Source organism: Xiphias gladius, chromosome 23 (assembly GCF_016859285.1).
Source record: "Xiphias gladius isolate SHS-SW01 ecotype Sanya breed wild chromosome 23, ASM1685928v1, whole genome shotgun sequence".
Taxonomy (NCBI): Eukaryota; Metazoa; Chordata; class Actinopteri; order Istiophoriformes; family Xiphiidae; genus Xiphias; species Xiphias gladius.
In genome coordinates this window covers 21,625,401-21,913,758 of record NC_053422.1, presented here as the reverse complement: position 1 = coordinate 21,913,758, position 288,358 = coordinate 21,625,401, and the positions used below count along the sequence as shown (strand labels likewise).

At 40.8% G+C, this 288,358-nt stretch overlaps 5 protein-coding genes across 10 annotated transcripts in view; 4 read left to right on the top strand and 1 right to left on the bottom strand.

Moving 5' to 3' along the window:
• Positions 1–41,832, top strand: part of si:ch211-26b3.4 (connector enhancer of kinase suppressor of ras 2) — a 56,711-nt gene extending 14,879 nt beyond the window's left edge. Inside the window, exons 3-24 of the mRNA XM_040120061.1 lie at positions 4,047–4,249; positions 5,239–5,326; positions 6,528–6,569; positions 11,811–11,930; positions 13,320–13,379; positions 13,531–13,599; positions 17,921–18,067; positions 22,702–22,829; positions 22,933–23,144; positions 24,655–24,741; positions 25,537–25,745; positions 33,204–33,241; positions 33,351–33,393; positions 34,795–34,843; positions 35,505–35,677; positions 36,332–36,405; positions 36,540–36,611; positions 38,070–38,140; positions 38,243–38,343; positions 39,021–39,774; positions 41,245–41,507; positions 41,623–41,832. Coding sequence (XP_039975995.1) covers positions 4,047–4,249; positions 5,239–5,326; positions 6,528–6,569; positions 11,811–11,930; positions 13,320–13,379; positions 13,531–13,599; positions 17,921–18,067; positions 22,702–22,829; positions 22,933–23,144; positions 24,655–24,741; positions 25,537–25,745; positions 33,204–33,241; positions 33,351–33,393; positions 34,795–34,843; positions 35,505–35,677; positions 36,332–36,405; positions 36,540–36,611; positions 38,070–38,140; positions 38,243–38,343; positions 39,021–39,774; positions 41,245–41,507; positions 41,623–41,832 — 3,213 coding nt within the window. The remainder of the gene's footprint in view (positions 1–4,046; positions 4,250–5,238; positions 5,327–6,527; positions 6,570–11,810; positions 11,931–13,319; positions 13,380–13,530; positions 13,600–17,920; positions 18,068–22,701; positions 22,830–22,932; positions 23,145–24,654; positions 24,742–25,536; positions 25,746–33,203; positions 33,242–33,350; positions 33,394–34,794; positions 34,844–35,504; positions 35,678–36,331; positions 36,406–36,539; positions 36,612–38,069; positions 38,141–38,242; positions 38,344–39,020; positions 39,775–41,244; positions 41,508–41,622) is intronic.
• Positions 41,833–45,737: 3,905 nt separating this feature from the next.
• Positions 45,738–53,516, top strand: apool (apolipoprotein O-like). 5 transcript variants are annotated; one of them, XM_040120662.1, is made up of 11 exons: positions 45,738–45,849; positions 46,822–46,920; positions 47,027–47,152; positions 47,664–47,718; positions 48,323–48,421; positions 49,329–49,420; positions 49,533–49,643; positions 50,031–50,232; positions 50,345–50,608; positions 51,018–51,170; positions 52,879–53,516. In XM_040120662.1, the coding sequence occupies exons 1-11, from the start codon at positions 45,838–45,840 to the stop codon at positions 52,965–52,967; spliced, it is 1,302 nt and encodes a 433-aa protein (XP_039976596.1). In that variant the 5' UTR covers positions 45,738–45,837; the 3' UTR covers positions 52,968–53,516. The 5 variants fall into 5 exon arrangements, with proteins under 5 accessions (XP_039976596.1, XP_039976593.1, XP_039976595.1 ...); XM_040120659.1 differs by having other exon boundaries at positions 50,007–50,232; XM_040120661.1 differs by having other exon boundaries at positions 49,533–49,649.
• A 134-nt stretch (positions 53,517–53,650) lies between these two features.
• LOC120785575 (SH2 domain-containing protein 1A-like) lies at positions 53,651–69,035 on the top strand. 2 transcript variants are annotated; one of them, XM_040120399.1, is made up of 4 exons: positions 53,651–53,731; positions 65,404–65,661; positions 66,006–66,069; positions 68,283–69,035. In XM_040120399.1, exons 2-4 carry the CDS (start codon positions 65,525–65,527, stop codon positions 68,568–68,570), a joined length of 489 nt encoding a protein of 162 aa, XP_039976333.1. In that variant the 5' UTR covers positions 53,651–53,731; positions 65,404–65,524; the 3' UTR covers positions 68,571–69,035. The 2 variants fall into 2 exon arrangements, with proteins under 2 accessions (XP_039976333.1, XP_039976332.1); XM_040120398.1 differs by lacking the exon at positions 53,651–53,731 and having other exon boundaries at positions 65,270–65,661.
• On the top strand, positions 59,239–62,809 carry LOC120785574 (type-2 angiotensin II receptor-like). The gene is made up of 2 exons (XM_040120397.1): positions 59,239–59,428; positions 60,030–62,809. Exon 2 carries the CDS (start codon positions 60,096–60,098, stop codon positions 61,350–61,352), a length of 1,257 nt encoding a protein of 418 aa, XP_039976331.1. The 5' UTR covers positions 59,239–59,428; positions 60,030–60,095; the 3' UTR covers positions 61,353–62,809.
• Positions 69,036–70,713: 1,678 nt separating the features above from the next.
• Positions 70,714–224,026, bottom strand: tenm1 (teneurin transmembrane protein 1). The gene is made up of 37 exons (XM_040119754.1): positions 223,810–224,026; positions 220,475–220,801; positions 184,703–184,946; positions 178,501–178,739; positions 161,101–161,274; positions 151,344–151,546; positions 149,513–149,720; positions 144,059–144,160; positions 140,541–140,735; positions 138,649–138,849; positions 136,916–137,101; positions 136,733–136,762; positions 136,378–136,524; positions 130,666–130,900; positions 129,317–129,436; positions 128,969–129,230; positions 126,024–126,309; positions 120,091–120,234; positions 118,947–119,199; positions 118,161–118,181; positions 113,175–113,407; positions 96,657–96,811; positions 93,805–93,888; positions 93,122–93,316; positions 87,341–87,428; positions 85,523–85,719; positions 83,787–84,100; positions 82,981–83,153; positions 81,161–81,405; positions 80,124–80,417; positions 78,708–78,952; positions 77,837–77,979; positions 75,947–76,158; positions 75,036–75,337; positions 73,644–74,350; positions 72,633–72,775; positions 70,714–71,594 (listed from the first exon to the last, which is right to left on the bottom strand). The coding sequence occupies exons 1-37, from the start codon at positions 224,024–224,026 to the stop codon at positions 70,842–70,844; spliced, it is 8,277 nt and encodes a 2,758-aa protein (XP_039975688.1). The 3' UTR covers positions 70,714–70,841.
• Positions 224,027–288,358: the final 64,332 nt, after the last annotated feature.

Below are 288,358 nucleotides of genomic sequence, written 5' to 3'. Positions count from 1 at the left end.
TAATCCATCATAAGGAAAGCAAAACCCTGTTCCCCTGGCTCAGCCATCATAACTTTCTGGTCTTCCTGCAGTAAATAGGGGGAGCTTCTATGGCCCTGGATCAATGCAAGTTTCAAGCACTGACTGAGTTTTCAGTCTCCCTGTAAATGTGGAAAAGTCCCCTCTTTTATGCCTGTGCAACTGAGTTTTCGCCCCTAGCATCTGTGCTAAGTAGGTTTCTAAGTGTGCAGTGAATTTTCAGCAAGATGTGCTGAGAAATGGGCATAACATAAGAATAAAACGACTGCTCATCCTAATATGTGAATTGAAGGACACCCATAAATGACATAGACGTAGGTCTCATCGTATTGAAGTTACATAAAAACTGTCAAAACTGAGCTACTTAAAACATCTGAATTTAACTACTCAGAGAATAAAATACAGAAGAAGGCTGCAACTGAATCCCGTCTCTCTCAAGCATTAATTCATCTTGACACAAAAGTCAGCTATAGGAGCCAGGCCACGGCTTTGAACAGAATTATTTGACTACTGCAATAATTTATCACCATTTTCTATTGCCACACACAGTATATTTAGAAAAGGTTTAGAGCAAGTTCATTCTATAGTCAAATAATCAGAAAATCATCAGAAAATCTAGACGATTAACTTTGTGTATTATATTTTAAATGGGATGTTCATGTAGTATTTTTGGCAAGTAATTTGTTTTAGAAATATCTTTGTATCCAAAGATTGTATCTAACTGGCACCTACTGTATTTATCTCACTTTGTGAAATCTATCACACAAATTGTCTTTTTTTCCAGCCCCCTCTGGGTCAGCTGGTAAAGTCAATTTCTAGCTTTTACGTTACGTTGGATACATATCTATCCAATCTCTGAAACTCCCCTTTCTTCTTAAGTGCCAGAGGAATGGCATCATTCTCTAAAGTCACTGGGCAAAATGCAGAGAGACAGTCTGTAGAGGTCAGCAGTCTGTTAGGGCTAACACACAGACAAACACATTCATATCTATCAAGAATTTAGAGTTTTTAATCAATCTGATCTTGTATGTTTGGACGTACTACAGCACCTGGAAGAAAACCCATGCAAACAGACAGGATATTCTGACTATATACCAAAACATCCTACGAACAATTTAAGTCTTAACATCTCAGAACCCTTCAAATATCCTGGTATTATCTCTATAATAATTAGGTAGCTTTTTTTATGTCTCTAACATTTGAGTCCCAATTCTTCTTTTGTTCTGACAAAAAGATTGATGCCTTCCTCTCCTCCTCTAACTCTTTCAAGCAGATGAGTCAGCTTTCTATGTTGTGTCCTTTTCAGTGCTACCCTGTGTGACTTTAGATTGATTTTAAAATCCTGTTGGGTAATTCAAAGTCATTAAATATTTGGCCATAATTTATATCTCTTGTCCTTTTCATCCTCATTTGAACATATAAGCTAATTAGAAGGGGACTCCTCAGATGTTCCATATAGGAGAGCTTTGGGTTTACCCCTAATTTGTGAGATAGCATCCCCCATTATTGTCTGCACTTCACTCCCTCGACATATTTTCTTTGCCACTTGACGTTTGTTTGATCTGAAGGTGTGTGTACGTGTATCTTTATCTGCATTTTGTACTTGTGTTTTTAGTCTTTTTTTTCTCTCCCATTTTCTTTTATGACATTATTTTAAAAGTTTCTTTTCTAATTGTTAATTGCTTAAGGGTAACACTTCATGAATTAAATCAATTTGTTTTGAATATTCACGTAAAAATTGTCTTTACAAACAAATCAAACCATGTGCAGCTTCATAATTTGTGTTCAGTTTTTAAGTATAATTTCAGACTTCATCTGAACTGAAAATAGATGTTTCTTAAAATCACGGGGGGGGGCACTGGTTTCAGTTTGAATCCAGTGCTCAATAGCAGAAAATTGTAGCTGCACTTGTTTTGGGTAAATAACCAAAGCCTGTAGTAAAAATATAATATTTAATCATTAAACACTCATCTGTCTGAGGTGAGCATTGAACCCAGATCTTCTAAGCTAAAAGTGACACACATACAATCAATATTCTCTTGATTAACAGAGGTGAGCTATATACTATCTTAACTGGCCTGCAAAAGCTTATGTTTCTAAGACTAGTGAATGTGAATTTACAGTGGAACAGGACTCATTAATATTTATTTTTGAAAGAAGAATGATTAAATGTTAAGTCCTGCTTTTTGCCCAAACAGTTCATAAATGATGTTGGAGCGTGATTCTGTGGACAGATGTAGAAATATCAGCATAGAGGGGAGGCCACTCCACACATAGCTGCTATGGCAACCACATCGACATGAAGGTGGAGTGTGTTTGCGTGTGTGCCTGTGTGTGTGTGTGGGAGGGGGGGGGCGCTAATGGCATTGCCCTCTTGCTGTATTGATTTGACACACACAGGCACACATATGCACACATTGCTTCAATTATTTCTCTCTCTTTCTCCACACACACACACACACACGCACACACACACACACACACACACACACACACACACACACACACACACACACACACACACACACATACATTCAAAGTCATGCAGACAGTCGACACAAGGCATAATTCCCCCGCTTCATCTCAGCACTCTGTCCCCTAGAGAGCCGCACACAGCTTTAGATCGAATCATAGGACAGTCTAATTACAGCTGTGCAAACATGCACACTGCAAATTCATGTACACATCTATGTTCATGCAGAATACAGAAGATTATACAGAACATAGTGTATGCATGACCCAGTTTCAGTGAGATGCATAGCTGGGTGCTTTCTCTTCCTCTCTCTCCCTCTTGTCTTCTGCCTCTTTAGTTCCTCAGTTCTCCCATTTCTCTGTCTCTCTCTCTCTCTCTCTCTCTGCTGCCACCACTGAAAAACCCTCTCTCCTTTGTAGTCACTGTGGTCGTGACTGTGTAGAATAGATCTAGAGGCAGGGGAGGAATAGATACGTCTAGCTCAGCCTGTGCATCTGACTATACAGGGATATTTGTGTGTGTGTCTTTTTGTGCAAGTGTGCGTGTATGTATGTTTGTGTATGTGTGTGTGTGTGTAGCCTTTGTGTCAGCAGGAATCAGGCTCTGTCAGGCAGGACATGACTGGAGGTGCCTTGGGACACTGAGCGCAATGTGGCTCAGTGGGTCTGTGTGAGTGAGTGTGTGTGTGTGTGTGTGTGTGTTTATTTAAAAGGGTCACAGTGCTGTAATGGGCTACTCAAGCTCAACCAGCTTAGTGTTCTTGTATTAGTGCACAGAGTGGCTGTTTAATGAAAATGCTAATGGTTATTCAGCGATAGTGATTCAATTGCAGTCCATTCCACTCAGAATTACCTATTTATGGTTCAGTTACTGTTGATCCTTGTTCTCACAACAGATAAAAGTGGTGGAAAGAATATTTTAACAGTATTTAGAATGATAAAAAATTATGTATGTGTTACAGTCACAGTCCATATTAAGGCCTATCCGAACGCTGTCAATTTTAAAACAAACTTAAGGACTTACCTTTTTTTATCTCACTCCGAGGTTACCTCATGATTTTGTCAGTGTCCTCTCTTAATTTATTTTTATCTTATTTTTAATGTCTCTTTACTGCATTTTAATCTGTTGCTGGATTTATTCAGTTTCCCTTCAATGAGAGATTGAAGCAGGGGGAAACAGCTAGCCTGCTCTTCTTCACTGTTAGAAAATACACCTACATACACATACTCTACAGCTCACTAATTACCACATCTTATTTGTGTAGGAGGAAATATATGAAATATTTTTTACCTTTGGACAGAGCCAGACTCATTGTGTCCCCCTGCTTCCAGTGTTTAAGCTAAGATTGGCTAATCGCCTCCTGGCTCAAGATCTTCTTATGTAATTCTTAGAAAAGAGAGTCATTTTCCCAAAGCTTTGAGCTATTTCTTTACGCTTTGATCAAATAAATCTCTCCCATAAATCACAAGTAACTTCAAACTATTGATGTATAAGAACATCAGACCAATATACTGTAATTCTACTTCTAAAATGAACCCCTCTGTTTGTCCTCCAGAACTACGGCCTAGAGACAGAGAACCTCCGGACTTTGTCCCACAAGCTGAACGCTTCGGCGAAGAACCTCCAGAACTTCATCCTGGGCCGGCGGAGGGGCGGACACTATGATGGAAGAGCCTCCCGGAGGCTACCCAATGATTTCCTTACCTCAGTGGTGGATCTGATTGGTGCGGCTAAGAACCTTCTAGCCTGGCTTGACAGGTAGGTATCACAGCCTGAGCCTTAAAATAAATGTTGGCCTTTAATTTGTTAGACAATATACCCAGTCTTCATACAGTAATGATGACAACAAAAATCGAAGTATGTAAATTTTATGCTACATTACAACTATAATACTATGACTATAGTATGACTACAGTTAAGTCCTTTTTGTAAACTTTACCTGGTGAAGTCTGTCTCTGTTTAAAAAAAAATCATCAGTTATGCTCATAATATAAATCAGAAAAAAGCACAAAGACTCAACAAAGCTAGCCAGGCAGGTTCACTGTTTCCTGTCATGGACAGATACAACCTTCTAACTTAACTTAACTTAACTTAACTTAACTAACTTAACTCACAACATGATATACTTCACATTACTGTGTCCACCTTTGATATAGTACTATAAGTCATAGATGGATAAAGAATACAAACGCGAGCGTAAAATTGTTTTTTTTTTATTGTGAACTTATATCAGCTGATTGACCCATATGAAGCAGAGAACAGATACAATAACATGATGTTGAGCTTTAGAAGATCCCTGAGTTGCATCGCCTCCTGGTCACAATATAAAACCAAATATTGTTGTTTAACTTTATCAGCTGCTCCTGTGCTCTGAGAGAAGCAGAGAATAGCTTTTATTTCTCTCTCACTGCTCTCTCACAGCTTTTAAAATCACTATGTTAGGAAATAAATAAACAGAACAAAATGAAATGAAAACACTAATATAAAATAAAAGTACTTCCCCAAAACTGAGTTAAGAAACAATTTTTTTTTTTAAATAATTTTTTTATGCTTTGCACACATTCATTTACGTGTTTAAAGTGGTATTTTGAGTCCTTTTTCGCTTTGCAATGAAAAAAACACAATGCTCAATTTCCCATTCTGAAAATAGCCTTTGATAAAACCAAATTTAAAATAAGATCATGAGGCATCAGATGCATTTGTCAGATTACAAACTCTGTTTTTTTTTTCTTTTTTGTCTGTTTCAGATCTCCATTTGCCAGTGTGACAGAGTATTCATTACTGAAGAACAACATCGTGCAGCTCTGCCTAGAATTAACTACCATTGTACAACAGGTGCTTCCACACACGTACAGTATAAACACACAGGATGCAAGCATCACACACGCCATCATGCCCGTATTCATCACGCTCATATAATAAAGCTCAGGGTTTGAATGGAAAGTTCAAAACTAAAGGGGAATGGGACTGGGAACCTCAATACGGATGCAGCGTTCTCTGCTCTATAGCTCATTTCTATAGATTTGACTATGAGTGGAACATATGCCCACTCCCACAGGCTGTTTGCAGCATGGCTGATGGGAAAGAGTAGCTCTCAGTAACAGCCTTAGGCAATGTTTGCATTGACTCACTGTTAGACCTCGCCCCCTGATTAACTTATGGACCCTGATGGAGAAAGAACTAGGGCTCTCTCATCCCTTCATTTTCCGTCCCCCTTCTACTCTCCCTCTGACTCACTCCCTCTTGTTACCTCGCTATACTTACACACACAAATGAACATTTTTTTAAAAATAAAAATGGAGGTGCATGCATACACCCCCTGATACTGTAGAAATCTCATTGTTTGGACAGAAACTATGTCTGCTGTCCTGGACCACATCCATCTCCTCCCTGTAAGAGCCTGCTTAGCGTGTGTTTGAGAGTGTGTTTGTGCGCGTGCCAAGAGTGAGTCCTGGAGCTGAGCAGATAACACCCATCCCCTCTTACAAGGGCCAGAAGAGAGCGAAGAGAGAGGGGCCACCGTAGGTCCACAGCGGGCCAAATGAACATGCTGCTGCCAGGGCGCAGAGAGACAGACAAAGGTGGCAGCGCTGCCCACATTAATGCATCAAACAGATGAATTAACTGCTACCATGCACATCTGGTGGATTCAGTGGGCTGCTTTCCCAGAAATAGATTAAATATCAGCTATCATTAAATACCAATCTGTCACATTCAAATAATGTCATTTCTAAATCCTGAGAAGGCTCATGAAACTCCATGCAGCAGAGTAGGTACAAAGCTGGCCAATCCAATGTATTAGCCACCCTAGATTATAAAGTAATGCACGTAATGTGTAGGGTCAAAAATAAAATAGCTGCTGATGTTCTTCAGTGGAAAATAAGTCATCCATCTCTCATTCCTCTGATTTCCTTCCTTCTCCATTGTTATATTTAGAGGAGGGATATATTTGAGTCTCTGTGCAGATGTTCACATTGATGCTTTCTCTATTTCATGTTTTTTCTTCTTTCTCTTTCTGTCTTCCTTCATTTTACAGGATTGCACTGTGTATGAGACAGAGAATAAGATTCTCCATGTGGTAGGTTTCTGTTTTAAAATTCTTCTTAAAATATCAATACTGACTGAAACTTGTTAGCCTGTTTTTTATCACGGAAAACGTGGAAAAGGTATATACAACAATAGCGACTATTAAATGCATAGATAAGACAATCACAACAAGATTACTACCCTTGTGTATGCATTATTCCGTTTCCAAGATTTCATAGTTTACCTCTGCCACACAGAATCGAAGCAAAAGCCTAGTCGCTTTAAAGGAACAGCTTGAGATTTCGGGGAATAATCTTTTTCATAGTGATTTTTTATTATTAGTGAGCCTTAGAGGAGCTTGGTGGCTGATTTTTTTACTTTTGGACAGAGCTGGGCTAGCTGTTTCCCTTTGTTTCCAGTCTTTATGCTAAGCTAAGCTAACCGACTCCCGGCTCCAGCTTCATATTTACCACTCTTATGTCTCATTAACAGACATGAGAGCGCTTTCGATTTTCTCATCTAACTCTTGCCAAGAAAGCATATGTGGAAACATTCCTTGAAAGAAATCTTATCACTAATGGTATACGTATTAGTTTGCAATTTTGCTTCGATAATGCTGATGTAATGATTCTGCTTTTGAAACAAAATTGCATGCGTTCGTAACCGCACTGAAAACAGAGACAGCTGAACAATGTCCATTTGTGTATGACTGCCTATGTACATTTGTATTTTGTGTCTGTGTGTTCATGTTAGAGTACTGTGTGTTTTTTTTCGGGAATTTGTGGCCCAAAATTGTACACGTTAAAGTTCAAGCGAGCCTGTGGCTTTTTGAAAGCTCCAGTTTTGGTTCTCTGTGTGTGTGTGTGCGTGTGGCTGTGTGTGTGTGTGTGTGTGTGTGTGTGTGTGTGTGTGTGTCTCTGTGTGTGTGTATGACGGAGAACTGTCTGTGTCAATGTGTGAAACCGAGTGAGCAGCTAGCGTCTGATCCGGGCTGACAGTTGGACTGGGACACTTCCTGCTGCCATTCAAGGTCAGGTGGAGAAAACCAAATAAAATGTTGGCAGGGATAGTTCACAGAAAAACATTTGAGCATTTTATGCCAAGGATGCCAGATCAGATGCTCTGCCAATACATGGTAAACATACTAATATATTACAGATTTATATCAACAAAACTAATCATAAGACTGTATTTGAGATGTTGGTCTCCCCATGCTGCAATGTTCCCGTGTCAGAATTTCTCCCCTGTTAGTGTATTGGTTGTGGGTCAATGACTGTCGTTCACAGCTGCTGTTAAAGGCCTGTTAATGACACAGCACAGTGGCATTGGGCAGATTCAAATATTTAGATGGCTCTTCACATGCATACACACATACACACACACACAACACCCTGGGTGCCAGACTAAAGGCTACACATGACTAAATCTGTTATGTGTGGGAGGCTTATGTGTGAAATAGGGAGACAGTGTGAAGGGAGAGAGAGAGAGGGAGAGGGGGGGTTGTTTTTAGATGCTGTTTCCTTGCTGATCGTTGTTTACCATGTGTTTTAGAAATGAATGAAGTGAAGGTGAAGTGACACAGCACACAAACACACACATGGGACACAGCATGATAAAATAAATGTGTATATGATTTATTTAAGAACCGTAGGTTTTTATAGCTGAGTTTCCCCATGTGTCTTCTCAATCATAGAACATTTAGCTCCATTTTTTTCTATATTGTTTAGTGAAGTAAAAAACTTATGTCTTTATTTCTATTTTCTTTTAGCTTTATATATGTGTTAGCAGAAGATGTCTTGATGTATTTTGACGTACAAAAAATGAACTAACTAATTAATTTACAAACAGGAAACTAGAGAAATTATTGTACTTTTTCCTCCACTACATTTATCTGGCAGTCAGAGGAAGTACTTACTTACTCACATACTGTACATATGATCTTCTTATATAATACATTGTATTCTTATGGATTAAACTGCCCAATTTTGATATGACACAAACATTTAAAGAAGTTAAAATGTGAAAAGTTAAAATGCTGCTGTTGATGTTAATGCATTAGTATTAAAATTTCAGTAATCCATAAGTATAATACATAACAATAAGCTCTCTTAAATGGGGCGTTCTGCATGATGAGTGTCTCACTTTTGATACACATTTTCGGATAATGTTTCTGCATTTTTACAGAGGTGAAGAAGTGATCAAAAATTCCAATTCAGAACCTTTTCTTGTAAGGGAATCTTTTCACATGGTATTTGTAGTTTTACTTAAAGAAATAGTTTGACATTTTGGGAAATATGCTTATTCGCTTTCTTGCCAAAAGTCGAGATCAATACCACTCTCATATCCGTCTGCTAAATATGAGACTAGAGCCTGATGACCGTTAGCTTAGGTTAGCATAAAGATTGTAAACGAGGGGAGAGAGGTAGACAGCTCTATCCAAAGGTTTAAAAAACAAAAAGTATGCCTATACCAGTACCTCTAAATCTCACTAATTACCATGTTATATCTTGTTTGATTGAGCCTAATTAAAACCAAAGGTTAAAGACAACGCTTTAGGGTTGCATCATATAATCACAACTTGTCAACTCGCTGTTAGAGGGATTTTTAAAATGTATTTATTTATTTTCTTTGGTCAGAGCCAGATTGCCCCCCATTTCCAGTCTTTATGCTAAGCTTAAAAAACATCTGTCTGTATCTTCATATTTACAGCAGAGATGTAAGAGTGGCATCATTCACCTCATCTATGTCTTGGCAAGAATTTGAATAATGTTATATACAGTATAATACTTCCCAAATTCTCAAAATTATCCCTTTAAGTAATGCATGAATGGATTTTGATCTAGACATGTATGTGATAGTCTCCAAGCCAGTGGGCCCCCAGTGTGTATCCAGCATGGGGCTTAGAGACTTTTTAATGCGCAGGCCCGCTCTGCTGTAGCCGATGTAGTGGTAGTTGTACGTTTGTCAGCTTCTGCTCAATAATGCAAAACTCACTGCTACTCTGCTCTCCTCTAGACTACGGCCTGCAGCAATCAGATGGACAGGGATATGGTGTGTGTGTGTGTGTGTGTGTGTGTGTGTGTGTGTGTGTGTGTGTGTGTGTGTGTGTGTGTGCGTGTGCGTGTGTGTGTGTGTGTTTGTGTGTGTGTGTGTGGGAGAGAGAGAGAGGGAGAAGAAGAAGAGCGATAAGATATGAGCATGTGTGAGTCTCTGTGTCTGATGGAGCGTGAAGTGTGTATGAGTGTGTGTTTTGATGTGCACGCATGCATAAGGATGAGAGGAATTACATAAGACTGTCCTAGTTGTGTGTTTTCCCTTTCCCTTGTTTTTTCCCCCTTTCCTCCCGGACTCTCCCTCCCACCTCCCTGCTTTTCTATTTCTCTCTTCCACTGCCCCTTCCCTTCTTCTCTCCATCTTTCTTTGTGTCTTGGCTCAGGTTTATATTTGACCCAGTGTGTATGCTCATGCATGTGTAGACAAATAATTACGCAATCAGGCTTGGCGTGTGTTAGCATGTGAATGTATGTGCACGAGAGAGAAGATGCGGATCCATGAGGTAGAAAGCGCGAGAGAGAATGAGAATGGGGGGGGGGGGTTGCTCTGTGCAGCCAGAGCTTAATCCATTTGGCAGCGTACTATGTCTGGCTTTCTGTTTGACTGCTTTTAAATCTCACGCCAGCCAACCACATAAGTTAACTTCCCTATAATCTGCGCTCTGATTCTCCTGGAGGCATGTCAGATCAAGGCAGGGTGTGTCAGAGTTGGAGGAGTTGAGAGTCTCCATGCTGGTGACTGGCCTTTTGTCTCTCTGCCCCGTGTTAATCCCAGGTCAAGACTATTAGTCCCATCATCAAAGCGGGACACAAGCAGAGCCACAACATTTTCACTTCCTGTTGTTTCCAGCTGGGTACTTTACATGCTATTTACAACTCTATAGGCAGGATTAGATATACTCTGCTTTTACCCCCCCCCCCCCCCTTTTGTGAAGATGTTTTCCATTTCCTCTATTCTTCTTTTCTCAAATTAAAGCTCAAAATTTTGTTTGGTGTCTGTGCATGACATGAACAGTTCTGGGTATCCCATTATGTAATGTGTACACGTTGACATAATAGTACTAAATAAATAGAAACAGGCAGTGTAATGTTCAAATAACTGACCCAGAAAAGGATGGAAGTATGTGTGTTTTTATGTGTGTGTATGTGTGTTTGTGTGTGAGAGACGGAGAGAGAGAGAGCATTAGAATCACATAGCCAGCTCACTGTAGATTCTCTACCTTTTCTCTCACACTGAATGAATCATAGGCTCTGAGCTATGATGTGTGTGTTTGTGTGAGTGCTTGCATGTCATATGTTTGTGTATTGAAGATCTTCTCTGTTCATTTCATAACTATAATCCTGTAATTGCCCATTAGGATGGAGATCAGAAGATTATTTTATGCAGGGCTCATCACTGTCATGCAGCTTGTGTGAATGTAGAGAATATACTGTATACTCTCTTACATGTATGTTTGTTACATTCCAGCGTTTGTGTGTGTGTGTGCGTGTGTGTGTTTGCATGCATGTGTGCACTAATCAGTGATGCAATGAGGCAGGATAACCAGGGTAACAGTGTCTGTAAAACTACTGCAGTCAGTCAGCCAAGATTAGAAGGCAGAGATGTTGCTGATGATAAATGAACTTGCATGCATGACCAAGCAAACAAATAGCCTGAAAGACAGTCAAGTTTATTCAGAACAAAGGCAAGGTGAAGCCATGCTTTTTATTTTTGCGCATTTGCTTGGATGCACTTGTATGTAGTAATATGTATTAGGAATATAAGTGCAATGTGAAAAAAAAAAAAAATTACAGATCAGATAATCCATCCACTCTACAATGTGACTGATTTTGCTTAGTTAATGTGATGGCATAAAAATAGCTCTTATCTTCCAAAAAAAAAAAAAAAAAAAAAAATTACAGACGAACACAAATGAAATCTGTGCTCTGTAATTTAGATGTTAGAAAATGTCATCAGGGCACCTTGGGGTTGTCTGGTATCAGTGATGTGTTGTTCTGTCTGTGACGGTGTCTTGTGGGCATGCCTGTGGACACGCTGTGACAGGAAACAGTTTGTGTGCTGGAGTGATGGAAGTGGCGATGTGGAACAATCTGATGAAATGATTTCTTTTTCACCTCCTCCAGCTAGGTCACAGCATCCCTCGCGGACCAAAACCAATCTCAATAACTTTCTGTCTTTCTCTTTTTTTGTCGCTCTCTCTTTTCCTTTCTTTTTTGTTCTCTGCTCTCGTTACCTCCAGTGTAAAACCTTAGCAGGGATATGTGACCACATCATCTCTCTGTCGTCAGACTCTTTGGTCTCTCAGTCTGCCCATCTGGAGGTGGTCCACCTTACCAGCATCATGCCCAGCGAAGGGCTGGTAAGGACACACAGAAACATACACACCAAGGCTGTTTTCAAAGCTGCACTTATCAATATTTTTGTTTTAAGAATGGATTAAATTACTATCTGTAATGTGAAAGGGGACACTTGTTTTGATGAACCCACAGAGAACAGCAGCTTGTCAGTATCCAGCAACAAGTGGCAGAAATACAAAGTTAGCAACGAGCTGGTGATCAGAGCGGAAAATTTAGAACCTAAAGAATCAGATAATTCCTGCAGGAGTTGATGGAGACCCAACCAGAGCCTAAATGACAGTGAATATTTGACTTACATAACAGAAAAATTTGTGAATGCAAATGTTGCTTTGTGCCTTCTGTGGTTTCTGGATGTGTGAATAAGCAACAGTTTGCTAACAACAATACAAGAGCTTTATAAGGTAATATGTCAGTGTTGTGTTCCATTGCCCTTAAAATCAATTAATGCAGCTTTAAATGATCCGGGGAAATTTGAAGTCAGGTCTTGTAACATCAAGTCTCAAGTCCCCAGTGACAAATACAAGTGAAGTCACAAGTCTTCATAAGTAAATTGGCATTTGAAATTTAATTAGACTATTATTCGCATAGCATTTGAGCATTCTTCTTTATAAGCTGTTAAAAGTCTTTTTACATAACTGAATCCAAGTCTCTTCAATGCATAGCACTTATAATGAAATATTCAAGGTGTGTGAATTTGCACTGCCTGCCTTTTGCTGTCTCAATTAATTATGGACTTTACCGGGTCAAAACTTAAGATTTTAATGTTTTTGCTTTTAAGTTTCACCTCAAGTCAAGCCTTTAGTGAGTGAGGTGATAAATTAAAGGAAAAATATTAAGAAATCTGTGGAAAAACATAAATGCAGATGCTTCTGTGCAGGGCATGAGGGGTCAGTGAATGGTTTGATGCGTATGAAAGTAATGTGAATCATACAACCTCGAAGTCAAGCCAGCTAAACACCAATAGGAGATTTTGGATCAAAGTGTTAGACAAATCCACTTCAACGCCATCATCAAGATGCCAAACATGGGATATATCTTTTGGGAAAACGGTGTAGAGTAGAATGGTAGAGTTCCAGAAACTGAATCAGGATCTTTGTCATGGAGCACTGCAGCTGTTCTGGAGGCTTGTGGTGGCCCAAGTCAGTTTATGCTGGTATATGCTCCTTAAATTTGTCCCTCATCTGTCATCATGTCTCAAGTCCTCAGTTTTGTGACCTGAATCTGACTGGAGTCCCCGTCTAAAGTCCCCAAGTCTATCACTCTGGGCCACACACAGACAGAGACACAGATACAGACACAGATTCAAATATGCAACATATATCATATATTTCTCTTTGTACTCTGTATTATACTGAATCCTCCTCCCTCGCCTTTGCATGCTTATGTTTCAGGGGATGTATATCAAATCAACATATGATGGACTCCACGTTATCACCGGAACCACAGAGAATGTGAGTTTTTGTTTCACTCAGTCGGAAGCTCGACACTTCAACAGCCACAATTTATGGTCTCATATTCCCCTATGACAATGAATCCACGCTTCGGTATCTCCTAAATTTGTTCCCATTGTCTCTTTCTGTCCTCCAATTTCTGCCTCTGCAGTCTCCAGCAGACCAGTGTAAGAAGATCCACGCAGGGGATGAGGTGATCCAAGTCAACCACCAGACAGTGGTGAGTTAACACTGTTGTCAGAAAGAATCACAGGAATGTACTTCCCATGTGTTTTCCACTGTAAATACATACTGCAGACTGTATTTTGTTATCCATTCTGTGCTATGTTGAGGAGCTTTCAAGGTACATGATGTCTGCTACCACCACCACTGCCGCCATGGTGCTTCCTGTCCTGTGCCTGTGTCGCTATGTAGGCTAATTAGCCTTGCTGCGGGAGCAGATTATAGGACGATTATTACAAGACCTTTGTTCAGTCCAGAGTGATTGTAAGCTCACTCTTTCTGGAATTTCTTTCCATTGTCATAAGAAACCACTGAAGGAGGCGTCTGGTTTGAAATGTGAACTCGTGTTCCACTTTCAGACTTGAATAAGTTGTATTTCTGCCTTCAACTCGTCACATCAGAGAAGCACGAAAATGGGCAGCCATTTTAAATGGAACGGTGGTTTGTGAGAGCATGTGATTGAGCGTGCTGTCTATGGCCTGTGCTGTCAGCTCTGGCACAAACAATTTGTTCCAGTGTTTATTTGAGATTTCTGGGGGGGGGGGTCTGTGTAGAGACATCTTTTGTGTAGTTTTTCTGTAAGTATTTCCTCATACGTCTCTATAGTTGCTGCTCATGCAAAAGTGTGCATGCAGGCACTGGGGAGTGGCGTTGATTGATGCGTGAGGGAGCTACTTGTTATCTCTGTCCCTCTCTCTCCTCGGGGTGACGGTGCAGATCGCACCCTGCCAGGCTCTCAGCTCCAACCCCTCATTACTCCCTCGGCTAGACCCTCACCACTCTGATCCCTCGCTCTGGGGGAGGAGATAAGCATGGGGAGACAGAGGTGTGTGTGTGTGTGTGTGTCTGTGATGGGGAAAGGGGTGTGAAGCAGTCAGGGGATGCTGGGATGAGGCAGACCTGGAAGATTGGGGCGAAAAAGGGAGGAGGCAGTAAAGAGGGACTTAGGGAGAAGAGGAAGAGGATGAAAAGAAAAGGAGGGGAGAAGGGTGGAAAACAGCAGAAGGAAGTCTCTATCAATATTTTGTTTTTTTTCAATCCTAAATGGAGCGGCTGAGGAGGAAAGATGGATACACAATACTGGCAAACTCTGTCAGCATCACAGCTGATAAGTTTATCTAGTGAGGCTCCATATTTAAAAATTAGATTCACGTGAATATTGAATGAACAAATTCCATTACATTATAGAATCATTATGTAGGCCTATCCCACGTATTTAGCAACAGCGCAGCCTTCATCTCTATGCATGAGCTTCTGTTTGAGGCCCACTTCAAAAAACAGGACTCGCAGTTTTTAGCTCGGCTTCTCTTTTGAGGTAAAATGTGGAATTTAAATCAAATAACAAACTGATTGTTTGAAGGGGCAACATAATTATGTGGAGGTAATAGCATCTGGGAAAATAATGAAGACCCCTGGGATTTGAAAAACCTCTCCAGCAGCAGATTATGCTCTGTTATTACTTTGGTAGGTCTCTCCCTGTTTCTCTTTACTCTATGCATGTTTGCATAACAGAACAGTTCTAAACCAACCTGGTTAGGACAGGCTTTGTGTTTGCTGATGCACTCTGTATCTGCAGTCCAATATTGTGGTGGATCAGACAAGGGTTGAGAACTTTTGATCACAATCCAATTTAGTTCATTTTCAGTTCAGGTTATTCTAGATTTGCCTTTGGATTGAAAATGTCCAACACCTTTAGAAGTAAATACTAGTACCGGGACAATACCTTATGTGATATCAAATTTCAGTCTCAACTTTAGCCACTTTGTTGCCACATTCACAAATCCACTCAGATTTGGAAAGTTTGACACTTTCTTTATAGATCCATTTAATCTAGGTAGACAGCAATATCCTTCCTTTTACAAAGCTGGGATGTGTCTTGCAAAAGCAATAACGTTTTGTAGCAAACACAACAAATCCAAATGAATGTAGCCCAAGCGGTCAAAAAAGCTGCATGAAAACACAACAACATTTCATAAAACATAACATATTTCAGATTAGGGAAAGGGTAGGACAACATGTCTTGTTTGTGATTGAACAGAACCCAAGTCAATTCAGAGTTCATTCAATGGATGTATTACAGTGGGTTGGCGTTACAATGGATCAGCCGGAGGGACGCTCTAAACTGTAAGCTGCTGTGATTGGTTGTTTCACTGTCAGGCAACTGATGACGTTCTGGGCATGTGTATAAGTTAACAAGAATAGTCAGCTACACTTAAGTCCCGAGATGGCTAACTGGTCAATCATTCAGGCTTTTGGATTCATTGAAAAAGCCGCCCCATCTTCTCAGTCCTAATCCTAGTATGTCCTAGTAGACCTCATTTTTGTTGTAGTGGGCAACAGGACAGAACATGTAAATAGTAGTAACTTACTGCCATTGCGGCTCTTGTTGCTGACGATCGCCTGCTAAACTCAGAATTCTGAACTGGGTCAAGTTGAACAAGAAATGGGCCCCTAAAGGCTGACACAGGCTGGTCATCATTATCAGTCAGAAAAGTTCTGTCTGTGTGGATGACTGTTTGTATGTGTGTGTGTGTGTGTGTGTGTGTGTGTGTGTGTGTGTGTGTGTGTGTGTGTGTGTGTGTGTGTGTGTGAGAGAGAAAGAGGTGGCCTCTGCGGACACTTCCAGTAGCTGAGACCGGAGTAGCCAATCAATGGCCTGACGAGTACTGCGAGCTCTGGAGACAGGCTGGCCGGAACCACGAGGAAACACTGCAGTCAGCACTCCTTTCATGCTCTTTTACCATCTCTCTCGCTTCCTTAGAACTTAAGAATACTGACTAAGACAACTTTTATTTCAATGCGCCAGTGTTTTGAGACTAATTGTGTCTTGCTGTACTGGTAGCAACAAAGTTTGGTAGATAAAGGCTCATTGTTGTAATCCGTATAATAGTAGTGTCCTGGATATCATATGAATCTTCAACTAAAATGCTCTCAGAGATCTTATACCTTACTGCCAAGGCTGTGATGCAAATTTTCTAAACTTGTTAGATTAGTAATGTTACAAAATTTTTAGACACACATGTGATCCAGGTTTAAGCGAAAGACACATTCTAATGAATTATACAGATTTGCTGATGGTGGCCATCATTTTTGGAACGTACCTAAATCCTTCCTGGGAATATTAGAGCTTTCAAAGGGCGGATTATGCAAGATTTTGGGTGAGAGTACGTCCACATTAAGCCAGTTCAATTTGTAAACGCATCTTTTTCTCTCCGTTTCAGACATTTTTCTCACCAGAGCTGTTGTCATTAACCTGGATTTATATTGATTTTGTCAGACAACGTCACAGTTATAAAATAAGGATTTTATCAGCGCAGTCAGAACATGAACACTTAGTTATGGCTGTTTAAATGTGTCATGTTGCTATAGTAGTGCCTTATCGCGAAATTTAATCAGATTTGCAGGCTTGATTGAATTGTATTTTGTTATACAGGGCAGTGTGTCTAATGTAATTTATATCAATAAGCACACACTATAAAAATTTCTCAGCATAACACAGTGAAGTTCAAAATTACCCCAAACCGAAGCCTCTAAACCAAGTACAAAGTTTAATAAACGTCCCTTAAAAACAGCTTCCATAAAAAATGAACATTATAAAATTAATAAAGGTAAGATCTATTACCATGCTGATGTATTAGACTGCATTACCTTTAGTTAGGGGAACCTAATAAACCGGCAAATAATTGTGTGTCACATAGGCCACATTCGGAAGATTTTTGTGTCCAGTTATAGAGAAATGGTATAGCATAAAAGACTTTTTATGGGCTAATTTAAATACTATACACCAAATTTGAAGGTGAAGATGGCCTACAGTGAGTTTGGTCTTAAACAAAGGGATTTTGGAAAAAGAGAAATTCGTTCTATGCCCCACTAGAGTTATGCGAAAATGTGAGGTACTTTATAAGTCGTCACATGGTGGTGCTACCTTCATCAAAATGTCATTCGTTTCTTTGGTCTAATTTTATACTAGAATAAACAACGTAATGGAGGTATGTACAGTATAAACACTTTATATGCTCATTGTCCCTGGTTCGAGTCTAGCTGGGGACCTTTGTTGCATCTCTCTCTCCCTTGTTTCCTATCATCTCTCTACTGTCCCCGTTTAATAAAGACAGAAGATGCCTAAAATAAATAAATAAATGAGTCGTGACACATGGTTTTGGACAGGTAGTATCCGAACCCATGTGTGTGCGGTGGCGTAATGTTTGTGCGTGGTGGTTTTCCTCAGCAGATATGGTCGCTCCGCGTGCATCGTGTTCAGCATGTGCGTGTGTGGCTTGCAGCAGTTGTTTCGGTAGCCCGGTGTGTGTGCTCCTCAGGTGGGCTGGCAGCTGAAGAACCTGGTGAACGCTCTGAGAGAGGACCCATGTGGAGTCATCCTCACACTGAAGAAAAGGCCCCAGAACACCCTGAGCTCCACACCGGCTCTGCTCAGGAACGTCCGCTGGAAGCCGCTGGGCCTGCAGGTAAACACCAGCAACACATGGACGCCTTCAGCAGGCTGTTCTGCACATACTGAAAAGTGCTGAACTCACTCAGTGACATGTTTTTCTCCAAATATCCCTGTATTTGAAATTTTAACAAAGAAGCCACAAACTGAAATTTGACCATTCTTCCACACTGTCTTCTACATTTATACCTGCACACTTGTCGTACTTACAGTTAAGGATTTGAGGTAGGATGATTTAGCACTATGTACAGTAAGCTGTGTACCTCTGGCTTTATCTTTGACTCACTCTCAGCTCTTGTTTTTGGTGCCCACACTCTGCATCCTCCTACTGGCATTTTAAACAAATACTGTATTTTCAAAGGAAACGTGTCCACTGTTTGACCTTGCATCAATCCTCCTGTTGAGCCTTTCAACATATCTCTTAGTTTTACAGCCTGCCGTGCTGCTGGCACACTTCAAAGCCATTCACAAATGTATTGGTATCTAAACAACCACCTGCAGAGAACTTATGCATACCAAAAGCATATTTAGTATTTAATTGCTAATTAAATATTATACAGTATTTGCACTTCAGAGTTGTGTGAATGATTCTGATGGTATAATATGGCTTGAACTGTTGCTCAGGATCAAGTGCAGGGCGATACAAGGTCACCAAAGGGTCCATCCATTCACATTCACCTTCATCTTTATTAAGGTCCTGATTCATTCAACCTTTTCCCCAAAGGTTTTTCACAAGAAAGTAAAATTTTAATCTACAGTTTATCTAAAGATATTGGAATGCCTTTTTTAAGGATTACAGCTGAGAGCTGGAGTACACACACTAACAGCAAATACTTTGTAAATCTGTCACACATCCGGAGTCCAAAAAAAATCACTCAACAATTTTGGTGCCCAGAAAGAACAGTTTGTGCCGAGACGGACGGAGGGGTGAGGCGAGGGCTAGTCTGACAGTGCCTGAGTGCTTTGTGAAGCGTCGACTGTCTTGTCAGACCCCCGTGTTCCATGGCTGCTATTTTTAACCTTGCATCAGGCTAATTCATTTACATGCTACATGCATGCTTTGATCTCTGCTCGGTGCTCGGCTGCTCTTTGGCTTTTTCTCTCTCTTTCTTTGTCTGTTTTTTTGGTATGTTTTTATGCTCGCTTTCTTTGTCTCCTCCAGCATGTCTCTTCTTTGTTCTTATCAAGCTACTGTTGCTTGTGTTTCTGTTTATTTTTACATGTCTTTGAGCATATTAATGCAATATTTAGTCATATACATGTGAGCATATGTTCATATGAGAGAGAGAGACTAACAGATTCAGTTTATCAGAGTCTTTTGTGGATGTGGTTCCTATAATGGCCTAGAAACCATTAAAACCCTGCAATAACCATAGAGCCTAATGCAACTTCATCACCATCTCTGTCTTTAACAAGCTAGAGGACTGGTCTTGTTTCCAGGTTGCTGTCTTGTTAGATCATCACTCTAAGTTGTTACCATGAGCTTATTGTTATATTTGCTGCGTGCAACAGCAGAGGATTCTGGGAATTCTACCCTGATGGGCTGCTAAGACACAAATGCGCTGTGAGCGCCCAGACCAGAGTGCTGAAATATCTGTGGGAGAAGAGAATAAAGGAGTGTTTTAGATTTGTTCTCTCTCCGAAAGACTGGAGCTCTTAATTATTCATAAGCAACTACAGGCAGCTCCACTGGCTCTGAAACAAGACCCGCTACTCAGCAAATACTGGAGATAATTCACTGAATCCAAAATACCCTGCTAAACAGCCTATGACTGTGTGTGTGTGTGTTGGGTTGGGTGGGTTTGCACATATTTCTCAGCATGGCCAAGTGCATGCTTGTCCATCTGTATGTGTCAAGTGTATTTCTGTGGATGTTTGTGCACATGTGCAGCGAGATATTCTCGCTTATCAGTCCTGTTGCTCCTTTGAGAGACAAAGGAACTGGGTCACTGCACTCTGTAAGCTTGGTTTTGGATACATACTGTACATACACACTCCCAAAACAAACACATACCCAAACACATGCGCACTCATATACCTCTAAGCCTGGTTTTGGAGGATGAATTGCACGGCTGTGAAGTTTAGCCCAAATGTGGCAAACGTTCAGCTGGATTAAAACTGAATCCACAAAGGAAACAATTTATCTTTGCAAATTATCATGTGATTCCAGTTCCAAATCCCTGCATGGCAACCTCTTTTATTCTACTAAATAATGGCACATCTCTCTCTCTCTCTCTCTGCGCGTGTGTGTCTGTGTGTATGCATGTGTGTCTGTTTCGTCCATGGTAGGATGGAGTAAAAGCAATTTGATGATGTACTGCACTTACAATGATGCTGGCAATGATTTTAACACAGACGAGGATTACTGAGACCATGCATATTGCATGTCTGCTGCGCTGTTGCAAAATGTGCATGTAGGGACACATTTCATGTGTGACTGAAGGCCACATCAGCGTCCACATCTAAGGTCACTTCACCGGTCACACGTGTGCCACACATTGTCCGTGACCCCATTTTCATAAATCTGTTATATGTTTTTAGACATATAAATAATTACTCTTCTGTACATACCTGCTATTTTAGGTAACAAGCATTGGCCAGTTATGTATTATTGATGGACCATCAATAATACATAAAATGTCCTACTGTAAAATGTCCCACATAGTGCATATTTTTGTCACAATTCTTTGATAACCAAATCTAAGGTATCCTTATCAAAGAGGTTTGTTTATGTTATGTCTTTATGAAAAACATGAAAACTGGCAAATTTATCATAAGCTGTTCTAGTTCAAGTATTAATGTTGTTGTAATCTGTTAAACAGATTTAATTTCTTTTTTTTTTTTTTTTACAAACATTGAGACATGTCACAGAAGGAAAAGCACTGGTGTAAATAACTGAGTTAATAATGGCTGAATTCCTTTCAGCTGCTTCAGTTTCAGGGTCCTGGTATTGTACATGCTGGCTCACTGTCACACTGTCATGCCTTACTGGGACACTTGAATGGAACTGAGCCATAGTTAATGTTGTTACTAACACCTGTGCTTTTCCTGCTTTGACAAGTCAAAATGTTTACTGTGAAAACGGCTTGTTATGTATTGAACATTGCAATGTGAGTAAACTTAAGTCAGTAAGAGATTCACAATGGTAATTCATTAAATTCAGTTTCTCATCCAGCCCAACTGTAAATTTTTTATTCATACTGTTTTTGAACTTTAACGTAGTCAAATATAATGTTAAGAATAATACAGTATGTGTGTGTATGTGTTTTAGTGTGTATTTACGTGTGCATGTAAAGGTAGTGGGATGTATAATTTTTAGTCTGGGAGGGGTTCGAGCACTGGGTTTTTAGGTAGTTTCGAGTGGGTGCCGCAGGGTCAAATGGTTTAAGTGCTGTTTTGACTGACTGGAATTTTGCCTGCTGTGGAAGCCCCATCTCGCTCCCATCTCCACCCCCACACCCCCTTTTCCATGCAGGCAGCAGTGGGCTGTAATCACTAAATTACTGTTTTCACTCTCAGCTCCAGTCACCACACTGCACAGCTCCCCCGCCTCACTCTCCCTCTCCTGCACTCTTTTCCTCTGTGTCTCTCTCTTTGTCCTATTTCCTTTGCTCTCCTCTCTCTCGCACAAGTCCCTCTCTTTCCACCCCGTTTTCATTATTTATTGTGAAGCCGTCGTACTGTAAGCTGCCTTCATACGAGGAAGACTGTGTGGGAGAAAGAGATGAAGATAGAGACAGGGCCTTGGGATAGTGGTAGTGAGGGTGATGGGGGGGGGTGGAATATGAAATGAATTACACTAATGCACTGTTGATGAAATGATGAAACACTGGCGTTCCTTAATGAGAACGCTCTCTGCCTTGCCATCGCTTGGGCTCTGTGTCTGTTCATCCATTCTGTCCACACACACATCTCTCTAGAATGAAGCATACTCCTCAGACATACAGTAAAACATTCCATTCTTCAATTTCTGGGAAACCTCCTCCTCAGGGGGAAACTGTCGGCACGAGCTATGTATTTGTCTCTCAAGCTGTTCCGACTTTGAACAAATATAATTAATTTGAAACCAGGAGTGAGTTTCCATGACATCAGATGCGAGGCCACTGTCCTCACGGAGGACCTGATGATAGAATCTACCTGTCCTTGAGTCAAGCCGAGGTAGGAGGCCACACTAGTTTTCCTCTGTCCTCTCCCTTTCTTGTAGCACGGGGTCGGGTGGGGTGGGGGGTAGAGAAAGGAAGAGCGAGGAGAGGATGGGAGAGGAGGTGTTGTCATGGGAACAGACATGGAGAGCCCTGTGTGAGTTAAGAGGCTTGAGACAAAATGACAGAATAGTGAAGCGATTGAATGTGGAAGAGGCTACAGAGTCAGAACGATATTAAAAAAAAGACAACTTACACAACATGGCAGGTCTGTGGAAATATCTCTTTTGTTTGTGATTCAGTATTAAAACAAGTGCTGCAGCACAAGGATGATATCACAAATAAAGGGTTCCCTTCCCACGTAACACTGTAAATTGTGTGCTTGCTTGTTATTCTCTGTTTCAGGTTGTGCTCTGAGATCCCCTCACCATCCTCCAATTATACCTCAATGAAAAAGTAATGAAATAGACTCATGCTCTCCTCCTTTCTCTCCTTTTTCTCTCTCCAGCCAGTCCCCACCAGCCCCACCAGCACCTCCCCTACACCTGGTGGGACTTTAGGCATGTCCAAAATGGACGCCCCCAGCATGCAGGATGTTTATATCCTCTCTCCTGTCTCGGGACTCTACAGCACCAGGTCAGACACTCACACACAGATGTTTGATGGTGATGCTTATGATGATCGTTGATTATTATGATCCAGCTGATAACAGTGATGATGACAGCTCTGCTCTCCCTAGAGAGGAGCTGGGTCTGATGTCATGTGACGACATCAGCCGCTACAGCGTGAGCTCCCAGTCTGGCTCCAAAGGCTCAGAGGCAGTCAGCTACTACTTGGACCAGGACAGCGGTCAGTACTTCTCCTTGCTAGAGGGAGACGGACCTCCAGGGTCTGACTACGACAGGGGCCGCAATACAGGGGTTCGCCGGAGGGACAAGACCCCGACCCACGGTAAGACAGCGAGTGCAATCCAACAGTGTGAGTGAGGCAGAAATGGCTCCCGCTTACCGTATTTGTTTTGAAGAACAGCATGCTTTCTCTCACCTTTTCTTTTCATCTTTTCTCAAAACTCCTCCTTATATGTTCATCACTCACTTCATGGCTCTGCTTGTTTGTGTTTTTACATTGCGTACACATGTCCTACAAACAATGATCACATGCTAAAGGGTCAGTCCAAAAACACTGTCTCCAGCTCCCTTTCTTACCCACCACCTGTGTCCACCGTTGTCCCAGACAGCTTCCTAGACATCATGTTCCTTCGTGGGTAAACCTTGAGGGACTGATATGATGTGCGAGGTGAGGGTCATGTGACAGACAGAAGCATTGGAACCCTAAGTTATGATAGCCTTGCTGGCTATACATGTAGGCTATTTGTACCATATAGCTTGTAAGAAGGTAATCAGTGGAAAAGCACTTAACACAACTGAAATTTAGAAATTTGTACAAGTCTCTACAGTTTCCCTTCAGTCATACTGAGCATTTTAGTGTCTTTTTGCTCATAGTTTTGGTTTTACAGCCCAAAACTTTACTGTCTTTGTTCACTCTCACTGCTCTCATCAGCTTACACAGCAGGCAGCATTATTTAGCTTATAAGCCTGGATAAACCCACTGTAAACTACCTGCCCAGCACCAAACAGCAGACAAACATTATTGGCTATTTAGCAGCTAAATAGCCAGATATCACAGTAGTTGATAGAGACCAAAACAGAGCTAAAAGGAGAGAGGATATTGTACTTCTGGTGACCTGACATTAGTCAGGCCGCCAGAAACACAACATGTCTTGAAAGTGTACACAACATTTTTTGCTAACTTATTATTATAATGTGATAATTGATTGTGTTTTAAAGCTTATTCCACTTTTCAGCTGGCAAAAAAATTACTGGGACATTAAGGCTACTTTTGATTCATGCTACTTTCCAATCCATGTGGTATAGTTCTACCACAGAGTATTTCCTATATGTGTTGATGTGTGATCCAGCAAAGGACTTCGACCAAATCCCCTCAAATTTCAGAATGCCTGGCCCCAGCTTCAGTAATCTCAGTTAACAATAACTTTATACTAGGATCTAAAAACTTTATTTTACTTTATTTTATACTTGAAATTTATTATGAAAACCCACAGACTTGTGTAGCTCACCAGTCGTCATCAGCCAACAGTAAACATGCTAGCAGATTAGCTAGGTAGCGCTACTGCTACCTAAGCTACCTGTGCCGTGGTGTAATTTACCGTGAATAGAAAACTACTTATTTAACTGTAAAACCTGAAAACGTGGCCATATGATCTTTGCCTTGTACATTGAAGCAGTTCCCTGAGAGTCTTCCGTTCCTTCCCCCTCACCTGCACACACACCTGTCCACCCCTCCAGCTGTCTCCCACGCTGTCTCTCAGTCACTGCCTTCCCGAGACACCCCCACTCCCTCCCCCACAGCCGTCTCTCTGATTGCTGATTGGTCGTTCCAGGTGACCTCAGACCTGTTTCCATGCCTCCCGAATATAACTGGATGGCCGAGGCCAAGGAACCCAGCATGGGCAAGAGAGGGAGCCGAGGTACATACACACAAACACATATACACGCAAAAACACAGGCCCTCAAACACATGACACAAACAGGTCAGACTGATGCTGTGCTTTGCTCCATACTCAGCTCAACACATTTCAGCTCATCCTCTGGTTATCCATGGTGGTGTGGTTGTGTGAGGATACATATCTGCCAGGTATGTATCTGACAGAGCGACAAATAAACATAAATGCAAACGGAAATTGCATTTATACAGCCACTCTGGAAATCAGGGTATTTCTATGTGACCAGTTCTAACCAGCTTCACCATTTTGCGGCGAGACTTGATCTGTATTCAAAGGAGGATCCTCCACTCTACCGTCAGAAAGTCTATGAATAACATTAAAGCACAATACTACTGTCGGGAGTCTGCCTTTCTCCTCCCTCTCTCAGTCACTTTTTAGTTTTTCACATATAAATATTTGGATGATAAACAAATAAGGTGCAAAGCTTTTTCTATCAGAAGTACAAGCAGAATAAAACTTTCTGTGAGTGACAAGATTTAGCAGTGGTGCCCTCCAAATCAGCATAATCACTGCAAACAGATTAGCTGTATGTCCCCGGCTGTGGATCCATATCAGAAGCTCTGAGGAACTTTTATCCCTTTCTGTTGGGTTTTATCTGTAAAGGTCTATTCACCCTTATCTGTTACTACTCTGGGGTTCTCCCTCGACCCAACAATGAATCCTCCCCCCCGTGGTTCTCCTTTCTCTGTCATTGGCTCTGTTTTGCGTGTCCATCCTCTAACTGCTCCATCCTTCCTCCATTCCCCCATTTCCCCACAGATTCAGACAACTCCCTGCTGCGCTACCTTAGCGACGACAAGATCCTGGTGATTGAGGAAGAGCCTGAGGGTCCGGGCAGAGAGAGCCGACGGGATTCCACCAGACGCTCTCGGCGCAAAAGCCGCAATCCCAGCAGCCCTAGCTTTCCCATCAGTCCCTCCATGCTGTCCTCCACCCTGCGCCTAGACCAGCCACCTGATGTTTTGTCTGTATGTACACAGTTGTTTCTAGCTGGTTTCTGTAGAATAATGCTTTAATGTCCCTGAGGGGATATCTGACATGCAGACAGCAGTAAACAAATCAGTCAGTCAAATCAGTCAATCAACTGCGTGTGGATGGCGTATATGTAGTTATAACTGGGTTTATATGTCTAATGTTTTGCAGTGCTGGTTTTTATCAAAAACTTATGAAGTGATTATCATGGTAGATATATTTTATGGTCAGTTCAGTTCATTGGGCATTAAAAAAAAACAAAAAACACAACTTCTTTAATTGTAATTGATGTCCATTTTGCGTACACTTAGATAGAGAAAGGCCTGCACATGCCATGTGTAAGGATGGTGACATTCTGAATTTTTTTCCTGTCAACATATCCCATTGAAAGACCAAAACCAACAATAAGTTGATCCTACTAACAAGTATCATTTATGTAACTAAAACTTCCATGGAGCCCCTATCCCAGCTGACATTAGGTGAGAGGTGTGGTACACACTGGACAGGTCCCCATTCTATCACAGGGCCGACATATAGAGACAAACAACCTGTCATGTTTACATTCAAACCTACGGGTAATTTAGAGTCACCAATACACCTAACTTGCATGTCTGTGGACAGTGGGAGGAAGCCGGAGTACCCGGAGGAAACCCATACAGGCATGGGGAGCACATGCAAACTCAACAAAGAAAGGCGGGGTTCGACCCCAGATCCTTTTAGCTGTGAGGCGACACTGCTAACCGCCCTGTAACTAAGACTTGATATAGCTTATTCCTCCGTGCCTTTGACCTCCAGTGTTGTCCAAAGACTATCAAAAACACATAAAGGAGCCACACTGTTGTACTAGGAGGCACGTTGTTTTGTTACAATGAACAGGGGCACTGTAGTTTATTTTGAGTCCGTCCCAAATACACCATCCTGCTTCTTTAAATACTCACAAGAGCAACAATTGTGTATTGATCCAAAGCTGAAAATAGTCCTCAACAAATGCATTATTTACTGCTGTTTGAATACTATTGATCATTTTCTTTTGTTTTATAAAAATATGGAACTTTTTTTAACGTTATTTTTAATGATTTTTACGTTTTGTTAACAAAGTAAAACAGGTGAACTTAAATGGAATTGGTTACATAAAGGTACAATTTTACCTGTAAGTAAGAATGAACAAAATAAAAATAACAGTAAAAATAAAAAAAAGAGAAAAATTACATAATTTACCCAGTTCTTTGATTTGCATCTTCAATAGGACTAAAAAGGCCTTGGGTGTGCATCTCCTTGATGTTTGTGATGCCAACCCTTGGCCACAACATCCACGGTTCTGGTCCGACTGCAAACCTGTCATTTCTCTGCTGTCCCTATCTAATAAAAATAATTTGGATAAAAAAAGTCTTGGCATAGACGGGGGAGAGGCAGGGGTGTTGGCTGGACTTTTAACCATCAGGGACTGAACCCAGATTCTTCTCCATCAAAAAACTTTTAAAAAAGTACTTTTAAATTGACTGTTTCCATGCATTTTTTTCTTGCATGTGAGGGCTACACATTGCTTAAAAAATGGGGAAATTGGAGAAGGAAGGAAGGGTTTGGATTTGATTTACTTTATAATCTGCACATGAATATTCTAGCCTCTTGAATGTCTCAAACCAAAATTAGCATATCAGATACCTACTACCAATATTACTAGGCCTACTTGATGGAAAATCCTCAAAACCCGTAATACCATGGCAGTTTCACTAATGAGGGTTGAAAACGTTTGACTACTATGAGTAAATTTTCATAATTTGGTTTCAAAATCATTGCTGATGGACCTACTTGATTGAAACCACAATTCCGGCCTCAAAGGTACAGGTAGTAAAACATGAGATAATATTGGGACCTGTTGAAAAAATAAGACAATTACTGAATTCTGTCTTTTTAAAATTAAATTATCTGGTTAAATTCAGCTTACTTCAGTACTTTTACAACCCAACTTGTCCAGGCTGCAATATAAGAAGGGAAACATAAATAAGGTTAAAATTAAATGAAATGACTGAATTTATCTGCAATTTGAAAGACAGAAAGAAATAGAACTGTGTTCTCTGAAGCCAATAAACAGTGCTTGCAAAGTGGTGAAAAGAACAGTCTTTAAATCTATGAGTGATTAATATTACTTAGTAGGAATGCCAGTAAAACAAACACATTTATATACAGTAATTATCAAAATGATCAATAACCAGGGACTCTTTAAAGTTTTAGCTAGTGAGGAAAAGTGAGGAAAGCCCATAGTCTAGGAACTAATTACATCCAAGTATTTACAGCAACAGTTCTTTCTAGTGGCATTCCAGGCTATAAATTTGACTAAAAAATATGGAGTGCATAAGTCTATCTATAGCCAGAAATGGTATGAAAAGACTGTGACAAATAATAGGCTATAGAAAAGGAGAGTTATAAAACAAATCCCAAGACTGTGTTGTAGCTGATATTTAATGCACTAAATTGCCAATTAAAGTTATTTTTTAGTTTGATAAATAGTCTAATTTCCAATTCATAAAAGTAGGCTATATGGGCTGCTCCATAAGGAATATAAACAAAGATAGAGTAGGCCTTTAATTTCTATGTTATACGAGGATAATGCATTGAATGTGTGCTCAGTGTGTAACTATATGCGTGAGAGCATGAGTCAGAGAGGGAGAAGAGAAGGAAGGGGTTGTGACATTATGAAACTGAATCTCTGAATCACTACTCTTCTTGGTGCTTTGAGGGTAGAAATCCTATGCTGAAGCATCTTGTTTTGAACTTTGCAAATCCGCCGATGACCTCCCCATGGTCCACGTCGGCCAACATCTCCCCTCTCAATTGACATTATAGCCAGATTACTTAGCCTTTCCTGACCCATTGTGCTCCTCAGCCATGTGTGCAGATGGTGCAGGACTGAAAGACCTTCCACAAGTGCAGCTGGTAACTGGGATGTTTAGAGAAGCTTGAAAGATGGCCTTAAGGGAAGGGCACACATCACCACCCAAAAGGGAAAAGACACATTGAATGCTGGGTACTGTGTCTTATATTTCTGTCAAGGAAATGATTTGCAACAGCAATCTCTTCTGGCCGTAGGTGGATGCTGTAATGTTAAGCAAGATGTTTAGTGCCTCTTCAATCAGGAACTGCTCTGAGCCAGGGTGATATGCCTGTATGCCCATCAAGAGTTTTCCCCAAATCCAGAAAATGTATTCTCAGGCTCCTCCAGCATTCTATCAAGAACAGGACGATTATCTCCAGTAGTGAGTGACTGACCTTGTGCCACAAGATGTCTAGACTGCATAGTCTTCCATGTTTTTTCGGTTCCAGTGTCATGAATATTAAGATCGTCTCACAGGGCCTTGGTCTTCTCATATACTTCATGTTCTTTTCATCCATCCAGTAACTGCCGTTTTAGATTCTATTGCCTGCACCCAATCAGTATTTTCTGTAGGTATTGTTGCAGGCCCTAAATTACTGAGAGCAGTGTCTGAAAGATGACAAGCATTGAGATGGTACTGAATCTGCAAAGCTTGTTTTCCAGTCACTTAGCTAGAGGTGGTGAAATGTTCCCTTAGGTCTGGATCAAAGCAGAGAGGTGGCATTCAAAGAGTCAATCTGGCATGCCAAGCCAGTCTTCGACAGCTGAACAAGTTCTCTGTCCCCTACCCAAGTTGCTTCTTAAAGGCTTGCAATTTATGATGATGGACAAGAGGTGTGGAAAAGAAAGAGTAGAGACACTCCAGATCAAAGAAGTCGCATCCCACTGGGATGGCTTTGGAAGTAGAGCAAAGGACAAGATTTAGTTCATGAGCATAACTTTGGATATACAGTATAGTGCCTCTGGAAGCTTTTGTCTGAGTTGAGCTTGTACACTTCTCACTGCTCAACTCATAACAGAAGCACCATCATAGGAGTGAGCAACACATACAAGGTTTCTTATTCCTCAAGGATGGGAAAAACCGAGGAATCTCTTTTTCAGGAAGCCCTTTGGACTAATGTATTGTACACACAATGCAAACTGCTTCGAACGATGATCCCTTGCTTCATCCACCATTATTGAATACATTTTTGCCTCTGTAATCTGAGAGATTATTCTTGAAGTTATGACATCAGAGGTGCTTTGAATCATTTGATTTGGGGTGACGGTGAGTGGTAGGTTACATATGACAGCAGTTTGTATGTTTGCAGGAAAGGATCAAACATATCAAGAAGCTGCGTGCACTCCATAAAACTCCCTTCACTGTCACTGTCTCGTGCTCCATTGTGACCTTGAAAAAAAACAAACAAACGAACAAAAAACTCTTCCTATATCTCTGAGATCCTCCCTATGATCCACAATCTCTATAATTTTTGCAATTTATGGCTGCTCTGCAATGTCCTCACGGACATGTGTGGCTTTAAAGCTCTTCCAACACATCACTGAGGCCTTGTACATGTTGGATTTTTCATACTCCCTAAAAGAATGTAATGCTCCGAAGACTGTATCCTTTTGATCCCTTGCCTGTTTTGGTTTGCCATATAGAGTTATGCATTAGTATTGCAGCTACTCAAATGTATCAGACCAATTTGGTTGGAATGATCTTCTTTGCTGGCCAAACATGCTGGATGGAAAGCAGTGATATTTTATTCGTCCTGGTCCTGTATCTGCAGTCACCAAATCAATGAGTTCAATTGGGATGTTTCCTGTCGCCTTGTTTCCTGTTCCTGGTGTTCCAGACCAAAAAATATAAAACTTTTCGGCTAACACAAGACTAGGCTAGCTTGGTGTCTCTAGCCAAGGAGACGCACAAGCAAGCTATCATTGCTGACGGTTTAGCTGGCCACAGTGCAATGCAAAGTACGTTAGCTGTGTATCTCTTATGCTCTGCTTGTATCATGTTCATTTAACTTGGAACTCATATAGACATTTACACACCTTGTTTTCTTGGCTCAGCATGAGAGGAAATTTGTGCCTCAGCTTCAACCCCTTTACTGGTAAAAAATGTGCCTATATCCTTTTTTTCTCACACTGACTGACTGTTTGAGTTAGCATTTGGCATTGTAACCCCATCATTTGAAGTATTGACTGAGACTTATCAGACAATAAGACACGAGTATTTCCACGTATATTCCTGTAAACCCTCTGGGATTGGTTTTCCATTCGTTCACTGAAGATAAAATACAACAGTGCCAACGTCTTTTACTGACGTTGAGTTATGTGGTGACAAACCGTTCAAAGTGAAGAATTATTCAGTGCTAAAGGAAACATTTTGGGGCGACATTGTTAATGATTGTTTGTTAGGTTTTTTTATAGATTTTTTTTGACAACAAAATATACAATAATCCAAGATTTATCCTTTAAAAGCAACTGAAAAATCTGCACACTATGAAAATATAGAAACTATTAGTTAATGTGCAGCACGTTTTGGACCAAGGTTTTCTCATACATGCCTAATATCAGACACCAGACCGCACACACAGGTGACAGAAATGAATAAGTACTGGACTGATGAGTCTACAAGATGGATGTAGTGCAATAAACAGCAACAGGATCAGGAGAAATAGAAAAGAATTTCACAACAGAAACACTTCTTGCTGTTGACATTCATAAAAAACATGTCAGTGAAAAGTCTTGATACAAACCACTGAGTGTGAGGGCTTTGAAGTTCTAGCAAATGTAGAACACAATCGCCATTATCATGGAACTGATTAAAAGACTTAATCAAAAATAGCTGCTAGTGAGTTTTTATTTATCTCATTATCAGTATTGGGGGCAGAGTTTATTTAGTTTATGGTTTCACATGCCATTTTTTTCTGTCAATACTTCTTTTCCACAGAAGACGTTTTGGCTTGTCATAGCAGGAAAAGCACAGGTGTAACTAATCCCATTAACATCACTTTTATTATTTACACCTGTGCTTTCCCTACTGTGACATGTAAAAAATGTCTCCTGTGAAAAATGACTATTACTGGCTCTAAAATCACCTTCAAGGCTTTAATCCTGATTGTTTCATTTAGCAAACTGGAGCAGAGTTATGTCACCCGCTCACACAGCTTTCTTCATCTCAAAGTTGATGTCCTGTCGTTTTAGAGGGGACTGTTTGTGGTTGTGGGATAGGTCATGGTGTTCACAGGTTCACACACATTTGTTGTTTGTGTATGCGTGTGTATCCAGGTAGAGGAGACAAAGGAGAGGGAGGATGATGAGTGTTATTGCACAGCTGCCAGCATCACAGATTACGAGAATGACCGTGACACTGTCAGACACGCCCCTCTTCAACTTTAGGTTTTCTCTCATGCACACACCAGCACACACACTTTGCAGGGGCATACACAAACAAACACACACTAACACACAGGAGTGCATTTGTATGCAGGGTAGCCATCTCACGACTCATCCTAATATCCCCATCTCCTCAGACACGCCTGAGTCTAAATAGGAGCTTATTCTGGACAAACACACACATTTGCACACGCACACAAAAATAGACAAACACGTATCCCTGTGAGTAGGTGTATGACTCAGCATCAGCCAGACCAATTACAAGCGCGACTGACAGACTGTGCTTAAAACACAACGCACGCAAACACACACACTTAGACAGCTTCGCTCACACCAACCCCTCTCTAACCCTCTCAGCTGTGTGTTTCTCATGATGATGACTCATATCTATTCGGTGGCACATGAAGTATACTGTCCTGCACTAACAAGCATATGCTGGCCTTAATGGCCTGCTCGTTTCCCCTTTCTCATTTCCCTCTGTATGATTCTTTTCCATTAATGCAAAACACCAACATTTTGGCAAATAAAATGGTCCACAAACTCATCATGAAGATTTGTAAAAGTTTTACCACAGAGTATGAAAATACATAGTTGAAATATACAGTTAAAGTGGCCTAAAATCATCCAAAATATAAAGTATATAGTATACCTAATAGTGGGTTAAGCACCCTGTGACTCCTTGACCCCCCACGCCTGTGCCCATGTAGGGCAAATTTTCCAAATTCCAACAGGAGAGCAACTTTTTCATTATAGTAACACATGTGATAGTGCCTTTAAATTGATTAAACAATTAATCGAAAAAATAACATTAAATGCATGCACAGGAACTGCATGTATATGCAGACTGAAGACTTTTTCTGTGATCTTCGTGTTATACAGTCTGGTAACATGCTGAAGTAAGTTTTATCTGCTAGTATTTTATTGAAATGTGTGTTAGTTTTGTAGTTTTTTTTAAAATTATTAAAAAATAAAAATATCTAGGTTGTTAATACGTTTTCAGAATAATAATAGTAAATAACAATAGACACAACAGAACAAAACCGTGATGATAATTACCAGCACATATGTACAAAAGAAGTGTGTGTATGTGTGTGTGTGTGTGTGTGTAAATATGTATGTGTTTGTAGCCATTTACAGAGGGTATGGAGGGTTTTTAGAAGCTCTTTAATTTAGCCTTTTTTTTCCTTTTATCCATCAGCGAGGTGCGGACACGCTGCGAGCAGACACAACAGACAGGTGAGTTTGTATCTGTGGTTGTTTGTGGTGTGACCAAATATTTGTGATTGATAGAGGAAGCTGTAAGAGCTGTTTGTGGTTAAATTTAATCCTGTCTTTCCTTCTGCAGGTACTCAGGCTCAGGAAGCTCAGGAGCAGCCTCCATGAGGAAGGTAGGAGAGAAGACAGTGTTATGGGTCTGACTGTGTATTTCTTGGATGTTTTATAAATCTATGCATACTGGATCTAATTTTTAAACAATGCTGTCTTTTGATTCTGACTCAAACCCCATTTTAATAAAGTAACAGAGGTTTCATAGTTACATCATCAATCTCCTAGCAACCACATCCGCTGTTACATGGAGATCGATTGTGTCCAAATAATGGCTGAACATACAACTAGACAAGAATAGGAGAAATACCCAATATTAAATCCATTCAGGACTGTTATAACTTAATAAAAGATAACAGTCGGATGAGGTTTCCATATTTAGGTTACTGTGACACAGGAAGCTGTCTTAGTCATTAGCCCTTGCCTCCAAAACACTGTGAGTTATAGCATACAGTGAGTCAGTTTAGATGACTATAAACAGATATTTATTTGGCTTTTTACTTAGATAAATAGCAAGCAGATTTATTCAGCTATGTTAATGTTAACACCTTTAGCCACCAGGCATACTCACACTAGCTTCTCTACATTAGCTAATGCGCAGGTCAGTACTGTTTGCAACAATACGCTAGCTTGCTGATACAATCTAAGGACAAAATGTGATTTTAAAGCGATGGTATGTAACTTTTTTTTTAAAAATAGAATATTCTTTCTTTCACAAATGAAATGCTAATTTCATAAGCAATAAAAGGCGCCATTGTTCAGTTCAGTACACTGAGTGGTTTGCTGCTACAGCTAAAATTGGTCAGGTACAACCAGTAGCTTGTGGTGGTTAATGTTAGCTAAAGTTAGCTCACTTATATTGATAATGCTGTGTAACAGTCATTACCAAGTTACAGACTTCATCTCTTATTTTTTTCACTACGTTGATACACAGAATTAAACTTTATCGTGTATCTGTCACTTGTGTACACATTTGCCACTGTTCAGCCTCTAGCATGGCTAAAACAGCAGACGGATTACAAACAACACAGCCTTTGACCACTGTGGGCGGACTTCATCACCAATGCCTTTTAATTTGAGTAAAATTGAAATTTATAAGCTACATATTGACAATATAGAATCTTTTTGACTCCATGCATTTTCAGGTTTGCTAAAAGCAGCAAAGGTGATGCAGTTCACAACATCCTGACATCACTGAGGTTTAGTCTCTGAGGCAGGTTGTAGGTCACTTCCTGGCTGGCAGTTCTAGTATTGTGATCCCTCTGTAATCCTGTAATCCTCTCTGCTGTTTGGGTGATAAAATGAAAATAAGCCAAGAAAAAAAAAAGAGTAAACTGGCTGCTCCTCTTTATGTGGGAAATCCATCAACACTAACACAAAAACTTTGCTTGAGCATTGTGTATTGTGTATTTGAGGGTTGGTTTTTTTTTTGAGCTAACATCTTTTTTTTCTCCTCCCTGTAGTCTTTCCATTACACCTCTCTAAGAACGAAAACCAAAAAGAGAAGTAAAGGTAGGCACTCTGTTGCATTTTTTCTGTATATTCACAGTACTAATGTAGTATGAATGTTAGCATATTCGGCCCCATAGAGAGTCAAATGTTTTACCCAGAAAATATGGCTCTGTGTCAATGTCTGAACTCGAAATTAAACCTGACAGACTTTAGGTGCCGTGACTGGCACGTTAACTTTGGTGCCACACTGCGAGAGAATGGCTTGACATATCAAAAGGAGAGCTGAGACAGGCCTGATGATGATGTAACACATTGCTTATGGAAAGTCTGAAAAGTCCAGATGTATAGTACATGATGAAAACAGTAATGCACACACTATAACAATAACACTGCACTTGCAAAATAGAAAATTAACATTTTCATTTCAAATTTTCTTGCTAACACCTGCCATCTCCATTTTTTCTTCATGTTGTGCGCAATGATTGATCCATTTTTTTAGGTACTCCTAACTTATCACTGTCACTGGCGTAATGCTCTGAGTATTCAGCGTTGTTGCAGATGTGCTGAAAATCATTTCGTTTGGAAGGATTCAACAGTTCACATTGCTGAGTCCTGCTTATTTTACAGGAATAAAGTCCTACTGTAAGCTGCTGCAGACTTAGAGAGAGTCCAGACATTTGAATTCAGGCTGGATCAGTATTAACATTTCCCTTCTCCGCAGGTTCCCTAACTAGTGCCAGTCGAAGGAGAATCTCCTGTAAGGACCTGGGCCACGGTGACTGTGAGGGCTGGCTGTGGAAGAAGAAGGATGCCAAAGGCTACTTCACTCAGAAATGGAGGAAGTACTGGTTTATCCTCAAAGAGTCCTGCCTCTATTGGTACACCAACCAAAATGTAAGGCATCAAATTTCCAAGAGTCCAAGGTGATATCATCAAATGTCTTGCTTTGTCAGACCAACAATCCAAAAACCAAAACTATTCCATTTACCACAAGGCAAGACAAGGAAAGCAGCTAATTCTCACATCTGTGGAGATGCACCCATTAAATGTTTGGCATTTTTTTCTTGAATAGTGACTTAAAACAATGAATCAGTTATCAAGATAGTTACCGTTAGTTTTCTCTCAATCAACTAATCAATTAATCGACTAACTGTAGTCGATTAATTGATGTAATTCATACTAGTTGATCTATTTAATGCATTCAGCGGATTTTGACCTCACACAAACTCACTGTAAGACTCTTAAGATGTTGTTTAGTTGTTTGGATCAATGGATTGAATGGAATATTTGGAAGAATTATGAAGAAAATGAGAAAAATGTGATGTTTGTTTACATAACTCTGTTTTCTAGCTAAGATAATCATCACTTATCTTTTTCATGTTAAATGGTTAAAGGAGTTTATCCTAGCCAATGTAAACAACATAAGCTGTTTTCATGCACTTGATTAGAGTTCCACTATCCCAAATAAAACCGGAATATCAGTATGCATGACATTTTGTTCTCTCTGTTGATCATGTACCACCACTCTCCATCTGTCTCTGCCTGCAGGATGAGAAGGCTGAGGGCTTCATCAGCCTCCCTGAGTTCAGAATAGACCGAGCCATAGAGTGCAGACGGAAATTGTGAGTGTCTCTCACGTGTCGTTGAAATTACCCATCAAGCACATTTGTACTCACCCACACAACATGAACGCACAAAACCCTACCGCGCGTACACAAAAACACTAATCGGTCTTCTCCTTTCTGACTGACTGCAGTGCCTTCAAAGCCTGTCATCCCAAAATCAAGAGCTTCTTCTTCGCCACAGATTGTCTTGAGGAAATGAACAGGTGAGCAGTTGTGTGCCTCTGTGACTCTCAGAGTGTGTGTTTGTGTCTTAATTCGGACAACAGTCAGAGGCTGGGGACGTCACGTGTCCTTTCATGAATACTTTAACTGGGTAAACCAAGTTTGGACAAGGCAACAGCCCATCAACACAACACTGTGCATGAATAAGGCATGAACCTGGCCCACTGCTGTTAAATGTAGAACGTCATATGTGGGTGTACATGTGTGTGCGTGTCACATGTTTGCTTGTGTGAAAGGGAGATCGTAGTGATGTTTTCAGCAGTGTTATCTGATGAGCTCTAATTATCCACACCTCTCCTTAGTGACACGGGGAGATAATTGGGGGAGAGTAATTAACCAGCTATATTTGACTTCCATACTGTGTTTGGAGAAGCATGTGTGAAAGCACCGCTGCAAACATTTTCATGTGCATTTGTATGTATGTGTGAATAGGTAGTTGTTGGCATAGGCATCAGAAAAATTGTCTTATACATTAGCTTCAGAAAGCATTCAGACCCCTTCTCTTTTTGCACATTATTTTGTGTAGATTTTATTATAAATGGATAATATTGGAATCTTTTGCTAATCAATCTAAACTCAATAACCCATAATGACAAAGTGAAAACATGTTTTAGAATAAATTTTCTAAACTTTCTTATTTATAAAAGTATTCAGACCTTTTGCTGTGGCCCTCAGAATTATGGTCAGGTTCATCTTCTTTGCTTTAATTATCCTTGAGCTGTGTCTAGAACTTGATTGGAGCCCATCTGTGGGAAACTGAACTGATTGGACATAGTTTAGAAAGACACGCACCTGACGTGTGGGGTCCCACATTTCACACTGCATGTCAGGACAAAAACCAAGCCACGCAGTCCCAGGAACTCTCTGTAGACCTCTGTGATAAAATTGGCACCACTTTTTAGCAGGATCACTTGATTGTAGGTTTGGGTCTTTTCATGGGATTTGTTGACAATTAAAAAAAAAAAAAAAAGACATAGACTGGGCCTCTATTCTTGGTAGCGACCTTATTATTAGGTGTTTGCAGAAAGACATAGGACAAGCCGGGATCTGCAGAGAAGTTTATGTAGAGAAGAAAGCAGGATGGGAAGAAGACAATACATGTGAATGTAGAGAAAGAATGCCGTCTGAGACTCATTGTCGAGAGACAATGGGACCGAAGATTGTCACTTCTCTCTTCCTGCATCCATCTCTCTAATTATCTTGATGCTTTTCTCTCCTTATGAGGGGGATGGAGTCAGTTAGACAGATATCAACTGTTAAGAGACACCACTTAAATTATTTAGAGTGAAAGTTTTTAATTCGTCACCTACCATTTACCCGGGATAACCTATCCTTGCCTCTCCTCCTTTCTGCTACTTTTCTCATATATCCCCTGATGCCTTCCTCCTCCTTTCTTTTCATCTCTCACCTTTCCTTTCTCTTTTCCTTGTTTCCTATAGGTGGATGAACCGACTGGGGCTAGCTGCTATTGGCTACACACCAGATGACAAGGTGCCACGCCCTGATGAAGGTAAGATGGATTGGCCTGGTTCGAGATTATTGGTTCTACTTTTCTGGTCTATGAATCGCTCACGTTCATGTGTATGTGTCTTTGTTTTTATCTCAATATCAGACTACTGGAGTGAGAGTGATCAAGACGAGGTCGATGGTTCGATGACACTCAAACAGGAGGGACCCTCATCCCTTTGTGATACTTATCACCGCACACCATCAGTAAGTACACACACACACACACACACACACACACATACACACTCACACACACTCAACATTTTCTTTGCAGTGTTTCATTCTGATAGAATATTTTATTCCTAAAAGCCCCACAGTTTTCCGAGCTGCATAGACCAGAGCTCTCAGCATTAATAAAACATCAGAGTGTGAGACTATCTGGTTCAGTAAGCAGCCAAGACCATCACTTTTCTGTGTTCTGCTGCCAGAACTTGTAAAAAAATCTGCCCTCTAGGTGGTGACAATTGACAATGCACATTACATCTGAAAATAAATATGAAAAGAAAATGTAACATTGAAATATACTCTTACTCAGAAGTTGTCCAGACGTATATATTAAGGAGCAGTGGCATTGGTACCATGTTTTCCCAGCTGAGCCATGCAACAGTCATGTCAGTCCTTCCTGGAGTTACTCATCTGCCATCTCATTGCTTTTTTTCCTCTCATCTTTTGGTGTCTTCCTGCCCTTTACACTTTCCTGTCCTTTCTTCTTCTTTCGTCTCTCATACCTTGCACACCTCCTGCTCCTCCTTGTTTTGTGGGTCACATTTTCCTTTGTATATCTGCTCCCATTTCACCTTTCTGTAAACTTTTACCTGTCCGTCCTCACTCCTCTCCATACTAACCAACCCCGTCCACCTCACTTACCCTTGGCCCTTCAGTCTAACCTCCTCCACAGTTATGACCAGCTGCCCCGCTCAGTCAGCTCCATGAGCCTCATGCGCTCCACTCCGTCCCCACTCCCTCCACCAATGAGTGCCTCCACCTCCCCCATCCCTCCACAGATGGTCTCTTCCACCTCCCCTCTCCCTCCCCAGGTCAATTCTTCTAGCCCCTTCCCGGAGCCCAAGCACGGCAGACACTTCTCCAGCGAGTCCACGCACTCCCACTCCTCAGCTGAGGACCAGCGTGGAGACGGCATGGGCTTGGGCACGGGCACAGGCAGCACCAGTACACACTCGTCCGGCTGCCGCTCTTCCCATCGTGAACGTCGCTCCTGGCAGGATCTCATTGAGACCCCTCTGACCAGCGCGGGGCTTCACTTCCTTCAGACAGCGCCGGGGGAGAGTGATTACGGAGGCCTAATGGGGAGCATGGTTGGAGAAATGGGGCACTACGGAGGGCTGGGTAGACAGGGCATGTCCCCGGAGAGACGCAGGCAGGCCACTCTGCCCGTACGGAGACACCACGCCGCAGAGAGGGACAGGGAGCGGGACGGGCCCTTCCCTCTGGAGCGGGGGCCACACACACACAGTCACACACACCGACGCTCACACAAGCAGCGGAGCCAGAGTCTGCCCAGGAACAGGGACCCAATGCCAGGAAAGCTGCTACACACCTCAGCTCATATGGAGGAGAGGAGCGAGGACGAAGAGGGAGAGGGACAGGCTGCAGATATGCTCGAGGGTGAGGAGGGTAAGAAAATTACACACAGTCTGGATTACACAGTAAAAGGAGAGGGGCAGTATTATACACAGAAAGAATAGACGATTAAGTAACAAAATAGTCAAGAACACTGTGCTAACCATTATGATACAGTGTGCATTGCATATTAAATTTATTGTAATTAGTAACAATACCACACTGTCAAAATACTCCATTATATATAGAAGTCCTGGAGTTAAAATGTTACATATTAATGTAGCCAAGTATTATTAGCAAAATGTTCCTCAAGCATCAAAACTAAAGGTCACCATAATAGAGAAATTTGCCCCCTGTCAGGGTTATAGTATTAAGTATTGTACGTGCTCGAATTGGAGCAAATTTTAACAATTTTATTTACTTTGTAGTTTAGGTTTAGGTTAGGTAGTTTAACAGAAGAGCTACACCACAGTGGATCAGATTTTATAAGCTCTTCATATTGTTTTATATGTATAATCTCTTGTGGTTCCTGGGGACCCCAGGCCCTATTTAGCAGCTCAAAAAATATTCTTAACATTTTTTATCAGCTTTATACTTCATGTCATTAACAAATTTTATGATGTTTTCTTATAAACATAATTTTGAACTGATGACATGTTTCAGAAGTCCACTACTGTTTGGGGGGGTCTCAGAAACCCCAGCTGTAAAAGAAGGCTAAATGCAGTGGATGTTCCAATGCTCTATATCTGTGATTGGTTTTTATGCAGTACTAATCTACAAAAATCCCAAATAAGGCTATTAGGATTTCCGAGAGCTACACGAACAAGGGACCACTGAGACCACTTTCCCATTCACTCAGACTTGTACATGTATATACAGTACAGACACAGCACTAGGCTGACAGGCTCTTTGATAACAGGTGTGGTTAATCATCCAGTCTGCTTAGGATGATAACCATCTCAAAGCAGTAGAAAATTCAAGAAGGTACATCTCAAAGAGTAGAACAAAGGCAGTACTTTAAAAATATCAACAATACATCAAAAAGTATAGTTACAAGTTAGTAGAGGGGAAACATTAAAATGTTGTACAAAGGCATCTTATAAATGCACATATATCCCAAAAAAGTCACATCAGAAAGTCTTCAGACAGATGTATTGTATTAGTAAGTAGCAGTAGTGGTAAGGGGTCCCATAAAAGCTAAGCATTTGGAAAATATTACAAGAAAATTTGAGGATGCTACAGGTTCTCTTAACATTATTCATCCGTGCCAGTTAAAAACTCATCTGTTTGTATGGGTGGTTCGTGCATGAGGCCTAATGTCAGAAGGAAAAAAATTAGTAGAGAACTGTAAAAAGTTTTAATTTGCTATCTGAAAATGGCACTTTGGCAAGACACGGTGCCAAAGGAGGAGGAAGACAAGACAACAGTCAGTTTTGTTTGGTAGTATTTCTGCTCTGTTAGTATTAAGCCCACCACTGCACATTATGAATCTGTCTCTTACTGGTTGTCTCCTGGCTGTCTCAGACCTGCTGGAGTTGAGAGTTGAGAGCAGAGAGAGGAGGGTGTCAGAAGGAAGGGAGCGGCGAGTGTCAGAGGGCCGTGAGCCAGAGCTGTTAGATGGTCTAGAGCAGCTGTACCGGGCCTTGGAGCAAGCTAACGTGACAGCCCTAGGAGACCCGAGACCTTGTAGCAGGCAAGAGCTTCGACGCTGTTTCACCCAGAGAGCCAGGGACCCTCTGCTCAATGACAGGCTACACCGGGTGCGAGCCCTCCGCAGCACCTTGAAGGTAGCACAAAGAGAGGATTCTGTCACAAACACAGCAAAGATTTGGGGATTTAAAGAAGAATTAGATGTATGGGGATTCAAAGTGGTAATCTCCCGGTGTCTCTTTGCTCCCCCAGGCCAAAGAGTCGGAGCTGGCAGTAATCTGTTCCCTCCTGGAGGACCCTGGCCTGTGCTCCCAGACCTTCAGAGAGTGGAAGCAGTGGCACAGCGAGCTCTACTCCGACATCTGCCAGCTAAGCCCCGGCACCAACGGCCAGGATGACCTCTCCCCGCTGGCTGCACCTCTCATGACCCACACACACTCCTTCATTGAGACACACGTGTGAGAAAGAGAAGAGAAGACTGAACTGATATACACACCCACTTGACAAACACGCACGCACACACACACACACACACACACACACACACACACACACACACACAGAGCTTTATGTTAGCTAAACCCTCTCCCCAGATCACGACTCTGAGCACGCACTCACACAAATGCACATACAGGAACACACATTGTAAGATGTGTAAATATCATAGAGGGAACAGTCTGAGACCTGCGTGTATGAACTTTTGATAATCCTGAGGACCCCACAGGGTGCCTATTGCATGCCTGAACAGAAAGCATTAATCTTCCTTTGTCTATGGAACTCAGCATAAACTCCACATGCTTGTCGAGCAAAATGGAAAAAAAGGAGACTTTTTAACATGTTCGTTCCTTTGTATTGGTTTTGCTATTTTTTTCCGGTTGATTTTAGGGGGCAGGGGGAGCTATGTAGCAGCAATACAGAGGAGAATCCTTTTCACCACAGCACTGTACTTTTGTACTGATGAACTTTGCACCCAGAGCCACCAGTTCTCCCCCTTTCTCTCTCTCTCTTTTTTTTCTCTCACTGCATATCTCACTGTTACTCCAGGCTGATCTGACAGGACAGTGTGGGGAAAGTAAAGGCAGTGACTTTAGTAAAAGACTGTGAAAGGTAGCCATCAATGCTGGTTTATCTGTTTTAGCCGATGTAAACAAGCGTCGCGAGCATTGAGAAACCATTGCTGGCTAGATGCAGACTATTTCAAACTGTGAACTGTTAAAAAAAAACACAATTTTATCTGCAGAAGGAGGCTCCTCTGATAGACTTTAATTCTACGATTCAGTTTGCATTCTCTCTCCCTCTCTCTCTGTGTTTCTCTCCATCTCCTCCTTCTCTTTCATTCATTTTTCCTTAGTTTCTTCTCTCTCTTTCTCTCTAGTCCTCAAAGACTTGTGTATATGTGTATACTGCTGTGTATACTGATGTAAATGTTTGCGTTCCACTACCACTGTGATATGCTTCTAGAGGTAGCGGAGGGAAGACGGAGAGTATGTTTTTGCGTGGGTGCAAGGCAATTTGTTTTTTCGTTTTTTTTCTTAAACAGTGAATGCAAGAGCTAGAGAGTTCTTTTCAAAGGAGTCACTCACTACAAAGAATGCACTTTCTATATCTCTATAACTCATTGGCTGCATCACAGGGTCTATGTCACGTCGGCCTCTTTACCATTGCTGTTCAAAATATCAGGTAAAAGCATTTGCCGTCTCATTTTCTAAAGATTTGTGTACAGTCTACAAATATATTTAAACATAGAAGAATATATAAATCTATTTACGTTTTGTGTCATAGATATAATGTAAAGTATGATGTATTCTATGCCAAGGTTTTGCAGTGTCCCCCTCTTCACTCTGTAGATGCAGGGTGTTTAGCAGTTGAACAACTAGGAGGCGAACAACAATAACCACCATCACTGACAGTTGATTGACAGTTTTTCCTGATTTACATCATGGCTGACCCTTCTCCCGGTGATATGTTGCATGAGAAAAGGCCTGGGACTGATTTGATTGGACAGGGTAAAATATCATGGATCATTTGTGGGGCTATTATTTCTTTTTATCTTCCTCTCATAATTGCAAAATAATTAGAATTGTAGCGCATGGTACATGCAAAAGTACTGTTGAAGAATGATTTTTTTTTAAAATTTATATGTTCATAGGTTTGAAGTCTTTTTTCATTTGATAGTGTTTGAAGACACAAACTGTACAATAACTGAGGGAGGCATTTTTGCTACTCAATTATTCAATCTAATGCAGATTCCTCTTAAGCATCTACCCAGGAGGTTTTCAGTTTGATGTTTTGGTTTACATAGAGAGACTGACTTGCATCCAAAGGTTTCACAGGACTCTTACCTGAGGGACAACAGAACAGTTACTTCTAAAACGAAAGCTTTTTTTTGACATTCCCTCCAAACATATGGTTGATACTGGGCGGTCAAAGACCTCTATATTAATTGGTCTGTGATGTCTGTGAAACTCAGATGAATCATTTCATCTGCAATATCAGGCCAAGGACTCAATGGTGCCCCCCAGTGTCGAAGACTCTGAGAGACATGCGTAGCACCTGCTGCATCCAGCACTATCTGTACTTATTCTTCATATTTTATTGTAGTTCTTTGAGTGTAGGTTCAAGTTCTTCATCCTGTCACGCTGTCGTGAAATATCAAACACACCCCAGAGATATAGTTCATGTTTTTTGAATTGTTAATTTGAGAGTACCACAAAGAAAACTAAATGATGCAAGCACTTTCCCTGTGCCTCCCAACCCTCTCTTTGGCAACGATGGACTGACTATACTGGCGATCCTACACACACACACAGCTGTAGAGGAGCTACAATACAGTGTTAGTCTGCAGACCTCTCTCCGTTTCTCATCTGTAGTGTTGGTCTTCTTTTTCCAGCCGCTGCTCCGCTGAGCAGGCGACATACCTTAGATTAAGGAGTTATGTGAGTTATGAGTTGTAGGCACAGACTGTGTTATTCCTCCCAGATCTTTGTGTGTGTAGACCTGCAGAAACAGGCCGAAAAGGGAGATCCCACTGTGTGTTCTTTCAGGGGTGTACACCTCATGGTACATTGCACAGGTGTGTAAGATGTAAGTTGCACTGCGACATTAAAAAAGGAACATATTGCTCTTTTTCAAGGATAATATTAGCTTACTGTTATTCTGTACATTAAACTGACTAAAGATGATATTAAAAAAGAAAGAAAATGACATTTATTCTTCCTAAAGTAGCCTTTTTTTGGTTTCATATATATGAATATATATTACAAAAAATACAGATTGTAAACTTAAGTTGTTAAACTTTGACTTCAATAAACTGAATCCTCTGCACTATGAGCTATGATCCATTTATGTGTACCTTTTCCTGCATTTATTGAAACAGCATTGCAGTGTGCTCTGAGCTGAAGTTGCCAGGACAAAGAAGACCAGATTTGAAATTGAGGACATGGGTCACACCATTAACCAGGAGACCATACAGTATGTTCTATTCATGCAGTAGTTAATGTGTATATCTAAAATGTCTTTGAGCAAACTGAACCTTTATCTGCTCATTCTTCATAAGAATCCATCTTAAAATAACTACTATGAGTAACTAGTATGCTGGCATTTTATTCATGGCATCCATCCTTTTTATACCCGCTTATCTTGTTCAGGGTAATGGGACAAAGGAGACTGTTCACGCTGGGCAAGACGTGGAGTACACCCTGAACAGGTCCCCAGTCTATCACAGGACTGACACATATTGACAACCATTCAGACTTGGAGTTTTCCATTCAAAAATGTGCTGTTGGGCCAATACTTTCTGATCACCCACCTACTGCCCTCTGGTCAATGTGTATGTATCCTATCGCTTCCAAGTTCCCATCAAGTCTGTTACAACCAGTGCTCCGTGCTATGCTGGAACAGTAATTAACCTGATTGAACTTCTTTTGGAACGTGCGTAATGTGAGAAAACACACTAGATTTTAACACATAGTCCCTCTACAAGACATGGCCAAACAATTAGGTAATAATACCAGATTCTTAGTTAATATTAGTAACCTTAGTTAATAGTGCACTCATGTTGTTGCAGCCAATTCCCTAACAAATTTGCATTTAATCAGATTACCAACGCCAATCCGGTCTTGCACATGGGGCCTTTGGAGCCTCTTCAGGTATGGGGACCCTGGGTAGTTTCCTTGCCTCTAGTAAACCACTGTGCATCATTAACGATTGCTTTACATGTGGAACTGCAGAAACAGTTACGTAACTTCCTTGTAAACATATTAACAAAAAAAAACGTGATATTTTAAAGTTTAGTTACATGCATGCACCTTTCCAAAACAAAAGTCATCCTCTACAGCACACCGAGAGAATGAGAACACTGTGTGAACACAGATACCTCCTAAGGCCTTTAGGTGGCAGTAGGTGACCGTGGTTAGGACCAGTCGAAGCGGTTGAGCAGAGCCCCAAAGAAGAAGGAGGAGCGCTGTCATGGCGGCCAAGGTGAATGCTTGACATGTCCTCTTTGGCAAAGTTTTTTTTTGTATTTGAAACGTATATATTCAATCAATGCGCACGTGTAGTGTGAACGTCAATTGGCGCGGATCCGCTAATGCAAACCTGAACCGATTGTCACTTCCCAGGCATTTACGCAGCATTGACAATAGCTTTGCTAACTTGTTCGTCCACTGTGTTAGCCCCGCTGAATGAGTCGAGGCTAACTGCACTTCGTTGCTTCTCTGCGTTCGTGCATCAAGTCCGCCATTAGGTTAATTGTCTCCCAAGCTAGTGTAACATCTGGTAAATCTGAACATTTATCAGCCCTGGCCTTGTTGGCTAAAACAGAGTTTGAACACATCGCACAGTTAGAAATAACGTTGCAGTTAAGGTTAGTTAGCTTAGCTGGACGCGGTTGTAAGCTATCCACAACACCCGTTAGTTGTACACGTTGTACTGTCAGCTGTTAATTAAATTGACCATTTCTGCAACAAAAGGCCATGTCAGTGATAAAATGCAACTGAATACATTTACTTAAAGGCCGTATCTACAATTTTAGGTATTTTGACTCCACAAACCATACATTTATTTGACGGTTAGTTATTGAATGTTTTTACACACAAAAGATAAACGTGTAAAATAATTTTTTTTTAAATTAAAATGAGCTCCAACTGAACCGGCTGCGACATTAAAATGCAGCTTACGTGTCAAAGCTTCAATGATAGTTTTCCATAAATATACATATGTAACAATACGCTGGTGAAGAGGCAGTTCTTCATAGTGTGCAATTTAACTTCACTGTTACTTTCACACTGTGGTTTTTTTTAATACTTGTAGTAATGCAGAGAATCTACTTCTTTCACCACTGACCCACGAGTCACCTGTCTGTCCAGTGCATCAGCGGTCGTCAGTGGCTTGGGTTGTGTCGATGAGCTTGACAGATGCTAACATGATTGATGTACTTTCACTATGTGCTAGGTGGTGATGGTGGCCGTCCCGACGGTGCTGGGAATAGCCTCCATCCGTGTGTACACTGTGAGCGAAGTCCCCACGGATGGCCTGGTCAATCGAGAAAAGGTACGGCTGTCCAAAGACGTCAGCAGATTTGGGAGGAGAGAACTCATTGCCATTCACTGAACGGTTGCATCTTATGTTAACATGCTGACTCTGCATCTGTCCCCAGCTGAACATCTACACCCCACTGCCACAGTCTGCTCAGGTTGAGTTTGTTCCAGAGAGGCCGGGTGTTATTGAGAGTGGATTAACTGCAGCGAGACAGAGCATAGTACCATTTTTCCAGGCTGCAAAGGTATTTTGATTTTGCTGTGTATATCTACAGATGTACATCGGAATGAATTTAAGTTCATAGACACAACTTGGTGCAGCATTAACTCATACTTTCACATCCTGTCATACACTTTAAACACAAACAGATCAGCGCTTTGACGGATGTAAATAAGTGTTATGTAAATGGAACAAAAGCTAAAACACATATTTTGCACCTGCAATGTTAGTTTTCAAACCCTGATTTCTGTTACTCTTGTTTGCGGTTACAGAGCACAATCCCACGTGCTGCAAGTGCTCTGTGCAGGTACGATTTTGCAAACAGCAAAGTTGAGGAGTCAGACAGGAAATAGTGTTCATGCAGTTAACTCCGAAGCTGTAAGGTTTGCTGCCATGAGATATGACAGTTTAAAACTGGAAGATTGGGGGGGGGGGGACTTCACACTGACTCAGATGTATCTGTGTCAGTATTGTCTAGAAAGTTCTTCTTGATAGCATGTTGTAGTGATTTCAGTTTTTTCCTTCGCTTCCTGCAGGGTGCCTGTGTCTCTGTGAAAAGGGGAAGTGTTAATCTGTACCATGCAGCAGAGGGTGAGTCAACAGTAGGTACCTTAAGGTTTCATTTATAGCTAAGATTATCCCCCCATGGAACTCAGAATCTGAATTCCTTCCCTTCCTTACAATGCAGTGAGTAGAATAATATAGTAAATTTCTGCTACGACTTTTTAAGGGTTTTTTTTTACAAAGTCTCGGTGCCCTAAACCCGTGTTTATAATGACCTCCTAAAAACAAATATCACGAACTGTATGTAACCCATTCATGGCCTATTAATTTATTTATCTAAGAAATTATGTTAATGTATGTAAATGATGTTAATTTATGAAATAGGCCTCAATTCCTCTTTTTGCAGACAAAATGAGGAATTTGTGATTGTGAATGTTTGTCTGTGGTATTTATACTGGGCATGTTACGTCCCCAACCTCAGAAAAGCGCTTGTGCATCTCACTGTCACCATCACTTTGTGATACTGCTGCATATACCATAGCTTGCTTGTTATCCTATTGCTACTACTGTAAGTGTAGAAATTAAAGTCACAAAAAGAGCAGTGACGGTTAGATGTCAGCTCAAAATTGAAAAAGATCAAATCAATATTTGTCAGCATGTTGACTGTGTTCGTGTGTTACCTGTTTCCCAGATGCATACTATTACCTGAAAGACCCTCCCCCAGGTTTTCTACCCAGGTTTGGCACAGTCACCATGGCTGGCCTGCTTGGCATGTTCTTGGCACGGAAAGGTAATCTGATCCCCTCTCATTACATCACAAACACTTTAGGCCTGCTGTGAACAATTATTTTGATACCGCTTAATCTGTCCATGTATTAGTGCTTACAACAATATCACAGTAAAAAAAATTACAAAAAAACAAACACATCACAGTTAAACATTTTGAAGTGTATCATCATAAATGATCATGTAGTGTCATGCCATAAATTGTTGAGTATAATCAGGTTTTCCCAAAATTGTTTTAACAAAATAAATCAAATTGATCAAACCTCAGTCTTCATACAGAAGTCCTACTTGGAACAAAGTAAAAGTAAACAGGACAAAATATCTGATCAGGCATTTGGTGTCAGCCTTCGATACTCAGTGAAACAGAACTAGAACTGTAGAATTGATCATCTGTGATGATCAAAATAATGATCTGTGATCATCATTCCTAGACCACAGTTGGCCACTTGCGTTAATTAAAGCCCACTGCTAAACAGAAGTACAAAGTAGTACATCACATACTGTAAAAAACAAGTGAAGTCAAGTTTGTATTTCAGTTTTCTCAGAATGACTTGTTTTTGTCTGACCCTCTGTGTCGCTATTTGGGGAGTCAGTTAAGTTACATTTAAACAGTAACATTAAATTAAGTTTCCATTCATAATATAGACAACTGTTCACAAAATCTAGGCAATGTTTGGTGCGTGTCCAGACTGTGTTGGTAAGACGGTTAGGAAACACCAACACAGTTCTAACCTGTGTTATCGTGTCGATCTAAATAAACTGTAGGTGTGTGTGCGCGTGTGTGCGCGCGTGTGTGTGCGCGTGTGTGCGTGTGTGTTTGTGTGACCTTTGGGAATACAGTAGTCCCAGATGAAGTTGGCCTTCATTATCTAATCTGTGCCAAATTCAATTCCTCTAAAATTTCATTTTAGGCTCTCGTTTCAAGAGGGTAGCCGTTCCACTGGGCTTGATGAGTGCAGGAGCTTCAGTATGCTACCCAGCCCAAGCAGTGGTTGTGTTTAAGGTAATTACTTTTTAAAATTCTGACATTGTGTTTACTACACCATCAGTACCGTTTGTTACAAAACTCATTATTTTCAGAGTTTAAAACTGAAATTTTCTTTTTTGCGTCCAAGGTGACAGGTAAGAAAGTGTATGCTGCAGGGAAGTGGAGCAGCGCTGCAGTTTCTTCACTGCTCTCCTCCAAGCCCCAGGAGACTGTTGCCAAAGAGAGTACTGCTTCACAAGTACAGGTTAACAGTCATATTGAGTAACTGAACAGATTTATTATGATCATTATGTATGGATACAACCAACTGATTTTAAAATAGAAACTACTTTAAACCTGTTTTACTGTGTGTGACTAATACCGAAACAGCGGTTCAAGCCTTTTAATGGTACTTCTCTTCCCACTGAGTTAATTTCCATTTACATAATTTACTTGCTAAAAAAACCCTTTTGTCTCTCTGTAGGTCATATTTCATTTCCTTTCCCAGAACTTTGCCTTTGATCATTCTATTGTTACTGGAATTTGCTCTCTTCATACGTTGTCACCTGGAGGTTTTGTGATTTAGAGATTAAAGCTCATGCTGTGTTATACATGTTGTCAGTCAGCTAAGGTGTCAAATCAACAGTCTGCAGTGGTTGAGGCCTCAGAGTCCAGCTCCACCACCGACAGCTCACCCCAAAGTGCTACAATCCAAGAAACAGAGGTGGAATCAGCCGAGTCTGTTCCTGCCTCTGATGAATCCATTGCCGTTGTCACAAGAAAGGAGGCATCATCAGTAATAGTCACAGAGATCCACCCCGAACAAGCCCTTACAGAGACTAACACAGGTATCATAGATATTGATCTGTCTATTTGTTTCTCTGTGTCCATCTCTATGTTTCACAGACAGTCCCACAAGGGCTTCTACTGGTAATGTGCTGTGCTCCCTCTCCTGTCTAGATGCCATTATACATTCAGTGCCAGCAGAGACAGAAACTGCTCCTTCCTCTGAGGAACCACCTGCCCCTGTTGAAAGTGAGGAGCCCTCAGACACAAAAGAAGTACCAAAGAACATCTCAAATGAAGCCAGCCCAGACGAGTCCACGGCGAGCTTACAACCAGAGACGGTAGTGGCTGACCCAGCCGAGTCTGCTGAGGTCGAGGTCGAGTCCGCTCCTTACTCTGAAGAACCACCTGCTCTAAAGTCCTCAGACGAGCCAGCAGGTACTACAAATATTCTGCCCCACAATGTCAAAGAGCAGAAAATGCACAAGTAACACAAGATTAAAATTATGCCAACATTAGTCCACTTCCTTGAAAAATCACTGTTGGTACAGATGTGGTGTTCATTGGAAATGAAGGAGCTACTTAAAGACAGTTCAATTGAAAGCTCCACAAACCAAAAATGATCCAATAAATGTTTATGAAAAATATTTGTGCATCTCTTGCATTACTTCTTATTAGGACCGACCGGTACAGTATACTAATTTGTTGTAGCGTGCAAAAATGAGAACTTTCTAAATGGTATCCCTATCAACATTAGTCTGAAGTCACAATAGCTTTCATTAAAGTGGAAACGCAGCACTTGGCGTCGCCGCTGCTGACCCTGTGCTGTTGTTTGACTTCACCACAGTGCCGGTTGTTGAATCAGCTCAGCCCGAACCCACTGTTCAACCAGAGTTATCTGACCAACCACCAGTTGCTGCTGTGGAGGAGACCCCATCCCCGACACTCACACCACCACCACCACCACCTCCTGAACAGCCTGCAGCAGAAAACAACAAAGGTACTGTGAACAACTGCTCCAGTTTATTAGTAAGGCGTTGAATTACTCAAGCACACAGACTCACATATACACACACTGCATCACTTCTGGGAATTACCTGAATTCTTGCTCTTGTTACTAGTTGTGGTTTTAGTTATCCAGACTTGACGAGCTGAGATTTGATCATGCTATTATCAGTTTTCACCAAAGAATTATCTTTCTTCACAGGCCAACTCTGAAACAGATTAAAAGAAAAAAAAATGAATTGCACTCAGTTTCATTCCTTAACGTGGACAGGTACATATTGCCAGTCTTAGAGCAGTTTAACTCTTACATCTCATCTTTCAGCCATAGACACACCACCCGTGAACTTTGGAGAACCTATCTATATTTTAACGGTATAGTAAATTGAGGAGTAAATGAGTTCTGCAGCAGTTAACCATAACCTGTGGGACTATTCTGTTAGATGGCAAAGAGTAATGTCCACCAAATACAACAAGCTATCCAATGTTATGCTACCAGAGTCAACATTTGGAATATGCAGTTTGAAAACTTCAGTCAAACGTTTGAAACAGTCAAGACAGTCTGATTTTAAGTTGAACAGAACAACAATGTCACCATGCAGTGATCCCATATTACATGACGCTGCAGACAATAAAATTCCTGTTGTACCTAGCTGTAGATGGAATCCATAAGTGTAATCCTAGACAAGGTTGAATCCAAATAAATTGCTAAATACTTATGGATTGTAACTTGTGAATAATAAGACTCTACTACAAGACCAAAATTAATGTTTTTTTTTTTTCCTTCTCTATGTAATAGTACTAGTTTATTAGTATTCAGTGAGAGCAGGTTGGTTGGGAGATGAGACATAAGAGTTAAACTGCTCCAGAACTGACAGTATGTATGGAAGTAATGTCGTGTACTTTATTATTGCATATACATTGTGTTAATAATCAAATAGGGCTTTCACAGTCTACTTTATACACAGCCCTGAGTGGCTCATTGTTACTCTATTTCATGCAGCTTATAACACACGTATGTAATAGTATTGTATTTTTTGACCACATTTTAATCCATGCTTTCATTTAGTGGGTTTAAATAACTTAAATTAAATAAACCATGTCATCCAAACACTTTCTCTCTCTCTATCCCTTTTATTTTGAAAGTCATAGGTCCATATCAGAAGTCCTTGTGTTCCCATGAATTCATCTGCGTGCACAAATTGGCAAACTGAGCCCATGGTTTATCAATCCCTTCCATTTATTAATACATTAATGAATTATTACATTTTTTACCTATGGTGCAACACAAATTCCATGTGTTTGATAAAGTTTAATCAAAGTAATTTTGTCCAGTGGATGTAAAAGGAGCAAACCTACACAACAGCACAAGACCCAGTACATGTAGGTGACTTGGAGTTCAGGTAATTCTGGGAGGAGGGTTTGATTTGTCTTTGTGTGAGTGTCGGTCTGTATACTTTTAAGAACCAAATCCCATTATACTGAGTGCTAGCTAACCAGTATTGTGTGGTCACACGAACATTGACAGGACACCTTGGCTTTGACTCTGGTGCTCTTTATTTTTACCTGTTTCTAATTTTATAATCTAGTTATTGAAGTTTATTCTACTGATGCAATAATTGTCATTTAGGTAAGAGGACCTGCTCCATCCCCTTAAAGTTTGAAATGTAATAATTCTGTGTTGCATTTCTCTTGCTGCCCTCCAGGGGGTGCTGGTTTCAAGCCAGACTCTTCTCTGATGGATTTTGGCCAATCCCACCCCGAGGATGAAGACCTGTACAGCACACGCAGCTGAGAGACCACAGTTGGCCGCAGGAGAAACCTCATCCCCACACTGCCATCTCATCCAGACTGAAGAACACTCTATCATTATGCGGTGTAAATTGCCACTTTGCAAGCAAGCATAGTCAGGATGTCTTTTATCTATATTTCCATTCTCATTTTTTCTGCCTACATCATTTATATTTCCACAGAAAACAGCCAAGTACATTTGCATTGTAGCAGCAAGCAGTGACAGTCGCTTTATGTGGAAGGACGGAAACCTAGAAAAAAATACACCCACAGCTAATTTCAAGTCTTTCAATTCACAGATGGCAGACTGTGAAAATCTCTCCCTGCTTGTGTCATTTAACAATTATCTGCTTTTGCTCTACAGCTTTTACAGTCATGAGTGCACGCTGCGTTTATTTATTGTAATTTAGCCGACTGTGTTGGTAAACTGAAAATACTGCACATGTGCTGGTAATGATTAAAAGGTGGATTAGTGCCGTTCCATTTTGTTACATCAAAAATTGTCTTCACTTGTCGATATTAACAACTCAAAATAAATCTATATTTTTCAGGATTTTATTTTGTGTCTTCTTGACTAAGTGCTTGGTTTTTGTCCTGACATGCAGTGTGAATTGTGGGACCTTATATACACAGATGTGTGTCTGTCTGAACTGTGTCTAATCAGTTCAGTTTGCCACTGATGGACTCCAATCAAGTTCTAGACACATCTCAAGGATAATTAAAGCAGAGAAGATGCGCCTGACCATGATTTGGAGAGCCACAGCAAAGGTCTGGATACTTTTATAAATTAGAGATTTCAGTTTTTGATTTTTAATTAATTTCCAATACATTTCTAAAAACATGTTTTCACTTGTCATTATTGTTTTCATTAGTGTAGCTTAATTGCCAAAAATTGTATCCATTTACAATTAAATCTAAAACACAAAGTGTGCAAAAAAAGAAGGGATCTGAGTACTTTCGGAAGACACTGTGAGCACATAACTTGTTGTATATAATATTACATTGCAAAAAAGGAATTTTGTCTCCTCTCAAACTTCTGAAAACAAACAGGACACAAAAAAAGATTCCCTTCCTCAAACACAGCTCAAGTTTTTTTAAATAATAAACCAAGAAACTCATCAGAAAATGGACATTTCACTGAAAAATGTACCTCTTAAATGATCATAATTATCATTACTATGAGTTGCTGAACATAAGAACTACTTTATTTTCAGTCTCACATAAATCACATGAAAGTGAAATCGCTAAACCTGCCTGCTGATGACACAGTAATGGCACACAGATCCTAGACTTAAAGTTAAATTCTGCTTCACAAAAGTCTTTACACTGCAGTTGTTTTTTAATGAGATTAGGAACATTTTGCACAGCGTATCATAAACATTACTCTGAGCTATTTTGAAAAGTAAAAAATACACAAATCCAGGAATATCCATGTGAAATGTCACATTTAAAGATTTCCTGTGAGCTGCTGTTCAGATGTCTTTTAAAATAGCTCACATTTATGGGTCACGTTTTGAGGTCTGTGGTGAGCTGTGGTAGAGAATATTAGAACTCTATTCTATTGCATTGTAAAGAAGTTGATTGTAGACTTTAGTAGTGACCAAATGCCCCAAATCCATGGTACATATATATATATATATATATATGTGTGTGTGTGTATGTGTGTGTGTATATGTGTACATATACACCTAATAGTCCACCTAATAGTTGTGCTGCTATGCTAGCATAGCTAATATTACATTTAATATATATGTTTATATATATATATATTAAATGTAATATATATCGACTGCCATGCTATCCAATTTTGTATAAATATTCATGGTCCCCAGAGAATGAATATTGCTTCCTGGGTGATCCCCTCACTTTTTCTGTAGCATCACCATGAGGTTCACATTTTTATTTTTTAGTGAAATATCTCGACAGCTATTGGATGGATCACCATGAAATTTAATAGAGACATTCATGATACACAGAGGATGAATCCTAATGACTTTGGTGAACCCCTGATTTGTACTCAAAGTTTTCATTTATTGTTTGTTTTTATTTTATCTTAACACCATTTGATCGCGATTTTGTTGAATTTTTTTTCATACTATGGTTAACCTCAGCTGTACTTTGTTTTTTGTGCTAGGAAGCAAATGTTAGTTTGCTAACATGCTAAACTGAGATGAACATTGTTAACACTATACCTGCTAAACAACAGCATGTTAACATTGTCAGAATGTGATTGCACATTAGTATTTAGCTAAAAAGCACCGCTGAGCCAACATAGAGCTTCACAGAGCCACTAGTATGGCTGTAGACTCGTGTCAGTCTTTTTTTACATGCTGTAAAACAATTTACAATTACAATTTTTTTAGTTAGGCCAAGTGAAACCAAGTCAGAAATTGACCGATTTAAATGAGAGCTGCTTCCTTGGTCAGTAAAGGAACTGTCAAACTGCTATTAAAATCTAATCTTCAGTGATACAGTCATAGTGGTTTCCTGAAACAAAAGCTGGAACATTGAAACCATCAAAATTTCAATAATAAATGTAACGTCTGTACAACATGTGAACAAATATAAGTCATGGAAATGATTATAACGAGTGTGTATGAACCCTGGGAATGTCATGAATACTTTATAAAACAGTTTTGGTGCCACATGTTTTTGCTTATTTCTGGGAGCACACAGTTTGTGCCGAGGGACCAGGCTATCTGTTAACATCTTTATAGCCTTTTTACTGCTCCTCAGAGGAACCAGAGCTCCCTGGACCTCATAAACCCCACATGAGGTTGTTCACAGTCATGACCCTTGTGTGTGTGGGTGCGTGTGTGTGTGTGTGTGCGCTCTCAAATGTGTGTATTAGGAAAAAAAAGGGAAGGAGATGTCAGATCAATCAGACACCAATACTTTTTTCATCTCCCTTCCTGTTGTACAGTACATGGAGAAACACAGACATATGGGAACCAGGCCTACAGTGGCATCACAGCTACAGTTTGTGTTGCTGGTTTGAGTTGAGGGGTCGAGGGACTTGTGGGCTTTTTTGGACAAACACTGCCAAATGTTCTGATTAAAAAAAGCTCCTCATGAAACAACTCTGCATCCTTGAATAATTAGACCAGCACTGATAATCTAACCACATAGAACATATTGACTCAGTTGAAAATAGAACAGAGCATAGAGAGTGGGAATGTTGGAAATCAGTGCAATCTTTTCTTCTCACAACTTGGTAGGAAGGATGGACGTCTCTATGATGTCCTGAGAACTAATGTTAGAGTGGACTCCGTCATGGAGTCCAGAACTCTCTCAGATTTTTTTTCTTGACCAGCAGAGAGGAAGTGGGGCTCACAACCCTGACCTTTCACCTTTCACCCCCATGAGCCAGATTTTCCAAAGAGGACTTTGAGAGGGTTATGTTTTGTGGTGGTTATCTTCCCAGGGTCTGGCTAGTGAGGGAGACCCCCACCATCAAATAAACACATAGCACATTTATCAGCAGAAAATATAAACACAACAATTATGTGAGCCATTTAAGCCTGTTTGTGAATACTGTATATGTTTATATTGTGTACATCTTCCTCCTCTTTATTCATGTGGGTCAGTGTGTGTACACAGTATGTGCTTATGTTTTTGTGCAGTTTCCTGTGGCTGTAGATAAAATCAGATGTTGAACGTTTATTCTGCTAAACTGAAACCTAGTGCACATCATGCACACTTACTGTCACTGCATGTTCTATTCGTTAAAAAGAAATAATTAGTTTGGCAGTTTTGCAGACTACTGATGTATAGGCTGTGTTAAGTTTTTGGTTGCAGCAAGATCCGCTGTTATGTAACAAATCCATCTCGTTTAATGAGTGCAGAGTAAAGAAAAACAAACTTTTGACAAACTACAGTAGCAAAGAAATTAAATGACATGCTTTTACTCTAGAAAAAAAAATAATTGGCTGGGAAATTGATGTCCAGTAAGGGCTGCGATGTAAGTTGAGGTTTGATGCTCTCTGCTCCATTGCTCCTCTTATCTCCTGACTTTACAGACACACTCTCCCACACATGCTCAAACTGTTAATCACTCCCGCATCTGAATTTTGTGCCTGACATGTTAACACCCGAAAAAAAGATGGCAGATGTGAAATTGGTAGTAGAATTAACAGTGCCTTAAAAAGCGAAACAAGTATCTATGTGCTCTACAAGCCCATTTAATTGGTTGAAAATGGGAGAAAGTGAGATTGCCATTTGAAATGTAGACGAAGGTCAAAGGATGGTAAACAGAGGCAATTCTGAGATAAAACAAGTGAAAGCAAGATAGACTGAATGAGTGAGTAGAAAACAGAATGAGTCATCTCAATTTGAATTTCTGTAATGTTTTCGTTGAATAACGGAGGATTAGTTTCCTCTTTCACTTAAGTAAAGATAGTAACAACGCTACATAAAAATGCTCTGTTACAAGGATAAGTCCTGTATTAACCAGACTAAGAGTCCACAGCCATGCCAGTGGCTCTGTGTGGCGGTAAAGGATCAGTACTGCTAATTGCTAACGCCAGCATGGCAGCATGCTCATAATGCCGACAACATGTTGATGTTGAGTATCTTATCTTACCTTATTGCGTTTGCAAGTATAGCTGAGCATTATGAAAAACACACTCTTTCAGAGTGTTATATCATGATTTATATTAAATTATCCGATTGCTATTCCTGATGTGTGTGCATGTAAGCAGGATTTTAATGTTGCAGCTGCTGGCGGTGGCTAATGTTGTGTAGTTTGGTCTGTAAGAATATGTCATGTTTGATAAACTGATCATATGTTTTGAATGTTGAATGTTAATGTGCAAGATAACCAGTACAGCTATCAGCTATAGCTGTCAGATAAATCCAGTGCAGTGAAGACTACAATATTTCTCCCTCAAATGTAGTGAAGGAGAAGCATAAAGTCGCTGAAATTGGAAAAAAAAAGAACCGTAAATGACTAAATGTGTGAGGGGAGAGACATAGTTCTGTTTTTTTTCTGTCATCATCTATTTCTGTTGGCCAGCATGACACCATAAATTTCTGTTTTTAGTTGTTGCAAGTCATTACTAAAGGTCCTTGGCTTCCCTCGCTGTGTATATGTGTGTGATAACAACTGCGCATACCCAGCATGCCAGTGGAAGAACACTGCATTATGGCTTTTCCATTTCGGAAAGCACAACTATCCCATTTTAACAGTTCTGCGACATTTTCTCATGTCCCGCAAGCAGGAAACGTCGGAGCTCTTCATTCGCGGCCCTCAAAATCCGCTGCTTTTTGTCTCGGCTTCATCCGTCATCCTCACCGTCAGCTTTCCCACAGCCATTAGAACATGGCTCATTCTGATAGATGCTCAACGGAGCAGCTCGCACACACTCGTCTGAGCACACTGGTAAACAGAGGCGAGCAGACTGCGTCGATGCGTGCACGCCCGGCTGAGATTAAATACATCCAGTTGCACAAGTGTTGAGGCGTAGACGCACGCATGCACATGCACACGCAGGGAAAGAGGCACGCTCACACTGTTGATCAAAGGAGCTGTGATGTAATCAGTCTCAGAGCTTTGCACGCATCCCTCATTAACTTTCACCAGAGGCTTTAATGAAAAACCACTGGAGGGAATCTCCTCTTTCTCTCCCTCTTTCCTTCTCATCTTCGCATTCACGCCCTGCAGTATCTGCTCGTCCTCCTCCTCCTCATTCATCTTCCACACAGTGACCCCCCCCCACCCTTCCCTCTGCCCTAGTGCCTGGCTTGACTTCCGCTGAGACAGAGTAAATATTTCCCATGGCTTATCTGACCGCTGGCAGAACGAATATGACACAAAGTGCGAGGCTCTGCTAATTAACACACAGCCTCCATTCCTTGGGTCAGAGGCCCCCAACGGGGACAGTTAGGGCTTTAGGTTTGACACCTCAAACGCGCTGGTGTCCTATTCAATATGGTCAGGTACGGCATGTGGTTGGGTGCCTGCAGTCACTTGAGACCGAGCTTTTACTGTAACACACATCTTGACTTGATTTTCTTAGTTGTGGCCTTTTCTGGTAGATACTCTGGGAAAGAGAAAAAAAAAAAAGAAAAAAAAAGGAGGATAAAGTGAAAAGCAGGGAGTTCCTCTTTCTCTCTCTCTCTCTCTGCAGGCTGGCTTGTGTCCAGGTAAGTCCAGCCCTTTGGTAATGATGAAGGTGTGACGTGTAGCAACTTCCCTGTTGTGCAATAATCACGAGGCTCCTGGGGGCTATAAGACCCCCAACCTCATCTGGTTTCCCAGAGCCTCAAATCTGTTTTCTCCAAGCACACACACACACACACACACACACACACTCACACACACAAACACAGAGATATGGTCCGGGGTACTCAGCTGTGCAGATTTCATTTAGAGGGGTCGAGGAGCAATTGTCAAGACATGGACTTTAGCCAAAAGAAGCACTGAAAAGCGCTTGACTGCTTGGACTGGACACTGAATAACTCCAGGTAAAATTAATTCTTTAAATAAATAGAAATTATATATTAAGTCTGGCTTAATTTGATGATACATATCTTGTAATTTCTACCACTAGTTAAACCTTCTTACTTTTACTTCCAGTTATTTTTTGCATTAGAACAAGTTATTCAAAGATGTAATTCTCCCTACATTACTGATTGCCTGCTTTAAACTCAATTTGCTGTTTTTTTCCGTTATTAATAATGTATTCCTCTGGTGCAGTGGACTGTAATAGGATTAGTTTCAGTGACTTTTGAGATTCCTGTAAAACTATTAAATCAAAAATTAAGGTGACACTTTTTTCATCTAAATCATGAATGTTTCAAAAAACTTAGTTCAGTCATTAATACAAAGTACATGTTTCTGAGGAACCCAATTAGCAGCCAACTTATTACAGCCCCTTTATATGTTCCTATTCAATTACTGCCCAGCCTCAAGAATGGTGTAATGTATTATTGCTATGATTAGTTATCAAGTAGGACAGCTAATAAACACTTGCGCCAACGAAAGATTACCATGTAGGAAAACTTTGTCTTCGTCCATAAAAGGCAGCTGAATTTTAAAAGCTCTCCTGTTTTGTCTTATTTCCAGCTGACCTTGGAAAACTGAACGGAGGGAAGTCAAATTGTGTGACGCAAGAGTACATCCAGTTCCATAATGGCCATCCCAAATGACCTCTCCATTTTCTACTCAACCTCCTCCCCCTATTTAACGACAGAGATCTATCAGAACACCTCTTTTGCCCCCTCTGCCCCCCCCTGCGCAGACTGGCCTCCTGTCCCCATGACCACAGTCATCCCCACCATCTACAGTATTATCTGCGTGCTGGGAACTGTGGCCAATGCCCTGGCAGTGTCCGTGTTGGCCCATGCCAGCGCCTCAAGGAGAACTGTAGCTAACACTTTCATGCTGAACCTGTGTGTGTCTGACCTGCTGTTTCTTCTGTCTCTCCCACTGTGGGCCGTCTACTACTCCCGGGGCTACAGCTGGCCCTTTGGCAAGGTGGCCTGCAAACTCTGTGGGGTGCTCCACAACCTCAACCTCTACGCCTCTATCTTCTTCATTACATCCATGAGCATGGACCGCTACCTGGCCATAGTGCATCCGCTCCGCTCTCAGAGTGCACGAGACCCCAAACGTGCCCGTCTCACGTGCATCCTGGTGTGGGTTCTGGCATGTGCTTGCTCAGCCCCCACCTTGGCTCTGAGGGACGCACGTTACGTCAAAGGGCTTGATGTGGAGGCCTGTGCGATTTTCTATCCTAATCATAATTGGTATATGACCCTGGTCTGCATGAAAATTGTTCTGGCCTTCCTCCTGCCGCTGATGGTAATCTCTTGTTGCTACTGTGCTATTGGTAGACATTTGTTGGCTGATACAGGGCTGGTAAGAATGAAGAATCCGTCGCACCCCTCCAACATGTCCTCTTTCAAATCCCTGGAGTCCAGTAAACCAGAAGGACCCCCGACCCCCTGTGTGAGCCCCAGCTCCTGCGGGGGCAGACCCCTGGAGGGCAGGGGCCTGGAACGGGTTTTGTGGACAGTAGCTGCTGTGGTCCTGGCCTTCTTCCTCTGCTGGTTTCCCTTTCACTGCGTGACCTTCATAGACGTGCTGAAAAGTGAGGGCCGGCTGGACAGCTGCTGGGTAAACTGGACCATCCAAAACCTCACCCCTCTCACCCTCTGCTTGGGCTTCTCTAACTCAGCCATCAACCCCGTGCTCTATTGCTTCATTGGGAACCATTTCCGGGGCCGTCTCGGGGGCCTCTGCAAGGGCCTCTGTGCTTGTTTGAAGGCCCGTGGGGAGGATCACAGCCAGAAGAGGGGCTCCTTCAGCACCAGGCTGAGCTCCTTCTCCCGAAAACTCAGTGACCTGAAAGACCTTGCGATTGTGGAGCCCACTGGTCCTGCCTAGACAGCATTTTCCTTCCCCTCCACTGGCCTCACACCCCAAAGAATGAACGTCAGATTGACTGCTGAACTCCACTAAGCACGGATGTGTGAAACAGAGCTGATACTATAATTGACTGAGTGAAATTCCAGCAGAGCTCAACTCTGCCCTACAAAGCTAGAAAAAAGATAAAGATGTGAAAAAGGGATTTAAAGTTTTCAGGCTGGTTATCTAAACCGTGTAACAGATGAAATCTACATTTAATGCCTTTATAGGCAGATTGTTTTACACTCTTGCTTTGGACGGTTTTAAAGCAGCTAAGGCAGCTACATGACAATGTGAAAACAATGTGACAATGTGAAAGGGATTCACTTGTAGGGTGAATTACTCGCTCTACTCAGCGTCGTGGAGCGTAATAGCAAGTTTCAGCTCATTGTTTAGCTTTCCCACCCCCAGCTTTACTGTTTTGGTTCACTCTCACTGCTCTCATGGTGTTGTTTTCAGCCACAGCAGACAGCTGTTTTCAGTTAAAAAAGCTCTAAAAGTCCACTGTACACTATGTTGTCAGCACCAAACGGCGGACAGACAAGAGATAATAACTCGCTGGTGAACTTAGTGGAGCATGGAGCGGCCAGATATTTCTCTCTGGAGTTGGTAGACACCAAAAACAGAACTAACAGAGTGAATATGGGATTTAGATTCATCGGGGGGTTAGAAACACGACTCCAAATGGATGATCATGTTGCTCTGTAACCGCTGGAAGTGTAAATAAGCAACTGTTTACTAACAAGTTCTCCATATCAGTATATGTTAAAAGGTGAGGAATCTGGCAGTTATCAGTTATTGTAGGTTTACGGGCGCAGAGAAAAACATCCTGTATGGAGTCAGGGGCTGAGCTCGCAGTTACAGCTACTCTGCTAAGCTAATGTTAGGCTCGCAATATTATAGCAGGACTAGTTTAGCGGCTGCTACCTTTCTTTGTTTCTTCATCATTGTAATATTTAGCTACTGCCTCATTCATATGGGATGATAAACGTAATTACTAAGATACTGGATGATCAAAATTGCTTTTTCAGTTACAGGAAAAGGGAAAGAGGAGGTACTTTTAGCATGTGGTCTGCAGCTTTTCAACTTTGTTTTGGAGTCTTGCAAACTTTCCATGCAGTTTTTTCTAAAATTATACTTTTCTGTGGCATAAGAATATTTGATATAGTCAAACAAATGTCAGAAAGTCAGATTCTGCTCTTAAATAATTTTATACTAAATGTGTAGTTAGTGCATTTTGGGTTTGTAGGGCAGACCAGGCCAAAAAGTTAATGAGATAAAACTATAAAAGGATAATTATTAACCAGTCATAACAATGATACCTTACCTGTTAGTTTTTGGGACCAAGATATTATATGTGTAATCCTGTAATTTGCAACATTTCTTTTTTTTGTATTATTCTTTAAAGATAGTTTAGAAACAAAAATCAACGCATATTGTTGACTGAATAAGAAATAAAATAAAGAAATATTTCTCTAAAAATGCCATTTCATTGTTTGATATAATTCTCTCTTCTAAAATGGGACGTTTTTTGATGTATAATTTTGCTCCAATTCCACAAAGGCATCGATTTTGTTTTGTGTTGCTTTTCTCAGTCTTACCCCCCAACAGCTGTGACTGAGAGCTTCCCCCACCTGGGAATGAGAGGGCTGGGATTTCTGTCGGCACGGCAGATGGACATTACAGTCTCCCCCCTTCTCCTACCATCCCAGAATGCCTCACATGGATTCCGTACATATCAAGACCAGATATCATCATCTCATACTAATATCCTTATGAAGCATTCCTGTCAGACCGCTTGTGTTGGTTGAGGGAGGTGCCAGCTAATCAATGATGCATCTCTGGCTGCTACTGTGTCCAGTATAGATCCACGGCTTTCTGAATTGACCCTGGCCTGCCTCTGTGAGCTGAGAGCCAATGGAGAACAGTGTAATTTTTTTTTTTGCACTGGTGAAGGCTGTGAGATTTTTACTCATGCTAGAATTTTTTTTGGTTCTGCCTATATATGCTGAAGTGGTTTTGCATATTTCTGTTTCATGCGTATAACCAAGGTAGTTGGAGTGCTTTTAGATTAATATGGCACCCAAAAGTAAGGAAAACCTCCTGAAAAGGTTTCCAGTCCTTACTCGAGGCTCCGGGCAGGGGATCGTTCCTCAGTAATCTTCCAAGTTGTGCCACTGGATGGTGCTGAAGTGCTGTAGAAGCAGCGAATAAGATGGCTCTGGCTGCGTACCCAGACAGAGCCCCTAAGTCCCACCGCTCATGATCCTTTTGAGCTGAAGGAAAAATGGCTCTGACACAGACTGATGACTCATGAAGGCTACAGTTCTGAATGTGTAAAAACAGACATCCTCAACAAATGCTGCATTAAACAGAGCCACAGGCTCAAAGAATCAATCGACTGGTAGAATCACACGGTTCGGCTTTCTGAAGGGTCTTGGTGCTCTGAAGGACTCTATGGGGTCGTGACAACGGTTCTAAATGAAGAGCATCGAAACCCAGAATAATATGCTGTATACCTTTTAGCATGACAGATGATCTTAGAATAACAGATGCTGTGCCACCACCTTGGTAAAATCTTCATGTCTTGTTACTACAGCAAACATTCAATATTTTAATCACCAGATCCAACAGAACTTTCAGACTGACAGGACAGATTGCAGGATGAGTTTGTTGCTGCTCCACAGTATGTTCATGCACACAGCTTTGTGAGCTGATGCCTCACTCCTCTATAGAGCAGGTGTGAGCATCCTTGACACATGTTTATTGGAAGACGGACCAGTGACGCGACTGAGAACATGTGTTTTCCAGTGCTGACGTCTGATGAGGGAATTAAAGCTGAGAAACTCTTTTAAACAGCAAACAACAGGAAACTTTTTGCTTATCTGACTTAAAATATCTTCCTCTGACATCATTTTTATGCAACGTGTGAAAATTGTAAACTGGATGTTATTAAATTAATGTAATCAGATTAAACGTGAATTTTTTTCTTTTTTTCTTTTTTAATCAAAAGTAAAATAAGACGTAAAGAATTAAATTAAAAGTATTGCAGATATTTTTTCCTAATGTTGCCAGTGGTGAAAAAAAACTATGTACATATAATCAAGTATTTTACTTATGTACAATCTCGATGTACCCACTACAATTCACTACATTTGGGAAATATTGTGCTTTCTGTCCCCTTACATTTATTTGCCAGCTATAGGTACTTTTTCGATTAAGATTGTACAATTTTAAACCAATGATTCCCGACCTTTTTTAGCTTGGGACCCTTACAAAAAAATTAAAATAAAATGAAATCAGTGTGCACTTGAGGCCTCTCGACATTTTTAGACGTTTATGAGTTGTTGGCATTTCCACCGAGGAGATTTTCCCTCAGGGCAAGTGCTTTCACTTTTCATATTTGAAATACGTTTTGCTCCTAAAACTTTTGCACCTTTACTTAAGTAGGATTTTGAATGCAGGACTAACTTGTGATGAAGTAGTTCCCGTTACTATATGTGCTTACTGTGGGTAAAGGATTTGAATATTTCCTCCACTGAATTTTGCACATCACTATTCATGCAAATTGTGGTGGAAACAGACAGAGTAAGCAAATATCTCTTAAGAAAACAAAGCAAGGCCTCTGGATAATTGAGCTGGAAATAGTATAAGTCACTGCATAAGCACAAAATGCATTATCGTGCGTGAAAAGGGAGTTATTGCTTTTTTTTCATCCCTCTCTTGTGCTTTCTATTGTTGTGGATATATTCAGTTAGAATCTTTGAAGTTATTTCCTGTTGAAAAATACAATCATTTCCTGAGAGATACACAAACCCACATTTTACGTATTCACACGTGTGAGTGCTATACAAAAAGAGGAGGAAGACTGTGAGCACCAAGCCATAAAAGGTTATCAGTATTGGTAAGAAGGTGGAAAATCAGAGAGCTCACTTGCCAAAGCTCAGGCTCCAAAACAGACATTTGAAACAGCAAGAAGCAAATATCAAATGAGAGGCTTGACAGCTCGCTGCCTTACCTGTTTTCCCAGTCTACAGCATACACAGTGACCACCAAAAGACTTACCTGCAGTGAAAAGTTGGAGACGAGAAAGAGAGAGGAGAGCTGGCACTTGGGAGCAGAACAAAAAGCAGATCTGGAGCGGAGCTGTGATGGAAAACCTGCCCGTCTACCACGGACCCATCGGCAAGGAAGAGGGGGAGAGGCGGCTAGCCCAGGACGGCCGGGATGGGTGCTACCTAGTCCGCAACAGTGACTCTGTGCCGGGCTTCTACTGCCTGTGTGTGCTGTGAGTATAAACACAGCTTGTGTAATTGCTCTCTTTGTCCTGCCTCTTTCGGCTATTCCTGAAGCCTCAGTAATTACATCAAAGCATAATCCTGTTTTCTACTGTTGTTGAGATTATTGATCTTCCACATTTACGAAAATAAAAGCACCCTGGGATAAACAAACCGACTTGAGTATTGAGTGAAACCAAAAAACAGGGTGGCCTATTTTAAGGGAGAATTGAAGAGTCCCACGGGAGAAATAATGGTTGACAATAGGAGTAAATACTTATTTCAGTAAACTGAAAGACGAACGTGGGGTCAAAGGTGTCTCTGTGTGTGTGTTTCTGTCGCTGTGTGTGTGCAGGTGCGGTGGCTTCGTCTACACATACAGACTCCACAAGGATGATGCAGGCTCATGGGCCGCAGAAGTGAGACATTTCATCTTATTACTTGCTTTTAGTCTGCAGTGACTTCTTTAGCACTGGTAAAACAGGACAAAAGCCGCAGCTGCACATCCACCTCTCTTTGGTTTGTGTTTATTCGTTCTAGAGGTTGTTTTGGTGCCAGCTTCATTCAGCAAGGTCCAGATTTGAAGCAAACTTTTTTTTTTTTTTTTTTTTGAGGAGTGACTGCACTTAGAGATGGCTGCATTTCTTTTCCTTTAGCCCTAAAACCTTCCGAGAGATTACCACATTCCCCAACCCCGACTCAAATTTAAGACACCACAGCATCAGCATATACTCAAGAGATGGGAAATGCAGAATTGCATTTGACAGCATTTCTGATGGGATATGTAATTGAGCACTGAGGGCTGGCAAAAACCTAGAGATGTGAATGTATAGAGACATCCGAAAACTATGTCTCTCTCTGACAACTAAGCTACATGCTGTTGTAACTACATTTTACCCACGCTCATTTTTACTGACAGCATCAAGTGAACAGATAGGGGGAGAAGACTTGAATTAAGCGAATTTCACTACAAGCTCGATAACAGTTTACATTATTCATGTGCAATATCAGTCACTTTAATGAAATATTCTTCGGAACAAAGGTAACACATTTGGCCGGAGACGGAAACATCCAAAGTGATCTGCTGTGGGAAAGTGCTCTCTGCGTTTGATTTAATGATTGTAAAAAGCGTTAAAACAAAATGTCCACCATTTCTTACAGCATGACTGATAGAACAGAATGAAAACACGTAATCCCTTTTTTTTTTTTTTGAGGAGTGACTGCACTTAGAGATGGCTGCATTTCTTTTCCTTTAGCCCTAAAACCTTCCGAGAGATTACCACATTCCCCAACCCCGACTCAAATTTAAGACACCACAGCATCAGCATATACTCAAGAGATGGGAAATGCAGAATTGCATTTGACAGCATTTCTGATGGGATATGTAATTGAGCACTGAGGGCTGGCAAAAACCTGGAGATGTGAATGTATAGAGACATCCGAAAATTATGTCTCTCTCTGACAACTAAGCTACATGCTGTTGTAACTACATTTTACCCACGCTCATTTTTACTGACAGCATCAAGTGAACAGATAGGGGGAGAAGACTTGAATTAAGCGAATTTCACTACAAGCTCGATAACAGTTTACATTATTCATGTGCAATATCAGTCACTTTAATGAAATATTCTTCGGAACAAAGGTAACACATTTGGCCGGAGACGGAAACATCCAAAGTGATCTGCTGTGGGAAAGTGCTCTCTGCGTTTGATTTAATGATTGTAAAAAGCGTTAAAACAAAATGTCCACCATTTCTTACAGCATGACTGATAGAACAGAATGAAAACACGTAATCCCTTTTTTTTTTTAAAAGTCCTTACTTGACAAAAGTATAATACTTTGAAAGGTTTGAAACTTTATAGTTTAGAGATATTAAATATTAAATTGACAGCTTTGGGCAAAGTGGAAAATTGATGTATGTTATCAATTAGAAATAATGCAAAACTCCCTGACAGACCCTCAGTAAAGTTGAATTTCACTAAAGCCCAAAGAAAACTGTCTTTCTTTCTTGCAAAAAAAGATGAATTCTAAACAATATATTTTATTTTTGTTTAAGCCACCAATTGTTTCTAAAAATGATCTTTGTGCTTTTTCAGTTTGAGTCAGTTACATGTAAAGCTGTAGAGATAATGGGACACTTTAAGCATCTTGGATGTCACACAAATCCTAAAATAAATGCTTTTGTTGACTAACAAAATATAAAACAAGCCCAGGGGATTGAATGCTTTCAGAGGCAACTGCATCCTGATTTTTGTGAATTTAGTTTTTAAACCCCCTGAGTATATTTTCCATCTGGGTCTAGTAGTTTTTACAGCAATTATAGATTGACTTTCTTTTGCATCATCTTATTTAGTGATATGTGTCTTGTTATTGTCTTAAATACAAGCTCAGCGTGGATCAGATATATAAAAATAAGTGGCAGGATTCCTGGCCCATCCCTTTGCACAGTGTTTCTGTCTTTACCTTTAGCGCATCTGATGTTTTCTATTAAGGTGAATATGTGAGAGCTCATTTCAAGCCGCTCCCATCTCGTCCGCTTCATTTTCCCCTGTGGGGTTTGATGTTGAGCTGGAAATGGAGATGCTGAATTCTCCTCTGCCTTTTTTTTTGTTTTCTGCCTCTTGTGTTTCAGACCACTCCTGGCGTGCAGAAACGATATTTCCGGCAAATCAGGAACTTGATAGCAGCTTTCCAGAAGCCCGGACAAGGAATTGCCATGCCTCTGCTCTACCCTGTCACTGCTCAGAGACGGGCACAGACACACACAGAGGGACAAATGCCCAGTAATAGCCTGTCACCAGCACACAGCAGCCCAAAAGCTTACCTCCAGCAGCAGCAGCAGCAGCAGCAGCAGCCGCCACATGCCGCTCAAGGACAGAAAAACAGGCAAAAGAAGGAGGTGCGGCATGCTTTTTGTTAGCAGCAAACCCTTAGCTCACCATTGACCCAATTACCAACAAAAATACTGTGTTTGTACGATACCTACTGTTGCATTTTGCTCGCTGTGTGTGCAGTGAATGATATTTCTTCCAATTAAACAGCTCCTGTTTGTTAAATTCAAGCCATTTAGGGCTCTAGTAGTGACTCAGATCTCAGTATCTTCCCAGTCTCTTTTCTTTCTGCATATGCGGCGCAGAAAAGTGCCTCATAACTTTCAGGCATGCAATGTAAAATATTCAGCTGCTCAGACATTAATATCCATTACTGCATACGTAAGTTGACGACAAATATTGTGCTGTTTTCTTAATGCAATTCAGTTGTGTGAATGGCAAAGAAAATAAATGATATTGGTTGAAATAAACTCTTTTAAATGAGGTCATGCATACGCAGCCATACACACCCAAGCCTCCGTCTGACATATAATGTGGAACAAAAATTCAATTTGACATATTGAAGTACTGATTTCCACGGAGAGTGCTGGGGGGGGGGGGTCCTGTCATTCATCTGATTGACATTACTTGCTCCTTGTGAAAAAAATGAGGGAAAGATATAGAGAAAGAGAGGGAGAAAAAGAGAGAGAGAGAGCATCCACTCAGCCCAGACAATATATCAGTGCAGCGGTCTCCTAGCAACCAGACCCTCCATCTTTTCACCGCCGAGATGAGGTTGGACAGTATCTAGCGGAGCATATGGTTTAGAAGGGAAGGTGTATCGCAGCTGATCAGCAACGTGCTAGTCAGGAACGTATATCACCTGCTCGCAGTCAGAACATATGCATTGTGCAGCTCTGTCATCCGCAGCCCAGGAGAGAAACACAAACAATTAATGGTGGGCAGATGGTGGAGCGACGGTGGGAGGGAGGCGAGCGGGGGATAGGCAGACGGACGGGGAGGCGGATTAGTGGTAGCTAGATTAAAAAAAAAAAAAAAAAAAGAAGAAGAAAAAAAGGGAAAACAAACAAACTTTTTTACTTTCTTTTTTAACTTTTTTGGTGGAGAGAGGCTTGGAAGTGGTTCACATGTAATCTGATTGGCATTTCCTAATGAGAGAAGACAAGCTGTAGAGAACAGCACAGCCAACTCCAGGTCCTGCCCCTTCTGCACTCAACACCCACTCGCTGAGCCTCAGCTGTCACATTTCTTTTTCCCTTCCTCTGTGCTTTTTTTCTCTCTTTCTCTCCTTCTTCTTCTCCTCTTGTGACAGACACAGGTTTTTCTCATGCACATCTCAGTTTGAGCCATAATGATGGGTGATAATGACAGCACACATTTGAAAGTTATAAACTCCCAGAAACAAGAACAAAGGGCGCACAACAAATGGGTGGAGGGAAGGCGCAGAGACAGAGAAGACGCGTGAGAGAGCGCAGACACAGAGAGAAATAATAAGCAGCAATGCCTATGAAATCCCAGGGCGCAATCTGGTAATTCACACATAATAACTTTAATCAGCATTGTAACCCAATAAAGTCAGATTTTTCAGCGAGAATATTTACTATAGCCATGTATAATTCTTTGCAAAAATGTAACTGTTTTTCTATTGATTAACAATACTGACACTTACTTATGAACAACAGAATTTCCAGTTGAGCACTTTTTTCAGTGTGAAAGCACTGGCTATGTACATTCTTGATTTTAGTATACACACTCATACAAACTACTGTTGGAGCACACCAGAGGTGGAAAACCCCATGAGGTTTCCTTCTCTAAAGGGGAGTGTCAAGAGTCGACAAGGCCTCTCTTACACAATATGTAAACGATAGTATTTCAGAGGTAAACCATGTAGGAACTCAAATGGCAACCGGAGAGCTCTTGATTTGAGTCATGAAGAGGATTATTCACTAGCAATCCTAAAGTCTTCATCTCTACAGTTCAGTGAGTTTGAACAGTTCAAAAGGATGAACAGTGTTGAAACAGCAAATGACAGACAGTCAGTAAGTCAGTCTGTAAGTCAGTCTGTCAGTCAGTCAGTCGGTCAGTCCCAGGCCAGTTGGGATACAAAAAGCAAAGCCACAGCCAAACCACACTGCTTGTGCCACTGTTAAAAATTGGAGAAACTGGACGATAATAATAAAATACCATCATTTTGTCACAATTAAAGGCATTTGGAAATCATTTTTCCCCCAATCTCTCTTCTTGCTCTTCGTTGTCGTCGTCTTCTTTTCTTTGATACAGTATAGAAACAGTAGAACAAATCAGAGTAGAGTAGAAACAGGCAGTCTTTGGTGGGGTGGGGGGCTGCTTTTGTGTCTCTGTTACCTGCCCCCCACCTCGCTCAGTGTCATAAAGTGGATGTTGGTGGGGCAGTCGGAAAGCTCCGGCTGCTGCTCTATAGGGAGGGAGTAGTAGCCGTCGTAACCCTGAACACGTCCTCCGGACAGCAGCTGCTGCTTCTCGGCCTCGCTCCATGCCCTGCTCCCTGCGTCCCCTAAATCCACCCTCTTCTTCTCTTTCTCCCATGCCCCCTCCACTGCTCTCTTCCTTGCCTCCTCCCTCACCCGTGCCCTCTCCTCCTCCTCGTTTCCGCCATAGCGCACGCACAGGCACAGGGATCCCTGCTGGAGAGTGATATCGGCGAATCGTCGAGTCCTGCCGTTCACTGTGGCGCTCATCTGAGACACGCTCACGTTCACACCGCTCTCTAGGATGCGGCCGACTCCCAACCCCAGGGCGAGGTCTTCTTCGATTGGCCGGGACTGGAGGAAGTGGTGGGTGTCGCAGCCGTGCACAGTGAAGCTCAGCCCGCTCAGGTGGATGGCACCGTTCAAAATAGCTGCCACGCGGCGGCTGTCCTCGCTGGCTACGCCGATGACTTCAGCGCTGACTCGGCTGTGCGAGACGGCAAATCGAATGCTGGGGCCTAGGAGAGAGGGTCTGGAACCGAAGGGAGGAGGGCGCGTCGGTCTGTGGCAAGTGGAACCTACAGGCTCTGAAACCAGGGGCAACCTGTCCAGAGAAATGAAACTCCTCAGCTGTCTCCGCAGCTCACACTGGATCCCCAAGACCACCTGACAAAATAAATAAATAAACACATTAAAGGGGTTAACAACAAGTATTACAGAGGTTTGAATGGACTTAGAAAAGTAAAAGCTTCATCTATGACAGATTTAGGTTTTTACAGCAGACATTTATTTAGACTTGAATGAGTGACATGAGTTTACATAAATTTGCCATATTGTGATATATTTTAGATAAGGTTGCCACTAACAACCACGTTCATTACTGATTCATCTGACAGTTATCTTTTTTAAAGTTTTAAATTAAAAATAATTATTTATTTAAGATATTCAATTTAATATGATATAAAAGGGATAAAAGCAGTAAATTCTCAGAAGCTGGAACCAGCAATTGTTCATCAGAATTGTTCATTTAGTTCACTTATTTTTCAATCAACCAATCATTTATATTATATTTATATCGGAAAACATTCTTATTCTTAAAGTGGTGTTGATTCTTAGCCATATTGCCCAATAGGACGAACCAATTAAGTCACAAAAACATCAGAAATGGCAGTTAGAACATCTTCAAGCTTCTGTGGAGGAATGCTGGCCTCCACCCACATGAATGTTTCATGATTAAATGAATAAATTTATACATAAACTGTCACATTTTATTTCATGTTGCTTATCATGACAGTAGAGTTGTCATCACCCCTCGCCAGTCATCGGCCCCTAGCCTCTCTTGAGCAAGCTCAACCACTATTACCACATTTAGCCAGCTAGCCAAACGATACGAATGACTCATGACATACAAAAAGCACACCTCCTGCTAAGATACGGCGTTGATGGTTACTACGGCCAATAAGATCAACAGTCAAGTGTGGTATATATAGTTTTCACTGGACAAATTGACAGTATGTATACATTCCCAAGTTAAAAATTAGTCATCAAAACTATTTAAATATTTTCCTGAAAGAGAAAATAGAATGATAAAAATACTAAAAAATGTTTTAACATTAATGTGGTATATACCAAGGGATAACTAAACAACTTGGAAAGAGTCTTGTTATTGCAACTGACTTGGGTTTTTAGTGGTGAAAACCTCACCTTGCTGGAGTCCCAGTCCTGGGTCTTGGTCTGGGTCTTCATCAGTTCATATGTTTGTTCCATTCTGCCCACCTCAGGCTTTGGGAAGCCTGGGACAACATTATGAAGCTGGAAACCAAATAGCTGCAGCCAGCTACCGATGTCTGGACACAGACACAGACACACACACACACACACACAGACACATACACATACACATACACACACGCACACACACACACACACACACACACACACACACACACACACACACACACACACACACACACACACACACACACACACACACACACACACACACGCGCGTACAGACAGAGAGAAAAATGTACACAGGAAGAATGTTATGATATAATGTGTATACTGTGAAGCAAACAAAAAGTCATAAGGCCAAGGAAATAACACCTTGTACACGAAAACACACAATATTTGAGCATGATACATCGCAGAGATGGGTCGGCTGGTGTTTCCTTCACAAACAGATTCCTTCTGTAAGAAACAATACTGCTGCAGGAAAACGTGACTGGCCAAATGAATGTTCCATTAACCAGAAGGACATACGCCCCTGGCGACATCCTATATTCAGCTTCCTACTCTCCTATTCCATCTCTTTCCCATGCTTGAATTTCTATTTTGTCTCTCGGGGAAACAGTATGTTCTTGACAGACAGAAGGAACAAAACGTAACAGCCTGTGTTAAAAAACAAGATGATCACAGGCATGACTGTCCTTTCTGTTGCCAGTACTTTCTGTCTGTCACATTTTTTTCTCCCGGCAACACCGTTCACCTGAGGTTAGCTGTGTGCCCTGTTCAAACACTCTTTATGGCAGATGTTTTCCGTGTAGGTGTGTTTATGTGGGAGCAGGTGCTTCTGAGTAAAATATCTGCCTGTATCTGTGTGAGAGCTGTAGTTTGGCAGCCTTTTTGCGTGTCACTCAGTGATACAGTGTTGAGTTGGGCAGTGAATGAATGTGTGAGTGTGTTTGTGTATGTGTGTACATATGTGAAGCTCACCTGTAGTAAACTGTGTCACCTCCTCCACTGTCCCAACTGGGCAGTTATTCTTGAAAGCGTACAAGTTAAACGGCTTCGGTTCCTTGCTCAGCTCCCCCCACAGTTCATGATTTGGTGAAGTCCATCGGCCTGCTAGTGTGTCATAATCCCGCCTACCCAAATGAACTAGCCGTGTGAGAGGATCATACAAGCCTCCGTGGAAACCAACGACGAGCTGGAAGTCAGGGTTGGTGTCCTGATACACCTCTCCATAGGGGGTGTAGAGGATCTCTTTGACCAATCGCCCCTTGCTAGAGAAAACTGCCCTTGGACTCCCCACGCTGTCGCAGGCGACGTAGTACTCCTCTCCGCTGCTCAGCTCCATAGCAATGAGATGGCCCTGGAGGTCATAGTACAGGGACGTGATCAGATTGCTGCTGTGGTTGTACAAGTGGCTGACCCTGGTGGGGTGTGACAGGTCAGCATAAAAGAACTGCAGCTGCTCGCCCTGGCTGCTCTTGGTGGCCACTCGCCGACCCAACCCGTCATAGCGGTACCACACGGTGTGCTCAGTCACTCGGTTGAAGACACGGGTCAGCAGACTGTTGGAGTTGTAGTCGAGGAGGTCATTCGCTCGCTGGCGGAGAAAGCCATCGTCATCTACGCTGTACTGTAACTCGCCGAGGTGTGTGATGCGATCTCTCTGGTCATAACGCAGCGGAGTCAGCCTGGAATTAGACCAAATATGTAATATTGCTGCAAACTTATAAATCTATGTCTAACTTAATACAGCAGCAAGACTAACATGCTTCCAATAATAATGCTTACATGTTAACATTTAGCATAGAGTTTATCCATTCACAATTTTAGTTTAGTGTGTTAGCATGGTAACATGGCCTATTAACACTTAACTCCAACTACAACTGAGGCTGATGGGAATGGCATTACTAGGTACTACTAGGTATTTGATCTTAACCAAAGTGTTGAACACATTAAAATTTGAACTGATGATGGCGCTACGTTAAGTTAAAGGATCAACAAAGTTATTTTAATTCATGTTTAGGGGAAAATTAATCTAATCTAATAATTTAATAGCAATCCATCCGATAGTTGGTGAAGTGCTTCACTCAAAACCAATGTTAACCCGTGAAATTTTTGACCTGCCAATGGTGTTAGATGTTAATTCAGGGAATCACTCAACTTAGTAAGGTTTGTTGGCACGGAACCATGAATGTCTGTACAAAGTTTAATCTCAATCAATCCAGCAGTTGTTGAGCTATTGGACCAAAGTGGTGGTGACCAGCATTGCTAAAAAATAACAATATGTAATAACATAATATTCACATGCTTGTTCTGACATAGTAATGACAAATTACTTGCTGTAAAATGTAAAGTTAGTAGGTGCTGACCTACCTTGCGCTGGTCCCATGGCTGAGCAGGTTGATGTTCCCGTTGAGGTCATAGCTATAGCGCCACTGAGGCCGCTCATTGACTGAGGCACTCTGCAGCTGGCTGTCTGCGTCGTACTCATAAGTGTAGCGGGTCACGTTGTTGTCCACGCCCACCCTTATGTCACAGGTGGTAGTGCGCCCTGCTGAGTCATACTGGATGGTCATCCAGTAGGCGATGGATTTCAGGATCTCATACTGGACCTCTACCACCTGGCCGTAGGAGTTAAATACCTTGGTGTGCTTCATCAGATGGGTGGTGATCACCTAGATGAACACAGACAACATGGGTCCGCCATGTATGCGCGTGAAGACACACACACACACACACCTAAAATCAGGCCGAAGTGCTTAATGCAACATTATATCTGGATGTTTTTAAATGGTATTAATTGATTTTTTGGTCACCTGGGATCAAGCAGCAAAACAAACTGGGCACCAAAAACGACACTGTCACCTTATAATGTTGATTTGGTGAATGTGTTCGCTAACTGTTGCCTATTTACACATCCAGCAGACATGAAGAACATTTCATTTGGAGTCATGTTTTTTGCCACCCAACAAATTAAAATTCAAAATTCATTTTCATTTTAGCTCTGGTGGGGTCGCCACTAACTTCTGAGGAAAATATTGACTCTTTAGCTGCTAACTGCTTAAAATGCTTCTAGTTGCTAACTTTGTCTGTCAGCTGATTAGTACTCAACTAGGAGTACACAGTGGGTTTATTAGACTGCAGAAGAATGACTCCCTTTTGTGCCTGGAAACAAGATTGATGAGAGCAGTGATAACAACATCAAAGCAACAACGATTAAAGGCTAAACTGCTAGAGGCATTACTCATACAGCTCGATATTTTAAGTGTGAACACTCAACCTACCTGGTTGAGGTCATAGAAAATGACGCTAAACTTTCCAAATTGCTCGACCCGTCCTGATACATCGACATAACGGTACAGATCTATCGGCAGGGGGGTTTCATTGATGACTGCCTGCATGCTTGTCACTCTGAAGTTGTTGTAGCTGTAGTCAAACCTGGCGTTGACCAAACCTTCCTCACTGAAGCGAAAGATCTGCCGGCTTGTCAGGGGACCTATGTGGAGAAATCATAATGTGAGAAATTCAGTGATATTGAAGTTTGGATTACACACATGTGCATATGTGTGGATTATACACATAATACACATGCACAAACTGCACTCACAGTTGGCTATCACGCTACCCATTCAAGCCTTCCTAATTAATTCAAATCAAGGACTAATTCAACATCATTAACACAGACACACGCAGTGCAATCCATTCAATCTTAACTATCCCCAAACCTCTATGGCATTTCCAGTGGTGACCTTTAATATGGAGAGATAATGAAATCTAAAGACAATAGTCATGATGGGCCAATGTGCTTCTTAATGTCAGAACATCAACGTTAACAACACCATTCATCACCTCTGCTGCTAGCTACTACAGCTTATCCGCCATTTGGAAAAAGGCCTGCTAATGAAACACCATTATGGTGCTATTTGAGATGACTCTGAGTGCGGTTAAAATGAAAAGTGTCTAGCTTTGGAGACTGTAGAGAGCTGGATCAGCATTACATCTTCTATTTTTATTTTCTGTGGAACGCTGATTCTAAACCTACGCTAATGGGAAAATTGCAAAAGCAGTGAGAGAGGGGTGGAGGCTTTCCTACAGCCCTTGGGAACTCAGTCTGTTCGTCTCGCTTCTCTAGCTGTCACTTCCCCAAGCTGTCATCTTTCCCTCTCTTTTTCTGTTCCTTTTCTGCCTCGCTTACCTCTCTATATCCCTGTCTCCCCCTTTTTTGGTCCCTTACTTTTCCTTGTCTCCTCTCAAGGGACAATTACCACTATCTCTCCTCTCTCCAAGGCTCCGTTTGTTCTGCTGAAAAGAGATCAGTTAAAGGAAGGTGAGTCTATTCACAGTGAGGGCAAAGTGATAACCCCCCCCCCCCCCACACACACACACACACACACACACACACACACAAACACAGCTGTGTCCCATAGATTAGTGACACCTGATCATGGCGAGCCAATCACAAAGCTATGTGAAGTAAACCAGCAGCAGCAATGAGAGGGCTCACAACCACCCTGGAAAGACTCTTTAACTTGAGGGAATTGGTGAACTGTAATAACAAAGGTGCTATCCTAACATAGCAGCTAAAGGGGCCCATTGATGGCCATGGCCTTACTGGGTAATACTGCAGGGTTATAATTGATTTCCAGTCCCAAACAGACATGCATGAGTGTAAACATGAACGCAGAGAAGTGTTCACATGCAGGCAGTGCAACACAAATGTAGGATACCCACACCTAGCCAACCACATATTAGCTTATATTTATACATTCACTTTTTTACTTTGATCAGGCAGCCTAGTTGGCTGAGATGGCGAAGAGATAACGTGGCTCAGAGCCCAGGGAGTGGTCTTGTATTTTTACAGCTGTGGTAGACCACAGTCTCTTTCCAGTTGAACATGCTGAGCCTTATTCAGATTTGTAACTTTGGCTGCGTCGTTCTATGCGTCAGATGAAATAGCATAACACTGACTCAAAGAAATCTGGCTCAAAATGTATCATTTTGCAGTCTTGTCACAGTACAGATGCCTTGAGTTGTGCCCATAACACAATTTTATGCTCAGATAGATCATTTTAAATTATCCATTTAAGGATGACTCATTGCACACTGTAAATATTTTTACTTTATGGCTGTTGATCCCTTTAGTGTATGTGGCATAAATGCATGTGTATATGCACCTGTCTGTCTGTATCGTATGGAGCTTATGAAGCCGTTATGTGTGAGATGAATGGTCTTGACAGTGCCAGAGGCCTCGTCATAAGTGAAGGTCACCAGGGTGGAGTCATAAACCACCTCAGAGAGCCGCGCTGCTGGTGTATACCTTTAAAAACAGAGTGAAAGGAAAAGAGAACAACTTATAGAATAGATGATAAATTATTTAGCTGTGTCAGAAGTGTCTAATAAAACGGTAAAACGTACAGTAAAATATACATTTGATCTTCACTATGTGTAAACATGCCATACATCATGAATAAAACAAAGATAACTTGGGCCATTAAAGAACAAGTTGCATCATCCTTCAACATTTCATCAAAATCAGACCGGCTGCTTTGGCAGTTATGGCCTTTCAAATCTTGAAAATGGGGCTGTTTATTATAGTGTCCCCATCGAGCTAATGAGTATTAAAAATGTTAAATGCCAGAACACTGTACGAATCAGTCCTCCAGCTTTCATCAAAATCAGATCAGTGGTGTCTGACATAGTATGATGATAAAAAAATCTGACCTTTAATCAGTCCCCCCAATTAGTCCAATCAGTGTAATTTGTGAGGACAGCTGGGTGTGTGTGGAATGTTTTGGTGTCAGCTAGACTTGGTCTAATATGGCTTTTAAATTTCTGAGATTAGCCTTTCATCAGAGCACCTTCATCAAGCCAATCAGTGTTATGTTTTTATATGCCTGACTAATTTTCCAAGATGTGTAATGCCTCCAAACGTCATCAGAATCAAACCAGCGGTGTCAGCAATGTCACCTCTTCCACACTGCACTGACTCCCTAAATTATCTGATAAAACCAACAGACAGTAATATTTCTGTGATCTGTGTCATACCTATAGATGACACTACGCCCTGTTCCCAAGTACTGAGTCCTCCTCAGCCTCCCATCGAGGGTATAGTCCTGCATGAAGGAGGCTTGGCTGTCAGGAGGCGTATAAATGTTCCTGTAGTAACCAATGGACAGGAGTGACTGCAGGGTGTGTTTCACCATGCTTGGCATTGTCACAGCAACCAGGCGGTCGGTTTGGTCGTATTCAAAGACGTAGCGCCGCTGGCTATGCAGGAGCAGCATAATGGACTGAAAGAACACAGACAGATACATGGCAGAGTTATAATACTGTAGCTCTGTGGTTTAATGAGCTTCGACTTTTCCGGTCTGGTGTATTTTTGTATTTCAATGTCATTTGGTGAAAACTTTTTATCACCAAAATAGGTGAGAAGAAGCAACCTTGGATTTTACATTTTTATCTTTGTCAGAAGAACCTGTAAAAATCTTTCTCTGCAGTACTGTGGCTACTCGAACAGTTTGAAATGAAGTAAAACATTATTGTGCCAGAATACTTTTGTATTTAACTGTAAGGTATAATATTAATTTATTAATAATACATGCAGGTATAATACATTTCTGGATGGTTCTGTAATATAATCTCATTTACACTCTGTCTTAGATTAAAACGTGATACTAAATCTATTTCAGGCTGAAGATCATTTCATTAAATATTTCAATTAATTTCAGGTATGTAAATTATAACTTCTGCTAGGTTTCAGCTTTCTCACACACTTAAATGAACATACTCGTCTTTGCGCGTTGTAGCCCATTTACTAAAAATCACATGTACTGCACATTCACTCTAACCATTTTTAAAAGCATGATGAGTTTTTACTGTACAACTCACTTTTATGGAAACTGCTGGTTTCTTTTCTTTCAACACTCTGAAAGAGCGCAGAGTTTATGTAATCCCTCAGTATGAATGTCTTGTGTGCTTTTACTGCTGTCAAAGCTGCATTACTATCGTGTGGTCATGCAGCTATAAGTGCAGATTGATTGAGAAACTCCGTACAATAACTGAACTTTGAGAAAAATTTGAACTGCAGACATGACCTTCAGTAGCAAACCGGTTTTTATAGTTTGGCAAAATGAATGGAATCAAATGGATTGCCTCAAAGGGAAGAAAAACATAATAAAAATATGGTTGGTAGTGTAGTACTGTAAATTATTGAAATGTGCTTTTTGTTACTTACATTTCCCACAACAGAAGTACTGTTCATACTTTTAAGTGTAAGTTTTGGTTTCATATAACTGCAATAACCCGTGAAGCAGCAAACAAAGGAGCAGATGTGTTAGATTTCTACTAACAGCAAAGACAAAAAAACAGAAGTGAAGCCATTAAACACATCTCAGTATGATATAGTTAGAGCCTGTCTATCACATCCCACCTGAACATGTTTTCTAACAGTACAGCTCTTACTCTGTCTGCGTATGTGTAGCTCCAGATCTTGCCATTGACCCAGGCTCTGGACACCACCCTGTCACTCTCGTACTCGAGCCGTTCAGACCACTCTCCACGGTGAATGGCTGACAACAGTCCTCCACCAGAATAGCTGATATTTACTTCAGTGTATTTGCTACTGGGAGACCATACCACGGGACGGCCCAGCAGGTCATACTGGATATGAAGGGTGAACTTCCTGTGGTCATCGTAGATCTTCCCTACTCTGGTGCTCTGATCGAAGTCTATGGACAGCAGGTTCCTGTTATGTGCCTGGAAAGAAAAACAGTAAAATGTAAGGTAGGGGGAGGGGAACAAACTAAAACGGCTTTATAATCACCATAAATTCTAAATAAGGGCAAAGACATTCAAAAATAAATGAAGTGGCATGTCTGAGGCGGGCAGAAATTTCATTAGTTTCGATAAATTAAATGTGACATTTAGAGCAAACTGGGTCTGCATAATAACAATAAATTGCCTTGTGAACAAGTGAGGAACCGAGTCCTGGGGATTGCTAATTAATTAGTGAACATCAGATAAAATGCCCTATTCTTACGAAATATTCTGTTTCTGTGGTATACTTTCTGTGCGTAGGAAAAAGAGGAGAGGTGTTGCAGTCAGAAAACATCTAACATGTTTTGTAATTACCGGTTGTAGCACTGTTCAAACTGTTCTCACAGTTTGGCTCAAAAACAAATGTAAGATCCACTGAATAGATGTGGCTGCGTTGCACTTAGAAGTGATGTTTATTAGTCACTTTTAATGAGTTTAAAGGTTAGATTGTGCGATTTTGGATTAAGTCAACATACTTATAAAATGTGGTTGCAGTGGTGTAATTTCACATGTTCACACAGGTTTCCATGATATTTTTAGCCGGTGTTGGGATTTTTACCGGTTCCACTCTGTGTTCAGTTGCTACTACATACACTGTCTTTTTGTAGTACTCAATTTTGAGGAGAGAATTTTCTATATTATCTGTTTTAGCTGAAGAATATCTTGGTGTTTCAGTATTTTACCCTGAGCCTGCGTTCATAAGTGCTGTAGTTAGTCTTGCTCTGCTCCTTCCGCTGCCTCCACTCTATCAGGCTGGGGGCGTGGTCTCCTGGCAGGCTGATATTACAGCGGCTGGCCGTGGGACTGACTCCTCCCCCAATGCCTCCGGGGAGGAGGGGCTCCGTGCTGAGTGAGAGCTCCATCCCACTCGCCAGCGACACAAGGAACGAGCCATCAGCGCTGACTCTGTATGAACTCTGAGCATGGTCTGGGGGTCGATCATATATCACAGGTGGGTCCCACACGAGTGTGCACACACAAACACAAAAGCACACAAAACCACAAATGCATAAGAAGGATGCGAATATGCAGCAACAGATGCAAAAAGTGTGAAAAAACATCCATCACTGTCTCTCAAAAAACAGCCTTGAGAAAAATCAATAAGATACAGCAATGAATACACGTCTGGCTTTCTGTATGTGTGTTTTGTTATGAATTAATTGCTTAAACCTCTGTGCTGAGTGTCCTTTTTTAACATTTCCTCTGCAACATTGGCACTGTACTGTGTCTGCTAATGTATCTTTAGAAAAATGTAATTTATTCAAAAAGACTGCAGGAGAGAAGGAGAAAGAGAGAGATAGATGGATAGACAGAAAGAGAGAGCAATAAAATGACGGAGAGAGAGAGAGGCAAAGAAAGAGAGAAAGGGGTAAGGGAGAGGTGCTTTGCCATGACAGTTTTTCACACATTGCAAAGGTTTCTCAGAAACTGTTTTCGCTTCTATCTTACTCAGATTATGATTTCACACAGAATTTACACATGCCAATATCAGTTTATATCATTCCTTTACCATTTGTAAAACACAATTAAATAAGGGCAAAAATAATCATAAAATTATATTTTACAAATAAAATTTAACACATTTAATAAACTGGATAGTAACTTCTATTCCCTCCACCACTATAAAACCTCTTTCTATACATATGGTTATTGTTGCCTCAGAGGCAGAAATGGCGCAGGGAATTTGTGGGTGGTGGAAGTAAAGGGGGCCACTCTAAAACAGGGGGTCATTCCAACTTTTCCCTGGCAGTTCTGTTATACTGTAGCACTGTGCGCATGCTTGCGTGTGTGCAGTTGTATCTATATGTGTTGGAGGAGATTTTCTCTCCCCGCAGTCCTGTCATTGTGACAACTGCTAGAAAGCAATTAAAGGGATGACATGAGAGGAAACTGCTCCCATGAGCAGCTTCTCCACTCCACTCTCATTTTCTCTTCTTCTCATCTCTGCCCTCTTTTCCATTTTTCCTGTGGTTGTTAAGACATTTCAAAAGTCGGCCAGATCTGTCTCTTCTTTTGTAAATAAAAAAATCAACAGCATTTTTTTTTTTTTTTTTTTTACTGCCCATTATTCTGGTTATGTGAAGAGGTCATATCAGATCCATTTGTGAATTATTTATAGAAAGTGACAAATTCTTTTTCAAAACTGTAAATCTCCCGCACATATATTCAGTGCAGCTGTTGAAGGAGAACAAGAAAAACACAGGTCAGAGTGGCTGACTTGACCAGAATAACGGCCAGGTTATTGCAGTTTGTCGGTCATAAATGTTTAAATATCACTATAGCCTTACTGTCTGCCCTTTGTATAAATTTGTGTGTGTCGCTATGGTTTAGTCCCCCCAGATGACTCATAAACAACCTAGCAGCATGTTTGTGGTAAAGTAGATGAGGACAAGTGGTGAAGCTGTAATCCTTCCTGCATGCCAACTGGTGAATACATGTGTTCAATACATTTTTTCCTACTGACCTATGTGGAGTGGATAAAAATTGCACCATGATGCTGTACCTTGTCTGAAGGTGTAGATGGTGTCACTGGCAGACAGGTTGGTGCTGGTGATGAAGCTCTCGCGGTTAGATGCCTCAACCTCCACCCGAGACCAGCGCTCCAGGTTGCCGTGGAAACCACTTACTTCACCCGTGGGGAGGGTGATGTTGGTCACACGGCCTTCGCTGTTGTACCTTGGAGAATAAACACAAAAACGATGATGTACAAGCACAAACACACACAGATAACTGTCTTTCTCTGACAAATGAACACAGCCTTACACACAAATGCACACAAGCACACAAACACACACACTTGCACACTCACTATCACTCTGTGTTCCCCTTTCATACACAAACATCAACACAGAGTAAGTGTCAACTATGATTTATATCTGTAATTATCCAGCTGTGGAATTTGAGACAGAGACTGGGCTGGTAGTGGTGAATAATTCAGAAAGATGTGTTTTTGTGTGTGTACCACAGTATATGTGCGACACTAAACATGTGTACGATCAAAGAATTGCAGAAATGTCTTTTAGCTAATCAGTCAGCAAAGACTAAAAAGAAAAAAAACAGTCTCACCAGCTTTCACAGCGTTGGTGATGCAGTTGCTACCACCAGATGGCACTCACACGTCACATCGCTTATCCAAGTTCTATCTCACATTCATACACATGTACATACATGTAATCCCCATGTCCACACAAAGATTCAGAGTCAAGCGATAAAGCATGAATGAAAGAAAAGGTGAAAGAAAGAAGGAAAGAAAGAAAGTAAGAAAATATGAGAGCACAATAAGAAGAGGAAAAAAACTACTAAACTTACTCATAAACAGTGGTCCAACTGTTCTCATCACTCTTGGTTGCTAGGAGACCCGTGTTGCCATGGTAAGTGATGTGGGCGATGTCATGGCCTTGGGCTGACACCTTCCTCAGTGTTCCACTGTTGCTAAGAGACAGCCAGTACACCTGTCCCCCAGGTAGCGCCAGCCAGAGAGGCACTCCATGAGCATCTCTCCTCACCTGGAGCCCATGGCCGTCACGACATGTAAGCCCAGACAGCTGACCGTCTGTGCCGTAAGAGAAGTTGTACAGGTAGTGGCCGGTAATCAGGTGTTTGGTGTACATGTGGGAACCATTCTGTCATGGATAGGAAGATAAAGTGATCAGGACTGCATTGCAGCTGTTTTGTATAAATCCGTGACTAAGTTTGTGTATAAGGTCCTTCCTACGTTCTTAGTAACTACTAGTTTGAAGCTAGTGATTTACTGAATCTTGTCGCACCATTAAAACTTAACCTTTTAAAATACACCAGCCCACACCTGTAGCACACTACCACATCTCGGCAGCGCTACTATAGGTGTGCTTTGGTCTTTACTGGACTCAGTCTTCATACGACCCTGACAAATTCTACAATGTTTGAAAGATCCAAGTCTCCTGATTCTCACTGCAACAGCTCTTGAGACAGAAGTGTTTCAGACTTGTGACACTAGCTGCTAAAATGCCCTATATTCCCCTTTTTTATGCCAAATTAATTAAATAATTAATACATTTCTATCATGTTTGTGCCTCTTTAACTGTGGTTCAAGATCTCTTATACTCATTCTGACCCGTTGGTTGTAAAATTTAAAGAGTTACCCTTCAAAGGAAACCAGGGTTATGACTGTAATCAAAAGGGTTGAAGAACAGTAACCTTTTTATTATTGGTACATTATTTTTGGACTTGTGCAAAAATGGGGGTGTCTGGTAACAGAGTAAGGAATTTCTTAGCTAGTAAAGACTTCAAAACAATTCTACTATGTAAGTCATTGTAGCTTCACAAGATGCAGCAAAGCTTCCAAAAATAGCAATGTTAGGGGAGCAAACAATATATTACACTTAAATGCTAATCCTGTATAAAAAGTAGGTTTTACTTTGTTTTATTTGTGTCTGCATGCATGGAGAGTATTTCAGAGCTAGCATTAATAATATAGTTTAGAATGTGTGGGAAATATTTGAATATGCTAACCTAGCTGATGTTACTGGGTCATTCGGTTTAAGGTTATTAGCATAAGATTTTGTAATTTGAAGCAAGTTGTGTTATTTTTGTCAAATGGCATTCAGAATTTTCCCAGGTTACATGGTTATTAAAGTGTCAGGTCAGATATGTCGAGCACATTCTATATTACCTCTTTTACGCTTCAATCTAAACGGTTCATATTAACATGCTAATGTAGCTTTGTCAGTAGCTTCAGGTGGTGCTTAGCGCTACACCATCCAGTTACTGGGTGTAAATATTTACCAACAACCAATCTTTACATGAGACCTAGTTGTCTGGCTAAACTTGTTTTTATGTAGTAATTTTCGAATCTTCGTTAACACAGTAGTTATAACTAGGCTAAGTCTGAACTTACGAACCCCACAAAATGATACTAAATTAATGTAAATTAATGTATACAGTGACAGTAATGGTGTTCTTACAAAGGTCTCTCTCTCATTCTGACCTTAACTGAGATATAGCTCTCTGGTTTATATTCTACATTCAAATATAAATTTTATATACAGAGCCTAGGCATTGTGTACCTGGCTGAAGAGATATAGTTCCTGGTCCAGTGGTGAGCTGATCTCCACCAGTCCGGCTGGGCTGGGCTGAGGCTGGTTGGGGCTGACAGCTCTGATCCGGATGTTGCCCAGGTCAGCAATATATAGAGTTCCATTGGGGGCCACAGCCAGGGAGGAGGGGGCTTTGAGACGAGCATCACGGGCGTAGCCTCCATCTCCTGATTAGACACAAGAAGACATTATTTCACTGAGGACAAACCCTTTGTCAACAAAATAGCATAAGTGAAGAAACCTTGAGTTATAAACACACTGAGAAATACAAATCATTCTTCAGAGGAAGAATGGTGCACACAAGTTTTGCATAATATGAAGATCCCATGGTGTTGCTTAAGCGTTTATCAGTTCAGCTCAGGACATGGACTTGTTGGGATACCGTAGCTTCCCAGTGGAGTGGATATGACCACCTTGATAGTGACCTCAGCCTTATCAGACAGTGGTAGTGGGTGACTGAATGCATTCAGATGTCTTTGGTAGCACAGCAGGATAATAGCCGGGTGAAGCCCTTTAGATGCTGTCAGCAGTAGGCCCAGGGCCTCTGATGGGTCCGTGCAGACAGCAGGGTGGCAGTTTATCTCTTGACAGCATGCACATTAAATGTGTACGTGTATGTTTTTGTGCGTGTTTAAGCTCGTGTCTGTTTGTATTTGCGGGTGTGTGCTCACATATGTGCGCATGTTCAAAGTGTGAGTTTATGGTGAAGGGATGGAAACGGAAAGCCTCTGAAGAGAGTAATCATCTGTTAACAGCAAGACATGATTGAAAATATGTAAAGTACAACCCAAGAAATAGGGCTGGTTACAGCCCATTGACTTGTGGCATGGGAGAAACACTTCCCTCCATTTTGAACAGAAAAGAGACTGATTTTTATGAGCAGAATTAAATGATAAAATCACCTCCTCTGACACTTACAATGAAAGCATGGCCTAACTGTCAAAAGAACATCTGCTTATTTGTTTGGTCCTTTCCCTCTTTCCTTTTATTACATTTCAGAGGCCCCTCCATGATACACAAACCAGTTAAAAACCCTCAGCAGCTAGACGAGACCTTTTTCTCTCACCAGATGTAATTTGAATGTATTTGAAAGGTTTCTCTCGAGCTGGTTCCCACTGAAATTTAGCTTGAGGTTTTTGTGAAGGAGCCTCCCTATGAATACAAATACAAATACAAATACATCCCACCACATACACACACATGTGCACTTTGTGCATACCCAACACACAAACATTCACAAAGTAAAATTACATTCACTTACTTTTCCATTGTGACATTAGAGATGGTCATTTCTTCCCTGCATACTGTCATAATTTACTTCAATGTCGATATCAGAACTTTTAAATTATTTTTCAAAGAGAGTCAAAACAGTCCTACTTAGATATTAAAACTCCAAATTACTTAGATAATTTAGACAGATTAAAAGGAGAAGGTAACAGTGCAGGAGACAGACAAGAGAAAGAAAGTTCAAATTCTGCTAATAGAATCATTGGCCAGCAGGGGTACACAGGCAGCAAGATTTAATCACTTAATATAAAAAAACCACTGTGACTATTTCTATTCATGTAAATTATATCAAGGCTTTTCAAATATTCCTGTTTTTGTTTCCTTCCAATATATGTCTGAGCCAGACCGAGTGTGATATTATCTGAAGTGATATTTAAGTGCAGTTATATGTTTTTTTTTAGGATCATAATCTTATTAGACATAACCTAATACTCTCACATTACTTAATCCTGCACTCACATAACAAGCGTATGTGTGTGCGTGTCCTGCCTGATGACCCACCAGAGAAGCAGTCACAGTTGGGGTCTATCTTACAGTCACAGTCCGTGGGGGCTCCAGAGATAACAGATATCTCCCCGTTGGTCGACACCTGTGGAGTGTTGGAAAAAACAAAACATGTCACACATCAGCTACAAAATGCTGTAGAAGATCATTTTTGGAGAGAAGATAATGGTCAATAGCATCCTTTGTTACGTCTAATCTCCCCAGCTAAAAAGAAAATGATGGCATCTCATAAAAACCTGATCTAAAAATTGCAGATTAATGATATTAAAATGAAATAAAAGGAAAATGAGGACAATGTATTTGGCTGTGCTTATCCACCAGTCGTTCAACCCAAAAAAATCTCAGATATCTTAGATATCTTTTTTTTCATTTCAGGACAAACAAAAGGACATGCATCTTCAATGTGTGAGAACATTCATTGTTTGGCCTAAATGGGGATTTGTTCACTGAGTGACAGATCTTTGCTACATTAAATTCAACTGACTGTGCTGATGGGGAGTGCTACATCAACAATTTGATTTTCATTCATCTTGGAAGAATGATGCCTTTTAACTGACCATAAAAATGCATGCATTGTTGGAAGATAGCTGGGGATGATCTGTTTGATTTAGATTTTTAAAATCTATTTTATTATCCCATTATTAGGGAAAGTTGATTTGCAGTGTGCTTAATAAGCTATTATGTATTTTAACTGAATTAATTTTTGGTCTTTAAGGAATAGTTTGGAGTTTTGAGTAATACGCTTATTAGATTTCTTGGGTAAGATCAGGAAAATGATACCACCTTCATGTCTGTGCTTAACCCTTAAAGCTCAGTAATTAACACATTATATCTTGTTTGTTTAATCTGTAAAAAAACTATGGTGTAAAAACAATATATAATGTATTCAGTGAGATTAAAAAGTGCTGGTAGGTGGATTTTGTTACTGTTGGACAGAGCCAGACTAGCTGTTTCCCCATTTCCAGTCTTTACGCTAAAATAACCAGCTGCTGGCAGTTCATATTTAACATACAGACATGAGTGTCGTATCAGTCTTCTCATTGGATCCTTGGTAAGGAAGCAAATATGCGTATTTCCCAAAATGGTGAACTATTCCTTTAAAATTTGATAACCTCAGTCTGTATTTATTCCAGTATCTCAGAGTATGAAGTCAGTCCCAAATGCTCAAACATTCTCAGAGAGATGCATTTTTGTTCCTGTTGTTTTAGGCTTGGGAGTGAAACGTTTTAATAACTTTCTTGACCTAGGAAATGACTCATACTGTATGTCCTCCAAGATTCAGGAGAAGTGCAGAGCTGTCCTAACAGTTTTGAGATTCAACATGAGGACAGTGATATACTACTAGTCAAAAGTTTTAGAACTCCCCCATATTTTTTTTTATTTTAGCAATTTAAGTCCAGTGAATAACCTTAAATGGTAAGCAGCTAACTGCCTGAGGTAAAAAAAAAATAAATTAAAAAAAAGTAGAAAACTGGTTAACTCAAGCCTTGAAGGTTAATGCAAGCAATTCCTACAGGTGCCCCAACTTTTGTTGATTACTTACAAACCCTCTGTACAAAGGCAATGTTGGAAAGAACTGTGCTACTACACCCTCTGATGCATTATTTTGACAATACTGTGCTGCAGGAAGTAGTGCTGTATATTGTTATCAGAATGGTGAGAAAAAGGCAAGTAACGAAGGAAGACCGACTGGTTGGTCAGGGGTTCATCCTTCAGCAAGATAATAACACAAGACATTAGAAGAAAAGAACTAGACGATGGCTTCGAATGATAGAATACAAGCACAGTCTCCAGAGCTAAACCCCATGGAGCTGGTTTGGGATGAACTGGACAGAAACTAAAAGCAAAGCAACCTGCAAGTGCAACACATTAGTGGGAACTTCTGCAACAGTGTTGGAAAAAACATTACAAACAATGTTTGATTTCCATGGTAGAAAGAGTGCCATGAGTGTGTTCAGCTGCTGATGAGTCGAACATATAGATTAAATTTAGGATTTAAGATTCCATGATTCCTTGTTTTTAAAATTTCCAACTGTTTATTTCTTCTACGGTTTAACTTAAGAAACACTGAAACATTGAATTATGTAAATTTTATTAACAGCTGGAAAAATGTAGGTGTTCTACAACTTTTCACTTGTAGCGTAAGTAAACCATGTCCACAAATTCGAGGAGGGAAGGAACCATAGAATAGAGAATGTTTGATTTAAAATAAAGTCAAGCTTTCTTAAAGATATCATCTGGATTCAGCCGGTCGGGGCAAACGGCCGTCCACTATGAGCCGGGTCCTGTTCAAGGTTTCTACCGGTTAAAAGGGAGTTTTTCCTTGTTGTAGTCGCCAAGTGCTTGCTCATGGGGGAATGTTGGGTCTCTGTAAATATAACTATAAAGAGTAAGGTCTAGACCTGCTCTACATGAAAAGTGCCCTGAGATAACCTCTGTTATGATTTGGCACTATATAAATAAAATTGAATCGAACTGAATTGAATTAAAAACAAAGTTCTTGCAGTTTGCAACAAACAAATACAGCCACAACAGAGCTAATTTGGGATGTAATGATTGTGATTTTAATGCACCTCTAAAAACTCCAATACTGTGCATATTCATTAACTTCCCTGCCTCTATACATGATTAAAAATAAAATTCAAGACATACTGGTTAAGCATGTGTGATCCTAGATGTTATGACCAAATGTTTTGGGTTTGTGTGGCAGACAGACGTGCCTGGACCATGAGAACACACAAAAGCAGTGCCAAAGAATCGCCAATATACAGAGCTTATTGCAGCCAAGGCATGTTCACATTTACAAGGGATTATAATACTGAAAAAATAGACTTGCTGTCTAAACAGTACAAGATGCCATTTAAGATGAAATGTAGCGCTTAACTTGTGTGTCATTTTAAAATATATTATCCGCCTGTACCTCAGCCAGCTAGTTTGTCTTACAAGTGATACAGTGGCCTCTACTTAATTTAGTTTTTTCCTACATCACATTGTATCTGCATTAGCCTGTCAGGTTTTTGAAGGTGTTGATTACAAATCAGAAACCACTGAGAAATCTGCAACACATCATCATTAATTTTATTTTACGGTTCAGTCACACAAAACGGTTTCATTCACTCTCAAAGGAGAAGTTCCACTTGCTGCTGAGAGTGTGTGCAGGAACTTTCATAAATAACTCAAGACCTACTCTGAAGCAGGAGGAATTTTCACTTGTAGTTTGACTTTCTATGTGACTGATTCTGAGATGCTTGACAAATAACGGCCCAGAAATATCAAATATAAAATAGGTGTGACAAATAGAGTAAAAAAATAAAAATTAAAAAAAGTATTTTTATCTGCCTTAGCCAACATGGTTGCCCGGTCTCCATCAAAAAGGCATCCACGGCATTTTATGTCCCTGTCTGCCTCCACATAGACTCAGCGTGGTATTGTTGACCACAAAGGGCCTATTGATTGAATCCAAAGGTACTGCCTTTGTGGTGCTGGTGCCCAAATGCTGTGGGCCTGTGATAGCATGCTGTTGGCTAATGGAGCTAATGGACAAAAAAGTCATTTTTTACCAAAAAAGAAGTACAGTAGCTTCAGAAAGTATTCAGACCCTTTTTCTTTGTTGTTGTTGTAAATTTAATTTTAAATGGATAAAATTGGCATTTTTGCCCATCAAATTAAAATTATAAGCCATAATGACAAAGTGAAAACATGTTTTTAAAGGTTTTGAAAATAAAAAACTAAAATCTCTCGTTTAAAAAAGTATCTGGACCTTTGCTCTGGCTCTCCAAATTATGAACAAGTGCATCTTCTTGCTTTAATTATCCTTGAGATGTGTCTAGAACTTGATATGAGTCCACCTTTGGCAAACTGAACTGATGGACACAGTTTAAAAAAGACACACACCTGTGTATATAAGGTCCCACAATTCACACTGAATTGTCAGGACAAAAACCATGAATTCCAAGGAACTCTCTGTAGACCTCTGTGATAAAATTGTGGCGAGGCATAGATCAGGGCAAGGGTATAAAACCATTTTTAAAGCTTTGAGTGTTCCCAGGAGCATAGGGGCCTCAACAATAGTGAAATGGAAGAATTTGGAACCAGCAGGACTCTTCTTAGAGTTTGCTGTCCAGCCAAACTGAGGCATGAAAGGCCTTGGTCAGTGAGGTGACCAAGAACCCAACGGTCACTCTAACAGGGCTTGAGAACTCCTCTGCAGAGATGGGAGAACCAGCCAGAAAGATGACCATCTCAGGAGCACTGCATCAATCAGACCTTTATGGTAGAGTGTGTAGACGGAAGCCACTTTGAGGGAAAGGCATGTGACAGCCCACTTGGAGTTTGCAAAACGGCATTTAAAGGATTCTGAGAGCGCGAAGAAAAAGATTCTGAGGTAACAAAATTTAAACCCTCTGGGCCGAACTCCAAGCACTATGTCTCCAAACACCAGGCTCCGCTCCTCAACTGGCTAATACCATCCCTACAGTGAACCATGGTGGTGGCAGCATCATGCTATGGGGGCTTCTCAGCAGAAGGGACAGGGAGACTGGTCAGTATTGAGAGAGTGATTAATGCAACCAAACATACAGAGGTCCTTTAAGAAAACCTGCTCCAGACTGAACGTGACATGAGACTTTCAGCACAACAATGACACGGAGCATACAGCCAAAACCAAGCTCAGACTTAAACCCCATAGAACATCTGTGGGGAGACCTGGAGATGACAGTTCACAGACGTTTCCCATCCAATCTTGCAGAGTTTGAGAGGATCTGCCAGGAAGAGTGGGATGAACTGCCCAAATCTAGGTGTTCAAAGCTTGTAGAGACTTGGCCAAGAAAATCAAAGCTGTAACTGCTGCCAAAGGGGCTTCTACAAAGTACTGAATTAAGGGTCTGAATACTTCTGTAAATTAGAGATTTCAGTTTTTGATTTTCAATTGAGGTGTTTTTTTTTCTTTTTTTCACTTTGTCATAATGGGTTATTGAGAGTACATTAATGAACAAAATGTAAATTTTATCAATTTGAAATGAGATCTTCAAAAAAATGTGCAAAAAGTGAAGGGTTCTAAATAATTTCTGAGGCCACTGTATGACTATGTGTAAGAAGCAGATTCAGCACACCGTCCTGCTGCACAGTATCTGTGACCACAGATAAAAACCTAACCACAGTTGGGCACATGATGCAACAAGTGAAAGGGTAAATTTGTGTCATAAGGCTAAATGGACTGCTGTTGTCATTTGCAATTGAGGACTGCTATGGGGACAACTTTGCTGTTTGTCTGTTTTTTCTAGAGATGTAAAAGATGCTCTTGCAGCAGCCATTGCTCTGTGGTGATCATTCATAGAAGCATACAGGGATTTCGACAGCTGTCCTGAATTTAGAAAGAGGGACGCAGTTGCAGATTTTAGAGGGAGTAGTGGAATATTATAAGATATAGTGAGTCATTGGCCACAGCAACATAGCCAATTACACCTGATTTTATTAACTTGTAGTATGGAGCAATAGTTTGAATGAGTAAATCTTCTGTAACTTGAACTTCTGTAAATCAAAATGACATGAGTAACACTTCGATATAGTGTAGTGGCTTTAAGAGTCTCTTCTATGAGAGCTTTCTGTAAAGTTGTCCAAACATTAGAACCTCATGGTCGGTATCAGGTCAGTTGATTTTAATTTTAATTAAATTCATCATTTGTAGCTGCCCTTCAAAGCGCAATCGGAGCATCTCTATTTAAAAATAAGTTGAAAGTAATTACAGTGTGTGTGTGGTATTTTTAGTGACAGAGCGACCTGCTGGATGCGGTTGATGCGCCGCTCATCAGTCTCCGCGATGAAAAGTGTGCCCAGGTGGGACAGGGCAATGGCCTTGGCAGCTTCCAAGGTGGCGCGCACTGCTGCCCGGCTCACCAGGTGGTGGTCAATACCTGGAACCTGACAATGGATGGGACGTCCTGCCACAATACGCACCTGAAGACTTTCTGACACCTAAAGAAATAAACTATCATGTATTAGCCGTGTAAAAGAGAGGGAGACTGTAAACGGTTACAACAGCTGTAGTTCTGGTAATTATTTTTGGTCAAAACATTCAGCCACTGACAATAAAGCTTTGTAGATCCAGTGTATCAAACTTCAATAGACCTAACCCTGCCTCATATCATGACTCATTAATTTCTCAAGAAACACACTCAAACAGGCAATTCATTAATTTTGGAGAACAGGTTTTGGGGTCATAAGCAAAACCTGATCATTATTATTATTTTTTTTCTCTTTTATGTTAGCAGCCATACTCGCTCTGAATATACCTAAAGTGACAGCACTGCAATTTGCAAGAAACATTTAATTACTCCTTTTTCCTCTGTTACATATAGTGCCAATGTCTCTCAAAAAAGCATAAGATTGAATAGGAGACAGGTTTGGAATTCATTCACTGGCAAGCATGTGTTTTTTGCATGACTTTGGGACTGTTTCTCTACCTGTAGGACAATGTTGTTGTCCAGGATGTAGAGGGAGTTGTCCAGTGGGTTGACGGCCAGGTCTGTTGGCCACTCTAGACGTACCTGTAGAATGATACACACACACACACACATACACACAGACACACACACACACACACACACACACACACACACACACACACACACACACACACACACACACACACAATATATACAAAAACTGTAATGAGAACAAAAGAACAAGAAAGCTTTGGTGGTGATCGCCCACAAGAGTCAGTTACAGGTGAAACAAATAATATCTACTTAATAACATAGCATTAGGCCTCCTGGCCCTCCCTGCTAACGCAAAGGTCAGTAGCGGGCAGGGAGCCTTCCCCGTGTTTATTCAAGACTCACACTGGCTCACCTCGGCACTGTTCCAAATGTCAGCCAATAACCATGATCGCCGCCTGCTCAAACAGCACACCCTGCCTGCTAACACTGTGGGGGTCAAAGACAGACAAACCTAAACTGGTGCACAGCCACCCACATCCCTGTCTATCTCACACAAACAAACACTGAAATTGTGAGCTGCGTCTGCTATGGGGACAAGGCGGTGAGTCTGAGGGATCAGCGAGGTGACTGATGACTGTGAGGATGGATTGGTAAATAAATGGATCATGTTAAATTGCCACTGACATGTCCAATTACAGGCTCTGTCAAATGAGAGAGAAGAGGATTCACTCTGAAATCCCATTTTAAGAAGTGGAGAGATTCATCAAGCAGGACTCACCCTGTCCTTAGCCAAAGAGGACACGCATCAAATCTCTCATGCTCATGATATTGAACTTTGCAGTGATGCCAGGCGATCGCTTTTACATTTATTTGATTGGTGCAGTATCTGTGTGGGCAGGCACCAGCGGTGGAAGAAGTATTGAAATCCTTTATATAAAACGAAGTTACAAGTAGAAGTCTTGCATTCAAATCTTAATAATGTAAAAGAACAAAAGTATTACCATAATTTACTTAAAGTATCAAAAGTAAAACTACTCATTATAAATATGGCTTCTGTCCATATCATAATATTTTGACACTTTCTTATTATTAACACCTAACCAGCATTTGAATTTTTCTTTGCAAGGGAAAGCTAATTTTAACTATTTTATACACTGTTGGTTAGTTTAACCTACAGCAATTCATGATATTTTATAAGGTGATTGTAGGTGTTGTATGTGAAATCTTTCTCTACAAAGTAAGTAGTAACAATAGTTGTCAAATAAATGTAATGGAGTAAAAAGTACAATATTTTCCTGAAATGTAGTGGGGTAGATTTATAAAGTAGCACAGAATGGAAATAATTATGGCAATTACAAGTACCTCAAAATTGTACTTCAGTGTGCTACTTGAGTAAATATACTTAGTTCCACCACTGGTAGGCACCAAAAATAGTTCAGAATGTCACTTTAATTCCAGTGCCCACACAGATACAGTTAATCAGCTGAACGATGTTTTTGGCTGTTGATGAGCACCATCTGTGATCTGAGAACTGTGTATGTTACCTCATTAGTCCACGTCAGTTACTCTGTCGTGATTCGAATCATAGGGTAATGTATGGATGGCTATTGTTAACGTCTGGTCATTTGCCACTGGCACATTTGGTTCCATGAAAGCGAGGCAGCTAACACTACCAAGCTGGTCTGTACACAGGAGTGTCCAGGAGCTGCAGATGATAAAGTGGGTGTTGAAATAACATGATAGAAAAGTAATGTCTTGTGGGAATTGGTGCTAAAGTTAGCAAGCCAGGCTAACTAGCTTCCACTTTCCCGGTGGAAGTTACTTATCTTAGCTTGCTAACTTCCACTATAAGTGGTTTACACACATAACAGCACAATGTATACTCCCAAATGTTGAAAGTAGTAAAGGGATACATGGCTAAAATTATTGACTGCCAACACTACTGTACGGTGGCTTGTTGCATAATCGGAAAAAAAAATATATATATATATATATATATATTTTGTATCATTGTTGAAGCTTAGATGCTGCTTCCACAAATATGTCCAGAGGCGGTTTTACCTCTAAATGTGCAATTTGAAGAAAAAAAAGAAAAAGGAAAAAGTGCACAACAGCTGCGGTATCATTGTAGTTTGTTTCACAAAACGTGAGAGGTATTCAAATTTCAGATCAACTTAACAAACACTCAGCCAGTAATTTAGCATAAATACCTGCAGTCATTTTTTTTCCAGCCCTAGCTACAGAAGTTTCCATCAATACCGACGCCACATTGAGGGCAAAGTAGTTTATAAGAACAAACACAGATGTAGGATGAATTCGAGTGGACGTGATCAGATGTGCTGCAGATGCTGATGACTAACAAATACAAGGACTGTGAGGCTAATGGGCCTGTTTAAAGACATATAAGAGCACCACTGGGAATTCACCTGGGCTACACACATGCATTCACACAGGTTCTTGCATCCCTATGTGTGGGCAGACATCCCTCTATAGAGCCAGCGGTTCATCTATAATTCACTCTCTGCTCTAATAGGCCCGATATCAGTCAGCAGTGTGATCTGAAGGCTGGCTGATCAAATCTGTGCAGTGGCTGCGTTTGGTCTTAGCGCGCGCTCTCTCTCACACAGAAACACACATACACCTTCAAGAAGACACGAAGAGGCCAGGCAATTTAGATTGACACAACAATCACTGACTGTAAAAGAACAAGTAAATTCTTATTAGACTTATTTATATAGACTTATATAATATAGACTTATTTTTCTAGAAATTATTTAAACAATACTGAAATGGAGAGGATGAATCCGATTTAATAGCAAAACATGTGGCTCCAGCTTTCTATCAGTCATTTAAACTTGGCTGCATTATTAGCTTACCTGGCTGATGTCCATGCGTGCATCACAGCTTAGCGGCTGCGTCGACATCAGTCCGTTTGAACCAATCACAGTGGAGAGCAAACCCCTCTCATTAATCTTCTGAATGGTGGTGCCATCAACGAAGTAGACAACACCTCTTTTATCCACTGCAATACCTGGGTTGGTGAGAGAGAGGCAGAATGAGCTTTTGGAGATGACAGAGAGAGCGAGTGGGGATGAGAGAACAAAAAGGGAAAAGGAAAAAACGTGAAAGTGAGTATGAGAGAGAGGAGAGAAGAGGTGTGGAAGAGTGAGTAGGGGAGAGAAGTAGAGTGGAGAGAGGAGAGGGCTTCGGAGAGGCATCCAACTCAGTTAGACATTCAGCTCAGCAAGCGGCTGTCTTATCAAAGGCACTGCACCACAGAAATGTAATTATATTTCCATTCCAGAGCCCACTAAAGGGATTAGAACAATGCAACTGGAGGAAGAAGTTATTTGTCACATTAGATGTGAGCGGGGTGCCAGTGAACTTTTGACATTTGACGCTTGTGTAAACGTGCATTATAGATGTGCTTCATATGAAAGTGCATGTGTGCAAACACTTGCCTGTATTTGCACAGCACATGTGAACATATGCTTTGTGAGAGGATTTTGCTATCAACAGCATACACTTGAACTCTCCTTGCAGTGGAGCTCTGCAGTAGACAATGAGCAGAGAGACAGGGAGAGAGGCAAGTCTAGGTATTAAAGGTCAGGGCAGACTATGAATCATCTGTTATGGATGAGGAGCAACCTTCATCCCTGTCTCATCTCCATACAGAGAAAAGCCTTTTAACTCAACTCCTCAGCAATAATATACCACGACTCAACCCTCACCTCTCATACTGCATGCTGCCAATTCTCCTTGATTGCTTTCACTTAGCATCTGCGACAATAGGATATATTTCAGTCTTCCTACGTGCCAACTCCAATGGATGTGGCTCACGACTGTGCCATTTAAAATACATTTTGTTTATGGTTTATCATTAAGTCATAGCAAGTTTATGTATATTTCCCTTTATCTCAAGCATGCCTCAAATGACTTAATGGAGACAAAGCCTACTTATATCTAACTAAGCAACAATCAATCACAAAACTAAATTGTGTGATATAATATTGTCTGCAATAAAAGAAACAATAAAACATTTTAAGTGAATGGTGGAAAGATAGGACCAATATTCACTTTCCTTTTACCTCCGTTTTGCTCTCCACCAAGTCCTGAGGGAAATATCTGTGTAGCTGTTAAATGCTTTAATACGTTCACTAACTAGTTGCTTACTTTGTTTGGCTTCCATTTGGTTCTCGCAATGTAGTGTACAGTTGGTTTATTAGAGCTTTCGTGCTGCAAATGGCTTCCTGCTGCAGCTGGAAAAAAGACTGATTAGAGCGGTGAGAGGGAACCAAAATATTAAAGCTGGGGGTCATAAATTCAAAATAATAGGATGAATGAAAGCAAAAAATGTTTAAAATGACAGAAAAAAGCAATATCCCAGAGCATAAAGTTATCTTAAAAGGTATCGTCAAATTGCTGGTTTTGTTCAAGCAACAGTCCATAATTGGAAGATGTGCAACTCATAATATGAAAGAGAGGAAAGCAGTGGAGAAGCTGGAAGGAGTGAGTATTTGATATTTCTCCATACTAAATGAACTGACTATCAATATTGTTGTTCATTAAAGTTCTGTCGACTGACTGAATTTTAATTCTAGATATAGCAAGTCTGGCTGCTTTCCAAACACTACCCACATTAGAGAAAGAAAAAACACTTGTGAAAAAGATTCAAAGAGTGATCTGACCATGTACAAGTGACAGCGAATCACAATAAAAACGGACAAGACACAGCTTCAACTACTCCTCCTTCATTCATACATCTTGTCCCATTTCCCTTTATTCTTTTTTTTCTCATTCTGTCAGTCTTTATGCTTTCAAACTCTGTCATACTGGATTATGTGGGGATATGTCCGTGCTCACTCTTTGAGCCCATGATAGAAATCACTACTGCTCTATTCCCCAGGCACCACTAAGGTCTCATCCTCCTTGACATACAATAGCTTTCTTTACAGGTGATTTCATTCAATGTGCACACATACAAGCATGCACAGACAAACATGCAAACACGGCGCACTGCCACACCCCGCAACTACATTCACAAACGTCCTCAGACCGGGCAACCCTGGACAGACCCTGTGAGTCATAAATCGTGCAGGTGGAGAGGAGAGGTGGGCAGGGGGAGGGCCAGGGTCAGTGTATTTCCTCCAGAGGCCAGAAGGTGAACTAAAGAGCTCTCCCTCCTGGCCCCTTCATCATCCCTCTGACACAGACAGATTACCTCACCCACACAGCCTCACCCCCTCCTCACCAACAGCCGTCCTCTCCTCCTCTACCTTCCCCTCGCTCTTCATCCTCCCTAACTTGATCTTCTCGTGCTCTCTTTTTGCTCTCTCTTCCCTGTCCTTGTTTTTTTCTTGTTGTCCTTTACTTTCTTTTTGTTGCTGAACTCCCTCTATTTTCCAAGTGCTAATCAAATCAGTGGCCTTTGACCCTTCAGTAATGTCCCGGTTGTGTCTCCTTCTGTTCAGCCCATTTTTTTTTTTTATTCTTTCTTGTGTTCCTCTCGGCCTTGCCATTTCTCCTCCTGTCACCTGGCATTATGCAGGAGGGACGTCTCAACCCACAGTGCAGTCTGAGCCTACTTAGGTCTGAAATTCAGCGCATTCTCCCTGCTGTAACACCATCCTCGGATTCTTCCTTCTTTCTTTTCACTTTCCCATCCATTCCTCCTCCTAGCACCCTAAACCTGTCCCTGATCTTAGAGCTCATAAATCCTGCACAAGGACATAACGAGGCAGCCAGGACTCACTCTCAATACTGATTTTTGTTCTCTTCCTCTCTGTCCCTGGATATTCGTCTTTCTTCTCCTCTGCTTCATTTCAACCAACTATCATCCTAAATTCCCTCTATTATTTCCGTCTTTCCTTTGTTTTTGGTTATCTGACACCCTTAGTATGCATGCTCAGGATCTGCATGTCTAATGTTATCACGAGCAGCTTCTAAATAGCTGCCAATCTATCATCAACAACAAATACTGGACTCGACTGACTTATTCATCCTCACACAGGCACAACAATGAACAACGACTGCTATTATGGCTTCGCATTGGCAAAAGGATTTACACCAGTTTATGTGTTGTTTAAGAGTATTACGCCATGTTTATTGAAAAGGCTGCAGATTAGTCCACATTCTTCTTGTCAGGGGCTGGATTTCCTGCTGTTGTGGGTAAAGCTGTGTACTGGTTTAATAGTTCCATGCTACAGCCCCTCCCTATAGCTGATGGATACTCACAAGACATCAAAAGATTTACCATTTCTCCCAGGGTGGAACTGGCACTCTTATACTCATGTTTAGAAGCTGGCAGACACAACAGTGGAGAAATAATTGATATAAATCTTAACTCCAGAGGGAGACGGACATTTGGCTAAAGTTGGGACTGGAATTTATCATCAAAGAAAAGTGAATTAAACTGAGTTGCATTGACCTTGGAAAAACAGAGGGACGGAAGAGGAGAGGAGTGAAGGAGAGGATGATACAGTGGTGCTATTCACATTCAGCTCAGATTTAGGGAGAAAACGCAGCCGAAGAGAAAAACACGCAACACCTAAAGAGGTGGGAAAGAGGACAGAGGTGGTGATGAGACGAAGGGACGCGATGAAGAATTGCTTCAATTAGCCATTACAGGCCAATCATTCTCAATCAAAGAATCTCTTTGTTCTCTGTCCTTGTCAAAAGAATATCAGTTATAACGGCCCCCTGTGGCATTGCAACACAATCCAATCTGATTAATGCCTTGGAGAGGGGTCTTAGAGAGCATCGGTGTTGATTACAGCTATTTGAAGAGAAGAAGCAACCAGGGATTTTCCAAGCAGAGAGCAAGGGAGAGGTGAGGAAAGGTGTAAGGTGAAAAATGAGAAGAATTGATAAAGACTAATTATAAGATAAGTTGTGGATTGTGTGTCTTATTTAGCAGTAATAGCAGACAGCCCTGTTGGCACATAGTAACATCAGGATGTGGTGCATTTGTGTAGCGCATGCTGACTGCCAACACCTGAGCCCTCAAGAGTGCAGGAAGTCAGCCCTCTAGTGTTGTTCAAGTTTCCCTTCTACAGTACTTTCACCCTTCAAATGCTGACAACTAAGTTGCTGAAAGAGTTGCCTCTATGGATGAAAGCAAGAAGAATTGTAAAATCGTATGGAAAACAAACACATCATTGCCTGTCAGCTAGTGGAACAACCACCTAAGTGCAAAATAAGCATGTGTTCTGCAAAGGGAGCCTATTTAAAAGATCCGTGCATGGAGGAGAAAGCATAATGTGTGCATGTGTGGAAGTTCCATTTATACCTGAAAATTTTCACACCTACACAACCTACACAACCTACCCCAACCACACACAGGGTGTGTGGTTGTGTAGGTTGTGTAGGGGGTAAGTCATGAGAAAAGGGGGTAAGTCATGCAAAAACACACACACACATAGTTTGCAAAGCTATCCTTAGGATATTGCATAGACTTCCATTCAACGTGGACAGCTTAACTCAAACCTTAACCCTAACCTTAACCAGGACCCCAGAAATGACGTTTTTCCTCAATAGGACTGGGCTTTGGTCCCCATGAGAACTACTGGTCCTGACAAGGTCGCTGTTTATACCGGAAAAGGTCCAAAGAGGCAACAAAACCGTGCGTGCGCACACACACGCACGGTTTTGTGTGTGTGTGTGTGTGTACACACACACACACACACACACACACACACACACACACACACACACACACACACACACACACACACACACACACAGACTGCCTTGCCAGCAGCCTGAGGAATAAGTCAGTCAATCTGCCCTCCCATATCCACAGGCTCAGTGGGTGTTAATGATATGGACTGACATATTATTACAGCATCTAAATGATGCTAGCTGTAGCTGATTATGGCCTATGGCGTTTCTGTACAAAGTAACTGTGTGTGACTGAAAAGTGAATGTAGACAAATAGACAGTTTCACCTGCACAACTGGCCACTGTGAGGGACTCTGGCCATAAATAAACTCAACCATATTAGATGGACAAAGCCTGGAGGGTTCACTAACTGCTACAGTCCAACTGTAAGTGAAACTGAATAACACACTGTTTGAAAGACTCTTTAGCTGGCTGTGTGGTTTACAGTTTCCTTTCATCATTTCTCCTTGCGAACATACAATGCTGTTTTGTATGTGAACGTGTGAGTACATGTGAATGTGAGCACATATCAGTGTGGGCAAACCAGTATTGCGGTGTGTGAGTGTGTGAGTGTGTGCTTGTATGCGTGCGGTGAAGTAGCTAGGCGAAAAGATAAGGCATGGCAGTTAATCACATTGTGCGCATATGCAAATATAGAGCGGGTAAATCAGAGTGACTGCAGATGAGAAATTCACACTCCCGTCCACCCACACCCATACAGGCACATACACACAACTTTCTTTAGGACACTGAGGGGGGAAAATAAACCTGTTCACTCAATCTCAGCACTGTGAAATGGCACTATGCACCATACTGATTTCGTGTGCGCACGTGTTTGAGTGTGAATACAAGTGAGTTCATATTTGTGTGTGTCAAAGTGTTTACTCTGTACAGTCTGCATCAAATACTGCTCTGTGACCTATAAAACACACATCTATGAACTGCAGTACTGTAGTGGTAGTATAAGTGCTGTTTCCAATGGCTCTTATTTTCCCCAATCAAACACTAATCATCAATCAATACAAGATAGCACCATAAGCAAGAAAGGGCGTGTATTTCTGGTAGATCTTTGGTAAGCTGAAATAATTCATGCCTATTATAATTAATTATTCATTAAAGCCCCACAGAACAGACAGTGGCTTGGTAATTAAGTCTGAATCAGAAACTGTGGCTCATCTAATTATCAAGCACTATAAGTTTGTTAACATATTAACCCGCATTAATTAATTATTGATGGCTGCCTTTTTTTTGAGCTGGTAGTTCCCGACTACATATGTACGGTAAGGCGAAACATTACGAGGATGCAGAGAACTGGAAGGGGATTTTGCAATAGTTGCATGCTAATTTTTGTGCAAATACACATTATTTGTGAAAATATGCGACTTGGCAGTAATTGCCTTGTTTGATAGCAAAAGAGAGATCCAAAGCAATCACAGAGGCTGCAGACAAACTCAATTATAAAAGCAATTGAAATGCTTTGGACTAGAAAACTCCATGAAAGGCTAAGGGGTTTGGATCAGTGCAAAGCATCTGCAGATTATTTTGCACTGTTTAGAACATCAAACAAACACAAGGAGGTCTATCAATACACTCTCTTTTACCAAACACATCATCACAACAACAAGCCAGTGAGGCTATGGAATGGCAGAAATAGGAAATGGGATCATATGGGTGGAAACAAATGTTTTAAAGACTGAAAAAGTGGAAAAGAGACACTAAACTACTATGGATTGCAATTCTGCATGCGCAGCTTCCACTCGAACAAAGTTTCCCACAGACAAAGACATCACAACAACTGGGCCGGAGGCATCTCCACTACAGTCTTTATCACAGACAGCTGGCTTTGCAAGCACTTCAGATTTTGCTTCCACATTTTTCAAAAGAACTGTGCTAGTGCTTCTTTGGATGGAGGTCTGGCCATTGGCCCACTGGAGATCTGCAGGTGATAATGGTACCCAGGTGCAAACATTTACTGGCTCTGTCTTCCCAACCCCATAATAGCAGCTAACCCCCCCCCAACTCTCAGACAGGAAGGTTCAATTGGACTGCCAAGCCAAACTGTGCCTGCAACCATCACTCTTCTTATTCATCTCTCTGTCAGTGTGTTTAAAGAATCAAGGCAGAAATAACCTGCATGGGCACAAGTTCACTATCTCTCCCCTCATCAGAACCCCTTCCACTCCCCCTGACCTAGACAAATGCTTCCATCTGTATGTGTGTGTGTGTGTGTGTGTGTGTGTGTGTGTGTGTGTGTGTGTGTGTGTGTGTGTGTGTGTGTGTGTGTGTGTGTGTGTGTGTGTGTGTTGGGCATTCACCTCAAGCAAATGCAATTTATTCCTTCACAGTGGCAAAGCTCCACTCCTCCTGTCACCTTAGCAGGCTCCAAGTGGAGGTTGACAGGCTGGCAGCCAGCAGCAGCCACCTTGACCAGTTAAAGAGACATGCATGTCACATTTCCCATGATCATGCTGATGTTGTCAACCTGACATATTTTAAACAAGACACCATAACTAACTCTGCATCAATTCACTGGGAGAAGCAGAGTAGGTCTAGGGACCCAGAAGCTGTCAATCAGAAACAAGCATACACAAGCACATGGACTTGCACAAATGTAGCACCTGTACTGCACAGGTTCAGTCATTGGCCTTGAGCCTGCATCTCTTATTGACTCAGGGCTTCATTACACACACAGTGAGCTTCAGTAATCTCTCTGAAGCTACCCTACACACACCGACTACAAACAAGGTAGCTGTCAGTCTGTATAGTGTTCTACCTAATACATTACTTGAATAGCAGGCGTTTTACAGGTAGAGCCTTGTTTTAAGTTGGCATAAATTTGCCTCTGCTAAGCCCAAATGACTATATTTTCTTTGGTCCTTGGCATCTTGGCAGTGGGCTGACTATTTCCTCCCAGAATATCTATGAGTCCTCCTTTGACCCATAGTGATTAGGACGCAGACTAGCTGCTTTCTGAGATGGATCTTTTTTTTTTCATAGTACTCCAAGACACATCTTATCCATTAATCTGGTGAAAAATAAAGTTCCAGTCACATTATATTGCATGATAATGAGTTTAATACAATGATCCATCTAACACTGTCATCAAGCTCGAGTTCAAGTCATGTTTTAATGTATCATCAAACTTTTTATGCTTTTTTATACATTTTTGGCTAAAAAATTTTTTTGCTGTTAACAGAGTCTGGTAAAAAAAAACAAAACCCTGTGCTCCTCCCATTTATTTGATCTTATCTTAACCATATTCAACAGGTTGAAATAATGGGATGTCGTTATTTTACCATATATATAATATGTAGTTACCTGTAAGTACCTGATTTTTGTTGTAAATTTCCACCAATTCTCCAAGTGCAACCATCAGAGATCATAATGAGATCATATTTTGGGCTATAACACACTTGTGTATTTAATACATACTGTAGGTCTGCAGGTCAAGACGGGCCCAAGTGAATGTAGTCTCAACAGTTGTCAGTAAAATCAGCAGCTACCTTGAGTTTATTTTAAAATAGTTTTTGGTGTTTGACAGCTGAGTCCTCTTTCTGTCTGGACAGAGCTGTCTCATCATATTTGAGACTGTCTTTACCATGAAAACTTTTGGTCAAATGCTGAAATAACCTACTGTATGTCTACATTTCCTGACAAGCAGCCTTTTGTGGTAGTGAAATAATGATTGCACAGAAGTACTGTGACCTTGTATAGCACAGAAAAAACCTCTTATGGGGCTTTCATACCAAAAGCTTAGGTTCGACATTGCACAGAGCAACATTATATCCAGTGGAAAAAGTACTTGCGCACTCCCAGCCAGCTGTGGGAGCTGTAGTGCTGCTCAATACCCGGATTTTCCACCAAGTTTTGCAGTTAAAGTTAATCTAAATTGAACTTTTACCCCAAATATATAGACGTTATGACTGCAACAGTTTTACTATAGAAAGGAATGGAGGGAGTTAATTTTGTGCATGTCTGAATTCAAAGAGTCATGTGACTCTATTCTGCAAAACTACTTATAATTGAGTGAAAAATGTCAAGCATGGCAAAAAATGTGTGATTGCATGGTGTTAGCAGTTTAGAAAAATTCCTAATGTTTACATTCCAATCCAGTCTGTAGCATCCTTTGATTATGTGCTGCTTTTCATTTTATGCACTCCCTTGTGTAAACTATTAGCTCCTGCAAATGTGGTGACAACCTGTTTTGTCGTTTGGGGATGCAAACTTGTTGCTTTATTCAACAGTTTTCAAACTACACACAGTGTTTAGCCTTGAAGTTGATTTCAGTTAGATGAAAGAGCAAATTTTGGCCTATCAGTAGGAAAATACTAACGCATCTCACATATTTCACAGTGTTTTGTAACATTATCTTCATTCCATCTTAAAAAGGAAACGATTACATAATTAACATTCGGGTCATTCTTTTTCCAATTTTTAAAAAAAAATCAAGAACATAGTAACATTCAGAAACCTACGTATGGAATGACTTAATAGTGTTACACAGTACTGCAACATAGCTACTGCACAAGACACTTCCCATGTTCAAGACCAAAGGTCAGCTGGAAATTTTCAATCAAAACATGTATCCTCAGGTGAGAAAGCATATGTTATTTACCAAAACTGACTCTCTCATGTGTCACAATGCAATATAGTTGAATAGGCTTATCAGTGTTTCATAGTAGCGAGTGAATGTTTTAAGATTCCTGCAGCCCTGCCAGGAACACTCACATTACAGGCTGTCACAAAGTCAGCGGTAAATTAAAAAACAGGACGTGGGCCATCTCTATGCAATTCCTTCTCCAATCATGTAAAAATTGCTCACTGGATGGAAAGTCCTTGATGTACCTGTGTGCTGTGCTTGATGTTCTTTTGCTTGGCCCTCCATTTTAGCTGCTGGCAGCTTTAGTATTAGCATTAGTTTTGGGAAAAACTGGTCTCTGGCAGAACCTCATATTGTTGCTGCTCAGTGATGCACGGCCGTTGCACAAACCACTGCCGATCTTCTAATTATCATGGATGTTGCAGTGAGAAAACAAGCTGTGGTAGAAATAGCATGACCCAATGGCGTCGTTCTATTTTGTATTATCATAGAGTATGCTGCTGTTTGTCTTTTAGTGTGATTAATTCATGTGTGTATCATTAATGCAGGAATGTCCAGGGGCAAAGACAAAAGCTCAGTCAATGTGAAATGAAACACAGGAGCACGCTGTTAAAAATTGCACACACATATGCACACGCTCACACATAAACAAAATCTTGGAGATAAAAACACAGCGTGACTTATCTGATGCCCTTGTTTTGCGAAGTAGTGCTCTGTTTAAACCAATAGAAACAATGATAGTTGACCCTCTGAGAGGGAAGGCAGCCACAGGGCCAGTTTAATATGCAGATGAGGTGTGGGACTGCTGCACGCTGCAGGATTTAGACACAAAACACAGAGTTCTCTCTCTCTCTCTATCAATTTCATTCAATCTCTTATTCTCTCTTTCCCTCCATTCCCCATTTATCTGTATTAATTTCATATTATTTTTGTTCCCTGTTGCACTCACTTTCTCCCTCATTTTCTTTCTTTCGCTTCTGAGCTCCCTCTTTTTATCTATCAATTTAATCCTCTCCCCCTCTCCCTCTCTCTTTCTCCATGTTGCGAGATACAACAGTCACTCTTCCCTAAACGCTATGGGAGCCAGAGGTAGAATAACAATGGCATATTCATTCCAAAGTTATAACACAAAGCAGCTGGCATAGAGGCTCTACACAGCCCTAGGAGATCTTATAACTTCACTGCTGCAGCCATCAAGTACAATTTTGGAAGTGGCAGATTCTGGAAAAATGAAATGCAGGCTGCGGTGATTAGAGCTGTACAGTTGAAGGACACTACCACTCATATGACTCCACTGCTGGAGTAGAGGCAGGGGGCCGGTGTTTGCTGAGTTAATGGTTTGAGTATGGGCTTGCTCACAATATTGAGTTCTTTATTCACACTGTTGAAACAAAGTGGAAAATGCTCCTATGCACATTGCCATGTCTTCATGTCTCCATTTCTGTAAATGAGGCCGGCACCCAGTGTCTGAAGTTATTCCATCACCCAAACTGCTTACGTGTCAACCACCAGCCAAGACAAATACTGTACAACCCGAAGCCAGGCTATCCTGGTTTGAGTTTGGTGGCGAAGCAGCGATGTGATGCATGTGATGCATATTTGCCCCTGGCTCTGTCTCTTCTTTTTAAGCTCCCTGGCTGTTCAACATGTTAATAACTAGTTTTAACCGCCGTGCTTCATTCGGCACCCTGGCCCTGCTATCTCAACTTTGATGGCATGCCTCGCAGCTCTGGGGCTGGGTGAGGTTGACACAAATGTGTTGTTTCTCTCCGTGTGGGGAAGAGAGAGATAGCGAGAGAGAGACAGAAGAATGCAGGGGAGGAGAGAGAAGAAGAGGAGAGAGAGGCCGATGGGGCACGGGGAAGAAATGTAGTGGTAGCATGTCAGCTTCTGATAAGGGCATTAGTCTGCCCCCTGTGGGTCAGAGTGAGAGACTGACACTGCAAGTGCTCACACTGCCATGTGCTCACACACGCACACACACCTCTCTCTGTGGAAGTCAGCTTTGCTGTCTGGGACAAGTCAACAAAAAAAAAGATAAGACATGCGCATGGCACCAGCACCAACACCAGCAACTAAACTCTCAATCACTGGAGTCACTCTGAACTACTCTGTCCAAACCAAACTATTATTCACCAAATGTGTAAAAACAAACAAACAAACAAAAAAACCCCCCTCTATGTGGTGAACAACAGAAGCAGTCCAGAGATTCGAGCCAAGGCTTTTGGGTCCTGTGGGACTGACGCCTCTTTCATGTCAGACATGGGATCCATCCTAAATCGAGCAAGGCCTTTTATTTACCACGCTAATTGACTGCAGAAGCGCATGTGGAGCCAACCTTAAACAATGCCCCAGATCTTGTATTCATAAGTGAGTGTTTGAAGGACACAAGATAATCCCTGCAGTTTATGCTACAGAGAGACTATAAACTTGGGCAATGGCAGTGTGCTCAATAGCGCTTCAACATTGTTGGCTAAATTAAAATTATGGATTACTATTTAACAACTGTTTGCTATGTTGTAATAATATTATAAGTCGCAGCAGGCCTACTGCGGCTATGTCAACACCGGGGCACAAGGATGAATCATCAAGGCGACAGGGGGAGGGATAGAAAAAGAGATGGAGTGAGTGGAGAAAATGAAGGAAGGCTCTAATTTGGTGCGAAGAGCTCACCAGAGGACACAAGACAAGATCAATGCTGGAGAATCACAGAGCTACAGCTTCAAAAAAGAAACGGACGGATATTTCTCTGTGAAGTCTACCACTCATTACCATTGGTAAGAGGGTGTGAGGAGGAGGAAGAGTGTGGGCTGTGGCAGATGGATGACAGGGAACCACGGGCTCCAGGCAGAAATCTCCAGAGCCTTTATGAGAGCTGGTTAGACGGAGCACAATGGCCACAGAAGAGAGTCTGTGAAGTGCAGTAAGTCAAAGAGTAAAATACCTGACCTTAAGTGAACAGGAGGAGTCAGTCTGGAACAGAATATTCTATTACTGTATAAATGCAGAGATACAGCATGTTCTAAGGTATAAGGGGCACATATACTGAGAATAACAGTCTTCAGATCATCCATCAAATTGAAACAGGAATCGGCTCCAATCTTGTTTTTCTTTTATCATTTTCTTTTTCATTTTTCCCTTTTCTATCCGTCTGATCTTAGGAAGTTAGAGTAAATAAAAATCAAAGTTCTGCCATCAAATTTGGAGCTACTTTGCATTTTTAACCAGCCACATTCGAAGAGTGGAGAAACTTCTACACTACATTCGTTTATTGTGCTCCATGTCAGCTGGCTGTCTGCCTCCGACCCCAGACTGCGCTACATCCGCAAGCTGAGTGTGACTGACAGGAGAGGCCATGTAGGACTGTGGGTTAGCCTGAGTGAGAGGCCTGTGGCTAAATCTCCTGCGCCACCTAGGGACTAAGAGATGGCAAGATGTGTGGGCGTAATTGGTGAAGGGAGTAAACAGATTATATTCTTCCTCCTGGCAGCACTTTTTTTGTACATAAGCAGGCCCCAAAGAACCAATCTAGTCGTATTATGGCCTTTCCAGACTGCAGTATATGATATTAGCTATAGTGGCCTGATTCCACAAATGCTGGGCTGTGGAAACAAAAAAAAATATGCATAATAATTTCCCATTTGCAACCTCTGGAAGACAACCAATGCAGCATATGATGCTCCACCATAAAAACTACAGCATTACTTTTTGAAGGTTTTCATCCAAGTGTTGGAAAGGTAGATAAATCATTAGCGGGAGGGATACATACTGTACTTTTCTTTCCATCTATGAATAAATCCAGGTTCATGTTTTGCTGTCCAGTCCTAAAATTACAACAGAACTCATCTATGGACACCATGATGACATTGATGAATGATGGATAATCTTGTTCCCTCCTCCCTGACATTGTTCTGAGTTCGTCCCCTTGTCCTTTTCTCTCATTTATATTCATGTATACTGTATATACTGTATATTAGAATAAAAACCAAAGGAAATATATCTAGGATGAAATATAAGCATAGAACTACACAAATATTATAAATTCGTCATAAAAAAACTTGACAATACCCAGAAAAAAAAATTAGAGATTGCAGCATATATACAGGAGAAGAATGTAATCTTTTACTTTTACTGGGGAAAAGAAGGCCATACAAAAAAAGCTAAATAAGCAGATTTGGGTATGTGCAATACTAAATGGCCACATTATCAAAAACTGAAGTTTAACTCATAATCAGTAGAGCAAGTTCAAGTTTCAAGTTGCTTTGTCATTTCAACTATTAAAAATGCAGCTTAGAAAATTATACATTATAAATATAAAAAATGAGAAAATAAAATCCAGCTAAATGAAATATTGTTTAGCTCTCAACACCAACACACTTTCAGTGTTGTAGACCGTTGTCCAAACTGTTGTTGTGTAGACACACATGTTACTTCCAGACTATTGCAATGGACAAATAACCTTCCAAACTCCAGCTTTCCCCTGGGTGACAAATACTGTATTGATGATAAGTCAGAAGACTAGTACGACTTGTTCCAGCTAACAGGCAGGGCAGAAGAAAGGACATGGAAATGTAGTGCAATAGCAGAGAAGACACATTGCTGAAATCCACTCCTCGCTAATAAGTAAGGGTAGAACGATTAGCCAATTCAAATCGACACTCCAGGCTTAATGTCTGAAATATGTGTGCAGTAATTCAAATAGCTTGAACTGGGCTAAAGCTAGCAGGGATCAGAGCTGAATCTGTAGACTTCACTGTATTAGAAAAGCTTAATATGACAGGCGTTTTATGGTTATGTTTAGCGCCTACAAGTTCCATTTTCTCCTGTAAGCTAGGGGAAGCCATGCTTACCCTATTAGTCAGGCTATTATTGTCATTTTAATAAAAAGATCAGATAACTTTGCATGTCATGACAATTACTGCATTTTCAGGTTCTTCTCATAGCCAGCTCTTCCCCATTTTCCGCTGAATATCTTCAAATTACTCAAACAGCCTCCCTCTGGATGGCAAAGTGTGTATATGTGTCTGTCTGTGTGTGTATTAATATATACATACATATATATATATATATTTATATACACACACACACAGACCCACACAGACCCACACACACACACACACACACACACATATACATATAGACATATACTGTATATACATATATATACATATACACATATATATATATACACATATACATACATATACACATACATACATGTATATATACACACACAATTATGGTAACATGTATGGGGTATTTCATTATACTGTTAAGGCACTGTGTAGCTTGAATGATCAGGAGCAGAAAGCAAACATGAAGCAATATATCTTTGACATATTTTCTTATCATTCTTGTAATTTAGGTTTTGCGGATGAGTCAATGCAACCCAGAATACACAGTTCCACTTCCAAAACTTTACATGTAGTGAGTTGTGGACTACAAAGCTGACACAATGGACGTTTTTTTCCACAGTAGACATTTTAACTTGTTATAGCAAGATAAGCAATTGTGCAACATTTACAATGGCCTTATTCCATTGCCGTGTAAGCCATGACAATAGTCAACATGCACAACACCAGGTTCCTGAAAGTGGAACACCCGAATGGACTGCAGCCATGATATTGGTTTTATTAGCCACACTTGTGCTTTTCCTGCTAAATATCTGATGTGGGAAAGGTCTAGCAGTAGTTTGGCAGGCAATTTTCTTGTTATCAAAACATCATTTTCTAACAATTTGTAACAATTTTAAGGTAAATCAAATGAAGAAAATTAAGTCATTACCGTTAAAAGTAACTTTGACCAAGAATGATAATCACTAAAATTGGATGACTGAAGAGTGGAAAAATTAATTCTGCCTGCTTAAATCAATTTTTATTAAAAAAATTCTGATGGAAGGGTTGAGAAATGGAAATAGGCCCAATCAGCATGACTCCATCAATCCATCCTAGCTGGTGTCTACGGTACAGGCTGTTGGAGGGGGATGTGATGGGGTGTTTTTGTGGCAGTAAACAGTGGGATCCTTGAACCACTTAAGCATTATTTTAATGCCACAACATATCTAAATATTTGAGGGCTTACAGTGAACGTGCAACTTTATGAACTATACAAGAAACCAAACTTTAATTGACTGTGTCTTTTGTGTCAAAACACAACATGAAAAAATCAGTCCTAACATTAAAACTTATGTTGGGTTTACACTTCAGAATATAGATATATAGATATATATCTTATATAAACATATTTACATTTGAATAATAAAGTCAACACTGTAATTTAGAGAGTAAATTTTATCACAGTATATTTATACCATAATTGTCTTTTGTCTGATAAAATAGATCAATAGTTCACTATGCTTGTTATCCAATAATTAATAATTTACACACTGTAATTCAAAATGTGGAGAGTCAGTCTGGAATGAAAGAACCTTTCTGAACAAGAGCAAGAATCAAGTCGCTTTCTGACTGTAAAAACAGCATCCCTCCACAGATAGGGCATGTCTCAGGAATATATAGCTACTGATATATTATTTATGATTATACATTTTGTACCATGGCATTTTGACCTACTTGGATTGATGGATGGTAAAATGTGTTAAAATATGAACACAATTTCGTTACATGAAAAGAATCATACCACCATCCCACACTGATTGTCATTTTTTTTTATAATACTATACTTCAAGGAGAACAATTTTCAAAGAACACAATGTCTCAGAGATAGTTCTAGGGTTATCAAAGTGACTTTTTATGAGATCACGATAGTAGTTTCTTTGTGTCCAATGACGATTTCAATACTAATAGTCAAAGTATTGCACTTGATGTGGTGAAACACATGCATACCTGATTTTCTTTTTTGCCATGAAATCAGGAAAACATTAGATTACTGAAATGATCAGTATAATGAGCTGCTTCAGTACAAAAATACTGACCTTCAGAAAACTAGTCAGAGCGTAGTCCTCCACCTAGGTGTACCAAATTTTACTGAATGCTGATCGGTTGGTACTGATCACACATCTCTATATATTAACCTGGAGGGATGATTAATGTAGTTCGTGCTCATGGCAACAGTGTGTAGTAACGATGAACTGCCTGAGGTTGTGAGTTCCTCAGATGTAGCGTCTATTTTTTCCTACCTCGAGGGTTATTGAGTGCAGCTTCAGTGGCCTTCCTGCCCTCTCCACAGTGGCTCTGGTCAAAGGGTAGACACTGATCCCCTGTCCCGGCCACTACCTCCAGGTTACGTGACGGGTCTTTTGGCTGCCCAAGGTTCCTCACCCGGTACACTCTGCGACTGCTGGTGTCCGACACGTATAGAACCTCCCCCATTGGGTCCATGGCCAGGTAGTATTTATGAGCAGGACTAGTGCTGGTAGTAGAGGGTGTATAGAGTTAATGGATAATCAAGTTAGAAAGCAGAATTTTTAATGGTAAAGCATGTAAATTTTACTATGACATGCTAGTGGCAAATAGAGTTTTTGATTTGAGTTTTTGATTTTTTTTTTCCTGTTTTCCTATTTACCCAGTGTCACAAACCGATAGATGCTTCTTTATGTCACTGCATGCAGTTTGAACTTATATTGACATTGAGACGGGCCTATTTTAGGAAAATTCTAACATTACTCAGTATTCATGACTAGACAACACCAGCAGTTGAAGTCAAGGTATTTAGTGGCAATCAGGTCATCCGACTGAATAGCATTAATGTGAAAAACTCCAGGAGTGCACTTGTACCTGTGCTGGAACAACAAGATTAATGTCTTCCAATTTAAATATTACAGACAGCCATAGCCTCAGCAGCTGAACGATAGTTCTAAATGATAATCGCATTCTTAGGATTTTGTTCAAATTTTTTTGAAAAGCTTATGAATTAAAAGTATTAAACCAGTGACTGATATGATACTTGCATGTCCCTTCTACCACTAATAATCCCATGCAGTGAAGCCAACCTGAGCTTATCTGTACATACTTTGAAAAAAAACTCTAAAAAAAAAGGAACAAAACATTTTCACATTCTTTGTCAGAAGAAGAATGGCATAATTCCCTCCCAAACTACTGTAAACCATCTTTTAAGCAAGGACAAGTAGACCTGTTCAAGAGGGAAATAGTGCCCCTGGATCAAGAGGCTTGATAAAGCCCGTGGCAATGTGCTACACCTTATCTAAATTACTCTTTTATACAGTATGTATAAAATAGACTGTACACTGCATAATCCTGATAGTCATGTATGTCAAGGGGAACAATAAGTCATTTGTGGTAGATCTATCTACTGTAACAATAAAACAAAACATGGACATTTTTTTAAATTTAAAACTGAATTTCAGTTACTCTGACTTCATAATTATCATTTCCTGGGCTTTGCTATGGAAAACAGCAGTGTCATGACTGAAGCAAAGGAATACAATTTGATTTTAATGCTCACTCATTTTTGCTCTTTTTGATGAAGAAATAAAGGAGAGCTGATATCAATTCTTCTCTTTTTGGGGTCTACTGTACACTCCTGTGTAATGCTCATCTATAGTATCATTACAAAATAGCAATGAACAGAGATGTACAATGGAGCCATTAGGTTGTTTTTGTGTGAGTCTTGATTTTAATGTACTTGTCATATATTTGTCAGGATTAAAGTATCCTCATGTCAGGCAGTGATAAGGAACCATATGTTTGAATGTATGTGCAGACTAGATAAAATAATAATTCATGCCTTAGTAAATCCCACCAATAGCTGCATTCTTATGTAATGCTTCTGTGATATGATACCTCTGAGGCTGCTGATGCAATTTGCCCATGTGTCATGTTCATGAGTTATGTTTTATATACCTATGTCTTTTAGTTTTGTTTTTTTATGTGTTGTGTGTAGTGTGTGACAGCTGTAAAATGTTATCCTTATTTATTTTTTCTATCTTTCGCTTCTGTGGAACTTGGTTTAAAATAAAGAAAACTAAACTGAGAGCAACAGGAAAACAAGAGGGACAATAACAGGGAGTTGGGATAACACGGTCCAAGACCAAAATTAATCCCAGAACATTCATATGGCTAAATTTTGCTTAAGCCAAATGAGCTAGTGGGACACATAATTGTTTATTGTTCTAGTTGTTACTGTTAGTTTATGGGAGGTAAGAGTGGAAAAAAAGACTGGAAGTTTATTCAGCATAAGGCTCAAAAATACTGTATGTTGTGTAAAAGGAAAAAGTATGTGGAATCGTGTACTTTTCATACTGTTTTAATGAAACAGTTTTTTCTCCTCAGTTTAAGCCTCAGGGTTAAGCCGGCAAACCGTGAACACTGACTTCATTTAACCTTACACTGACTGCGAGCTATTCACTGTACTTTGTGTGGGAGAAGTGCCAACACTGTGTGCATGTAGCTGTACAGAGACGACTTGACTCGCTTCTATACATATAGTCTGCAGGTCATTATAATCCACAAAACCTTTTTTGTCAGGGTGTTGTGTTGTATTATTGAAACTTGAAGACAGTGATTGCAAAGAATGTGAGAGTGAATTTAAATTTTGCACTTTGAACATTGCAACTAACCAATATCCAAGCAATTACTCCGTAACGTGAACTGCAATGTCAGCTGGGGTTGGTCAAAGGCCTCCTGCCGTTAAACTCAAAGACGCTCTGTGAAGTGCCTTTTCTTCCTTTCCTCACTAGCTATTCAATGAAAAAATTCTTGCAAGGCAAAATGGCAATCTCCGGAAAAATATTTCTACTGTCATGCATAACAGTAGCATGTACACTGTGTAACAGACCTAAAAACATTTTTTTGTTTCTCCACATTTTCTCACAGGCTACTAATAGGTTCCTATAATTGTCTGTTTGCTTTGGACAGCAATTATATGCTGTGAGACTATTCTACCCTCAATAACCCTTACTCTCTAAAGGGAAAACTTCCCTCTGATATTAGCCTGGACCTTCTCACAACCCAGAAAAAACAAAACAAAACAACAACAACACTGCAACATAGGCAACGGTGCTGTCAGTCAACTAGTCCATTAAGTGCATAACTGTTTACAGAACTCTGCACTGAACTGCACATATATAATTTAAGCATGATCCTAAGAGAGTTATTCACCGAGTTCCAAAGTGTGCCACTGCTCTGCGCAGTACATCATATTTGTTGGGCCTCTTGAAGCAGCCGCAAGCATTTCATTGTGCATATAACTGATTACAAATCACTCCACCTGCCTTTTTTTCAATTAGATGCTCAAAGCTCCGAATACATTTATCCAGTGTAAAGGAAATGAACAACAATAACAATCCCATTGTAGCCTCCCTTGTTCCCTCGTCACATAATAACAAAACAGTGATCAGAGTTGATCGACATAGTGATCTAGCTGTTTCTGACTGTCTCTCTGAATCGACTATCTGGGCTCTCAGATAATATTGTAGAGGACTTCCTCCCCTATTTGCTTTACTCTTTGCTCAAACTCTTGAAGGGAAAGAATAGACAATGGTTTTACAGTGAGTACATCCCATATTGTCTCCCCTCGGAGAGCACCTTGTTTTGAAGCCCTGTTGGCTGATAGGCACTTTGCTGGGAAGAATGTGGAGTGAAAAGCTTTGAAAGCTGAATTTGGATGAATAATTAATGTATTTGACTTGGGAGAACAATAGTATAAAATAAAAGACACACTAACGGGCAGCTAACAGTAAAAAGCTGCTGCGGAGAAAAAGGAGGAAGCAGGAACTAAAGGAGAAACCTCCAGGGTGGGGTGAGGATACCCATAAGTGAAGAATCTAGTTGCTACAGGCTAAAACCAGCAGTTCTAAACCTTTTTTCTGATGTACAGTATCCCCATAGGTGTGTGGGATTACCTATAGTACCCCCTCATTGACACCACCCCTCATGTTCTGAAATTTGAATTGATTTTAATATTAAAGTGGATATAATAGAGGATGTTATCATATTTCTTTCATACAATTCAACTGTCACCGAATAGGTCGGTTTAGTTAAGTTTACATTCATACTATTACCGCTGGGAGTGGTATTACCACTGGATGTTTCAGCCATTTATCCAGTAGGCCTAATTTGAGCTATTTTTAGCCAATACTTTAAATATTTATTCATTACTTTTAACCAACTGTTTCAGATTTACAGATAAATTGCTATATTTAGCTAAATATTTTAACTGGTCATCCATTATTTTTAGCTATTTTGAGTAAATACCTATTATTTCTAGCCAATTAGTTTAACTCTTTATTAGTTACTTTTAACTATGTATCCAGTTTACGCTATTTCAACCTTTTATCCATTACTTTTATTTATCCATTTCAGCCATTCATCCAGCTATCTAATTATCTGAGAGCTACAATCTTTCTACTTACCCCCTGGCAATGGCAGAAGTACCCTCTGGGGTACAAGTAACCCTGGTTGGGAATCACTGGCTCAGACTTTCCAGTAGGTATTGTGCATCACAGGCACATTTACATTTTCACACTTGCAGACGTACGTACCTACCCACCTATAAACTACAACCATAAAAACCCAGCCAGGCTATCCTTTTTGCATGGTTGAAAACTTTGGCATGCTACAGATACAGCATCTTGAAAAATCTCTTTTTCAAATCGGATAAACTATGTCTGTCTCTCACAAAACACCCACAAGCACAGACACACAACGGTGCACATGCATACGGGCACACAAACATCCACACACACAAACCCTATAACATCTGTCTAATCTTCTGTCGAACATGGTGTATAGAGCTCACACCAGCATCAAGGGTCAGGGACGATGTTGAGGCCATACCAGGCCTCAGGCTTTTAGTCTAGCTCGGGAAGTGAATGAAACAGTGCATCCTCCAAACAGAGCTCTGGTAATCCTCTAAAACAGGAAATCCTTGACATTTGGGCCAAACTCCAATTTACAAATTTAATATTGCCTTGTGAAATTTAAATGATGTATTAATAGATCTGCCTGCAACCTGAGTATATGAAGATTTTGGGTGTGGTGTATATGTTTGTTTGAAGAGGGGAAGTCAGGTTCATGCAATTTGCAGCAAACAAACCGTGCTGTGAGACATTTTGCAACATGTCCTGTCTTTTCTCTCTTGACATATGATCTTTGTGTGTTTTTTGTCAAGATATATAAAGCAGGTGTTAATCACCAATTCTCACCTGTGTCTGGTGTCCCGGTTCCTGATAATAAGCCATAAAGAAGTGTTTAAAAAGAAGAAAAAAGAAGGGAAAAAAAATCATCATGAGGCTAACAAGATTCACGTAGAATTTCTAAGGCTACAATGACTCAATTTTCTACTCATAAAGTGAGATTATGGTTGATTTAAACAACTGTATTGTTTGACATTAAATACCAACCTAAACAGGAAGCTTTTGCCCCCCCCCCAATGAACAGGGTAGTATGTACAGATACTATGAAACCTCCGTCTGATCTGAACTGAATATTACTCAGAGATAAGATAATAATAGAGAATGAGAGAGTAAAGTTACATAAGAAGAACACATTACAGGACAAATGACTGCAATCCCATTGAGATTCTACGCTCGAGAAAGTACAGAAATAGAGAATGTAGTGCCTGCAGCGCAGTAGGAGATATCATCGTCATAATCCACAGAAAAAATATCTTTGTTTCAGAGCACAGACTTTCAGCTTTTATCACATCCTAAAGAGGTAGATTAGAGTCTGTGATGTCTGAACCTCGCACACTCAGCTTTTGCATGAAGACAAACTTCAGAGTTTATTCTGTTGAGATCAAAAAGATCACAGCTGCAGATGCCAACCAGAGCTAATGCCATACTAACCCATATCAGCCTCGCTAATTTTATTTTAATTGTGCTCAAGTCAAGCCAGTGCTCAAAAATCCCACTGCTACCCACTGTGGGAGATCCATACCGAGATTAGACTGGTTTTATCACATGCATACTCAACAAGATCATGACTCTCACTTGAGTTCAAGTATGGTTCTGGTGTATCCATCAGGATGGACCCTGCGGATGAAGTTGAAATCCCCCACGTAGAGGGAGCCATCGGGGCCGCTGGCTAGTGCCACAGGGGCAAACAGCATCATGTCCCGGGCTGCACCACTGCAGCTTGGGCCACAGGGGACGCTTCGGTAGAAACCATTCCCCATTACAGTGCTGATGACAGGAGGCTGCTGGGACAGGAAGACGTTTTCCCCGTTTCCCTTGTGAAGGATTCCTTGGGAGAGAGGAATCCAATAAATACCTTATATGCCGTTAGTACTATGAGTGACGGGATCCAACATGAACACACAATTTTTCTGCTTTAGAACAGTTTTTATTATTTCACATGACAGATTTTTTTGTTATGTCTGAGCTCCTCTCGCTGCTTTTGTGGGCGGGAGTCTTATGAAAAAGTTATGTTATGCACTTCTCTGCGCCAGGATTTAGCAATATTTGAATATAAATATGATGAGAGCTGTTGGACTGTTTGGCCACTGTCAATCAAATCTGACTGTTAAGTCTTAATAAAAAATAACTAACAATGTTACTTTTCCCCCATACTACTTCGAATGTTGTTTATTTAGTAAGGAATATTTAATGTTACAGAGAAGTACTTAAGATTTGAAACATTTTTTCATGGGCTTTAATGCAATTGATATTTATTGAGCTAGTTTGTTGATAGTATGATGTAGCCTTGTCACCTAGACTCCTGTATCCTCGCTATCTTTATATTAAGGACCACAACGGAAATAAGTCTTGGGCTTTGTATTATTTTCATTGACATTTTCATAGTTGTGGGTGATTTGATGTACTACTTCTCATAATGTCAAATACATTCAACTAAAAAATATTTAATACTGGAGCATTCTGTTCCTTGTTTATCTGGGATACACTGTATGTGATTGACTCAAATGAAGCAGGACTTCAGTGTTGTTTCTCAAAAAAAAAAAAAAAAAATCAATTTGGTTCAATCCAGTTGAACTAGGTTCACTTAAATTTGTGCATTTGTAACTGAGGGAAAGTGTGGCAGATAGCCTCCATGTATTGAAAGCCAAAACAAACAATATTCAAATAAAAACATTACACAAGCATATTTTGTGTTTATGAGACTTGTGTTTGTGCTCACCACTGCGTATGTTGAGGGTGTGATGTTTGTCCAGCGACCAGCCTCCCAAATTTGAAGGGACCAGTTCAAATCCTTGCATCAGAGCAGTCCTCCTCTCCCACTGGATAACATCAGGACATGACTCGTATTCATAGCCGACTGATACTGAAATGCAAATGCATAAGCACATAAGAGGGCTCGATGTTATGCACAGTAATAGCTTTGTGCTGTAGACCTGCTGTGTCTAACACTATAGTATGTACAGCAAATTAACTGTATACGGTGGTATTTGTACAGACTGTGACAGCTAGACTTTACACACAAGCACAATAACACACACACACACACACACACACACACACACACACACACACACACACACACACACACACACACACACACACACACACACACACACACAAACACATTCCCCATTGCTCTAAAAACTATATTGTGTTGAGTGGTGAAACAGACGAGCAAGACCTCATCAGTGTGTGTGTTTGAGAGAGATCAGGGAGAAGTGGAGGCGTAATCAGGAGGAGCCTGTCTTCATGAAGGAGCCCTAGAATTAGCTACTTGGCCTCTTAGTTGTAATGATACACTGTGCAGCATCCCATTACAACTAACAACTATCAACAGCTTTTTTTTTGCCTTGGCAGGATTAAATATGTTACTTGGAACACGTTTAAAGGCACAAGGTGACAAAGCCCTAGGCGCACTCGAAAACATGTTAACAGACAACACACAATCACATATACATGCAGAAAGAAATGTATGCAAAAAGTAATGAGCCTTTTTCAGAGGTGGAAAATAACAATATTCAAGTAGTGTACTTGGGTGCAAATATAATAATAGTAATATTATAGGAATATTAAAGTGCATATTTTAAGGAGTATTTTCAATTCATGCTACTTTCTGTGTTTACTCCACTACATTAATTTGACAGCTGTAGTTACTAGTTACATATCATAAGCATGTAAGGTACATTATGATGCAATACTATAAATGAAACTAATGAACACCAGTAGACGTAATAGTTAAAATGAGTTCTGCTTAAATTCAGCCACAACACTAAAATGCTGCTATAATATTACAATAATGTAAAATATAATAATGTATAACATTATATAAGATTATATTTAATATTATATACAATATAATATTATAATATTTAACGCTGAAAGTAGGTATAACAAAGTATAATGATTTGTAAGTATAACAAATAATGTGTTCATATTTTTCTGATAATTAAAAGTTCTCTACTTTAACTTCGGTAACATTTTGAAGGCAGAACTGTGAAGAAGTACTGCCACTTTTCTTTAGAGCTGCATTAATTAATTTATTTTAACACTAACATTTTAAAACCTTATGAAGCTGTAACAGCAAATTTCTTATCAAACAGTTACACACTAATTACAGACACTGAGCAACATCACCATTCTTTTGGAGTTGTGGTTCTAGACAACTGACGAATTTAAGTCTGATAATGACTCATTTTGGTTACCAAATATCTTGCTGTTTAACATCTAACTGCTACGTTAACAAGCTAGATGCTGACTTTGTCTGTCTGGCAGCTTTATGTAAAGCATTTATTCGTATCATATTTCACATTTTTCGATTGCTTTGAGTGCCTGGTTGGCAATGCTTTCATTTCATTTTCTTGTTACGTCTTTCCTTCAGTAACCAAAAAATGTTTTAAATATTTTGCCCACTTTTGTTTTCAAGACAAATGTTTGGAATACAAAAACATTCTCTGACGTACTGTATAATCAAAGCAGTAGGAGTTCAATATTGTTAACTTAGTCACATTTCAAAATGATATAACATTGCTTAAATTAAGAAAATGATATACTTTACAGTAATAAGAGCTTGACAAGTCTGACACAAAAGCTGTAGAAGAATAGTTCTTGCTGTCAGTCACTGATCTCTTTAACTTTCTTCACTGTAAACCAGCCTGCCTCTGAATTGATGGGCACTCAAGGGGAAACGGGGAGCAAAGTCAGCATAAAGAACAGTAGAGATGGTGGAATATGTAAGTAAGCCTGCTCACATTATGCGCAAACTCAGGAGACTCCCTTTAACATGGAGAGAAACTCTCAGCAGGCACACAGGCCCAACTTAAATCTCAAACTCAATGGGTACAATCAATAAAGTGACTGGGGAGGGAAAATAATGGGCAATTTGGGACACTGGGGATTCTGAAAGAGAAAAAGAAAGCTTATACTGTTGGACAAAAGTTCTTAGTCCAGGAACTATCTCTTAAATCATTCAAAAGGCTCATTTGTTTAAATTTTATGTGTCCTAAACTCTGATAGGTTTGTGACCCTGTGCTTTTGAGGGACAGAACCAGAGCTGAGAGCCACTGAGGTGTCTCGGATTTTATGCAAAAAAAAGACTTTAAATAGATCTAAAATAAAGTACGTCTTAAAATGTAACATATTTTGTATTGTGTAATGTCTGACCCTTAAAATCACATTCCATTGCCCTTGAAGAACATGTTTCATGACCTGGAAATCAATCCATCCTTATTAAAATGCATCAAACGTTGCCATAAATAAATTGCAGTCAACAGGATTGCAGTCCCATTTTTTTTTTTTTAATCTACAATAAAACTGAATTTATTTGACTAACAAGGGTTTTCCAGGACAAAAGGGGCAAAGTAATCTCTAAGGGAAAGTGTCAGTATTTTGAGAACTGCTTCACAACCGAATATTGCTGTAGCTATATTGCAAGAAATGACACACACATCAACACACAAACACACTCTCTCACAAACAATACCATACCATAATTACATAAATGCACACTCAATATCCCAAAGGTGAAGGCTTTCATTCCTCCCTGCTGAAGCCTCAGGCGATGTGTTCACCCCAGCAAACAGAGCATGATCTCCCTTTCTCTGGCTATGTGCGAGCACATGGGGTGTGTGTGTAAGCATACACATGTTGGTCCGTGTGTGTGTGTGTGTGTGTGTGTGTGTGTGTGTCCGTACGCGTCTGTGTCATTGTGCCAACAAAGCACAGAGAACTATAGAGAGGAAAGGAACAGGGGAAAACATGGGTAGAAAAGAGAGAACAAGGGAGGGCAGAGGAAGACAGGAGAGAGGTAACAGGGGAGATCAGAGAGAATGGAGGAAATAACAAGCAGGGAAGAGAAGAAAAGAGAGTTCAGGAGAGGACTGAAACACAGGAAACACTATGAGGGTAGAGGAAGACAGAAGAATAGGGAAGGGGGTAAGAAGGGCAGGGGGGGAGCTGGCATAGCAAAGCAGGTTAAATAAGAAAACAGGATCATTTGAGTTGAGAAAAGGTGAGAGAGCTCGGGTAGATAAAATGCAGCTCTAGCAGATAAGGAGGAGGGGGGATGGATCAGGATAATGCCTAGGGATGGAGAGATGCAATCTCTGTACGAAACTGTACACTCGAGTGGACAAAGCTTCTGGTATTCCTGCGATATCTCAGTGCTTATGGAAAGCTCTCTCTGGCAGCTCCAGTATTTGTCTACAACTGTCCACAAAGAAAAGTGGTGAACACAGATAGTGGAAACATCATCTCTCAAATTAACAATAGAAGTTCAAAGGTTTAAGCCTTTAGGGCATTTAATGAACAAAAAGTGCAATCACGGTAACATCCATGAAAACTTTCCATGCACAGGTTTGTATTTGGCATTTGTTCAGTCAGTTCTGTCAAAACTGTCCAGTATCTCCCGGCCACTGCAGACGATATCTTTACTGCCCACTATATATGTGGAGACATCTATCCTACCATTCCTCCATCTCAACACAACTCTAGTCTCTTCTACTGTCAGTCCCGAAGGTCTTGGAAAGGTGGTACAAAATCTAAACATTTTGCTGTTCACCGGTTCACTCCATCCACTTCCCACTACATTTATTACATGTTTTTTTCATTTCCTGATTCATGATATTTTAACTATAGTGAACACTTTGTTGCATTTTGGTAAACCTGTAACTGTCAAACCACTAACCCAGATACTGCAATTATTATTTTACTTTATTATTATTATTATCAGGCCATCTCCAATCTTTAATTTCTCAGTGGGACACTGTCCAACTTTTGTCCCACAATTGGCTGATTACCTATTGAATGGTCAATCATTTACACAACAAATTCCAATCAGGCTTTTGTGCAAAGCAGTCGCTCAAAGATCTAATTACTAAGGATAACAATAAAATTTCTTTTCTAGTGTTGTTGGATTTGAGTGCAGCATTTGGCACAGTTGATGAAAACATTTTATTTCAAAAGGCTTGAGAATTGGTAGCCCTTTTTTAAATCAATTTATTTAGTTAGTGATACATTTCACTGTATCCCTCAGGAATTTCACATCTGGAAATACTATGCCAATGAGACTAAGCTGTAAAAATCAATTTTTCCATAAAAAACTTGAGCCCAGTTTTAAGAAATGGTTAAATATTTTGGGAAGTATCCTTATTTGTTTTATTGTCAAGAGTTAGATGAGAAGATTGATACCACTCTCATGTCTTTGCATTAAGCGATTAGCCTAGCTTAGTATAAAATAAAGACTGGAAATGGGGAAACGGTGTAAAAACAACAAGTTGTGGTTACATCAGGAGAGATGTGCTGTAACTATTTTTTGACGTACAAGTGCCAAGATGTAGCTAGGGTGTTTGCCAAGAAATTCTAGCTCTGTGCTTTACACACAGACCTGAGTGGTATTGATTGTCTGATCTAACTCAACAATTTTGACTAAATACCTAAAACCTAAACTTAGTCACTTAAAAAAAAAAACATACTTAAAGGGGCAATGTGTAAAAACTGGCCAACTGTCAAATTCACACTCCAAACAAATGGGGGGGGCAGCATATGATGATACAGTTGGGGTGTCCAGCCCTATCGTAAGAAACGAGGAAATTGTCCCTCCCCCCTCCCCTTCCCGCGCCATAGTCAAACTGGCCATCGCGCAAACTGGGACAAATCCCGATGGGCCACCACATCGTTAGGCCGGTGGACCCACAAAAAAGTGTCAGAGAGTCAGGGAAGATGTAGTGGTGGCAGGAGTGCCACGATGAGGCATGAGAGGTCGAGAAACGTGAGGGAGAGCAGCTGGAACAGCAGCATCTACAGCTGAGCTTGAGGAAAGAGTGGATGAGTGATGTCGCGAGAGAATGGCGCAACACAGGTTTATAGCCTACTCGCAGTTACTACTTCCTCATCCTCTCATGTTGGACTGAGGGCAGACCGGACGCCTCTTGAGGTACAAAGTGGCATTATCAGACAGGCCGGGCTTAGCTGGTTAGTATGCTAAAAACAGTACATATCTCTGCAACACAATACAGACGTTTTTGATTTAACACAAGAACTGTTATTTCTTCACATTCTGTAAATCTTTTTGAATGATTAAACTAAAACACTCACATATTGCCCTTTTAAAGTAAGAGGATTTTGTGTCACTCTGATGCAGAAAAATAAACATCACTGCTTCTAATGGAGATTACTGTGATTATTTTTTAATTATAGCATAGGTATGAATTGATGGCATCATTACATTTGCAAGAGGACTAGTATAGCAGATTTATTATTATCATTCATAGTCTTATTTATTTCTTATGTTTCTACAGGTAAGACTTTTTCCACATGCTGCTGTCCTTAATGTATCTGAGATTATTTGGATGTTTGTGCTTTTTAACAAATTGCCTCTCTGCATCCATGTTCATTTATAATTCATGTGGGTTAGAACAAATCAGTAGTTTGCACATGACCCAAATGTTTTATTAGTTTTCTTGTTTTTTCTGGGCTATTTGCCTATATTTCATGGGAGCAATAGAGAGATGACCAATCAGAGGGGGGTGAAAACTTTGGGCATTGATATTATGTGGTCAGCAAGCCACGAGGACAGCCAAGATTTTTTTTGCATTTTCTCCTATTTAAGATAGAAAGAGGAACCCCTTTGTGAGTGACACCCATTTTACTACCTACCAGTTGCATGAGTGAGGCCCCAGACCTCCTGGCCATAAACATCAGTCTTGTTCCACACCAGCCTGTGGACCAGGCCAGGCCCAGCAGGATACCAACGCTGGTACAGCCTTCCCTGGACCGATGCACGGACATGCACCTTGGACAGACCGCCCAGTGGGGACACAGGGGATGACGGGGAAGGAGGTGTGAGGAGGATTCGCAGCAGAGAGAGGTAGCCTGCAGCACGGGTGCTCAAATAGTTCAGCTTCACAAAGTCTCCTGGGATTGAAACTTCTTCCTGCACAGCCTGGGGAGAACAAGATGGAGAGCAGAGTGAGAAATACAGAAGAGAATAATTTAAAAAGGAAAGGTGTTTTATAGATACATTGCGTTTGTATAATGTGCTAACATAATAAGTGTTATTGGCAGGCACAGGAAGAAATAGCTTGCACAGTAAGGTACAGAAAGTACAACAAATATGTGTCAGCCATGTCACAATAATAAATATAAAAGAACCTTTTCTTTTCTTTCAGAAAGAATAATATCTGATGTAGAGATGCAACAATTAGTTTATTAATCAATTAGTCGATTGAGAGAAAATTAAAGGGCTATTAAAGGGCAACTATTTTGATCATTTATAGTTTGAGTCATTTTTAAAGCAAAAAACTCCAAACATGTGCATGTTAATGCCTCTGAAATGTGATGATTTGCTGATTTTCTTTGTCATATCTGATTGTATGTATGTTGAATATTTTTGAAATTTGGACTACTGTTCAAATAAAATCAGAAATATGAATACATCGTCTTGGGCTTTGGGAAATTATAATTTTCTTACATTTTATATAGAAATCATTTAACCTATTAACCAAGAAAATAAACTGCAGATTAGTCGATAATGAAAACAATCATCAGCAGCGAGCTGTATTCCAATGAATGAAATAAAGTCTGAATGATGATATCTGTCTGTACGATGAAGATTCCGTGTAAAGAAAAGGTGGAAAAATGTTTATACATCATATACTTTACAGACTAGCAAATAAAACGCCATGCTAATCTTTTCATAAACAGTTAACAAGCTGGAGCAAACATTTATTAATCCATCATCATATTTTTGTTGGATAACATCAGATGCCATTTCAGCCAGTGATTACCTTAAATCATATTATCTGCGAGACGATGAGACATTTTCATCAAAAGTCTAAAGGTCTTGATTCCATTTATTAACACAGGTGAACACAGTGGGTGTTACTAAGCTCACTGTGAACATTAAGTACTGTTCCTTCTATGTATTTGCTTGCTGCCTGTTTGTCCTGAGGTGTTATTTGTCACAAAGATAAAATGTTCCTTCATTTTAAAAATCTGTTCATTCCATTCATCTGATTTTGTAAAATGAGGCTGAACTTTGAAGGAAAGATGACGTGTTATGGATATAAATAATGCGTACAAATAAAAAACGTTACTTTCCTCTGCCACAAAAGGATGAGTGTGACCGTAAAACATATTGAATACGACATTTTCTGCAAACTCTCATGTGTCCAGGTAACAAGAATTTTAGTTGGAACTAAAGTGAGATCAGGGTGGTCACTGTAAAAAAATATCTGTGGAGGTACATTGGAGGGAAAATATGTAATCACCAATCGGACTTCCACAGCCGAATTTCAGACACCTAATTTGCTTTTGTGGTGGGGAAGTATATGGATGGAGCATGAATTTGCATTTTGCTCATTTTTTAGCTCAGTACATATTTGCATCATGCAAATTAGCTAAATTTGTAAAATCATGTGAGACCAGGTTGGTTTGTTGCAGAGCTTTTAGGAATTGAGTCTGAGCATCATTCTTACTGACTGGCATCTGTACACATTAAACTGTGTATTGTTATATTTTATGCAGGTTTTTAGCCATGCTCATGCTTTTATTTGTCAAACACTTTGGTTTATGACCAAATGCCTCTAAGACTAATGACATTTCCATCTAGGGCTGCAACTAACGATTATTTTGATGATGGATTAATCAGCAGATTATTTTTACAATCAATAAATAGTAAAAGCTACAGTATGTAACTATTTTCTAATATTTTTCAGTTGAAATATGCTCCAAAATGTATCTTAATGTGGACAGGTGCTTCTGTGACCCCGACTTGTTGGACGGCTTGGCAGCAGTACGGAGGTATTTGCCTCTAACGTTTTTGAGTGAGCCTCGTCCTTCTTACCAATCAGAGGAGGTCAAAGTCAGGGGTGGGAGCTCACAGCCGTCAATCAATACGTGAACAAATTTCTGGTCGACTGCTCCTCTCACACCAAGGCTTCAAGATAGTATTAGCTGCTGGAGGACGTTGCTATGTCTGACTCACAGGCTAGCAGGCTTCAGATTCAGATTGCATTATATTACATTTACTCATTTGGCAGACGCTTTTATCCAAAGCGACTTACAAGTGACCCACTTAGGGTTCAGTGTCTTGCCCAAGGACACTTCAGCACCTGAACCATGCAATCAGTGGACAAACTGCTTTACCACCCGAGCCATAGCTGTCCACTCCTGTCTCAGGATTAGCTGAAACAGCTCAGCATTAGCTGAGTCAGCAAACACGACACAGATGTAGGTGAAGGCCCGGGCATAGCATGATGGAGCAGGAAGAGGGAGGGATGGGAGGAGCGGAGTGCTCTGCTTTAGAGTCTCATGCTAGCTCATGATTTCCAGAACTTGTATATTGTAGCTTTAAGTCTATAAAATGTCCATCACGATTTCCTTAAGTCCAAGACAGACACTGGACGTCATTGTGTTTAATGCTGATTAAAAATGTTAGCATGTTAACACGCTAAATTGAGGTGGTGAGTACGGTAAACATTATACCTGCTAAACATTAGCCTGTTAGCATTGTCTTTATGAGCAGGTTAGCATACTGACTGTAGCTTTTAGCTCAAAGCACCAGTGTCACACAGCTGCCAGCACGGCAAAGTGGATAGTACCTGTAGCTCAGGTACAGCTGGTCCCTTCTCTGCACATGCTGCCGTGTATCTGGGCAGAGGGTAGGGCAGGACTAGCGGGTAGGGGCTCAAAACACTCCTGATGTCACACTTAAGAGGTTGAGCCTCCTCCCTGGACATGGTCACCTGATCCAGAACCAGGAAGTTGTTGTTTGGTGTCCAGATGGTGCGTGTTTGTAGGAGGAAAGGTGGGCGCTGGAACATCAAGGTCATAGACATCGCTCCCAAGGTCACCAAGTCAAAACTAGAGATAAATGAGAGTAACACAGAGTAAGACTGGAGGAAGACTGGAAAAATAGACAAATGTGTAGTAATTGTGTTTGTATGTACCTTCCATCCTGCCTGCTGATAGTGTAACCATACTCTGGATGCTGTGGGAAGGTGATATTGACTCCAACCAGAGGAGAGCCGTCCTGCAACACGATGCTACCTCGAATCACGGCTACCCGACTGGCAAAACAAAGACAGGGAGGAGGGAGAGAGCAACAGAGAAAGAGATACACAAAGACAGGGAGAGATGACAGGTTTACAATGATGGAGAACATAATCATTGTTTAAAGAGAAAGGCAAATTGTGATGCACTAGCCAAACAACACTGTGCATGAAGAAAAAGAAACTGCATTTATTCTGCTCAGCACAGTTCCCTTCTTCAGCACAGAGAGATCTGCCAGAGATTGCCGGGATACAAGGACCGTAAATATAGCTTCACTGACAGTAAAACCTTTCAACACCCTGTCATATTAAAAACAAAACTTCCACATCATGTTTATATTACAGTGACAGTGGTACCTGCAGCAAAAGGACTGTGTTGTTCTTCACATAGCCCTTAAACTATCAGTCACATCTCTGCTATTTTGAAATATTCATCTTCATTTTGCAGGTATAGTGTGAAATACACTGCTTAAACCTGGAATAATCAAATAACCGGGTGAAATGAAGACAGATTTAGACAGATACATGTGTTGCACACACAAATAGGCTCACTGATGGAGCCTATCTGTTACTCCAGAAGAGGGATAAATGAAGGATAGTGAGGTTTCTCCGGATGGCTGCGTTGCACCGTTTGTTACTCCTATCCTGAAAGCTGCCATCGATTTCCCCTCTGAAAAAACGGCTACATAATTAATTTATTTGTTTATTCCACAAGTGAACCAGAGGGAGAAAAAGGCACTTTGTCATTTTTCAGAGGTATCACTTATTGTTTTCCAAACTGAACTTTCTAGGTCATCATCATGCCGGCAAGATGTATTTCCTCTGTTAGATGGCAGTGAGAGGCCACTGAAAAATTTATGGTGACATGTTTATAACTGGTGTAACTGAATGACACATTAAGCATTAATATGTAACAAAAAATACTCTGCAGTTGTAGCCTGACACTGATACTGGACGACGACGCACTGCTGCATGACTACTAATCTCTAGGGGGACACAGAATACTAAGTATACAAAGGCATGTGAACACATGAAAAGCCTCATTCAAATGCAAACATGCGCTCTCATTAAACAAATAATTGACAATGGACGATTAAATGGATTAATACTGATGCATTTACTTCATTATCGACTACTTATGTCTTTGAACATACAGTGCAGTAGGACAAATTCAAGGACACAGACATACAAAACAAATACATGAAGGTATTCAGACTCAGGCACACAAAGAGTAAACAAGCACATACCTGGTATCAAAGGGCACATCTCCAGGGAGATTGTGTGTGGCTGCCTTGCCAAGGAGGAAACGTATGCGGCGGTAGAAGCTGTGTGTGTGTGTGCTGGTGGGTGAGGGGGGTGTGGTGGGGTTTAGCGGGCTCTGCTGCAACAGGGCCAATGGGTCGGCCGAACCATGGCACAAGGGGTCAGAGCCACAGCTCAGCTGCTCACAGCAGTCGGGGTCTACACAGTCCATCAGGCCGTCTAAAATGGACAGGGAGTTAAAAATGTATAAAATGAATTAGTTAAAATAAAAATAAAAATACACATTCACACACAGGAGGAATTGTTTAGAGGTTACTTGAATTTACACAGTTAATGTAGGCAAGACATTAACCTCTTTATTATGCATAGTTAATAAAGGATCTAATACATTTAAGTGACTAAGGTGCTGAGAACACATCTCTATTCTAAAGGTCAAGGTGCTGTATATATGGGCAGAGGAAAGACAGGAAGAAGGCACCATAAAACCTCAGAACTGCACTGCTGGCAGGTGAGAAACTCTACTAGAGTGATCTAATCTACAACAATGAACTGCACATGTATCATCATTATCATGAGTATCAATCAAATGAGATTCATTAGGGGCCATCAGTGTACGATTATGCCATCTATTGCTATAAATCAGACCTCAATCACCAGCATTATTTGATTGTGGTCCATAAAAGTCCGGCATAAACAATGAGCCGCGGATACAAACCAAGGCAGCAGGCAAAAGAAGCCGGGCTGGCATTTGTGTTTCCTATTTCAAACCTGTTTCTGGAAAAGGCATGAAACACTGCTGACATTTAAATGCATCTGACCACAGAGCAGAGAGCTAAAGGCCAACAATATTCTATTATAACCTCCTCCTACAAAGATAGAATAGTACAATGGTTGATTTCCATAAGAGTCACTACTTCAACTTGAAAGCACACTATTAATTGAATTTCTAATATTGTCATTAAAAGAAGAAACACGTTGTAGCTTATTATGCAGGCATGGCAGTTAAAAATCACACACAGAGAAACACAGTAAAAATGTAGATTTTGAACAGATGTAAAACATATAAATATATATGTGCATGCGATTTCACAGCCTACTGTGTGGAATAAATGCTTTTTTTTCAAAAGGAAGAAAAATACATGTGCTCCTCTCTGCCATCCAAGAAGAATAATTGAAACTCTCTCTTCAAAGTTCCTCTTTATTCTCTGATTACTTGTGATAGCATCTTTCCATCTCTGTCTATCTTCAGAGACAAAAAGATTGCTCTGAGAGAAGGCTATGAGAGTCTAGAGTATATCTGCCAATTAAAGGGGGTGGCTGAATCGTGTGGTAGAAAATTATGGAAAAGCTGCACACAGGGGTGAAAGGATAGAAAGACAAGACAAGTGTAAATGGCCTCCATAAGGCTTTGTTTGCGAGTCTTTCTGTAGCATAATCATACCTAAACTGAACAGTTTGATACCAGTGTTTCCTAATAATTTCCTCGACCACCACAGTCTATGAAATTAGACTTCACAATGAACCGAAAATACACAGATCAGCCACTGAAAACTAGAAAATGGTTTTAATGTTGTGGCTTGAATGGTGTATATAAACAGTATACTGCATGTATGTATAAAAGGGTTAGTCCCACATTTCAGTATGACACTTTCCTAGCGCTGGGTGACTCATAAGAGACAGAAAACTAGAATGATGGCCTCGCAGTTGTATGCCTCTGCCAACCAGTCAAGTTGCAGTTTGCATCCATGTCTGTCCAGACTCATATAATATATATAGTGAAGAGTGTGAAGGAATTCATTACAATGTATTTATTGTATTTTGTCAAAATTAGCATATGAATCCTCGAGTTATGGCCAAAAACATGAGGTCACAGTGAACTTGACCTTTGACCACCAAAATCTAATCAGTTCATCTTTTAGTCCAAGTGAATGTTTGTGCTCAATTTGAAGGAATTCCCTCCAGGCATTCCTGAGATATTGGGTTCAGGAAAATGGGACGGATGGACGGCCCGAAAACATAATGCCTCCGGACATGGCTGTCACCAGCGCGGAGGCATAACAATGGTTGCATTCAAAGCAGCAGAGAGAGAGATATCCTTACGTTTAGTCCCAATATGGGTATATATTTCCCAAAATAAAACTCAAAAGCACCTTTCTATAAGACCCTCCATGCCTGCTAAAGGAATAATTTCACATTTTGGAAAAATATTTCTTTTTCTTGCCAAGAGTTAGATGATAAGATAAGATTGATACCCATCTCATATCAGTCCATCCAGTTTAAGGCTAGCTTTTTAGCTTAGCTTAGAAAAAACATACAGCCAGCCTGGCTCTGTAGATGGTAACACAATCTGCCCACCAGCACCTCCATAGCTCACTAATAACATATTGTATGTTTATTTAGAAACGACAATTTGTGGTGTTACAGGGAGTTATATGTGCATTATTTTTTTTTGTTATGTTGACTCCTAATTTCAGGTATATCAATCTTCTCATCTAACTCTCTGCAAGAAAATGAATAAACATATTTTTGTCAAACTATGCCTTTGAACTCTACAACTATAGTTTATAAAACATGCTTCCTATTAACTGGATTGAAGAACTGTCCATGACTGTACCTCTGGAAAAGATTGCTTACATTGTCAAAGGTAAACAATAACTCTTTGAGAACATGTGGGGTCCGTTTATACTATATATGGAGAATGTGGATTCAAATTATGTGATGAGTGTGGTGGGCGAGGTATAAATGTAAGCCGTCCTCTGAAGTTGCGTGACCTATCTTCAACTATACTGTAACTCGTTTTTAATATTTGATTGTTGTTTTTTATGTGAACAGTGTCTGTAGGTTTTACATTACTCTTGTTGTTTACAGTTTGTTAATATATTTTGTATGTGTGACACATGTTGGACTAATTTTAATGTTGGACTATACTGTATTTTCCTTTGATATTTTCATTCATAATGGATGCAAACGCATTTGCTTCTTTATTGCTGGATGTTATTTAATATCAATATCAAATATATTGCTGGTAAAAAAAAGGAACACATTATACAACTGGTTTCAAAGGCTGAGTAGTATACCCAATGACCAGTAACCTGACCTTTAAATCAGTGGCAAAAAGAGAGAGGGTTCAGTTTGTTTTAGGTGTGACTGAATAACAGTTAATAACACTCATATACAATGTGTAAATGTATTACGTGCACAGTGTGGCAATCCTTTTACTATTGGTATTATCTATTCCTTAAACACCACAGATGAAACACATATTATCGACAAAAATATTCAAAACAATGACACTGAACATAATCCAATAATACAATACGTAAACATAACCATTAGTGCCTACACTGTTGGCAGGCCACAGTCCTGCTATGACTCGTTCCCTTTATTCAGCCCCTATTTTATAGTCCACAAGACATTTTTTATTGGCTCTGAGGTTATAATCCTGAGTAGGGGCCTGTAATTCAGGCTTTGAGCAGCCATCTACACTGGCTTTCTGAGGTGTTGGCTCAGTCAGTCATTCATCTTTGGTAAACAATGTGCGGGAAAACAGTGTTACATCGCAGCTATCATTGACTCAAACAATCTGAAAAAGTGACAACAAAAAACTATGTATGTGTTTGAGGTTTCTTGTTGCTGTGTGTGCTGACTCAAACATCACACATCACAAAGCGTGGAACGACACACACAAAAATTTTCCCCGTAGGACTTTTTTCAGCAGTGGTGCTGTTGTGCGCATCTACGAATGTGTGATGCCTTACCCGTATTTTGTGTGTCAGCGAAGGAATAGCTTAAAACGACCTTAGAACTGTTGTAGAAAGGGTTGTTCATGTTTGCCTTGTCATGTGTGTGTTAATTTACTGAGCTTTTGACAACTGAACAGCTCTGGAGGCAAAAATAGCTGTAATAAATGTCAAACAATGAAATACCTCAAAACCGAGAATTACTTACATTATTTTTATTGAACAGAAACAGAAACAGATAAAAAGTTAATGAGCCAGTCTTTTAGACTGAGCTGAAAATTCAAATATAATTTGACTAACAAGATAAGTGTACAGGACAGAGTTGCACTGGTTTAGTCTGGTTAAGTTTTTATGTCTTTGAAGATGGCACCCCATATGATCAGGGAAGAAATAAACCATTTTGATTTGCTTGTGCATCACTTGTGCAGGCAAAATAAAAATTTGCGCTTGCAAATTTAAAAAGCAAAACCAACATTATTGCATCATTGATTCTCCATTTCTGAGCGTTACATGTCAAACGTGAGAAATAATGAAGAACAGATGTTTGTTTTGCTTGTTTGTACACACAAATGTGCATAAATGATGTAAAAAACAAATTAAACCACCTTGGACCATTTGGCATTAATGGGGGGGTCGACATAATAGGCCTATGCTTAGGATTTTAATATTTAATTTCTCAAAAATGGTTTGAGCACAATTTTTTATTTTGTTTGCACAAACATCCACAACCAAATTGAAATAGTTTGATTCATATCCTGATGATATGGGGTGGCAACCTCACAGAGGTGCAATGTTTGCACATGGTTCAGCAGTGTTCCCTGCAGACGTCAGTAGTTCGGTACATCATCATACTATCTGTTTAATTTGATGCCCAACCTGAGTAATTAATGTTGAAAAATGCAGGTATTAGGTTAGTTAACAAAATAGGCTTTGAAACGGTGTTAATATGTAGCCTAACAGGATTAACTAGTAACCACATCGCTTGGCTGGTAACAGTCACTTTGCCATGGACATTCTGAGACATTCACTCTGTTCAACTCAACTCTGGTACTTTAAATAGCTACGTTAGTTAAGTTAGCTAAGTAAAAGACTGTCCGTTAGGAGAGGTACGTAGGTCTACCTTGTCGCTGTTTGCCCCTTCTGCCGAGTGATTTAACCCACTGCTGCACATGCACTCGCAAACAGCCTACGTTGAACTGTTGAAGATCACTGTGCGCATGCTTGTGTATTTGTTTGTGGGTGTGTGGTACGGTCCCCTTGTTTCATACCAGCCCCAGTCAGCTGCGCGCAACGTAGAAAGCGCAGGTTGCAGTGGCTATGTCTTGTCATGAATATTAATAGACCTTGGGAAATTTCAGTAGCAGCGCTTATAATTCACCAGCGGCATTTAGAGAAACACTACACAGGAAAAAAACATACAAAGAAGCTTTTCCTCCAAACAAATGCGACACTACCTTGTTTGCAAAGATGGATTACAGCACCAGCTTAACAGGTGCGCCCATAATGGATATTTGATGGAGTTTCGAAGTGAATGGGAACAGTTGAAAACCATGTCATATTTTACTATATTTTAAAAACTTGCTGTTATGTATTGGAGAAGGGCTGTAGGTGGGAAATAATGAGGAAATGATTGTAATGAGGAGAGCCCCTGCTACTGCGGAAATGTTCCTTTTTTTGTCTCTAAACCTTAAGATAGAAAAAAAACAGCTACGAGCTAACATACACACACAAATACATTTTCAATATAATAATGACCAGCAGGACTCTGCAGGAGTCTCAGCAGGACTGGGACAACACAGAGGGATGAACTAGAGGAACAATGAGACAAATTTTTCGGCAGGAGAAACAAGAGGAGAAGTATTGGAATGGAATGGACAATCTGCCAGAAAGACAAAAGTGAAAGAGGTAAGAAAGAGAAAAAGAGATAGAAAATGATAGATGATGCTAGAATGTCACCTCCGTCATTGTCTGTTCCATCACTGCAGTCAGTTTCCATGACAACGCTGCATCCAGGCCCACTCCATCCAGCCTGGCAGATGCAACGCCAACCGCTCTGCTCCAGGGTACAGCGCCCATGTCCGCTGCACAATCCTGGGCAGCCATCTGAAAAGGTGTGTCCCAAATGGACATGTGCACACACGCAAACACACGCCACACACACACACACACACACACACACACACACACACACACACACACACACACACACACACACACACACACACACACACACACACACACACTTTTGGTATTTGTGAGCATGTTGTAGGAGCTCGATATGAAATATAAATCATAAATCAAGATAAATTACCTTTGACAATGACGTCCAAATCATGAGTAACTGTGCAGAAAAAAATTGGTTAAAAAAAAGCAATTGTAAATGGAAATTATTCCAACAACAGTCACACCTTTTTTTTCTATCCTATAAATCATGCTGATCAAAATATCAAAAGGAATAATTAAACCATTCCACATGCACTAACACACAGCTCACCAATGTTACAGTGCTCTCCCTCCCAGCCCGGCTGGCAGATGCAGGTCCCATCGTGGCACTGGCCATGTTCTTCACAGCGAGGATGGCATGCTCTCTGGTCGCATGCAGAGCCAATCCAACCCTCCTCACACTGGCACTGGCCCTCTGAGCAAACACCATGGCTGCCACATGGCACTGGGCACAGCTCTGCCAAACAGGTGGGTGGGGATATACGTGAGAAAAAAGTGTGTGAGTGTGAGAGAAAGAGAGAATGAGAGGGAAGGGAACAGATGGAGGAATTGAGCGTTGGAAGAAAAGAAAAGGCAAAAAGAGGCACAGGAGACATGAAGAGGAAAAAAAGCTTAAAAATTCAGAATTGGGGGTGAGCCATCGGATATAGGTGAAAGAAAAAAAAAACAAACAATAGAAGAGGATAACCTCAGAGACTAAAAAAGTCTACTTTCTCACAATACACAATCTTCCACACTCTAATAGCTGAGCTCCCTGAAGGAGGAGAAGAGCGAATAGACTCATAATAACAGCCAAATGATTTGTATTTGCACCGCATATTTAAACTACAGGGACTCCAATTCAGCTCAATTATTCTTTTCTGACATTTTGATCAGATTTGGTGGGTATGTTAATACCCTTTCTTTTTCTTCACCTCTCCATCTTTGCCTCTGTCAGCTTTCTCTTTTCTGTATCTGTTTCCCTCCCCTCACTCTTGCAACATCCCTTTTAAATTCTTTGCTCCTCTTTTTGTCTATTTCCTTTTCTGTGCACTCCTCACCATTTAACTCTCTCTCTCTCTACAGAAGCAAAGCCTCATCCATCAGTAAAGAGAGCAAAGTGCTGGAGGCACACAAAGATTACTTATCCAGCTGCAGTAAAAAGTTATTTCAATTTAAATATACATAGCATGGAGAGGGAGGAAAAAGTGGATTAAAGTTGGAGAGTTTTTCGGCTCTCTATTAGAATTACATTAGCTTAGCTATGCTTCAACAAGACCAGGATGTAGAATTGCTGGGTCCTTTTGATTAAAAGCCCAGCAGGTAGAGAGAGGCCACTCGTATCTCAGACATTCAGCCACGGTCTATCATTATCATGGGCTATATCACTATAATAAGGCATGCACACACCTGAGAGTGAAAGATTTTTATACCTGCCTTCCAATCATTGGTGTGCATGGTAAAGCGGATCCTTCATTAAGTTAGGGTGTTGGAAACAGAGGAAAGTCAGTCTTATAATGGCTATTTTCCTCTCTGTCAGCTTACATTGCAGGGACAAGGACACTTTTCTCACTATGCACCGCAGAGTACTGCACTTTATACTATAGACCCTACAGTACGCACACTTTACTCGTCTGCTATAATGGCTAGTTCAGAGTGTTTTCTTTATAATCAGTGTAGAATTGCTTTCTTTTAAAGCAGGCGTTGACTTGGTGGTGCCGTCAGAGTCATGAAGGGAAAGAGACACAAACACAAACACATACTCAGACACACACACACACACACACACACACACACACACACACACACACACACACACACACACACACACACACACACACACACACACACACAGACCCATTTCACAGAGTGGCTTGCATCCATATTCCTCTCCTGTCTATCAAATCCCCAGAAAATAGTATCTGGCAAGACTGCATGTGCTACAAGAACACTGGCAAACTAGTGATGTGCAGTTGCAATTTTCAGTGTTTTTTCTGTGTGTGAACAATAATCCTCAGGTCTTACCAGTGTAGCAGTCTGGTCCCGTCCAGTTGGGCTGGCAGGCACAGGTGTCTGACTCAGGGAGATAGGTGCCATGTCCTGAACACTGCTCCTGACAGGCTGGCAGCTGGTCTTCGCAGCTCACTCCTGCCCAGCCTGCTGAGCACACACACTCCCCGCGCACACACACGCCGTGCCCACCGCACTGAGGGTCTACACAGTCCACTGCAGAGTGAGGTAGGACGAGAGGAAAAGCAAGAATGAGTCAGAGGTGAGGGGAGGGAGTGAAAGGGTGGGGTGGGAGGGAGTGAAAGGCTGGGGGTGAGGGCTGGGGGGTACGCCTGTCTCATTATAATCATCAGTTCACCGAGTATGAAAGCAGTGTTCTTTGCATCCCATCCAGGAGTTAACCACCCTAGCTACAATTCCTGTATCTGTTCCACAACATTACACTTCATAGGACACTTAGAACTGAGGCTTTGATAAGGGGTGAAATGGGCTGGTTTCTGCGTATGTGTGTGTGTGTGTGTGTGTGTGTGTGTGTGTGTGTGTGTGTGTGTGTGTGTGTGTGTGTGTGTGTGTGTACGTGTTCATGGTGGTCTGTGCTACATTGTGTTAGTGTGTGTAATTACAGCTCTGAGCGTTGAGCCAACGCTCAGCACAGCTCAGCTCAGCTCAGCTCAGCTCCATCACTCAAGGTCAAACACCTGATTCAGTCTCCACAGGCCCAGATACTGTACGCTGCAGCAGGGTGGTCTTTAGGACAGCTGTGCCATCAGGTTATGTGTGAGTGTAACATCATAATTGTTTTAAATATCATGGTTTTCTTTGTTTTTGCTAATTCATTGGGTGGTTTTACAGTGGGCAGCTGAAAGTACATGATATGACAGAGAAAAAAAAAAATCTTTTGTTCTGTTGTCATATGAACCATAGACCATTTGGCTTGGTTTTCACTATACTTACAGAGTTATGTTTTGGCTAGCAGTATATAACAAATACACAATTCATTCACGCAGGAATTTGTTGTATTTTCTTTTTCTGGATAAGTTGAGTTACTTAGAAATGCTGTAATTTGGCACGTGTGTGGTACTACGGTTTACACACATACAAACATACAAAAAAAGGTTTGACCCATTTTAAAATTGTTAAGGTTTTGGCATGTATGTCCTAAGCTTATCGAAACACCACAAAAAATCTGTATATGAATGGAAAGAGTGGAGTTTCCCAGGGAGAGTACTAATAGAGCCACATTAAGGAGATTCTTTGTTTTAGTTCTGGCACAAAATGTATTATTGTAAAATTTTTAGAAAAAGCAATTTTCATAGATTTTGTCATTCCTTTTATTTTTTTTCTTGTTTCTAATTGGGTTGAACATGTTTTGAGTTTTTGCAACCTAGGCTTCCCACAATGCTTTCGGTGATCAAAGGATAATGTTGCCTTTCAGTGAATTAGTACGGGGGTCAGGGACATTGCAAAAGCAGAACACACACACACACATATATATGTGTATATGTGTATATATACACATATATGTATATGTATATATATGTATATGTATATGTATATATATATATATATATATATATATATATATATATATATATATATATATATATATATATATATATATGTATATATATATTTATATATATATATATATATATATATATATATATATATATATATATATATATATATATATATTTATATACATATGTATATGTGCATATATGTGCACACACACACACACACACACACACATACATATATACATACATTCATATATATATATATATACACATAAAAAATATTGATTAGAAATAGCAAAGTCATTAATTCATATGTGTTTAAGTGGAGCCATTTTTTGTATGCAGGTGTGACATTCTGGGGTGTGTGTCTACTGTAACACTTCTTACCTTGTTCACAGTTATCTCCCTTGTAGGCAGGACTGCATATACAGATTCCTTGGATGCAGGAGCCGTGGTTGGAGCAGGTGGGGTCGATACACTGACCTTCCTCCACATTACACTCTGCCCCCTTCCACCCTGCCAGGCACACACACCTTCCTTTCTCATACACACCGTTGCCGCTGCACAACACGGGGCATGAATCTGCAACAAGACAAACACAGATTCCACCCACATACTCAGTAGTACACACATGCAAACACACACACACACAGTGCTGCAGTATATTAGCTGGGAGACCGCAGTAACCTACCATGAGTGGGGCTACGCTCTCTTATCTCAGCTACAGCGCGGATTCAGCAAATCCTCAAGCAGCCTCTGTCTCCCTCTCTTTCTCTCTCACACACACGCACATACATACACACTCTCCAGCTTATCCCTCACGCTGTTTCAATTTACTCAAGCACCACCTGAGCCTGGCTACCACGGCAACCCAGGAATTGTAGAAAATCCTCCCAATGTCACCTCATCGCTCTGAACAGGCCGTGAAAACAATCGTGAAAACTGAAGATTAGGAAAGAGAGCATTAGGGGTTTATAGAATAAGGGTGGAAAGCAGAGCTATCTCCATGCAGAGATGGAGAGCTGTGTGGCTAATGTAATGACAGCCAGGTAGAATAAAGTCAGTGAGTGCCTGATGACGCGCTGACAGTTACACCCCACCTCCTCATTGCAGCTGGAGGAGGTAAGGCAGCTCAAGACTTCAAATGGATTAGAGAGATGATTCCAGAACCAATGTCTTTTTTCTGGGATAATTTGCAATGAAGGCCCAGTGCGTTTGTGTGTGTGGGCATTTGTTATGAGTTTGTGTGATCCATTGTTAAATCTAACATTCTGTACCAAGAAAATGAAGAAAGAAAATGAGCAAAGATGATAGGAACATATGAATAAATGATGAGCTTAAATAAATCATAGGATGTGATATCATATCACCTGCTTTTTAACACAATGAGACAGATGCTACAATCATTTTACAAAGAAGGACAGTGGGAGAGAGAGAATGAGAAACAGGCAGAGGAAGAGAAAATCTATTTGGGAGGAGAGACAGAACTGAAGGTCATTAATCTCAGTTGCTTCAACTCTGCTCATTTTCAAGCTCTGTTAAAGTTGCTAACAATTAAACTCAAAACTTCAAGCAGATGTTTCACTTTAAAAGTGTACCAGAAATGACAGGGGGTGCCTCTTGAGCCACTAGAAGGCTTTTAATGTGAAAAATCCCTGAAGGCAGTGATGAGTTTTATTGACTGTAGTTAAACAGTGCTTGCAAAAGGAAGTGATTGGAAACAGTTGAAATTGGTAACCCTACTTCTGTTGACGAAGAGAAACTCGAACCAGAAACAAAGCGAGTATACAGTGGCTTCAGAAAGTATGCTGACCCCATGAGTTTTTGCACACCTTGTGTTGTAGATTTAATTATAAATGGATAAAATTGCAGTTTTGCCAAACAATCCACACTGAAAAACCAATAATATAAAAGTAAAACGTTTTTAGAAATCTTTGCAAACTTATTAAAAATCAAAAACTGAAACCTCTCATTTAAAAAAGAATTCAGACCCTTAATTCAGTACTTTGTAGAAGCTCCTTTGGCAGCAATTACAACTTTGATTTTCTACAAGCTTTGAATACCTAGATTTGCGCATTTCATCCCATTCCTCCCGGCAGATCCTCTCAAACTCTGTCAAATTGGATGGGAAGTGTCTATGAACTGTCATCTTCAGGTCTCTCCACAGATTTTCTATGGACTTTAAGTAAGAGTTGGGACTGATCCGATTCAGTATCGGCATGGGGTGCCGATCCTGATGTAATTCACTCATCGGATATCGGACTGACATCACCAATCCACGTACCGAACCGTACACGTAGTCTGACATTTTTTTGAATTATGATTATGTAACAATACAATTTTAAGCCCATAGAGAAATGTTGTGGCACAAATTAATTAATTAATTGATTGATAAATTACTAATTAATTAATTAAGTAAACACTTATACAAAGATATCCAGTAGTCCCCATTTTCTTATTACTTTAGAACTCATGAATAGAAATCTACTTACTAGTAGTTGATAAAGCATTAAAGAAATATTAAAAGAGTTGATGCGCACTTGATTTGTTCAAGTGCACAGCAAATCCTTTAAAAAACACTAAAGGAGTTGCCATAGCAATTTGCACTCCTATACCTGTTTGTATGGGAACAGTTCCAATAAATTCCTTTGGAATACATTTAAATGTTATGCATTTTTGTGTGTTTTTTTTCTTTTAATAAGAATTGTTGAGTGGTTTTCTATAGTAAGTTGCAGTGATGATGTGGTGTGAAATGACAAAAAATGTGTAGTCATACGCCATTTGGTGGCCCACTTGAGTGTGCCAAACCAGGCATTTACATGCCTTTTACTTTTACATGCCTTTCACTGAAAGTGGCTTCCATCTACACACTCTATCATAAAGGCCTGATTAATGCAGTGCTGCTGAGATGGTCATCTTTCTGGCTGGTTGTCCCATTTCTGCAGAGGACATCTGAAGCCCTGTTAAAGTGACCGTTGGGTTCTTGGTCACCTCACTGACCAAGGTCCTTCTAGCCCGGTTACTCAGTTTGGCTGGACGGCAAACGCTAAAGGAGTCTTGGTGGTTCAAAATTCTTCAATTTCACTATCATTGAGGCCACTGTGCTCCTGGGAACACTCAAAGCTTTAGAAATGGTTTTATACCCTTGCCCTGATCTATGCCTCACCACAATTTTATCAAAGAGGTCTACAGAGAATTCTTTGGTCTTCATGGCTTTGTTTTTGTCCTAACACGCTGTGTGAATTGTGGGACCTTATATGTTGAGATGTGTGCCTTTCTAAACTATGTCCAATCAATTCAGTTTGCCACAGGTGGACTCCAACCAAGTTCTAGACATCTCAAGAAAGTCGTGCTACAGCAAAAATTAGAATACTTTTATAAATAAGAAATTTCAGTTTTTTAATATAAAAACATGTTCCCACTTTGTCATTATAGGTTATTGAATGTACACTGATGGAAATAAGTCAGTTTTAACCATTTAATATTTAATCTACAACACAATTAAGTATGAAAAAAGTGAAAGGGTCTGAATACTTTCTGACACCACTGCATATTACTCTGTGTGTGCACTGATGGAAGTGGTGCTATGGAAATGTACATTATATTGAATTTGCTTGGGACCAAAGGTAGCCATGGAGGAAGTGTTCAGATTTTCAATAACAGTATGAACTACAGATTAAAACGGGAGCTAATAACTACACTATCCAACTGTTTAGAAAGTGACTGGGCCTTTTAAAAAATTATAATTGTGGCTTATTTTAGAAAGGATTACAGTTGGAATGAGTTTACTTGGGGTGAGTGCTATAGGCAGTGTAGGGAAGTTATGAAAGTATTCAGAGAGGCATTGTTTGTTCTTTCTGTGGAATTTGTTGAAAATAAGAAAAACATCAGCCTTTATTTCTCACCTTTCGCACAGTCAGGACCCAAGAATCCAGCGAAGCAGTGGCAGTGTCCAGCCACACACTCACCATTTCCATTACAGTCTGTTGAGCAACCGTCCATTGAGTCTGTGCAACCACACACACATTCACAAATCAGAAATAAAAGGCAGAAAAAAAAATCCAGTTGAAAATATTCTACATGTAACTCCATAAGCTGGCATAGCTCTGTGTTATTGAATGAGAGATCTGATAAGCAATGGATGGCTCCCCAGACACAGGGGCTATATTAGATTAGTCTGATCCAGCTGCTATCACTCTCTGGGGACTGGCCAAGCACTCACTTACACTTGGAAGCACTAAGCACATTATACTGCATTACAGGTTGGAAACACACTGCATGCAAATTTACAAACATCAAGGCTTAATCAACAAACTGTTTACAAGGGCCTAGTTTGGAACGAGATTGAACAACATAAAATCTGACGTTGTGAGTTCACGAGTTAGTGGAGAATGGGTAATACTGTATCACTACAGTAGCTACACTCTTGGCACAGCGAAGATCAATGTGATGCTTGGTCCTACTAGCGCTTTGTCTCATCTGGATATGTTTGTTTCATCATATCCTTCTGTAGGCTGTATGTGTTACGGACTTCAATTAGCTGCCTTCCTTCTACCGGTCTCCTTTTCTCCCATTGATATCCATCATGTCAGATTTCATTCTCTAGGTACAGACAGCATAGCAAGGATAAATAAAGAGGGAGAGTACTTTTATGCTTTTAGAGCATTATATAAGCCCAGTGAACTCTATCAGCTTGACTCGAAATGCAAGATTATGGTGGAGAGGTACCCAGATGCTGGCAGAGTTAGGGATCTGACCTGTGCTGCTGGTTGTTTTATGCCAGGTGAGCTCTATCTAAGCTAGATAGAGTAATTAAAATGGGTGTCAAGGATGTCATCCTTTATTTGACCCTGTGCCTTCCTGCTCAGCTCCTTTGAACGGGCATCGACTCCTGAGTCAAACCACTGCAGTCCCCTGGTTCGCTCTGTTCAGGGAGCATGGAAGACAAATCCTTCAGTGGCATGGCCCGTGCACACGCACACACACATTTACAAACACATGCACACAAAGTTATTATGTGACACCTGCCTTGAGGCGTGTGTGACACATGCTAATGAGACAGGCCCTGCCAGTAGCCGGCAGCACAGCGTTATCCTCCACAGCAGCACATCACTACAGAAACCAAAGTCATTTTCACCCCCATCACCTGTCATCCTCATACTGATGGAGAGAAGGAGTGGCAATCATCTTTTCTCCCACACAGTCAGGAGAACTCACAAACCTTTCTCCATTTTGTATTTTTCTTGATCTTGAAAAAAGCCTCACATACACAAACTTCAATATTGTATCTGGCACCTGACACTGGCAATGAACAAAAACTCATCTGCAAGGTCACAGAGTTGCTTTTAATCCTGAGGACATGAGTGATCTGTCAGAAATGCTCACAGAGCTGTAACAGTGATATAAGCTCTAAAGTATCTTTCAGGTCAATGTCTGAACTATACAAATCTCAAGGCAATTCACAGGTAATGTATGAAGAGCCATGTCTTTATTTGTTACAGTATAGTGAGTGTGTGTGTGCTTGTGTGTGCATGTGCGTGTGTACGAGTGTGTGTGTGTACACGTGCGTGGGCATCCATGAGACACCCATTCGGTTCTTTCCACTGACTAAACCCTTTCCAGTTAGAAATCACTCATGCCATAAGTTATTGCAGTTAAATGCTATTATAAAATGTGTGCTTCCAGCCAAGTGATCTGATTGGTCAAATAAGCATTCCAATTGTACTTTATTACCCTGTAAAGTTCCAGCCATGCTTTATGGCCCTTGGGCTTTATGAATTGATGAAATAATGAAATGCCTGCTCAGCTAACTAGAAGTGTCCAGCCACTAGCTAACCGTTTTTGTTTAGTATCCGTTTTGTTTTGTTTTGTTCCAGGTATTTACATGAAACTTTTTCTCATACTTTGTTGGCCGCTACATAACAGATAATTACATTCGAAAGGACATATGATGACAGGTGAAGTATAGCAATTATGCATAATTAATAGGCCTGTAAGAAGCTGCACTCTCTAAATGTGTACAGGCTGCGTAGACTTAAAGAAGATGAGGCTGGAGTAGAGATGGCAAAATTGCAGAAATCGTTAAGCCGAAGCTTTTGTGGATCACAGGTAAAGGTTAATAACAGTGGAGGAGGATAAAAAAGGTTTTATCTGCATATGCTGCTACTTTCTTCAAAACAAACCTTCAAAATATGGTTGAAAATATATTTATTCTCTTTATTATTATTTTATTTCAACATTTATATGTGACTTATATATGCATGATAGTAAGAATCGTTAAGGAAAGGACTGTAGAGTGTACTGTGTACTGTATATACATATCGGCGTATATTACAGTATATACAGACGGGTGACATATTAAAGAAAAAAACCTGAATAAATGAGTGGAGAAACATAACAAATGCAGTTGATTCTGATTTTTAACCAAGATGGTGAGAGCAAAAGATCTAAGTGGCTTTGAAAGAGGGTTCATTGTTGGGTCATAAATGGCAGGAGCCTCAGTCTCAAAGGCTGTTCAACTGACAAGGGTTTCAGTAAGAAAGACGTCAGTCAATAGGGTTGGACATTGTGGTCGACAGCACACATTTGATGACCGTGAAGCTCGTGCATTAGTGCAACATGTAAGGAAAAACAGAGGAGCAACTATTCCTCAGGTGACTGAGAATGTCAATGCGGGACGTGATCCGACTATGTCAACAAGAACAGTTACATAGAGAGGGATATCATAGTAGGGTTGCAGGTCATAAAGCCCTGATTACGAAGATGAATGCACATTTGAGAGTTCGGTGGTGCAAAAACCACAGGCACTGGTCTACAGAGATGTGGAAAAAAGTGACATGGTCAGATGAGTCATCCTTCACCATAATCCTGACAAGTGGGCAAGTTTACGGGTGGTGTACACCAAGAGAACAGTGCAGGGATGAATGCTTGACCCCTACTGTGAGGGGATATGGTGGCTCTGATATGCTGTGGGGGGCATTTTGCTTGCATGGTTTGGATCCACTTAGAGGGAAGGGTCACTGCAAATCAACACAAAGTTGTTCTGAGTGATCACCTTTCTCCTATGATGACACATTTCTATCCTGATTGGACTGGTCTCTTCCAGGATGACAATGCCCGCATCCGTAGAGCACGAGGGGTCAATGAATGGTTTGATGAGTGGGAAAATGATTTGAATCATATGCTATGGCCTTTGCAGTCACCAGAACTCAACCCAACTGAACACCTATGGGAGATATTGGACTGATGTGTAAGACAGCACTCTCTACCGCCGTCATCACAAACACGAAATGAGGGAATATCTTTTTGAAGAATGGTGTTCACCCCTCCAGTAGAGTTCCAGAGACGTGTAGAATCAATGCCAAGGTGCACTGAAGCTGTTCTAGTGGCTTGTGGTGGCCCAACACCTTACTAAGACACTTCATGGTGGTTTTACCTTTAATATGTCACCCGTCTATATATCAGCAACAATTTTGCCAACAATTTTCTTTCCTTCTCAGCAGCAGCACCAAGTGAAGATGTAACTGAATGCTGTCTGTGTATGTGTGAGATGGTGTGTGAACGGATGACAGAACAACATAATGTCTTCCGACTGATACAGGTCACTTACCATCTGACCAAACACATGTGGCTTTGGATGTTCTGCCACAACTCACTTCTTTCTTTTTTTTACCTTTATCAAGCTGATGATTACTGTGATTGTCCATGACAGCGTTTTCTGTCTCATGTAATAACATACTTCATTACTCTTTCAAGCATTTTTTAACTCCACGTTTTACATACAGTATGTCCCCCTAACAAGTATATTTTGGTGCATCAGCATGAGTTCATGTATTGTTTTCATTCAGGTTCTCATATTTTCCTTCTTGTCATACTCTATACTGTATTGATTTTAGTTTATTTTATTTATTTATTTTTACGATGGTCTTAGCTATTCTTATTTATACTCTCTGTTTCTTTTGTGTATCCAGTTACTATTTGCTGCGGAAAAGCTCAGTTTCCCGACAGAGATCATCTCATTTCTCCCTCATCTGCCCATAAAGCTCCACTCTGGGAATACAGCATACTGTGTCCCTTATTAGAATTTATTGTACTGTACTGTAGCTCAATGGTTTGGATTTTCTGCCTACAAAACAACGTATTGTCTTTTAGTAACACTCGTTAGAGGTGTAAATGGGCAGTAAAATTAACTTTGACCTCAATCCATTAATATTATTTTCCTCTTTCAAGCCAAATCCATTCATTATTTGAAAAACCTAAGCAGACTAAAAGCTGCTATTCTGTGCCCATCTGTTGTGTGTATATTTGTTTTGATAATTGAAGAGAGGGAAATGGAAAAAAGGAAAGTTAAGTCTTTGTAATCGCTGCTGTTTCCTGTTTAGCTCAAAATATGTGACTCAAAATACGTCTGGTATATTCCAGACTTTACAAACAGCACATGTGTTTGACAGCTCTGAAATAAAATCTGTGTTTAGCCTTTGCATGCTGTCAATCATTATATAAAGGACTGTCTATATGATGATGAAGGCTGTCTCCAGTACAGTGTTTTGGCACTACGGAGCTGTTCATTGTGCTTACAACTTGGGCTTTTAAGAGGTTGGTGATACACATATTTACCTTATAAGCATCGATAAAGCTCTGTCCCTGATCATTTACTGAATAACATAAAAACTACATAATGGAAGGCCACTTAAAGGTCACTGGGAAAAAAATCCAAAAATAGTCTTTTCCATGGAGTGCCTCTCATAATACTGTATTTGGTCATCACATATTGCATGCTTCAACATTGCCATATTACCTGTCTGCTAAATAACCCCCCCCCCATGATGTTACTATGCTACTATGTTTCCCAACACCTTTTTTTGTTGTTATTTCAACACTGTATTCTCTTAAGGACTACTGGACAAAGTGGGAGTGAAGAAACTGCCCTGGTAATTATCCACTTGTCTATATTCAGCCACGTACTCTTGCATTATTCACATCCTTCAATTTACACTGCCATCCGTGTGTGTCATAGCAATGAGCTGCAGTTAGCAAGCCCTGTCATTACTACAGGAGCTGTCCTCCCCTTTCTAACGGCTGTCTCTTGCCATGCCAAGCTCGCTCTCATAATAAGAAAAGTTCCCCTCAAATGTCAGTGAGTTTCAAACCACTTTTTTTTTCAAGCCACCAGTTTTTTTGGCCTTGTGTTTTCTGCTTATCAACAGATGAAAAAGAGGAAAGGACAAGAGAATGAAGCAACCCTGAAATACAAAAAGCAGAGTGCACACATAATACGATTCTATAACTATAAAAGGAGGACGGTGGAGACAGGGAAGAAATAATACTACTTTCAGTAAATTTGCACTAATCGTCCTTACCTATGGGACTGCTATGGAGCAACACTTGCTCCAGGTTACGTCCATCATTGTAGAGAGCGAGGTGCCAGGTGCCAGGGTCCATGTACTCGATGAAGCCTGTTTCTTGGAGGCCACTCAGCAGCAGCCCTTTGGGAGCTTTGGCAGTTGAGATGGGATCAGTCAAGGACCTGGGCAGCGCCTTCCCATCCAGCAGTTTCACAAAGTCGAACTGAACATGATGTAGTAACACAATCAGACATCAGCAATATCATCCAGTTGGAACGAGCAAGATGGGAATTCACGAAACCTGCATAAATGCAATGAAAATTTGCAAGCCAAACATTGCGTAGTGGTGTGTGGCTGTTGCTGGGTGAACTTTGGGAAACTGTCAATTGAATGTTATTGGAAAACTACCTGCATAAAAGAAGTTGGGAAAATATTATTAGCATCCTGCAAAACAGGAATCCAATGAAAGGAAGGTAAATCATAATCCATGGCAGCTAAGTCCTCCACCAGACATGTTCCACAGCAGTTGGTTCAATAACTTGACATACTGCTGATAGCATGGGCAGCCTTTACCACCCAGGTTTTCAAACGGATCAGACTATTATTTCATCTGTCTCAACCTCTCTGTGCTTCTTTCTCACCCTCTTTAACTTTCCCCACTACCCTCGTCTCCCCCTACCGTCCTCTCCATCCTAAGACCTCCTTGAAGTAGCAAGCACTAGCTGAGTCTTATTCCCCCTGAGGGCTGTGTGTCACACTAGTGTCAAAAACAGCTAATTAGACCACTTCATGCAGGCGAGAGCAGGGGTGCACTAATGTTAAAAGGCAAACGACTTAGTGTGTATTGTGTTTTTGTATGTATACGCGCTTCTTGCATAAAACAGTGTTGTTCTACAGTGTGTACAACGTATGTGTGTGCGTATGTGTGTGTGTCTGGGACTGAGAAACACTCAGACACACAGCTGAGTAAATCAGAAACAGCTGTTTCCTTGTAAAAACAATGTGCATCCACACTTTTTGAAGATCTTTGTCCACTTGGGAAAAATGGCAAAAACTCTTCTTCCTTCGCTTTTAGTTGGCAGCAAAATTTTGCATCACAGCCAACATCTGGTATGAGCAAGAGATACATAGCCTGATTATTCTGCTGAGTCTCAGCAATTAAAAGCTCAGTTTTCCATCATCTCTTATACTGTGTTTTTATACAGCTGAACTCAAAATTTAATTCTTGTCATTTGCATATTTTCTGTTTCTGTTGTCAGAACAAGTATAAAATACTGATTTGTTCATGGCTCATAAGTGCTATCCGTTAAACAGGCAGACAGCAATTCCTGCTCTGCTTCACTGAGACGTCGATCAAATCATTATTTTAGTCTCGCAAACCTGTCTGACAAAACAGGCATAAATACAGTTTAGTGACACTTGTATTGTGTAAAGGGCTGTGTCGTTGTCTGGTAATAACTAATAATAATTAATGTTCATGCATCATGAATAATGTTTGATTACTATTTCTTAATTCATGGGCTATTTGGGATTTTTGTGACCTTGCAGATAAAAAAAAAAAAAGTAGCATTTGAGGACTGATTTGGAAATTGATTACCATGGCAACAGTAGAAGCTTTGAAGCTTCGAGGCATTCGGGTCAACCCTAAAATATATATGTACATAATTTTCTTCTAGGAAGCACTTAATGCAAGGCGACAACTATTAGTGTCAAAAACACAGCCTTCATGTAGTTGAAAGGCCAAAGCGGAGAGAAAAAAATGCATTAGTTTGGACGTGATCTGGGGTGGCTGAAGCGAACAAGCCCATCTGGGTGAACAGCATGCTACAACAGGAGCTTTCTTTACCTGAGTATGTGTAGGCGGTATGTTCCTGCGTCCATAGACTCCCAGCAGTGCATTGTGTGAGAGAGAGAGGTTGAACTTGATGTAGGTTGGATGGTGCACAGTCATATGAAACCTCCAGAAAAGTCCCGGTGGGATTGGCTGGCTCTGCTGGGTTCCAATGTCGACCTCGCCACGGTCGATGGCTCGGCCTCGCACCCACTTCTCTGCAGGTAAAAACCACAGACAGGTGATAGTGTTAAGTCACATACTGCAGATATATCAAGGTGGACAGGGAGTTCTATTCTATATCAGAGGGAGCAATTAATAACCAACCTGATGTCCTCAAACATTAGCGTGATCAGTGGCCTTACTAATGAAGTGAGACTGAATAGACATCAGGAATGACTGAGCGCTGGTGAAAATCCTGCTTTTCAAAAGGCCCTGCCTTGGCAATCCCTTGGATAGGCTCTGCATAAAGATGAACTGCCTTAGAAAGGAAGTATTTTGTCTGAGAGCTGTCTACTGGGGCTTTGTCATGTGCTATATTAGCATCTTATAACAAGAAAGAAAAAGTGTGTGTATGTGTTAGCATGTGTGTAAATGGAAAGAGAAAGGTGGATGAGAGAAGTTTGAGGAGGGCAGGGGCACACACATGCATGCAGGCATTCACAAACAGCGTCACAGCACAGAGATAGTGTCTTGAGTGAGAGCATGTCTTTGTATCTGAAGAGAAAAGGTCTTTCCAGCAGTCCCTGGCCATCAGCTCCTCTCCTCTCCATAAGCCTTTATCAACCACCAGGCCTGAGTCTTTTGTGTAGGGGAGCAGGCAAGGCTCTCCAGCCCTCTTTGTGTTGGCCTTTATGGAGAGATATATCTCTGCCTCTAAACTAAGATGGAGGAAATACGGTGACACAGGGGAGCCAGCCGATCGTTACGGCCACAAAAGCAGAAGAACAGTTAGGGGCAGATTCATAGATGAGGCCGCTTGCTCTCAATCTATAATGCCTGCAGTTTCACCACTCCATTATGGCGACACCATGCAAACCACAGGCTAGGCAGCGTATATAACATGTACTGTCACAGAGATAGGGAGGCAGAGAGTGTAGGCCTGTGAGGAGCTCCTGTTTCCACTGTCACTGTTACTTTTTAGCTGGTCTAGCGACTAGTTCATGGGATGGCAATATGGGTCTATTGTTCTGTTGGTCGGTCCACCACTTTCCAGACTGAAATGTCTCAACAACTATTTGATGGATTGCCATGAAATTTTGTGCAGGCATTCATGGTGCACAGAAAATGAATCCAAGTGACTTTTCCTGTAGCGCTGCCATGAAGTTCACATTTGCGGCTTTGAGTGAAAGATTTTTTATTTTTGAATACTTTGGTTTATGCTTGCACAAATTAAGACATTCCCATCTGCCTTAGCTGTACTGTACTGCTAATTAGCAAATATTAGCATGCTAACATGCTAACCTAAGATGGTAAACATTCCCTGATAAACAGCAGGATGTTAGCATGGTCACTAAGAACATGTTAGCACACTGATGTTAGCATTTGGCTCAAAGCACCACAGTACCTGATTACCTTCACAAAGCTGCTAGCGTGGCTCTGGAATCTTATTGTCTATAAAACAAAAGCACCCTTAACTGTAGTTTTGGGGTTTGATAAAAAAGTAGTATGAATAAATTCAATTATCAAAACTTTTACCTGAAACTTGACTTTTTGCTTGCTGCTTTTGCATACTGCCTTCTTAATCTCATCTCCAACAAAACACATATGTTCAAGACCTTATTTCATCACATATCTTCAAATGTGTTCATGTTAAAAGGCTAAGTAAAGATAAGTAACATGGCTAATTTAGACTACCTAACCCAGTTATACCTGCTGTACATCAGCTGACAAGCAATTATAACTCAAACCAGTGCTATGCTAGAGCCACTAGCATGGTGATAAACTCTTAATCATGCTTCTTTCTAACAAAAACTTTTACATTTAAGATCTACTCTCACAAATTGCCAAATATTATGCTAATAAATGCAAAACACTGGATTTTGCTTTTTATCTCTCATCTCCTTTATCTTCGTCTTCTATGGACTATGGAGTTGAAAAAGTAAATTGATTAATTAGTTAACTGATTAAACTAGACTGACCTGTGCCAAGAGAGTGAGAGAGAGGAAGAGGAAAAAAGAGAGATGGATTAGAGGTGGAGGAGAACAAAAAGAGTTCAAAAAGGTTTGTAATGAAAGAGAAAAAGAGACAGGTGTCCTGTGTGAAGCATAAATTGCCCCTGTACTAAATCTCTACCAAACAGAATAAAAGCAGCTTGGCAGAACTAAGGTATGCATTCATGCATTCCTGCTGATTCTACCTCAGCAGTCTATTTCCTTTTAATGCTAATCCTCACTCCTGTGCCTCACCACAAAAAAATAAAGACCAGCAGAGGGATGGATGTCCAGAGGAAAGCAGCCTTTTATTCAACACTAGATGAATAGGACATGAATAGGCCATGGCAGTTGGCAGAACATTGGCAGGCAGAAAGGCGTGCAGGCAGGCCAGCAAGCAGGCTGACTGGCAGGCTGGCGGGCAGATGAGCAGGCAGGTCCTCCTGACACTAATTACTGTATAGCGCCTCTCTGAGTCTGATGCAACAAGGGGACAGAGAGCGGCACTTAGGTCGCTCGCACGGATGGATAGTGGGGTGGGGGAGTTGTAGAAAGGAGGATGAAAAAGAGGAGGAGGAAGAGAAGAGAGAAGAGGACCATGTCCAAAGAAGAGGTGGCGGTGTCATGTTACAGCTGCTCATGCAAGGAAGAAGAAAACCCCTCTTTGCACCTCTCTCTCCTTCTGTCTCAGCAGTAGAGAATAATACTGCAGGTCCAGTAAAAAGAGGTGAGAATCGAGGTATTTTGGGAGTCCTGCAGAAACCACACGGATCGCATGGTGGCTGGGGCTCCTCCAGGACTACCCAACTACTCAGATTACAGCTGTCAATCAATTTGTTCCACCAGCACCATAACCCTGTGTATCTCAGCACAAAACCTGGGACCAGTCTTTGAAAAATATTAATAGCAAATCTCTGGTTATTTCTACTGTATTTGGCAGGCAAAAGGAATGCAAGCTTAAACAAGCCAATATGCAGAAAGGTAAAATTCCTTCACACCTGGCTATCTGGGGGCTTTAATAAAGGAAAGACAGCTTGAAATTCACACTTGCTATCGGTTACTTGATAAAAATAAAAATAAATGGCATCGCATAAATCTCCTCTTGTGCTATTCATCATTAGTTGGCAGAAGAAGGAAGTTGTTAGCAAAAAATGTGTTAAGGTTTATTCAAAATGTTGAGCTTGTTTAAAGGGTTGATCAAAGTGTTGCATAGCTTATTCATGCCTGCCATCAAGCACAGCATTCCTAGTGGGCAGGTCTGCTTATAACCAACACACTGTACAGTATAGTAATGAGGCTGCCTCAGCCAATTATAGTGGTAGTGCGACATGGTGTACACGTAAGACCGCTGATGCCCTCATTGACACTATTTACCCGCAATATGCAAGCACATGTACACATTGCAATATTTTCTGTTAAATTAGCCCTTGAAAGGTTTCTATGCCACAGGATATCTGTACTAGGATGGTTTTACATTTGAACTCTTAACTTCTCCGATTTCTAATGACTAGCAAACATCTCCACACTGTCAGCCTTCGTCCTTCTTAAAAAGTGTGTTTCTCAAAGTCCTTGTGAGTTTAACTGCTCATCTATCTGTGCGCCAGGCCAAAGAAGGGGATGTGCTACATTAGGACACAAGGTCTAATTTATTTCTCTTGCCTATGGGTTATTCAGTTAAAACAATTACACCTGTAATCTATTTCCAAAGGAACTAAACTGTCTTTGCAATTAATGTTATTATCCTTCAGATTCTAATGAAGCAGAGAACAGACGAAAAGTGCAGCCGGGGTCTTTGTGATAGGACATGTCTGGGGGGACCGGAACTCTCTTTCTGTGTGTGTGTGTGTGTGTGTGTGTGTGTGTGTGTGTGTGTGTGTGTGTGTGTGTGTGTGTGTGTGTGTGTGGGTCTGTGTGTCTGTGTGTGGGGCGTGTGTTAGTTGATACTGAAGCGTAGGCCTGTGTGTGAATCTCAAAACACATTGGCGCAGACAACATTAATAGTGTTCCAAATGCAAGAGAGATTGAGTTTGCCGCAGGATGAATAAAAATATCACAATGGGCAAGGTCTCTATAATTACTTGGATTCAATTAAGGGCCTTTTGAGCAGGTGGCTTAATAAGCTTTCAGCCTCCTCTCTCCACAGTGCAGCCTAATGAGTGTCAGTCAGAGTCAAGAGAAGATAACGCTCTTGGCCGTAGGGCCTTCCATTACTCTCTTGTCCTCACCTTCTTCCATCAGGCCTCGGGCCATGTCTGTGACAGACATGTCTGAATGTTCACAAACATATTTACTCCTTGGCACTCTGAATGCACTTACATTGTTACACATGTAGTATGTGCTGTATAAACTGACACATAGGTAAAGCACTTGTCGGGTTTTTTTTTTTTTTTTTACTGCCTTCTACTGAGCGTGTTCTAATTTAGTCTGGGCAGAGGCTTGGAAGAAGTGAAAAAAGGCTCAGTAGATAGCCCTGCTGCTAATTCTAATCAAGACTCCATATGTTTTTTAGTCCCTAACAGCCGATACTTCTGTCGCCTTAAGACAGTGGAGGAAGTACTTATATTTTTTTACTTGAAGGCTCTGAAAAGATTCTTTTTCAATCAGCACCTTTCTATGAGTGATGGGATCACTCTTACATGCCAAGGTTAGTTAGTTTTAACATAAGTGATTTCTGTACTTTTTTTTTATCTCTGTGCTCTTTTCATTGGTTTGAAGGGGGCAGGGCCCACATGTTTGGCTGTTATAGAAACATACTTAAGCCCTGTTTAACCCCTTTTGGTCATGGTGATGCTAACATTATTGAGTAAAATTTTAATGGATAAGGAAGTTCGAGTCTATTTACCAAGAAAATAAAAACTGACTTTGATTTTTTTTTTTTTTTTTTTTTTTTTTGGCTTTGATGTCATAGCCTAAGACATCAATCTACACTTTTACATTTTCACGAGGGGGTACTACAAAGCCCTCTGCCTTTGATAAAATGTGTCATCTACACTGTAAATACTGACTGCAGCTTGAAATTGTGCAAATTGCAATATTTGGATGAGATGTTTTGAATGCAGGCTGAATAACAGACATGTTGCTGCTGTTAGGCTTTCTGAAGTTGAGAAGCTCAAGCAGGGGGTTCACTAAATGATCTATACCCTGTCTGCATGTGTGTCAGTGTGTATATGGGTAAGTGTGTGCATGTGTTACCACCTGAGACTGTATCTCAGCGTGAGAAAATCAATGAGACCGGTGTAACAGGGACTAGTCCATCAGCATTTGCACAAATGCACAAGCACAAACGCACAGGGACACTCATCTATCCCACACACTTTCACATACACACTCATCTCATTTTCCCACATACACACGTACAATGCGCACACTTTCTTACACTTCTGCACAGATACACATTGCCCAGCCTCTCTCCCCTCCACTCTCTCTGCACGCAGTCTAGAATATTGATATGCTCTTTAAGAGCCCTCCTCTCTGTCTGTGTCTCATTCCATCCATCTACACACCATTTCCAACCACACCATCTGATAGAGCGAAAACAATCCAGCACTAACTCTCCTTTCATACAGTGGTTTATACAATCATCACATAGGCTGAGATGGCATTCCACAAGCTCCACATTTCATCATCTTCACATTATAATGAGGCAATATGCTGCTCTACTGTATGTCAGTTTGTATCATTTCATATCATTAATATATCTGGCGTTCCATGTTTAGTGAAATATTATTCCCAAACTACGATGTACTTCATTAAGGCAGGGAATCCTCTGACAGAAAAATTTCATCTCTGGGCACTTCTACTTTCATCTGCACCAGAGGAATTTCTATGTGTGTATGTGGGCGTTTAGGCATGCTCGTATGCATGCACGTCCAATATAGAAACAGAGAAAAGAGAAGGGAAAGAGGGAGCATAAGTGTGCGCACATCAGCCTGAGGTGGGGCGAGTGGCAATTAATGTAGCACTAATTAGAGAGACTTTTATGTGTAGAGGACTAAGGAGGGCTCCTGGTGATCTCTCTAAACTGCAGGAGAAAGAACACAAAACACAGCATGCATGGCTTGACAAGACACTAGCCTTACACAGATGACACAACATGTCAATTAGTATCTAGCACCGTGCTTCAAGCTGCCTTGTAAGGTAGATTGGAATTCTGCTGCTTTGAATTCTGATTTCGGCACAGAGCCAACAAATCAAACAGAGAGCCTATCTTTATGGCACTGAAGTTGACATAAAAAACAACAACACTAAAAATACATGGGCAAGAATACAAGAAGATTACTACCTTCCAATCATTCCAGCGAACACGTTTCATCTCTCCCTACTGTGTCATCAGTTTATATCAAAACAAGCAGAAACTATCTGCTTGTTTTGATATAAACTGAAACGATCCTCCAATCCGTCTCCTCAGCTATCTTTATGCTCCCAATGTTATGTTGGTTGTGTTTATAGCAGTGCATCAAAAATAAAATAATTTATTCCAAAAGAAAAAAAGAACATTTTCCTTCTTCTTTTTTTTGAAGACAAAAGTCATGAAATCTGCTAATAGGTTGTTTTCTTGAAATTTTTATTTTAATGTCAGCAAGTATTTAGATGTTTGAGATGACCACTTTTATGGTGGATCTCTCAAACATCCCTCAAGGAGATTGGTATCCATCAATCACTCTTCTCTCCTCCCATCACTCACTCTTCTCTCTCCCTACCGTGTCATGTTTTTATCCTCTCGGTTCCCTGCAGCCTCCTCTCACCATCCTTCGCTATGTAATCTAGGGGATTGTGTGGTGTCTTGGTGTGAGAGGTGATGGGTACAGCAGGATGAGCGTGATAATCTGCCACACTGGATTACAGCCTAATCTCTAATCTCTCTGGCCCTCCTCTGCCCGGGGACCACCTCCACCGTGCCAATTTTATTAATCTGAGCCCCCTGCATCAACGGCTTAGCTTTGCCCATTTTGATTTTCCAGCTTTCATCAAGCATATAAAGCAATAGCATTTGAAACAATGGATTGTTGTGATGTAACACTTGGAAGTGATTTCAGTGACCCCTGCGCGCCCTATCGGAGGATTTAGCTACTGATGAGAGTGTTAATCTGCAGAATGTGAGGATTCATCAAGAACAGTTGCTTTAGGGATGTCCCAGGTTGCCTAAATTGCAGTGGGTTGCAGTTTGGCTCGCATATTCTCCGTATAAGTGCTGAACATGGGCTCCAACAGCATCCAATGTAATATCCATCAGAGTCAGACTAAGCGTGAAGGTTGCTGTGTCCTGCCTGACTTCATGACCTGGAACACTCACAATTAATGTCCCATATCATGGGGTTAAAATGGTGTTAGTAATTCCTCTGGCTAGTTGAAAGACAGCCAAGTGAAGAAAGGCTATTCTAGTCACGTACTAGCTAAGAGGGAACATGATTAACCAATTACCTTGCCTTTCTAATAAATTAGTAATCAGTTCAAGGCTGATCTCTGCACTGACGTCTCTCTACCATATTGGAACATTCATTGTGCCAAGTTTGTTATGTATGCAAGCCAGGATGCTGATGCAATAGAAACTGATTGGAATTCATGCTGATGGAAATATGGTCAGTCTCAACGTGTTCCAATCATAATGTTTAAATGTATGTGCTTACATTTGAAGAAGACTTTCTCATCTTGCTACTATTCTTACAGTGTCCTGTCCTTGCAAGATTTCTATTTCAAGTGAGTGAGCAGAAAGAGAGAAACAGCAAAAAAGTGAGATGAATATTCTGAGGAAAGTATAGGAATTAGATTAATATGTGACCTGTCTTCACATTTGCATGTTCATGTATTTGAGCTGATCTTACTCGGTTTGTGCGTGTGCAGCCTTGGCCCAGGGGTGTTTCATAAAGCAAGGCTTTTTTCTTAAAACCCTGCTGTGGTCAATGTGAGTGCTAAGTCATGTCTGGTTTATTTCATGACCTTGGAAAGCAGACCTTTGACATCAAGAACTGATCGCAACAATTCACAGTGAAGAGAATGAACATGTAAAGGGAAAAATGTGGTGTTCACAGCCACAGAGCGGCACATATTACATGTATGATATGGAGAGTAAAATATTACAGCATAAATAAACAAAATCATTACCAAAAGCAAAGCAAAAGAACTTTTGGCAGCATATTGTTGCCCATCAGTGAGCTCAGACTCACGTAGACATGAATGCAATACTTCTAAAATCCACTGTTAGCTGAAGCTGTCGCAGCGCTTTGCTTGTAAACATTACATTTTGGGTTCAAGTCCCATGTCCATTGTGTGAATTTTCTTCGTATAATAAGAGCTGAAAATGATGTGTAGATGTATATGATGCAGCACACCATTTCACAATGTTGACTTGTCATACAGGACTAAAGCCAGGTGACTTATTTTCAAACCAAGAAAATAAGACAATTAGTATTTTTGCTGGAAGCTATCAGTTGGATTGTGGTGTGAAAGTGACTTAAGAGCACCACTGGAGGTACTGTTTAAAAACCTTCAGATTGTTTGTCTACCCCTTTTGTGTTTTTACAGACTGATTTCTGGGTGTCTCTTTCTTTAATTATATTTGGCTGACATAAAGAACATTTCTTATTATGAGGCTACAGGTTGGGGAAAAAGTTATTTATTGGCTTTATTTTAATTGCATTGCAAATTAAAACACATAAATTGACTGGAATACTTGGCAGATGCAGCAGAACTCAAGACATCCTTTTTTTTTCAAAACCTGGAACCTACATTACCCACAATGCAACTCAACCAGGGACAGTTCGGTTGGAGATTCATGTATGTTTTTGCTTGTATGGTTAATGTGACCTCGAGCTGCCAGCCTCAAGCAGAGATAAGGAGCAGGCCACAGTGGTCTGGCAATCTCACTTTTTTTTTTTTCATTTTCAAACTTATAGTCTTCAGACCGAACTGACACTGCCTCAAGAGATATCATTTGCAGCAACTTATCAGATTTCAGAAAGTCCACCTTAGTTGTCTCCAAGGAAGTTATGTGGCTGCAGAGGACTTCTTTCACAGGTGTACTAGTACCCCTCAACATCTGTATACACACCTTGATTTGTAAAATCGAGTTACCCTTTAAGACTGAAAAAGGTATGACCACAGATTTTAATAAAGCAGCCCATGTCAAAATGTGATAAATTTCATATGTACTACAAATTGACTCATGTTCGGCCCTAATACCGGACCGGCTAGTCTTGAGGGCCAAGTTTTCCATGATATCTTAGGTCGGAGTTATTTAGACCTACTTTATGAAACCATATTTTTTGTAAAAAAGCCTGACTTACTAAAATATGCCTGGCTTAAATGGTAATTTGACTTTGTGAAACATCCCCTGATTTAACTGGATACTCACCTTGTTGCTTTTAAAATGAAAATAAAATAAAAAAAGCAGCCAGGCCTAGTTAAAATGAAGTGAAATGTTTTAAGGCAGTGTTTATTCAATAAATCAGATATTACTAAATACATTTTTATTACATTTATTTTATTGTTGCTGATTGGCAAATCCTGTCAATAGTTGAACGCAAACCATCTGTTATCGTGGTGCAATACTGTGTGTGTGTGTGTGTGTGTGTGTGTGTGTGTGTGTGTCTGTATGACTGTGAGTGTTTGTGTCAGCTCACCTCTGTCACCAGCATGTGTGTTTTCAGGATTGAGTGTGTCCAGCAGGTGGATGGAGCTGGTAGGTCTGGTTTTGCTGCGGTCCTCCTGCTGATGGTCTGCCGAGCTCAGGCCGTTCTCATACAGCTGGCTCTCGCCGTGCCGCAGATGCCAGGTCAGACCTAACAGGTGGACCACTACACACACAGACACACAGTGACAGCCAAAGGGAGAGGAAAAGCAGATCGAAAAGATCATTATTCAAGGCATGCACAGGGGTGTGTCCGAATCTTCTTTAATGCCCATCTTAGAGCTATCACTTGTACTTATTAGTGCTCGGCAAGACAATGGACAATTAGCAAATACACAAAGAACACATGCACACACAAACTCTCCCGCACACACACACACACACACACACACACACACACACACACACACACACACACACACACACACACACACACACACACACACGAACAACGAACGTGGCAGAGGTGGGCAATTAAGGCAGATCTTCAGAGTCTGAGCCCAGGGCTGGTATTAAAGCGCTAACGCAGTCTTTTATGCATGACTAATGATGCTTTGAAAGCTGCTGCCGATTCACAATCCATATGGGCCTTTTAAACAACAAAGGGTATGGGAGGATGTTGGATTCCCCCTCCCACTCATAAAACTGTTTACTAGGACGACAATCCAACATGCTGTTAAATAAAAACAACTAACACCTGCCCATTAAAGAAATTAATTAGTGTCTTGCAAGGCTGTCAATAAAATGTTCAGTAAAACATTCACCTTGCTCTGACCAATCATCAGGTTCCATTCATGTGAGATTGTACTCCAACACTGCTTTAGTTTTTCACTTTAAAAGAATCTAAAAAGGTAATATTTCTTTGCTGATAGGAAGAACAAAGCAAATGAAATAAATCATTGCATGTTTTTTCTCTTCTGACACATTCGGAACATCAAACAAAAGCAGAGACTCAAATCACAAAGTTACTCTGCGCTGGTGGCAGTCAGAGGATGGCTGCTGCATGCAGATCAAGGTAAGGAACTTCTAACGACTTCAAACATCTTCACTGTCTGTTTTCTTCTACTGATTGCCGCCACCCAGAAAAAGCACTTGACACACGCTTGCACAAAATGGCTGCTTAGAAAAACAAATCCACAATTATACAGCATGACCAACACAATCACACAGGTACAGCACGTTCACACAAGTGCATTAATGTACCTGCTATTTTCATGTATGCATGTATGCACACACCCAAACACCTACGCACTCACCCACACTCGATCCCCAACTGATGAGGAATACGTAATTAAAACTTCAAGATAGTTCAAAGCCATTTGCAGTCACTTTCCATTGCAGAAGCACAGGAAGAAAGAAGTATTTTCTCTGAAAAATATAGCAAATCTATGATGAGCTCTGAGAGTTGAAGCCAATTTGGTCCCATGCTCCAATCTGGCATCTATGGGGATCAGAAAATCCTACATTTCAACTTCTGACTAGCCCTAGCCACTGTTGGTTTAGCTATCTATTCATACACAATATGAGCTCTTCAAAGCAGAACACTGACGATTACTAGGGCCATGAGGGAGACGTCATGCATCATTTAATTCAGACTAATTAAACTGTCAGCCTGTGATGAGACCAGACATGGACACGTGCAGATTCTTCACATCATGGTGGGTACGAGTCACTCATTTTTAATTTTTTTCTTCCTTCTCTGTAGTTTTCTTATTTTCATTTTAAAGGATGCAGTGTGGGGGATTTTCTCATTAACACGTTGCTGTGAAATTAGTTGTGATGACTCATTCTGATGCTGGAAAGAAAAAGTATGACAAACAGTAACCTAAATGATCTGCCTTGTACATTCAATTTCATGGTTTTAGTTTCCACCAAAATCCCTTCTGGTTGTCTAGTGCTACAAGTACTGAATCTTTTGCAGACAGATGGGAGAAGAAAAAAAAAACAAGCAGGTAGAGAGAAACTGGCAGAGAAACATACTGATGATAGTCAGAATCACATTTTATTTAACAACGATAGATATAGAGACAATACCACAGAGATTTTCTTTGAAATATAATCCATTATCAACTCTCTTCCATTAGAATTGAGCATGAAATATAGTGTTGCACCTACAAATGTTGGTTTGGATGCATCATCACTGTTTGTACTGCATTATATTACGCTGTGAAGTGGAACAACCTATCATAAAGTAGTCTGTAAGAGGGCTCATTGAGGGATAACAAGTTATTCCAAAACTGATACATTTAGCATTTTCACCATTCAGTCTCTCATGCTCCTTTCTCTCCTCACTTCCTCTCATCTGAATTGCTTTTCTTTCTCTACTTGTACTCCGGTGCCCCCCATACCTCTGCTAGCCAAGTGTTACCCACTCCAGTAATGACTCTGCAGCCACAGTCCTCACGGGCTCTCCTGTCTTCTCCTCTTCACCATTCCATCCCTCCTCAAAAGCCCCTCAGACCCTACTCCTCCTGCTCCTGTTCATCAGCCTCTCTCTCTCCGTCTCTCGCACTCTCGTTTTATGGCTGTTGACCTCTTGCTAGAACACTTAGCATCTAGAGTCATAGAGTACGCGTGCACACACACACACACACACACACACACACACACACACACACACACACACACACACACACACACACACACACACACACACACACACACACAAACACACACTGAAGCGAGGATGGATAAGGACCTGGAAATGTGATAAGGAGAGGATGGTGGTGGAGAGTGCAAGTTTGTGTGTAAGCTCTTGTACTTTTGAGGACCTGATGTACTCACAGTAATCTTAAGACTAGTGACGACATGTTTGTTGTTATTCACTTGACCATGTTAATTCTTGCTATTTAAAAAGTACTTTTGAAGCCACAGGCAAGGACGGACTAGGGCTTTAATTTAGGTTTATATTTGGATATGCAGTTAAAGTGGGACATATTTTGAATGTCTAGGATTCTGCAGTCCCATTCATTTGTTGCAGGTGACTGGCAGTCGGACAGATGCTCATTGCCAAGTTACTCAAACATCTGATTGGATATTTCACTGTACCTTCAACTCAGGATGGAAGCCAACTCGGCTCATGTACTGAATTAAGTTACGTTAGCCAACAAAGCTAGTTAGTTGATGTTACATAAAGATACCTCGAATGACTGACCTCAGTATCTAACATGACTTGGTAGATAAATAAAGTTTGGCTGTGTTCACACATAACATCTTTTTCTGATGAAAACCGCTGATCAGAATGTTTTTTCATATGAAATAAACTCTGTTGCACCTGAAAGCGCCCTTTGTTACGACACCTTATACTAACCTAGAGTTAACGAGAGGTAACAGGCTAGTTTTGCTAGCTACTGAAATGAATACACACACCAAACAGAAAATCTTAGGACCCGTCCAGTTCTACTCAACAAATGAATATTGGTGATATAGATTAACTTTTCATGTCATATATTTCACTGTGCTCTGATTAATAATAACATATGATAATATATTATGATAAGATATGTTATAATAAGATATGACATTATGTTACGATAATAAGATATGATATGATAATAAGTTTCTCCACCACTACCATCTCCAGTGTTGATGTTGCTATGGGTAAGAACAGGTCTCACAGCTCCTGTTGTGATTGGTCAACTGTCAAAAAACTGCTTGAGGTAGGGCATTTTCTCCTGAGAAGTTTAACTTCTTTCAACTCTCTTTGCAAATTATTCTCTTTCAAGAATAATTACATACTGTGTGTATTTCAACTTATTTATTTTTCCTATGTGTACAAGTTAACATAATCCTCATACATTTTCATTAAATCTCGAACATGCTGTTTGGTGAAATTAATACTTTTGACTAGTACAATAAGTGTTGCTAGCTTTCTTACACAAAGTCCTCTGAAAAGTTAGGGAAAACCCTGCACAGGCTTGGATGGGCATGGAACTCTCCTGCTTGAATCCGTAAAAAAAGATGCACGAATGTTGAAGGTTCATTGTTGACTTTAGGAACATAGTTTGACAAAATAATCCCAACTCAAGGTCCACTTACTAGCTTTTTCCCGATGGACAGATGGAGTTTGCTCAGTTTTAATTGAGACATGTTGCTGAGCATTCTGGCCCTGATGTCTGGGGCATTTGCCCAATATGCCCAGAAAGCAATCCATCTTTACACAGAAGTTCAAGACTCTCTTGTGTGCACTGCTTTATGGTCATTAGAGGCTTAAGCTTAGGCTTAATAAAAAAACAGTAAAAGCAGTTAGCAGTTAATTCAGCAATTAAAAGTAATAGCATGACATTGAGGGAAATACACTTATTCACTTTCTTGCCAGGAGTTAGATGAGAAGATTGTTACACCAATCTCTTGCTTGGATGGTAAATATGAAGCTACAGCCAACAGCCAGTTAGCTTAGCATAGAGACTGGAAACACAGCTACCTTGGATCTGTCCAAAGGTAACAAAATCCAACCGGTACCTGATATGACAGTGTTATGAATCTTCTCATGTAAGTCCTGCCAAGAAATGGTGCATTCATATTTCCCAAAATTTCGAATTTAAATGGATATACTGTCACATTCATGGTCAGAGTTACATTAATTCAATAACTGTGGCACAGTATTTTGTTCCCAGTTGCAACAACAAAGTCTTCTGACTTTGCGAGAACTCTGATTCCCACCACTGACTGGCTTCTTTCCCTCCATAGCAATGGCTGCTGAGGCACATGGGTGTTTTAGGTTTTAGCCAGATTCTTTTCCAAAATGATGGAAAAAAGCTGTATTTCTCAGAATCAAAGTTGAAATAATTAAAAATGGTGACATAAACATTGATAGTAGGATATTGTTTAATTACCCAGGAAACGCCAGTGTTTTTGTGTCCGTTTGATTTTTCATTTTGGGTTTTTCTTTTCAATCCTTCTTGGTAAGGTGATTGTATAGAACTGACTAGCCCTAGCCACTGTTGCTTTAGACAGGAAGAAGACAGGAAACTAGAGGAGAAAGACCAACAATGGTCCCCAAGTGAAATCGAACTGGGGACATTGCAGCTGACGGTACATGATTTGCTCTGTGTTTCCATGTTAAAGAATATTTAGTACATAATTAACAGATACATTTTAAATGAGAATGTACAGTAGTAACAAAATACAGTACCTCCGGAATCACCGGTTACCCACCACCTCTTAATTCTGCTGCTTACAGAATTTTATACATTTCATTAAATGTGTGGACACAAAACATAAATACACACTCACACAGAAACACACTTAGACACAGCATGCAGTCAGTTATGCAAGCAGCATGTGCTCAGCATGAACTTTCACTCTTACTCTTTTTTCCCTGTCTGTCTATCCCTCTCTCTCTCAGTGTCCATCTTTCTCTTTCGCTCTCTCATAAAAACTAACATAACCATCACACGTTAGAGAAAGACTCCGAGTAAGTCCAGTCATTATAACACGAGTGGCAGCTGCAGCACAGTGGCGAGAGCGAGCAGCAGTGCAACAAGCTAACAGGCCGAGGCCCTCACACATATGAACCATTGATCAGTGTGACAGTGAGATGACTGCCAGAGGTAATAGGACGGCACTGCTGTGAGGGGGCCTGTACTGTACCCTTGCTGTCAGCTACCCTGCTGAGATGTGCATAGAGGATGTGGCATGCTGAAGAAAACGGTGCCGGATGCACGGAGAGACTGAGAGAGTTCGGTGGTGAGAGAAAGAGACGCCTGACGGGGCTTTTTCAGGTTTATTTAAACTACCATGGAGAGAAATAAGAGAACTGAAGAATCAAAGCTGGTGGAAAATTGTGAATAAATTTAGCAAGGCTGCTGAGTAGTGATGTTTTTTAATGCACGCACTCACCCAACCCGTTATGAGAGCCAACCCACTTTGCCCGACCCAAAAAAATATGCGATAATCAGCCACCTGATCCCGGCCTGCAAACCGTCAACTTTTAGCTCTCTCTCTTTTTTTTCAATTTGTCTGGACAGATACACAGTTACGACAGTTACAACATTTATACCGCACTTGAATGAGCTTTTATTTATTATTATTGCTATTAATAAGAATCTGAATAGTAAGAATAAGAAAACTGATGGTAAGTAGCTGCTGCCGCCTGCCTTTCAGCACCACGGAGGCATGGAGACAAGAGAGGAGAGAGATAGAGAGAGACGCTGTTTACTTCAGTAACAACAGTACCACACATATTGCTGATAGAAAGAGAGAGAGAGAGAGACTGTTTTACTAATCCAACCTCCTGTGTGGAATAAATAACCACTGTATTCCTGAGCACTACAGTTCATATGTTGGTTAACTATTTTATTTCCTGTTTTACAGAAGCAAAACAAAGTTGCTTGCGCAGACCTTAAAAAGGGAGGACTGAATCTTGTTGCAAAGAAACATGCATAGCTGCAAGCTATATGCCTATGTAAGCACATCTGATATAAATAATAATCAGATAATGACCACAGCAAACCTCAACATGTGTATCAAAACAAACACCACAGCATGATACACTTTATAGTTTGGTAATGCCGATTATTGACATCCAGGACATAAGAGGACCTACATCCTCTGGTGCATACGTGTGTGTATGAGAGGGAGAGAGAGAGAGAGAGAGAGGAGAAGGTGGACTAGTAATCCAATCAAGCCTATTGGGCAGAATGTTTAGTTATTTATGACTTAATTTGCTTCGTCACTTTTTGATATTTTTCTAGTAAGCTCATCCGAACCAACCCGACCCGCGGGTCAATCCGCAAATCACTACCGCTGAGATAACAACTGCCTCCCTACAGCTGTTGTACATTAACAGCTGAAATGGAAAGCTGTATGGATAGCATATCTTTATTGTGATTGTAATAAATGGCAACCTTGAACCACTAAATTCTCTTCAGTCTTTCCAGACAGACAGATTTTAAAAACCAGGCTATTTGAGCTGGTAGACATGGAGATAATGCTAGCTTACAGTTGCTGCAGCAGTTGTTACTATTCGTGTTGTCAGGCATGTTTGTGTCTCCAGATTAGATAGAAATGATTGTGGGCTCCAGTGATGATTAGATTTCACACTTGTGGTGGGAGAAAGAGTAGGAGGTAGGGAAAGAAAATTGTGTGTGTGTGTGTGTGTCAGTCATCTGGTGTTTGTAACAGTCCTGAGCTCGGTTGCTGGACACAATGAGTGAGATTGACTGCGAATACAGTGTCTTATCGATAAACATTGCAGCCGAGGTAGCACTGCAGTCAGTTAAAAATGATTTATCAATACTCTCGCACAAGCGGAAACACACCCAGGCCTGATTGCCAAGTTCTTTTCGCTCATACACATAGCTAACCACTAACTATATTCCGTCTGACAACCAAAGACTACAGCTGGCTTTGCCCGGCAGCAAACACTTTCAAGAGCATCAGTCATTCAATTTAGTGTGTAGTTTAGCATGTACAGTAAAGCAATTGCTCATCCGAGTTCTGCATGGCTGTGTCAGCCTCCAGCAAAGACAAAACTTCTGGGGGATGGGAGAAAGAAAGGCGGAGAGAGAAAGAAGGGCAGAGGGAGATATGAGACAGACGGAGAGAGAGGGGGGGAGTAAGAAAGAAGGAGAGACAAATGGGGAAAACAAGTGTGAAGGAGAGTGAAGGAGAGGGATTTCAGAGCCAATAAAACAAATCTGTGTATGAGTCAACGTTAGAGTAGAGACTGAGAGCCTGAGGGTCCCCTTTCCCTGCCTTTTCGCCTGTCGGTCCTTGCTGCACTCTGACACAAAAGAGGTGCATAAGTGTTTTCTTACTCCCCTCCATCAACCCTTTGAAAGCCACTAATACCACTGTCATGGCGGTGTGTATGTTCGAATGCATGAGTGTATTTCTGCTGACATTTGCTTGTGTGCAAGTGCGTGTGTGAGCAGCAGTGTAGTGTCGTGCCGCAATTTCTTGACTGGTATAAACCTCAGGACTCATCATCGATGTGACCTTGCCAATCTGGGATGGGAAGTCCTGTTTGGATAATGGGATACAATGAAGGAAAGACGGATAAAGGAAGAGCGGAGGTGGTGACACACTTCTCATGTCCTGAATGATGAGATTTGCTGTATATCCTGGTGTTTATTTACCACTGAAACTCCCTGTTACTGTCATCTAGTTAGTCACGGTAGTGACAGCACACCAAGTCCAACAGATCACAGCTTTCTGCTTTTTTCTGTTGTTCTTTCATTTCTAATTACGCCCCCCAGAGTCCCCCACTCTCTCTATGTCTATCTCCCACTCACTGTCTTACTGATCTGGCCCCTTTCTGAAAGCTGAGTCATGTTACAACAGACAGAATAGTGTTAAATAAGCAGGGGATCGGCGCCATGTTAGATTCCCCTCCGGCAGCCACCATCTACCACCACTGAGAGCTAAAACACTGCAGTCAAACAGCGACTCACAACTGCCACTCAGTCACACACAGCTCATTCCTTGCATGCTTTGTGTGCGTTGCTGCGTGGGTGTGTCACTGCATTGTGTGTGCGTGCGAGTGTCAGAGAAGATGAGAAAGAAAAATCTGTGTGAATGTGAGTTACAGTGCATGCCCGTGTTCATGCTTGTGAGAATGTACTTGCCCAGTGAACTATTGGAGCTATTGAGGCTATTTTATTGCAGCCTCTCTGACCTTCTGAAGACATTTTACCAAAGGGCTCTCTCACCATTCAGAGCTTTCTGACCAGAGTCTGTCTAGCCATTTAAAGCAATTTTACCAAAGGCTTCTGTAGCTGTAAGGGCAGTTTTAGCAAAGGCCAGCGGGTTTCTTAGAGCTGCATTAGAAGACCAAAATAGAGGACTGAAAACAAAGAGAAACTGGACCAATCAATAGAGACCTCAATGAGGCATGAAGCAGCTGGCTGAAAGAAGCTGGGCTGAGGAGCGAGCGCGCGCGCACGCACGCACACACACACACACAAAATCCCAATCACAAAGTCACACACCGATTTCCACCAAAAAAAAAAAAAAAAAAGAGCAGAGCATTTTTAACCAATTTGTACCATAAAATTCTGTTACTGTTCTGTAGGACCACTGAACATGCCAGTTTACAGTAAACATGCACAGAAAATGCTTCCATTAACAGAAAGTGAAATTGATAATCGTGAGAAAAACACACATGTGCTGCTAGTTGAGCACCAGAGTTATTCTAAATTTGTAAACACAAAAAGAAAACAACAACAAATCAATAAATGGTTAAAACGCAGAATGTAAATGGTATTTTTTCAAAATAAAACCAATATATTTGTATTATTGACAATTAAACATTGGTGAAACAATTGAAATAAACATCAATTATTTAGCTTATACCTTTTTCTTTTTTAAAATACTAAAACACAGACAAAAGCCCAAATTCAGACACACATAACGAACCAAAGGTGAAACGGCTCCCTGTGTGAGCTATAATTAAGCAACCGATTAAAAACATCTGTTGAGACAAAGATAATAAAGCCAATACACGGAGCAGAATGGAGAAGCATTGCTGTCCTGGGACTGAGTCACCGCGAGTGACAGTGTTTTTGTGTCCCACTGAACTGTGCTAAGCAAGAACACTCCTAATAGAAAGGTTCTAGTTCCCGGACCCTCCTGGAAACACGTTGTAGCAGCCAATCTTACACACTCAGCATCACCGAGTAGATAATTGGTTGCCAGTTGCCCTCCTTGACAGAGCTGCACAATAAAGAAGATCACAGCTGGTCCCAGACAAACAGGCGACCAACTGTTCAAAAAATTCTCCCTTTAGGAGAAGGTAAGATTTCATTGGGATCAGGCCATCTCAGCACCTCAACAGCTTCAGCCATACAGCCATCATCAGACTCAGCCGACCCTCTGACTTTACCTCTGTACACAATCTTTGGCCCCCTGCGGTGCGAACCTGATATCAGAAAAGACTGCAATCCCCACCACCCTAACTCTTCAATCAACTTAGGTTGTTATAACTATACGTGTGTAATTCACTCATGAATGTACTGGAATCCACAAAGCGTCATCATAGACATCATATTTATCATTACCAATTACGGTTGTTTTGCATTCCTCATTTTATCTGCACTCTCTGCTCTTTACCACCCACCTATAGCTCCAGGAACTGATGTGACACAATGTTCAAAACTTTTGAAAGCGCCTTTATCCCACTCAGTGCAACCATCTCAAAGTACAGTACAATATGCTGTGCAATGGCCGGCAGATTGTGCTGTCTGATTGCATATGGGGCACAGTGCAGGGTGAAAAAAAAGTAGCAGACCTTCAGCAGAGTGAATCAGCACATTTGAGCTTTTTTCCAATTTAGACTTGTACTATCTTTTTATTTTGGGTATGTCTTTGCTTCCACACAGATTTGTTCAAAGCCTTTGAACCCTTACATTGGTACACTGTAAAATTATGCCAAGGTTTTTTTTTTTAACTCCTGTCTTTCTGTTTAGATATTTCCATAATTACTTTGCTCACACTAATTGAATTCGAAACCTACTTACATGGAAAATTAGTTTTTATAACATTATACATATTCTTTAATAGGAGTTGGATTAAATGACGACTTCATCAATTACAACTACTTTACCAAGTCAAGTTGCAATGTTCATAATAGTTAAAGCACTATCAGTCCTGATTGGCTGTTGTTAAGAGGGACTGGTCTTGGCTTTGATAGCAGAAAAGATGACCTTCGTTAAAGCTATCACTCACTGGTAACACGATTTTTCCTGTTTTCTCAGCTCCGTACATAAGACAGCTTCTGTGTTTGCTGCATTTGCTATTTAAGAGTGATGAGCGACGAGAGCCTGGAGCACCGATGCTGAAGTAGGATTTATTACTAGCCTGAGACCAAGGTAGGTCATCTTCTCTTATGCCTGACATAAGTTCCATCATGCACCTCACCCCAAGATGTCCACCAGAGATTGTGCCAGCTAGAAATTGTATTTTCTGATCACCTAAATAAGGAAGCTGGTTGCTGTGACAATTACCCCAAATCTTTGTTCACTTTTTACAGCGTTGTCTACAGGACAAAACAATTAAATCTGATACATGATGCATAGTCTGTATGAATGAGTTGCTGTCCCCCAAAAAATTCTCTTACAACTGTTGAACTTCTTAAATAATTCTGGAAATGTAATAACGTTTTTCACATTTTACATTTGGCCTAAACTTGAGATAGCATCTAATGCCGTTGTCACTGTTACTAAAAGTGTATAATGCTCAGCCTAAATCTACTCTCAACTCTTCACCCCGCTCTCTTCTCCAGCGTTTACAACTTAAAAACTTTGTCCTTCGATTTGGCAACTTTTCAGAGCCCTTTAGTGCTTTTATATCAAAAACAAGCCTTAGCAACAAATCAAACTTTTTGAGCAGGCATCAGCTACTTTTTTCAGGTACTTTCATCAGCTACTGCTCTCCGGTTCACATAACAGCTGCTGGTTATGCAAGTTGAGAGCCAGGTTCAATCAACCGACCAGTGGTATGTCTGAAACATAAATGAGCTGCATTTGTTTTAAGCCAGAGCGATGAACCACCACGCACTGGGTCACTCACACACACACACACACACACACACACACACACACACACACACACACACACACACACACACACACACACACACACACACACACTCTAAAACTTGAAGTGCTTTCTAAACTATGTTTACAAATATTTAAAAGCAAATTTTTTGTTTTTCCTCTTTTCATCTTTCTAAAACTGATTGTTGTGCTTGTCTGGGTCTCAAGAATAGAACAAATCTCTATGGAAATCAGATTTCCACTGTCAACAAAATGCACAACACTGTTAAGTATCAGTGCCACTGTAAAGCATAAATGAAATATTATAATAATATGTAGCCGGCAGCGCAGCTCTCCTCTGACAGAAACATGGTTCTCTCTCCTTTTCTTTGTGCCTCTGTTTTCTCTCTCCTGTGGTTTCCTGCTAACCAGCTAACTTGAATTTTGATGCAACTGAAAAGCAACATCGATGCAGTTAGGTAAGTATGCACGCTAAGTTTAGCAAAATCAAACCTTGTTGTACCTGTGAGCTGAACTATTTGCATCCTATTAAGGAGTCCAGGGAGAAAGAGGGCAGGCATTTTTTTTCCTGACCCCTAATTCAGTCTGTTACCTATTTATATTTTCAGCTGATATTAATTTATTCATTACATTAATTACGTATGAACATATGTCTTTTGAGTGTCACCTACAATCCCACTTATATGATTCTAGATAAAAGCTTTCACTGTCATTGCTCTAGTACCTGAGGCAATCGAGATTTAAACACATTTAGAATTTGGAGTAAAATTATGTTGCTGTCACTGCTTTTCTTAGGTGTGAGAAAATATCGTCCTTCTTTTAAAGTCTTTTTCACATCAAACATTTTGGATATTATCATGAACGTTTTTTTTTACTCACGGCATGGTTAATGAGGACATGATTTTTAATCCATCACTATCAGAAGCCAATAGTTGCACTCTGTTTGTTTAATGTCAGCACATCAATAGTGACAGCAGGCAGTAGCAACTATGGCAACAGTAGTGTTTACACCCTAACCCTTTCTGGGATTGTCAGACTGTGTGATGGCGGATGCAGCAGCTGAAGGAGTTAAAAAGGGTTACGTTTCCAAAGGCGTGACGTCTGTGGTTACACATATTTACTCTCACAAAAATGATACAACAGCAGTCTTTAGCCTATTTGATATTATTTTGCTAATGCCACCTGTGTTTCTTTTTTGCTGTTAAACATTTCTGTTTGTACCCTTCTTTTCTCATATTGTCTATGAGCACAGAATTAGACAAGGCTTAATGTGTTCCTTGTGTAATGTGTGAATAAAGGGAATAAAATAAAATTGAATAAATTAGAAACACACAAAATAATCTGCTGATTTATTGATAATGGTAGAAAGTAGAATCATTAAGTGTAGCTCTAATAAGCACACAAACACTATTTTCTTCCATTTGAGTTCAGTTGGAGACTGTACAGAGGTTGACCCCTGTGATTAATGGCCATCTTTTGAAGCAGATGCTTTGAATTGCCATCAAACTGTGAAAGCAGATTTACTGAAAGAAAAAGCGTGAAAGTAATGAACTTAAAGCCACTAACGAGTCATTTGGCTCTTTATGGAACCACCAGGTCCCCTGAAGCATCACGTACTGCACAACAGAACTATAAAGAAAATCTTGGCTTAAAGTGTGCACTGTCTGTGTCTGTGTGTGTGTGTGTGTGTGTGTGTGTGTGTGTGCGCAAGTGACTGAAATGTGATTTGGAGGTGATTATTTGATTGCCGGGTTGCTGCTGACTTAGTCATTTCACTTGCATCAGAAGCTTCTCCCTGTTGCCATAGAGATGATTATCTTTCATAACTGAGACATCCCACCCTCTCCTCATATTTGATTCAACAACTGAGGGTTGTAACTGTTTAAAACAGCAAGACATTCATTAATGCAGAAAATACTCTAATTAGCTTTTTTTTGACAGCATGATGGAGCAATAGTTGGTAGGTTTTACGGAGGCAGAACTTAAATGAGGTTTTAAATAGAAAATGAGTTACTGGTACCGTTGTCAGCAGCAATATTCCCTAAGATTACAGATGCGATCTTAATCTGTCCTCTATCTCTCCTTAAATGCCCCGTTTGCTATCATAATGCCTTCTTCTCATATCTGATGGCCGTGTTGTGCTTAATAACAAGCTACGACTGCAAGAGGGAGGGGTATGTTGGGAGATAAACAAATTAACAAAGCTATTCAAAGACCCTGCAACACCAGGGGGTATGGGAGGAGGGGAGAGAGGGCAGTAAAGAAACAGAGGGGGACTGCCTTAGCTAATGACAACAGGGGGCATATGCTGCAATCATTTCGGCACGGCATTATCTCTGCAATCATGCACCGTCCAATTGTTGTGGTAATTGGAAATCTTAATTTGAGACATAATATTATTGCGTCATTATTTGCTGGGTTATTTTCCCCCAAATTAATAAACAAGTCCCATAACTTGTACAAAAAGCTTTAAAAACTGGCAATAATTTGAGTTGGGTATTAAGAGCTGGTTCAAAATTGTCAAAAACTGAGGATCTGTCAAATCTGTTTAGTGAATTAGTAAGTGCTACATCAAGTGTTCAAGACCTGCTGCAAGGACTTCGCCGTTACAACACTGGTTACTCTGTGCCTCCACTTAGCATGTGAGATCACATACTAGCTCTGTTACGTGCTGAACCATGGATGACTGCGACAAGCAGCATAAAGTTTGGCTGAGCTTCATGAGAAAAGATGAAGATCCAGCCAAAGGAAACAGCTGCGTTAAGACGATTTTAACCAAGGGGGGAAGTGTCTCCAACATTCTGAAATGTTTGGTTCCAGCTTGGCACGACTGTAAAGGAATATGTCATTTTTTTTAAATGTTGCAAATGTCTTGATTCAGTCAGCAGAATCTGCAGTATAACACAGACAGACAATACACACCATATTTACCAGTACTGCAGGGTAACCACAAGTTATAACTATTAATCTGAAAACCTGCATGTAGGACTGCAACTAAGAACCATTTTCATTATCTGTTAATCTATCTATAATTTCCTTGATTAACCCATGAATCATTTAGTCTTTAAAAAGTCAAAAAGAGGTTAAAGAAGAAAAAAAAAAGCTGACCAATATGATATGTTCTGACCAGTACTCCAAAACCTAAAGAAATTAAACTTACCACCACATATAACAAAGAATATCAGCAAATCCTCACAACTGAGATGCTGGAATGAGGGAATGTTTGGTATTTTTGCTTGGAAATTGACTGTGATTAATGTGATTAATCAGCTAGTTTTCTGTTGTCTGTTGTATCTAGTAATCCCCTAATTATTCAGCATGTGGTGGGTTTTATACAGGAAAAAGAGAATAAAAAAATTTGTAGTTCCTTACTGAGAAACATTTTCAGCATGTATAAAAATAATAAATATGTACAATATAACAAGGGCCTACCAAAGTACAGTAGAATAATCAATAGGAGATGATTTTATTTGGAATAAAGTACAATTCATTATCATATTTTGAAAATGAAATAAATTGAATTTTTTGTATTACATTATTTATGATAATAAGAATGAATTTTTCAATAAGAACATGATTTAATGAGAGTTGGACTCAAAATCAATACATACATCAAAATTCAGCATGGCTATTAGTTGATGAAGATGAGAACGCATTATACTATTGGGAGAGGTTTCTTTTTCTCCTCCTGTCAGTGGCTGTTAATTAATTCATTAAAATTACGGAATCATTATGTAATGGGAGAACCTAATCATCTGGTGGCCTGCGTCTCAACCTCTCCCTCTAGACAAAGACATTAAGTCCATGACCACTTTAATCTTGCTATTTGAATATCTTTGATTTACAGGCTAACATATCATCTATGCTTACATCCCATACATCTTGGTGCAGTTGCCATGGTGATGTCAACATGAAGATCAATCATTGCCAAGCAGGAGTGGAGCATGACACCAATTAAAAGGTGATGTCGTCTCCAAGTCATCACTCACACTCCTCACTAATGCACTAATTACCGGGGCCGGGACATTAATGGAATAGCATGGTTCAGCCTGGGGATTAATCTGCATGGATTCGCCTGTGTGTGTGTGTGTGTGTGTGTGTGTGTGTGTGTGTGTGTGTGTGTGTGTGTGTGTGTGTGTGTGTGTGTGTGAGAGAGACGTGTGTGTGTGTGTGTGTGTGTGTGTGTGTGTGAGAGAGAAGCTGTGTGTGTGTGTGTGTGTGTGTGTGTGTGTGTGTGTGTGTGTGTGTGTGTGTGTGTGTGTGTGTGTGTGTGTGTGATTAATGCGAACCTCCGCCTGCTCCAGCGTGACCTTGAGCACCACCACAGGAGGGAAATGAACTGGCTGGATGGAGGGTTGGGTTATCTGTACTAGAGGCGGTGGAGGGGAGACAATGTGCTGGGGTGGAGGGCAAGGCCAAGGTTGAGGATGAACAGGGAATTGGTGCAATCGGAGGGGATCGATGAATAAATTTAGTATTTGACTTTGACAAACTCTGCTGATGATCTCCCAGACTGCAGAACAACTCCTGAAACTTTCTTCATTTTAAAGATCCAAATTATTACTAAATTAGTATCAGTCATTAAAGAGTGAATTCATCTTCATTCATGAGTGGCTCAGAAATATGGTAATGGCTCAAGCAATACTGCAATATAAAAATACTCCATCATACAGTGAAAATGGCACTTAAGTACAAATATGTATTATTAGCAAGACATACTTAAAGTATCAAAAGTAGAAGAACTCCATCCATCCGTTAGCTTTATCCTTTGAGGGTAGCGAGGGGGCTGGAGCCAATCCAGTACTTTACACTGGGCAGTTTAATCTGCTACTACATCATATTCATTAAGGTCATCCTATGTTCTTTATGTTAAATCCTAATCTGTCAAGTAACTAGTAACTAAAACTGTCACATAAATGTAATGGAGTAAAAAGTACAATATTTCCCTCTAAATTGTAGTGGAGTAGAAGTTAATCAGCTTTAGTTTGGCTTGGTTTGTTATTAAAATAAGAATACAAAACCAAAGAGATATACTGTATAAATAACCATAATAAACCGTGGTAATGAAATTTGTGGAGGTGTGATAAAAACAAAATAGAAAGAGGGAGTTAAGTAATAAGACCTCACCATAAAACGAATGAAAAATTTAATTACATTAAATATTAAACAAACAACATAAACAAATATAAAATACATACATTCAAAATAGCACAGACAATAAGACATGAGCTAAAACAACACAGGACGGATTAATACAATAAAAACAAACATAGCTTGCAAAGGTAGAAGAGTAATAAGGTGAATGTGTGAGTTTGTGTAGTTCTGTGTGTGTGTATGTGTGTGTTAGAGAGAGAGAGAGAGAGAGAGAGAGAGAGCGAGAGAGAGAAAACTGTGGATGAGTTAGTACCTATTGTATGTTTGTGTTCATCATGGAATAATTAGCAGTTTTCTATGCTTTGGTGTAGGACAGCTAATTTAAATTTTCAAATATCCCACAGAGGGTCATCTCTGGAAAACAGAACTGGCTGCTTTTAAAGCCAACTCCTTCAAAGTAAGGGTGTGCAATTTTCAGCAGTTCTGCTTTTATCCCTATTGATTTCCTTTTCTGTTTTTCTTTTTCTTTTTTTCTTTTAGTTCCTGTATTTTCTACCCTTTGATGTCTGCAACATTCTGTATGTGTAAAAATTGCTGTTATGGTTTGTTTCAGTATTTTTTATTGATTTCTTTTTTAATTAATGAGGCAGTCTCTTGACAAGCCTCCCAATTTCCTCGCTCCTCTAGCAATTCTGAAAATGTTGATTCCTTTAAATAAAATCAGAACAAACTAAAAACTTCTTGTGCTGCTACACATGACAATCTTGCAATCTTGAGGGCTGAATTGCACTGTAACTCACCGATGACGTATGTGAGCAGCAGGGCCAGGGTGAGAGTGAGGAGTGACGCAGACAGTGCTGTACACTTCCAGTTGCAGCAGCGGTGGGGCTTGTTGAAAGTAAACAATGGTCTGGTCACACTGCTGCGAGGGAGGGGCCGTGGTGGAGGGGAGTACACTGTCCCAGAGGTCAGGGGGTAACCCTGCCCGGCCCCTGACAGTAGAGCTGATGAACCAGAGCCTTGCTTGAACAGGAAGTGTCTGTGGGACAAACACACACAAAAGAAATTCACTCTAACCTGGAACTGACTGTTCGCTAGGACCCATACCACACCTGTCAGTCTTCTTTAGGGCACAGATTATGGTGATAATAGTGGAAGATTTAACACTATAAATTCTTGGTCATTTCTGAAAAAAAGGGCTCTTGATTTGAGACAGAGGCAGATAAAAGCAGGCCTCTGATTTCTAGCCAGCAGCTGTTGATTTTGTCGGCTGAAATAACAACTGTCGCTGGCAGATTTCGATCAGCTGTAGCTAGCTAGCTAATTACGCTAACGTTAACGCTGTCTCCTGGCTGACTTTTTAATGTTTCCAGTTGACTTGGTTCAAAAGGAGACTTGTAAAAAGGGGTCTCAGGCAGTTGATGGTTACATACATGATGTAGTGCTAAAAGACTGCCGCTAAAGGCTAAAAAGTCCGCATCACCAGCTGTTGAATCATATAGAAGGCATGGAAGTAAAGAAGCATTTCTCTTGTATCGCAGTGATGAGCTACTCAGTTCTAACAGTAATACAAATATAAGGAAAAATGTAATATCGATATTCCTTTCTTGTTTGACTGTTTAGCTTACTTGTTCAAACACTACTGTATATTTTCACTTTTGACATTATAAGAGGAAAATCTCTGAAGATGAGGATTAACCAATGTGCTTAGCCAACTTAATGCTATCTTGAGTAACTTCGGCTGTGGTTGCTGGAGTGTAAATTTCCTTAAATCCAATGTAGAAAGACCATTACCCTCAACTCTGACATATTAAGCAGTGGATGAGCTATGTTGAACCTGTAACCCCACAATAATGTGGTCATTAGCTAATGGTGTAGCCTACTCCTTGGGCCTGGGAGCAGGTTGCCAACCATCCCGTGAAATACGCAGTCATGCCGTAATTGGAAACTAAAGATATGTTCTGTAATGAACTGATACAAGATGCACTTTGTGAAAATATATGGCAGAGAAATATTTAAAGTTGGACTAGTAAAACAGGGCGATTTGTATGAGATTAAAGGGAACCCTCCTGCTCTGCCCTCAGCCTGCCTGCCATGTTATGATCCACTACCCACACAGAGAATGCTGTCAGTGTTGCTACTATACGCCTGACAGCAGTGCACGATTTAGTATGTTTTGTATGTTGGAAACAATCACAGTTACTGTGCAGGCCTAGGACAGTGGTTTAATGCTTTGCCAATTACCTTAGCACAGACATAATCGTTTCTCAGGTGCAGTATCCAGTAGCTTATTTGGATTCTATTTATGCAAATCTGCACTCAGTAGAATTCAGTCCAACTCTGAAATATGCCTTCCTGAAACTCATTTAAAGGACCCCAAGAGTGGGAGATTTTCGAAGAGACCCCTCTCCTGCTATTTTTTAAATGATGCATACAGGCCTGCTCAGGATTTAGATATCACACACAGGACAGACTGTTCCACTTTGCCACTGCATGAAGTCCTACTAAACCTTACCTGTCAAAAAGCTGTTAGTACTTTCTAAAAGTACGTAATTCATTTAAACCCTTGATATCCCACGTTTGGCCGCAATTGTGTGCTTTTAAATTAAGCGGTCTCTTTAACTTGCAAGTAATGCGTCATCAAAGATTAATCCAGAAAGCTAAATCAAGGAAGAAAAGTAGTCTAAGAAAGTCTCTAAGCACTACAATTCCACTTGCAATTTATATTATGTCCCAACATAAATTCTGGTAGGTGGGTAATGTCTGTGACAAATGTAAAACACGGACATTATTCACAGTTAAACAATAGAACATAGCCACGAAATGCACGCTACAAACTGCTATGTAATATACCCACAACACTAGTCACAGAATATTAAACCATAATCTCAAATCCAGCCCAACTCATTCTTCATCAGAGAAGCCCAAATTTCACACAAAAAAAAAAAAAAAAAGGTAGCGGGCCTCTCTGGTGGAATACTGTCAGCAGCCACTGTAAGGCAGACATGCACTCATATGAAGGGGAATGAGAAAGCCCTGGCAGCCAAGGATCAATGACTTACCCATTCTTTTTTTTAACTCATCAAAGCAACTACTTCAGTTATATGACTATATAAGTTGAACGAAGATGAGGTTCATTTTCATTATGAAAAAGAACGCATTAGATGGCAGATGATGATAAGAAACTACACTGAAGGGCAATTAATCAAGGTAGCATTTCATCTATATTGTGTTTGGATAATGGAGGGCGAGGGTTGCATCTGAGGAAGCAGAAATATGGGGGCTGGGAAATTATGCAATTTGGAAAAGTGGATCGGGGCAGGCAATCATAAGCAGTTCCAGCTTTTTCTGGCCACACTGACTCCCATCAAAAAATGAACAAAGACTGCTGGTGTGGGGAAACAAAGCATGGGTATACTGGAGAGAAGGTGTGACTCAATGTTTTTTTTTCTCTCCGCTGTGTGTGTATTTTTCATGACAAAAAAATATCTTGGAGCTCCAAGAATTCACCAACCACAATGATTGCTCTAGGTTACTATGTGCTCTCCAGGGGTTAATACCGGCTGTGAGTGTGATATGTTGGGGTAGACCTGGAGCTTGCCAGAGTGTTATTCTGTAAGTGCAGCAGCAGGTGTGAGGTCACAGGCTGCTGGTAGCACCGCGGTCTCTGAAGGGCCCTTAAAGGACAGGCCATTAAAACGGGGGCCAGACAGCACTCTGACAGTGTCGCTGGACACCAGACTGCCTTACTTCTCATCCATTTGTCCTCACACACGGCAAAAACACATCTATCTTCTCAAGCTATTTAGTCTCATATTCAGCCTTGAAGACAAATCGTACTTAAAAAGAAGAGCAAAGTTCTACCAGTGGGGTGAGAGCTTCAAGACTTTTGTGGAAATGAGTTTGGGCATCATGATGCATGACAGAATAAAGCTGATCATAGCATTTGTGGCATGCAAATTCTAAGAATATGTGTGAAAGAAGATGATTTGCATAGGAAACTGGGTAAATTATTAGTTTTTAGCTGTTACTTTAATTCTATAGGACTTTTCGAACATAAAGGCAATTCAAAGTGCGTTACATGAGGCAAAACATGCATTAGCATAATACTTAAAAAACACAAAAAAAATTAAAGTAGAATAAATAAAAACAGACAGATATAGATTCTATCTTTTTTCATTTCGCCAGTCATCTTTATTCCCTTTTTGTCTGTGTATTTCTCTCTTTTTGTGTGTCTATAACTTGGACCTATGGCTGAGACAGATGACATCCATCCTTCACTGTCTGTCTCGCCTCCTCTCTCCATCAACCCATCCAGCGTCTGCTGAAGGCTGTGAGTCGGATTGGGGGACACAGGAGGATGCACACGGAGCAACCACACAACTAAGGGTCAATGGTAGTTCAACTCTGAAAGGCCAGAGATAAACTTCGGACAAAGACACACACACACACACACGTAGAGAAACATTGCTCGGCCCAGAGATGCCCACACAAGACAAGCATAAACTAAAAGATGTCAAATACAGGAGAGCAGTTTCACATTTTGAGGCTAGTCCACAATGGTGCTTTTATTGCTCTGCTGAAGGTGGATTATAGCAAAATGGATCAGAATCCATCTAAAAAATTGCATTTGTCAATGTGTGTGCAACTCTATTCTTCGTGTGTGGGGCTTTTAAAAATTCTTCACTGTTCTTCCTGGCTCCCTGCCTTTGATCTTCTCAGACAATATCCAGGGGCGACGCCCAGGAAGCTCTGAATTCATATCAGAGGGCAGATTTCCCCCGAGACAGGAAGAAAATGAGAGTTCCCGCTCTCCAGGAGGTCGGAGTCCATGGCCCAAGGGCTGCGTCTACCTGGATATGTGAGAATGACTGTGTGCGTGTGGAGGTGGCGGCCTTTTTCCAGAGGTACATACAGATATGTGTAATGTCTGTGTGTATAGTGGTTGATTTCAGTGTGTAGCTGCACCGGCACAGTGTTTGATTCAAGTAGTCTCATTTCTTAGCGATAAAAGGGAAGAGGAGAAGGCAGGGCACCAGTCAATTCATTACAGTCCCAACATTTGTTATGCCTTTTAACACAGTCAGTGTGAGATCCAGTCCGATATATTGAATATCCATATCTGCATCCTTCCACTTACACAAGCTGCCCTCTCCAGAAACATAACCGATATGCAGCTGAATAGGAAATCTATGCACACTTCAAACAATCTTAATCTGGGTTGACGCAACGTCAATACATTTCAATACAGATTCATCAAATACGCACCAAGGAAACTGGAAGTGTACTTGACAACAGGAGATAGTATCCATTTTTTTGCCATTTTGATTAAGCATCACTTATAATTCCGTTGGCATGAGCCCCCATGTCAAGTTGTAAATACTTGATAAATCTTTAATCTCACGCCTGAGATTGAGCTGATAGCAGCGTCAGGGTATGAGCAAAAAATATAAATCCTTATATTATTAATATATCTGAGAATATGAAAGAGGAGAGAGAGGAGGGAACTTGAATATTAAATCCAATCCAAAACAGTTAAGCAGTGAAGACTTAGTCATTTTTGTCTTCTCCCTCAAAAGCCAGATAGAAAAGAGCCAATAATATCTAAATTATGTTATGAAGGGGCACTATTCTATTGACTATGAATATGATTACATTTTATGGTTCAGAACTAATAGCGCACTATCAAATGAAACTTATTTGACTATAAAGTCCCAAATGCAAAAATGTATTACTACAAAAAGCCACCATCCAATATACTAAGTCACTGTGGAAAGGGTGTTTTATAATCACATCTCTCCTTGGGAGAGAGTTTCTATGTTCAACAAATATTGTTTGAATGTTATGAATTAAAAAAAAAAAAAAACCCATACATTTTATTTATGGTGGATTTTAATTTAAAGCACACACGCATAGATAAGTAATGTAATTACAATGCATTTCTGACAAGTCTTTTACATTGATACTCATGTCTGGCCGATGATTAATTTAAATTGTCACTGAATCTAATTTTATTCTTCCTTTCCTTTAAATGAGGTAAGATCTAATTATGGCCTAATGCATAACTTATTAAAACCTCTTCTTCTGGCTTGGCAGACTGCCAATCTCACCCTCACTCATAATACAGGATTTCAGCTGCGGCACCGAGCTCTCGATTAAACATGCAAACATATTCTTTTGCACCTTGCTGCTTCTTCTCGAAAAGCAGTCCCACAAATGAGGATCTCCTAAATAATTCTCTGATCAATTATTACTTATGCAGCAAGCATATGCCTAATTCTGTTTGATGGGACGAAATTCCAGCGGTTCGTCTCCCGGCATTTGGAAACATTTTCTTTGGTAGTACAATTGGAATTCAATCACAATGTGTTCCTGAAAAGAGAATTTCTACTGGGTACTCAATTTTACTTTTATTTTGGGTAGCATACACGGGTCCCCGGGTAAATGTGTCTGCAGTGGGGGGTAAGAGAATTAAAAAATCCCAAGAAAACCTGAGAGATTCGTGAGGACTTTGATGGTGTGCAGAGTCCTGTATAATACCCCAGAGGTCTGTGTGGTGTTCCACTTACTGCTCACTACACATGCAAAACATGTCCATCCTAACAAATTCTTTAGTCCAGCATTCATTCTTAATCATTCAACTCCGATTTCTCTAAGAAATTGTGAAAGTATGCCAACTCTGGAGTTGATGAAAGAATCTTCTTTAATCTAATGATCCTCATTTTTAAGATTAAAAAACTGTCTTCAATCAAGTGACATCATTTTACGTGGGGTGGTTTGCCTGGAAGATATTTTCATTTCAAGGGTTTCATTGCAAAATAACATATCCACCGTTCTGGACTGAAAGCATTTTGGAATCAAGCCCCATTTGTTCCAAATTCTTTAAATCAGCTTCCCTCTTTTTGATCACTCTTTTAAAAAAAATGAAATAAAAACAACGTGCTAAAAATAACCTTTGAGGGTACATTAAGAGGGACTTTTGTAATTGTTGCATTCTCTTACCTGGTCTCTAGGGGTATGTTGCTGTTGAGCACCCAGCTGTTGTGAAGCTGGGCCTGGTCTGTGCCCGAGCTTGTGTCTGCCCCCTGGCCGCCCTGGCTGGCCTGGCACCGCGTTGGCATGGTCTTCCTCTGCAGGCTGACTTGAGTGTAGGGCGCCGGGCGGGCACAAGTGCAGGCGTGGGGTGGCGGGGGAGGCGGGGGCAGAGGGCGAAAAGTGAACTGACCACCTGGACTGCTGGGCAGCTCTGCGCAGACAGACAGAGAAAAGAAGAGGAGGGACAGGGGGGAAATAAGTATAGGCTTATTAGGAGCGTAGTACTATAAATTACAAGTAAAAGTGGCGTGTTAGTTGACAGTTTATTGTTATTGCACTGATTGAGGGGGCATAAATCAGCTTGAAAACTGTCCCTGTCCAGAGCCTTCCCTTCCTACCTGCTTTGACACACTTCTAGCTGCCCTAGAAATAGTTTCTGAGCTGGCTGCAACATTGAGCAGTCTTTAAAGAGCTAACAGCTCTGGCTTAATCTGCACCCGCCAGCCCAAACTACCCATGTGATGTTTATTATGAGATCTGTAGCTCGATGGAATCAGCTAGCCAGCTGTAACTCCCTCACACTGGTAACCTCAGGGTCTAGCTGGAACTCTCGCAATCCATCATTTATCATTCCCTTTGGTATAACTCTCCTGCTCCTCGCCTCTTCCCTCCTGCTACTTTCTCTAGCTTTTCAGTGTTTCCTCTAAAACTAAGCACAGACTAATTACAGTTTTGCCAAATGCAATGTGTGTGCATACCTTTGTTGAATGTGTGTGTTTGCGTCTATGTGTATGGTTGCAGGAAAAGGTGGCATGCAGGTATTTCCATGCATGCGCCTGTGTCCAGCACCTTGGGACGTTACTTATCCATGTTTAGGGGGACGTCTCATGCCATATGGTTGCATCATGGTTCTAAGAGCATGGCAAATCCCACATCCCAAAAGACCAACTCTGCCCAGCTATATTTGCAAATGTAACTGAATGTAACATTAGCCTTGAGCCGTTATAAGGGAGTAAGGACTCCAGAATCTGGTAGACAGACACTATTGGCCCTCAACTGTATCTGCTACCAAAATGTCAGCAATAATTTAGTATCTGGAAATGTAGCCCACCTGGGAGATTACCACAGTCTTCCCTATTCAAGTGTTTTGTTTATTACACAGACGAAAGCTGTGAAAAGATTTTATGACTTTTGTCAGATGAGAACTGAGAAAGAAAGAATTAAACAATCTTGTTTTAGTTTCCTAAAGTTCCTATTGTCATCTCAAAACTTCATAAACTTCAGCTAAGATTATGTTGGAAATTGAGGCAACATCTTTTCCAAATATTGCAGGGTAACAGACAAGAAATATTTTATTGTCCCATAATACTAAATCTCTGCACATGCACTAACATGGTATTGCTACTTTGATCTCTTCATACCAGATTATTGTTGCCTTTCTACACATACATGTAAACCAATATGCTATGTTATACCCACCAATAAGTACAATGTTCATTTGCAACCACATAGCACACCAGGTTTGATGAATCTAAATTGTTGGGATTTCACATTTCCAAGATATATATTGTAGGAATGTTACAGGAATGCTCTGGAGGAGCAGCTCTGTAAATGGTCTATTAACATTGCCTCAGTAATATTTCCATGATGACATCTGTCCAGCTGGAAGGGAATTCTGAACATGGTTCTAGTAGCAGTTGTGACAATGTTTCCTCTGGTTGTCTGTGTGTGTATATATCTGCATATGTGTGTTAGAATTTCCAAAATTACTGTGTAAATGCTGTCAAAATGCTCTTTGAACAAATGACAAGCTTTTCATCTTCCAAAAATACATTGCTGCTTATTGATCTTCCAAAATGGCTGAACTGTCTTTGTCACATTTCCAAAGCATGTAATAAAATATTTCTCTCCATTCTCTGCAAACTGACACAATGAAATTATGTCTTCATTACTCATGATGCGCCATTACTCATGTCACATATTTACTTAATGGTTTCACTGAAACACGCAAGGGGTTCTAACTAAACATTGTCCTCCCTTCATTGTTGTTTATTGCTTTTGGCCATCTGTGATGATGCACATTTCTCACTCGCACATAAAATTTGATAGTCTTAGCATGCTTAACATGTTTCTGTTGGATAACAGTGAAAGAGTGTGTCAACTCGTAATTTGAGAAATGTGCTTATTTAACCATTGGATGTGTTATATTTTTACTTATGTCTATAATAGTTCCCGCTCTGTATGAACCTCAAAAACGAATTCTCTCCTAAGAGACTATATAATATTGTATTGTACCATATACATCCACACTAAATCCCAAGAAGATGTTAACAGCTAATCAGAGTGAAACTGACTCTATATGAGACCTAGTAAAATGACAGGAATGTATTTGTGTCATCACCTGGAGGTGCTGTTTAGTCTAAACTAATGGATGTGGAAAATGGAAGTTATTTTTGTCTGAACCACCTCTGAGTATTAAAAATTACACGCTTTGGGAAAACTGACAGAACATTTTTAGAGCACTATTGCACTGTGTGTCATTGTAATGCACCAGGAGCTTTAAAGTGGTGCTTCAGTTTTTAGCAGTCTCCGATTCATCAGTAACTGGGAGCCCTTTGAGTCCAGCCAGAAATCCCTTCCTTTCACCTTTTTTTCTCTAAATCCTTGAAGAAGATGTTTTTAGCATTTGTTATAAAAAAAGGATGTTTATTTAAAATCTTTTTCTTAAAAAGAGCTGGGCACTTGAGTTGGGAATTTGTACTTGAGATGCTAAGTCAACTTTAAACTTTACTTAGTTGACTTCAGGCTTGATTCAGACTGTGTTAACACTGTAATGACTTGAGAGCAATACAAGGCATTCAGAAACATTTCTGCCAAAGCAAAGTTTTGATTTCTACAGCCCAGCCAAATTCTCTTACAATGTGCACAATGTGCACCTGCCAGCCAAAGGTGTGACACTGAATAAAAACACATCAACAACTCTCGCAAACTTTTTTCGAGCTAAATCATGCTCCAAATATCGCTAGCAGAGGTGGAAGGAGAATTTAGATCCTTCACACAGGTAAGACAAGCAACTGCGCAGAGTAAAAAATATTCCATTACATGTAAAAGTCCTATATTCACAATGTTGCTTAAGTAAAAGTACAGTGGAATCATCAGTTGAATATACTTTAGGTACTAAAAGTTAAAGTTCTCATTTTACACAGTGCCCTTTTCTAGAGTTTTACATCATCATACATATTAGATTACTATTACCCATGAATCAACCTGTAACCAACATGTCAAAGCTGTAGCTGGCTGAGGTGGTGTTACTTCAGTACTTTATATACGGTCCAGTAGTTCGATCTCTAAAAATGCAGCATATCTCAGAAGATAATCAAATTTTATGTTTATAAAATGGTAATCTGCCATGTAACTAGTAACTACAGTACAACTATCAGCTAGATGCACTCGAGTGAGAGGAAAAATATTTTCCTCTGAAAAGTAGTAAAAAGCAGTGAAAGAAGTATAAAGTAACAAAAAATGTAAATGCTCAGTTTAAGACCAAGTAGCTTAAACTGGTACAATGCTTGAGTAAATTTACTAAGTTACTTTTCATTACCATTCACTAGAAGATATCTGCATATGTAGGACATCATATGCATTAGTTTGCATAACGAAATTTGTATTGGAGGGACTTTCTGTGAACGGGATAAAAAAAAGTTCAGCTATTTCAATTTGAAATTAAAATGAAATTAAAATTTAAAGGGCACGTCACTGATTTAGTATTGTACTTTCCTGAAGTTGGGAGAATCAAAGCATCAGAGGCCAAGATAGCTGGACTTTTAGTCCCTACAAGTGAAGCTCCAAAAATGCTTCCTCCTGAAATGCAACTCAGTAGCATCTTTCATTAGACTTCTGCTGCCTGATAAATAGCCATGTCCAAGTTTTTAGTGGAGGCCCCAAGCCCAGATGACATCATCAGGGTTAATTTAAAGCGCCACAAAAACCACAGAAGACATTATACCACGGTTTTAAAGGCTGAGTAGTGATGAGTGAACTCAACTTCTTATGTAAAATCAGTGGAGTGCCCCTTTAAGTAAAAAATCAAACAAACAAGACACCATTAATAAACAACAATTAATGTTTAAAAACTGTATTTTTCTATTGTAAAATCTGCATAGAAATAGCTATACTGTATTTAAACCATAAAGACTTGAGTCAGTTTCACGAAAGTCTATTAAAATAGTAGGAAGTAAAATGAGAAATGCTTTAAAATGCAAATGGATCACACTTGCATTGTAACCAAAATAATAAATCCAAATCATTCCTGGCTCTTGAATTTCAAATGTCATCTACCTCATTATTAATGTAGATTTTTTTAGAAAGCCTTAGCATATCTTAACAACTCTGGGCATACAGTTACGTTTACTGGCAAGGGAATAGGGGAAGGAGTGTAAAGTGGACAGGAAGGCGGGAGAAAGGACGGGGATACAAGGCCAGGGGAGGATGTAATCTTGGTGAGTAGGGTGGCACAGGGGCCTGGGCCGCCAGATGGTGCTTTAGAAGGCTTAGCTAAGGCAGCTTTGGATCCACAAACTGACTCAATTCCTCTCTTTTCACAAAAACAGATAAATGGCAGAGAAACACTTGGTAACTCACTATTCCTTTCTCACTCTTTCACACAAAGTCATATCAAACACACAAGCTGTGATGTGTTAGATAGACGTTGTAACCTAAATAGGCCTGGCAAGGTAGGGCAGAGGCCGTGCAATATTTGGCAGGTTGGCCAGGAGTTCACAGACATCACATTAACTCTGTGGGGAGGCGATAGCGGCCAGGGGAGGGGCCATCACTGCTAGATGACAGTCGTGACAATGTAGAACATCCTCTGACCTGGGGTTTCTCCGGGACTTAACCCTCCAGAAAAGACATTTTTGGAAAGTCGCTTATGAGATACTTTCCTGGAATCATAAGCTTTTGGTTACATAAGCGAGATAGCAGGCAAAGCGTTTTTATAGGCAGTGGAAGGGAGATCTGGGGGGATTTACTGGGAAATGTAACAGGTAACAGGTATTTGGGCCAGGTATTAAAAATGCTTTACTGTAGGTGAGATGGACCTAAAATAGCACAGACATTAAGTATTTATGACAATTTAGGCTTTTGATGCCAAGTCATACTTATGCAATTTGAGGAAAGCGTACACACACAGTAATGGTTGTGTTGTGTGTGTAATGAGTTGGTTGTCATGATGGTGCAATTCTTTTTGGAAGGGATATTACCAAGCGGGTATAAAAGTGTTTGAATGAAAAATGAATCATGTGCGCAAAATAATCTCATTCATGAATGCTCATCATGCTCATTAAAATGTTATACTTTCAGAGTGGATGTGCCCGCCAGATGTTCAGCAGTACCTGTACATGGTGTTTTGTAATTAGGCAGAGAAAATTCAAGAGACTGCAGCGAGAAACGTTCACAAAAAAACATGACAGTTGGAAATCTTAATTATGGACAAGAAGGGACTTTGTGAAAATTATTAGGGGAGGCGTGAAAAAGGAGGAGGGTAATGTACTTTTTCTTTTTGCTGAAGGCAGGGTAGATTTTTTTGGGAGGAGCGGTGGGGAGTCTTTTCTTATCCCCCTACGTAATTCGTATATTCATATTTTATTTCAGCCTTGTCATGTGAAAGTTTAGTGTATCAAAAAATCAAGTAGTTACTTCAAAAAGACAGCTTTTGTCCGTGCTACTGGTAGCAGTATACTTTAGGTAGTAAAAGTCAGAGTTCTCATTTTACACATTGACCTTTTCCAGAGTTTTACATCATCATACATATTAGATTACTATTACCCATGAACATGTAACCAACATGTTAAAGCTGCGGCTCCAGTCCAGAAACAGTCCAGTTTCTGTCTCAGGGCTTTATTCTTCAGCTCATCATTTGGTAGCTGTGATAACTGTTTTTTTTTTTTAGCAGCTCTTTCAAAATTAGAGAATGGCTGTATCTTTACAGTTTTTTTTTCTTATATTTGCCATTAAGATATTGTTTTGAGATATTTAGAGGAGGGTGTTGCCTTTTTTTTCTATAATTCAGAGCGCAGGGTAAAACGAAAGGATTAACAATGCTACGGAGAGCATTGCTTTTTTCAAAAATTAAATATAAGATTCAGGCCCCTACCCCACCCCCCAAATTTTCATCCAGTTTCTGAAGTGTGGGAGCAGGAAACACAGAATGTATAGCTGCTTTAATAAGAAGAGACCACTACTTTTGGTGTGTAGCAAACCATAAAAACATGAGCCTCAATAATATTAAACCTGATATTAAACCATGTTTCCTCCTCTTCTTCATTCTCTGTGTTTGCTCACACCCTTTCGTCTTTCTTTCCCCTTCCTCTTCATTATTGTGCCCAGTGCCCTAGTGCAGAGTTAATTTCACTTATTACAGGGAAGCTGTATAAAATCCATAGAGTCTGACCTCAACAATATCAAACCTGCCTGTCTGACAGAGCCATGTAATTGTTTTAGCGAACATTTAACACTATTGTTGGACCAAGCCCAGCAAAAACCACATCATCCACCCCACTCTAAAAATAAAAGCTTAATAATTTCCCCCAGGATAGCTTTTCATCTACAGTATCTCGCTTCTTAATTGACTTGCAGTAAATTGCCGCAAAGTTTATTCCACTGCTGTGCGTCGATGAAATAAATAATTAACCCCATAAAAAGGTCAGACAAGTGAAATTAGAACTCACTGTTTTTTTGTTCTTTTTTGCGGTAATGAGATGGGATCCTGCCCTAGCTGACCGTCTGACACACTGTAACAATTTGTCTTTGTCTTAGCAGAGTTCCTGACCAGAGATAACACATTATCTCATCAGATATTATGAGCTCCAATATGACTCCTTTCATTGGTTGGTTGCTGATGAAGGCACCCTGAAGGATGGTAATATCGATAACAACAATAGTGACTGTATGATAGCGGGGACTAATATTGCTAATGATCTTGGCGACGATGACGTTTATGAAGATGATGTTACTGATAATAGCAGCGCTGGTGGTGATGAAAATAACAGAGATAATGATGATAACATTGGTAATAACAGTGGTAACAATGATGATGAAAACACTAGTGATTGGTGCAGAAACACTGATAATTACATAGATGACAGTTGGCTCTAAACAGCAATTAGAATAAAAACAGCCATTGATTCATCTCTACAGACAAAGGGATAAACGCTGGGATCTCCATTTAACAAAATGACACAATCATGTTTTCCAATTAAAGCCAGAAAAAACAAATGAAGAAACAGAGTGCTTTAAGAGCTTTTCCTTCTCATATGGAACCCAGTCGATTTTCATACAGAGCCTGATAATTAGCAGCAATGCATCATCTGGCTTTTTCCATACCGGATGACTCACTCGGTGTACGTGCAACTGCGTGCGTGTGTGTGTGTGTGTGTCTGTGTGTGTGTGCGTGTGTGTGTGCCTGTCTATGTGAAAGTGTATATCTATGTGCATATTTGTGTAATTGCTTGTTTGTACCCCCATCTTCAAAAACAACTCTGGAGCAACTCCACAATCATGTTTAGGCTGCAGGTGATTCTGAAAGTAGCATTTCCCCGGAGAGGGCGTGAAGCCTCCTGAGTGTAGCTCCTGAGCTCCACAGCAAAAGGCTTACCATCACTCAAACGTTTCACTGCAGGGGCCTGCACTCAAATTACATTTTCAGAAGAACACCCTCTTTCTGTCCTGCGCTGTTTAAATGATCTGTTTAAAACTTATGATTAATCAGCCGATGTTTTGCAGGCATGAGCTACCTGACTGAACTTTTATGATCCTAATCAATTTTGGCTGCTTTGCAGTGGAGGCCAGTTTTGGTTTGCTTGGATGAACCCAATAGTGGAATAGCAGCTAGCTGAGCTCAGCTCATCTCTCCTGAGAGCACAGCAGTGTCCTGATCCTTCCTCCTTCCTGACCTTGTCCCTGTTGCAAGGTACCCGGTCATTGCCACCTGCCATGGAGCCGTGCAGGTGTTTGGTTGTGCGTGTGTGTAAGCAATGGTGCATGTCATACTTCCATGTGTGCGCATGTATGCGTGCATAAGTATGCACATGAGTTTCTGACAGAGCTTTGGAGCATGCTTAGTAGTGGCATGATGTCATGTGAGTTATTGGCCTCGGTGGAAATTTGCATCACCAGGAAGAGGGCGTGACAAGCTGTTTGAGACTCAGAAGGTGAAACGCCACAATGGCCATTACAGTGATTAGTACGCACATTCATCTTTTACAAGCCTCATGATTCTCTCCCTCCTTCCACCTCGCTCTCTCTCCTATATATGAACACACACTGCATCTCCCTCAACCCCCAAAACAATCACAACAAGCACACACAGAGTATGGCGGAGTTTTGCTTGCACACACGTGCATACACTATATTTCCTCAGACTCCGGCACTAAAACAGGAGAAAGTACCTAGGCCTGACAGCAAACAAACCAACATGAAGAGATTCCTGGCAGGCTTAAGAGAGAGTTGTATCAAAGCAACAGGAATGCACAACCAGCAGCCCATTTTTTCACTGAGAGAGAGAGAGAGAGAGAGAGTATGCACAGTGTTGTAGCAGACCTGAGCTGCTGGTAATTAGAATGGGCTCTGAGGAGAGACAGGCAGTGGAATGAATGCAAATGAATTCACTGGCTCCGGCACTGGGCTCCACAACCTCACTTTTCATATAGCATGCTTTACAAACATGAAGCTACTGGCACAAACAGAACAGGGCTACACAATAAACACTGAGTGACATGACTGTGGACACGCACGTGCCAACATGTCCACACGCGCAAACAGGCACACATGCATGAGTGTGCAAATAAAATGTGAATCTGCAGGCCTGAAACAAATATGTACCCCACAGTGCACGAGGAAGCAAGCACAGATAAAAATACACAAACACACAACGCATACACACAATCACATTATACTAATCCCTGCAAATGCCACAGTGTTGCTTGTGAAAAGAGAAAGGGGGTGAAAATGCTTGTTCCAAGCGAACATCCACAGCATGTCCCACAGCGGCATAAACAAACCCTTCTTAATTGGTGTCGATTTGGAATGGAGTGATGATTCATCATGCAGAACTCCCCAGTAGAATATTGGAAACCCAATCATTTCTAATCCATATGACCTTGACAGAAGGCCACAGTTAGACTGTAACTCCTTCCACTTGTATTGTCCGACGGACAAAGTCAAGGCATTGTAACTGACTTTACAACTCGTTGGAATTGTAATCCACCAAAGTCAGATCACTTCACTGATTACTACATCTCAGCCAGCGGCAAATCTTTATGAAGCACTCAATTCTCCACAGCAGTCATAAATCAGGGTACTAGAAGCTTTCCGTCTCGATGATGGCACACCAGAGACACGATTTCCATACCAGTCTGCTCCAGTCAATAATTCCTATTCCCAATGAAATCTACCAGCGCTGCGCTTGACTTAAAGAAGTCCACTGGTGCCACATCAGCTCACCTCCGGATCCCTGGTTGTTTTTTCCATGGCAAACTTTGATCAGTAACTCTGTGGCTCTTCTCAAGGAGAGGCAGGTCATCTATGAAGGGGTCCTGCTCTTTACTAGCTAGTGTTGTAAATGAGTCTAATTAACACATCTCCTTTCCTATCTTAACCAGGCATCCGGGGCCAGCTAGAGTCTTATTATAGAGTAGATTATGCATGTAATGTCCCCACTGAGATTACAGTATAGAAAGCGAAGCATTCGGGGAGGCATACGTATGTGCATTGTGCACAAGAGGATAGGACTGTGCAAATACGGGAAGATGGTGGAATAGCAGAAAGGATCAGGGACTGCTTGGTATTCCGACTGAAACATCTGATAGATGGTGGCAGGAGATAGAATTAAGGAGAGTGTGCAAAAGAGAGCGGGAGAGTAAGAGGAAAGAGATGTTTCTTCAGCACCACCTGCATATTCAACTGGCGGCCATCTTGCGGTCAATGAGGTGGGTGCAGCCACCGCCCTGGGTCAGCATTAACACAGACCAATGACAAGTCGGCGCTTGCCCTCTATTGCAACAACACCTTGTCGTTCCACTCCACCGACCGCACCTATCACACCGATCACAACGCGCACACACGCATACACTTTTGCACTCTTCTAGCCTTCTCCGTCTGTCTCCCTCTCTCTTAAAATCCCGCGCGCGCACACACACACATACACACACACACACACACAGGAGAAGCTTAACAAATGTGGGAACAGATGCCCCACATCAGACTGCAGTTGCCCTCTGCTCCCTGCATGCCTCAAGAGAGACAGCGGCATACCGTTAACGAAGATAAGACACTGCAGTCCTCTTCTGTCTCAACACACGCCTACGGTGAACACACAAACCCGTTTCTGAGTCATTTGTTAATGTCCATATCAGAATAAAGCAATCAAAATATCTATAATACCTTCTTGATACCGTCTGTATGTGCTCACCCCTCCTCCATTTTGATTTCCCTTTCAACAAAAACACCCAAACAAAAACAGCCAATACTTCTTCATTCTTTCTTTTGAGGACACAATTTCCCTTCATCCAAGCTGAAATGACCCTCTGTTCACTTATTGAACTCAAGTAGCTTCTTTGATGGGTGAAGAGGAAAACAAGACATTTAGTGACCCTCTTGTGCTCAGACATCCTACTGAAGCACAATTTTTTCAAAAAGCTTCAACACTATCTTCAAAGTGAGGATGTGCACTTCTCCCTTACAAACAAGCCCTTAACATATTTGATACACAGGGCGCACCAGTACCTCACCTTGTTAACTGCACACCAGTGAGGCCAAGTCCTTGCTCGGGTTCGTATCCAGTCTGGGCCCCTTGCTGCATGCCATCCCCTATCTTTTACCTCTTTTCCTGTCTCTTTCCACTGACTTTTAAGTAAGGTAAAAATGCCAAAAAAATAAATTAAAAAAGAAAAAAAAGCATTTGATATCAAAACTATACTGATAAATTAATGATGTAATGCAAAGCTACATGACTCGATATGATTCAATTCCGCTTATTACTGATTTGGCTCAGATTCAATATGATTTGATATTATTACTTCATTATGAAATAAATTGTATTCTTTTTGAGTCATTAAATAAGAAAAGGATCAACATTTCCTAATTTTTATTTGAAGTATTTTATTAAAAAATATGTCCACAGCCACACTAACATAGTAGCTAGTTCCAAAGAGGATGGATATTTTTCACTAAAATGCAAAAATAATGGGTGTTGATTACCTCAGTTTCCAGATCAGTGCCATGTGTCTAAATTGGTATTTTCAATAACAGCTCATGGCCGTCAGTTACTGCCATCAGTCAGGGAGAGTTTGGGCCCAGTATACTTTGGAAGTACAGCAATAGTGGCAAAAAATAGTGCTACAATCCTCGGGTTGACAGCTACTGTGTGTAAATTTACTGTCAGTGCACACATAGCCTTCTTAACTTAGTGAGGTTTGTGGTGCCATATTTTATGATGTTACAGACTGCAAATGCAATGAAAATATTTAAGGCAGCTTTAGACACAGTAGAGTCGGACATTTTTTTCATTATTTCGGAAGATGACTGCTTGAAGTAGATACAGTATGTGGTTGGAGAATGCAGCTAGGTAGCAGTCGAGGGGTGGGTCACACACCAACAGAGACAGGGCAGGGAATCTTAATTATTCTGGTTTGTAAGTAATTATACAAAGATCCATCCATATTCATTTCTGATGAATTTCACACAGAATTTCATATCTGGGGTTGTGACTGTTCTATTGGTTTTCCAGTATGAATTTTTAACACATACATTTAGGAAAGGCAGATCGTGCATACTGATGCACAATTACTTGGACCAGATTTTAATTTAAATAAAGCTTCACAAGTGTGTGCTTCAAAAGGAGGTAAGCGTGGTTTAAAAGTATGTGACATTTAGGGCATACTATATATAGAGTGCAGTCTACTGAGGAACACTAGCTGGCTGCAGGGTCAGCCAGAGGATCAGACTAAATAAACATCAGCAAGAAAGAGAGAAACACACACACACACACACACACACACACACACACACACACACACACACACACACACACACACACACACACACACACACACACACAGACAAATAAACAGGAAATAGTAGCTCATGAGGTTGATGTTTTTGGCCACAAATTAAGCGGCAGCTTTTCATCTGATCGTTGGTGAATCAGACGTGTAATCGCTTAGCTCTTCAGACACACTGCAGACGAAGGACCGAGGCTGAGGATATGTGGATGGATCAAGGGTTTAGGGTTTACACTTTCTGTGTTGAACGGACTGACATCAATCTATCATCCCTTATGGTGTCTACTCACTATCTGACATGGCCTGAATATCCTCTGGTTTCCTAAATTACATGATTACACATCTGTCAGCATAATAAAAACTGAGCCCTTGGGCTGATGAGATGGCAGTAGCCCACTGACCATTGCTCCCATGGCTAGGGTCTCATTCTGAAAATAACTCAATGGACTGTGTTGTACACAAATACCTAGCTCTGCAAACTTGTCAAGAATATGCAGACGTGTCACAATGTAGTATGCAAATGCCAGATGAACCCATGCATAGCAATCTCAAAATCAGAAGTTGGGTCAATACACTATTACAGAGAGATAGCTAAGTGTGCACTTTAACATTTCCAGGTAGAAGGATGTTTAGATTGCCATTACCTAACAACACTTTATGACTATTCAGAGACCACTTACAGGACACATACTTCCAGACACTTACTATTAGCAGCCATTAACATTCGTGTATAATCGTGTGGAAAGATGTGCGAGGGAGCCTCACCTGCAGCAGCAACAGTAAACTTAGAGATAATTAAAAATCTATATAGAAGATGTTGACAATTCTACGACAATACAGCTTTGTACACAACGCATACACATCCAAACGCCCATATATTTCAGTCTTACATACACACAAGCACATATTGTCGCCAATGTTTGGACACACTGTTGTAAAAACCAACAGTCCAGAGCGAGGAGAGACATGAAAAGCCTAGATATACTGAATGCATTAACCCTCCATTTTCATACCGACCACCAACAATGAAAATGTGACACCACTGCTCTCCACCTCACCCATCTCCTTTTCTATCCACAACTGTAACTAAAAGGGCCACTAACCTCTGACACAATAACGTTAAGAAAGGCCACAACAACTAGAAAAGACTGTCAGTGACCCCCTCTAAAAGGGTTAGTTGCTTTAGGGCTATAAAATCTTAAAAACCAAACGATAATATTCTGTCTTAGCTAAGACCACGGAGACGGCGACGAATGGCAAGAGAGGGGGAGAAGAGACAGGACCCCAGCCTTAATGTAGTTTGTAATTGTAAGTGTTGGTCTTTAATAAAAGCCCAGAGTATTTGGTCAGGCTAATAGACTGGGCTCTCTAAATCCTGCCTGCCATGCATTATTCAACAGCCATTAGCTATCGCCTCATCTGGGAGGCTTTATGAGTCCCATCATCGGCTGGGGCCCAGGCTAGGCACACCAGAGGTGAATGGGGAGGGGTGAGGAGGGGATTAGCTAGGGACAGAAAGAGAGGAAGGAGGAGATGCAAATACAGGTATGAGAGGGAGGAGAGGGGAGGTTAAAGAGGATACAGAGGCAAAGAATCAAAGAGGAAAGCTGACGAAAGATGGGCGTGATGTGGCATAGGTGAGGGCTTGTGATATGGAAATGACTACAGGGAGATGAAGAAACGGCTGGATGAAAGCCAGAGGTCATAAGACATATGAAAACAGGAAGAGGTTGATGCAGGGAAATGAGAGAAGAAGTGAGAAGTGAAGGTGGTAGGAATGGAGCGAGATGCATGGAAGTAGGTGTGGGAGGTGAGCCTTGGGTCAGAGGGAGGCTGAAGAGAGCAACAGAGAATGAAAGAGAGATGCCAGCCTGAAGTGGCATTTTCTGTTGGCCAAGAACATAAATGTCAGATGCTTCCTCCCTCTCCCCTCTCAACCTTTTCTTCTTTCAATTCCCCTCACCTCCCTCTCAACCTCCTCCTGCTACTTCCACTCCACCTCCTGCTGCCCTTCTCAATCTGCCCACCTCTCCCTTGCCTCCCTCCATCTCCCAAGAGTAGTGCCAGTGGTAATTTTGCTTTCAGAGACGAGAGAAGGCCGTGGAACACATGGAGATGCAGGCTGCTCAGTCACCCTGGTATCAGTGGCCAACAGGAATGGCGCCAAGACCAGGACGCGTATGTGCATTTGTGTGTGCCTGGGTGTGTACGGGTGTGATTGTGAGCGTGCACTTTTGAGTGCATCTAGACATCTTGGTAATGGGTGTTTAGCAGGCCTGCCAGACTTGTCCCAGCCACTGCTCTCCCAGACTACCAGGTTCTCCTGACCCTCTGCGGCAGCCCAAGGACACACTCCTGTCTCTCTAATTAAAACACAACCCTGACACACACACCGCTGACACCCTGCAGGTCTGCATCTTAAAATAACCTTAAAAGGAACAAGCAGAGCCATCATCCAACTGCACTCAACACCTCTTCAAAATCCACACACTTTTCTCACCAGGCAGCTCCCAGGCAGATTCTGCCTCAATCTGCAGGACGATTTGCAAGCAACAAACAGCATCTTCAGATGCATCTAAGGAGCTGCATTTTTTATTGCATCTCCTCTGTGCAACAATGGCACTGCTGCACTGTCATTCTTTACTTGAAAATAATTGGCTGCAGAACTATTTGGCAATAACAGAAAACCACAAAAATGTTCTGCAAAACTGTCAGTGAGGCTGTGGTCTAACAGGCAGTTATTTCAGAGGCTCAATATTAAGTGTCCAATGCATAAAATATTATTGCACATTTATAAGTCCTGCCATTTCATATTGTTAGGTGGTTAGTATTTTGCAACAATATACCTCACCATCGATAATTCTATCTAACCATTCTGGCCACAATTAAGCCTTCCAGATTTGTGGGCAAATCTATCCTTATGCATAGCCCACACGTCTGAGAGTATTCACTTTTTGTCGGCAGCATACAACATTAATGTCCTGTATTTTCATAGAACACTGCTAAGGCGTGGTATGTTTTCTATTTAAGGAACAAAGATGGCTCTTAGCTGTGTATTCTCACTGTGTTATGTATATTGCTTCAAGTAAGGAAACTAACTTGTGTGGACATCACACGTGACGTGCAGCATTAAGACAGCCTCTTTACTTCATCTCCAACAGACAATTTAGCATGTTTACTTCCTCATTAAGCGCATGAGAGACCCTGATGGAGGAATCCCAGGGAGGCAATGGCGTCCTGCCACTGCAGGTTACCATTGCAGCATGATTTAATGGAACTGTCTGTCAGAGGGCTGAATAACAGCCTGTCAACCAATAAGCAGATGTAATGTACACACATACACACTCAAAAGCACATGCAAACAGAAAGAAAACACAATGGAGACAGACTGTCAAAAACTCTCCCCTCTCTCTCTCACTTGCCTTCTCTCTCTCTCTCTCTCTCCCTAATACACACACACACACACACACACACACACACACACACACACACACACACACACATACATACCCACAGATGCACAGGCACACAAAATATATAAACACATATGTCCAAAAAGGTTCTGGCAAGAGCTAAGACAGGCGGAGATGAACACAGAAGCGCTCAGAGAACATTCAGAGAAATCAGCGGTTAGAAAAACACACATCACCGGCAGCCCCCCTACCAAGAGAGGAGATGACTGCCAGGAATATGCCTGCTGCATCAAACGGCACAGGTGCTGTCAGAGCGGTTTGCAGGAGATCCCGCCAAACAAAGTACTAGTGTCATCTCTACAGAAGTAGCAGTGTGGAAATCAACCCAAACAAATGTAATGAATGGTTCACAAAGTATTTAGCAGATTAGGCGGAAAACTCTATGCATGATGGGGGCCCGAATCCAAAGCTCATTACATGTGGCACTGCATTAGGAGCTCACACAAGCCAGCATACAGCCCTATCCCCCAGCTCAAGGATGATTTCTATCCCCTGCTACCCTGTGACTGAGGTAGAGCGCAATCACATCAGTCAGGCATCGGGTATCTGCTATAAAAGCCTCTTCTTTATTGTATACTTCCACCATCATCCAAAACTGGCAGGACAGAGAGCTCTGATTAGCATCAAAGGCTTTGATTGCCCCACTCGACAATCAGTGCTGCTCTCCTGTATGATGCCTGCTGTGATACATAACGGTGTGTGTGTTTGTGTGTGTGTTTGTGACTGGTAAGAGAGAGGAGAGAAATCATGAAAAACCATCCTAGGTGAATCAAATTTACTCTTGCATATACAAGAACATACGTATGTCCATTCGCTTGATTAAGACCACACATGCACTTTAGCTCTTAAGGTTTCGAGACAAACCTAAATTGTCTTCTAATATGCCCACCTTTTGATGATGCACACTGCAGCACCATCCTCTGGTCTGGACAATTCACTCTGGCCCTGAAAATAGGCTGCTTCTTTAAAGATACCTTTCTCTGTGGCTAAATATGATTAGCTGCAGAGGACATTGTAGCTCTCTCCACAGCTAATACATTTAGTATGGATTGTCTGAGGGGTAAGGATACAGCTAGCAGGGAGATCAATATCCTAAGTCAGAGTCTGTCTGGAGAGGAGGAACCATGCTGGGAGATGGTTAACTGTTCTAAAGCAGCAAATGCTGTCTCAAAGCACCGAATGCCAGGAATCCCACAATATTGAACACTTCTTCAAAAGGTAATGCTTAATGCTCAAGCTGGGCGATGGGTTATGTTGAGTGTCTGCATCAGGCAAGGAGCTTGTTGAAGATTTGTTGTGGATATCTCTAAGGATGAGAGATTATATAAGGCAAATCTGGTTGATTCCTTATAGTCTATAGTGCACCACTTAAGACCAAAGCCCCATAGGGCCTTGCCTCCATAGGGCTGATGTCAAAGTGGTGCTCTAAATAGAGAAAAGGGTGTCCTTTGAGACAGAGGGAAAAAAAAGACCCAGATTTAAGTGGCTTCATTTGCATGCGTGAATCCCTCACTTAAACCCATTTGAATGGCACACACGAGCAGCAGCAGACACCAATGGACATGCACACACCCTTGCACAAATTTCAGAGCACACAAATACACACACTTAGAACAGACACATTCTTTCCCCTTTTCCTAGAGTCAGAGGACATTAGCACTGCATCTATTTCTGGAGGCCCATTAAGGCCGTAAAACATTTAAGATCCACACAGAGTGATTCCTACTGTCAGAATGACCCGTTCTTTCCCCATTTCTCCTGCTCATATAAAAAAGCTGACACGAAGCTTGTGACAGAAACATGTATTTGGTGCCGTTCTGGATTTGGCTGAGTGGGCTGGCACGGCAGCAGGATGGGTGGGGTGGGAGGAAGTGAGGTTGAGAAGAGTTGGGTGGAGAGGGGGTGCAGTTGTTCGCTCGCCAAATGGGTCCATTTTGCTGAAATGTGACGCCTGCACTTTCCTGACATGCTATAATAAATCTATCAATTGTGTGTGGGCGTGTACATGTGCCTGCATTATGTCTGTGTACCATGCATAAAGAGGAAATTGGTGGCATCTAAACAGGAAATATCCCCTTCCCTTCCCCTCTATAGATGTGACAGTCACAGTAAAGCTAACAGCTCGTCTCACCGTAACACAGGGTGGCATATGCTTTATAATGGAAATGCATTGTACCAGTGATGGACTAACACACACTCACAAGGGCACACATGCATGCAAACACACACCCATATGCACACAAACAGAAGCTAATGTGGGATGAGTAGGCAACCTTGTCTGCCTCCCATCTCAAATCTATACATAAATATATCATTTACTGTCCAGTGAGGACTAAATCCATGAAAGCAGCAATGCTAGGCTACTTTAATGGGAAATGACAGGCTTCTAGGCAGCTCTTAGAAGCCTAACAAGCCTGAATAGTCTCTATTTCCAGAGGGGGAGTGTGGAATGCTTGCAGAATGGTAGCTTTACTATATGCAGTATATAGTTCATTATAGCACACAACCCTGTTTCACACCTCCCATCCATTCACACATAGAGAACCTGCAGACAAAAGCTTTTGCTTCAGCATGGGGCCAAATTAATGGTTATAAAGGTTCACTGAATCCTTTTTACTTTTTGTGACTTAAAAATCTTGGAACAGAATTTCAAAAACTCAGCATAAGTTCATGAAGTTTGTGAAATGAGTTTTCTTGGTGAAGGATACTACGCTTAATTAGGAAGTATGTTTAGATAAGATGTGACATAATGGGCAACGATAGCTCAATCAAAGCGGTGATAAACAAAGGCTTTTACTGTCTCAGTGTATTAACGTCCGGTATTGTAAGTTGAAGTGGTAATGTGTGTTTTGCGCTCTGTCTGTTAATTAGAAGAAGTGTTACTCTGACCACAATAACTTGTGAAAAAGGTTTCCAGTATAAAGATACAGCCACCAATTAAAGCTTTAATTGTGGTTATAATGGAAATAAAAAATCCCATATGTTATTTTTTTAACAGTGTACAGCATCACTGAACACTGAACAGCATCAACTGTAGATTTCATCCTTCATTTAGCTTTTAAAAACACTACATACGCATTGATTAAATGGTTTTTAACAAGCTATAACACACAGTATAGTTGTGAACAGATATAGGGGCAGTATTAAAGTGTTTATTAATGTTTTTGCTGTCACCTATTTCTCCTCCTTATAAAGCATTCACAAGTGCTATATAAACAGTTAATGAATGCTTGATAACACTGTATAGTGTATTTGTAATCATTTATACTCGTATGTCTTCAGTATTTTTAAACTCATTTATAAACTCTTTTAAACCGGTTATCAATGTGTACAAACAGTTAATACATTTTTGTAAGCCAATATATACAAATCTTGATTGTCATTCATTATTATTAGCCTGCAAAGGATTTGTACATGTGTTTCTTTACCTCTGTTTATTATATATATATAACAATTCAAACCCTAATCGAGCATGTGCATCCATCCATCCATCCATCCATCCATCCATCCATCCATCCATTTTTAGAAAAGCTAACTACTTTGCCGATTTGTCCACCTCTTGCAACTATGACTTACTTTCCAAGAATGAGCCGTTGGACATTTATTATTTATACAAAGAAATCAGTTTGTATTCTCTCCTGAGGATGACTCTGTTCTGTGTATTTGGAATCAGGGTCTTTTCAAAGAAGCAGCTTTACCTGGATAAATAAAATAAAGTTATCTGGATACCTTTGTTGAGTAAAACCTCAGCAAAACTGGACCATGGACTCATGTGAAAAAAGGCTTGTTCTGGGGTTGTCTCAACCAAGTTATGAAAGAATCATGCACTAATAAATGCTTAGTAATGTTTCTTAACATAGTTTTTAACTAACTATTCAACTGAAAAGGGAACCTAGTGTAAAGTGTGCTCTATGTATGCTTTACCAATACTGATAGATGCTGCTAAAATGTCAGATATAGATTACTGTTTATTTTTGCTGAACACTAATGTGTATCCTTTATAAAACTATATGCATTATGGTGGAAACAGTTCCTGATGTATGTGTATTCATCATTTTACTTCACCAATTAATAGTTATTCATGTTGTATAAACATAGTGCGGTAAAGTGAAATTACCTATGAATTACTAATGTTACTGATGCTAACAGAAACTGAATATCTCACTAGACATTTCTTGGCAGCAGCAGGGATGAGCATTGCAAAATTAAACAAAGTAGTTTTTAATTTTTAATTTTATTTAATTCTTAATTTTTTTTATATAAATTCTTCCCAAACATAAACAGTGGTTTTGTTACTAACATAATATCTGCGGTATAGTGTAAATGACAAGCAAACTTTAATTGGAGAAAGACTTTTTTAAAGTTCAAAAGAGAAAAAAATATATTCTGTCACACTTCAGAAAAAAAAAAGACATAACGATGTGGAGAGCGTAGGGAAAATACATTATCTAATTGCATCATGGGTAGTGCACTACGTCTAGAAAGAAACTTACAGGGACTAAAAACATGTCTATCATGAGTCCCCTGACTTTAAAAATGTGCAGTATTAAGTTGGAGTACTCTCTTAAGCGCTTTGGTAAAAGACATAAAAAAAACAAAACTCGTAAAATATATTTATATATCTGTTGATAACAATTTGACACTGCTCGTTAATAATGTATAAACGGTTTATACACATCAAGCAAGCATTCATTAACTGTTAACAGTTATGAATGCTTCACAGAGAGGAGTTATAGTTTTTAACAAAGACATTAATAAACACTTAAAAATGTTCTTAAAAAAATTATAAATCTGTTTATAACTACACTATATGTATTTATCTGGCACAGCACATAAACAACAATTTAATGACTTTACACAAGCACTTAATATAATGTGCAAACCAGAAATAAATACAAAATAGTTACAATATTAACAAGGGGGAGATTTTCTTAACTTTGGATAACTCGTAATACCCTGGAGATTTCTGAGCTGATCGAATCGACATCGTGCGGAACAGTTAAGCTCGAGGGGCCTCCCATTCATTTTTAGGATATATAGCAACATTAAGAGTTAAATAATTAAGACAACGAAGCTTTTTGGCTGAACTTCAGGTGGCGTTTGTGTCATGGTCCCCATTCTTCCCAGCACTTTTATTCTCACTGTAATTAATATCTCAAGACAGCAATGCAAAATAAAGCATTATTTACCAATTGAAAGCATGAAGTTTATCTCTTTTATATGAGCTATTATGTCCTATATAAAGTTTCTACCCTCTAAAGTATTTTCTGCTATGGTCAACGTAGAATCTGTTAGGAGTTGAGCCGACATCTTGGCCATCACTGACCCACACCTTGGTTTTTCCTTATATCTTCCAAGGACTGCTGTCCTTTCATAGAAAAAGAATTAAAGTACAAAAGCTTTTCCCTGGTCAGGACCCTATACAGTTACAGTGCATCCAAGTGATTGAAATGACCTTTAAAAACATGTCACATTCTGCAAAACTGAAAAAAAAAAGTGCGATACCCCTTTTCCAATTTCCAATGGACATGTAACCCTACATTACAGTTTCTGTCACTGCTAGCTCCCAGGGAGTATACAAGCCATGTGCTTCTCTCTGATATAACCCCATCACACAGGTGACTCCATGAGCCAGTAGCAGTTCCTATCAAGAAAATGATCCCACTCCGGCTTCCCACCCACCAACACTTCCAATTATGTGCGATGGTGTGGTCAGCAAAGCCAAAAGCACTGCAGCTGTGTCTATGGGAAGTGCTTTATCCCTCTGTGCCACTCCATTCAGTGTTGCAACTTAACTGACTGACTATTGATTCTGTTGGCAATGCACTTAAAATTCTGATTATACATTAACTGGCTAAAAGTTGGCTGGTCAGCATTAGCACATTGTCACAGGAGGAAAAGTGTTCTGTACATTCACTTCAAGGATGTTTGCAGACAAAGACCAGGAACACTCCGATAATGCTTTTGAACATTAGAAAAAACTCAGTGAAACCTTTTGTGTCAGATTAGTAAATTGCCAATCAGTGTAAAATAGTAATGGATAATAATTAGACTACCATACCTGCTGCATGCCGAAAGATTGCTACAGCACATTTAATTCAGATTGAATTGGTACCAAAGTTTCACCTTTAACTATCAGAAAATTTCTTTATGATGGTTAAAAAGGTCTGTATCGAGTACACCTGTGGATAAAGTGCTGTTCAGTACAAACATGAACCCCTCCTGTTTACATCCTTTTCAGAATGTTCAGTGTTTTCATGTGTTGACTGTGAAAACAAATGTCCTTTTCAGAGGATAAGAAAGTATTCCACTTTGTCCACTTTACTGAGGTGCAGAGTTGTCAATAATATTTGTATCGATGTGATTTCTCAACGCGCCTACTGCAGCACCGGGGACTTGTCAGTATCCCACAATGTCCCTCTCACCTGTGGGCAAACCTGCCTCACTCTTCCTTTCAACTTCCTATGGACATTGATTTTCTGGCAGCTCTCACTCATACAGTATATAAATGTGGCAATTGAGGAAAAGCAAACAGAGATGTACTTTAAGTACAGATCAGGGCCTTTGAGTAGAAAATAAAATATAGGAGAATATTTTTTCAGATGCAGCTAAAACTCACAACCATAGAAACTCAAAAAGTATCCTAAAGAAAGCCCTGAAGAAGAATCTGTCGCCAATACGATTGTTCTCCTGATCACACAAAGTATGGTGTGTAAGTGTGAAGAGTATTACACAATGGATATATGATATGTGAGGTGTTATTCTTAGGTGAAAGTGTGTGCACGCGCCTGTGCGTGCGTATCTGTGTACTAGTGAGAGAAGGCAGTATCTAGGCCTGTGTGATGAATCTGTTTCAGTGGCAAGCAAGGTGCTGCGAGCAACATGCCGTCTGTTAATTCACATTCGCTGCAGGTGGTTTGAGTCCGTGGCTGATGATACTGGGAGGTGTTGAGAAATGGAGGGAGAGAGGAGAGAGAGCCTTGACAAATGAACAAAAGCTACGTGCAGGGATGATCCCTGATGTCAACCATGGTCAAGCAAAATTTTAAGTATAAATATAAATGTATTTCCCTGGCATTCACTTAACATGCCAGCTCCCTCATGGCTGCAAACCAGTAAATGAATGCACAAAATAAATAAATAAATAAATAAACCCTTCAAAATTGCAGAATGGCTTTGCAAAAGAAATATTTCAGCTCAACGTGCTGGACTGTAAAGCCACTCTGTGCTTTTCTCAGTAAAATTAGCTGAAGCAGCAATCTCAGCTGGAGAGGTTTTGGTCTCTGAGCCATCATGTCTTCATTAAAGTATCAACCAATGAATGTAGCACCACCAACCAGCCACTTTATGTCAGCAGTGATTTTGTCCACGCAATCATAACCTTTCATTGGTGATAAACCTTCCCACACAGAGTTGCCTCTCTTGGCCCTGAAAAAGTTGCGAGTACAATAATCTATAGATTTCTCTCGCCTCGTTTTCTCTCTCTGCCCCTGGCCAAACATTACAAGTGACTGAATTCATTCTACTAATGTGTGGGATACAACTGTAGATATACTGTACATTTGATATATCGCACGTATTACCCACTGGCTCCCCCCGCTCCTTTTTTTACCTCCCCCCTGCCTGAGATCTCAGGGCATAGCCACTTAGCTAAGATGATCCAGATGTAAATAGCTGTTGCATAAGCTCTGCACACTCAAGATCATATCCCAGGAAAGGACGTAGCATTGCCCTGGGCTATGAGGACAAGGGGATGTAGTAAGAAACCTTTAAGCTTAAATTTAGTTACTATTTGGATCACTTTCTGATGTATGGGTTGAAATCCAACAGCAAAACTGGTTTGTAGTGGTTGCCACCCATTTGTTTCCTGTCTTGTAAAGCAGAAAGAAAAGATACTGCTGCATCACCCACATCGCATAAATCAGGCATGAAAGCATAATAGTGAGGATTTGACTGAGGGCAACCAGGGGCAAAGACAGACATATGAGATGTAACTCTCATTCATTCTTCCTCCCTCTGTTTCCTTCACTTCGTCTGAGTGCTGACCCATCTTTGGTGCTGACCCAAAAAGACAAGAAAGAAGAGCCGCATCCACCTATTGTCAGCCGCATACCCCATTATCTCTCGCCCTGCAGCTATGAGGGGGCTCAGCTCATGCTTCCCCGAGGTGATCATCTCTCAGCACATCTCACAGGCCAGACTCATTTCTGCGTGTTCCCAAATCGTACAGGGATCTTCCTCGCTCAGACAAGGCTGCAGTCATTCCCTTTATTCCACCACAGATAGAAAAACAATAGATGAATGCACCTGTACATGTACCAGTGCCTCCAGGAAGGGAAAGAGACCATAGGAATTGGTGGAGCATATCCACCTGGTCTAAGATATGTAGTTCTTTGAAAAAGTCATAATACACCCTGAGGTTACAGATGGACAAAAGGGGAATCAGCTTACAGTATCGCTTATCATTTTCTTCTCCAGATTAACAAATTGAATCAAACACCTCCCCCGAAATGGCAACTGTCCAATCATAGTTTCTTGGCAAAAACTAGGCATGGCAGGTCTGTCAAGCTTTGGATTTCTCCACATGGTAAAGTGGAACACAAGAGCAAAGTTGTAAAGTAAATGGATTAAATAAGTTTGTTTGCCCTAATGTAAGCATGTCTGGCTAGTTTACTACCTAAAGAAGTAAGCAAGCCCAGCGTTACTTCCAAGGTCAATGTGCACTTCATTAACTAATTTCTTTTTTTTTTTCCATTTCTTTTTTAACATTAAAAGTAGAACATACTGTATGAAAAAAAATATAATAAAGCATAAAAAGATAACCAAGTAGGAAAGATAAGCAGCCAAACAGGATTATCTTAGAGTTAAATATGAGTCTGATTCTTGCTTATCATACTTATAATACTAGGACTAACTAGCTCTACACTGCAAAACAATGATGCACCTTTATTTTGCATGTCTTCCACACTGATTATCAGCTGATGAGGATGCTGACTTTTCGCCTTCAACACGTAGTTTTAGCCTCAGCACTTTACCCCCCAGTCATCAACTCCATGTTATTTACAGGGTTCCATTTTTAAAATGAGTCAGCTGGAATCATTGAAATGTCAGCAGGAAACTGTATTTTCAACTCATGTGGATAACGTTAGCTTAAATAGCTGGTTACCTACAGCTGATAAAATTTGCCAGCAATAGAAATGAGAAGACCCATTTCCAGAAATTGCAATAAAGTTCAATTGTAAATCTGCCACCGTTATTATAATAAACTATTATGCTCCCTTGCTAGAATGAAAAGTTTGACTAGGCACAGCAACAGTAACTTAGGAGCGAGGCTTTTCCTCTTGGGGTTGGAGCAAGAGTGCAGCATTACTTCAACAAGCCCACATTAATGACAGGGCAATTACAAATGCTACAGTACATAAACACAGGCCCCTCTGAGTAAAATGAAGAGCACTCATTCAGAATATACCTTACAACCACTTCAACAACCTCCTTATTTACTTGTATTTGATTATGCTCTTTTGTGTCCTGCCTCTCTTTTCTTAATGATTGCTTGCAAATTCATTATTACTACACCACTTGCAATCATGATGATTCACACTGAGTTAATCTACTGGTTTTATTTATTCCATGGGGTCAGCTGAGGCTTAAAATGTTACAGTAAGTTTAACGTAAAGCTTTGCCTGTATGTGCTCTTTCTACATCTTGCTCTACCAAGTCTCTTCAGTATTTCTTGTGTGTGTGTAGTATCCGCCACAGTGTGCAGTGAATATTATCTGTCTTGGCCAGACTCACAGCCTCGGCTGGTGTTGATCTGATTCAGCTAGTACACACACACTGGAAAAAAACATCTGTTTGGAGCAAAATACACTCACACACAGACATGAATACAAAGTGCACACTCACTTGGAAGCAAATGGAGGCACACAAATATGGCGTGAACATCCATACACAGATCCATACACACACACACACACACACACACACACACACACACTCACCCCATCCAACACACACGCACACACATAAACACTATCTGGAAATGGCATAGAGCATCTGTTTGGACAGCACTAGCACATTCAGTATTTGTGAAACACTGGCAAGAGCCCTGCATTGGCCATGAGAAGCTTGTCTACTGCAGCTGGATGACCGAGTGACTGAGCAGCCGTCCAGTTGTCTGCTCGCTTCATCCACACACACATACACATAAACACACACTTTCAATGACGATACCGCAATGCAAATTCAGTTCCAACCGCTCCCCCTGACACCACCACTCTCTTTCCCCAAGTCACCCATAAAATGCTCATGCTTTTAGCGGCATTCCGAAACATTTTAAGAAGCTATTTATTTAACGGCATGATTATCTATCTAGTGTTAGGGTGATCTATCTAGCAAAGTGATTGGGTGCACTATTAACGCCCTCTGCTCTGGCACAGGTGGCAGCTGTTCAGAGGACATCCAAAAAAAAAAAAAAAAGAAAAAAGAAAAAGAAAAAGAGTCTACTATTTGATGTATTTGCGATTATTTTGTTCTATACTTACACATTGCAATCCTTGCCACAATTTGACAGCATACAAATGAATCTTAAGCACAAGAAGAAAGTGGTCAATCAAGAATGCTATGATGAGCACCAGTGGGCGCACTCGTATCAACAAAACATCCTCTTTTGAAAATAAAATGATAAAAATAAACAGCCTGCTTAGATGTTGGTGGCCTTGGGATAATCCCATATATTGTAAATATGAAGGTGATGTCTTATGCCAATCTGTCATGTCTCATCTTAACAAATGTACCTCTTCAGGGAGCGCCAGTTTAGCATTTAGCATGTACATACATCACATCAATGTCACTTCACAAAAGCACCCCATTTGTATTGCTGACAGCATGGTTGGGGCCAAGGTGTGTGAGTCTGTGGTGTGTTTTACGTGTGTGCGTGTGTGTGTGTGTGTGTGTGTGTGTGTGTGTGTGTGTGTGTGTGTGTGTGTGTGTGTGCGTGGGTTTGTGTGCATGCATGGTGTGTGCAGAAAAAGAGAGCGAGAAAGAGAGACGGTGACAGAAACAGAGGGGAAAATAAACAGAAACAGAGAGAGAGAGAGAGAGAGAGAGTCTCCACTCTAAGGCAGACAGAGTTAAGCCAAAGCCTGGAGGAGTTTTCAGTTATTTACATATGCAGATTCTGGTCACCCCAGATCCCTACCCTCATCAAGAGAAACCAATTAAAACTCTCTTCATTTAATGTTTACCTTAATTAACCGTAACAATTAATGGCTTTCCAACGTCCTGTTGTGGTTTTTTTCAATTAAAAGCTGCCTTTGACAAAGGTTGCAATCCAATCCAATAAATCATATAGACAATTCTCCAGTGAGTAGAAGTCAATCCCACGGCAGAGTGAAATAGGCTCATATATCACTAGTTTGTGGCTGGTCCGCAATAGCGGGGCCAGCCCTATAAGCGCGAATGTCCGTGACTGACTGAGTGATGAAGTTACACAATTTGTCGGCAGGCCGAGTGATGGAGCTTCCCCATTGGCCGTTGCTCTTTCAAAATGAATTGGCACTGACACTTTCTATTTCGTCATCAGGGGGCTTTTACATTCAGTGTTGCCAACTTAGCGCCTTTTATGCTAGATTTATGGACTTTCAGCGACTTTTTTTTCACAAAAGCACCTGGTGACAAATTTAGCAACTTTTTGGACAAACCTCAGCTACTTTCCATAGAAGAGAGTCGCCAGTATTGCCCCGCGAGTACGAGATAGGGCTTTCCCTCTGCAGGCACACCTCTCTATGCGTCTGATCTGATTGACCGCATGGCGGCTGACATAGATGGGAATATGCCTCTAACGTGCTCTGTGAGTGATCATTTTAAAAGTAAATATAGCCGAAACCACAGCACAGCCGTTGTCTTTAACTTTTGTGTACGGTGATTTTGTCGGTTATAAAATCCGGATTTTAGCAGTGCAGAGCAGCAACTTGGAAATGGCTTTGATGTGACAGCTGGTTAACAAGTAGTCTTAATGGGCTGCGTTTCAGTCAATATTTCATACTTGTTCTGTAGTCTGACAACAGAAACAGAAAAACATGTAAATGAAAACATCTTTATTGGGAATTGGGAATTGGCTGTATTAAAATACTGTATATGTGAGCAAAGAGAGTAGGAGAGAAGCAAACAGATAAAGGGTGGTCCAGCCCCATACCAGTTTTGAGCTAGTCTTGTTTCATTTATTTTTATGCTTCACCTCATACCTCACTTAAAAAGTTCTTTTTTTTTTTTTTAGATGTGGACAATATGTTCTGAAGACTGTGCACGCCTGAGCACTTTCATGTTTTTGTGTTCACCTACTGTATGTGTACGCGCACACATGGGTATGTGTGTGTGTGTGTGTGTAGGTGTCCAGCCGTCCAAGCAGCAGCACTTATACTGGTCAGCAGATTGTTGGGTGAGACCCAGTGGACCATTATCTGTCCATAGCTGCCAGGGCTGAGAGCTGATAATGACAGGTGGTGTACACACCCTGGAGGTCTGACAGGCTTAGGGCACTGTGCCATGTAACAACAGCTTTTACTACTGGCACCACGGCTGTGATGGCAGCCTTTAACACTGGCACTGATGCAGCCATGGCAGAAGTCTCCCTGGCAGTACCACAATGGCTATGACGGTGGAGCAGCCATTAATACAAGCAGTTAAACTAAAATGGCAGCGATTGTTAATGGCAGGGAAACCACTACACTGTCATTACTACAATCACTGACATCCTCTTGGCAAATGCATTCAAATCCCTACGCAAGCTCAGATGGCAATTGTGATTATAAGAATAATAATGAACCTGTAGGTGCGTTATTCAGATGAGCAGAAGCCTGCTCAGTGACAGGTCCCATTCGTGCACACTGAGGATTATTGTGCAGATCTTGATTTGCTTACCTTTCTTTTTCCATCACTTTCCTTTATCCCTCATTGTTCAGTTAGGCTTTCTAGCTGTCCATTCATAGAAACCAGCATGTTTTGTCTATGTTTGCACAGAGACACCTCAGGTAACAGAAAAAACAGAAGGAAATTTCAATTTTGAAACTTAAATTTCTTCTTTCCCACCACGGCAACCATTTCACTGTCAATACAGCTGTGTTGTGGCTGCATTTATTACAACCCCTCCAAAATACATACCCTTCTGGCCCCTCACACAAATACACAGAACACAAGACAGTACTAGCATTTGTGGGCATCTGAGCGTGTGTGTGTGTGTGTGTGTGTGTGTGTGTGTGTGTGTGTGTGTGTCCATACAGACAACTTTGTGTCCTCTCAGCCTCTCTCCCCCACTGCAGAACACTCTGATTTGCACTAATCTCTCGGTACATTCTCAGGGCTATTGTTCCTTTCTGCTGTGAGCTTATTCATGTGCCACTCACCATGCTCTCCTCTCATTTTAATACTCCAACAGTGCTGGGAGCTGAAAACAGTTTTAAGCCCGCTTATTCAGCTGTTCATTAAAAAAAAATCAGCTCGCCCCTCACCACACTGCTGTGTAGGTGATCTCGGAATTGTGCGGGATGTGACCGTTTATTAACATGGCGAGTAGCGGCTGGACTCTGTGATGGAAACATCACAGAGTTTATGTATACAGACAGCCTGTAGGCAGCCAGTGGACAGCGTGAGATGAAAGCTACGGCTGATGTTCTGATTTGATGACTGTTGCCATGGCAGCAAGATGAGAATGCAGGAGGGGCATAAGCATTGACAGAGAAAGAGAGAGGAAGACAGAAAATTATATCTCTCTCTCTCTTTCTGTCTTTCCCTCGAGCACACAAACACATGAGCACACATCCCTAACCCCCCGTCAACCAGTAGCACAGTCCAGTAGGTCTTCTTTTGGATCAGTGAGCTGTAAAGGTCCATCATTAGGACAACAGGGCGGGGTCCGACATTCTGACAGCTTGTCAAGAACAGAAGACTGCATGGCTAACTATGTGATAAGACTGCTATTAAAGACGAGGAAAACCACACAGCGGCACTACTGCTACAATACGGCACCAGGTGGATTCATGGGAGCTCTTCGGCCTCTCCTGGATGGCTGAATGGGCATTTCAATAAAAACAGTTTCTGGCTCCAGCGGACGTGTTTATAGCGTTTCCTCTGGCCAAGCGCAGCACCAGGGTTAAGTTGATCATCTCTCACTCTGGTAAAATAGCCAGGGGAGTCCGTGTACTACTAGATCAACTCTACAACTTAAAGACCCTAAACGTTACAGCTCAGATGATCGATATGGCACTGAGCAATGTTCTTTACGAGCTAATAGACAAATCCATTCCTGCAAAACCCCTTGGGCCTTGGGAAGGCAAGAAGGGAGTTAAAGTACAGGGCTGTTTGCCTGGTGTTGCCACTTAGACCTCTGCTTGCACGCACATACAAAACACACCGGGGAGGTTAGAGGAGACACTAGGATGCAGCTTGAGTGTCTGTGCGTGTCCATATGTGCGTTTGTATTGGCACATCTGCGGATGTCTGTGTCTCTCAGGGTATTGTAGTTTCCTGAGCCCGCTGTGGTTATCACGGCTTCAGAGCTGCCAAAAGGAGATTTGTGTCTTCCAACATCAGAAGGAGGAAAAACACATAAAACCCATTTCATTCACATTGTTTAAATGTTCCTATCTGACACTTGTGGAAAAGAGAGCTTACATGAAACATTTGTAATTCCCTCACTATCTAATTAAATGTCCAGATTTCCTAATAAATGTCAGAATTGCATCATAAAGTAGAGAAATCCTGAAAATCTGATTCCCATCTGAAATCTAACTCTGTGTAACACCTGTTGCTATTTCACCAGGTTCCATCAGTCTATCTAAATGTTTAATGACATGAAATAGCTATGATACCTGTCAAGTCACTTCTAGCTAAAATTAAAACTAGTCTAAAAGCTAAACTTCGCCAGGATGTTCTGATAATGGCTCTGCAATATCTTGTGCAATGTCTTGTGTGAGCCTCTCTTGTCTTCCCATCTTCTCTGTGCTCTCTTTTTGTCTTTTTCTGTGCCTTATACTTGCTCATTAAACCATAAGGTCAGTTTTCCACTCCACTCTCCCATCCTTTGTCTCCATGCCCTTGCTAACCTTCTGCAACACTTACTTGAACACAGCTTGGCCAAACTTGACTGCAAAACTTTGGCACATCATTAAAAAAATAATGGACCATGTTTATAAAGGATATGAGAGCCCTCTATGACATTGTGCAGTCCCTGAGGCCCTCAAACAACCTAGTTTATAGCCAGTATGTAACATTTATGTTTAAGGTAACATTCATGCTTGTCTTATTTCAAGGCAAGGACAACAGCTACACTGTGAAAAAATATTTGAAATGACTTTTAGTTGAAGGTCTAATGGCAGCAATCTATTTTTGGGGTAATATGGCTCATTTAGTGTTGGTAAGTATAAACCTGGCAGGCATCTACTCTGTTACAGAGTAACTTTCCCACCCGTTCAGGGCAGAGGACATTCATTTTGCTTATCCTCCATTTATTGGACAAGCATATTAAGAGAAACGGAAATTACTGGGAATAGATTTGAAAGAAGCCTTCTGGCCCCGTTCTCTACATTTTGAATTAACAGTAAGTGTGCAATGCAGTTGAAACATACTGAAAACATTTTCAAATTCTAACAAATGAGGATTTGTGACAGAGATTTTTGCTATTTTCTCATTTAAAGTATATTTTTGATTTGTTTAACCAACAATATTGTCTTTATCACATAATGTGACTATTATTTTTGATTAAACGATTAATCATGTTTGTAATGTTGTCAGATTACTTGTTTGGTTGGACCAACAGTCCAAATCCCAAATGGTTTCAATTTTCACAGATATAAGATAGTGAAAACCAGTAAATTTTAAGATTTGAGAAGCAGATACTTGTAAATTGTTGGCAGTTTTGTCATCCCTCTTGGACAAGTCCGCATTTGAAAAATGCATGTTTCACACATGAACAAAGAAATTAATACTTGGTAGAAAATTTGTTTGAAGAAATTGAATTCAAGAGGTACAAGCTGTCAACTGTAAATGAATTCATAACTGATTAAAATTAATGAGGCTTGCATTTGTGTTGAAATTAGTTTGTATCCATTCACTTATGGTTAGGGTTTTAATATTATTTAGCAAAATGCTGCTTTGGAATATTCATCTACTATCAACCTGCTAATAAAAATAATACCAAAAATAAACTGAATACTAATGTACAGTTTTATTTATTTATATCTGTTGGGTTATATTTTAGTGCTGTTTTATGTAATTTTGTCCCGTCATGTATGTGATATAGAGACAGTGTCATGGCGCGGTCAGACCAAAAGATGAGGGCTAACATGGCTTGATGTAGGTGGATAACATCCATACTGAACCATGTTTTTCAGTACTGCTTTCATAAAGCTTGATTGCTAACTTGGGGACTGTAGATGTTTGAGGCAATATGAAAACCCATTTTCTTCAAACCATTATCTGCAGTATATGGCAGAAATGGAACACTTAAATCTTTCTAGTGTATTAATTTAGCACTGTGATCAGACAGTTATAAGGGAGTTGTCAAGTTTTTAAAAAGTAATGGACGTCCTCTGGCCAATCAGAATCATGTGCTTATTCAGGCCATGGTAATTACACAGACATTTGCATATTAGCACAGAATGTTATCTACCGTAATGAGTGATAGTGCCTTTCATTGGACTGCTGTTTGCAGTTGCTTTAGAACCCTTTCGGCTCCGCGGATGATTTGTGAAAAGTGCAGTGATGTAAAACCAGGAGGCTGTTTGCTACATGCCAATGTGTCAATCCCAAAAGTGGAGGAAAAAAAGATAAGCTAAAAAGATAGACAATAAGCTAGAGTAAATCTGCAACTGATTAAACTAATGAAAAAGTGGTCAATTAATTAGCATCTCATTATATTCCCAGATAATACAGCTAATGTAGTTTTTTTTTAATGTAGGTTTTATTCCACACTGCAGTAATTCAGAAGACTGACACCAAATCTATCTGCTCCCTCCCTCTCTCTGTCTCTCTCACTCTCTCATCAGCCCTCCTCGTCTCTTTCTCGCAGCATTTTTTTTCACCACTCCAAACCCAGTCTATGAGCTTCATTGTCAGTGGGGTAAATGTGAACAAGACTGAGGATTTTCAAATTGGACATTTTTGGAAATATTCGCTTTCTTGCCAAGCGTTAGATACAGCCATTGATGCCGCTTTCATGTGTACGTATATATATATGTATATATATATATATATATATATATAGCTAGTTTCTCAGTTCCTCCAGTTTTTATGCTAATAAATTAATTGCCTCTTAGCTTGGGCTCCATACCAAGCACACAGACAAGAGAGTGGTATCAAAATGTATGTATATGTATGTATTCACCTAAATACTCATATTTTGTACTTTTAGTGGTTTACTTGGCTTAGTGTAGTTTTGAATTTGGTGGTCTGCACAGAGCCCTGACCTCATCCACATCCGAAACCTATGAGATGAACTGGAACTGCGAGTCAGGCCTTACCACCCAACTTTACTGCCCAGCCTCACTTTATGCTCTTTTGGGCTGAACGGGAACAAATCCCTGCAACCAGTTTCCAAAATATTGTGGAAAGCCTCCTCACATAGAAGCATATTAGTTTGATACTTAGTTGCTGTTGGAATGACATGGTTACTCTAACATAACTATTGGTGTCCACATATTTCTGGCCATACTGTGGATGTGTGTGCGTATGTGTGTCACCAGTAAACTCTAGCTGAACTATGTCTTTCTACTGCCAATCTCCCCGTTCTAACGGTGCACTGTCCTGAATTCAGGGTGTTGACGCCTTCCCGAGTTTGTCAGCAGGTCTGACTGGTGCTCAAGAATGCCCACAGCCTTCCTCAAAGGGGGTGTCAGAGTTGGACATGCGTCCCCCCCCCAACCTCCACCACCACCACCACCACCCTATCCCACAGACACACAAACGCACATGAAAGGAAATAAAGACAGACATCTGTCTGGCTTCAAACACGAGCTGAATCTCTTTCTCCTTTTCTCTTTCTTAATCTGTCACTCCCTCTTTATATTTTTTTCTTACACTCAAATCCACACAGATATACACACTTAAAAACACAACAAACACACACACTGACTAAATTGACTTGTCAGCTTCAATCAGACCAGGAACAAAAGGATTCCTGCCAGTTTGAAGCTGACATCATTAATGGGTTTGGGAGGGGGCGAGCTCTGAAGACAAAGGGAGTGCAAGGTCGGGCTGACTTAAAATGCACTTTCATTTTGGCAGGGACGTTAGCTTTTTGATTTCAGCCCCTTTACGCAAACATCTTTTTGTGAGTGGCTCTAACTTTCATTATCACTGAGAACAGAGGGGCATATAAGACTTTGTTGTGCTGATGGAGAGATATGTGACATCCATAATGCATTTCCTATTAGAGGAAGCCACGCATGGACACACCTGGCCACGTGTCAGAGAGAGATGGACAGGAAGAGGATGAGAATAAATGGGGTGTCGGTAAGGGGGAAGGAAAAAACCTTGTCAAGTAAAGGATACCAATGAAAGGATACCAATGAAAAAAAGCACAGACGAAACGGTGAGCAAAAGGAGGAGCATGCTCTTGAAAGACATTGCGTCAAGGTTCGGAGAGCCAGAGGACATACTGTACAGCTCTTCATGTGACATATGGAATCCACACATAAACCAGCTTTCCTGGTGCATTGTAGCAGTAAAGCCAAATGCTTTGAACATATTAATCCTCTCCTCTCACTTCTGTGACTTCATCCATCCTCATTTGCTTCTGTTTCCTCTGCTGCATGCCCATCTGCCTCCCCCTTTTTTGCAACTTTCATTCTGACCCCGGATAAAGATGGAGTCCCTCTTCTCAAATGGTAATAACTTTGGTCCATATGCACACAGCCATCACAAATTGATTACTGTGTAATGCTGCGAGCACTCCCACTCTCTCTCACACTCACTCTCTCTCCTCTTCCACCCTGTGATTTTGCACAAGGCTGACTCCATGTCCAATCTGGCTGTCATTAAACAGCACCCCTGGGTGCATCCCAAACATAAACAGGCACATCCTAAACCCTTCTTTGCATGGTCCCTGTCTTCCCCTGTCTAAGTCTTCCCCTTTTCCCACCATCTTTTTCCAGCACTCACTCTAAATCAGCTTCTCCTTCACCTGTTTTACCCTCAACCACTCATTCCGTTTTATTCTCATTCTAATTATACCATTACATTACCATTTCTATTCTCTCATTAGCATTTTTTGCTCTCCCTGTCTCTTATTATTCCCCTCTCTAGTTCTCCTTTTTCCCTCTCCCTCTCTCTTTCTCTATCACCCTTTTCTTATTTCAGCCACTGAATACGTTCCACCTTTTTTGCGGCATATAAACAGACAGCGCCCTTGGGGATGGGTTGGAGAGCTCTGTCTTTGTTTGTGTGCACCTCTAACTAACTCTCCATCTGCAGGGAGCCCAGCCAAGCCCAGCAGTGCGAGACAGATAGCTGGCACCATCCCAGACTCTTCTCTAGTTTGCCCCATATCTTCACCCCCGCCTCTCAACTTCTCCTTCCTTCGCGGCTATAGTCTTCACACAGAGGCGGTCGTCAGCTGCCCTCAGGCAGCCAGTCAGGTACTGTGGATTTCCGACCCCTACAATTCCTTTTCCTCAAAGCCTTAAACCAAAATCTGCCTCCGCTTCCGATGGATATTCATCCTTTTCCACGCGATATGCTGTGGATGTTCGTCACCGGACTTTCCTCAAAATCCATTCTAAGTCACCCCCAGTTTCACCTCCAATATGAGCTCACTTCAGAGACTAAATAACCAATAGCACATTTTTCTGTATTAAGTCACATCAAAGAGTTTTCAAAGAGAGACGAACTTAGCATTAGTTCAAGAACTGAGAGTTTCAATCATGTAATTGCCCAAGGCTGTAACTTAAACCTTGAAAAAAGTTATGATATTATATGTTGTTTTTCTTTGCATTTGTTAGCCAGAAATTTTTTCTCTTTCCAATAATTGGACTGTGAGGATGTAATGTGAAATACAGTCAAGGAGAAAAATGGTGCATGCTACTTACATGCACAAAAACGAATCATCAAAGGTGCTCTCCATTATCTGCTAAAATAAATTTTAGCTCCCCTGGGCATTTTGAATAGTGATGGACATTCACCTTATAGAGTAAGAAGAGACTTTTTACACTCACCATTGTCAGGCTCAGACTTCCTGTCATGCTCTGTGTCAGTGAGAGAAAGGGCAGAGTTGGCGCGGCTCGTGAGGCAGGAGCTCTGCTCTGACTTGAGGCCGCGCATCCACATGTGCTGCAGGCCGTGAGCGGGAGAGGGGTCCACCTCGGGCTCAGTGTCCACGTCCGAGCCCACGCCCAGGGAGTAAGCACGGCTGTGGACGTGAGCGACCGGTCCAGAGCACAACGTTTCCTCCTCCTCCTCCTGATGCTGCTGCTGCTGCTGCTGCTGTTGGTGGATGTGGTAGTCTGGGCTCCTCATCTGGCCAGCCTTGCAGAAGTCTATATCTACAGTAAAGGAGGAGGGAGAGACATGCAGATTGAGATCACATAAATATGGAGCCGTAAAGCCTCTAATATTGGCATGTGTTTTTATTTGCTTTAGCAACTAAGTTGACCAGGTGTTTGTTAGAGAGAGGCACTTACAAGCCAAATACTGAACACCTCCCAGATTATGTCAAGAGACAGGCTGTTATTTGAGCAAGCACTTATTAAAAGTTTTTCAGCAGGAGTCCAAATCAAAATGCCATCCTTGATTTTTCTTAACCATTTGCAGTGAAGCTATATCCTGCTCAGGCTGCCTGATGTGTGTTATTGAGCTCAAGATGTATTGAACTGCTGCTCAAACAGAGCACTAATCTCATCTATATTCTCCTTGGTAGGGTGAAGAGATCAGATAAAGATCAAACCTTATTAATATTGACTCAGACTGAGAGAAAAATTGAGCCTCATATGCTTTCAGGTATTAAAACGCCCTCCAATCCCAAGCATCAACCTGTTATCTGAGAACATCAGATATACTGTGTTAGTCCTCTGGTTACACTTCAATTCAATTCAAATCAATTGAGTTCAAATTTTTTTTTTTTTTTTCCTGCCGAGGCAGTTGAGTAAATTTGAGTTTTCTGCTGAGAATATATAAGTGGAAGTGATGGAACTGATGTAATTTTAAAGAAATCAAGACATAAATTGAAATCTATACAGATATCAGTGTAGCCAGGTACTATATAGACTCCACTGAATTCAGAGGAAGGAAAGACAGACTTCCTCACTTTCTCACTTAGTGCAGTTAATATTTGTTTTAGGTCAGGTCCTCAGAACATGAACCAGTGTTTCAATAAAAGCCACAGTCCTGTTGACCACTCCATTGACCAGCGATGATTCCTGCTGTGCCTGTTTGATGGGGTCAAGACCAACTATGGCTGAAACACTGTTCTGCTGGAATTAAACTGGCGCAAGATTGGTCACCACTACACACTTCTGTTTAGCTCAAATTGGCTGCAAGAGGGCATTTCTAGAGCAAATAGGATATTTCCTCGTGGAAACAAACATGGATCGACTGTTAACTGAAAAGTCGTCTAACTATTTTGTTTTGAAACAAATTTATAACACGAGAAGAGATTTTAGCAGGGAAAAATCATTTGTCTGAGTAACCCATTTCCTGCCATTACAGTCCGCTGCTCCAAACTCATTTCGGTAAAAAATTGTCTATTTATATATTTATCACTACTTTAACCCAATGTTGTAAGTATCATTGTAATGCAGTCCTGGATGTAAAGGAAGATAAACACATCTAAATTCTGTTTATCAAAGGGTGCAATTAGCACTGGTGAAGGGGGACATATCCTTCACTAAGGCTCGATTTCCAAACGGGCAAGGGGAGGGGTTTCTTGTTGTGTTGTGTCCACACCACATCTGAAATTAAACATATGCCCTTGTGTTTAGCTTCATGTTAAAATGTATGTCATTTATTAAATAGAATTTTACTTCATGCAGTAGGTGCTAAAATGTCCATATATACTCAAATGATTCAATTCCTTTAAGACTGTTGCTTGTAAATAATTCAAACATGTATACTGTAACTAATTTCTGGCTTTGTAAACAGAATGTTGGAATGTGTGAATTAATTAATTTATGTTAATTAACAGGGGTAAAAAACTAATTATTTTGGTCAGCTCTCTTCTGGGCTGAAGATCAATAATGGAGCAGTGGATCTAGCCGACTAACTATCCATCTATCAATAGTATCTTTCTAATAGAAAGAGACTTTGTGTAGAGACTGAGCAATGTACTGCAGAGAAAAGGGATGATCTGGGTCAATTGGACAGAGAGGAATTTGTAATATTACAGAAAATAAACAGCCAGGTGCAAAAAGAGAGAAAGGAAAGGAGGAGAGGGCAAGATACAGTAGTTCAAAACGATGAAGGAAAATATGAAGAACATGGGTGGGGAATTAGAAGAGAAATGAATCGGCTGATCTTTGTCAGGAACACCGTAATCCATTAAAAATGTCACTGGAGGCAATGTCCCTCCTTAACAGTTGGTTACTTAGGTAGGGTATACTATATATAGCTCTGTTGCCCAAAGATGAACAGATGTGCTTCGCAGAACCGGCTGCCATTGACATTTCAAAGGCTGCTTTGGGGGGTTTTTTGCGCATTACCATATGACACTGATTGCAGGGGATGTTGTTTGTTATGGAAACAGAAAGGCTAAGTAACTGTTGTAAAAGGCAAGTGCTCTTTGACATCACAATGTTGTGGAAGACATCCAAGCAACATGACGATGCCTAATGGCCATCGATGGGTTGGTGCATGGCGAACAATGTGAAAAAATCCGTAGCAGGTGGCATTCAAACCATGAAATCCCTTGAGCGGCCTGCTTGTCAGGAGTTGTAACTGTTATGAATGGTTAATGTTGCTTGTTAGCATGGTGGATAGGTCTTGCAGAGTAACAGGAGGTTGGGGTAGCGGAAAAAGTATCTATTGATCACGATGAACCCTGCACAGCGGCATGCTCCTGAAGAGGTGTGGCTTCTCTCTTAACACTACACATGACCTGCATAAAGGCCATCCATCACAGCAGGCGCTGGCCCATTTCTCCTCCTGTCACCGGCAGGGAAGAATTTTTCGGTGTGTATGTGTCCACGTGCGTCTGTACATGTGCCTATGTCCACCTGTTTCTGTATCTGTGAGTGTTTATGTAATGAAGGGTTCCACCCCAGGTGAGACAGGAGAGGTTTTGGGGTTGACCTACTTTCTGTGTGAGAGAAATATCACCTCCGTGGGGATGAGGTAATTTGCTGCCTCCAACTGTCCTTCTGGCTCATTGTGGACTGTAATAGGTGATTCACATAGGCCCTTTTAAAGACCTCCTCTAAAAAGCTCTGTTTGCGCATTTATGTGGGCCTGCCTATATGTATGTCTTTTTGTGCCAATATCCATTTACAGTAAGTGTGCAAATGTGAACATATATTTAAAGGTAAATGCATCCAGCGGAAGAATGTGATAGGCATGGTACCTGGCTGGGGTTGGCTGTAGTTGCCCTGTCTTTCCCGGTGTGAACCGAGGGTGAGGCGTAGCTCATGTGTGTAGTCGGGCAGGGTTTCGCGGGAAGTGTAGGAGCGGTGGTGGGCGCGGCCGTCCTCACTCTCATCAGATGAGCTGGTGTAGGACATCTCCATTTCATGGCGGCCCTTAGACAATGGCTGGTAGGGTTTACTGTCCATCTCCTCCATGGCTTGAAGCGCTCCACTTAGTCACTCAGCACAGCCACAGCACAGAGCACAGAGTCTGGAAGCAGGCAGAAAGGTGGAGGGGAAGAGACGAAAGGTAGTGGGGACAGCGAGGAGGAAGAGGGACGGGTCAGCGGAGGAAAATGAAAGGAAAAAGGAGATTGAACAAGCAGGGTAGAGGAGAAAAATAGCAAAAGAAGTCTGTTATTGAACACAGTGGAACAATACTGCAACATGTGCTCATTCCAATTACAGTGGACATTCATAAACTGTATTTGGCTCCTTTCACCAAAGGTTTGTTCCAAATCAGTACCCTCAGAGGGGACTGCAATGGTGGCCATTATGTCCAGATGCGTTTGAAGAGAAATTGGCTAAAATCAAATACAGCTCTCTGTTCTGTCGGCTGTGGTTTCCATTTTCTCAATCTACTGAAGCTTTATCTCTCTTTTACAGACAACACTGACAAGTTGCGAGTAAATCAACAAAGTTGTAGCTGAGTCTCACGTTTGTCATTGTCATTAAACACTGTGACCCACTAGATTCTGAAGTAATGATGAAATACTATTAGAAACCAGTCTTTATTGTCAGTGCCCTCCCGAATACAGTTGTGATAAATCAGTTCTTTTAGCTCTTCTGTTCCACTCATATTCTCTTGTTCTTCTCTCAACCACATCACAATCTACTTCTGATAATGTCCGGTGCAATATGCTTATACCGCCATAACTAATGATTGATTGGGACGATGATTAGAGGACAGAAGAAGTGATTAGAAAATACTTCATTCATATTAGTTCTCTTTCAACGTGCCCTGCCCGAGGCCTTTCCAGCCTATTTCCTGCAGATATAAAGCTTCTAAATGGAGCTTGAGAGGGTCATTGCTCATAGAGACAAAGTGCTACGGTATTGACCTCTTCAGGGAGTCCCGTAGTCCATATATCAAAGCCATTAGAGCGTGCCTGCTCAATACCTCAGAGATCTGCAGCACAGGGTGATCACCACTATTCTGATACAAGTTTACAGCTGACCTTTCTACCACTGCAGTAACGCTTTTATTCCACCCGAAAGACTCCTTCCTCTGGCCTCACACTCACCCTCCTCATTCCCCACATAAACTCACACGCACGGACCTGTTTGCATGCACACACACACACACACACAAACACACACACACACACAAACACACACACACACACACACACACACACACACACACACACACACACACACACACACACACACACACACACACACAGAAACACACACAGACAGCCCACTGACCCCTGACAGCGAATAGTCAAAAAAATGGGCCAAGTTGCTCGCACAATCATCCCACACAAGCACACACTCACCCCCTGCAGACATTATCACGGCGCAGATGATCTGTAAAGGCTCTGCTCTTGTCTCTCCCTCCATCCATCTCTCGTGTTTTCTCTTTAATGGTAACAATAACATAACCAAACAACGCCTTTATAATACATAACCACATTTTGCATCTAATTATCTTAGCAATACTGCAGCATACTATAAGCTCCGAGGACACAGACACACAGACACACACACACGCGCGCACACGCACACGCACACACGCATACACACACACTTGTGGTTCCCTGCAATCATGATACCTTTTATTTTGAATGGCAGGAGTTATTGCAAGGAATCAAAGCGTGCTATTATCTCAGCTGCCCTGTCAGAAAGGGATTGACTGGTGTCACCTTTTCTCTGCTACGGCAAGGAGCGAGTATACATTACCCTGCGAGCTCTGAGCTTGCTGCAGGCACTGACTGCTGTTTGTCTCTACAGAGGCTCTCTGTCCCGTTTTATGTCTGTCACATGCTTACACGCAAGAATGAAAGCATGCAATCCTGCACACAGGAGCACCATCTTGTTCCCCCGTCATGAATGTGAACATACACAAATCGTCGAGTGAACATTTTGCTTAGTACAAGTAGTCTTGCTTGATTGACGTGTTATGGTGACAAGTGCAATGTGAAATACTGACTGGTTTCCTTTAAAGCACACCTCTCTCCTGGTTAATCCCTTCCCCTCTTTCGCTACTCTCTCACCATCCTTCTTTCTGGTACCAGTCCACATCTGCTCTCCCTCCTCCTCCCCTTTCATCCATGCTCTTCCTCCCCTACCTTACACACTTTCTACCCTCCATCTCATCCTCTGAGGCGCCTGCACTTAGAGAAGTAAGCCTGCTGGCGGGGGTTATTCCCACTAATTCTAGCCCACAGTGGGGTTCCCATTAGGGGGTTTGATTCTTGGTTTTGATGTCAAAACCTGGAGGTTGTTTTTCCTAGAGTCAAGCTCACTTCAAACAGAACATGGGCTTTCTGTAGGACAAGTTAGCATGTGCCACCTGAGCACAAGACCAGCCTAGATTTGCAATTGAGGAATGACCACCTTGGGGTGAGGCGAGAACCATAGCTTAGCTATGAGTTACTATTCATAGAAAACACACAAGGATGGCCTTAGAAAGGTCTGAGGATGTTGGAATAATTAGCATCATGCTAGAATAAATGTTTAATACCAACATCTTCGAAACCTTTACTACAACATTTGTATCATATCCCTCATAATTTTTTTATGCATGTGTCAAGCAGGGGACTGCATGGTGCACTGAGGCATCCCTTAGTGAAGCTAACTATATGCATAACTGATTGCATCACTGTACTGCCAGTGACTAACAACTGATCTTAATCGTCTCCATGCGGGTGCAAAGAATGTAAAATTCATAGACTTCAATGATTAATGCATTCCAACCTACTGTATTAACCACAGTGCTGCACTGTATGTGCACTCAATGGAATACTCATTTATTGATAGACTGCTGTCTTAAAATACAGCAAAATTAAAAAAAAGCCATAAAGATACAATTGAAAGTCATCTCGTGAATTTGTTTGCACTACAAACTGATTAGCAGTGAGTAGTTGTATGCAGTGACAATGTATGTATATGTCATTGTGTGGTTTTATTTCTAATTCAACTCTAATCTATAATTCATCAGTGTGTAATGAACTCTTCACCACTCTGTCTAAAATTAATACAAAGTGACAACACTGAGTGAAACACATGCTTCGCATTACATTGTTACCCCCCTCCTCCACTACAAACCCTTTTCTCTCTGTCTCTTACCACTCCCTCTTTCACACGCACAAACACACACACACACACACACACACACACACACACACACACACACACACACACACACACACACACACACACACACACACACACACGCACACACAGAGTCATATACACATACAACCACACGGGAGTGATAATCCATGGCTACACAGTTGCAATAATATCTAATGGGACACTTCACCCACTTGATCCCCTCCTATCCGTCCATTTACTCAGACAGTGCAACCATAGACCAGTGAGCTGTTTTTGCAAATCTGCTTAGAGAAGTGATAGAGGCTCACATACACAGTTGCTTTTAAACAGGATTTATGCTCCAAGTCATCTCCAGTGGGGCGGGGTTCCCTAAAATGTCCAACATCAACGACAATAACACAAACAGCACAGCGGAGATTGTCATGTGTAAAGGCAAGGACCATGAGGACAAAAAAAGTCCAAGTCAAAGTCAAAACTGATTTACACTTTCCAATCTCAAATGAATGTGCAGAAATCATGACGAACAAGAAGAGAGAGCATGAAAAATGGAAAAAGGAGGGAGGCAGAGAGAGGATTGGGGCCAGGCAGAGGCAGAGAAATTGAGTTTCACATCAGTAAATAAACGAGGATGGGGAGAGCAGAGTGCCATCCAACAATATTAGCTCCTCAGATTATTGATACAGTATAGTTCCAGGATTACAAATACATTTCCACCATGCAGAGAAGGTCTTATTTTCATAACAGCCTGGAGACCCCCAGTGAATAGGGAGCTCCTTTCTTTGTTAGCTCTGGCCTTTACACATTTCCAAGAAGCTTGTTTGCACAGAGACGAGCTAATCCCAGTCACTAAACAGGCCTTGCAAGCCACAGGAATGACGATGAGAAACCTTGAGAAATACATTCACGCTAAAGCATAAATTTGCCGCTGCAGATGCTCCAAAGTGAAGTCATAACAATCCCGGTGTTGTTTGTAGGTGTTCATTTTGTCGACCATTACGATGGCTTAATCATCAGAAGGCATGGAGGCGCAGTCTGTAGCTGGAAATGCAGATCCAGGCTACAGGTCCTTCGGGAGTAAACAGTAAGCTGTCAGAGAGAGATGCCTCTCCTGGAGTGAGGGTGTATGTGTGTGTGTGGGAAGAGACTGTGTGTGTGTGTGTGTGTGTGTGTGTGTGTGTGTGTGGGGGGGGGGTTAGGGCTTAAAAATCTATCTGTTTCATTCGTTAGTACCACCATGGCTCCTCAGGCATATGAGAGGGACACCTCAGATGAGAGGACCTGAAGGACCCACAGGACCCTGTTATACTTAAAACACCCGAAACACAACAAAACAGTACGCCGCCCACTGGGAGCCCTCTGCACCTGGCAAGAGGAAGAAGGGAGGGATGAATGGAGAACAAGGATAAAGAGAGTGATGGATAGATGATGAGAGATGGAGAGTGTTCACAGTGAAAATGAGAGGAATTGAAGGATAGAGAGATTGCCAAGTGGGACATAGAGTGATAGAGGGTTTTAATTAGTGGATAAGGGGTAGCTATCTGTGGGCGGCGGCAGCACTCTCATCACGTAGTTCTGCTTTCATAGCTGGCCAAGCCTGAAATCTCATGCTGCTAATGCCGAGTTTACCAGCAGAACACATACTGTAATGTGTACCCATACAAACCGACACACACAGGCCTGGACTTCACCATACATACAGTAAACCTGATAAGATTCAGAGATGAGCCACGTACTGGCGATCAACCACAAACGGACACACACTCAGTGCCCTTGCGCCTACACACACTTACAGCATTCACACTTACCGACAAACAACACTCTTGAACACCCACACGCCATAGAGAATCAACACAGTCTTTACAGGCCTTTTCAGAAAAGACTGTGTTGTGTAAAACCTTGCTCGTTGTTTCTCTGTGCCATTGCAGCGCCTTTACCATTAAGCTCCCAGTGCACTGCCTAGCTCTATTATTCCTCACATGGTAGCACCCAAGGTTAATGCATGTATGTACAAAGCAAATCACATAGGTGAAACAACAGCCCAGCGAATCTGAATGTGTGCCCACTCATGTCGGAATGAAAGCGCGACCAAGACGCAGAAAAAAAAAAGCAAGTGTGTGTGTGTGTGTGTGTGTGTGTGTGTCCACTTGCGCAGCAGATCAGTTCTAGTGAGGGGCTGTCAGGAGCTGGGAACCTATCCTGGACCATTTAACTATTTATAGTGGACATGGGTCAAATCCCACATCATCACTGCATGCCTGAGCAGTGTGGAGAAATCCATAAGGTCCTACACTATTCATGCCCTCTGAATGTGGCCTAGAGCGAGGGACTAGCTAAGCTTTAACTTTTCAAAGGCCGTTTTTATATCTTGACTACAGTTAAAACTTTTCTTCTTTCTTTTAGATCTCAACTAAGGTATAACTTTTTTTTCCCACTGCTTCTTACCAGACTTCTGGTCTCCTTTCATGATATCCACTTCTTCTCCTTCTCTCTGATCTAAAGCCCTCTGATGATTCCCCAGAAGGCAGAGGAGCAAACAAAAAACACAAAAGGACAAAAATATGCAACGGCACATGTGCCCCTTACGTGCATCCACATGCAAAACACCACATTCGCTTGCAGGGTCACACAGGCATTTGACCAAAAACCCAGAGACACACGCGGAGCGAGACACACAAACCAAAAACCACTTAATCAATATTCCTGACAAGGCAGAGCTCTATTCAACGCATTTGATATTCCTCCTTTCTCGCAAAATAAATACATGTCACTGTCCTCCTAGCAGGACTAAAAGGCTGTTCACACTAACTCGCTTTGCAAATAAAGCTTTACATCAAGACTGACAACCTCCTAAGCTCTCAGCATCAGCCACTGCTTGGTAAAAAGCCTCTTTCAATAATGCATTTGACCGCTAAAACCTCCAACGCCCAAAGCAAAGCAAAGTGGCAGCATTACAGATGCAGAATTAATTGATAAATCAATGCCATTGATTCCAGAAATTGGGTTTGGTACTTAGCGATTTAGACAGTATTTCTTGCGCATCTCCTTTATGAAGTTGTTGATTACAGAGAAATGAGCGAGTAAAGAGAATTAGCCCTGTAGAGGAGTAGCTGAAAAGATCTACTAGTAGCTGTTGAGCAGCATTACAGATTGATTTCAGAATGCTAAGTGGGCTAATCTTCCTCCTCTTCCATCTACTCTATTACAATGTGATGCGTGTCACATTGGAAAAACCAAGGAGTACGTGAGAGGAAGAAAATTTTTTATGAGGTTCCCACTCCAACCTCACTCCCGAGTCCTCCCTGTGGCTCCTCCTGCTCCTCAGATCTGTTCTCAACCCTCACCTCCTCTCTGATTCTCCTGGCCTCTTGCAGTCTAATGACACAGATGGCATTCAGCAGCTTTGCACCGCAAAACCCTTCTGAACAAAGGGAGGAACAGCTCCGCAAAGGCCGCGAGACTCAGTCAGGAACAAACTGTGGTCCTGGTGGTGCTCTTTTGTGAGCTGCTGCGTCAAAGATGTGTGTGGGCTTGTAAAATTTCACCTATATGCCTGCTCAGTGTACAGAAAAACATGAATGCACCTCAAGGTTATGGTATACAGTTTGGTTAACCATGCTCTCAGAGAAACATAGAGAAATCAAACATTCACCGATGAATGTGTGGTTCTTAGAATTTTAAGTGATGTTTTCAGCCCTGAAGCTCAAGCTACACTTGCAGCCATACTGCAAGTGTGAGATGCATATCAGTGAAAAGAGGAGTCACATTTTTCTAGATAAACAAATCGTTTAAGCTTGAAATCAATAGCACATACTGTAAAATGTATTTGCATTTAGGAAATGGCAAGGAGTCATTTGAATCACTTTTCTCCTCAATACTTCATATACTGTAACATGCTTTGTTTTTCATTTTTCCTGTATCTCCTTTCTGTTGCAGCTTTTTCTTTCTAAAAATTTGCTAGGCAAAACTGCGTTGGGCATGTCCCTTAACAATTTGCATTTCTCATTTCGCTGCTTGTCAGATGAATTGTGTCTTTTCAGCACATTAAAGAGAACAAATTATTAATTTCCCTACAATTCCTTTTCCAGGCACATCGGGTCGGGGTGGCTTGCAATGCATGCCGTAAAATCTAGGATTTCAGGATTGTTACATCTGGAGACAGCATGTATTAGGTTTGCTTTACTTGAAAAAAGGGCTGCATACAGCTGCAATGATTTTCTTGGAGTAGATATTGGGTATTTCTTTGTTCAAAACATTTTTCTTTGTGCAGTTTGGCTTGGCATTTTGGCTGGCAATCAGCAGAAAATACGTGTCTCTACAGTTAGAAGTCAAGTTGGAAGATGATATGCATACTTGAAATACATCCCAGAGTTCATGGTGGATCAAGACTCAATTTGAAATTTAACCTTAACAACAAAACAACTCCCCTGCAACGTATTACAAAACATACTGAACCCTACTATACTGTACTGTACTGTATTGTATAAAACATGGTTTCCAGCAGACATGCATCAAGCACCAGTTTGGAGCTATTCATCTTTTCTATGAGTTAATAATTCATTAACATCTAGAAAGTAGAGCTATGAATATTACTGATGATACACATGAGGCTATTTACCAGTCTGCAGGAAACAGATGAACTCGTTTGGAAGGAGAGATGTACAGTATACTATCACTATGTTTTATGTTGCTACATAAATCACTTCATAGGATTGCAACAAAGCTGCAGATGCAACTTATTCATAATGAGATATTAATCACGGTCTTGAGGTGCAAATGTAGGTGTATAATGTGTTGCTAATGTTTCATTAAAGGCTAGTGTGCAGCAGGTGTGCGGTCAACTCACTTCCAATGACTTTGTTACAGTAGCTACTAAAGAAACTGTGGGTAGCTTTATGATCAAATTTCTTCAGGCTGATGACGTTTTTCTGAATATCCGATTTTCTTTAAATCCTTCCCAGATAATTTCCCTGTATTGATTTAACTGAAGGTGATATGCTGCCATACAGCTTGTCAGTAAAAGCCGGCTGGCGCCTACTCCCTCTGTGTCCTTTGTGTCAACAAAAGCAGGATAAAATCAACGCAAATATAATGGATTTTAACTAAATTATTTTGACACCGACGCCAAGGCGTGCACTTTGAAGTGAAGGACAATTTATGTGCTAATAAATTGGGGAAGAAACAAAAATTGATTTTTCTTCTTCTAAAGTTGTCCACTGACTTGATTAATAAAAATTTCACGGTGAGAAATGTGTCTCTGTAGGTGTGCATCGGATTTCTCTGTGTGTGTGAGCTAGTATGCCAAGAGTGTGTGGGTGTACTATAGATGTGTGTGTGTCTGTGTCCCTTACATAGGCTACTTTTGGGGACAAATTCCAGACTAAAGACCAGTTAATTGGGGACGGCTTGTCCAACTGGAGACAAAGGCCATGTCCCCAGTTGGGAAAAAGCTGCTTTTTGGATGAGTGGTTAACGTTAGAGTTAGGGTAATTCTCCAGGAAATTAATGCAAGTCTATGCAATTTCCCCAAAAGTGACCTCGGTCAACTTGTGTGTGTGTGTGTGTGTGTGTGTGTGTGTGTGTGTGTGTGTGTGTGTGTGCCTACTTAGATATTACAGTTTTGTGTACTTCACATGTCCTATATACAGAACATGGGTGGACAGAATAAAATGAACACTAATATAGTAACACGGTCCAACAGAAAAAACAGAGGAGGTGGACAAAATAAAAGAAACACCTTGTAGTATATATAATTACCGCCACCGGATGTTACATTTTAACCTGTGTCTGTTTGCTTTTCTGTTTGTCTGTTTGTTGGTTTGCTTATTTGTCAGCAGGATTACGCAAAAACTCCTGAAACGATTTGCACCGAACTTGGTGGAGGGACGGGGCATGGAACAGGGAAGCACCAATGACATTTTGGGGCAGATCTGGATCGTTTACTATCAATTTGAATTCTTTTTCTCTTGACCTTGGTGGAGGTCTGTGCTCTGAGTGCCATTCTGGTTAAACCTATAATTGATTAGTCAAGTCAAAAACAAATTAAGCAATTTTTCAAGCAAATATGGCATATTTTCTCTGGTTGCAGCTTTTTAAACATGAATATTATCCTTTGTTTGTCATCCATATTGAAGCCCTGAGAGGGATTTTTTTTTGGTCAGGATTTTTCAAAGTGTAAACACAAGGTACATAATATTCTGTGTTAGCAAGTTATGCAACGTTATTGTCATGTTTTATTTTTGGCTAGAAATGTATTTTAATTGGCAAAGCCTTTTCTGACAGAAAGGCTTTAGGAAATCAGGTGAGATAGTATAAAGAGCGACAAAGTCCATACATCAAGCAAGTCATCATGGATGGATATGTCAATGACTTTCACCTAGTGGACTTGGATTTGAATCCTGTTTTTTTCTTTTTTGACTTAGTGAACTTGCTTTATGTTTTTTCTTTATTTTTATTTTATATCTGGCAAGAAGGTTTTCTGGCAGAAAACCTTAGCTTAGAGAAATGATCCTGGCAAAAGGGGGAAAAAATTCACTTGCCCTCAGGGCTTCCGTACTTCTAAGATAGTAAACTGAATATCTTTGGGTTTTGGACTGCTGGGAAAACAAAAAAAGACATCTGAAGACGTCATCTGGTAACTTTTGATGGACATTTTACACATTATTGACCAAACAATGATCAAGAAAACAATTGGTAGAGTAACTGATAATAAAAATAATTGTTAGTTGCAGCTCTGTACATTATACAGTCCAGTACAACAACACAAGTGAAGTTCTCACAATAACCATACACTTAAATCATCATTATTCTGTCTCAGCCCTCTAGCTAGGTGAGTTCCATCAGCACTCCTTTCCACACACACACACACACACACACACGCGACAATCACACATACAAACACACACACACACACACACACTCCTCTTGACAAATTAATCTCATATTTTAAAGAGAAGTAGAGTGGGCTTGACCAGTAAGCCTCTTGTGGCTCTGATCCTTCTGTCTTCTGACTAGAATTTGAAAGGAGGGAGGAGTTGAGTTTGAAGGTGGAGGAGTGTGAAGGGAGGATGTGATTGCTTTTTCACAATACAAATCTCACATAACACCCTGCTTCTTATTCAACTGAATGTAGTTCCCGACTCTTGCCCATAGCCCAATGGAAGAAGACAAGACAGAATAGAGGACTGGAGATGCCAGTGGAGACATAGCCAAACACATGAAAGAAGAACGCCTAAGGCATATACTGTATGTACCAGTGTGTGCGTGTGTGTGTGTGTGTGTGTGTGTGTGTGTGTGTGTGTGTGTGTGTGTGTGTGTGTGTGTGTGTGTGTGTGTGTGTGTGTGTGTGTGTGTGTGTGTGTGTGTGTGTGTTTGCAGCTTTGCAGACTGAAGGTGATTTTGGTTTTGATACTATTTCTGTCCCTCTCTCCGTTGCTGTTGGTCCCACTTTTGGTTTCAATACTAAAATAAACAGTATTGTATTTGGATACTTGTATTTGGACTTGCATGGTTTTCACAAAAAAAAAAAGGTTTGATGATGGAATATATTTTTATTTAATAATTGCTACATAGTGAAAAAAGAATGGAGAGAGAAATATACAGATATTTCAGGCTTGTTAATAAAAAGATCTTTATCCCAAAACATATTTTACTTTGGAAAGAAATTCTACTAGTTACGAAACACATGTGCTACGTGTACAAATCAAAGACTACACAGTGTGTAGAAGAGTTCATTTTTTCAAAACATGATACTGTTACTTTTTAAAATTGCTGTCAATCAGTTTGTAAGAATAATGACGATTATTTGCACTAAGGCTTTTCATATTCACTGCCGATTTCCAGTAGACATGTTATATTCCCCGGGAATTCTTCCTATTCTAAGGCCATTAATTGTCAACACAAGTGTAAACACTGGGCCCACACTGCCATATGAGATTTTTAAAGGGTAATTTGGTGATTTTATGTTGCTTTTGTATTTCACTTTTTTTTAATCACAGCGCTGGCAGTTTCTTTACTGCAGAGGCAGACCACAGCTGAAAGAATAGAGGAAACGCTAATTAGCACTGCAGGATTTGTTAAACAATTCCTCTTGAGGATGGACCAGCATTGCAGCAAGAAGGTAAATATTTGAAATTGTACAATGGTTACATTTCTAAGTGTCTGCGTGTGTGTGTTTTTGTGTGCAATCTAGTGGTCCAGCAGTCTGATAACCCGACTGGCACGGGTACTTTTACTTTGAAATTATCAGCAGGGTAGCAAACACTCTGATACATTTTATGCTGTTTTAGAAATTACATTCTTACCATATGATAGACATTAAGAGAGGGAGAGAGATAGAGAGGGAGATAAAAACTCCCACTGGGCCTCATATCGCCTGCGAGCTTAAACTCTGACCGCAGCCCTAAGTGTTGTACTCAATATTATAAACAATCTCTGATGCATTTCACATTGTCATTTCACTAATTCATGACCCCAATTTTATTGAGGAAATTTTGTTTTGCAGAGAACTTGTGGGGCAGGAGGGAAGTGTGAGAGCGATTCCAAGGGAGAAAGTAGCATTACAGTGCCAGGGGCTACTGCATTCCTGGAATGAAAATTCATAAATAATGCAGAGCTGGATAACAAAAAGAACTCCCCCGCTGTCTCGCACAGCATTGCGCTATCCAAAGGCCATGCAATACCACTCAAATCTCAGATAAACACAAATTACTAGGCACAAGCAAAGATTTTTTTGTTAGTGGGTTCTTGACTCAGGACACCAGGATCTGCTGACAGCCGAAGCAAAATGCCAGCTTCAAAACAAATAATTAATACAGCGACGACCGCTGACCACTAACTGCTGAGGAGAAACGAGAGTGCGCTGGCACAAGTTGAAACGTAAAACCCCGAATATCTGCCTGACTGATGAGTCGCGTGGTAAGCTGGTTGACTGACAGAAATGCCAATGCCTTATCAGTTGCATGTGCGCAGCATGTAATTGGTGGAGTGACATTTCAATTCAAAGACCAGTCCTCTAATTGTAAAGGCGTTGCCATAGTGGGTGTGCCATTTAAAATACGCACTTAATCACCGTTCATCACCACCTCCAGTGCAGCAGCCCTGCGGGGCCCCAAAAAACCATCCACATGTGGACAAGAAGCTTACACAGACACACACTCCACCAGGCAATAGTATGATTAGCCCTCAGCGATGGCACACTGCCCATCAACACTACAGTAAGGTACAGTGGGAGAAATGAACGTAGGATTACAATCATCAACCTCCCCAGGTCCCATACATCTACATCATCTCCGTCGTCTGTGTGCATGTGACTGTAAGTGTGTGTGTGTTTTTGTGCCGGTGCATTTGTGTGGAAGAGGCACAGAGGGAGAGAGAGTGTGTGTGTATTATCTAACCTCCATGCACAGATGCTCTCTATTAATCGCAAAGAGCTAAGACAGACTGCCTCGTTTTTATCATCACTATCAATAATGTGCGAGCCGAGGAAGAATTAAGCACGGTGCCTGCATCATTGTGAGCAGCGGCAGGTAGGGCAGCGATACACAATGCAACACTGACAGAACATGCTGCTTTCAAGTCTGTGGGCTTGTAATTAAAGCTGTTTTGTTTTGGGGGTTTTTTTCTTTTTTTGGATCTTAAAATAATATGGCAGGACACAGGTATGCCTGATGGGTGAAAAGATCCAAACATCAATACAGTTCTCTGAAAGATGTGTGCAGTGGCTGGAGGAGCAGTGCATTAGATCAACATGTTAGACATATTGACAAATTGCAGTTTCTGATTACAATTCATTTGCATTTTCAAATGAAAGGTATATAGCTCCTTTCCATTCCCTAGTCAAGTATAGCAAGGTTAACAAACCATGCAGGGAAAGTATGGGATGCTTTTGGGACTTTCTCGTTAATGGGAGAATATATTTAGACAATTACTCTGAAATATTTAGTATTTATTTGTTTTGCTTATTTAATTTTTTATTTAAAGGAAATATGCCTTCAGTGGTCTACTCAAAGCAATTATTTATAATCTACTGTGAAGGAGAGAAGTGAGGGGGTCTAATTTAAATCCATCGGAGCATATCCATCCTGGTGCAATTTGCGCTGCCTTCACAATAATTATCATTTATCAAAATGAATTTGGTGCTTTTAATTATTTACCCTCACATATTTTAAACACTGCCAATGTGAAAAATGAATGTCTCGCAGTTCAATAATTTAGCTGAGGAATGGCTTCAACAGCTCCAGCATCACCCAGAACGCTCGAAGTTGACATGTACGACATGCCAAAATAGACGCGTACCAGCAGAATGCAGTGGGTCACGGTGTTGAGACGTGCCCCGACGTGCCCGTTGGACCTGTAGTGGTGGCAATGTCTGGCCCGGGCCCCGGCAAGCTGCGTTGGTGTTTGAAGAAGGGAGACCATGCGCCAGAGAGATCTATACCCCCTGGAACTCCGGTGGCCCTGTTGGCATCATTAGGCTACCTAAGTGCTGATGGAGATGGAGTGCAGGAGCAAAACAAACTCAAGGCTGAAGCAGGCAGTCTGCCCTTCTGTACGGTATCTGAATTATCATTCTTTAGGCCGGCTGTCAAAGAGACAGGCTTGTATGCACAAAGTCTGCATCCACACGCTTCAAAGGAGGCGCACTGACTTTCACAAAACCGCACCATGCACACAGCGAACACACAGGCTCACACACACTCTCTCTAAATCTATCTACCCCCCCTCCCCCCCAAATCCCCTCTCTCTCTCTCTCACACACACACACACACACACACACATGCACAAACACACCGCTGCACTGCCCAGCACATCTGAACAGCTGATAATAGCCATTTCCTGTGAACTCACGTTGTCTCAGCATCCAAGCCTCGTTTAGCCAAGCAACATTGTAGCTGATCTCCCCCAATGAGCCCAGTAAAGGCCAGAGCTGTGCGTGTCGCTTACCTTCCCAACGTAAAGCCATCCCTTTAGTCCGATTCCACGCGATAAGAACCCTGCAAAGGCTGAAGACTGTGCAATCCCCCCGGTAGAAATGCGACTTGAGACGCGGTTCTCCTGCTAAAATGTGGACGAGACACCCCTCTCGGTTGCCTGCTGGTCTGGATTCGTGGTGGCGGTGCTGATGCTGGTGATGCTCGTCTCTCAAATGCCGACAGAGGACGACGAAACGATTTGCGCGGGGAAGAGGGGATCTCCTCTCAGGGGCTGCACGCGAGCCAGCGCCGCTGTGCTGGGTGACAGGGAACCCGGCGCGTTTAGCCGCAGTTGAACCCAGGGAGGCTGACGGGTGATGCTGTTGCTGGTGAGGCTCGGTGCCGCTATAACAGCATCCCTGGATCATACCACCGCGCGGAGGAGAAGGGGGTGTGGCACAGAACGGCCACAGACACAAACACTCACAGGCTCTCTCTCGTCAGGAGGTCGTCTGGATCACTAGTTAGACTCATTCAGGTGATGCCATATGGCTGCACTGTTGTCCTGTGCTGGAATGCTGACTCATTAATTTAGCCAGAATGGTGAAAGTTTGGTATTTTCTGCCACTGCCTCTGCTGTGGTGATATTTTGGCCGCACATTTCCAAAAACCGAAAACATCTCTTCTCATGAGCAACAGACCTGAGAGCTGCTGAAGTGCAATTTTATCACAAAAATCCTCCATATTAAAAAAAAGCAAGTTACAAGCACTACAGAAGCTACTCATATAAAGGGAGACTTTAAAATCATATAAAGTCTCAGATGATAAAAAGCAAAGCAAATATGGTATTTGAGACTAATTTATTGCAGCAGTGGGCCTGGTTTGTGATAACACCTGCAGATCGTCTCGCAAGATCTGTTTTTCTTTGCTAAATTAGCCACCTAATGATTCTGACCTGTGCTCTGTGCTATGCATTGGTGTGGGTATTTACAGCCCGTCGGTAGCTGGTACAAACAACGTGTGAATGACAGGGGTTCTAATGATGCAGTTTATTATTTCCCCAAAGTACAGTACACGCGGGGCTACAAACAACCATTCTGACAGCTGCTTCAGTCTATCTGCCTTTCAGCCTGTCTTGCTGTAGCCCCAACACAACACATCAGTATGCAGCTTTTATCAACAATAGGTTTTGGCACTTTCCATCAGTTTCATCACTGGTTCTCTCTAAATGGAGGCTGCGGGTCCAGCGGTTCCAGAGAGGGAATTAAATGATGCAAGGGAGAACAGTGAGGGAAACGGTCTTAAGGTCCAAGTTTGTTCGCTAAAATTGTGCCTCTCTGACTCGGGGATTACCACTGTGTTTGCCATGCGGGTCCGGGTTGTCAATATGTGGCTGCCAGGGTAGCGCAGGAGACTGCCTCTTGGAACAATGACCGCAGAAGACCGTAATGGACTTTGATCAGGGGTTCTTTGGAGTTTCTGAGCCGGCGAACTGAGCTGGAGAACTGTTTCTGAGACTCCATGTTTGCCTGCAGAGTCCTAATGGCAGGCACATTACACCTCCAGCGGCTGGGTAAACGCTGTTTTAAAAGAGCAGTTCCTCTTCTGCCCGACACATCTCACTGAGACATCTCCTTGACAACCAGCTCAATGCAGAGATTTGAAATGTCACAGTGTTTTACTGTGATTTTTTTTTATCATTATGGTCTACAGAGGAGAGGTAATAGATGTGGAGAGGGGAAGAGCGTTGGCCTTGCTCTAAGAGAGACATAGCCCTCACTTATTATTCCAGAAAATATGGCAAATAGAAACTGCAGATAACAATTCATATCTAGCGAGAGAGTATGGTTCGGAGAGCATTCTTATGTATCTATGATGTTTTAGTGTTGTACATCTAACACTGAGCTTTAATGGTAACATGGAGTAAACCCAGTCAACATTTTATCTGATAATTACTAATACATCATTACAGCCACAGATGCTCTATAGTGCTTGTCGGAGTGCATTTCAGACGTCAGTCGCATCAGTTGCATTATATCTGATGAAATCAGATTATAATGTAAATGCATTAAAATGACATTACCTAATTAAACACTATCACATCTGGCAAAAAAAAGTGGAAACAAGTAGGAGAGCCCCATCTCCATAAGACCATGTTTGCTGATCCAATTTTTACTTCCCTATTTGGATGAGATGCAAGCACAGCTGAGCGTATAGGGAGGGAAGGGGAGGTGGATTTAGAGTTGGTACTCCATAAAAGCGATGTGAGAGTGAAAGCTACTGTTGCTGGTGTGAATGCTAAAATGGAGTCTAGTGAGAACTTTGATGGGAAGATGTCATTGGTTGTAACATCCCTTCTCTTTCCCTGCTTGTAAGCAGCTCACGCTTATTCCATGACACAAACCTGAAGAGCTGGGATATATTACACTCTACATAGTGTCATGAGACAAGAGATGGATCCATAATGCATCCGCGCCTTAATGCTACTTCAAGCCTTAGCAGTAATATTGGATTTTAAGTATCCCTGCACTACTTAACTTCACAGCTGGAGGCAGTTTCCATGAGCATTATTTAGTCTCGTACACGCAAACTGCAAAGCCAACACAGTTTTTTCGTCTTGGAACTCAGTGTTTCTCGTAGAATGTGATCGATTGGGCGGTGATCAATCCTTCTGCTATGAACCACAAGGTGGTCGTTGCATGCTGTAACTAGAAACTAAGAGTTATCCTCTCAATACTTGTGCTGCAATTCTCCTTGCTGATGTTCTTATCTTCCTCTTTATTTCCGTCTCCATATCTGTCCTCCTGACCGCGTCTGCAGCTAAAAGCTTCCCTCTCTCTTTTTCTCATTTCTCTTTGTTTTTCTATTTTCCTCTTAATTTCTCCCCCCTCCCTCTCCTCCTCAATCCCCCTGCCTGGCTCCATCCCTCTCCAGGGTGACGTTGCTGAAGGGGTTTCTCTCAGTCAGTAATGAGGGATCTTGGATCAATGCTGTCAACAATGCTCACCAGCTGCACCAGCGATACAGCATTATTCTGCCCTTGCAGTGGATGCCTTTTCTCCAGGGGTGTTAAGAGTTAACCGGGGTATTCGTTCTCCGGAAGAGTGTTAGAAATGTGCTCCATCACTCTTTTTCTCTGTTCTCCACCAGCACTCCGGCTCCACCCAGTGAGCCATACAGCTTGAGTGTCTCACAGGAGACAGAGCCAACCATTTATTGAAATCTTTTTTTAAATGACAGAGCTATGACCTTTCTGGTGCACAAGCTCCACAACCATAAATTCTTACAGATTTCATTTTACATTTCCTCCAAGCATTCTCAACTAAATTACACCTCCACAGCTATCAACCTATGGCCAAGAATCCCATATTTTCGTCTTCGATTATTACTTTTTTACTTTCAGATGGTACTTTAGCACTTTTGGAGGCAGATAAGTGTTTTGAAGGTGCTAAAAAAGGGTGGTATAATCCGTCTCCAAAAACACATACATTTTGACAGCAGTTTCAAAGGCTGTCCTTTTCTAAGCCTGTCATCAATTTTCCATCTGAAAAAAGAAAAGGAAAGAAAAGAAGCAAGCATGGAGAGGTATCTATTGATTAATCACCAACAGTAAGATCTCTAATGTATGAGCAATGTGAACCAGTTTCAAAGTGTTGACAGATGAAACAGCTATATAACCTCACCTCCATGACACATTCTCCTTCAGGCCTTTCTCTCATAATTAGTTATATCCCTGAAAGGGCATGACATTAATAAATTCTACATTAAATCCACATGTATAAACTGAGGAGAATTAGAAAGAAAGCAATATTTTTAACCAGCAGTGCTGTGACATTCAATAGCTAGTGAAGAGCAGGTGGAGATTGCACTACAGAGGACACGGAAAGATACTGGCGAGGACATCACTGCACCAAAGACAAGCAGCAAGCACATGATGCAGGAATTATTGATTTATAAGGCATATCTTTATCCTTACAGTATGCATGAAAGTGAAGAGAACATCAAGAGCATCTCTCAATCACCTTGAGCAATGGAATCAACTCTTTGTTCTGAGCTTAAACAAAGCACCAACACACACTCAGGCGCGCTCTCTTTGGTCCCCAAACCAGGGCTGAAAAAAAATGCTTTTTACTTTGGACCCCCAAAATCTAAGGATTGTTCCCATAAGGATCAAAGTGTATGTGTATGTTTCATGGGCTTTTGTATTTAAGTGTGTGTGGTGTTGAGTGCTTTCCTCAGTCTGTGCACAAAGCCCTCAGATACCGATACCCTGCTTACCTGTGACAGGAGCGCCTTTCAAACGCACCTCATTGCATTTCAAACGCCAGTGACTCCCACTCCCATTTCCAAGACTCCCACACAGACGTACACGCACGCAGCTGTCAGCTGCCCAAATACTGTATATCCCCTGGCCTTCTCTCCCACCCCTTCCTGAACCAACTCCTCCACAACCTCGGGTTGTTGAGAAAATAATATTTTATGCATTCCACAGCAGCCCACACACAGATACAGCTTATGAAAAGCATACCGAACCCACTTTCCTGCCAACATTTGTGTGCGTGTTATTCATGTCTCTGTCTGTGTTCACGTACTGTATATTTGTGTACATCTTGTTTTTATATGCTAAATAAAGATATACTTAAATGATGTTCTTGTATTTTAATGCAGGAGCACATACAGCTTGCTTTGCAGTTTCTTAGGGATCATTATACATTGTGTGAGCACTCTCTTTATAAAACTTAAGGGTGCAAGAGGCCATAGGTCTAGTTTTGGCATAGACATCCCGCTCTTCATAGAATTAATCACAGCAATAGAATCGGATGGAGTCTGCCTACATACCTAAGCATTTGTCAGAGCAGGAGAGGACACAGAACAATGAATTTGCATCTGTTTGAAGTTGTATTATTAATTCATGCCAATGAGACTTTACATAAGGGAGATTGGGTGAAATTTGAAAGGGGGGGGGGGGTCCCAGCAAGCACAGGGACTGTTTGATCTTGTTATGTCTTTTTGTTCTTGTTCTGCTTGTTGTCCAGGTATCTAAAGATGCCTGGACAACAATGTTTAGGTGACCCATATTGACTTAGCCCTTTGGGAACAACAGACTGGTATAAGCGTGGCCCTATCTTATTTAATCAGCATGTATTGAGCTAAATGACAAGCTGTTATCACCGGCCACCCATCGTCTGCTGCTCAGCTTCTCAAACATTCAGAGCAAAAGGTCAAACACTGATAATGAGTAGAATGAAAGAGCTATTCCTAATTAGACATATATGTAAAATCTGAATGGAAAGTAGGCTGGTATGCACAAACAAGAGATACAGCACGCTCATCTGGCAATTTATTACAGCTGTGCACAATATGTACTCCTCTCTTTGTTTTTTTGTTCTCAACAGGTGCCCATGAGTGTGTGTGTGTGCAAGTATTTTGCAACAGTGTGTGCCTGCATTCATATTTAAACATCCAAAGGGTGAACTTGTTGATGTACCTGACTGTGTGTAAGGTTCCAATTGCATGTGATATCCCACGTGTGCGTGTGTGGCACCGGTGCCCACAGGGTGGATTGTGTATATGCTGGCACAGCTATTTCCCCTCAGAGAAGGGACGCGGGTGGTGTTTGGGGGGGCTGACAAATATACTGGTGGCACATTATCAGCAGCAACACAAACACAAGCTGGCAGTAGCCCAGCTGTTAAGAGGAGTCTTTATTTGTGTATGTGTGTGACTCTATGTGTTTGAATCAAGGGAAGAGAAGCACAGAAGGGTTGTGCCAAGTAGGGAGGTTTTGCCTTCAGGGAGAAGGGTAATTACATGAGAGCACACAGAAGATAAAAAATATTAATAGTATTACTGGTCAGTGGGGTGCTGTCCTTGGGGTGTCCTGGAGACACATATCAAGCCCATTCTGGTAATGCTGTTGATTTAAATCTATTGTACAACAAATACTATAATTCCGCAACCTATTTTCTTCGCATTTGGACGTGACCTGATAAAGCCGTCATTGCATACGGGGAAAAGTAGCCATCTTTTAACCGGAGGACCTAAGCTCAAGCCCCAGTGACAGCAAGCATTTACCTTGCTTAAGTGTCCTTGAGCATTTTACTTAATCCCCACCTGCTCTAGGGACGCTGTTGTGGTGCTAATCTGTGCACTCAGACGCTCTGAGGAGGCCAGTGGAACATGAATTTACCCTTCAGGACCCAGAGCTTCAACAGGAACGGCAATACCCTGATAGCTCTGTCCATGGTGCTGAAATCCAGCGGTAAAAATCCCGACGCATGCTGCATCTCTTCATAGCACATACTAATTATAACAGGTTTTCAGTATGCAGTGCATTCACACTGGGAAAGTGCTGAAATTAAGCATACTCAAAGATAACAGTGCGCATACTAAATTCGCTTGAATTCGAGTGTGCTGTTGATGGACACTACTATCCTACAATGCGATGTACAAATGAAATGGAAGAGCTACTCGCAGCTGGAAGAAATTAAACCGAATTGAGATTATTATAATGGATAAATTCAATTAAAAAATAGCAACATGCCCAGTGCACAGACCACATTATATAGTATGTAAGGCTGCAACTACCCATTAATATCATTATCACTTAATTTTCCAATTATTCTCTCAATTAATCAATCAATATTTTGGGTCTAGAGAATATTATTATTAGTGAGAAATGCCCATTTTCCTAAAAGGCCAGGTCAAATTGACAAATTTGTTTTGATCGACCAATAGTCAAAAACCTAAAGAAATTTAATTCTCTGTCACCTAAAATGAAGAAAAGCAGCAAATCCTCAAAAACTGAGAGGCTGGAATTAGAGATTGTTAGGCTTCTTAAACAAATACCTCATTAGTAAAATAGTTGCCAATCAATTTTCTGTTGATCAACTAATGTAGTGATCTACTAACCATTTCAGCTCTATACATGACCATATGATGTAGCTACAAGAACAGACTCAAAGGCTAAATCCCAAAAAAGGTCTTAAGATGTCAAATTAAAAAGTGGAAGAGAGGAGCAAGGAGTGAGGGGTAAGGTTACCCCAACCCCCTACCTCCTCTAAAAATGCCCCATGACTGCGAGGTTAAAGTTTAGGATTGCCAATTTTAAGTAAAGGGGATTTTTACTGATATCAGATGAATCCTTGAACCTTGACAGAACTTCCACGAATCAAAGTGAAATTTGTTCACTGACCTTTTTTTTCAAGGGATCAAAAATAATCTAAACAGAATAATAATGTATTGAAGAAAAAGTCACAATTCATGTAGTTTTAAAAAATTCTATGCTATGCTTCGGTCCCTAGACCTGAAAGCCATAAATATCACCAGACTCTTTATTAGTTCTTCTTGCACTCATTTTGTATTTCAGTGTATCACAATGAGAATTCAGCTGTGACTGCCCTTGGCTCCAAATTATTCAGGCAGCCTGCAGTACGTGGAAGGTTTAGGGAACAACAATAATGTGACTTACCAATCCAGCTCTGAATGATCATGTTTCCAATCTTTACAAAGCTTTGGGGCTGAGGATGTTTTCTTCTCTTTCACTTTATAATTCTCAGGACTATTATATTAGAGATATACAGTTGCAAATGGCATGGGTCCGTTCAAATGTTTTCATCTCTTTGACAAAGGTGGCTATTAGCCAAACCAGTTTGATTACCCATCTTAAAGGGTGTGAAAACATATTTTCTCAGTCGGCTTCTTACTATGAGTGACGGAGTCCTTTATTAGAACATTATTTTCTACCAAAGTTAGGACAGATCGTGTTATTTAGATTGATTGATTTCTGTATTTGTTTTTGTGTTTGAGTTTTTATCCCTGGTTTGAAGATGGCCAGAATCAGTTGGAAGAATGTGATTCAGGCATGTCTTTGCACCAATCAGAATGGGGCAATGGTTTAATAGGACCGTGATGACAGTTTGCTGACGTCAGTCAAATCTGTTCAAATCACACCTACATACCTCATTAAGCGGATTAACTAAATTTTTGAGTGTTTAACTTTTAATAAATGAGGATTTTCTTATGAACAATAACTAGGATCGTTGCTTATTAAATTTAATTATATGGGGAAAGAAAATCCACAGTCCTCATTCCATGGAAAAATCTATTCCAAAATTAGGCTATTATAAGGATTAAGCAATCTGAGTTAAACAAATCAACTTGGTATTTTCCAAGGTTACAGACTTTTTAGTGCTCCGTGGGGGATTACGTACTAAAAAGACTCTGGAAAATACTAACTTGATTTGATTAACTCAGGCTGCTGAAGGCTCAGAAAATCTTCAGTTAACCTTTAGAACAAGGACTGTGAATTTGTCCCCCATCACTTACATCAGAAGCAGAACCTCTCAATGGTCATTAAGAACAGGAGGAATGATTACAGCAAGCAAAACCTGTTGCAATCCTCATACAGGCACCTGACTATTGTTTTAAGACTGATTTGAAAAATTCTGAAGCAATCCTTCTATCCTTTAAAGGCACAAAGAACTGAAAAATACATTTCATTATATAAAATGTGTATATTTACACATAATGTCAAATGTATGTCAAAAACTAACTTTTGAGATAAATTAAAATACTTCTCTTTTCTCTTCTTGTATAATGTTAAAATGTTTTTGATGACTCTTTAACTTGGGGGTGTTTACATAAATGTGTCCAATCAAATGTGATTTGGGGTGATTAGCTAACATTACCTATCAAATAAAACTATACTTGACCATCCACCATTGTAAATACAACACATTATCGAAGCAAAAGATCTTCTTTTGCTCTTTCACTTCCATTTGATTGTGACTTTAAAATGTGAAACCAAGCTTTCAAGTGCTTTAAAAAACAAATACCTAAATTTATATTGTATCATAGTAAAAATAATAAGAGTGGCATTTCATATATGGAGTGTTCTGTAGCCTCTCAACCAAAATATGTGGGGTACAAGAGACCCTGCAGCCTCATGCCAAATTTGATGGAAACAAAAAGTGAAGGGGCAAGTCCAGCCTTAAGGTCCAGCCTAGTGAGTAGCAGTCACATAGTGTGTGTGTGTGTGTGTGTGTGTGTGTGTGTGTGTGTGTGTGTGTGTGTGTGTGTGTGTGTGTGTGTGTGTGTGTCTGTGTGTGTGTGTGTGGGTGTGTGTGTGTGTGTGTGTGTGGAGAGGAACTCCTCAAAACACATCGACTGATAATATTGTGGACTGGATTTGAATGTTGTGCATTGGTACAGGAACCATCAGTTGATCTAGAAGGCATCAATGATCTCACAGGTGCTGTGGATCCGTGATGTGGCATTGGTTGGCAAGGTGTGAAACACTTCACCGTTAACACTTCAGCTCACAGCCTGTCAGTGTAATGAAAGCCTACAGCCCCAGGCACTGACACACACACACACACACACGCTGTAAACTCTCTTGTCACTTTGATTTAACCTTGTTAAATTGTTTCACAGATATTTTTCTGAGTGGAGACGGATTTTCTGCCTGACATGTGATATGTGAGTTAATTAAGACAGTGACATTATAAAGAGTGAGTGTGGCATGTTTTTATTAATTCACCATCTGACCTTTCCTCTGGATTCACGCTGACATCTGATACTTTTACAATTACTATGTCACACCCTGGAAACATTCAGAGGTAGAAGGAGAGAACACTGAATTCAGCTGTTAAAAAAATGCACACAAAAGTTGCATTCAAATTTCAATTTTGTTTCTGTGTCCTTCTCTGACTGTAAGTCCCATGGAGCGGTGGATGTGCTTTTAAAAAAGGGAATGACGACAGCATATCAAACTCTGCAGACACGCACACACACACACATGCAGAAGCTTTTTTGTGTATGGTATGCGAGAGTTCTGTATTAAAGCAATTGTGAAAGATATAAAAACAGCATTTTGTTTGAATATTACCTCTCAGAAAAGGTCGTAACTTTAAATAGGAGAAATCTGACATTTACATAAATACAAAAAAAGTAATTTCCAAAACCAATTTCCCACATGTACAGCTCAGCTTGAAAAGCTCACAGCCTGTAATATTAGGCCACATTGATTAAAAAAAAAAAAAAAAAAAAAAGGAAAGAAAGAAAAAAAAAACCACATCGCTCCACAATGTAAGACCTCAGGCAATAAACTTATGAACCAATGAGACTCAAAGGGCAACGATGACAAACAATGCTGCTGGGATCCCACTCTCTAGTCAATCTCAAGCCTTTGCATTTGGCCAAAAGTCATGAAATTACAGTTTGTTATCAGGTGTAGGGGGGCCGACATCTAGACAGCTTATCCCATGAGCATAAACATGACTATTTTTATGTAACTCTGCATTTCATCAAATCCCCCAAATTAGTCATCTTTGACCGCAGGTAAAAATTTAAAATTGTTTTTTTTTTTAACTTAAAGTGTGGTTGGCGTATTAACGCCTCAGAGCTATGATTTTTGGTTTTACAATCCCAATAACGAAGCATTAAATCGGATTATTAGCTTTTTACGTAAGCTTGCATTTACCCAACAACAGCCTGGATGTTATAGCCTGCAGATCTTCACCCTTCAATAAATGGATGGAGACAAATGAAAAATGTCGATATTTCCATGTAGACTACCACCATGTAGGCTACTTCATGACACAAGTAAACAATAGGCCTTTTTCACAGATGACATTTTAAACACAAGTTTAAATAATAGATTCAGTGATGGCTAAATTCCATTTAGCTGCTTTATTTTAAAGGTCCTGGTGTTGTTCATGTTGATTCACTGTCACACTGGCATGGCTTATCGGGACACTTGAATTAAACTGAGCCATTGTTTTTGTTATTAGTAGAACATGTCCTTTTCTGTCTATGATGAGTCAAAATGTCTGCTGTGAAAAAGGCTTATCAAATGTCTATGCTGTGGTGGAGGGAAATATCCAATATTTTACTTGATTAGAAGTAATACTACCATAATGTTAAAAAAAAACCAAAAAAAACATTTCCCTAATATTCTTATAATAAGAATGGATCACAGGTGTTGCTCATATGGACAAACCTACAGTAAATCCTCAACCGGTGCTGCAGTTTCCCTGAGCTCCACAAAGTGTTTTAGCATCTTTTTGCTAATTGTTTTGGTACAATATGTGCCCAGCACCAAATGGCGGACAAACAAAGTTAGCGACTAGCTGTTGAAGCATTTAGCACCTAAACAGCAAGATATTTTCATAGGGGTTTCTTAGGGATCAAAAACAGACTAATTTGTCTCCATACCTGCTGGAAGTATAAATAAGCAATTGTTTGCTAACAAATTTTCCATATATTAATTTTTGTACTAACAATTTGTTTCCGGTGACCCCAAGTGACCAAGAAAAATCACTTTTACAGGTTTAAGAAAGTAACAATACATGATGTAAAAATACTGCAACACAAGCTAACATTTTACCTTCAAAATTTTAATGAAAGTTGCTACACTCAATATTTTTATAGTAACACTGGCTGAAATTACTATGAGTATGTAAGAGGTGTGGCTCGTAGTGACAGGTTATCACCCACCAATGCAGCGCTGCAGTTTTAGCATATTTTAGCTAATTGTTTTTGTTTCAGTCTCAAGACTCTTCTCAGTGTTGATTTGAGCAAGCAGCTTTTTTCAGCAAAAAAAAAAAAAAAAGTTCAAATAAATCCATTGTAGTCTATCTTTTCTGCACTAATGAAAGACAGACACTGTTACCAACTAGCTGGTGAACATAGCCGAGCATTTAGAAGCTAAAGAGATGGATATCTCCCTCAGGATTTGGCATAGAGCAAAACAGAGCTAAAAGGAGAGTGAATATTGGACTTACATTTTCCAGGTGGCCAGAAGAACAACAAATGAACGCTAATGTCGTTGCGTACTCCCTGGATGTGTAAATACACAACTGTTTGCTAACAGTTCGTCATAGCAACCTAAAGGTGATGATATGTTAGTGTTGTGTTTAAATGCTAAGCAGCATTTAACATTGTAGTTGGTTGAGGTGGAGCAAATATTAAATTCATGTAAAATATACAATATTTCCCTCTAATGTTGTCAAATAAAATAAAAACCAAATTGAAATACACGGACATTAGAATTGTACAGTACAGTAAATGTATTTAGTTTCTTTGAACCACTGCATCTGTGGGACATTTAGGAGTTACATGTGAGACAGTGCATCATCAAAAACACCAAATGAAGTAATGTATTTTGGAAGAATGGTCATAATCGTAGCAGTAGAGCTCGGAGAGTTGGAGATCTCAGCGAAGAATCACAGGTTGGTGGCCCAAAAACTGTTGCTTTTACTTTTAATTTGTCACCAATCTGTATTTCAGCTATCGATGAGAACTGATTGGAGGAGCAATCCCTACGACAGAAAACTGATCCCATTAATCATCCACTTTAATTAACAACTGGGATGCAACTCAAGGAAAAGCAAAGATCAGTACTCGGCGACACATTAAAGCAAAATTAACTGGCCATTTTACAATAGCTGCCTTTTGATTCTGGACCGCAAGGGTCAGTCTGGCTGGATGAGTCAGAATGGTGATGGCACTGCTGATTCAAGGCCTTTAAGCAAGGCCGTTAAAAGCTAAAAGAGGTTTTGTTGTTTAGTTTTTTTTGGAAAATGTCCTAACCAGTCATAATCAACAATGCCAAAACATTACACATTATCTGTGCGAGAAGCAACATTGAAAATAGCAGGTTATGAAACACAGTGAATCACCTGGCAAAACCACAAAAATAGCACAGCATGACTGTTTTGACATGACTATTTTTCTCTGTTATTTCTGTAGACATGGTGAAAAAAGGGATAAATGTGAGAGAATTCATTCAGTTGATTCTTGAGAGCTTAGCCGTTTTATAATGCATACTTTATATTACAATTTTAACAAGCAGAGTGTTTTTTTCCTGCTTGTTTTTTTCCGATTTGTTGGAAGGGTGGACGGACAGACAAGTAAGCAGAGAGGTAGACAGATACATTGTACAGGCATACAAAACACACATACATACAGTAACGGCAACATTTCTGAACGTTCAACTACATGTTTCCGAAGAAATACGCACCCCTCTGATGTTTTCATCTACAGTATATATGGGATGCAGTACAACAGCGGATTTCGTCTGAAAGGGCTGTCCTGATGATATGATTATATGTAGCAGAAAACTCGTGGAGCACAGAGCACCAGAGGTCCCCGAGCCCCAGAGACTGCTTTGCAGGCAACCAAAGGCATATCTGCAGGCAGCTACATCACACACAACTATCTGTCTGGAGCTGGTGTACATCATCATGAGCTCTGTAACACTGGGTACAGAAACATCCAAGCGTTCAGATTCCCAGCGGAGCACCACTTTCCCCTCTACAAAGCCTGAACATATTGCATTACTGTAGTGGGAATATGAAACAGTACTGTATCTGTTGGAGGTTTGTGTTGTGCCTCAAAGATAAGTTGAGTAAGTTGAGTTCCACCAAGTGTAGTAGATGGTGCTCTTTGGTTGTTTGAGCTCACCACAGTGCACCCTGGAAGTGGGGGGGTCTGTAAACAGTGTTAATCACCAGAACAGAATAATGTGATTTGCTCATAATGAGAAAGGGCGTAGCACATCACACTTAGAGCTGTGATTACTGACATCTCACTGAGTCCCGATGTAGCAGAACTAATTCCTACATACAAATGTATGTCTAAAAAAATGATGAATTCACTTCAGGCTAATTAATAATCAAACAAACCAATGAGCAGTGAAACATCCAGATGATGCGTTGAGTCCAACTAAGCCAGGCCTCTTACCATCATAATACACCACCATCAATATAGCCAGGAGCAAGTCTTCATCAGCAGAGAGTTGCATTTGATTTCTCTAACATTCACGCCAGGCTTTGAATTCAGAAAATCTTCTACCTTAGATGGGTGTAGGCATTAAAGTACTGTAAGAACCAAAGGTAAGGAAAAAGATTATGCAATGGAGCGAGATCTTTATTCCTGTTGAAATAAAGCCTTCAAAGACACCTTTAACTTGATTTTCTCTCTTTCCTTAATAACCTTTTGCAAACTTGGCAAGTAAGGTCAAACTATGTCAGATGAATTACATCCATGTTGATCTTACACAAAGTTCTTGAAGAGAGATGAAGCTAAAACTGAATTTACCAATGGACAAGACATATTGACTTTAATTAATGAACAGTTTAAACCAGAATTCATTTAAATTTCAGGCACGTTTGCATCCAGAGCAAATGTCAATTAGTGTAAGCTCATTGTAAGCTTAAATTCTGCGACTGTCAATATTGCAGATGAGTAAGCGTCTAAAGAGTGCAAGGGTCACAACTGCTGCATACAGACAATGGATTCAGTGCAATAACTGTGTCTGCACTCCACAAATATTTATGTCTAATAGAGAAATGCTTCCGCAGCACTTCTGCCTTAGCAGTAAAGAAACAAAAAGGGGGAATTAGGGCAGCGCATTGTCTGTTGTGACTGTTGACACAGTTTACAATAGAACCCAACAATTAGCAGTCCTTCTTGCTCTCCCCAGTGTCCAGTGTGTTAATAGTCTTGGGTAGGTTCCAGTATTCTATTACAGAATAATTGGACAGCATAGTGGGCCATCACTGAGCCCCTTGCTCTTGCCAAGGGAGAGGTGAAAGCCTTATTGATCCCGTGTCTGAATCTCTGATCAATCACCCCAAATCAGCCCCCAGGGATTTGGGAGGGAAAACAGGTGACAAAGGATATATCTCTATGACTATGTTTATATTAATCGCAACAGAGTGGAATGGATGCCTGCGGCATCACAGGCAGCCTCTCGCCCCAGTTTTCTCACTGAGATCTCGAGTGAACGGGGAGAGCTCCATCAGACCGCGGCAGAGTGTGTGCGAGGAGAGTTTGCTCGAATGCCCAGCAAAGCCGCCCCGACTCTCCAGGTGACATCGGTGGCAGAGGAGCCTGCTGCGGCTTCCCGTAATTGAGTTAAATAAATGATTGCGTATCCAGTGGCAGTTGCCGTGGCCTTCAGCTTTATGCCTGGCTAGAGCCACAGCCGATTTAATTAATTTTTAATTAGGAGGGAAAATTGCAGGCCTATTCCGCCGGGACCTTTAAGACATCTGTGCATTAGAGATAACATTCTTAAATACCCTGCGCCTCCCTACAGTAGGAGCATTGAGGGCAGCGCGGCTCGCATAGTCCAGCGCCGGCGGGAGGTACACCGGGTGCGGTAGAAAAGTTTTCTGAGCGCTTGTCGGTCGCACTCGACGTGACCGGGGTTTGTTGATAGTTCGCGGGAACGTGCGAATACCACCGAGCCACAGACCTGAGAAGATTCGGTCCATCCATCAGTCACACGGATCCATGTCACTGTCACACACAGCTTTAATTGAGTGATTGATTAAACTTTCCCTCGTCCTGTCACACACAAACACTGATATATGCGCAGGCAGCGTACCATTCATTTGCGCGAGCGAGCGCGCGCACGCCCACACACGCACGCACACTCACACTCACGAGCAGACCCACTCTCCCCTGATGAATATGTACTGCTGTCCTATTTTTGCCTCTTGCCATGTAATCCCTCACACACTTAGCCCTTTGCATGCTGCGGCCCAGGCTTGATGTATGGCAGTCACGGTGTGTAAGAATGGAGCGGGAGGATGTTCAACAGCCTGTTGGAAGATGTTTTACAGCCCTGGCAAGCAGTATGTTGTCACAATGTGTTCAATATCACAACGCATCAAAATTTACTGCCGGCTTCCAGCGCTTTCCATTCATTGTACTTTATCGCTGTGGCGACACACATTGATCTTGGCAAATAATACTTTTTATTATTGAACATTACCCCGCGCACTCCGTGATCAGATTTATTTCCCGTCCAGCACGTCTGCGGCGAGCCACGCGAGCAGACGTCGGGGCAGATATAAAGGAGCGACTTCTGCCCCGAACTTGACGTGATAACGTCCGCGAAGAGAGAGATGGCATCTGCGTTTGTTGTGCACGAGGGAAAAAAAACAAAAAAAAAAACACCTGACCTTCCCTTGGTTATACAGACTGACGAGTTCCCACAGAAGTATGGGAGGTGGTAGCAGAGACGCTCACGGGGCGTCACAGATCACCCGGTCATCGGATGGCAGGTGGAGAGGGGAAAAGAGAAGCTGATGGGACAACGGAGCCTTTCAACAGGTGCGAAATCCAGAAACAAGTGCTAAATCAATCTGTGATTAATGAATTTCAAAGAGCTCATTGGACTACTTTCAGAAGTCTCTCCTCTGCAGAGCATCACTTCATTTCGGTGCTACATTTAGTTAAATTAACGAATGTGTTTTTTTGTTTTTTGTTTTTTTGGAGGGAGCGTTTTGTTGGAAGAGCTGATGGCAGCGCACGGAAGTGCCTAATTAGGCTGCTGTCCAGGAGGCTGTAGTGTGTGCGAGAAACGCCGCGTCTTTGGCATTTAATCCAAGCCCGTCACATCCACTTTGCCGCCCCCTCAGCCCCCAGAAGCCCTCTGCACGCGTGGCTGAGGGGACACCTGAATGCATCGCTGTAATTTTCTCTGCGCGGGGCATGGCTCTCGCGTGACACCAGCCGAGTGCCCCGGGCTGAGCCCTGTTCTGCTCAGGAAATAATGAATGTAGTGCCACGGTATTGTGGGACCAGTGGGTCTGGGCGTGAACATGTGTGTGTGTGTATGTGAAACAGAAGTGAAAGAGAAGACACCATGTCAGGTAGAGAATCAGTTATAGTTGGACAGGCCAAACGATGACTGCAACCCATTCATTATTTTATTTTTTTTACACAGTTTTGTTTTGCCAAGTAACAGACTTGTAAATTGAATTGTCCTCTATTGATCGCAATACGTCAACGAAACACAGAAAGAAGGGAACGCAGAACTGCGAATACAAAGGCTCTGTCAAACAGGGGGTGTGGCTGACAGGCGGGGGAAAACATTGAGCACTCTGATGAGACATGAAGACATGCTTGCGATTTGTCGAATCATCCGCATGCAACTGTTTGTTTTTCAGCAGGAAGACGAACACCAGAGGGGGTAACACTGCAATTTTGAAAAGACAATTCGGTGCCACCCTTAAAGGGTTGTTCCACTTATACAGGTACTGCACGGTATGTAGCCCCGCAGATTGTTTCAGTTGTATGTGTCCAGGCTTTGACATCTATCTGTTTCTGAGATATCTGCCATCACCCATAGACACTGGAGGTGGATTTGTGATGCTCACAGCACTGAAAAATTGCATTTCCAAAAATTCAGCGGCAACGTCTCTTTCCAGAATTAGTGTTCACATTACTGTGGATAATCCACAGTCCTGGCTGCGAACAGTTTTCAGTGGAACTGCTTTCTACCGAAGCCCCTAAGAAAATTGTTGATACTAAGTTTTTTTAAACGCCTGACCACCACGTATATCATTTCATTCATGTACGTTGTATTGTGCTGGCAGGATGCACTACAGGTTTGAAAAAAGTTTTAAAAAGTCTAAAAAATGTAGCAGGTTGCATAGTTTGTATTTTTGGTGACTTATATTTTTGGTAACTGGTTATTAAACAAGAAAACTGGGCCTCAAAGTCAATATTGCAGTGTGATTTCAAAATTTTAAATTAAAAAAATATTGACTTTGGTGTTCACTCATGACCCTCTTGACAACTGAGCAAACTACATTCAATGAGGAGGACCATTGAAATGTGTTGGAAATTAAACTTTGGAAAACGCTAATAATTGGACCTTAGGTAAAGATTTTTTGGTGAAAGAATTTGTCTGTAACATTAAATATTCGTGACTTAATATGCAACAATCAAAGTTACCCCTATTTATTATTTATATAGAGTTTGATGGTGAAAACTCAGATAATCTACTTCATTAGGACTCTGTAGGTGTGGTTTGGTCAGATTTGATTGAGATTACCCCGATGACATAACAAAATAACCAACCAACTGTCCACACATCTTGATTCAAAGGTTGCCAAACTGGGATTGGTGAACAGAAATACACGACACCCCCTTTATCAAACTGAGCCCCACGCACCGCAAACCTGTAAAAAGAAGCAAGAACAAAACCAGAAAAGCAGGAATCGTCCATGTGAAATACCATCAGGGCCTTAAAGAAAATCTTTCTCTGAGATTTGTGTGGCTATGTGGCCCAATGAAATAAAAATACCCTTCTCATTAACATGAGAAGCACAAATACTAAGAACATCAAGCTTCCTTGATTTTTCTAACTACATTGATGTTCATTTTGCATCTTTGCAGCACCTCTTGCTCCACAGTAAACGCTGTGAGTAAAGTTGCAAGATGAACATCAATGAAGTTAGAAAACAGAAAAAAATTTCATTTGAAAAACCGAAGAACATTTCTTTCCAGTGACCCAGTAACTCACACTGAACAGTTTTCATTGTCATAACTTTTTATCAAAGAAAAAGTCTCAAACATGTTGCTGTTTAGTCTGTTTAAGGTAATGTTCACCTCCTTTGTGTTGGGGTAGAGGCAGAATCCGTCAGATTTTCAGTAATTTGGGTGAACTAACCTTTTCACAAAACAAAATACTGTTCTTATATTATTTGTATGCAACTGGTGTTGCTTCCTCCCTGACAGGAGTAGCTCAAATCTGTATTTACTGATTCCAGTCTCATCGTCTGTACTCCCACTGCTCAAGTCCTGCGAGAATGCTGCAAACATAAAGCAAAACACTTTGCAGTGTCAGTGCCGGTTTCCCTGTGTTTCCCACAAGAGAGCCTGCCGGTGTCTCTCATGTTTCCTCTGTGGCCACTGACCACATCAACACTTGCAGGTGTAACCTATAGCAAGCCCTGTTAAGCTTGTCAGTCAGCTGCCTCCGCTGTGAATGCTGTCTCGGTGGTGCTGGGCTTTAATAGATGATAATCACAGTAGGACGTACGAGGGCAGGCCAACAAGATTTTAATAGCTTCAGATGGATGCGTCTGTCTGTACAGCAGGACGAGGGAAACAGGCAGCGACATCAGCACCTACTCACACTGACTCTGGGGTGACCTTCTCCATAGTGATGGGGAAATGTCATCTCAATTAGGCCAATCAGATGCTCGGTTTCTGTCACAGGTGGCCAAAGGGATGCGCTGAGGAGTTTTGACAGCTGGATGCTAAGAGCTCAAATTGCTCCATTAGAAATTTTTTGATTTGGAATCTAAATGAATCCGAGGCTGAGGCATTCTCTCTGCAGTTAAACACTATGGATGAATAAGCGGCCTGATGCTACATACTCTCTTTCATCTCCATTATTTAGTCTATCACATGTATTTGTGTTTGCAGGGAGAGTTAAAATAAGGAGTTTAAACATGGTTTAACTAAAACCATTTAAACTGAGGAGGAATGAATCTCTACATGTGACACCAACCTGTAATGTTAACCCCAAAAGACACTTTCATTTAAATCATTCAAGTGCCTTGTCATGGCGTTTCTAATTTTGGTTTTAATCACTGAGCTGATATATCTGCATTGTTAAATCAGAAACCTCATATACCTGTTAAAGCGGATCGTTAATCAACTGGCAATCATTGCAGTATTTTCCCTCTGGCATGAAAAGCCTCCCAGATACTTAGATATGCACACATGAGCACACCCATGCACACGCAGACATGCACAAAATAGACTCTTGTCTGTGCTTCTCGAAAACACACACACACACATGCACAAACATAACACAGACACAGACTTATTCAAATCAGAGATTCGCACCTTCACATGCCTATTAAAAAACAGAAAATGGTGACCTTGGTTTCACACATAATATGAAATAAGCTGGGCCATTATTTCGTTACTGCAGAGTACATGTAGCCCTTCAAGCACTTTAGTTTCTGCCTTAACATTTAACCATTCTTTATTGCTTGCTGACTAGGCTCAAGACAGCAAGGTCAATTACCAAGGGTTCCCCTCAGAAGGTACTTTACCTAGCTCATCATTTGCATAGAGTCTTCAAAAGTAACCATAATGACCCTTGTAAATGCCAGGCAGAGGGATTAAAGGCAATTCCTTTTGTTTTGATACACTACTGTTTTGCAATTTTAGCTGGAGCCTGGGAGTACAATGAGGAGGGAGAGTGCTGTAAAAAGGTTTAAGATCTTAGTGTATTAAAATATTCAACGTGCAGCCTTGAACGGAGGGTCACTACATGAAAAATATTATAGACCACATCATTTAAGGCGTTGGGAAAAGAAAAGCAGTCTCCCTCGGGCTACATCTGGAGGAGAATATGAGGTAAGTCCACAATTCACACTGCAGTTTAAGTCCGGTTACAACAGAGGATTGTAAACAGCAAATACCCATGAAATTATTTGCGTAGGCCCTGTCTTAATGACACAAACTAACACAATCCACCCTCACCCCCCCTCTTTCTGTCTCTCAAAATCTATCTCATAAATGTATGCATGTGCACACAAAATTACACACACATACACACGTTTGGCTCATAAATTTCAAACCTTGCACCACCAAGAGTAATCATACTGGCCATGCATGAAGTGCTCTACCCCCTGTTGACAGAACCTTAATCTAAGGTCACACGTGAGAGAAGAAATGCGCCACTGTAATTGTTACATGCCTAATTTAGTAGAACATTGCATAAGCTTTGGGCTGTTGTCTGCCATTGATTTATGTTATTGCAGCCCTATTGACTTTCATAGTAGTACTCAGTGAGCTATTCCCCTCTTATGTTTACTACACAGGATATGCCTATTACATCATATACAATAAATGAAATGCACTGTACCTACATGATAAGAGCTATTGCTACTTATTGCCTGAGATAAAAATGTTTGCCTCACAGAAAGCAGAATTGCCAAAGACCCCCCATGCCATGGCAGCTGTAATGTAATGCTTTACAAGAGGAACTTCTCATCTATTGTCCTCGGACAACTACATCTGGCTCGCCCCAAAGGCATCGCTACACGAATTTGAAAGCAGACTCAGCTGACGTTATTTTTCTTCCTATTTGCAGACACCTTTGCAGACTGGAAACTAATTAACTGGACATTTAGTTCCGTCAGAAGCCTGCGACTAAATGCCCAAAGTTCAGCTTCTCACAATTCAAAGAGAAATCATTCTTAAGCTGACGTTAACAAAAATGTCATTTATGAAAAGGAAGGGTTTAATATGCATTTCCGCCCATATTTAAATTTGCACCATTCACGGCTCACTACAACTTAATAGGCTTTTAAGTAAAGATGGCTGTAGAAAAAAGAGGCGAACAATCTTTGAATTTTGATTTTTATTTTGAGACGTGATCTCGAAACGCTCAAAAAAAATGTGTTTGCTTTGATGGGAGCTGTGTTTCATTTTGTACACATTTATTTGATGTTAACAAGGTTAGAAAATGAATGCTGGATTAATGACACGGGTAAAAGATGGAGGTGAAGACGAATGAGTAGAATATTATCCAAGATGCTATCATGTTCCGTGAGAATCAAGACCCAAAAGCACAACAGAGTCAATGATGGCAGGTGAAGAGTCTTTACTGGAATGTTTATACAAGGCGAACAAACCAGGCAGGCAACAGTACAATGAGGTGGCAGGCAGAATCGTAGTCAAGCAGTCAGGAACAGGAATCGGGCAGGTATCCAAAATAAGGTCTGGAGAGCTTGGCAATGAGCATGAAGACCATCTGACAACCGGTGAGTGGAAACAGAGAGGTACAGTACATATACAGATTGCACGAGGTAAATGGGAACAGGTGTGGCGGACATGAGAGTTAGTGAGAATGAAAAACACGGAACTGGCAGAAACACTAGATGGAATGTGAGAGCCATGACAGATTCACTTCCGTGCTATTGATTTACTATTTACGTTTCCCATCAAACTTAATGCTCCCTACCTTGACGCTAAAAGGATGAGGACTTGGAAAATAGATGGGAATCCACTCAGGCTGAGGTCTGCCTGGTGGAAGCACTATTGAATCCAACGTCTAAAACACAAATAGCTGCTTTGACACTGCTAAACATAACCCTCTCGTGTTCAACATCATATTGACAAACATCTCCGGGGTCGGGCTTATTGGCCCTGGCTTCCCCCGCTGCAGACCTGAGTGTGTTTGATGAAGCCACTGCATTAGCTCAGCCTCTCAGAAATCACTGGGCGCTATCCTGCCTTACAGGACCTAAAAGCATTTCTCTACACTATTCCACTCTTGTACCGTGCACTACATTTAAATGACAAACAAATATCCTTTTCAAAAACCTTTACACGAATTGTAAAAGCAGAGAGACAGCAGATCTGCAGAACTGAGCGTCAGCCCCGGTAATTTGCCTCAGGCTCCGTGTGGTTTCAATCATTGTCAATCATTTAGTTTAATGCACTGCGGAAGACCGAGGAGGACCTGTGTCACCACTCTGAGCTGCACAGCCTCCTACGTCTGCTCTGCAAAGGAAGACAAAAACAACAAACATGCAGGCTCCTCTGAATATAATTACTATTCTCCAGGTAATTCCCCCCAAAAAAACCCTTTTTTTTTTCCCTCTGCCTTCGTTCTCTTTAGATGTGCTCATTTGAATAGGAAGCAAAAATCTTGTTCGTTTAATATATGCTGTGTTTTCTTCCGTGGACATTATTATGGAGCCCTTACAGAATGGTTGTAGGAATAAAAACGTCATTGAACATAAAGCTCCAGCATACCGTAGGGCTGCAGACACTGACTATGCTAATGAATGCTCCATGCAGCCTCATTATGAGCCGTGGTGAGGTCGTTTTTCTTGGCTGTTTTCCTGATGAAGTATTGCTTGAGGTGTGGAAGTGGGTTGAGGTCCGTGGTGTGCTTCTTCTGGATTGTAAAGGGAAAAAATATATATAGTAAATGAAGAGAGAGCTATCATTACTTTTGTGATTTCTATATATTAAAGTTCATGATGTGTGTCTCCTGCAGGGTATTTATGTTCACTGTTTTGATTTATCAGTTGCTGACAAATCAACAGCAAATTAGTTTAAGATTAAAAAAAGAAATCTGTGGGGTTTTTATGGACATAATTATGGCTTGAGTTTCCCTGCCACTCCGGGGACCTGGTGTGGTTTGAACATAATTCCCATCCAGTACAGAAGGAAGAAAATACATTTTGTTTTTCTTTTTTTTTTTTCAATGTGAAACACATGGCCAACAAATTAGATGAGTGAATATACCATCTATAATTTTATGCACAAGTTATCCATATTTTTACGTAATAAGCTCCGGGTCCTGAGACAAAAACGGAGCATGCCAATTAAGACACTCACTCCCAATCTTCTCCCTTTCTTCCTCTCTCCATCTTTTCTTTTCTTTTTTTTTTCCTACAACCTCTTCCTCTTGCCTGATTATTTCTGATGCTGCAATCTACCCATCCTAGCCCCCATTCCCTGTCAGCATCTCAACCTCATAATTAGTCGGCATTAATGAGATGCACTGGCATAATTGTTAATTATTGGTTACGCTGGAAACATCTTGGAGAATGAACAGAATGCCAAGCAAGGCAGGAAGAAAACAACGGTTCCGGAGCAGAGACAGAAAGAAAGCGATACAGAGAGCGAGAGAGAGAGAGAGAGAAGATTGTGTGTAGATGTGAAAGTCTCATTGAAAACGCAATACAATTGAATTGAGTGAACAATTCCCCAAGACCTCAGCTTTGCTACTTTACCCAAGGAGACAGCACATGCAGCGCTGAGATTGGGCTGGTAGGTAATTCATTAATGACTTCTCTCTTATCACCTGATATTATTACTGCTTGCTCTCCAGAGGACAGTTGTGAGAATTAAAAACAAACCCTGAAACACAGCCTGGCTTTGGAACATTGAGCTTGGATTCCAAACACACTTAAACGACCACCACAATAAATGGCTTTGAAATGGAAAGTCATGGTAGTCGTTTGCTTATGGAGTCCCCGTGGCTTGCCGACACCGACTGCACCACTGCCTGTCCATCTCCGATTACTCGCTAATCGAATTCAGCCTCATGTCTGGCTGCTCCCGAGGGTCTGCTCTGGCGGTCGACTCCTGTGATAAAACATAAAAACAAGACACCGCCATTTCATTCTGGAACAAGTCAAAAGGGACATCAAAGACCTGCATCGCCTCCCTTTAGCTCCCTCTATCTATCTTTCTTTGCTTCTGTTTATTTACTTCTTTGCATTCGCTCTCCGTCTGTCTCCGCCCCCCCTCTTTCTCGCTCCGTCGCTTGGCATGTTGATGATGATAGTCGGGCTTGGAGTAGTAGACTGAGCGTTGGTTGTGTCATCAGGAGTCAGGCGGCATCTTGCTGAGGTTACATGGCTCATTCTTTATTCTCCATGTCAACTGCCCGTAAATGTTTATAGCTTTGTGGTAAGACCTCGGCTATTCAAATTATCTTGTCACAATGCATCCCTGAGCAGGAATAAAGCTCTCCTTTATGGGAAACTGTAAACAGTCACTGTGTGCTTCATGGGGAACAATACCCATTTATAAGAGTCCAGCAGAGGCCATGTCCAAAGGGGACAGTAAACTTTTCTTTCTGTATTTTTTCCCCGAGCTTTCCCTTTTCTTCTCCCCTGTCTTTCTGCCCTCCGCTGGTTTTTCTTGCCTTTTTCACCCCTCCTTTCCCAGGGCTTGGCTGAGATCAGGCCTGGTTTTAATGAGAGCTGCAGCCTCAGTCTGAGCCCTCGTCTCTATGCAGCTCCATGAGCCTCGTAATCCGCCATCGATCCTTCCATGAGTTGTTGCTGTCAGCTTTCTGAAATAACAGAAAGAAAAACAAAGCGCCATTCCAATTAGTCCAGGTTATAATTGGGTATTATTACAGTGCTGGAGCAGGACTTGGCGGAGCATGACGCATGTCATCGTTCCCCTCACAGCAAAGCCCCTGCGAGAGGTCGGGAGTGACACGGTGCCCTTCTTGCCAACCCACATCCTGCCCTTCTTGCCAGCTTATATCCACAAGCAGAAAGCTCTCACTGCCACAGTTCACAAGACAGAGCCAAGTAAGCACTCCATTTGAATGTGACTATAATCCTAATTACATATGGACAGCCATTTGGTAAAAGCTCGCTTGCTTGCTATATATAAACGTATATCTACAGAAATGGACTTTGCTCTGCAAATGTCTGCTGACTTGCTCGAAATGCTCAAGGACAGGCGAGGGAGATAACCTTTGTGAGGAGCAGCAGTGTTACAATATGCCTTTCAAAGCTTTTGTCCCATCAGTCTGTCTCACCTTTGAGTCATTTACTAGACAACTTTTGAATCTTTGCTCTGCCTTCATGGTGCTGAGGTTGTACAATGGAATGAATTTGAATAACAAAGAGAATCGTTTAAGGAATGAACCCCATATTCATTCTCTCTGGAAAATAGCCACACAGTCTGATATGGCAACTATCATTCATTTATTAATAATTTTTTCTACTTTAAATGTTCTCCAATCTAAGTTTTTAGAACTCCACATATTTACGTGCAAACAGATGGTAGGGCTACCATCTAAACACTTCAAAGTAAATAAATATCAATAATCAATAAAACGGAGCCACTTGGTAACAAATAGGGCGATTTAGACAAATGGTTCCGGCATTAAATTATATTTCAAAACAGAAGTGAGTTTGTACTTTTCTTTGCTTGAATTCCATCTCCGATTCCAAGATAAATAATCTGCGGAATATTTGATTTACTGGGCAAAGGAAGAAAAACAAATGTAAGACATCCAGGACTCAAAGCCAATGAAAATAAGTAACATTTGGTACAAAAACTCACAAGTGTTAGAGAGGCTTAAATGAGTCTTCACACTCCTCCTCCCTGAAGTGTATTCAGAGAATTGAATTACACCCCTCTGGAGAGAGACAGAGGAGAGAGAACAGAGTGAAAAAAACAGATACAAAGACAGAGAAAAACTGAGAGAGAGACAGGGAGACAGGGAGAAAAATGGAGTTTGCTTTGCCTTGTGTGGCTAGCAATGTGGAAATACAGTTTTTCTGGTGCTGCAAAGAGCAAACATCAGGACTATCAACTCAGATGGAGCCGGGGCTGGCACCTAAGCGGGAGTTACTGTACCGTGTGTTGCCATGGCAACAACTAAACCAACTGATGATGTTAGGTAGCCTGATTGTCACAAACATGGTCACCGGGACCTGGCTGTCAAGCTGCTTGGGGAAAAGCACTCGGAGCTCTTACAGGCCTATTCTTTTGCCTTGGTTTACTGTACCCTTATCCATCCAAACTGCCAAACTCAGCTTCACGAAGGACAGGCAAGTACACTGCACTTTTATGCCCCATTTGAAGCGACCTGTGCCAATCTGTGTGGGCTGTTTGAAGCAGCTCTGACTTTGTAGCATTGAGTCTTCCAAGCCTTTGATGTCAGAGAAAGCAAAAGCAAGTACACTGTAGCTGTACCATTAAAATTGTTTTCTAGACTTTTATGTGCTGATTAGGTATTCTGTGTGAAATGCCTTTCTGTCTTCTTGTTGGTAGCCATGGAGCCACAGACCATGAAGGTGTTTAATAAAAAAGGGCAGAGCGACTGATGATCTTTGCCTTTGCCGTCCCGGGGGAGGCAGGCGATGGGCAGCGGCCACCTGCCACTGGGAGCACTGCACTTTACCGGTGCCATGAAAAGAAAGAGGCAGCTCTCCACAGGCCAATCAAACTATACCAACAGCTGGCTGGCTGCCCTCTTCAGCCTTGCTCTCTCTCCATCTTCCTCTCTGTGTCTCTCTGCCTCAATCTGTCCCCCTTTCTGTGCATCTTTCATTCAAACACACAATCCCCCTCCACACACTCAGTCCTTCCGTGTCATCCGGCAGTACGATGGCACTACTGAGAGCTTCTCCGTCCCCTCGCTCCCTCCCTGGCGACAAATATTTACTGTGCCGCCCTGATTTATTCTGAGTTAATTAGTGAAAGTTAAATAGCTATCATAGGCATGATTCTCAAAAACACAGACTTGTGAGCGTGCATGCACATGCACATGCACACTGACAACTGGCTGTCTCATGCAAACTCAACGGCAGCTCTGACTTGCCCTCTAGCCCCAAAGGCATAATGTGGTTTATTATAGACATGTGAAGACTTAATTAGATGTGTATAATGCATGCTGTCCAGGGACTGGTTGCTGTATTGCTGTATAAAACCAGGCTGTGTATAAAACTGGCTGTGTTAACAGCCTGCATTAGTAAATCTCTTTGTGTTATGTTAGTGATGAGAGGCAGCTTGGTGGTAAAGCACTGCTTGCTTCTCATTATGTCAGATATATGTTGCTTTGCTAGCCAGGAGTGGAAAAGTAGGGGGGATTGGATTTCACATACACATCGTCCTGAGCTTTTTTGAATAATTGGCTCAGGATATGGCAAGGAAAACGGAACACTGTGAGAAGTTATAAGTAATGAGCATCATCATTAAACAAATACAACCTGACACACCTTTTGGCTCCGCATTTGACAACTCCGGTAGTGACAGCTGGCGTATCTGAATATGTGTGGAAACTTCTTCCTTCAAACTAAGCTCACAAAGAACTTCTAAGACTCCAGAGAGTTTCTACATCTCTGGCAAATCATTCCACTAGGCTCAGTGCCCTTCCCTAGAGAAAGCCATAAAGATTAGCAGTTAGATTACAATCTTTACTACAAACAGTATTTCAAAGGGTGGGAGGGTGAAAGAGCAGGCCAAAGCTGTGCCGATGAGGGAGATTACCCCGTGCCGAAACAAGAGGTACAAAACAAATCCACTCAAAGGAGGAAGCCGGTCACACAAAAGGGAGAGGTGAGAGATGGTGTAAAAAATGGAGGGATGCTGCTGACTCGAGAAAATATTTATGACTTGCAGTGGCCATAAAACGTGAGTGAGAGCTTCGGTGAACCAAACGCAAACAAAAAGAGGAGGATCGATAAATCTATTAAGGTTCACAGTAACACCAGACACTCTGACATTTGTCACAAGCATTATTGGCCTGTTGGACAGGACCGTGACCCTGGGTGACTTTTCTGACCCTGTGCTCATCTCCGTCTTGAGAAATGTGCAGAACCCACACAAGGTACAGAGTCTGTGATAGAAAGCAATGTTTTCCATCAGACATAAAAACTCACACATTCTTTTTAAAGGACACGGGTCGTCTTCTTCTACTGTATGAGTTTTACACAGTGTCCACAAATCCCATGAAAAGACAAAAACAAAAAATGTGTTAGTCTGTCTCTCAGCATATTCAGTTCCCTATATCATCTATGGCAGCCCCAAACCCATTCCTTCCCACAGAACACATAAATCAATAAAACCAGGTCACAAATGTTTGTCAGTAATTTCCCAAAACAGCTGTGTACACTGTTGTTCTTAGTGCACAAAACTTTGCATTGTTTTCTAAGGTGACTAGGAGGACAATATGTTAACCTAGCACAAAGTTTCACTTGAGTACTTTGACTGAAAGTGATTTTTTTAAGAGTGAAATAGATTCTTCTGATCATTTTCTGCCTTTTACAGATTTTTTTAGACATGTACTGTATTTCCAATAATTTAGGAAAATGAATGTTATAATGCAGCAAAATTCACAGTAATCTCAAATACAAAAGACAACCATTATGTTTTATATTTTCACTGCATATTTCAAATCCAAGACATTTCACATCTACCCTCAGTAGTCATAAAACAAAATTTTGTGGAAAAGTTGAATACAATTCACTAAACAAACGATTTAATTAGGTAAAACTAATCACAGTCATGAAGTTGAAGCAAACAAATCCCGGTGGACTACATGCATCGCAACAACAAATTAACATTTAATTTGTTGTCATTTTGTGATTTAATTTAAGACTTTGAACAGCTCATACAACTAATCCAAAGTTATATGATTGTATGTTCTGCTCAATGTGTTTACTTACAGGTTTCTATCATAATAATAATAGTGGCTAAATGAGACAAACAAGAACCCTGTTAGCACAAACAGAAAAACTGTGATCATTACTTTCACAGGTGTGTGTCTATGATTACAAGTGTTTGTGTGTGTGTGTGTGTGTGTGTGTGTGTGTGTGTGTGTGTGTGTGTGTGTGTTTGTGTGTGCAATATTTGTTTAAGCATGGCCCGGTTGTGACCATCGGCTGTTTTTTTGTGTGAGCCTGAGAAAGCAAGAGCTGCTTCCATTCATTACCCTGTGAATACAGCCTGAGCCAGAATACATTCTGGCAAAAGAACCGAATCAAATTTTGGAACATATGTGGAGTGACAAACATCCTCATCTGCAGAAAACTCTCCTTCAAAAAACAAAAACTTCCAATTTCGCTCTTGGGCTGCAAACATCCATTGCTTATCCTACTGGAATAATTGTCACCTTGAGTCTTCCTGTCCAGCCTGGGTCTCTTCAGAGGCTAGTGCATGGAGTCCAGTCTCATTACTGGCCATTTTAGGGCACCACTACATTTACTTCCTTTGAACCAAAGGGTTACTGAATCCCTGCGGATGTGTATACAGTTTAGAAAAAAGTGTGACTTTCAAGCTTTCTCACTTCATAATCCAACTGCAGCTTGCAATTTCACCATTTCTTGGTTCCATCTAATCTTGCTCATTTGATGCATTTAACTTGTGGCATAATAAGGGCTTAAAATGTTTTGAAAGTATTATTATTAATTGTTTTCCTCCCAAATCACAGATATACCCAGGTCCATTTTTTCAGATAAAAGTTTTTGCAGTTTTTTTCGGGCAGTTTTTGTCCCCAGTTCCCTGAGAAACCTCTACATAAAAAACATTTTTGGAATATGAGAGTCTTATTGTCCCACTCTGAGAGGATCAATTTTCTATATTCTTTTATCTCAAACATAAGTTGCTCTCACGTGTCAACTATTAAAACTGCTTTTGAACTAGACCTAGGTTTTAATTTCTAACCTTACACACATATCCAAAGCAAAATTAGCCCAAATCCTATCTTTGACAAATGTATACGTTCCCATACCTTATTTCTCTATATGTTCTGATCTTGCCTCCCTTAACCAAATTTTGGAGTCAAGTTTCCAAACCCCGCTGAGCTTTTTCTTTTTTTAAATTAGCATTTCCACACAAGAATTGCTCTTGTCCAAAATGATGAGATGAATGCATGGATTTATTTATTATTTATTGGTCATTTTCAGAATTTCTTTAATCTTTTTTTCCATTACAAACTTTAATGTTCAGTCTTTTTGGTTTGTCAATTATGTATTGGTATGCGTTCGCATGTGTTAATATATGTTGCATGTATGTGTGTGTTTCGTGTCAGCCAGGTCCCTGGGGTTGTCTTAAGATGAAAAATGTAATTCTTGTAAAATGTTCATGTGTTTTCTTCCTCACCGATAGTCAGTCAAAAAACATTTTAATTGAACAAATTGATCAAGCACAATCTGAATGCTTTTAGGTAATCAATATTAATCATTATTGTTAATGTCAGCGTACTTGCATATTTGTTATTTTTGAGAGAAGGTGTTTGAAGTTTCACCGCTGCATTATTTCTGTTGATGTAAATACGAGGTGATGGATACTGGCAAACAACCAGTACCTTCAGTATCGCATAAAATATGTTTGTACAGAAGCAAAACTGACTTTTTCTTCTCTTTTACGCTTTAATTGGTAAAGGAAGTCATCCTCAAAACAGTTCTCAACAGACCAGACTTTCATTGTCTGTTTTGGTTTCTCTGCCTTGTTGTGATGGCTGTCTCTGAGGAGCACTGAATGAGCCGTTGATTAGATTAATAAGGCAACAGATTGAAAGGGGTGATGTGTTTGGTTTACAGGTCATTCCCAGAGCCCCTCTCCCTCTGTGGTCGCTATACGGGACCGGGCAGTAAAGCCATTTGTTGCCCGCCGCAGATGCTGATAGGTCCCCCGGGAGTCAGTGTGGTTAGCTCACTGCTCCAACAGCCAGGCGGTCATGTTGCAATGAGATTTCCCCTCGGTTTCTTTTCTCCTTTTCCTCATGCAATGCGTGTCTCACTACAGCATCTTATTAAGTCTGCACGAAACACATAAAACCATGTGGGACAATTTCGAATTTACTGCTGACACTGACTGAGCATAGCTGGTTACTTTGATATTTCACCAGAAGAACTGAAGTGCAAAATATTTTAACATGGATTTCTAATATCCTGGTGTTGATATTGCCTCACTGTTATCGAGGTCCGCTGAGGCTGTGCAAAACATTATTATATGAGATAATGGAATAATGTCCCACAGTAGCCTCTGTTCCCCATTTCTTTTCCTGTATAATCACTGATATGACATGATATAATGTGACAAATGAAAAACATCACATTTCAAAGCAACCATCACCTCGCATTTATCATCGTTTCAGGAAATACCCAAAGGGTGAAGCCATAGTGCTTACCTGAGACCGTATCCTATTGATCTTAGCTGGCAACCCTAACTGTGCTCTATTCATCCTGTTCTGGCTGAGGTCTCGCACAAACATAGCCGTCAATCACTGCCTCAGAGTAGTAATGGCACCACCCCTGCCATTAAGCTAACAATATCGTTTGTCTCTTAAGTCACTTTTTCCGCAGAATTATAGGGGCACTCATGGGGGAATCCTCTTTCACTTAGCCTCGAAAGATGCAGAATTAAATTTAAAGTTTAATTGATTCGTAATGAAAGTTAAAGTGGAAGCAGTATAACCCTCTTTAAGCTCTAGTTCTGCTCACAACAGCCATTTAACTGATTCTGACTTGCATTATTATATGGAAACCACATGGCTCCACTGTAAAAAGTGAAACCTCTGCAGCTACTAATCTATGCTGCTACTATGTAACACATTGCAATTGTGTGCCCTGTGTAAACATGGCTGCCTGGTGGTATGTGGGTGAATGGTATCAGTGAATATGCATTGATGCATGCTGGGTTAAGTATCTGGCTCAAGGTCAGAGCAACAATGTCACTATGTCAGGAATCCTGATGAGCCCTTCTCTCTACCGGAGCAATATCTGGAAATAATATTGACACCTTAAACAACTGACGAATTCATTGGGAGCTCAAAAAATCCATCTCAAATGATTTCCCCATCAGTAAAAAACAGAATGTGGGCATTAATAATTCATCCAGATTCAGAGGGAATTGATCCAGAGAGATGGCAGAGTCTTGATGGCTGGGAGGGTTGGAGAATTGCTCCTGCACATACACTGTGCAGACACTTGTGCACGCTTTTACATATAGACATGTACATATGCATGCATATACGCAACACAAAAATGTACCAAAAGCCAGATGCATAAAACACCTCAGCTCCGAAATACATGGGTCACATAAAATAAGTGGAAGAAAACAAGATGTCTTCCATAAAGACTTTAAAGGCTAAACAACCACACATTAATTTCAAGATAAATTGGATTATTAAATAATGATGATGGTTTTTGAACTCCCGCAGTTCAAGGTATCAGAAGGTATCAGACTTGCATTCACATTTCCATCCTGAATGTGTTCAGCAACGCCGCATTTCTGCAGTAGTTAAATGGTGCCTCACTGTCTTGGTATCCATGAGCATTTGCTTTGAATTGAGTTTATCCAATTATCTTGCAGGTGTGACATCACTGAAGCTGAAGAAAGCCTAGGAGGCAGAGAAAGTGCTGCCGGTTGAATGAGAGATAAGCAAATGAAAAAGATGCAAATGGAGAAAAGTTATTTTGAAAATTTTTTGAATGTCTAAGCTAATTGGTTGCTAGAGAGAAGATGCTGACGCAGAGGTTTTGCAGCCTGCTGCAAAGCCACCCACTCCCCTACTCACACAAAAGCTCAGAGGCGAGCGTGTGCGCATACAATACAGACAAATACGCAGGCCATTTGCATCTGCTACAGCTCCAGTAACACCCTACCTCACTTGCTTAAAAATACTTTGTTCTGCCCGAGTTCACTACGAGACACATTAGACGTCATTTTGTTCTTGTCTTCCGTATCCTTCCTCTTGGCAGCTATCTTTTGGTTCGGTATATGTCAAAAGCTGACATTAGCACTCTGGAGTGTCCTGATTTTGTCCTTTTCATGAAGCATTTCAGTCTCTCACTTGCCATTAACCAACATGATCTGTCTGCCTGAGTCATATTTTACAGAGAGGAGATGTAGAGCTGTTCTCTCCACACCCCATTAGAGACTAGGAGAGAGCCCCAATAAGCCTTGGACTCTGTGCAGAACATATGCGCACTCGTACTCTTACACACAGGTGCACAAATACAGGTGTGTGCACATTTGCACACATACATTACAAAGTCACAAAGCAGCCGTGCTTTTCCTTCAAAATAGTCACCGTACAGTTGATAAAGATGCAATAAAATAAACCAAAACAAAATGAGCGAAGTTATAATGAGCTGCAGAGGGAGCGGAGGACACCTGTTTGTTTATACAACCTTCCACAAACACAGTGCAGTTAATCACCTGAGGTGCTGCTGAGGTGACGCTTATCTACATCACAATGGAGGGGTCGGACTGCATTAAACACAAAGGACAGATGCTGTTCCATTTTGCTTTGGCTTTTCAGTTTTAATGCCTGCTTTTTTCCACCGAGACACAGATGCAGATGTTCTGTATTGTGCTTCACCTGCAGTTCCAGCCCAGCTCCTGCGTGCCAACCATCAAAAAACACAGCCAAACTGTATGTACTCACAATGAGCTGAGTAAAAAAAAATAGCTCCCCCATCACAGATGGGAAAGAAAGACATCTTCTTGTTGCTCTTCTTTTTCCTCTAGAAAAACGATTTCAATCTCACCTCAATTTTCTATCAATAGTTGTCTGTAAAGTAGTTCTCCTCTATCAGGAATAAAGAGAATCCTATTACATATTTCTTATTTTTACTAGGTCTGTTGCCTTTCAACAGCTGTAGTTACCATTCTATTTGCTGCCTCCATAAAGGTGACTTATAAGCTGTTATCACAAGGCTGGCAAGAAACGTCAATACAAGATTAAAAGGTGTGAGCAGAGAAAGGGACAGACTTCATTAAAGTTGATATAGAGCTACAAACACCTATTGATATGTGAGAGACAACCAGGGTAGTTGAGAGGTTCAATTGAGTTCTGGCCCCTCATTGACATCTATTGACTCCCATTGATTTGTCAGATGTAACAACCTGACGGGGAAATCTTACTTTGTTCAACATTCATTGTCAGGCAACAGTAAATGTCGGTGATGCTTCCAAAGGGATGAGAGGAAAGCCAAGGAGAACAAGGAATTATTTTTTCCCTGGAATACAATGAGCCAGAGTGATACCAATAATCACTGTATAATAAAAATGTGTAAAATCCACCACACAAGCTCACAAAAAACAATGTATAGAACGGACAAAACCGCAAGCATGTCCAGCCTTCATCATCCAACACAGTCATTGTGGATAAAATAACATCATACATTGTCACTGCCCAGTTTTTATATGGAATACTGATCATCATCAGACTCATCATGAGCATTTAACAGTTTGATGGCAACAGAGACAAAATAATTTATCACTATTTAATCTGTTACCAACGGCAAGGGCTGACAGGGTGAGTAAGTCATATCAAGTATGCATTAGGTTTTGTCAAGGTTGCGTTATGGTTGCATGAATTACCCCATAATGACAATAAACTTGGACGAAAAACAAAAATGCAAACTTACAACATGTTCATTGTCATGCAATTCAATGTCAATCACACAACTTCAGCAAGTTTCAAGTGCCTACCAACCGATTTTCATTACACAGTCAATGGTTAACAATAGATGGCTCGAACAGCAGAAAAAAAAAATTGTTTCTAAAAAAAAAAAAGGCAGCATACTCAGACAGCACTCCTGTCTGAGTAACATCTGAGCTAGATTTCTTATTAATGTATATGTTTGTGACCTGTTTTAAAAGACTTACATCTTCAGCAGGACTGATGAGGAGTGCCACACAGGCTGGGGAATAGGGCCATATATGGAACTTTTTTCCGCCATAGGGAAGACGTCTGCTGGCGTCCCTGTGGGTTCCGATTTTTCATCCGAATATTTTATGACAATTATAAGAACTTTACATTACTTTATTATTTCAAATTCAACTTTATTCAGCTCCTGTTCTGTGTCATACCATCAACATCATCTGTCAATTAGTATCTTTTCATGCACACTCGTCCCTGTTATGTATTATATTGGTTTGAACCATATTCAGATTATGATTTGGAACATGACCTGATTATTCATATCTCTATATGATGTATCTTCATATGTGTCTTTGATGCCCTCTACATTACAGACAGTCTCTGTCATGTGTGTACTGAGGAACTGTTGTTATTAATATGAGACTTTCACTTATGGTTGCCTGACCAAGTTTTGTAATCCAATATTTATTTTAATTCAATTTTTTTCCCTTAATTATACAGCTTTCAGTGCACACTTTGGACCTACACCAAGAGAGAGAGAGGATGTCATGTCAGGATATCAGTCTTTTGCAGCAGGAAGGGCTGGACAGGATTCAGACAGACACTGATTAACCTCAGCATTGGAAAATACCACAATGACATCAGCGCCTGCTAAATATCACTGACACACTGAAAGTGCTTGCTGGTTTCATTCACTGCTGATGACTGGAACTGAAACTAATAGCTCATTTTATATATTTTGCGGCTCAGCGGGTCATTCACACTCAAAGCCACGGCTTCAGTGTTTTAATGGAGCACAGTGGGGCAATTTCGACAGCTGTCATTCCAGGAGCAAACATCTGGATTTATAGCTGATAGGCTACCTATATCAAAATTCCTAGATTTGTCTGCCTTACAACATCAATGACATTAAATTAATTTCAGGGTAGCCTAATTGTTTGTCATTATAGGCTTTGTTTTGTTAAAAGAAAGCCTATACCAACTCACGGACTATATGACTGAAGTTGAAAACACACCTGCACATGCACGAACCAGCAAACGGCCTAAATGGCCTATGCCTAAAGCCTGCACATAGACCAGGCCTTGCTGGGAAAGTTAAAAAAATACTTAGAGGTTGACTAAGATGTTGTCAGTATTGGTCTTTTCATGGCATTTGTTGACAATAACAACAAAAAAATAGAATATCACTGGTCATATCTTTAAAAATTAGTTTAAATCAATGCTGACTTATGGTATGGAACAGGATGTTGACACGTAGGTTGTGCATTGAAGTTACACACTTTTTTATGCCCAAATAGCAATCCTGACCTCCTCCTGAAGAGGTTTTGTAGTTTTAAAATAATATCACACTACTTCTGCCTTTGCCACTGAGCGAGGACAATCATTATTCACCAACCTGCAAGAGGTAGCTAGTCAGGAAAACATAAACACAGGTCATTTCATGCGTTTCAACAAGCAATTCTGTTGTTTTTCTGGTGAGGACAGTTACTGTAATAAAAGACATATCATATCTCTGTTCTGTGGGTCATAACATGCGACAAAAATACATCACAGAAAAACAGTGCTGCTGCTGCTGCTGCTGCTGCTGCTGCCTCTGTGGCTGATTACTCAGTTAATGCAGTTTCATACCACATCATGCTGTTCTGGTCTAGTTTGGCCCTCAGCTCCTGACAACAGAGTGGAATCTGTAGCAGGTGAAGGAGTTCATTAGAGCAGCAAGCTGGGGTCCACAACAAGCAGCCTCTTCACATGGAATAGCAGAGCTTAGCCTCCAGCTGTGACCTCTCCCATCCAACATGCAGAGATAATGCAGCAGCACAGAAAGTCAAGGCAAACAGTGTTCACACAGAGACACACGCTTTAGTTTAGAGAGAGTATAATAAGTTGCACAGCACAACCTTGCCTCAGAGCACACTGCCTCCAAACTTACTTCTAGCCAAACTCTCCCCCATCTCTCTGCACTGTTCAAATATTTTATTTTATTTATGAATATTTACAAAGGTCAAAGCTTCAAAAGTTTGGAAATTGTTGAAAGAAATATGAAGTGTTAAGGTCAAGGTTAGGGCTGTAATGAAGGGAAAAAACAAAATCTGAGCACACATATTTTACAGTCTGTGCATGCTGATAATTTTTGCCCTCCACCAACACTTCAAATGGAGAAGAACATGTAATCTATCTCTCCTTCATATGGGCACAGAAAAGAAATTTCTACCTGTGTAACAGGTGTAGAGCACAACCCATTAATATATCGTATCATACACCAAATCTCAGTGTATAAGTATTTAACCTAGAAACTGAGTGAGCACAGATACTGTATATGGCAGTCTATTAAAAATTAACCTAAATTGATATGTATCCTGATATAACCCAGAAACAGCCTCTTGGCTGCCATCTGCTCTGCACGGAGATAACTTAGATCATTTATGCATTGTCTGTTTTGCCAAAAGAATGAATTGCATCGGATATAAACATTATTCTTTCATCTCTTAGAAAAGGTAATTTGGGCTTTCTCAAACTGGGTTTCACACTGCGCAATGAGGTTGAGAAAAGCCAGAAAAGATTTAATCTTTTACCACTGCCAGATGTTTCTAGTAGGTTGCATCACAGGCACACACTGATGTTTGCCCTCCACACATTCATTTAGTACTATTCGCTTTACAAAAAAAACAAACAAAAAAAAGTCCGAGCCAGCGTTTGCAAAAACAAACATTTCCCCACATTACTGGCAAACCATTCATGAACTTCACAATTAGTTTTCCAGGGTGAAAGGCATGTATCACTTCCAAAAGTTTAGATTTCACCGGTTATTTGTACAGCATTTTTTTTAATAAAATGTTCTGACAGTATCTTCTATTTGATCTGGTGAGAAGAGCAACAACAAATCAACAAACTTGAGTGGCTCTTCTCAAAGCTGGGGGTCAAGTTGTAGTCAAAAAAGGCATAGTTTTTGGTTTTTTGTAATTCAATGAGAAGCAAGGGTTTACTGTGACTGACATGCTAAAAAAGTTTACACTAATACTGACTCATGAGATAAGTGTTAATTGAATGAAATGTGTTAGCTTTTCTGTCTTGCCACAATCAACACAGCATGTTTTAAACAGTTACAGAAAACGACTTGGGTGTCTGACTCACTCAGGCCTTCCTCCTCTCCTTGTTCTACTTGTCTGTCTCCACCAAATGGGTAATGGATTTTGAGCAAAATACCAGCCAAGAAAACCAGCCAACCAATCAAAATGTTTTCCAATAGTACATCCACTATCTCTATTGACGACAACTGAAGCAGCTGAGTTCAAGCGTGAAAAGATCAAGGTGGCAACATCTTTTTACCCAAGCCTCAGAGTCAAAACAACTATAAATTACTTTCTTTTATATGTCTAGTTTAACATCGTAACATCAGAATTCTTTCACGTCATTTTGAATATACATCAGTTCAACAATGCATTTTCATGAGCAATTGAATACAATCCCGGAATGAAAAGAAAAAAAACCCTTCTATATACTTATTTTCTTTCATGCTTTAGTAATTATCCATGCCCAGGGGAGATATTTGTATGAAAATTGCCATAAAAAGTTTGGTACTAAAAATTGTTTCTAGGTACATTGTAAAAAATATTTTGAATAATGCCTTTGCAAGAACTATTCATTCAAATATGGATGGAAAACTAATGGAAACCAAGCAGTAAAAGGCCTAAATGTTGTGCTATTTCAACACCCCCAACTTCAAGGATTTTATTGGTTTTACTGCCACTACTGCTGCTGCTACAGTAACCCTGTTTCTATAGGTACAAATGACAGCCTAACTACCACTAATGCAATGCAACCTGGGAAGGTTGCCGATCTATCACAGGGTTGAGAGATAGACAGCCATTCCAATTCACAGTCGAGCCTGATATCACAAGCATTTACAACCATAGTGGATGATTCTGTATATCATGATTTAGATCCAGTGCCAAAGTTCATTAATAATGTTGCAACACAAAAGTAAAAATGTGGAGGTCAGGATTGTGGATGGTCAGACATTCATGCAGGAAACAGAGTGCAGAGTGCGCATCTAATCTCAGACCTTTAATCGCTGTTCACCATTTTTCTAACCATAACCATGATGTTTTCGTAACCTTAAGCAAGTGTTTTCCTTGCCTAACACTGACCATACTCAAACCATAATTCATCTGAAAGATCAACAATCTGGCTCTCGGATGATCGGTTGGATTTTCTGGAATGTCAAAAATTTTGGTTGCTTGTCTTGTCTGAGCAGGTCCACAGTCCAATTTTCCACATGGCTGCTGTCAACAGATCTGTTTTAAACTGCAGTGAAGTGTTCACTTTTACTGGAGTAGTATTTTAAATGTTGTGGCTAAAATTGTAGTCTAGAACAAAACTGTGCTATGATATAAAACTGAACTTTGCTGCCAAACAGACAGACCATATTGTCTGCACCTTCCAGCCATCTGCGGCTCCATATTTCAGAAAGTTTTGTTTTCTTTTTTCATCTTACTCTTTAATTACAGTATAATTGCACAAAGGAATGCTGCCTTTTTCTCTGTTTCTCAACACTGAAAACTGAGTTGTCTTGGCTAAATAAACTTAATTTTACATTGCATAAAATTCGCAGGTTCTGGCCACGCAGAAAGGATGATAAATACAGTACGTGTAGATTGAGTTGACATAATACAATGTATACCCAGCTTCACACAGTCACACCTACTTTCAAGGTGCTGCAGCACAGAAAGAACATGCAAACTCCGTACAGTTAGGCCAGGTGGCCAGTGGTTTGAAATCCAGGATCTTCTTGCTATGAGGCAAAAATGCTAACCACTGCACCATCTCAACATTTGACCATAATAACAGAAAAATCTCTGTAATTTGTAAAAAAAAAAAAGACCTAATGGTAAAGTGGTTCTCACAAATCCCTGAAAGAAGCAGTCTGTCCTTGAGGAGAAGGTGAGTATTTGAGCATTTGAGCACACAAATAACAGCCATGAAATGTACTTTGTAATCTCACACTAGAAATCCTCATCTCGCCTTTGTCTTTATTCAAACAGTCAGTGGTTTCCAGGGTGACAAAGTAATGGTCTCATTTACTTTTTTCCAAGCAAGGGCAGAACTTTATACTTTTTTTCATTCAGCACAGTACAGAGATCCTTTTATTTGCTGGCTTGGGAAAGGAACATGTCAATATGTCTGCTATGATTCACTGGGAAAAAAAACCCGCAAGGTCACATACGAATTGACTGTATGGCAGTCATGCTCCCTAAACTGTCAAGACTTTTCTGCAGATGCTGGACGACAAGTAAGGTCAGACTAACTATTGTGCACTAAAGGTAAGTAATTGCTGATCTTGTTGTGGAGTATAGAAAACTTAGAGTTTGTATTTGAGGAGTGCAGCTAGATTTTGATTCAAAGGGTTTTTGATTAAAGTTGATTTGAAGAACTGGATAAAGCAAGAGTCTACAGCCATGCTAGCAGCTCAGTGAAGCTGCATTTACATTAGGTACAGTGGCTCCTGAGCTAAATGCTAACATGCTCATAGTGACAGTACTAGCATGCTGATGTTTAGCATGTTTACCTTCATAGTTTAGCATGTTAGCATGTCAACATTTGCCAAGAAGCACCAACACAAGTACAACTTAGGCTGATGGGAACGTCATTAGTTTTGCAGGTTTTTGGTCATGAAGCAAAGTTGAATGTTAACTGCTGGTGGTGCTAGATGAAATGTCATTGGATCACCAAGTATTTATCTCCTGGGCACAAAAGATGTCTATACCAAATTTCATGGCAATCCTTCTGTTAGTTCTCGATACATTTTTACTAAAAACCAAGAAGGTGAGAATAGACATAAGTGATTCTAATCTACCTTCCATCTACTTTAACATGTTATTTTTATCACCATCTTCACTTAAGATATTGCAGTGCTTCGTTAAGGTCTCCTATCATGATGGGACAAATACGCTGACCATCCAGCAGTGTATGAGTGAATGAATCAATGAATCAGTTAATGAGCATTTTCAGTGGGCTATTTTATGGATCCATGAAGTGCTTAAAAATAATAGCTTCGCATTTCATTTGTAATGCAGCCGTTTGACGTTACACGTGTAGCGTGCCTGAGCTGTCGAACGGAAAACATGGACATATAATATTTAATTGTATATGTTCATTATTGCTGTGAAAGGGGGAGCACTTCCTCTCGCAACACTTCTCTGAACTTGTGCCAAGACCGCCCTTCACAAATATTATTACTTGCTTCTTGAAACTGTATTCTTGTGTGATGATAGACTCACAGGTTGTCATTAAAAGCAGTAAAAGTAGTGGTGTGTTACATTACCACCAGAACAGTTGTAGGTCTTGCTCAACAGCCCTTCTCTTCATTAAAAGTTAGTTAATTGACGGTGAACTGGATCTACTTGTGAAGGAGTAATGAGCTGGGAGGGAAGGTCAGGTTCAATGAATCAGCACTGATCTCCCCTGTGTTAATTAATATAAAGCAGAAAAAACTATCACGATAAAGTGTCTATCTTTGGGGAATATTCTCAAGAATATTGATTCCATTTCAATACTGCATCAATCACAGCTATAGTAATAAAATGTCCCTTTTTTTTCGGTGAAAACATGTTAAGTTAAGCTTATAAGCACCAATTTCATCTCCTCGTCCATCCTCTCATCTTCTGTCCATCTGACTGGTCATGTGCATATATGTGACTGCCTGTCCCGCCACCCTGCACTGAACATGTTACCCTGTTTAAGGGAACACTTCATCATCCTCTCCTCTGTCAGCATCCGCTCTTCTACTCCCTTTGTTTCTCCACATCTCTGCTCTGCTGTTTTCATCTTCTATTTTCTTTTTTACATGCTGGCCAGTCTCCATGCGTCTGTTCTGCATCTCTCCCTCTCTATCCTATCTCTGCTTTATCTCCTCCATCTCTCCAGCTGTCCCTCTTGCTCCTCTCTCCCTGCCCTCCCATCTGCTGATCATGCCCTGATTACTCTGCAGAGGAAGGCTCCTCCCCCTCAAACCGTCCTTCTCTCCTGATGTTCCTCACTCTGTCCCCTATTTATCAGACTTTCTTCAGACAAACCTCCATCTACCTATGCCCCCCCTTCTCCTTATTTCCTTCCTTCAGCCATCCTCCACTTCTTTCATTCATCTTCCTCACTCCATCTATTCACAAAACTATCCATTCATCTAGCCATCCATCCATTCATCCAGCCAACTACCCCTTTCCCTGTTCCTCCCAACCAGTCCACACCCTACAGCAATGGGATCAAAATGTAGGGGAGATAGAGCATGAGCCAAGATAAGCTCTCCCCGCAGGTCACTGTCTATGTACCAGCTGATAGGAATCAATCTGCACCACAGGATACTGCTCCTTTTGTTGTGTTTTTCCTCTCTGTTACAGGCCCCGTTGTTTTATTTTCCTTTACTTTAATCCTCAACATTTTTTTCTGAAGTACCGCCAAAAATCATTACAGTGCAATACCTTCATCCTTTCTTCCTTCTCAGTGCCATTACAGAATTTGAATTGTATTTTATTTTGCTATGTTGAATTTAGTGCATACCACTGGCTGCTTGAGTAAAGAATAATATGTCATAGTAACTGATTTTCCCTCTCCTTTCATATCTACCCAAGTTTGCCTAAAGAAGTATCAGTGTTTTTTCTTAAAAAACTACAAATAGTATTGATAAAAAGATTCAATTTAGGTCTAGAGGATTTACCTACCTTCTGGCTGTACCACCTACTAAAAGGCCATGCTAGTGATACCAAAAAAGAAAATGCAATCCTTACCTGCAAGCCCAGCGGACTTGTCTAGCTTCACTCCACTCCTTTCCCTCAGTGTTGCCGACTCAGCCGAGTGGTTGGGCCAGTTTGTTCCAGTCCACTCAGGTCGTCTTCTTGCGTTAACACGGCATGGAGCGTTAACAAATGGACAAGAGACTGAAACCAAACCCTAACGAAACACGTAGCCCTCAGGCTGGCTCATATCACGTAAGACCTGGCCTCTTGAAGATTGGCAGTTCATCAAAATGACAAGTGATAACCTGTGACTGTGACAAATTACACCATCATATAAAGCTGTTATGGCAAACATGCTAGAAAATGGTTTTCTATGTGCACATCCAGCAGACATACATTAGCATTCACTGGGAGATGTGATTCTGGCCAAAAAACAAGTCCAATATTCACTCTCCTTTTAGCTCTGTTCTGGTCTCCACCAACTCCTAAAGAAACATCTCTGTATCTGCTAAATGATAAATCTTAAACTAATGTGACTTTCCCAACTTTTGTAGCTGTAATTTCTGCATCTACAGCTGGTGACGTTTAACTAGCAAAAGTCTTGGGCTTGTGGGAAATTAGTGTTCATTAAAACAGATCTTAAACTTCACTAATATGAGTGATATTGCATTGTTTTATTTTTATTATTTTATTATTATTATTACCATCCCTGTTGAGAGGGAACTAGCAGTAGGGTGTTACCTGGTGGCCTGCACTCCTGGAAATAAGTCTTGGAGTTGTGTATGATCTAATGTCCTCTTTGTCATAATTTCAATTAAACTAAAACCACAAAAAGTGCTGTTGTCTAAGGTCAGGATGAACATGACATTAATTTTTAGAAACTGGCAGTTGTCAGTGTGATTTTGAATGAGGTTATCCTACTTCTGGAGCAGAACCTGGCTCCCTGTAGTCATTCTGCAGCTGATCAACTGACCATCCATTCACACTTTATGATCTTTTCTATGGAGATGCTGGTTGGAAGTCCCAGTTAGCGGAGGATCCCCCATCTTAGGAAGGTCACAGTAGAGGTGAATGGGAGTGGACCACACACTCCTCCTGCCACAGAGAGATTTATCAAGCCAGCTTTGCTCCCCGAAACACATGGTTAATTTAGCAGCCATTACAGGTGACATCTTGATGAATAGAGAGGGCTGTTCACGCATACGTAGGCAATAGGTATAAACACACACAAACACACAGGCACACGCAGACATGCTCATAGAAAGAATAATGGTCATTTTACTGCAGTCTGCAGGAGGATAGAAGATAAAAGTTAGTGTTGGGAGAATGATGTGTCAGGATGGTTTCATTAGCTCAGAGATAGAAGACTCCTGTCTGTGCCATCAGTGATCATTCTAGGGGAAGAAATTATTCTTCACTGCCAGAGATGGACATGTGCACTAATACAGTGACAAACTATAAGGTTACTCACTTTTAATCCTAACTACTTATGCATCCAAATAATCCTGGCTCTGTAATAAGGGCTCCTGCTAATCAGGATTTAAAAAATTTGAAATGCTAAAAGGTAAATGTTGCCACTGCACCTGCGTGTTCATCCCCAGAGAAAATAGTCATGCGAAAACAGGCCATTGCTCATCAATCCCCTCAACAATTTATCATCATTTTCGTCCCTTAAAACTGATATGTATTGATTTGGTGGAGCTGCCCTTCAATGCTTTGAGTAGGAGGTTCCACACTCACCACAAATATTTGATCACTGTCAAACATGTGTTGGCTGGGACTGTGACAAACATACAGTAAGCCGCTCTACAAAGAGCTGTCTATTCAAACTAACAGATAATATAGAGTTGTTCTACCCACACATGCAGGAAGCAGTCTGCCTACGGTTGAACGGCAGCCCAGAACCAGGAGCGGGTGGAGAATGTCCTTTAGGAGGCATCGACTCTGCTCATGCTTCTATCTCTCACGGCGGCTTGGCAGGGAGCAGAGCAGACGGACAGACAGACAATAGAGAAGGCTCTATAGAGATCAGCCCGCACTGCTACACGGCCACCACTTTTTTCTCCAGTCCCAATGCCTGCAGGGACACCGTGACCCTTTAATATACCTTTTAAATACATGGACATTTACTGTGCTTTGTTGAGTATCAAAGTGTTCTCAAGGACTAGCTTCAGATGCCATGAAAATTACACTGTATAAATGAAATGAAAGGCCCAAGAGTTCATAGCACTGTAGCATAATTCCTTATAAAGAAATACCAGAAAGCCAATGCCTCGTCTTTCTGTATCATCACAATAACTATCATATCAGATCAAACAATCACATCAGATGCAAACTTATTTTTGATTATAGTCTTTCACCACTTTGTATATGTGGAGCGGAGAGTGGAGCGGTGTCATTACCTTCGGCACTCATCAAGATGCATCCTGAAGGTCAGACCTGATGAATTGGAGAGACAGCTCTGTTATAGAAAGTAGCCATTATCCATGATACTGAAAGAGATAATTCACTTTCCTGAGGAAGGAGGAGAGGTGAGAGAAAACATTGAAAAGACAGGAAATAATGGGAGAAAAATAGACAAAGATTAAAGGAAGAAAAATAAAAATCGAAAGGAGAGGGGGGAGGAAGGGGCAGAAATTGATCTCCACATCCAGTTGGCTCACAGAACACCTCAGTGAAAGAGTCAACGAAATGCTGAGAGCTGATCGGTGACAAAACTCCCCAACCCACTTAAAGCTGACACCTCGGTGCAACTGTTTCTCTCCGCAGCAGGCAGTCAGGGATGATATCAGTGTACCTGAGAGAAGCTAGAATACTCCCAGCCCAGTTAGAGCTGACACCAGGAAACAGTCTCTCTCCTGCACTCCCCTCTGTTTCAACTCAACATTTTTTCTCATTGGAGATGTCCTCTGACAGAATTCAGCACTGAATCCAACCCACGAGGCGGTTAGCTGCAGATATCCCCTCAGGCTGGAATTTAAGAAGGGAATCGCCTGCTGGTATGAGTGAAATAAAATGAAGTTGATCCGTAACCTTATCACCAGGCAATTTGCCAATAATCTTAAAACATGAGGACATCCTATTTTACCCCATCATCCCCTAACTTATATTTGAAACCAGGGCAAAAACTGTTGAGCTGAGTCAGGCAGCCTATGGGATATCCCATCCTAATAGGGGTCTTCTGGAACCCTGATCCCATCTTCCAGTCTGTCTCTGCTTCTCTCTGCAGGATGTGGTGATGAAGTGCTCTGCGCCTGCAGTAGTCCAGCAGTGTGCCATGCATGATAAAGAGCAAGAGATTGTGGGAGAAGCTTGGGGAAGGCTGTGCAACCCAGCTGCTCGTACAAAGCTGCAGGCCAGAAGCCATGCTGTAGGCCGGGAGGTGAATAAATGATTTGAATGGCCGGAAAACTCAGATGCAAATAGGCTTGGTCTGGTACATAGACACACACATACTGGCTTTAACCTCAGATATAAAAGTAATGCTAATGCATGTGTAAGCACACAAATTCTCATAAACACACATACAAGTTTGCATATTGTATATCCATGGATATTTTCAGCCTCATGATCATCTACAAGAGATAAATACTGATAAGAAAACGATATTGAGGGAAAAGCAGCCTATTTTTCTTCTTGTATGACACATCACGTACATTCACACCTTAACCCTTAATATATTACATTTATATCCTGGACACAGGGGTACAAAGATATGAGCTTTGGAATTCAAATGAAAGTAAAACAAGAGCAAATTTACAACTTAAATCAAAAGAATTTCAATCAGAGTTCACTTAATGCCACAAAAAGCAGGGAAAAAAAATCTGTGTGTGCATGTGTGTAATGTGTCTACTTCAGTCACGAAGCTCAGAGGATTAAATTACAGGAAAAATGGGTCCTTTTTTGTAAAGAGGGGAAGGGTGGACCACTTCATGGGTCACACCTCCAGAATCCATCAGCACTCCGGGCCTCACTTGGAGAGAAGATCTCAGGGGTCCAGGGTAGACAAGATGACCTGAGGTTGGCCTGGGGAGCCCACGCTGAGACGGGCAGACATCACAGTGCAGGTCAACTGCACTTCTCAAGGGTGTAATTAAAAAGTTAGAGGTGTGATTTCTGCTGTTGCTGCAAAATACTGCACAGTATGTTGCCTGAGGCAAAGCTTTTCAGTTTCTCTCAGTGAACATTTGTATTTTGGCCATTTGATTGAATCTGATATTAACACAGAATTGATTTTAATATGAAATTGAAATTCTTCATAAAAATGCTATCATCATTTGATTCTTTATCTGAAGTTGACTTGACTTTGCTCAGCCTGCCTAAGATTTAAATAAATCACACAGACTATACATTTAAACCTTGGCTACATGATCCATTCTCATTGATTTTTCTCCTCCTGGGAACATAAAAATGAAGCAATGTGCACTTGTGACTCACCATCACCATTTATAGTTACACACATAAGTATTTGGACAGCGACGCAATTTTCGTAATTATGCCTCTGTACAGTACCACTATGGATTTTAAATCAAGCCATCAAGATGTGATTGAAGTGTAGACTTTCAGCTCTAATTAATTTAACGGATGGATAATGACCCAAAAAACCTTGACGGCTTCGTTTCAAATCCACCGTGGTGCTGTACAGATGCAAAATTACGGAAATTGTGTCACTGTCCAAATACTTATGCACCTAACTGTATGTTTGTGGATTATGACCAGGTTGACCAATAGGTTCTATTTCTGAATATTTTTTAGAGGCCTGAGGAGGCATAATTATCCGGTAATATACATGAAAAAACAAACACTAGAGGACTATCAGCAAAAATGGATACAACTTTGTGTCGCATATCTTTTTGTGCTTTTCTGTTCTGTTACTCTGCTACGCTATACATTACGTGCTGTGAGCACATAATGTACAATGCGTCTTTTGGTAGGCGAACTGTGGACATTACTGTAAGCAGCAAAACTAAAAACTGTAGCTATAAGCTTGACAGGACATTGGAAACTCTCCAGGGGAAACAGCATTAAACTTTTAGCCTCTGAAATATTCAGACAGCTCCGATGGAGCTCAGGATTTATCAGGATGATGGCTGCTTTACTCCAAACAATTTCACTTTATGAACCTGGACTGTGTCTGTGTGTAACAGTTGACCTTTTGGATGTGTTGATACCACTCGCTGGCAAAACTCTGAATGTGGCACTTCTCTTGATCCTGTCCAGGCTCGTCTGGTCTCTGGTCTGGTTTTCACTGTGAGCTTTTCTGATAACGTCCTGCAGCTGAATGGATTTTTGAAAAGTGAATCAATACTATTTTCAGCAAATTGTTCATCCATATTAGCCAATGTTGCTACTAGCAGGTCTAATCGGTTGACCAGCTGGGTCAATAGGACGTGCTTGCAGTGTTAGCAGGTTGGTTAAAAAACATCATTATTAGCCAGAAAAGAACATGGACAACGCCCGCACAATGACAAACACCCAGGCTCATTTTTACCGACATAATCCATCCAAAGTCTGCAGAGTTGAGCCCAATCTGGATCATTTCCTTGGCGTAAATTTTTTGCCCCAGATCTAGTTATTTTCGGGCATTGGTTTCAACCAATCAGGGGCCACCAGGAGAGGCCGAACACATTACACATATACCGCCGTCAGGCAGAGAAAAGTATAGCCTTCGGCTAACAGATAAAAATTGTAGGCAGCATTTTTTCTTTATTCATTGCACATTTCTGTACTTACACATGATTTATGTGGGAGTAACAACTGAAATTTACACATTACATAGACATTAGATTACACACACACACAACACAACAATATCAAAAACAAATTTTCATGAAAATATGTCTTTCACAATTGGAATTGCAGGGGGGGAAGCACCAGAGCACCCTTAATGGACCAAACACATCTGTGTTTTAGCCACATCCAATATAATGTGATGAATTGTTACATATTAAACAACCCAACAGTATATAAAGTTGTTAGAATTGACTCCACCCCCACAAGCTGCAGCATTAAAAGGGGAACGCTGTCAAATTGACTCAAAAAGGTCAGCTTACTAGTGATGGAGACTACTAATGTAATGACACCCTGTAAAAACTGTTAAATAAGGTCTCCTGTGACTCTGAAGGAGCTTTGTCAAGTCTTGACAAAATAACCCTGATGATGTTGGACTTGCAGACTACAAATGAAAAGATGCTCGTTGCATTATCAGAAATGTAGGATCCAGGGCCTGTATTTATGAAAAACCTGTGTAAAAGATAAAAGTAAAAATGGTTCGCTATTTTACTATTCATCAAGCCTCTTTTGACTTAAAAATTCTCTTTAATTTAAGAGCACATTTAAGATTCCTCAATGACTTCAGTACAGAAACAGAGCCGAGGAGGCGGTTCTCTGTCTAATAATACTAATTAATACTAATACTATTAAATTAGCGGCAACAGTATAATTAAAAATGAAGTAGTTTTAGTCTATTATTTGCATTTGAAGATTTGATAGAATGTTATACCACTTTCCTTTTTCGTTTTATTTGGAATTTATCAAGGGTGCAAACAAACAACAAATATAAATCTGGCATTGATTTTATTTGCAATCCCTGTCGAAGCATCTTCATTGTCTGCACTTGTCAGTGTGGAACTAAATTCTCATTATTATATGACTTCCCGAACGTACAGTAACTCGTCTACCAACGGCAGAACATCTCGCAGCAGAATTTTGTTTCCATTTCAGCCAATTTCCTATTATTTTATCCTTGACTGGTTATTCCTTCTCTGAGCATACATACAGTATAATCAATCCTGTGATCACTTGAGAGTTGCTCTTAAACTTTACTTTTACTCTTTGCTTCAAGTAGGAGTAAGGCATGGTCACTTGAGTTGAGGAAGCACCTGTGTAGATGGCAGACAACGTTCACAAACCTGGATAAGGTGTTTGTTTGAGTACTCCATCTAACATATCCAGTTTTTCTTTTTTTTAGTGGGATAAGGGGCTAATTCGGTTTCAGAAACCAGGATATGATATTTACATAACAGCGATACAGCAGTGTGTTATTCATTTAGATGTTGAAATTGGCTTGCCCTTTGGGAGTGAGAGAGGGAGACACACCGTGACTTTTTCTAAATAAAATCATATTCTGTTTTTTATTGAAAAGCACTTATATCTGTTGCTGCATGCCATCCATTTCTCAGCCATTTAAACAAGCAACAATAACTTGCTATGGCCACCGGGAAAAAAAACCAACTTCATTAGTTGTTCGTGTTTTTAGAGGGAGAATTACGCTGATTGAAAGCGGACAGGATCTCATACTGCATGTATTTTGTCATCATGTTATTTAGGCAGATTTAATCCTCAAGAGAAACATCTGCTACAGTACAGAGGAGCTTTGGGCAGCTGTTGATAAACCACGAGCTGTCAGTCATGTATTATATGCCCCCCTTCCTCCTCATTTCCCCCAGTGACAGGGGGGGCTGAGAGTTAATCAAAGGAGTAGTTTTGCAATTAAGTGACAGTGAAAGTTACAGGACTGTATCTTGAATCCGTTCGGCTTACTTCATGCCTGAGATGAGGGCTCTCATTAGACTCTGTGGATTCTCAGGTTCTCTTGATTAAGCTGGTCATGGCATATAGAGTACAATAGTGCAGTGTTTTTACAGTGCATTTTTGTGTTCATGTGCATCTGCATGCCGTCCCAGAGAAAGCGCAGAGCAGCACAATCATTTTTTTGTTTTGAAAATTCATCCTCTGTCATGCATGTTGAGATTAAATTCAAATGTTTTGTGATGTTGATCAGCTTCCCCTATGAATAATTCCAAGAAAATTCTTTCTTGCTAAGGCAATTCGTTCTGATGAGACTGAA

Excerpts from the sequence above, each read along its gene's own strand:
- apool (XM_040120657.1), top strand. Across the intron at positions 49,421-49,532 it reads AAGCAGTGGTTGTGTTTAAG|GTGACAGGTAAGAAAGTGTA; the intron begins GTAATTACTTTT and ends TTTGCGTCCAAG. Across the intron at positions 49,650-50,006 it reads GTACTGCTTCACAAGTACAG|TCAGCTAAGGTGTCAAATCA; the intron begins GTTAACAGTCAT and ends ACATGTTGTCAG.
- LOC120785574 (XM_040120397.1), top strand. The coding sequence starts at position 60,096 with ATGGCCATCCCAAATGACCTCTCCATTTTCTACTCAACCTCCTCCCCC.
- LOC120785575 (XM_040120399.1), top strand. The coding sequence starts at position 65,525 with ATGGAAAACCTGCCCGTCTACCACGGACCCATCGGCAAGGAAGAGGGG. Across the intron at positions 65,662-66,005 it reads TTCTACTGCCTGTGTGTGCT|GTGCGGTGGCTTCGTCTACA; the intron begins GTGAGTATAAAC and ends GTGTGTGTGCAG. Across the intron at positions 66,070-68,282 it reads CAGGCTCATGGGCCGCAGAA|ACCACTCCTGGCGTGCAGAA; the intron begins GTGAGACATTTC and ends CTTGTGTTTCAG.
- tenm1 (XM_040119754.1), bottom strand. The coding sequence starts at position 224,026 with ATGGAGGAGATGGACAGTAAACCCTACCAGCCATTGTCTAAGGGCCGC. Across the intron at positions 140,736-144,058 it reads GGGTCCTGACTGTGCGAAAG|ATTCATGCCCCGTGTTGTGC; the intron begins GTGAGAAATAAA and ends GTCTTGTTGCAG. Across the intron at positions 71,595-72,632 it reads AGGACTGGGACTCCAGCAAG|GTGGTCTTGGGGATCCAGTG; the intron begins GTGAGGTTTTCA and ends TTATTTTGTCAG.